The sequence below is a fragment of the Lonchura striata genome, chromosome 18 (genome assembly GCF_046129695.1).
Source record: "Lonchura striata isolate bLonStr1 chromosome 18, bLonStr1.mat, whole genome shotgun sequence".
NCBI lineage: Eukaryota > Metazoa > Chordata > Aves > Passeriformes > Estrildidae > Lonchura > Lonchura striata.
Window position 1 is genome coordinate 13,338,119 of NC_134620.1, and position 287,095 is coordinate 13,625,213.

General features: G+C 51.5%; 1 protein-coding gene across 13 annotated transcripts; it reads right to left on the minus strand.

Annotated features, from left to right (window-relative positions):
- Positions 1-4,651: 4,651 nt before the first annotated feature.
- On the minus strand, positions 4,652-232,717 carry NCOR2 (nuclear receptor corepressor 2). Of its 13 annotated transcripts, none has more exons than XM_021532792.3 (47): positions 232,614-232,717; positions 161,753-161,967; positions 149,643-149,770; positions 140,264-140,444; positions 120,774-120,953; positions 115,508-115,621; positions 104,658-104,714; positions 99,935-99,987; positions 91,434-91,500; positions 86,287-86,474; positions 84,951-85,047; positions 82,442-82,620; positions 79,208-79,262; positions 77,024-77,122; positions 62,442-62,563; positions 61,447-61,619; positions 58,598-58,660; positions 49,398-49,540; positions 45,038-45,194; positions 42,087-42,642; positions 37,696-37,816; positions 36,551-36,785; positions 31,815-31,970; positions 31,222-31,361; positions 31,035-31,140; positions 30,271-30,375; positions 29,304-29,407; positions 26,798-26,948; positions 23,229-23,381; positions 22,747-22,833; positions 22,013-22,287; positions 20,864-21,227; positions 19,888-20,118; positions 19,546-19,791; positions 19,256-19,405; positions 18,728-18,868; positions 18,455-18,617; positions 17,509-17,939; positions 15,070-15,213; positions 14,812-14,954; positions 14,289-14,479; positions 12,688-12,834; positions 12,256-12,401; positions 10,912-10,965; positions 8,753-8,980; positions 7,023-7,202; positions 4,652-6,909 (listed from the first exon to the last, which is right to left on the minus strand). In XM_021532792.3, exons 2-47 carry the CDS (start codon positions 161,855-161,857, stop codon positions 6,734-6,736), a joined length of 7,485 nt encoding a protein of 2,494 aa, XP_021388467.1. In that variant the 5' UTR covers positions 161,858-161,967; positions 232,614-232,717; the 3' UTR covers positions 4,652-6,733. The 13 variants fall into 13 exon arrangements, with proteins under 13 accessions (XP_021388467.1, XP_077643393.1, XP_021388474.1 ...); XM_077787267.1 differs by lacking the exon at positions 232,614-232,717 and adding an exon at positions 203,635-203,801 and having other exon boundaries at positions 62,442-62,560; positions 84,951-85,044; positions 86,302-86,474; XM_021532799.2 differs by lacking the exon at positions 232,614-232,717 and adding an exon at positions 203,635-203,801 and having other exon boundaries at positions 84,951-85,044; positions 86,302-86,474.
- Positions 232,718-287,095: the final 54,378 nt, after the last annotated feature.

Below are 287,095 nucleotides of genomic sequence, written 5' to 3' on the forward strand. Positions count from 1 at the left end.
GCAGTGTGTGACTGATGCACTCCCCACGGTGCTGGGGGTGAAGCTGAGCCCTGGGCTCTCCTCCTGAGCACCACGGGCAGCCCTTCCTGCCTGCTGCTCTCCGTTTACAAGGGCCAGCAAGAGGAGAGGCTCACCTGTCAGCTGTGCCTGCAGCTGGGATGAACACGGTCCCTCCTCGGTGGGATCCGGACACCCTCCCCTACTGGGAAGCAGGAGCCAGGAAATGCTGTGCTTGCAGCACAAGGATTTCACCTTTCAACTCTGTTTTGGCAGATTCCCAGTTCAGGGCATGCAGGCAGATGCCGTGAATTTCACAGGGGGGGCTTTGGTCACCCTGGTGCCACCAGGGGAAGGGACCTGCAGCCCGGCAATGTGCCACGTGCTGGTGGCTGCCCAGGCTTCACCTCCCCAATCCTTCCCTGCATCCCTCTTAGGGAATTTCTCCACGGCTGGAGAGCTGTGTGTCCACGGATTTCATTTCAGGGCTATTTCTGCAGAGCTGGCTGGTTGGTTTGTTGGTTTATTTGCTTGTGCTGCAGGCTCCCAGCCCCTCTGAGCACTTGCCCTTCAGTAATGCCAACACCACTCTCAGATCACTCCAGATACAACTGCTCCAACCTCCTGTCGGTGGCCAGTGATTTATTACCACTCCACCGCCTGGAGTCCTGACAAATCCTTTTTGGAAATTGCAGGAGGCCAAAAAATGAGAGGATAAATAAACCTGACAATTAATTCAGCTGTTACTCACACATGCACATAGTGACACCCATTCCCAAGTCTCTTATGAATCCAATTCTCCCCAGAAGGCACAGAAGCCAGGCAGAGCTCAGCCAGCCCGGACACCTCTGCCTCTGCCCAACACCCTTCAGGGTCCCAGTGCTGATAAGAGCCAGGCATTCCACCAAAAGCTGCTCTATTTTCCAAGTTACTCCCAGCCTACCCCGTCTCATCTCCTGCCAAGACCAGCTCTTTAGCCCTCTGCATCATTATCACAGAGCATATATAATTTCATGGCAAATCACAAGAACTGATGTATGGCTACTTGGATTGCAATTGTCAGGAAGAGTATAAAATGCTTCCTGCCGTACAGAGCCCAGGAACAGCCTCTGGCCAAAGGCTCAGCTGGGGAAACCCTGCTCTGCTGGGGCTGGTGTGGGAGGGCTGTGGGCCACCATCGTGGGAGGACACAGGGCTGGGTGCTGCCAGCACAGAGGTGTGGTATTCTGGAGTGATTTGTAGCCTTTTGAAAAACAAATCTCGCCCTGCTCATCGCTGGGTACCCCAGCTGCATCCCAGTCCCCTTCATGGCCCACAGGGCACCTGCAGCCTCGGGGTGGTCCTGGTGCCCAGTGCAGTGTCCTGGGGTGCACAGCAAGGACAGCCTCCACCTCGTGCCCTTTTCTCCCTGCTCTTGTCACTCAGCCTGGCCTAGCTAAAAAAAAAAAAAACCACCCAAAAACCACAAACATCTTCTTGTTTTAATTCTACCCAAAAGAAAAAAAAAATTCTCTAATCCTGACTGAATGCTGATTCATCACAAGAACATCACAATGGCCCTGCACCTTCTCAAAGGGCAAAGGTATCAGGGGCATCTTTTATCTTCCCTTTCTTCTCAAAAACTCCTGTCTGCCACTTAAAATACAAGTGCATGTGGATTGCTGACATATTTTTATTGCTGGTTTTCAAAGCCATCTACTTTTGTCCCATTTCATTTTCATCTCTTTATGTAAGAGCTTTGCAAGTAACCTAAGGTTTTCCATCATTAAATTTTAAGTGTTGGCCTTGAATTGAGAGTTTTCCCACCTTCTCTTTCTTCAGCATCAGTGTGAATTATTGACCAGGGAGACAGCTGTCAGCCCTTGTCAGCATTTAAACCCTGATGTGAGAGGTTGAACAGCCCAGCTCCTGTTTGTACTGAGTTATTAACTTACTCTAATTGCCTTCAGAGTGGCAAAAGCCTTTCCATGAAGGTTTTTCAACAAAATCTCTGGTCTCAAGAGATCTTTAGGCTGATTTTTAAGAGCCAGCAGTATCAGCCCGGCGCATTGCCATGGCAGCTGGTTGCTGGAGGAGCACATGGAGACGGGAAGAGGCAGATTTGGTTAGAGTGGGGTACATACCTGGAGGGATTTCAGAGGGTATCTCAGCAATCCAGATGATCCAGGGTGAGTCTCAGCAGCATGGAGAAAGAAGCCTTTAGGATATCCCTTGGGCAGACAAACCAGTGCTGGCAGAAGGCAGGGATACACTCCAGCTGAAATGGTCACTGCTGTGCTCAGGAAAACATCACTTGTGTAAAATCCATTTCTGAGCCCCGGGAAAGGCAGCAGAAGGCCCTCAAACCACCTAACAGCCATTCGAGGGGCTAAATTCCACACAGTTGTTCCCCTCAGCTCAGTGACCCCCACCCATCACTCCCCACTTCAATCACACCCTCCAGCAGTGGGAAGTGCTCCCCAGCCTGTGGCATCACTGTGGGAGAGGGACCTGGGCACTCCCAGCTGAAGTTAATCAATTAATCACACCTCGTGGGACAGGTGTTGGAGCTAAAGCAATTTAGACCCGCAAACAGATCCCAGGGCTTCTTAATTAGGTTGCACTTCTTAAGTAGTCACTCCTTAGCATCCCCCAAAATTTCTTACAGCCCTGGGTGAATGAGACAGGGGTCTAAGGGTGCTCACTGTGCTCTCATACGTGGAAAAACACCTGCTGCCATCACCCCTTGGTCCCTCAGCCCATTTTACCTTGGGCACCCCACCAGTGCCAGCACGGGGGTCCCTTCACCTCCCACCCTCACCTGCAGCCTGTGAGCAGCTCGTCCTGCCCAGGCTCTCACACACCACAGCAGGAGCTGCTTTCTGCTGCCAAAGAAGTTTGGGGTTGGGTTGGTTTGTTTTTTTATTGTGTAACCAGCACGGCAGCGGTCGCTGGCTGGGCACCCGAGCGCAGTAACAGCGAACAAACCCCTCCAGCAGAGCCACCCCTCCCCTCTGAGCAAGCTGGGCAATTATTTACACCTGGTGGTCCCTGCACAGCAGCTGGGTACACGCAGAGAGATTTTCCCCCTCCCAGTACAGTTCAAGAGACAAATTGTCCAGTGGTTTGTTTGCACTTGTACAAGTTACAAAGTTGGTAAAAGTTAAGTTTAAACTCGGGGTTTTTGAATAGTTGAAATGTGAGTTTCTCTTGGATTGCACAACCGCAGCCAACAGCACGAGGTGGTGCTGTCAGACACTGCTGTCAGATTTTGGGGAGCTTGGGGATGCCTCGGTGGGGAGAACGAGGGCCAGGGGGGAAAACACCAGAACCTACAGGAGCAGCAGCTCCTCCTTTCCCAAAACCACACTCCCCAGTGAAGTGGGGCCATCCCTCTGCAGGCTCCCAGGCTGGGGGGAAGCCCACCAAGCTGCTCTGGGCCTCCTGCCCACACACTGCCAGCTCGCTGATGTGACACTAATTAATTAACCCGCAGCAGGAGGATGCTCTCTGCTCCTGCTCCACAGCAAGGGGCTCAGAGCTCCCCAGTGGGAGATGCTGCTGCTGCTCTAGGGCTCTCCTGAGTCCCTCCATGCCTGTCCCTGCTGCTGCCAGCGGCAGGCAGCTCCAGGAGGGGCTGGGTGAGGATGGGGTGTGTGGGGAGACCCAGAAATGGAGACACAGCAAGACAGAGAGTGCCAAAACCAAGCAGTGCTGTGGCCAAATGTGGAGCTGAGCTCTCAGCAAGGGGGGCTCCCCAAGAGTAGGATCCCACTGGAGCAAATCCCACCTGTCCTGGCCTCAGCCGGTCTCCTGCATCCCTGGGCTGCTGCCCCAGCCTAGGGCAGGTGGGATGGGGATACGTGGCACAGCCAGGGCCTGAGCTCCTGCACAGAGCTGGGAACATCAGCAATGTTTTCATGTTCCCCCATTCAGAACAATGCCAAAGGATCCCCCTGAGCAGGGGGTGAGGCTGCTGGAGCCCTGCAGCATCTCGGTGTCACCAGTGTCACCCCAGCACCTTCACAACCTCCCAGCCCACAGCACTGCCCTGCCCAGGTGGGCGACATCTGCCCACCCATCCACCCACCCAGCAGCACTGAGCCAGCCACAAACCCCACGAGGGCTGAAACACCCTCGCCAATACCTTAGAACTCTTCTGCCACGCTCGTGGCACAGCCTCAGGCATTGCTGTGCTTTGGGCTGCTGGCCAGCCCCAGCCCCTCACCTCGCACCCACGGAAATCAGTGGAGGTGAGAGGAGAAGACAAACACAGCTCCAGGGCTGGCACCGAGGGGTGGGACGGGCTCTTCTCTCCATCCCACGGCTCTGGGTGCTGCCCATGGCTAACGGGGAGTGCAGCCCAGCCCAGCTGGAGACAAGGCAGCTCTGCAGCTCCTGGACGCAGCCCGTGGCCCTTCCCCATGTCCCCCCACCCAGCTGCAGGGCTGGCACGGGGTGCCCAGTGCCGAGAGACCCGGATGCTCCCCAGCACCTCCATCCCTGGCGTGCTGCACCACCTACACTGGCGAGAGCCCCAGAGGCTGCAGTGCCCTCCTCGCCCCTCGGCCACGCCGCTGGGGCCGGGCAGGGTCGGTGGTGCCACTCTGCAAACACCGTCCGCTCACAGCGCCGTCCTGCCCGTCTGCAGACACCAAGCAGCACACAGTATTGCTACTGTGCCAAGTGGGAACTTTATTCTTTGTTGTGGTTGGGGGTTTTTGTTTTTTTTTTCCGCTATTTTTTCCGAATCGGCTACGGAGGCGGCTTTGAAGATGGGTCAGATTTGGATAATTCTTTTTTTTCCCAGCAGAATCTGCAACATTTTAATAGCGTTTTGCCCAGACATCAGCTCTGTGAGTTTGTACAGCTCAGAGCCACGGAGACACCAGCAGCAATAACCTGGGAACGCAAAGACTTGTGCATTGTCTCGGATTTTTTTCTTTAAAAAAAAAAAAAAAAAAAAAAAAAAAGCACAACAGAAAAGACACAAACATTGATGAACATTTAAAAACCTGTACATTGTAAAAAAACGAAACAAAAAATAAAACCCAACAGGAAAAAAAAAACCAACAAAACAAACCCCAAACAAACAACAAACACCATCATTCTCTTGCTTTGAAATCAGAATCAACCTGGGAACGTTGCAGGGGGAAAAGAAAGATCCATGGGGAAGGTGACGGCGCCTGAGCCCGCGGGGCTGCCCGAGGCTGCGGGGCTGGGGCTCCTCTAGCGTATAGAATGCAAAGCATTTAATACATTTTATTTTTTTTTCTTTTTTTTGCCATTTGTTTTCCCCCCGAGCGAGAAAGCAGAAGTGAATGAAAAAAAGTCTAATATTTTTGTTCTTTAACCATGTAACTGCAGATATGAGCCAACATCATGGAATGAAAAAAATAATGTAAAGTAGAGCATTCATGTGTATCACAAAAATACAATAAAAACTTTTTTTTAACTTTTTTTCTTTTTTTTTCTTTTTTTAAAGTTTCCTGTGAACTCCCTGCCACGCTGGCCTCCTTCCCACTCTGCCCCTGCCCTGGCCAGCTTGGAGGGCTCTGGAGAATCAACGTCTACAACCAGCAAAGGTGTGTGTAACGGGGGGCCCTGCAACCATGGCAAGATTTTTGTTTGGTTTTTTTTTAAACTAAGTACATACATTCTCCTGACTCCCAGACAACTTTGATGGATCATTGTTACCTTCTTTTTTTCTTTTTTTTTAAACCCTTCCATACAATGGACAAATGCATCAAAGCCTCCATGTAAGAACAGAACCTCTTTTACAGCATGTAATACTGTGTTTTGTTTAAGTCCTTCCTTGCGTAAAATATTGACATAATTCACTGAAGGTATCAAAAATATACCCTGTAGACCAATACAATTTACAATTGCCTTTTCTCACCATTCAGAAAACAATGCACTTAAAGCAACCGAGCCCCTCGGCGGGCAGCGCGTGAGCCAGCCCGGGACGTCCCTGCCCGCTCCGAGTGACCCGGGATTGCTTCCATCCAAGGGACCAGGACTTTTTGTGGGTTTTTTTGTTAAGAAACAGCTCTTCACTCCCTCCCCTGCCCGCTCCTCCCAGCCATGTTCGAAGCGTGTCGTGGCGGGGCTGATACGTCTCGTGACACGGGAATGCCGGGCACCCAGCCCTGGGATCAGCCAGGGGACCGAGCCGGGGCGTTCCGTCCCGTTGCACTTCTCAACCGGTTTGTGTTTATTTTTTTAAAATCTTTTCTTTAACCCGCTCAAGGTTTTGCAATGCTGAGGCACATCCCCATGGCCGGGTCCGGGGGAGCGTCCCACCGCTGCCAGCTGCACGGAACATCCCGCAGCCCTCGTGGGACGGACACACGGCCGCTCACGGTCCCTCTGGAGCACGGGGGCACCGCTCAGCACGGCTGCCAGGATCGAAGATGGGTTCCTTGCGTTTTGTCTCGTTAAGGCTTTTTTTTTCTTTTCTTTATCAGACCGAAGAGGATGCAGAAATTTCCAGATGTTGAGAAAAAAATAACCCAAACAAAATTAAAAAAAAAAAAAAAAAAAAAAAAAGAAACGAACCAAAACCATCATCCCCACCAAATTGCCTGGTTGGGAGGGAAGGTAAAAAAAAAAATAAAAAAGGGAAAATGAAATAGCTCTGCTCCTGCATCTTCGCTCGTGAGAGCCGGCGGGGCCGGGGTGGTGGGCGCTCGCCCCGGGTGTCCCGCTCGCTCCCCGTGCCCGGGTTTGGTCGCCGTCTCCCTGCCCCTGGCTCCTCTCATTCACTGTCCGAAAGGGTTTCGTACTGGGAGCAGAGCAGGGGCTTGGGCTCCTCGTCCCAGGCGTGGTGCTGGCTGCCGGGGGTGCCCTGCGGCAGCGGGGCGCTGGGGGCTGCCGCCACCACCCCGCTGGGCAGCCGCATGGTGAGCGGGTTGTAGGGGAACGGCGTCGAGCCTGCGCGGGAGGAGAACAGGCGAGAGTCAGCCCAGCGTGGCCGTGCCCCTGCAGCCTCCCCACGCCCTGCCAGGGTGGCACGGCCGCTCCGGAGCCGTGCCCTCCAGCCCTACCTGCGGACGATGGCCTGTCCTCCCAGACGCGGTTGGTGAGGGGCGTCCTGCGGTTGCAGTCGCCCTCCGAGTGCACCGAGGACACGGAGGGCGGCCGCTCGCCCGAGGACAGGCCGGGCGCTGGCGACTTGGCCTTGCGGCTGTTGGGCCTGGCAGCGATCTTTGGCTTGCCCCCTCCTCCTGCAAAGAGAGCACCCGCTGTCACCCGGCTCGTCGTGACGGGACCCGGGGGCTGGGGAGGGGGTGCGGGTTCCCAGCGCTTCCCTTTTAGGAGCTTTGTGAAAACGGCTGGTGGCAGGAGGGAAGCCCACCCCGGGCTGACGCAGCACGGCGGGGAATGGCGATGGGGCGGGTGGAGGAGGGCTCTGCTCCCTCCTGGGCTGCTCCACTTTGGGGGAAAATGCCACCAAGTGTCCCGTGGAGGGATGTGGGGCAGAGAGGCTTTGGCCGTCTCCCTGCAGGATCTGCTCCCGTGGCTCAGCCCCACATGCACAGCCAGCCCCAGGAGCCCTGAGCACATCCCCCATTCTCATGGTCTACGTGGCCAGGATGGTCTTTCATCCCTCCTTACGGCAGAATCCCTGGGGATGTTTAGCCAGGTTTTAAAAGGTTTGAAGCCAGAAGGGCTCTGTGGGGCAGGTGAGCCCAGATAAACCAGGGGGAGCTCCCCGAGGGGGAGGCATGGATGGGCTCTGCATCCCACCCTGCCTGCCCAGCAGCAGGCAGCCTCCACCAGGCATGGGGAGGCACAGCTGCAAGAAGCTGCTGGTTTCATGCAGGAGCCAGGAAAGCTTTTCTGCAAAAAGCTTTAGAGTGCCTGTGTTAGCTGACCCAGAGAGGTGTGAGGAGGTGTGACCTGGATCCATGTGTGCACCTAGGATCTACTCCTGAGCCAGGGATTCCTGAGGTGATCCCTGGCAGTGGTGTCATGCTCTGTGCAGGGCACTTGCACGAGGCACTCTGCCCCTGTGTGTGGGGGACAAATGCTTCCCCCATCTGTCCCTGGTCCCTCTCCTCCCTCCCTTTCTTAAGAGGGGATTTGCACAGCCAGCCTCTCATCTCTGCTCAAGTCTCCCCAAAGCTGAGCAGACCCTGCCATGGGGCTCTGCAAACCCCACCAAGGCCCATGGGGCAGCTCACCCCCAGCTCTCCTCTCTTATCATCCACTTTTAGCTCCCTTACAATCTCCCTCTGGTGCCAGGTGCTCCCAGATCCTATCCCCTCATCCCAGGTTGGATTCTGCCTCAACACCCCCACAGACTGAAGTGGGGAGGGAAATGTCACCCTGCCCTGTGTCCTCCACACCAGCCCTTCTCAGCACCTTCCCCTACTTTGGCAGCAGCGATCCCACTGGGGGTTTACAGACAGTTGGGGCTGGCTATTTAATTTTATGCCTTTGATTTTTTGGGTGGGGAGGGTTTCTACCCCCCATAAACTTCTCCATTGTGTAAAAAAATATAGGAAAAGGAGATATTAAAAACCAACAAATAAGGAAAAGAGCAAGTCAGTGGTTTAGAGAAAGCAACAGCACCTTTGGAGACTATTAAATTAACATCAAACAGGATTAATCAGCAGATCCACAAAGCTCAAAGCTGGGGGAGGGAGGGGAGAAAAGTAAACAAAAATGAACAAAAACGGGGAGGGGAGGAATAAATCCCCCTGTAAATGGGGAGATGAAAGGGCTGAGAATTAATAACACAGAGAGAGTGAAGGTGGAGAGGGCTGCAGACCTGGCAAGGAGCGCACGTCCTCGTTTCGTCCATCAGCAGGAGTTATGGGCATAGCAGCGGGCAGGCTTGCACTGGCATTCAGAGAGTTAAAAGCATTGGCACTGAGAGGTGAGCGCTCTTCCCACTGCTCGTCATATTTACCCATTAGGGCTTTCCTAATTATTGCCTCCAACCCCATGTTGGTACTGGAATTCTCTTGGACCGACTGGCTCCTACAACTGATTAGCCCTGGGAGATACGGGAGAGGGAGGAGAGAGGGGTTGGGAGATGGGGGGGAGCCACATGAGAAGAAAGATGGGGGGGATGGGGAAAGGGGGAGAAAGGAGACAAGGGAGAAGGGAAGAAACAAACAGTCAGCACATTCTCGCAAAGCAACAAACTTTGTCATCTTGTTCTTTAAAGCACTGCGATGCACCCGTCCTCCTCCTCCTCCTCCCGCTCCATCCCGCCCCGGGGCTCGGCGGGGGCTGGCGGTGGGACGGATGGGACTCACTCTGGGACCTGGGTTTTGGGAAGCTTCCCCGGGGCCAGGGGCTGGGGACAAGGGTTTGTCACTGAGCCCCAAGGAGCATCTCCAAGGAGCAGGGGCTGTGCTCCCAACCCAGCCAGGCTTGGCACGGGGACAGGAGGAAGGTAATTTGGATGTGGGGTCCATACGCACACATAGCAAAAGTCAGTGTGCCAGGGATTTGGAGGCCGGGATGGTTTCCTATAAGGAAAATCAGGGAAGGAAAGAAGGAGCACCCCACAAAAACACTTGGTGAGAAAGACGTGTCTGGGTTTGGCCCTGGGGTGACAGGATGCAGGCAGCCCCCGGAGCTGCCTGCGTGGGCCGGGCTATGGGGAGAGGGGAGCGTCCTGCTGTCCCTCCTCGAGCTCTCTGCAAGCCCCCCGTCCCCACCCCGTGTCCCCCACGGGGACCGGCGCCCCCCGGGCCGCGGGACAGGATGCAGAGGTGAAGTGTCCGCGTGGGTGTGAGTCTCAAGCCATGCAGTTATGGAGCAGCACCGCACAGGGACCAGAGGCTCAGCCACGCCACCGTCATTCCCGGGGTGGCACTTACAGGGAACAAGCAAGGGCAAAATACAGACACGGAACTGCCAGGCCCCCCAGCTGAGCCCATCCTGGGGCATTTGCTCTGGGATCCCTGCCCCTCTGCTTGGAAAGGGACAGATCCCAGGTTCCCGTAAACCCGGTCTGAACATTTGTCTTGTTCTAAAAACAGGCAGGGTCTTTGCTGGTCCCCTCTAGCCAAAACTGACTCTCAAATCTTGTCTGCCGGGGCTCCTCAGGTCCTACCTGGCTGTACCTGCTCACCCCAGCAGCTGATGCCAGCTCACTTCTCCCAAACTCATTTCCACTGTTAAGCAGTCCTACGCCACTGGCCCTCCCACGGCACCAAGCCCCTGCCCACAGCACCTCCTGCCCTTGGCTGTGGGAAACCTGCTGCTCTCCTACTTAAAACTAACCACCTGAAGGCATTCCTGCTGTAGGAGAGCATTAATGCTCAATCAATTAAGTAGCAATTAGTATTCCTCAGTGGGGATTCACTCCATTCCAGAGTCCACCCGGACATGTCACAGTTCCCGCTGTCAGTCCCCCGGGCTGGTCGTGGGGACTCCCAGGAGACACCTCCTCCTGCCCCAGCACCCCCATCTCCTTTTTGGTCCTCAACATCACCACTTTGCCCAGCACAGGCTGCTGCTCTTGCCCCAGTTTGCTTTTGTAACTGGCTCCTGCATCCTGCCCAGCCCAAAGTGACAGAGACCCCACTGCCCACCCTCACACTCCCCTTTGCCACTGCCCTCCCACCCACCCACAGGTGACTACAAGGTCCCACCAAGAGCAGGGTGCTCTCTCCAGGTGTGAGGTTCACCTTGCTCAGATGGTTTAACCCTCTGATAGCATCAGATGGCCAACCCTTGCTTGACCTTTAGCCTCTCCTCAAACTCTGCCAGGCTTTCCAAGGAATTACACTGCCCTTTCTCCAACCCAAAGGCAGGGAGTTATGGTGTGTCCCAAGGTTCTGCCTCCCAGCAACTGTTACACTTGGTTTTAAGGGAAAACAGAACAAAGGAGACGCTTAAATCTACTGAGCCTCCTGTTCTCCATAGCTGTAAGCCCTGAGGGAAACGAGGCACAGGTATGTGGGGAGTTACCTGCTCCGGTAATCGCTGGCATGTTGAAAATCTCTGTCCCAGGCTGCCCCACATCTGGAGAAAAACAAAGAAGCTCTTCAGCACACAGAGCAGCACATGCAGATTAGTGCTGGGAGGACCTGCCATGGCAGCCATGGCAAGACTCCCATCTCTGTCACAGCACTCAGGACAGCAGCCCAGCTCCCCCCAGGCACTGGGGCAGGACTGTGGGTGCTGGCTGGGACCTGGAGTAACTCCCAGTGCCTTTGGGACATCCACAGTGCGCACCTTCACCAGGTGAGAAAGGGCAAAAAAGCAGTGTCCTGAAAGCCAGGGCAATGTCTTCGTGCTCAGTGCTCCCTCCTGCCCTTGGGATTACATGCTCCATGAAGCCAAACCCTCTCTTCTGCCCATGGGATTTTCAAAGGCTCAATGCCTCCTATCCATGGAGCAGGTCTGGGCAGTGGAGAGGGCAAGGAGGAGGAAAAGAAATGTTAAATCAATATTTTCCCTCTTAGCTGAGCTGTTTGACTTGGATATTGCTTTCCTTAGAATAACAGAAATTCTCATCAAATAAGAGGCGTATCCAATTTCTATATATTTTTTCTTGATAAGGGAAAAGTGTGGAAGGTCAGGGGGTTCAGCCACATGTCCCCAAAGGGGCATAACAATACTGTTGGCTCATGGTAACATCATCCAGGAGACGAGACAGCTCGGTCCCTCTTATCCGATGCAGCTGTTGTAAGATGGATTCAAATTGAATTAGTATTGACTGTATAATGCTGGGCTAAATTAAATTATGATCCTATCTACTCTATTAGCGGTTAATGAACGAACGGGCTGAATTTCTAATCTGAGCCAGCCTGGTTAGTTTTACAGAGCTGCACCAATATTGATGTAGGGCTTAAAGTAAGGTTGGGGGGAGATGCATCTCAAGGAGGAAGGATTCAGCTTGGCTGGCCAGTCATTAAAATATCAATTGCTTTTAAGTGTCTTCCATGCTCAGCTCATTATTTCCTTCCTACTGAGGTTATCTGGTGTGGGTGGGATTGACAGCCTCAGAGCACAGAGACCAGTCTGGGAAGTCTCCCACTGCCCCCCTAGATACACACAGTCACTGCTGGCACCAGTACAGAGCATTCTAGGAAACCACTGGATCTTGCAGTTCATAAAATCATAGAATATCCTGAGTTGGAAGGGACCCACAAGGACCATCGAGTCTGACTCTTCAGTGCAGACAGAGATGTCTGGGAGCTCCCAGCCCTTTAACACAGCAGCACCCATTCCCAAATCTCCTCTGCTTCATGTGTCCTCGAGGCTTTTCCTCCCCTGGTGCCCTGCACTCGCCTCCCCACAGGTTCTTACTGTACTCCGTCTCGTTTTTGTTGGTCGTGCTGAGCTTCTTGATGATCTCCTGCTTCTTGGACTTCACCATGGCAGAGTTGCTTTCGGTCAGCTTGCTGAAGAAAGCTGGACGCTGAGTGTTGTTTCCTGGGGACTTGGACCCCATCCTGCAGAGCAAAACACCACTGGAAACCTCTGCAACGTCCACTGCACAAAATCCTACCTAAAGAGCCTCTTCCCGCAGTGTGACTGCTCAGGATCAGGCTGGGACACTCAGCATCTCCAACCTCTCCCCGTCCCAGGGATAAGTGTACCCCGTGGTATTGAACAGCCGTGACAAACAGAGCCCCGGGATGGGACACAGCTTTGGGCAGCAAGGAAAGCAGCCCAGGCTAGGGGTGTGTGGGGACATCCCCATGCCCAGCTGCCCCCAGCACCTGCTCCAGGCCGTACCTCTGGTCCAGGGGCTCTCCCTCGCGGAACAGGACGGGGTACGGGGCGCTCTTGGCGTGCTCCGCGTCTCCGGCGCCGTCGGGCGGGGACACGGGCTCGATGCAGCTGTCCGGCCCTCCCGCCGCCGCCTTGCCCTGCTCCGGGGACCTGGGCAGCAAGGGGACACGCCAAGGGGTCACTGTGACAGCCCTGTCCCTCTGCAGCACCTCGGCCTTGGGAGGGGGAAAGGATTCCTGGCACTTGGGCCAGAGGGAGAGCGTGGTTTGGGCAGAGCCAAGCCCTGGGCGTGATCCCCCCAAGTGGGACAGCTGAGCCACCCCAAACACAGCAGCCAGGAGGGACCTGCTGGTGGCAGGGACACATGGATCCCTGTGGAGTGCTGTGACATTAACCTTTTAGAGCCACTGCTTTGGATTCTCTTTATCTGTGAGCACAGCGGAGGCAGAACCTGCCACATCCCATCTTTGTCAGGGCCACGGAGGAGCTGGGTGGCTGCAGGAGGAGGCCTGGAGCTGGGGCAGCTTGGAGAGGATCACTAATGGGCCCTGATGCCTGCCCGTGGCCAGAGCCTGGGACACAGCCACACTCGAGTCTGCGAGGAATTCCTCACACCGAGTTCTGGGAATTTATGACTTTGTTCTTTCTGTGGTTTCTCTTTCTTCCCCAGATTTTTTCATCACTGGGTGGTCAGGGCTGGGCTCTTTTCCTTCATGTTATAAAACGAACTCTAGGACCAGGCAGAGCTGGGAAGAACAAACCCATTTACTGACAAGGCACCACTCGGATACATCTGGGTGGGTGTTTGGGTGGGAAGACAGACCCATTTTTTAATTCCATACAACAGGAATCAGACCTGCCTTGTAGGAGCAAGAGGATTTGAAAGTGACTTTAAAACCAATACAGGTGGTGCCTGAAATGAACAATTGCAGTTGTCAGGGCACCTGTGTCTAATAAACTTCTGATTCACTGTGCAAGATGAAGATAAAATTAACTTTGAACCAATGGAAAACATGTTGCTTCAGGTTTTTTGGAATCATCTGTGGTCAGGGACTGAGAACAGTGACAGGACAAGAGGCAACAGGCACAAACAAAACACATAAAAATTCCATCCCAACACAAGGAAAACCCTTTTTTCCTTAGGAGTGCTGAAATGCTGGGTACAGGCTGGCCAGAGAGGTGCTGTCAAACAGTGGAGATATTCTGCACCCAACCAGCCAGGACCCAGGGCAACCTGCTCAAGAGGTCACTGCTGGGCTGGATGATCCCAAGAGATCCACTCCCACCTAAACCAGCCAGATTGGGAAGGGAATTCTGCACGGACTCTAAGGGGGTCTAAAGATCATCTCTAGGACAACAGAGATGGCAGGAGGCACCACCCCATGGGAAAGATGCCCAGATGAGAAAGGAGCTGGGCTGTGCAAGCAGGGACTCCCCACAGCACCAAACCTGGGAGAGCAACACCAAGCTCCAATCTGCCCCGTGCAACCCCTCACCGCGGTGCCAGGCAGCCGAGGGCACCCACCCGAGCCACCCCTGGGTGCCTCCGAGCTCAGGCTGCCTCATGCCCACGTGTGCCAGCCCGGGTTGGCCTCCGAGCTCACCTTTTGCCCCCCTCGCCCTGCGGGGAGATGCGCGAGGCCGCGGCGTGCTCCTGCTGCAGGAAAGCCTCGCTGGGCGTGCGGCGCAGGTCCAGCACCGGGCACGTCGCCCCGGGGAACGAGTACACCGGGGGCTGGATGTGGGAGTTGAGCTGCTGCGGGTGATGGCGCGTGTAGTCCTGCGTGATGACCTCCTGCAGAAAGAACCAGAGTCAGAAATAGAGCTGGTTTCGACCTTTTCGCCTTGCTTGGTCCAGCTAAGAGGGTGAGCGGGAGGGAAATGAGCTGATTTGTCCCCACAAATGGAACTTGTGCCTCCTGTCTGCAACAGCTTTTGTGATGGGCTTCTTGGAAACACAAATACCTGGGCTGAGCACCCGTGATGCCCCCTGCTCTCCAGCCCCCAGCTAGAGGAGTTGAGGTTTCACTCCCAGCCCATCCCCACCAGAAATGTTTCACTGAGCTCCTCCCTCCTCCCTGGAGCCCCAGCAGGAAGGGGATGAGGTGAATGAGGCTGGTTAGTTACACTGATGTGCTGGGCCAGCGTGACCACGCGCTGGTTCATGCCCTTGATGCTCTGGCTGGACTGCAGGGGCTGGCACTGGGGCCCGTCGGGCTGCCGCAGGTGCTGCAGGTGCGCGGCTTCGGGAGCCGAGGCCTTCAGTGAGCCTGGGGGCACCAAGGAGAGAGCAGCAATGAGGTGATGACATCTGTGTCCCCTTCTTTGGATGCCATCCCAGCACCGGGGCACAGCCACCCTGGGCGTGCCAGCCCCTGTTCTCACCTTGCTGCTTCTGCCTCAGGTCATGCTCCCCGTGCCCCTTCTCTGTGTCCTGCAGCAGCTTGGCCCCTTTCTCATGGGACAGGCTGGGCGAGCTCACGGGACTCACTGCTTCCATCCGCTCGGGGCTGTAGCTTCCATGAAAGCCTGAGGAAATGGGAGGGAGTTAAAACCAGGAGCTCACGTAGCTTTTCTCCAGCTCTGTTGCGCCACTGCTTGCGGGTAGAGCCTCGTGTTCAGCAAAACGTGGGGAAAAAAGAGATGAGGGAAGACCTGGCAGGTCACACTGCAGGGCCACCTCTGATGTCCAGCTGTGGTGATGGCTGCTGTGAAGAGGGGATGTCTCATTCCTGCAGAACTGGACACTCAGCAGCTCTCGGTGACAGCGTGAGATCCAGGGATCAAATCCAGTTTGTGCCCACATTTTCTCCACCCACTGAAACCCTCACGATACCCGGAGGGACAGCGATGCCCAGGGAGAGTGGAGGTGGCTGCACAAGAGGTCTCCAAGTAAAACAAATCCCCAAGCCCACCATGGCCAGCACCAGGGACTTGAAAACTGGATGTGCGACCCTGGAGACCCCAGATGCCATTCCAGAGACAGTGGGCTCACAGACCACAGGAGCAAAATTTGAGCATTCTCTGCTTTTTAACACCTTGCACAGACTCATAAAACCATTGAAGCTGGAAAGACCTGTAAGCTCATTGAGTTAACCACAAACCTACCACTGAAAACTCCACTAGGGTCTGCACAAGCTCTGCACAGACTGAAAGAGCATCAAAGCAGGCAGAGCTGCAATGAGAGACAACCATTACCTTTCAGCAGCGAGGGGAAACTGAGGCATGGATGGGTTATGCTTCTGCAGAGGCAGAGGATGAAGAGGCCCTGGAGGAGGCAAATGGTGCCTCTGTCCAGCCAAAGACATTTGGCAACACAACTTTTGCCTCCACAGACCTTTATCCTCCTAACACTCTACTCCTAGAAACTGCCCTCAGCAAGCAAACGTGGCAGAGGACCCACAGCACTCCTGGAGGGCTCCTCCCTGCACTTGAGGCACAGGGAGGGGAGGACTCCATGGAGAAGCCCCCTGCACTGGGGATGGGGATGCAGCATCCCCCACTGCCCCATGCACACCAGCACTGAAGGGACCACACTTTAGACTCACCCAAGATGAAGTATCCTGCTCTGGAAAGGTCCCTAACCAACAGCTAGGTCCTGAGGAACAGCACCTTCTTTCTGTAAGCTCTGTGGCCAGAGCAGAGCTGCCCCTCTCCACAGCACAGCACTCAGCTGGATGAAGTACAGGTAGCAGGGAAAAAGGTGGGCAAAGCTCAGCCAGGGAGTGCATCACAGCCAGAGGCAGAGCCACAGTCCTGGAACACGCTGCTAGAAGGTGCCAGGACCAGACTGAGGGGTGGGATGGGATGCAGCTCTTCTCCTCAGCCATGCTGCCCTATCCTCTCCATCCCTGGGATATGGGAAGGGGAGTGGGACAGCCCACTACTGATGGCCAAGGCAGCTGCTGCAGCTTGAGGATGGGGTCTCACCAAACCCCCACAGGCTGCTTGTTGCTTCTGCATGCTAGTGGGAGCCTGGATGAATGCTCTGGTTGAAGGCTGGTCCTGTCAAGAATGACCCAGACCTTGAAATCCATCCTCCTCTCTGCACTTTCTATTGGAGTAACTAATCCTAGTGCTTTTGTGTCTTACACAAGATTCCTCTTAGCTGGTTCTTGTGGTCTGCTCTGGAAATGGCTGCTGAGCATGGCTGGGCTGAGTGATCCCACAGCCACGGTGCCCACCCAGGGCAGCATCCAGCACCCTGGGTGAGCTCACCCTGAGCACAGGGACCCCATCCCAGCTGAGACCCACAAAGCCCTCAGAGACCCTGCAGCTCATGCCAGGAGCTGCTTGTCTGATGGCCAGCAGCCTTGTCACGCTCACAGTCCCAGTTCTCCGCTTTGCTCCTTTGATTTATTACCCACAACTGTTCCTTACAGACTGCCTGGGAATTTCTAAGGATGGGGAAATCAAAATCAGCAAATGGCTATTGTCTGTAAAAAGCAATACCAGGAACTGGGCAACATTTGCAAAACAGGACTTGGTAACTGGAAAAACTAAAAAGAGTGTGAGAGAAGGGAAGACCCTTAAAATAAACAAAAATTAAGAAGTCTGGAATAACACAACTGCCAGGAAACAGAGGGATGGACAAGCACACTTGGGGAGCTGATGGAGCCAATATCCAAAATGTGCAACTGAAAATAAGAAGTAATGAGATGAAACAGGTGTCAGGCCACAGGTCTCTCCCCTCTGCCCTCCAATTTCTGACCATCACTAGTGGAGTGGCTACTCAGTGAGCCTCTTTCTTGCTGCCCCCTATCACAAGACATTTGGTGCATGACAATCACATCTACGAAGTTGGCCGCTGTCGGGTGGTCTTACCAAGTGCTCGGAGCTCCTGGTCCTGCATGGAAAAACGTTTACTTTGACTCTTTTCTCTACTGTGCTGCTCGGAGCCTGAGGCTGCGTGCTGCTGGTCCAGAGGGTGGTGGTGCTGCTGGCTTTTCCCCTGTCCTCTGCCATAGTGATGAGAGGAGGCAGCTCCGGAGGCGGGCAAAGGTCTCGACTCCATGGCTTTAATGGGCGAAGGCGACTGTTCGAGGCTGGCCCCACTGGGCAGCTTTGAGGTGTAGACGTTGTTGTCAGTCTGGGCTCGCTCTGCCTTGGCTTCCCGCACCCTCGAGGCCTCTTTCTGCAGCATGGCCGGGTCCAGCGGGGCCGCGTAGCCGTCGGCGCTGAGGGAGGAGCGCAGGGCGGAGGCCGAGGGGAAGGCGGCAGAGCGGATCGGTGACGTGGTAGTGGTGGAGGAGGATCTGGAGGGGAAATGAAGACAAGGCCAAGATGAGAGAAGCAGAAAGGGAATGCTGTTACCACAGCCTCGCTGTTCAGTTTTGCCCGGTGGAGCTCCTTCCAGGCATCCTGAGCATAAAGCTGGGCTATGCAGGGCCAGTGAGGAGGGCTTGGATGGAGCCTCCAGAGTAACAGGCCACAGGTTATTCGGCCTGGAGAACAAAAAACCCATGGACAGGTCCCAGAGACCTTGATAACTCCAACACCAGGCTACCTTCAGCAAGAGGAGCAATACTTGCATTTGGGCACAGGCACACTCCTACTTTTTCTCCTGGCAGCAGGAAAAGCCATCCGGAAAAGCAAAGAATCGGGGTGCCAAAGTGTGCCTCTCCCCATCACAACTTCCCTGAAAGCCCCAGTCCTGCTCCCACTGAGACTGAAGGAAAACAACTCCCACTCCTTCCTCTCAGAGGTGCTCATTAATGAAGTGCTGGCGCAGGCATCCAGGCAAGCACTGGAAACCAGTGGGGGGCCGTACCGTAGGACGGAAGGGGTGGGGGTCTCCGAGGAGATGATCTTCATGCCGGTGTTGTGGAGCACGCTGGGGCGCTGCTGGATGGTCTCGTGGGTGCGGGGCGAGACGGGAGAGTGCTGGTGGCTGTGAGAGTGGGAGGACGAACGGCTGCTGGACTGCTCTGTACCTGCGGAGAGCACAAGGAAGGGCTTCTTCAGCTCTCTGTCCAACAGCCCTAACCCTACCTTCCACCCAGCACAGCTCCTAGGGTGGAGGATGGACTCCTCCCCAGCCTACCTGGTCTCCAGATGGGCGCATGCTCCACTGTGGTGGAGGCTAGGATGGATTTTTCACGCTCCCTCTCTCGTTCCCGCTCCCGCTCCCGTTCCCGTTCGGACACCGATGATCCTGACTGTTTGGTCATGTGTGTGGGCCCTCCTGAAACCCAACCAAAAGGCAGTGAGAGGGCTGCAGACACAGCAATTCCCCCCAGCAGTGCTGCCTGCTCTTCACATCGCTGTATCTGCAGAGCAGATAAGGAATGGCTCCATCCAAGGTCAGCTGGGGCAGGGGAGTCGAGGGCAAACAGTGCGACTGTCCTGGCGCCATCGCCAGGGTATGACCTTCCACAGAGATGTTTGCTTTGGGGAAGAAAGGGGGAAAAGCAAGGAAGCCCTCAACAAGCAGGAAGACAGGGAGTCAGTCCCTGAGTAATTAATCTGGGGTCTCCCAACCTGTCCCAGCATGCTGAGCCCATGGCCTTGGACTGGTTATGAGCGTCCTCCTCAATCATTTTCACACTGGAAAAGCAACCTCCAGCATTACCTGGGGAGAGCGGGGAGCTGCTGTGCCGGCTGCCGAAGGTCTGGGGGGGTCCAGGGATGTAGGTGATGCGGTCCATGGTGGTGGCAGAGGTGCCAGGGGTAGGGGGCACGAGGACGGGCAGGTGTGGCACTTGGGACAGGTCGATGATGCCTGGAGAAAGAAGCGAGAGAACTGTCAGGACAACGCCGAGCTGCTGCGAGCTCGGCCGTGCTGGAGCTGGCGGTGCCAGCCCGACCCAGCCTCCCTCTCCCACGCTGCTCCCAAAACCCCAGACAGTGCCATGGGAGGACCTGCTGCATAGTTGAGGGCGAGGGAGGGCTCCCGGGGCGACAGCCCGCGCAGCATGTCCGCCCGCTGCGCCATGGCCGTGGCTGCGGCGTTGTGGTGCATCTGCTGCGACGTGATGTAGTCGTTGATGATGGTCTGGCGGTTCTCCATGGCGGCCGTGTCCGGGTAGCCCCGGATGAGGTACGGGGGGTACAGGTGTGGGTACGTGGGGCTCGGAGCCAGATGCCTTGGCAGGTAGTAAGCAGCAGCTGGGAGAGAAAAGGAGGCAGATGTGAAGCCTCGGAGATCTCCGGCTTTTGGGGCGTAAGAAGGAGAACAGCAAACCGTGCCCCCAGGCAGGCTACCTGCTTCCAGCTGGATTCCCCTCGGGATGGCGGCGGGGTCGAAAGGCAGCGGGATGTGCCCTCGGTACAGGTCGACGCCGCTGACGCCGCGGAGCAGGTGCTCGTACGGGGAGATGGGGTGGTGGTGGTCGGGCACGGGGGCGTGCGGGGACTTGGAGTTGGTGAGCTCTCTCGATGTGGGGGTGATCTTTCTCTCCTGGGACACCGGCTTCCCAGCAGTGATGCTCCCTGCTGAGCGCAGAAGGAAATGAGTCAGAGACTGAGCACTGCGGCCAAGCCGTGTCCCTGAGGGATGCCTCTGGCCAAGCATGTCCCACAGGCACAACCGTAGCTACCCTGAACTCGAGGGACCTTTCCCTCCTCCCTGCACTGCCATGCCCTGTTACACCACCAAGGGCAGGGTGGGCCAAGTCCCAGCTGCCCCAAGGGAGAGAGGCCTTTCCCAAATCATCCCTTCACCCCGGCACATCCATGCTGGGCAATCTGTGCATTCACCCTGGCCAGCACGAGCCAACGGTGGTGCAGCCTTGCTTCCCCACTCTTCAATGCAAAGAGGTCACTGCTGCTGTTAGTGGGAAGTGTGAACACCTCCCACCCAGCATCCCAAGCACTGCCTTCCTGCCCGCCTATGGAAAACAGAGTGCTGTGGGCCACTGCTGGGACAGGGAGGACACTTTAGGAACACCAATGGCTTCACCAGCCTTGGCCCAAGTCTCTCTTTGGCTACCCTGGTGCAGGTGAGGTGCCCTCACTTCAACAGTGTGAGCACCCCCAGGAAGGGCACTGAGCCCCAGCTGTCCCCGGCAGCCACCCCAGTGCCCACAGTCAGCCATGGGCATGCAGTGCTGGGAAGAACAGGTTCCACAGGCACCTGCTGGAAATCACTTGGGGAGGTGGGGTCAGCAGCCACCTCCTGTGCACCTCACCTGCTCAGCTGTTAGAAATTTTACCATCAAATAAAAAGATTGAAAAGTACCTTCGTGCTGCCGTGGGGTGGACTCCCGTGTGGAGACCGGAGACCCTCTGTGCAAGTGGCTGCTGAACGCTGTGCTGTGCCCTGCCTGGTGGTCCTCATAGCCCAGGGCACTTTGGTGGGGCTTGCCCGGCTCGGGTACAATCACAGGAGCCCCTCTGGCGATGGAGCCACCCGAGTTTGTCACAGGGCTTGGCCTGTTTTTCAGGCTCTCTTCGTAAGCTCTTTCCAGATTCCTTGGGTCTTGGATGACATCCAGGGAATGCACAGAGTGAAAAGTCCTGCCGGGACTGCCGATGATGGAGCGCACATCGTGCTTTTTGGTACTCGAGGAGGAAGAGCCGCTGTCGTACTTCAGTGGGGTACCCTGGGGACAGGAGGCAGAGGGGACATCAAAGGGGCCTAGAACAGAAGGAGCCCAGTGACTGCATCCCACTGAGTTTCTACAGGATTCAGGATGCCTCATTCAGTGGTCAATACACAAAGTTTCCTCAGTCAAACAGGCAGCAGCCGTCGGCAGAGCAGAGGTAACCACTCGGCACAGGGCAGGGTGGAGGGCCCATCCTGCATGTTTTGCTGTGCTCCAACAAGATGATGATGAGTCACTGCCGAAGGCTGCCCGTGCCCATCACGCCTCTCTCCTACACACACTGTGAAATGGGACAGGGCTGCAAGGTGCCATGGGAACCCTGCAAATATTTGGAGACCAACAGGAGATAGCATGCCGTGTTTCATCCTAACTACTGGCCCTGCTGGGTTGCCACTTGCCCATGAAGGGAGGAGACCAAGTTTATGTGCATCCAGAGTCACAAATGCTGAGGGCACCAAGCTGACTCTGTCCTTGGAGAAGAGGCAAATGTGTCCCCTTTTCTTTACATATCTAGATGGATCATTGCTTTCTTAACGTGCCAGGGGTTCCTTGGGCTTTGTACTTATCTGCAGGGAAGGATGACAGGATGGTTTGGACTGGAAGGGATCCCTTCAAAGGATGGGGCAGGACAACCTGCACCCAAGCAGAGCGTCAGTTCTTACCAGTGACGCAACACAAAGCTGTCTCTGCTCTCCTTTTACCTTGGGAATGGCTCCCAGGAGCTGTGCAAAGGCAGCAGTCTGAGCAGGACTGATCTCATCTGCTGCTCACTCCATACTCACCTGCGTGATGGAGCCTTCCTTCAGAGGTCTGGTCAGAGAGATGTCTGGCGTCCGCCTCAGCTCCTCCCGGGGGATCTCATGGATTGATCTTCCTGCTTCTTTCACCGTGGCTACCAGGTCTTCGTGGGCTGATTTCATTTTCAGAGGAGTCAGATCGTGAGATCTGACCTTGTAGGCATCGGATAAGTCCCTTGGTGGAGTGTTTTCCCTCTTGAGCTGTTTGGCTTCTCTTCTGAGGTAGTCCTCATGGGCCTCCACATAGGACCGAGGTATTCCTGCAACCCGCAAGCAGGTGATGGATGCAGAGGGTGACTCCCCAGGCAGACCCTGGACTCCCAGTCCCCAGGCAGACCCTCACTTCTAGGGGGTCTCTAGCTAACACATATAACTCAGGGACTGGTACCCAAGTGAGCCCACAGAGCAGCTGTACCACTAACGCAGCTGGTCCACCTCACATCTACCACCACCTTCTGTACCCACTTCACACTAATTTCAACCTGCTTCATGCAAATCACGGACAATTTTATCCCTGACTTTGGCAGAATTTAGTTTGGTAGAAGCTGAGCAAGACTGAAAATGTCTCTGAGCACAAAGCAGGGCCTGCAAAGATCTGCAGCTGGACCTTGATGTGCCCATCCTTGCTTCCTCCTGTCCCATCCTGATGACGAGAACAGGGGGCCATGCACATGAGATGCTTCCCCTGTCCACGCCCATCCTGTGCTCCCAGGTCTTACCTTGTGTAATTGAGCCTCGCATGTGATGCTGCTCCTTTAGGTTATGGGGACTGTGTCGGTCTGGAGGGATCGCTCGACCCATGAGACCTAGAAGAGATCCAAGAAAGAAAGTCAGGCTGTGACACAGCAATACTTTACAATGAATACACGACAGTGTTATCAGGGATTCCTGGGACAACAAGGAAAAATACCAACAATTTCTAAATTATTTATTTCCCCTCTTTTTTTAATGTGCTTATTTTTTGATTTTTTTTTTTTTTTATTATTACTGGGGCTGATCTGTCAGGACTAGCACTCAAGGCAAACAGGCCAGTCTACATTCTGGTTTTTTTCCCATGCTGGTAAGGTGCTGTCCTGTTGGGATACCAGCTAACCACTGCCAGGACACTGGCAAAGGAAGATGCACCATGTAGACAGGAGACAAGGGGAGATCTCCACAGGTCACTAACATAGCACAGGTGAAAGGTTTCATGCAGACCCACCTTCAATGCTGGTAGATAAGGTATCACGGGCTGATAAGCCCCGGCTGATCCTCCCCTCCATCATATCATAGGTCCGCTTAGTTCCTGTGGTCTCGTGGGAAGCTCCCGAGCTCCTGCTGTCTTCTTTGGGACACTGAGAAGCAGCAACTCCACCTGTGGGGGGGAAACACCAAGAGGCATGGAAAGTCAGCAGGGGTCAAGAGAGGGTGTTTACTGCTGTTTGTGTGCGTTGCTGAGGGGTCAGATCCCGTCCCAGCATCAGCCGCCGCTACACGGTGCCAGAAACGTCGCATGGGATTGGCTTCCAGGAAATTCAGCTGGTGTTCTCTCCCCTCCCAGCCTGCCTCAGACTCCTGTGCCTCCCTCTGGAGTAGGAGCATCCACCCAGTCGTGTCCCATTCCCTCCCTCGCTGGTGGGGCCATCCCGTAGGAAGCAGGACAGCTCTGAGCCAGTGGGAGCAGCTGCAGTTCCATTGAACTTGACTCTTTGGGGCTGGGGAGTTTTGTTTCTTTTCCTGTTTGTTTTGATTTTTACTAGACACCTACTGTTTGGGATCTTGGCCAGCCTTAACATCTGCCGAGACACTCCCTGGGTGAGAAAATCAGGGAAAATGGAGGAGAAGCGAAGCTGAGAATGATTCCTTTGAAACAGCACTGAGCACACACAGGAACTGGGAGAGATGGTGCAAAGCAGAACTGATGGAGTGAGCACTAGGGTAAGGAGAGACCACTGACTGCCCCCTGATCCAAACCTGGAGCAGGCTCCCTGCAAACAGGCAGTGGACATCTGTCCTGAGCTACAGCCCCACCACCAGCACAGCCCTGCCCGTGCCAGGCAGCATCACGCCCACCCCGGGCAATGGGCACCCATCATGTGCAGCGAGCTGTGAATTCAGCAGCTTCTGATCCAGCTGAATGCCTTGGGTTTATGCCATCAGCTCCAAACAGGATGTCAGCTAGGAGAGACAAACACCTCTGCCCATCATCCCTGGCCAGGCTGCCCTTGCCCAGGATTGCCAGTGCACTAATCCTCCTCTTTGTGGGTAGAGAAGGTGGTTGTACAATTAGAGAAAGCAGGGAAGTTAAAAACATGAATTCCGTTGTGGACAATCAGGAACAAAACTCCTCCTTGGCAAAACCAGTAATTAATAAAATGGGATTATTACAACTTCACACCCACTGTTGGTTTCCGCAATCAGCACCCACTCAATCCACAAAGTGTTTGGGGCTGTGTGTGGGGAAACAAGAGGGGGTCCGTGCCTGAGCCTCTGCTTCAGCTCCATTTGACAGCAGAAATCCGGGGGTGACGTTCAGAATCAGCCAAGCACCGTGCCTGCACCCTGTCATCAAGGCACATCTGTTGCCACCAGCCCTTCTGCAGGAGGGGACGTGCTCCCAGGCACCCTTTGTACCACCGGGAAGCAGGGGGAGGGCGCGAGGGAGAAGAGAGACTAAACAGAAAGAAAACCATTCCAAACCCACGTTCCTCGCCTTGCAGAAGCCATCAGCAATCATATGCAGGATGAGAATAACCAATCTAGCACAATTCAGCTCACACATGCTACAGGATCTCGTCTCATTACAGCTCTTTTATTTTAAGCACCCTCATGACACTAAAGAATTTGCAATTTTTTTTCTGCTTGCCAAAATTCATAATCACCAACAGTTTCAGTTTTCTTATTTAATTTTTTTTTTAACTCTTCTGCTCCTGGGCTGCTCAGCCTCGCTGGGCTCTACAGGGGGAAGGAGAGAGGCAGGGCTGGCAAGGCTGCAGCAGTTTGCAGGATCACTTGGGATGTGATAAATGCTATCAAGCATGTAAAAGGCTGCTGGGGAGAGGAAGGAATTAATTCCTCATCTGTGTCCATGGGGGCCTACTGTGAGAGGTGATGGACACAGGCTGCAGCCAGGGACACTCGGGCTGACACAAACAACAGGGGAGAGTTTGGTCTGCAGCTCTCCCTCATTGCCTGGAGTGGAATCCCAGCTCTGGGCACGAGCAGCCCTTGCTGCCAGGAGCACTCCTCATCTCTCCCTGATGGTGCTATTTCTGAGATCAGCCTTGTTCGACCCCCAGCCTGGGCAGAGGTGATTAAAATAGCTTCTTGCACAAACAAGTCCCCAAACGCTTCCTGCGCCCTCCCTGGTCCAAGCCTTGCCAACTATCCCAAAGGGCATCCAGTCAAATCCTCCTTGGTGACATTTCTTATCTGGGCTAGAGTTGACAGAGGAGCCAGGGGGACATGCTGTGAGCCAGTTTCCATGTGGCAGGCAGGAGGCACAGCACAGAGCCCTGTCCTGAAAGGTCCCAGGACGCACACAAAGGTGACAACAGCTGGAGCTTGTCCCCATGGCCTGACCTGAACCCTCGGCTTCCAGCCCAGCATAAGACATCCAGCCCATGATGAAAGGAGCTGCCTGCACTTGTGGCCATGAGGAAAGGGACTCTGTGGGACACTGCCCACAGGGCTGCCAGGCAGGCTGGAATGGATACTGTGACCCAGGGAGGGAGGCACAGGGCTCAGCAGTTTCCCAGAGACACCAACTGAGGCAGCTGAGGCTGGGATCAGCTCCACAGTCATCTCCAAACTCAGCTGAGAAGGGAGGTGACACATGAGGACGGCCATCCCTGTGCACACCAGAGCACACGGCAGCGCTTTACCCCGAGAGGATTCAGGGCTGCAGCATCTCTGAGTTGGCTCTTCCTGACTACAGATGCAAGCCAGCAGGAGTCCAGCTCCACAGCAGAGATCCCTGACCCAGCACATGGGGAAAGGCAAGAATGGGGCTGTTTCCAGCCTCACTGGAGAGCAACATCTGCTTATCTCCAACAGGAGGCACCGGGACACGCAGAGCAGCTTTGATGGGCAGTGCTGTGATGGGCTGAGCAGGCGCAGAGCAGGCAGGAGCAGCTGGTGACCACCTGCTGGTACCACTAATGCAGCGAGGACTGCCAGCAGTTACCAAGGAAAAGCCTTCCCGTGCTGCAGGGGTGCAGCAGCAGCCAGCACACCCCCAGATAGGCTCCTTGTGGGGTGCAGGAATGGCTTCACCACCTCCAACAGCTCTAGCAAATCTCACCAGACACCGAGGCTGGGTCCAGGAGGATTCCTGCAGGGCAGCCTCATGCTGGAAAAACTTCACAGTGCCCAAGTCAATGCAGGTGAGAACCTGACATCCAAATAAACCTCTATGCTGACTTGCCTCCATCTTGCAGGCTTGAGTCCACCTTGGCCCACGAGTTTGGGAGTGGTCTTGTAATGTTTTCAATCACTACAGGGTGATTCACCCCTTCACTACAGGGTGCTAGGGATGAAGGTTACACCTTCATCTGGTCCTCTCCTCATCCCTGTTTCTCAAAATCACTGCAACCCTGCCTGCCATCTCTAAGACAAGATAACCACACAGGGCAGATGGACACAGGGCACAGGGTGGGAAGGAAGAGAAACGCTGGAAGCAATGACAGGAGGCTGGCCCGTTGTATTTCATCAGCCTTTCCTCAAATAGCAGCCACAGTGGCACAAACCCCTGGCATCTGCCCTAAAAAGGCAGAGAGGATTAGGACTTACCCTCGTAGGACAGCACGTGGCCTTTCTTCCCTTCGTAGATGACATGTCCCTTGGGCACGGCATCCTCCCTCGCCTTCTCTGCTCTGCTGGGGCTGTCTTCTCCGATTATCCTGGTAATGGTTCCTTTGTACAGCACTTCTGCCGGGGTGCCCTTGGAAAGCCACCAAGATCCATATTTAACAGTGTCACAAGCAATTAAGCAAGCGCCGTGCGGGGACAGGCTGTTCCTCGCGGGAAGCTGAGCGCAGGGAGCACACCCGGCCTCCGCTTCCCGGCGCAGCCAACAGCGAGGGACTTGCAGCTTAATTATTGATGAGAATGATAATCAGGAGCAGTGAAAAGGTACGTGATCTGTGTGAGGCTGCTGGGAAGAGGCAGGGCATGAGGAGAGCACAGACCTCCAAAACAGCAACTCTTAGCCCGTGTGTTTTGGGGGAAGCTACCTGGCCTGCTCCCTCTCCCCAGTTTGGGGGACAGGGCAGGTGCTCCCCTGAGGACGCCTTAGTGGCAGCAGGCGCTGCTCCAGCATTAGCTTTTCCCTGCAGCCTATTTCCCCAGCTTGGCACAGGAGGCACAGAGAGGTCCTGCCCACCCAGGCACATCTGCTGGCAGCAGTGTGACCTTCAGAGAGCTGCCTGTGTGCGGGAGCTGGCGGCTGGCAGCGCGCCCGGGCGAGATGGCAGGCGACAACTGAGCCGGTCCTGCAGCAGGTCGGGGAGCAGAGCCTGCCTCAGCTCTCCAACAGGAACAGCAGCAGGCTCCCCACACCCACCAGTGCCAACTGAAAGCTCTCCTTCACCACAAGCAGACGCAGCTCACAGCACCTGCCCCTCAAATCCCTTCAAAACGCACGGGGCTGGATGTCCCTGAGGAGTCGCCAGTGATTTTAACACGCTTCTGCCACTGTGACCTGCCAGTGCCAACTGGGAACAGCCACCATGGGGTGACAGTCCCCCTTCCCCATCTCTGGGAAGGCACAGTGATGCTGTCAGAGGGACACTCCTGCCTGACACTTGCCTACTCACCTCATTTAACCCCTGGAACTGATGCCTGGGGAAGACTTGGGACGTGATGCCCCCGCCAGCTTTGCTGGTGCTTCCAGGTTGTGCCACTCAGGCTCTTTCCCCACCCCTGCTCTCTACCAAGCCCCAGAGCAGCAGCAGTCCCCAAAAGCCACAGCATGCCAGCATGTGGGTTCTGGTCACCCACCCTTGGAGTGGATCTGGGCACCTGGTGAAGGCTCCCCAGGCCCAGGTAAGGAACCTCCCTTCCACAGACGTGCTCGAGGGGATGTGAAAGCCAGTGATGACAGATGGCTTCAGAGCAGAGAGCACATATTCAAGATCTGCTTCCTGTGAACTGGGTGACTCATCTGAGATCAAGTATCAGCTCTGGTAGCAGGAGCTGCTGCCAGAACAGAGGGCTCCTTCTCCCCAGCAGGAGCAGAGGGATGCAGGCTGCTGGGCCAGCAGGAGAGTGAGGCAATGCCCTGGGTCTGGCCCTGGTACCTTAAGCTCCACCCAAACAAAGGAATCTGGATGGATTCATTAGCTGGCTGGATTCATCAGCTGGATGCAAAACAGTATCTCAACAAACTCTGCTGATCTCCTCAACTGGCACATGGAACTCAAGGTCCTTCATGCCCACCCACTGCTGCCCACAGCTGCTGCAGGAGCATCTGAAAGGATGGAGCAAGTGTTTGCTCCATGGGTTATTTACAGCCCCTGAGCACCCACTCCTGGCAGTTGTTGGACACAGGGCACCATGCAAGCTAAGCCTTTGCCCTGGGCCAGGATTCAGGATCAGGTCCTCAGGGCCAAAGCAAACATGGTCATCCTCCTTGAAGAAGGCAGGCAAAAATTGGAGCCTAAATGTCTTTAAATATCTGAATGATGGCCAGATAAAATCCCCACAGGAAGCAGATTTTTTTTTTTTATTCTCTCTGCTCTGTTACCAGATGAGCAATAACTCACACTGCAAGAAACTATCGCCCGCTTGCCAGCTGCTCTTCTGAAGATGGATGGTGGAGATTAAGGCCAAAGTATCTTCCTGCTGAAGGGCCTTTGGGCAGGACCCCCAGCACAGCATGCTCAGCCCTGGCAGGAGCTCTTGCTACCTCACCTGCCCCTCACAGCCTCCTCCCTCCTCCACCCATCTCCTTTGCTCCACTCCACTTTTTTGCCCCGGCAAGATGATTTTTCCACAGCCATTTACAGCTGATTTTGCCTCTGCTCTTTACAGCTACAAAAGGCAAAGCTGGGTTTAAAGGTGCTCTGCTGTTTGTTGGGCTCTGCTCTTCTGCAGTCTTCACTCATGGGACACTGCTCGTGTCATCCCAAGTGGGGGCTGTTTGCAGACCTCTCTGAGGGGCTCCATGGGGTGGGAGCATCACAGAGCTGCTGCACAGCCCTGCCCTGCACACCCAGTGTGCCCCACAAACCCTCAGTGCCCATGTCCAGCCCCACACGCTGCAGCTGCCAGCACCCAAGGGTGACAAGGGACCTACATGTGTGATGGACCCTCGGTAGGTGATGGGCGACTCCGGAGGGGGTCTGGATGTGGGTGTTCCTTTGGTGATGCTTCCTCCCGAGGCAGAGCTGAGGGAAGTACCTGTAGGACACAAAACTTGTGAGCTGGGGGTTGGATTTGCTGTTCAGCACAAAACCCGTGGGGCTGAGACTGCTAAGTGCAGGATTTGACCCAATCTCTGTGGTACTGGAGGGGACACCCTCCAAGAGCTGTCAGTGCTCAATCCCAAGCCTTCCAGAACCCTTTGTACCAAGTCTCTTGAGAAAAACATCCCTGTGAGTGTGGGGTGGAGAGGAGGTAAAATATAGTTGTTTTGAGGCTATCAGCTCCCTGCTGTCTTTGTGGAGGTGCTGGGCAGATTTGTGAGCCTGGGAGAAAACACAACCTGGCTCAGCCCCTCCTGATGTGATCAGAACAGATCTGTGGTGAGATGCAGCTCAGGGTGGCTTGAGTTCACTCACACAGATGTGTCCTGGGTTGGAGCCAGCCCACTGCACTCAGGCTCCTGGCTTGTCTTACTGGAGGTGTTCACAAACCAGAAACCTCTGCATTTATTTTCTTTTGCCTGGTTAATGGGGAAAGAAACCCATCAGGGTTGCATTTAACCAAAATGGGGTACCTGACCAGCTGCAGCAGCACAATGAAGAGCATGAAAATACCAATTAATTAAATTAATGTAATTTAAACAGGTCTTGCTTTGTCTCAAGCAACAAATTTTCAGGTGCCCCTTGAACACAAAATCTCCATCAGAATCAACAGTTGAGGGCCTGGTTTAGGGATGTCCAGAAAAGGGGCAAAGAGACCCCTTTGGCTGGGCACAATTGCAGAAGTCAAACCTGAGATCACTGGGCAGCTGCAGCCAGTGTGGCACTGACCAGGCTTGGCAGTGGCAGCATCCCTCCCTCCCCACAGCTGGGGCACGTGTCCCCACCCCGGGTCCTCACCCCGCAGGATGGAGCCCTCCTGGGATGGCTGCAGAACCAGACTTTCTGGCTGGCTGGCCTGGCTTCTAGGAGAAAGTTGTTCCTGCTTTACTCCAGGAAAAGGCACTGGAAAACATTAACCACGTATCAGCATAGGTGCAGGACACGGGGCCACAGCCCTTGGCTGTGCCAGCCCCGAGGCAGCACCTTCTCAGCAGCTTTGCCAGTCCCAGCTCTTTGGGATGGGCTTCCCCAGGGTGGTGAATGCACAAATGCCATCGAGCAAAGCCAGATCCTTCACCCTGGCACTGCCCACACCATGACCAGAGCTGACACTGAAAACCCTGTGCAGGTTTGTAACAGTGGGAAACAGAGCTCATATCCCTCCTCCCTAGGCTTGATCCCTCACCCATTCCCTCCCGCTGTTAAGAAAAGCTTCCAAATCTGCAGACTAAACACTTTCTTTGTTCACTTCAGGCCATTTACTCTTTATCCTACCAGCCTGAGGAGCAACAATATATTTCCTTCCTTCGATCACAGTATTACCTGAAGGGTATTTATAGTCTGGGAAGTGTCCCTGACTGAATTGTTGCTTTCCTATACTGCACAAATTTAGCTCCCTGTGTCTGTGCTCCCCTGATGGACTAATCCTTTCATCCTCTTAGCAGTTCTCTCTGTGCTCCCTTGCTGTGGCCTGTGCTCCTCCTTTCCCCTATGCTTCTGGCAAGCTTCCTCCCTCCTGCTCTCAGAGCACGTAAGAAACAAGTCATCTCCCTGTTCCTTACCCAGTTTCTTGGGATCCATGCTTAGTGGCAGGCCCATGGTGATGGAGCCGACGGGGACCTTGGCGTGCTCGGGGCTGTAGGGTGTGTGGAGCTGGATGGGCATTCCCTGTGGGGCAAGAGGAGAGGTCAGGAGCAACCGATGGTTCCTGTGAGGCATCTCCACCATTCACACCTGTCAGTGTCCTACCTGGGAAATGGATCCGACAGATCTCTCCAGCACGGAGGGGTGCTTGGTGGAGGAGATGAGGGGAGGAGGGTTGGAGATGCTGGCTAGTCTCTGCAGCCCTGAGCGAGAGCTCTCATGCAGGTTTAGTGGGATGGGGTGTCCTGTGAGGAGAACACAAACATCAGTGAGGCCGAGGGCAGGCAGAGCAGCTGCAGCCATCAGAGAGCAAAGGGAGAAGGAGGGAGCAGGGGCTGGGCACAGTGGCCTGGCTGGCTGTGAGCCTGCACGAGCTCCAAGTCACACGGTCATTCTGGAGAGGACTGGAATAGTTTAAGTTACTGCCTTGTCCCCTCTGCAGCCATAGGATGAGCTGCACCCGACCTGTCTGCCCTCCAGCCAGAGAGGGATGAAGCCTGTCTGACTTTGCACCCACACTGCTCTGTGACAAACCACATCCCTACACCTGCCCCAGCCAGAGCTGGGAGACACACCTGAGCACCCCGGGACCTTTAATGAGCCCAGCCTGTGCTACTGGCTGTAGGCACAGCCTCTGGGCTCAGTCCCAGCTCAGGCAGGGGAGGGCACATGCCATGCAGCCAGTGGGATTTACTTGCCTGGTGGGTTGTACTGGAACAAGTGGGGCTCTGCCTGGGGAGAAGTTTTGATCACATCCCGGGGGTAGGACAGAACAGGGGGCCAGCACGAGGCAGCCATGGACTCGGCATTCAGCTTCTGAGCCTCTGCGATGGCTGAGAAATGCACGGGCTTGTCTGCAAAGGACACAGAAAGAAATGGTGTGGTCAGCAGCCAACACGAGTGAGGGGTCCCTGTGAGCATGGCAGGGAAGCAAGAGCCAGCTCCAAGCACAAGAGATGGCTTCAATTCAGTCCAACTTGGCCATGAGGTGAGGGCTGAACCAGCCAAGCTGAAAGGAAACAGCTCAGTGTCACTGCCTGCATTTGACAGCATTTCTTTTACTCAGATCTGACGTGCAGTGGGATGTCTGTGCTGGTGACTCTGCTGGTGCTCACTGCCCACAGGAAGCTCCATGGACCTGGTGCCATCCCACCTCACCCAGGAGAGATGCCATTTGACATGCAGAGTCCAGCTCCTTGCCAGCACTTGGCCATTATTGAATTGCTCCTGGGCAGCTCCTGCCTGTGCCCACAGCTCCACCTCATCCCAGCATGGCAGGGCTGGAGGATTAAAGATGATGCTGCCAAATCCTTCCTTGAGGTTAAAGCCAAGAAGCAGCAATGCTGGCATTCCTCTGGTGCATCTGGGGGCATCCAGAGGGCACCAGCTTGCTGGTGACTACACTGTGGGGTGCAGCTGGGCACGGGGTGCCTGCAGAGCCCCAGGCCACTGCCAGGACCACGACAATGCCAGCACACCAGGGACAGGCTCGTCCCCACATCACACAGAGAGGTGAAAGCTCAGCTGCTCTTGAAGGCCGGCTCCTGGCTATAACCATTTGTAGGCTGTGGGAAGGGGCCTGAAATAATGGCATCAATTTCTTGGACAGCAAGGGAATAACATACTGATGTTCTCTGAACACCTGGGACAAGCACGCTGCTCGACACTGTCAAAGGCAAATGAAGATGGAGATGGGCTCTGGGGAACAACTAAATGAGGGAAAGGAGGGAGGCTCACTGGTCCTCTGTGAGACACAGGCTGGAGGCAGGAAAGCTTCCCAAAATTACCTGGTTCAGAGCATCCTGGACATCAGGCTGGATTTGTCAGGGATATAAAAAGGCTGATGGGAGGCCAAGAAGAGCTTAATGATGGAAAAGCTGTGCTGGGGACACCTGAACCCTGCCCTGTGCTGAAAGATGCTGAGGAAAAGAGAGGCTTCATCTGCACCAGCTCTATGCCAAGTGCATCCTCACGCTTGGCTAAGCAGACGGATGAGACAGCCTTTTCTGGATGGATTAGAGGCAGGTTTGGTAGGATTTGCTTGTAATCAATAAACGCTTCATTTTGCACTGCCCTTCCTCCCCAGATCCACCTGTGTAAGGTTCACATTGACCAGAAATTAGGAACTGGGCAGTAAACAATAGCAATCACAAATGAACCCAGCCTTTAAACATCAATTTTTGATAAAAATAGATGCTGAATCCTGCTAAGCCTAATAATAGGGCTAGTAGATTATCAGAGGCCCAATTTAATGAGGCTTTACTACATTATCGTTATTAATGCTCAGCGTATTCAGAAGCTGGGAGATTATTCTTGTCCGCCTCAGTGAGAGCAGAAATCCATTCTGGGCACACAGAGGTGTGCAGGCACTCACACCTCTGCAGCCTGGTGGGACCAGACCTTGGCTGTGGCCTCTTCTGTCCCCACGCAGGATCCCAGAGAGGATCCCTTCATCCTGCCAACAGAGGGGAATCCAGGCACATCCTCCTCACTGATGGAGAGTCTCTGGCACAGCCACACTCCCTGATCCTCCCCCTTCAGCTCGGCCCCATTCCGGTGTGGGGGCAAACAGCGCTGGGATCTCCCAGCTGAAGACGCTCCCGACGCCAAGGCGCTGTCAGCCAAGGCTGTGTGCACCCTGGATGGCTCTTGGAGAGCCTCATCCTCCTCCCCTCCCCGTGGGAGCCGTCCCCTCCCCTGCGAGCCTCTCCAGCCTGTGAAATGTGGCCAGTTCCTAATTGCCCCCACATTAGAGGGTGGCTATAACTCAGCCAGCTTTTGATAAAATAGCACTTACACAGGGAAGAGAGAGTTCCTATTACCGTTTATCAAGTCCCTGGAATGGGAGCGAAGGAGTCAGAGTTTATATGATCCGTCATCCAAATTAATGCTCTTGGCTCCCCGTCGCCTACAGAGGCCAAATGAAACACAACTAAATCAACACAAAACACGCTGCTGGCGCTCCAACCGCCGAGTGAGAACCAAAGATACGCCCGACAGCGACTCGGCACCGGGGAAAGGGATCCGGACCCGTCTGCCTGCGGGTGGGATCCAGGCAGGGCTGCCTGCCTCTGCCCAGCCCCGTGATCAGCAGCTCCTCCTGGAAGGCCAGGCAGGGCTCAGAAGGCATGGCTGGCTGGCCTCCCTCCAGGCTGATAGAGCCCCAGCCAGGCTGCGAGGCAGCCAACGCCTCGGCCAGGATGTGTGCAAGACTTGGCTTTGAAGCAGATCCAGAGCGGGGCGAAGGATGTTGATCTCCGGAGCGGCTGCAGGAGTTCAAGCTCTCTTATCAAGCCAGGGAGGAACAGGAGTACCTGCTCTGGTGGAGCCAGCCCCTGGCTGAGAGGTGGCATAGGGCTGCTCTCCAGAGGGCTCTGCGGGCTGTGCTGGACTCTCCTTTTCACTCCAAGCCATGTGGCAGCATGATGTCTGCAGTCTGGATGCTTGCCACTGCACTGGGATGGCTCGGAGAGCAGGGGAGGGAAGGGATGCACACAGATTTGCCAGGAATATCTGGCTATCTCCCTTCTAACCCCTGACCCACAGCCAGGATGTGTTCCAAGAGGCAGTGCCTGAGTCCATACTTGTACTCAAACCAGGGCTTTGGGGGAGCTGATTTTTCCTCTTGAGGCAACTCATCACAAACCTGCTGCTTTTCAAAGGAGAAGTACGTTCCCACTATGAACAGGGGAGACCAGCCTATGTCTCCCTGGGGTCCACATGCCTTCCAGACCCACTGTGGCACCCAGCACAGATGCACAGTCACACAGGGCTTGGAGAGCACACAGCTGGAGCCCAAGACCTACCGAGATGTTTGCAGGGATATAGGGAGGCATAATTACTTTCATTAACATGAAAGATTCAGAGCTGTACAGAGGAGAGAATAAAGTGCTTCATATCATTAGTGCTTCGCAGAGAACAAAGCAACAAAAGATCCACCTGGATAACAGATCCTTGTATTTGATAATGGTGCCAGCAGGCTGCAGAGTGGAGTGGGTGACTTCAACACCTAAAGTCTGCGCTGCACCTCATACCCACTCATCTGCCTCACCTCCTCATCCTCCTGTGGCCAGGAGGAAGCTGGAGCTGCAGCACTGGGACATGGGTGATGCAGAGCCCTGGGCTGAGTGCTGGCAGTGGCACCCAGCTGACAAGGCAGCTCAGCAGTGCAGCATCAGATCTGCACATGATTACAGCACAGGAGATCAAACCTGATTACCTGCCACTTGGGGGGGAAGAGCTGGAGGGGAGCTGTTCCACCTGGACAGCAAACAGGAGCACAGCAGGATAAGATCTACTGGAAATGGGACTTCACAGGTGGCAACACCACGACTTAGGGGAAACTCCCTTTCTTGCAAGGTGAGCAGTCACCTTCCTTGCTTATATGCAAAACATTGTGTGATGCACACATGGTGCTATTTATTGTTTGAAAAAATTGTGGCCAAGCGCCAGCAAATGACTTTTCTTGCAAGCACATCCTTCTGTGCAGAGGGACACGACAGCTTGAGGAATAACTACCTGGCCTGCAGTCCTGGCTGCCCGAGGGTGAACTAGCACAGTGATTTTCCAGCAAACATCACAGCCAAGTTCAGTGCCTCCTCAGCACAGTTTTATCCACCCTTCTCTTCCATGCACAAGCAGGTGATTTTTGCAGCTGCACCCATTCCTGTTCAGGATCCAGCTCTGGTGGACACTGTACCTACGCAAGGCCAACTTCCCTGACTGTGCCATTGGGGACAGCCTCTCATCTTCCTTAACAACTGAGCCACAGACTGGCTATGGGGGGCAGGGACACAGACTCTGAAACAGACTCTAACACTCAGATTAAAAACACATTTAGAGGATGGTTTCATCAGGACTTCCCGTCTCTCCTTAACCTTGATCCCCAGGTGCTCAAGCTAATAATGTTTCAGATGCTCTATGGTGGGAACCTCTGAATTGCTCATTAGGCAGCCAAACCACATCAGAGCTATTCCGGGGAGAAAGCACTGGGAATCTTTACAGGAACCTTTGGACTCCGAGTCACAGTATTAGCATTGATTTTAAATGAAATAATGGTCCCCGCTGTGCATTAAAAGCATTCTTTATAGAAAGCCAGCAAGGTAGAAAAGAGCCATTGTACCCAGAGCCTTGGCATGCCTCCAGGCCCCTCTGCTCTCTGGTGAATGGCAGATGCTAATAAAGGCAATCTTCACCTCCTTGGTGCTCCACACTGCCCGGCGTTTGCTGTGGGCTCAATGAGACATCATGTACTGTCTAATGAACATGGGAAATTAGCCATGCCTCTCTCGTCCTGCCTCAAGATGCTATTAAAGAGCTTTCAGGGGCTGAAGCAAGCTTTCACCTAGGAGGGAGAAAGCTGCTGGCTGTGTACAGCTGCACGCCCCGGGTGCTCCGCGCGGATCAACACGCACCGACACGCACACAGCCCTACCTTCCTTCTCTCCAACAGCGGGGCTCCGGCTCTTCCCCCTGGGACTGCTGCTGGGCTGCTGCTGCTCCTTCTCAGCCTGCTGCTGGGACTGGGACAGCTTGCTCGGGGGCATGTCCTCGCGGGCAGACTCGTGGGCTTTTGTGATCTGCTGCTGGTAGAGAGCCAAGGCGTGGGGAGGCACCTGAGGCTTCGCGCTTCCACTCTGCAATACCCCCTCTGAGAAACCTTCAGAAATCTGCAAAGCAGTAAGAGTTGGTGAGGCTCATCGTGGTCTGCTGACATCCATAAAAATCTTGAAGATATCAGGAGTTATGAGAAGCCCCTGCCCTACACTAACATGGCAAGTCTTAGCAGAGACCAAACAGGGCTTCAAGGCTCACTAGCCACAGGAGATTTAAAAAGCCCATGACAAAGAGCACCAGCTCTGTGCTGGTGATCCTACAGGAAAGAGTCAGACTTGCTCAAAACCTCTAATCTACAGCTATGTGCTTGTAGCTTTTGCCAGAAGTTACATTACAGCAGCCACATCTTCAACTACAATATGGGAAACTGGAAGAGCATCGGGAATGGGTCCTCCCTGAGCATGCAAACCCCAAAGCAGGAATTTCCTCCCTGCCCACCCTGCATCACTGCTCCTCCAGCGCTGTCCCTGGAGATACCAGGATGCTTCTTCTCACAGCTCAAGCCACTGTATCACTACTTCCAATACATGGCTACTGAGCAGTCAGAAAGGGGGACCAAGCAAAGCTCCTGGGTGACTAAGGTGATATCCTTCAAGCACAAGATTAAGTGCAGGGCTGGGAAGGTATACTCTTTCTTTTTAAAGCAATGGGAGGCAGCAGTCATGTGGCAGCGAGAAGCTTTTTCTGTCCAGACCTCCCACGATTTTCTGATAAAAGAGCTCCAGAGACATCCAAACGCTGCTGGCAGAGCTGCTCCAGCAGCTGGGAACACACTCTGCACGGGGAGCACCTTGCCTGGCCGGGGGCTCGCACCGCCCGGGCACGGCTCTCTGTGGGCCAGAGCCCATCCCCAGGGACGAGCACATCCTTGCAACCCTGAGCACACCACGGAGCCCAGTGGGAGAGGATGCATGAGGCACAGGCTGTGCTCCCAGTCCCTGCCCTCTCCAGCAGAGTACTCACAATGGGAGGGATGGCAGCAGCTCTCTGCTTCAGCTGTTTCAGGTCCAGTGGCTTCTGCGGCGAGGAGTTGAGCCGGGCGTCGCTGGCGGTGTTGAGCAGGCTGGGCCGGGGGGACAGCAACCTGGAACCAAACACAACGTCAGCCATGGACAGGCTCCATGGCCCATGGCTCCCCCACACTCTGCAGCCTGTTCTGTGCTGCCAAACCCGGAGGACATCCTCTGCTTCCGAGAGGAGCGTGCTGGACCGCTGCTCGCTGCTGGGAATCTGGGTTCAAAGACAACTCCCAAGGGACTACATGTTCAAACAAGACCCTTATGTCTGGCTCAAGAGGCTCTTGAGCCCACTTTCCCTCATCCCCATGCTATTTCTAGCCAATCTGCTCTTGTCCAGAATAAACCTGAGGGAAAATGGACTCTAGAGCTGGCTGTTATGGAGCAAGGTGACCAGCTCAGATTTCACTTGGACATCATGCTACCCTCCAGAGCTCACATGTACAGCTCACCCAGGGCTGGGGATCAGCTTCATGCTCTTCTTCAAGGACTGTCTTTTATCAAGGTGCTAAAGCCAGGGCAAGCCACCAAGTGCAGGCAACTCAGGCCCTTGGGTCACTTGAAAGATGAGAGGCTGGATTTGGATGGGATTTGGCACTCAGCAGCCCAGCAGCTGTGCAGCCCTGCACCCTCACCACTTGCTCTTCCCCTTGGCTCGTTGAGCCACCTGGTAGACACTCAGCCAGCCGTGCAGAACCCCTGTACAAACATGGGGGGCATCCCCATGTTGCCACCAAAATGGGGTGGGATGGAGGTGTGCAAAGCCCTTGGGTCAAACCCTCAGCATGTCCAGCTCCCGAGCTTATGCTGAGACCTCAGGGATCACATTTGCCCAGGCCATCTCTGCTTTCTCTCTCTCCTGACTCCAGTTTGTTGAAGCCAGTTCATAGTTTTCAAGCTTTACAGCTTGATTTGTTTATTTTAGCTGTTATTTTAGTGTTCTCTTCAGCCTATAAATTTCAAGGTCATTCCATGCTCACCCTTGGATGAATAAACAAGCGTGGCGGGGCCATGTGTGGGGAATAAACTCATCATGGTGCTGGGGCTGCCCCGGCCCTCACTCTGCACAGTGCCTGGCATCAGAGGGGAAGGGGACCCACCTCCACACTGGGACCAGGGTTGGGCACCCAGGGGAAACTAACCAAGGGACAGCAAATTTGAATTCTTCCCTAAATAATCCCAGTGATATTTGTCTGTGGAGCCACACGGGTGTTGTGAAGCCACACTCCTGGAGGGGTGCAGTACCCCTAAATCTGCTCAGACACAGGGACAAGGGCACCCAGCACTTGTTCCTGAGACCTTCACGCCAGGCTGAGCTGTGGAACTGCCACCCCAGCAGCTGCTTGGTGCTTGAAGATGTACACTGAAGCACACTTAAAGTCCCTTTAAGCACCCTCAAGATCTTCAGGTTTCCTGAAGCCCTCCAGGATCCCAATGCTTCGGAAGCCAAAGTCAGTATTAAATTCATCAATATGCAAATTGCCTAATTTATTACATCCCTCCCAGCAGATCTTGCGCCAGACAAGGGGATGTCTGTTGGGTGCTTTGCTCTGGAAATCACCATATGAACAATTCTTGACACCTCTTATCCACCTGCTGCCAACTCAGAGCCTCCCAAACCCAAGGACCAGTGCCTTAAGATGGCTGATGGCATTGCAAAGGATGGGAAGAGTCAGAGCAGGAAGGGGTTGGCAGGCTCACAGCTGAGCCTCAGCAGTGTGGAAATGTCCCCTCCCAGGCACAAAGCTTTGGGGATGACCATGACACTGCATTTCCCATACTCTTCCTTCTTCTGCCACGAAGATGGATGAGGACTAATTTAACTTCCAGATGATCCAACACACTGACACATGACCTGGCCAAACATGACTGCATAGCAGCTCTGCAAAGGCAGCGGCTACCAGATCTCCACAGCGGGCTCCCCCAAGCCAGAGTCATGGCTCCAACACGGCACTGGCCTGGCAGAGTCCCTGCACCTACAGCTGAGCCAGCAACGGGACATGCAGCACCGGGATGGTCGGTGCAGGTGTCTCCTCACCATGCTGCAGGTCTGTGTGTGGCCTCCCTCGCATGTCCCCATCTGGCGTGACCTCCTGCTGAACCACATCTTGGCTGTGCTCGCAGCAGCCCTCCTGCAGCACTCGCCGCATGGAACCACAGACAACCAGCTGCCTCCTTCAGCTCGGATGAGTTAAGGCTGCGCCTCCTCAATCCTGGACATGTCTTTGCTAGCGTGAACTGCAGGAGGACCAAAAAAAGGCTGCCCCTACTCTGAACCCTTTCCTTTCTCAGCGCGGGGACACCCCAGCCACCCTCTGTCCTCTTCTGGGAGATGCCGGGGACAGCTTGATGCTTTCACAAGCGCAGGGAAGAGCACCCACGCCGCGCTGGCGCTGGGTGGGCGGGCGAGCATCGGGTGATGCGGTGACGGGGCGGCTCACGCGGCAGCGCGGTCCCGCTCCGCGCGAGTCACGCTGCGGCAGCGGGGCTGCGCCAACGCCCGCGGGCCGGCAGCCCTCGGCCCACGGGGAGGGCGAGGGAGCAAAGCTACAGCTGGCAAGGGCACCCAGTCCCCACCGGGTGCCAAAAGCTCTGAGCCAGCCGAGGATCAACCCTGTGGGTGCTTCTGGCTTGGGAAGCGCCCGATGCCAGCGTCAGCTGCAGCCTTGCCATGCCAGCAGGCTCTGCTCGCGCCCGCGCCTCATCACCACACCGGCTGAGAGGAGTGGCCCGGGAGCTGCGGGACGCCTGTTCAGTGTTTAATATTCCTGGAAGCTGGTAACTGTTTGACAGGCGAGATAGGCGCTGACTCAGCGAGGAGCCGCCGTGGAAAAGTTGTTCCCAAGACGACTTGCTCCTTTGCTGCTGAGGAGTTGGTGCAAGCCACTGCTGCCCTGCTTTCGGCTGGGTTAATGTTAAACCGGAGGAGGACAGCCCAGCTGGCCTCATTCTCCCTTACTGGGAGATTTTCTCCTGTCTGGAAGCAGGGGAGGGTGGGGAGGGGTGGTGCTGGACTCTGGCCATTGCTGGAGAGGAGCGCTGCAGCCAAGAGGCCTCAGCCCTGCCACGGGGCTGGGGCTGGCCGCGGCACCGCACCACCCCTCGGCACCGCCTGCGCTGCTCCAGCTGCTGGCAGCGAGGGGCTGCACCCCAGGGGATGCTCCTGCACCAGCAGCACTCATCCACTGGCTCCTGCATCAATCACAGGGGCAGTGCAGAGACCATTTGGAGCGGTGGGAGGCACAACAGCTCCCTTCGACTTCATCCCACCACTTTGCTCAGCTGCTTTTTCAATAACCTCATGCACAGCCTGCCCAGCCTGGCAGCACACATCTTGCTGCCAAGCTGCTCCCTGTGAGCCCACAGAAGGCTTGCAAGACACTAGATGCAGGATGCTGGATGTGGGATGCCAGCCTTCAGTCCCTGCCGAGCTCTGAGTTGAAGAGGGACTGCTGCCCCTACATACAATGGCCGGGTGTACACAGAAGTCCCACCTGGCCCAGAGGCAATCATAAAATTCAGTGCTACAAAGATGCCTGTATTCACATGTATTCTTTAAAAAATGGAAAACCCTTTCTCCATCTGTGAGGCTCTTGGGTGGGGAGGGCCCTGTGGGAAAAGCTGGGAGGGGAGCAGGATGTTTCTCCAAGGAGGAGGCCAGTGTTTCTCCTCCCTGTCCCAAGAGCCATCCATGAAAGGTCTGAGGCTCTCTTGGCTGCCAGGCCTAGGGGTGGGTGGAGGGCTCAGGACTGCAGTGGCTCAGGTGAAGACCCACTGGCATGGCCCCAGGAAAGCTTGCACAGACCACATTCTCCTCCCTTACTGCCAGATGGATAATTTGCCTCTGGCAAATTGATCTGGGCAACATCTCTGCCAAAGGAGCAACTCGCCCCCTCTTGCAGTAAAAAAGCATCCCTGATGTGACTTTTCTCCTGCCAATGCCAACTCAGACAGAAACCATTCCCAACCCCGGATGCTGGCAAAGCAGCACAACTCCACTGTCCCTGAGAGCACATCCCAGTTGCGTCACCCACATGGGCAGCTGCCACCAGCAAATACAGTGGCTCTGCACCCAACATCTGCCCACGGCCATGTCCTAGAAGCACCCGTGCGCTGGGACATTGCACTGCTTGTTGTGTCACAGCCCCTCTGGAACAACAGCCAAAGGGCTGGGGGCACACGGGGACACAGCTGGGAAGTCCCTTTGCCTGGGGGTGCGCCTGAGCAGCGATGTTCCCAAGGAGGAGCTCACGGAGGCACCCATGGGCACCGTGACACAATGGGAAAGCTCATCTGGCCCTGGGTCATGCCCTCGTCCCCTTGTCCCTCCGCTCCTACCTGCTCTTGTCCACAGCATCCTGCTCGTCCATCTCGTCCGCGCTGCAGGTCGCGCTGGAGTCGCTGTCGGGGTTCACCCCGGGGCCTTTACTGCCCTTGTGGCTCTCCTTCTTCTCGGCCTTGGGCGTCCCCTCCGTCCCCGCCGTCCCCGCGCTGCTGACTCCGCTTTCCACCTTCTTGTCATTCCCCTTGTCCTTCTCCTGGCTCTCTTCGCCCTCCTCCTTCTTCACCTCGCTCTTGCAGGGCTCCTCGCTCGCCTTCTCCTCCGGCTCCTCCGTCTTCACCACGTCCACCACCAGGTCCTCCGGCACCTTCTCCTCGGTGCTGGGTGCCTCGGGAGCCGTCTCCGGCGGGGGGCTGGCAGCAGGAGCGGGGTTGGCAGGGGGAGCAGGGGGAGCCTCGGGGGGCGTTGGAGCCTCTTCCCACTTGACTGCCGGTTCCGTGCCGGTGTCACCTCCCGGCCCGGGTGGTGCCTTGGCCCCGTTTTCGCCGCCTTCTTTGGCTTCGGGCCTTGGCGAGGGAATGCTCTCGGTGTCGGAGCTGTTATTTACTGCAGCTGAGAAAAGGGAAGAAATAAAAATAAGGATCAGCCTGAGATTCTTGCTTCCCATATCGCTGCCTCCACCCCCTCCCTTGGGAAGAGAACGCCCTCGTTCCTCCGAGGGGGAGATGATCCCGGGGCTGGGAGAACTGTGCTGGGATCCCCAGATCCAGAGCCTGCTAAGCAAAGAGCTGTTCTGGGGGCCTCTCTGCTTGCCCAGCACGACTGCTAACCCCCACCCAAACACAAAATCACACGCCCAAAAGCCTGGAGACTGAGTGAATGGGAAGCTGGATTTTAAGGGAAAACCCTGGCTGCTGGCTGGTCTGCCAGGACAAGATCTGCTCCCTTTTTCCCCTCTTACCCATGGCACATGATCAGCTGCTACAGACCAGGCACCCTACTTGCTGACTTACATCTCCTGTCTCCCTGGCTGTGCCACCCCTGGAGCAGCTGGGATCATCCCAAAACACCACACGTGTTTGTTGTTATTTAAGCCACCGGTGGCAGAAGAAAGGAGGTCAGGGTCGGTGAAAGGAAAGTGCTGGCACTGCTGCAGGACAGGTTAATTATTACATGGGAAGATCATTCCCAGATCTGCCACCAGCAGCTTGATGTGAGCTGGAAGCACAAGCATCCATGCGCTGCTCAGAGTTAGGTGCTGCCAAGAGATTGTTTCTACAGCTGGGGAGAGGATCACTCCCTCCAAGCCTTGGCCGGACAAACATGGCCAGGGCCAGGAACACCAGGAGATTTCCACAGTCCCATCCCAGCGTGTCCCCACCAGGCAGGGCTCTCACGCTCATGCCCCACAGGCTTCCTCACATGCATTCCTTGACTTGCATCTCTCCACAGCAGCTCAGACAGCTTTCAAATGCTGGTGAGAGGAGTGCCACAGAGGGACTGTTCCCTAGGAGCTGTACGTTGGAGCACGTCCATCTGTCCTGAGAGTGAAATTGTACCACACTTGTCAGGAATCCGTCTTCTCCAATCTTACTCGCAAACAAGAAGTGAGGCGTCCCATCACCCAGCCAGGACAAGGTTCACAGTGTGTTTGGCAAAATTCTTCCCAACTGCCACTTGATGCTACTCTGAATGCCATGCTGAGACATCCAACAGTGGCTCATCCCGAGCTCAGCCAAGCTCTAGACTTCCTTGCATTCCCTACAGATGCTGAATCCATAATTCTCACACTGAATCTTTCCCCCGTCCCTGGATTTGCCACGTGGCTCCTGCAACTTCAAGGTATTGTCTGAGTATCCCCAGATGTCACCCTGGAGCCAGTGCCCATCTCCTGCATAACATCACCCTGGCACTTCCATGCCCATTACATTTCACGCCCCTCATGCTTTTCTACAACTCTGTAGGGCACCCCAGCAGCAGAGCAAGAGTCAATGCTTGGAGAGTAAGGCTCAGAAGCATGTCAAGAGATCCCTCTCTCATCTCAAAATCATGTTGTTTCCTCTCAGGCACTCTTAAAAAGAGCAGTATCTACCTTTTACTTTGCTCCTGTGAGTCACTCACCTCACACAAAGATTTACCTGGAATCTGCCTTGTAATGAATCACTCACAAGGACCATTTGAAAAGATTTCCTGTTTCAAGTCCCATTAGCCTGGGTGCTAAGGCCAGGAACCAGTGTGGTGCCAGATTGCTGGTTAAGTTATTAAATTAGTTTGACAGAAGTCAAGTGGGCATTGTTGGAAAATTGTGCACATTTTCTCTGAACTCTGAACTGCTGTGCTTTCTAAGCGATAAATAGCTGAAAATTGTCACTTTCAAGTTGTTTCCTTTCTTTGGTATGGCTGGAGAGAGAAAAACGCTGCCTTAAAAGGGAAAGGAGGAGGAAAAACCCCACCAAGGTGCACCAGCATTGCTGGTTGCAGACCACAGCTTCCCCTGCCCTCTCTCCAGTGCTGGGCTCCAGGAGCTCCACTGCCCAGGGAAGCAGCAGTGCCCAGATGGGATGGGAACCAGCACACACTGACCACGGTGGGTTATCTCTCCTTGAGCCCACGATAAGCCCCATGAGAGCTCACAGTGGTGGCTAAGAGCATGCAGGGACCCTCCTTTGGAGCAAAACACCAAGAAATGTGATTTACAAGAGGTCCTGGGAGGCTGTGTGCTCTTGGAAAGCGCACTGACGGAAATCAGAAACCAAAGGGCTCCCAAAATAGCCATCTGTCCAGACAGACACGGGAGGAGGGCAGTGATCCAGGGCACTCCTTGCAAGCGTGAAATCCGGAGGCATCCAAAATGCCACGAGTGCTGCGAGACACCACCACCTTGGTGTGACTTTGGGGTGACAGGCTTTGGGGTGAATGCTGACACGTGCAGCCCCAGAGAGGCCGTGCACGGGGACACCGAGCAGCAGCAAAGCCAGAGGAGCTGAGCACGTTCCCTGCCACATACCCGCCTCACCTTCCGCCTCCTCTGCCATCTCCTCCTCGTTGCCACTCGTCCCCGACACCTCCATCTCCTCGTCCTCAGCTGCGGGAGGGAAGGCGGCTTCTTCGTTCTGAACAGCGGCGCCCTTTTTCTTCTTCCTCTTGGCGTTCCTTTCTTTCTCCTGAAGAAGAGCAAGAATGGTGAGACGCAAAGTCTACGGGGAGTTATGGGGCAGCAGAGAGCACTGGTCCTGCCCAAAGTCTCAAGAGGGACTCTGCCAGCGACCCTCTGCCCTGGGTAAACCCTCTGAGCACCAGGCTTTGAGACCAGGCCTGTTGAAAGCCTGGCAGCATGGTGTCACCTGGCCAAAAACTTTTGACTGCTCTGGAATGGCCAGCCTGGCTCCACAAGGGATCCAACCTCAGCCAGCAGCAAGCATTCAGGGGAAGAATGGCACAGATACATGGAGGTCACCGGTGCAGGGCTGACAGGAGCCTGGGTGTCACACATCCGCTCGTGACACTTGCGTGACGCGTTGGTCCTGCGCATTTCCAGGCTCTACCTCCAGCCACACAAACCCACGACTTGACGCTTATCTGCAGATAACAAAGCTGATGCCCCAGATACGGCCCAGCCAACATTTCCATGAAAGCAGGTGGTGCCAAAGAACTTTGACTCCCATGCCAGGGCAGCTGTCACCGGTGGACAGTGGACAAGCTCCGTGCAGCACAGCTTCCCAAAGGTGATGGCCTGGTGTCCTGGCTTGCCCTGAGACAGCCCCAACCTCCCTGGCTGGAGCACGTGCCACAGCCACGAGGGTGTGGACAGCTGCTCCCTCCTGCAGACCTAAAGGAAAAGTCTCGGCTTTGCTATTGTTTCCTGCTCTTGTTGCTTGAGTAAATATTACCAGTAGGAACAGGCTCATCATCTCCGGCTCTCCCTGCAAACCCCACATGAGTGACGTGTGTAGGACGTTTATTTACATGGATGAAAAGATAAAGCCGTGGTGGAAATGTTAACTTTGCTGCTGGATCTCTGTGCTGGGAAGAGCTGGTCCCCCCCTTCCCCCACCCCCAACTTTTCAATCCCTTAGAAAACTTCCAGATAAAACAAACAAATACAACTGCTTTTTTGCTTGGAAACGCTGCTCGCTCAAAATCTATTTTTATCAAACTGGGCAGGAGAGAGGGAAAAGAGGCACTTGAGAAGCGGCTCTGTGCAGGCGCGGAGAGGCAGAGGGAGGAACGCCAGGCCCTGTGGTTCCCTTTCTCCACCCCAGCCCTGCCGGTGGTGTCCCGGTGCTGCCGGCGCTGGCGCCTCTGCCACGGCAGCGATTCAGCACCGCACGTTCCTGGGCGAAGCAGCAGTTCCCCATCACGCTCGTGCAGTGACAAAGCGCCGACGTTACTATGGCAAAGACTTCTCTGCCTCTTACTCACGGGTCCGTGACTCAGCCGCGGGCAGGAGCGGGCTCCTCGCTGGGAATTCGCTGGGAACCAGCCTCTGCCTCAGCACCCTACTTGGCCAGAGCCCGGGGCTGGCAGCTGCTGGCAGAGCAGAGCAGTGAGCGGCCCCAGGGGCACCGTGGGTCCCTCTCCTGGCAAACCCCACTGCTGGTATTTAGGGGAAATGATGTGAAATACAGGCAGCAAATCAAGGACACCACTTTGCCTCTTATCACGCCTACAGCTCCAGACTCCTTGTGCAGTCTTGCTCCTCTCTACCTTCTAGCAGGTGTATCTTGAGGGCTTGGTGCTACTCAAGCGTTCTGACTCGCCAAAACCACTGAGTAAATACACTGAGCTCAGCAAGGACACGGAACCCTGCATAAGGGGTCACTCCATGCCTCCTCCTCCAGGTCTTTCTGGGCCTTCCCGAAAAATTTGGCCTCTCCCTGCACTCACCACCTGATGTGGCAGCAACAACCCAAACAGCTCCCAAACCCCGCTACCAGTACGGAGCCACCAGGATGGGAACCTCCCATCAGGCTCAGCCTGTCCTAACAGCAGGACCAAGGCAAGTCAGACGCATTCATTCCCAGAAGCAGAGGCTGCCAGACCTCCTGAAGCATTTTTCCTGTGCAAAGCAAACATCATCCAAAAAAGCAAGGAATTAAAGAAATGTTGCTCAGAGGAGGTCCACAGGACTTGGTCTCCAAGCAGGAGCAGCCCCATCCCCAGGGATAACTGGCTCCTCTTTCCTGCACAAGCCAAAACAAGCCCAGTAGATCAAAGTGACAGTCACACCACAGACTGCTGCCAGTGAAGACAGCGCCTAATCTCCAGCCACTACCAGAAGGAGCAGCTCTGAGGACACCGTGTATCCCAATGCCCTGCTTTCCTTAAATGCCAAGACTAGCGAGTGCAGCGTGCTGAAGGTCAAGGCTAAGTGACGCTGATGCCTGGGACACATCCGAGCGGCGCAGCAGCGAAACCAAGCCAAAACACACAGCAGGGCAGATAAAGTGAAGCCTCAAGGTGGCCTGACCCTGCCCCAGCAGTAACAGACTGCCTGTCCCGGGGTGCAGCCGGCTGGTTCTGAGTCTGTTTCCCACCCCACACCAGCCACTGCCACCAGCACGGCCCCACAGCTCCTCAGACCAACCTGCACACTGCTGAATCCTGGTGTCACACCTACCTGGAAGAGGAGGCTACAATATTAACGAGCCCCATTCGGGAAATGAATGAGATCTGCTAATTAAGTTTACTCTCATTTAGCATGAGGAGGAAAAGCAGAGCCACTGCATTTCCCTGCACATGATCAGCAATAGCTGGTGGTGGTGAGGTCAGGGAATGATCTCTCATGCATGTCATGGCAAAACTAAGTGATGCCACGCTGCTTCACATGTGCTTCCTCCACAGAGGTCATGGCTGACACTGGCTATAGGATGAGATTTGGAGGCTCAGTTTGCTTGGGATTATATTTAGGAGTCAGGAAGGAAGGTCCGTGGCAATTTAATCTCAGTTGTTCTTTTATTTTATTCAGCTTTCTGGCATCTGCTGTTGCCACAAAACAATAGAGTACAATAAATAACAGCTGAATGTTCATTGTTCTTCTCCACGACCGAATCCCACAGCCTCCAATGCTCGAAAAATAAAATGATGATGCTGATATAAACTGCAAGTGAGAGTGAGCAATTAGACTGGAGAAGTCTAGCGGCTGCCTTGGAGGGACGGATGCAGGGAAAAATGTGGTTCTGCAGAAAAACACTTCCGTGATATAATTTCTGCAACATTAGGGAGCAGAGTAAATTAATACACACCGGCTCCACTGCCAGCAAAGCTGTATGATCTTATTTCAGATTCTCCCCAGTAATGAACAATGATATCTTTCTAATGTAACTTTTTATATTCAGAGGGCTTGATGCACATTTCACAGAATATTTCATTCCAGTCTTTATGTGGGTCTGGGGGTCTTTTATATAGTTTGTTTGCTTTGTTTCTAAAAACAATTCAATGAAACATGGGAACACAGGAGTGTCTCTGTGCATAGAGAATTAATAAAAAAGAATCGCCGATGTCTTCTCTCTCTCTCATTCCTATAGACTGACTAGGATATTAAATTCCTGGGTGAGTCATTGAATGTTTTCCTGTCTTTCTTTTTACTCTTGCTGTAATAGCTTGCTTGGAAAGATTCCTGCATTGAACATTGTCCTTTGCATTTTCAAAGCACCCCTTGGGGGTTTAGCCATGTGAATTCTATTAGCCAGAAACTGGGAACCCCAGGATACTCTACAAATGAAATAATTATAATCTTTAGTGTCTCTTAGCAGTCCAAGCTATCTCCAGAACACCAAACAAGCCCCACTACATTCGCACCCTGCACCACATGCCAGGAAAAAAGCAGCATTAGCCCCATCTGAAGGGGAAAGTGAGGTACGGAGAGGTGTGCACATCTACTTGCAGTGCTGAAGAAAACCTCTTTCAGAGCCAGGCTTTCCTCACATTGTCCTAAATCTCTGGTTTCTTTGGAGCAAACCAAAGCAGAACCTGCAAGGCACGGACCCCTGTGGCCCAGCTGGGCTCTCTGCTCGCCAGGGCGGAACAGCACAATCTCACCAGAAACAAAGTATTTGCACAGCCATTAGGACTTGCATCCCGGCCAACACTCCACAGCCCTGCTCCTCCTCCTGCTCCTTATCTCTCCACGTACCAGCCAAGCTCCAGACACCCAGGCATCTCCCGTGCAGCAGCACTGCCTCATCCAGACCTCCCAGGGACAGATGGGTGGACAACCCTTTCCCGTGCCACTCCACAGTGCCCACAGCTCTCACCCAATGTGATAAAGCCCCCCGTGATAAAGCCCCCCTCGGCTGTGGGAAGCATCCAAGCACTCGCTAGGAAATACCCACAGTGCCCGACGCAGGCTGGGACAGGGCTCTCACCATTTTCAGTTTGTGCTGCTGTAGGATCTCGTCCAAGTTCTGCCTCTTCTTGTAGTTGAAGTAGAAGTTTTTGCACTGCGACACGGTCTTGGAGCCCACCATCCTGGCAATGGCTGACCAGTTCCGCCCATGCTCAAGGAGACCTGCAGCAGGAGGAGGCAGAGAGGAGAAATGTTTAACTCCAGATGCACTCACACAAGGGCAGCATTATCCACACAGGACGGGAAACCTCCTCCGTGCAAGCCAAACTCCACAGGAGCAATATGGTCACTAGCATCTGTCTGATGGCTCCTAGACTAGGGGATGACCTGTGAGAGGCTGTTTTTCTTTCCAAAGGGGGAAAAAGGCACTATGGTGACCGTCTCTGGAATAAAACACGTCCCACAGCCGTGTCTTGGCAGTCACGAGGACGAGCGGCGCTCCCTTTCCTTTGGGATGGCTGCAGCAGGTGTTGGCACGCCCAGGAGAACTTGGGACAGCTGCTCTCAGCCCCTAACACGAACCAAAGGCTCTTCCCACCCCAAGGCACACTGCCCTGCTAGGGAAGGAAAGGGGAGGGAAGCCTGGGCAGGTGAGAATGCTGGCAGGGAAACCCAGGTGATGTCCTTGGCTGGGAAGAGGTGTGGCAGGGGATTAGTGCTGATCACAGGCTCATGACAAAAGCAGCTTCCCAGGTCAGGCATCACATCAAGGGCTGCCAATCCTGGCCAGATGGTGCCACCTGAACATGGGGCAAACCCAGCAAGGTGGAGGAGGAGGATGAGGAGGAATGAGACAGTCAGCACCTCGTGTCCTTGCCATTTCTGTGGGGTATCTGGGCACCCCTGGTCCTGCAGACGGAGGTAGGAGTTACAACCTTGGCCCAGGGATGGCTGCAGAGGCACTCCAGGTTCCTGGAGGTGACCTGTGAAAGAACCATCCAGGCTTTCTGGGAAGTAACACGTTGCTGCCTGCTGTGTGGCTGGTCCTTCATGTGGTGTCTTGTGGGGCTGCCACCAGCCTGTGGCACACTGCCAGCCTGGCTTGCTCCTGACTGCCCACATGATACCACTATCAGGCCAGCAGTTCCCTAGCCCTTCCCTGCTCCTTGTGAGGGCACACGATGCAGAGTTTCTATGTCCAGAGTTACTCTACTGCCACAGAAAGGTAACTTCAAGATGAAAGCCAGCACGGAATGAACCTGCTAAGAACATCTTTCTCCTTTGCTGGGGGACTTTCTGCCCAGAGGCCACCACCCACAGCCTTGTGGGGTTGGGAGTGGGCACTGACCACTGGCTCCACATCCAAGCCCCTCCCTGGCTGCTCTGACACCAGGGGCTTGGGACCATGGTGAGTCCCACACTGGGGCTCCTGGCATGGCTCTGTTCGTGCCTGGGAACATTGCAGCTGTGCCCCAGCCCTGCTGCCAGCCTCCTGCCAAGCCCTGCTGCCATGTGGCAGCCCGGCCCTAAAGTGGCAGCCCAACCTCAGCTTCAGCAACAAACCCCAGGGGATGGGCTGATCTCAGCACAGCCACATGCAACCAGGCCCAAAGGACGCTCCCCCAGCCAGGATCTGCTCTGAGTCCCTGCAAGGGGAGGGCACAGCTTTGGAGCTGAGGGCATGGCTGCATTGAATAGATAGCACCATGTACCCTCAGAGAGATAAAACCCCCCTATCTGCCTCCCAGGTCCTGGAGAAAAGCAGCAGCACCCAGCACAGCAGGAGTTAACATCCAGCTGGTGCCTGTATCCTGCCCGTCCCAGCACCAGGCTTATCAAATTGCATGTACAAGGCATCATATGCACTGAGCACCAGAAAGGCCCTGGCAAGCCAAGAAACAAGTTTGAGCTTTAACTCTGCAACTCCCAGCCTTGCTCAGCCAAACCCACGACCTCTGTCACCCCGCTGACGGACTGGGAGTTCTTAAAAAAAAAAAAAATTAAAAAAAATCACATCCGGCCACCAATCCTGAGGCAATGAGTGGGGCAAGAGTCCTCCCCCTGCTGTTGCTGAATGCCGCAGGGGAAAACAGGACAGTCCCCAGTGTCACAACCCATCCCCTCTGACACAACCCACTGCTGCCTTCCAAAGCAAACAAGCAGCTCTGTCCCTCTGCTCATCACCACACTGGTGGCCCAGCACCAAGTGTGACAGCCGGGCCAAGCTGAAACGAAGACACTGGCAGCGGTGTGGATGTGCCACGAGCACGGGTGCTTTGGCAGGAAAGATGCCAGAAAGCAGGACCTGGCATGGCAGAGCTCGTGGCTGGGGGGGTGATGGATGTCAGCGTGAGTGGTCCCCAGCGTGGTGTCACCTTTACCAGCCACAGGCAATGCCAGCTCCTGGCTGTCCTTCCCCCTGCCCAGGCTGGCTGTGCCCCTGCTCACCAGGACACCGCTGAAGGAGCTTGCAGCAGGGCAGGTGGCCACTGCCTGGGAGGAGGAGGAGGAAGAGGAGGAGGCTGCCTGCAGCCCCTGCCCGCGGGACCAGCAGGGAGCCCCGCCACTCTTCTTCTACACGAAACCAGGGCAAAACAGCAACACCTGCTTGCCACGCTGTAGTTCTGTGCACGCTCGGGAGGGACCAGCCGAGACACCCCCGGACGTGCGGGTAAGCTCCCGGCTGGCCGGGCACCCCATCTCCATGAGCTCCTCCAGCACAGCCACCCCCAGAGCCGGCTCCCCCTGCCCCGCACTCCAGCCCGGCACGGCAGCGCCAGCCCTTCGCTGCACATCGCAACTGAAACTATGACTAACCGAGTTATCAGATCCTCGGCAAGGCTGAGCTCCTCGGCAGGGCTGAGCTCCTGGGCTCGGGGCGGGGGCTCCGGACGCAGGCTCTGCCGCAGGCACGCAGCCACACACAAGCTCCAGGTTAACCCCATCCTTCGGACCCCAACACACCCGACTTACGTGCTCCGGCGGGCAGGGAGCACACCCGGGGTGTGCAGCGGGTGGGCTGGGAAGAACACGGCTGGCAGGGCACTTCTTCAAAGCCCCCCCGGGCACGGCAGCCCGCGGCAAAGCGCTGCGAGTGCTCCGCTCACACCCTCCCCACGCATTTCGCTTTCGCTCCCTCGCAGCAGCCGGAGACAGAGAAGAAAGCAAAGCCGGTTCCTTAAATCCTGGGGGCGAGAGGATTTCAGAGCCATGGGCGGCCGGGAGCGGCGAGCAAACGGGCAGCGAGGCTGGAAACCAGGTCACAGGCGGCAGACTCCTGACCCCAATGGCAGAAGTTGGTGGGAACACATGCTCCGGCCCCAGCGCTCTTCCCTCCGGAGCCAACCGCGTTCTCCGCTCTCCTCCGCTCGCTCGCCGGAGCGTTCCAGCCGGCTGCAGCCGCGGTTGTTAAGGTGGATGGAAGCGCCGCCAGTATTTTCTCCCCTACCTCATCTCCTTGCTCAGCAGCTCGGGGCTATAGGGAGACTGTGCAGTTTCAGGAGATGCCCGACGTTGCCAAGAAATAATAATAATTAAAAAAAAAAAAAAAAAAAAAAAAAAAAAAGGCAGGAGAAAAGCGAAGGGGCGGGAGCGCGGCAGCTCCGCTCCTGCCAGCCCGGGGACGGGGAGCCGGTGCCGTCGGTATGTGGCGGAGCAGCGAGCAAGCTCTAATCTGTTCCTCTGGCTGACCCGGGGCTCGTTGCATCTGAATGTGACCTCTAGACAGAGCATTAATAACGAACGTGGCGCTGACCCAAGCTGACAAGGGGTGCGGCGCTTGGCACCCGCTCCCGCCCTCCCTCGCTCACTTTCTGTCTCCCTCGCTCTCGGCTGAATGTCAGCGGCAGGGGGAGGGATCCAGGAAAACAAAGCTTGGCTAATAGTTTTCTCCGCTCTCAAGTGAATCAAAGGCGCTTTTCTTTGGGGACGTGCGCGCCGGCGAGCCCAGTGCCGCACCGACCGGTGCCGCTGCCCCGGGACACGCCGGCCCTGCCGCTGCTGCCCGGGCACAGGAGGGATGGGGAGAGCTCTGGCACCGCTGTCGCCATGGTCAGACCGGGGCCTCTGCTCCCGTACAGCGAGTGGAGACTGAAGGAAGAGGAGATGGAGAGCGGGGCACCGTGCTCAGCATCTCGGGGAACTGAGAAGAGACCTGGAGGGGCAGCGCGGCAGGCGAGCGCTGTCGGCCCGCAGCCCCACGCTCTGCGCAGCCCCAGGCTCTGTGCAGCTGGGGGTTTTTACTAGAGACATTGCAAGGCACTCTGGCACGGCTGCCCAGCTCCACCCTGGGCTTGGTGAGGGCGGAGAGAGCCCGTAAAAAGGTCTCTTAATGGGAGCTCGCACGGATTAACAGACCAAGGTTATAGGGGAAAAACTAAGTGATATCACTCCCTACGCCTGACGGTACCTGGTGTGATCCTTCAGTACCTCCTGCGCCCACACACCCTCTTGGGAGTGAATATGGAGGCAGTTCTGGCTACGGCACCGCCAAAATGTGCCGCAATCCAATTCTGGAGAAAGACCAGCCCTGTGGAGTCAGCGACACCACCCAAGGCATCCCGAAAGCGTGGCCTGCATGGCTTTCCCACACTAACCTCGGGGTGGCTCGCACAGCCTCAGAGAAGGTGAGTAACTTCTCCAGGGCCACGGAACAGTGGGTGGCAGAGCCAGGTGCACGCCAGGCTCCTGATGCTGTGCCAAGGGAAGCAGTGGGGATGGTGCGTGGCAGCGAGCCCACATCCCCGCAGGCACTGGGCTCTGCCGGAGGGACCATGGTGCAGGCAGCCAGCTCGGTGTGCTCTTGCCACTGTGGTGGGTGATGCCCTTCCTTCCTTCCTTCCTTGGTGAGTGATGCCCTTCCTTCCTCCAGGTGATGCTGGCACCAGCCTGCTGTGCTCCCAGGGGACCTCTCATTTGGTGACTGGACACAAGCATGCCCCTGATGTGTCCCACAGCTACAAGGGAGCTTGCAGCTGAACTTCCCAGCACTTTTCACACCCGTCATGCCACTTCTCTGCAGGGAGATAGTGTCACCTAACAAGCTGTGGGTACCTGATCAGCAAGGAGTTGGGATCTTGGACCAGCTCAGCTCTAGTGCGATGTCCCCTCTCAGCCAGCCCTGGCTGGGGACCCTCAGCTCCCAGGTCTCCCCTTTGAAACAGAGAATTTCTATACCACTGCATCCACCTGCTGCAAAAGCTTGAGCCCTGTGCCCTTGTTTTACTGCTCCTGCCACAGCCTTTCTTTTTTGCTGTGTCCTATCCTTTGACACGAGGGGACAGGAAGTCCCCCTCAGGATGCCTGCTCCTGGAGATTGCCATCCCCTCTGGTCCAGCATGGCAGTGAGAGCACGTGGAGCAGCCACTGCTGACAGGCCCCGCTCTCTTCTTTCACCTGCTTCAGATACTATTCCCGCTCCCTTATTGTTGAAAAAATAATACTCAAAATTAAAATGTAGGCAGCAAATTATAGTAATTACCCAGCAGTTCCTCCTGACAGGCCTTTTGTATTCCATTCACTGACACTCACTAAGCAAATCCTCGCAGTTTGCTCCTACACACTCGAGAAACATTCAGCCAATGGTGGCAGAAAGTGCAGCTCTGGGGGCACGGGGGGCACTGGCACCACAGGCACGCTCCTGGGGGTGACACCTTGGCTGAAAGGCAGCCAAGCACCAGCCTGGGATGGCAGGGATGGGACCGCAGTCAACCACAGCCTCACCCAGGGCAAGCGTGGCTAATTTAATAAGCCTTGGACACAGTTGTGCCCTCATGGCACCCGATCTCCCCATCCCAGTTAATTTTTACCATGTTGCTTTGCACAGAGTTCATGACAAACACCAGGCACCCACGGCACTCTGGACACTGGGATGGCCAGGCTGGGCTCTCCTGCTCTCCTGGCTCAGAGCTGCCCTCACACCCTGCCTGCATAGAGGACACCTGAGTGGGAGACCCCAGGGCACATCCCACCCCAAGGCCACCCAGAAGAAGGACAACGTGCAGGGACGGGCATGAGCTGCAAACCAGTTTCTCCAGCCCACTTTTACTACTATCAGCAGGCTTTTACAGTTGTAAATAACTCTGATGGGAGAAGGGAAGGCTCCAACATGAGCACAGGGGAGACAAACAGAGGGAGGTGTGGAGCTGCCAGCTCCCCAGCATCACCCAGCCAGCTCCTGCATTTCAAAGGTGATGTAAGGTGGCTGACTTTATTTTAGTTTTGTAAACAGAATGAGACTGGGGAAAAAATGGTTCAGGTCAGTCCAAAACTCAGATGAATTGTTGGCAGCACTGAAAATAAGCATTCAAAAGAGTGTCTTGGGTATCCAAGGGAATATTTCATATCTACCCAAAAGGAACTATATAGGAGTTTTCATGGGTTATTTAACTCTCTGTCATGAGTATCTTACCATCGTGCCTAACCCTTCTCTGCCTCATCATGCTGACTCCATCCCGTGGCCTCTCTGTGTCCTCCTCAGTGTGGGAAAAGGCATAAGGAGAGCCCCAGGCTGGCTGTGCCCTGAGGACAGGGAGCACAGAGCCTGGGCAAGGCACCGAGGACCTCAGCAAGAACCTGCCACTCGCACCGCCTCTTTTCAAAGAACAAAACCACTTGTTAGACACCACGGGAAAACCCCGCGCTGGGTGAGGACAGGTACCAGACTTTAAAGACTAACAAAGGTCATGTCGAAACCTCCCGGTTCATCGAGTTCAGCTCCAGGGCGGCTGCGGCTGCCCTGAAGCTCTGGCACTAGTGGTGACACTTGGTGGAGGAGCTGGGGGACAACAAACCCACCCACTGCTGAGGCTGCTGCTCGCCCGCTGCTCACAGACCCCCTTCCAGCCTACCTTGAACTCCTGCCTGCGTGGACTCATCCAGCAGGTCCCCCAAAGGCAGGAACTGCTTCAACATTGCCTTTTAAGGAGCAGCCCCATCCTGCTGCTGAATGCCTCTGCACCCTGCCCGGCAGCAAAGCCGTGGGTGCTGCCTGCTTCCCGGCTTGGGAAGGGAAGGGGGAAATCCTCGAGCAACTCTGGGTAAATCAAAACCTCCTGCTTTAAGGATCACAGCCATGGCGCAAGGAGATAGTATCAGAAAAACACATTCCCCCATCGTTATCCCAATCTCTGCACATTTTGACAGACTACTGAATCGAAGTTTATTGCATAATGAAAGTGTCATTAAGCAAGAACTTTCCTCTTGCTGGGTTTTTGTTCCCCTATTTAAGTTTAGTAACACGGTACTCCCCTTCACTGTCTCCCCTGGCAGACACAATCCTGCCTTCTCTTGATTGGAAACTCCCTGTGCAGCTCTGTGACTGTGGAGGAGAGCAGGCTGCTCTGCTGTCTCTCTGTCCCAGGGCTGTTTTCTCTCACCTCCCTGAACACAAATGACATGGAGTTTCATACCACACAGGGGAAACCCAGGGGTGGACAGCAGGGCTGGGCTGATCTCCTGGTTGGTGAGGGCTAGGAGCAGAGGTCACTGACCATCCCCATCTGCCAAAATACCCCGGGGTGGTGGGGCTGACTTTCCCTGGGACTCACATCTTGCTGAACTCCCTAAACCAGCCAGCTATGGGCTCTTACTGGTGCCAGTTTGGAGGAGAGTGCCTTGGGTGGCCGAGTCCTTATGGTGAGGAGGACTGTGCCTGTGTCTCTAAGCCCAGCCCGAGCAGGCCACCACCCCCTCTGCCCCTGGCCAGCCATGCTGGCAGCAGCTCTGCCACCACCTCCTCCAGCCTCTGAGGTTACCTCCGGAGTTTCACAGTTGCTGTGAGTCGGAAACCCCCACCACGCAGGTCCCTGGAAATGCCAGACAGCCAGTTTGAAGCATTAAAGCGGCTGCTTCCTGGCAGAGGGGAATTTGGCTCTTCTGTAGAAGTCTGGTGTTGCAATCTCAGTTTCCCAGGTTGTAACGAAGGGAGAAACAATCGGCCATTGGGCTTTACACCAGCAAATCTCCCTGCCTCCTCCTGGCCCCTGGGCTGGAATAGTGCTACATGCTCCCACGCTTCATCCTTCCTTCACGCAGGCTTTGGCAGCTGGTGCTGAGGCTCCTTAAGCGCACCTCCAGCATCCAGCATAAAACAAGAGGCACTTTTTAACAACCAGATGCTGATCTCCAAAATAAAGCAGTGCTCGGAAAATATCCCACAACGACCCTCCCCTGCCAGCATCTGCTCACCCCATTACCTGGCTCCAGGCCAGTTTGCTTGATTAAAGTCTATCTATTAAGTTTTGTGACTATAGAGAGCCCTGTTCAGCAACGCACAGGATTGGCACTGGATTGTAAAAGAGGGTTGGAACAGCTTAAAGGCGAGCGAGCCAAACACTTTGGGATATTCACAGGCAAAGTAATCCAAGTCCATGGCTCCCACCGGCACCTGGGCAGCCGGCGCTCCAGAACATGTAATCACCATCGCAGCAGCAGGTGCATTTTCCAAGCTGAGCCGAACCTGCTAACACGCCTATTTGCCTTTGCCATCCCCGAACAGCACTCATTTCCATTTTAATTTCCCATTTACAATCCTCTCCGGGCCAGGAGAGTCGGCAGCAACGCAAGCGGGATGCACGGGCCGGGGACGTGAGCTCGACAGCCCATCAACAGGACGTGACTTCGGCAAAAAATTAAAGCAGTGAAAGGGCTGGCACAGGAGCGGCACGAGGAGGGGAAGTGGCAAGAAGGGCCGTGCTACACTCAGCACTTTTTAAAAACGGTCTCAGCAAAGGCTCTGAATCAGCTCCAGGATGTAAAGTCACCGCACGCTGCCCTGGCTCTTGAGAGCTCCCCAGCATGTGCCTGCAGAACGCTGGGGTTCACCGTGCTCTCCCTGAATCCCAGAGCTGTGAACACAGGCAGACACTCTCTGTGTGCTGGAACAGATCACACCGAGGCCATAAAGCTCCCAAGAGTGGGGTGAAACCACACCCCATGCTATGGGCACCAGCAGCTCCAGCACTTCAATGGACAACGCGCCTTCCCCATTTCCTACTCCAACTCCTGCCTCGGGGGACACGCATGGCTCCAGCCACAGCCCAGGCATCCCTGGTGCTGGCACAGCTCCTGGGGCTGGAGAGGCTGAGCACACTCCCTTCACCATTCCCTGCCTTCCCCACACCCGCCCTGAGAACAAACTAACAGCAGGACAGGCAGGATCCAGCCCCACAGCTCAGGATCCACCACACTGCCCCACAGCCAGCAGTCAGATTCTTTCCATCTCCAATTGCTGGGTTAGCTCCAGCACAGCCGATAAAAGAAGGAAAACTAGTGTCTCACCTTTTTTAGCTGTCTCCATCTCCTCTTCGGTCCAGCGAGAGCTTTCATTCATTTCCAAGGAAGCTGGGAAGGAAGAAGGAAAGAGAGCTGTGAGCAGGAGCCAGCAAGCCCAGTGAGCTCAGAGGAGGTGTCCCAACACCCAAACCCTGTCCCATGCCCTGCTCCCTGGAGGCATGACAGAACCCCATGCAGTGCAGAAGCGCTCCCACAGGAAAGGCTGTCATGGCGTGGGCTCGTGAGGCTTTTCCACGCCGCAGAACCTCACGCACAACATCCCCCTGGGATGCACCTCAGTGATGCAGAACTCCACTTTGGGCCTGGAAACAAAGCCAGACGGCTTGAGAGTGGCAGCAGATTTCCTGCTGATGGTGCCACGCACCCTGGCCCAACAACAGGTACCTAAGATGGAGCTGGCTGTGGCTGTGTGCTTTGGAGGAGGCAGACGTGGGGTGGGACCGGCAGAGACGGAGAAACAGCGTCACCTCAGTGGTGACTTTGGCCGACTGCATCTGTCAGTGTTGGCCACTGACAACACAAGGGTGTTGGCCCTGTGACTGCGGGCTCCCTCCGTGCCACCACTGGGCTCTTGGACAACCTCTGAGCCATTTTCAGAGTGGGGCCCTATCTGGAGCAGTGCCCACTGAAGGGAACATGCTGCTCCAGCCAGGAGGCTGATAGGGGTGTCAGCATCTGCTGCTGCCTCTCTCCCCAAATCCAAGCAGGTGCTGAGGACACTGAGGTCCTGCATAAAGCTTTCACTATGCACCAGTCCTGCTGGCAGCCTGGCACAGAGCAAACCCTACAATAACAAACTGGGGTGTGAGTCAGAGACAAAAAACAACTCGGTAAGGAAGCAGATTTCCGGCTCAAGCTGCCAAGGGGTTATTACTCTAAACAACAGGCAAAGCATTATTTCAACAGTGATGAGAGATGTTTTGACAGTGTCCCTTCAAAATGGAAAACAGGCTGATAGGTTCAGGATAAAGAATACAGGCAAGGAGAGAAGGAAGGATCTTTGAAGAAGCTCTACAAGAAGCTGAGACCCCGTGGGAAGACAGCAGAGTTCCAATGCCCACAGCACCGGGCAGAAGAAATCTCCTTCAGAGCCGGCTGAGCACGATTGCAGGTGTCACCTCCCGGAAGACAGCACAGGTCACTGCCTCCCTCAGAACCCTGTCGCCCCTGGGACACCAGCCAAGAGGGAGGGAAATTGATACCTCACCGCTTCCCCCTGGCAGCAGGCAGAGCCAGGGCCACAGCGCGCGTTTACGTAAAAGCCAGCGTCCCCAACGCCGTGCAGGCCCCTGGCTCAGCTGGTGATGGCTGTTATTGTATGGTACAGAAATGTCACAGAAACGGCCCGTTTGCTTTGATTAATGGCATCGCCTGAGGTTGCACAGTTATGAAACAGATGCCTACGGGGAGCTCCGGCATGCTGCAGTTAAACCACAATACGGTTTTGTGCTGGTTTTTAATGTTCAATTGGTATTTAAAATGCAATAACTTTCTTAGCCAACCTAAATTAAAGCGCTATTGGAGAGACATAAAGTGAAATCAATTGCTCAGATATGTCACTGGAATTGATCCATTCCTTTTTCCCAATTTAACATGGTCTAAAGGCTTTCCTCCGTGTTCGCAGTGAAGTTTATCAAGGACTCCGAGATATCAGGATGAAAAATCCCATCTCAGTTACTGGCATTATCTGCTGTTTCTCTGCAGCATTGCTGAACAAGTTGGAGGGAGAGAGCAGGGCTCTGTTGTGCTGGGGACTATTTATATCGCCTGTATGAAAACAGAGCGCTCGCAATCAAGGCTTCAGCCAGTTGTCAGCAGAGAACAGGGAGGCGAAACACCTCCGCGTGATTTATAGCACATGGAACAGCACAAGCAAGAAACTGCAGAGCAAGGAATCCGAGAGGAGTCACCCTGCTTTTATTTTTACCTGCCTTAGGTAGCAGAGCAATAATTTTGTACTTTGACAGAGTAGAAAATATAGGAAAATCAGCCAAATTCCTGGATGCATTGGCTTCTGCAAGTCAATACATGAGCCCGCTCCCTGGGGTGGTAACTAGTGATGGTGCAGATGCCAGAGCAGATGTGCCCAGTGTGGGACTGTGGATGCTGCCATGAATTCCCATCTAGCCCAAGGCCAGCATGGCAGTGTGGCACAGCTGTGGCCACGCTGTGGGCTGCTGCAGTGCCCGGATGCCACAGTACAGGCAGCACCCTTAGCTGTATCAGGCACTGATGGAAAGGGACCAGCCCAATGCCCAAGGCCAAGGAGCAGATCCCACAGGCTGCAGCTGCTCTGGCTCCAGACAAATTTGAAAACAGAGCAGGTAGGAGAAGTGGCAGAAGCCTGGGAGGGCAGAGCAGGGTCCCAAGCAGAGGTCGAGGAGACTGGGAAGCCAGAGTAGCCGCAAAGGGAATCAGCTTCAAGTGCAGGAGGGACACAGGCCTTGCCAAAGCACTGCTAAAACTGAAGGCTTCCCTTTTTTGCCTTTTGCAACACTTTCCCTCTGCGGCCATAAAACGCATGAACACTCAGCCAGGAAAACCCAGGCTTGCAAATTCCCCCACTTTTATCCTGGTGAACCACGCCGAGTAAGTCACTCGATAGAGAGGAGAGACAGAGAGAAACATCATTGCTGCTCCCCAGAAAGAAAGATTTCACAAAGGAAAGAAAGCTTTCACAAAGGAAAGAAAGATTTCACAAAGGAAAGAAAGATTTCACAAAGGAAACCCCTCTCCTGCGAGCGGGGAGCAGAGCAGGGTGACACCCCATGCCAGCACAATGGATACACCAAGAGGCCAGCCTGGGGCAGGTCCCCTTGTCCCCTGCCACGTACCCAGCTCGGCGCTCTGCTGTGGCGTGGCTGCCTCCTCGTTGTTGGCCTCGTTGGCCATGGAGCGGGTGATGCGGCCCTTGCGCCGGCCCTGGCTGTTGGCGGTTTTGCGACCTTTGGAGGTGACAGTTTCCTTCTCATCGTTGTCTTCTCCGGACGTGTCGTCGTTCTTGTCCCTGTGAAAACGGGGAGAGGAGAAAAGGAAAAAAACGTTGTTTGGTTGGTCTGATTTTTAGGTCAAGCAATTATTTCTCTGCACGTGTCTGGGGATTTTTCTTTTTGTTGTTGGTTTTTTAGGGGGGCAGGTCTGCAGGTTTTTTTTTGCAGACGCAGGCTCTTTTCCTGGCTGGGATTGGCAGTGGGGTGATTTGTGGTGGGGTTTTCTTTCTGCAGCTGGCTGCAGCTCCACCACCAAGTGCACGCAGAGACCTGACGGAGACAGGTTTAATACCAGACCATTCAAATTCATCCCTGCCTCCTCCTCATTTATCTTCCTGAAAGGGACCTGCTGGTAAATGTCTTTGCAGCCTGGATATAATGAAGCCAGATGTTCTTTTAAACCAAGTATTAAGCGAGCGGTCTGCGTGCCAACCTTCCCCTGCCACGGCGCTGGTGCTCGGCGTGGGGGAGGCAGGGCTGGCTGGAGCTCCTCATCTGGGAGCACTCACGTTGACATCAATAACACTAAAGGTGAAGTGCCACGCTCCGCTGCCCCCAGATTGCTCCTCCAGCTCCCAGAGGCTCTCGTAACAACAGAACAAGCTGGAGGATCACAGGAGCTTTGCAGATTGATTGGGTTGGTATAAAAAACCTCCATATCGTGTTGCTTTCCCGGTTTGGGAGCAGCAGGGAAGAGGAATGAGGAGGAGGATCTGCCTTTCTCTCCCTGCAGAGGAGGTGAGGTGGGCACACAGTCCTGCACGGGGTCAGGCAGCCCTGACTATGCTGCATCCCATCACCACAGCCCACTGGAGCCAGGCAGGGAGGGTTGCCCTTACTTTGTCAGTTCTTCTTTGTCATTTTCTGCTTCCTGCTTGTCTTCCTCCTTCTCTCCCTCCTTCTCTTTTTCTTTCTCTTTTTCATCTTTCTCTTCTTGGCTGCTCCGGGGCATTTGCTGCTGCTGCAAAACAAAGGACATAAAATAAACCAAGCCCTCAGCGCTGAGGCAGACACAGGGCAGCACCTGGGCCAACCCAAACAACTGCTGTGGAACAATGCTGGGGGCCAGTGGCCAAGAGGAAAGAGCTGCAGGCAGAGGGTGCAGGCAGGGCACTGCTGGAGGCCACAGGGGCTGAGAGATCTCCTTTCCGGGGAGATCAGAGGTAGCTCAGGATCAGGCACGGCAGCTGCACTCTGGCTCCTGTTCTAGGCAGTGGGACAGCCCCAGCTGCTCCCCTGGGGTCAGGCCACAAGCAAAGATCTGATGTGGGGTAAGGCAGAGAGGTGAGAACTCCTCTCCTGTTCTGCCTTGGTGATTTGCAGCCAGTGGATGCATTTTGCTGGAGCATGAAGGAGAAAGGGCACCAGTGACACCCCGAGGTTTGGCGATATCAACGCTCCTGATCTTTTCCCAAGCATCTGACACAGCCCATGGGGAATGTTTGTGGCTCTGTAGCACCAAGCAGGGAAGGTGCCCTCTCTGCCCTCTCTTTACCACCTGGCATCTTCAGCAGAGGCCGTGAGCCCAACCTCCCAACGCTGCTGCTGCTGCTCAGACCGAAGGCACCGTGGTACCCCAGGGAGGGACACACTGATTATAATAGTTCTGGATTTTGTTTCAACAGCTGCAGGAAGGAGGTTGCTGGGGAGGCTTGGTTCCCCTGACCTCCCTTCCCTCTGGTAACCAGCAAACGAGAGGTGTTGAATAGAGAAGTAGAAATTAGAGACGGAAATGATTTATTAAACCATCCTGCTCCTGGCTAATGCAAGGCTGCTTACTCCAGGAAACCCACCCGGGCTCACCCAGCCCCTGCCCAGCCTGCAGGGCTTCCACCACCCCCTTGGGAAAGGGTCTGGTGATGTAATGGGGAGTAAAATTGCCTTAAAGTGGATTTATCAGCAGAAGTGGCTGGTCTGGCTGGCACGCAGCCATACAGCAAATACAGATGAGGTGTCCTCACATCCCTTGAGCCAGCAGGACTGGCCTGATCCCACCCTGCAGAACTGGGAGACTGCTTTGGATATGGGCATCCTGCAGCAGCAGCACTGGGTGCAAACAGAGCTCTTTGACCCCATGGGCTGGTGCTAAAATCAGAAGTGTGGAGCCGTAAAATGGAGCAGTTTAACGAGAAAATTGGTGATTCCTTCAGGATTCCTGCTGATTCCTTCAGGTTGAACAGAAGTCCTTAAAACCTGTGCACGGCCACCACTGAAACCCCACAGACTTTCAGTTCCTCCTGGTACAGGGGGAGGCAGCTGTGCCATCAGGACCCTGGCACGCTTGGCCAGCCCCTGGAGCATCTCTGCACATGTGCAGAACACAACTGGAATGCATCAGCTCACACTCCCGTTGCTCTGGGAATTGCCCCATGGGATGCAAGCTGGGAGGTCCCAGGGGAGAGGGAGTCAGGGAACAGTTGGGATGAGCACTCGGTTGCTCATGATTTTCCAAAGCCCACAGATCACTAAGGCTTGGGGAACAGGCTGTCTCCTGCAGTGAGTGGCTAAGGGAAGTGTCATCCCCAGTGCACAGGGCACTGCCCCTGTCAGCCCCCAAACCAGGGGAGGAGGAGGAGGGCAGTGGCCAAGCTGGAACAGAAGGTGGGGAAGCCTGCACTGGCTGCAGAGGAGCAAAGGGCATCCATCGTGTGCAATTCCCCAGCACTGCCCTGAACTCTCTGACTCTGAGTCACTCCATGGTGAACCCTGAGTGTGGGTTCAGCCCAGACTGACACCCCTGAGGTGAGGGCTGTGACCTCCAAGGGCAGGGCAGGCAGCAGGACAGGCTCTTCCCCAGTCCTGGCCATCACCACCCATCTGCATTCCCCTCACCAAAGGCTTTGGCAAGGGAGGGGAGCCCACGTGAGTTTCACAGTATTTCTACCACCCAACTGAATAAAAAATTATTTTGAGGGATGGGGAAATCTGCATCCCAGAAATCCCAGCTCTCCTTCAGATTTAAACCCAGCTGTGACTGCATGAGTACCTGCCCCAGCCTCAGGCTGGAGTGAGCATCCAAGAAAGGTTCAGCATAATCTTATCCTGTATTTACATTTGTCTGAAGTAGGGGGCTGCCAGCCTGGGCAGCCATTGCAGCTTTTCCCCATGGAATGGCAGGGATGGCAAAGAGCTCCCTGTACCACCCTACAGACACAGGAGCAGGAAGGCAGGGAGAGATGAGAGTGGCCTTGGTGGCTCACACAGCAACACAGGTGCTTCCCTGCAGAGGCATCTGCCAAGCTTTGGCATGATCAGGATGGGCAAACTCCACTGGGATGGCTTCAGTGGGCCACTGCACATCCCTCTCCTCCCGACTGTTTCAAGCCCAGCCTGGTAGGACACCAAATTAAGATTTCTCCCAGTGCAGAGGCACATCTCAATCCAAGGTTGCCCTCTAGTGATTGCCCTGCTCTGGCCACGGCTGGGTGCCCGATGCCAAGAGCGAGAGCCTGATGGGATAAGCAGCCTGCACCCAGCAGGACAGACAGGACAGGTCTCGCCTGTCAGCCAGGTGAAATACATAAAATGGGCAGCATCATCACCATCAGGCCATGGTGGGAAAACTGCTCCACCCAAGGCTGCGCTCATGTCCTCATCTGAGGAAAGGCTCCCAGCCAAGTGCTGATCTGAACCCTGGCAAGCCCCCAGTGATGGCTTATCTCCTGTACTAGAGCTTGGCTGCAGAGCAGGGCACCTGCCAAGCACCCCAGGAAAGGCCTCTGCTCACCCATGTCCCCCTCACATCACACTCAGGGTACATGCTGGGCTGGAAGCTGTGGGGCTGGCACCGAGCGCTCGGCCCTGCGTGGGGAGCGGGCACCCCAGGGTGCTGAACGAAACCACCTCAGCTACAAATGGCACACACAGATGGGACCATCCCTCAGTGATGGACCACGGCGGCTGCCCCAGCCCATCCTCGCCATGTGCTCTACCCCAAACCTCAGCGTGGCATGGGAAGCGCACCACGCCGTGGCACAGCGCTGGCAAGGCACGGCCAGGAACCCGCGAGCCGGCCGGTTCCCCTCTCCCGGCGCGCTGCCCCCGCCGTGTGTGGGGAGGCTATTCTTAGTGCTGGACACGGACCAGCTCTGGATGATTCAAGGGACGGGACGCCATCCCAAAGCGTGACGGGCCAGGAAATGCTTCCCCAATTACCAGCTGATGTTTCCCTGTGATTCACACCGCCCCGGCTAGAGGTGGACTGGCAGGTGGGTCAACCCTTAGTGAAACCCACAAAGGCCGGCACCAAAACTGCTCAGCTCCCGGCTAGCTTAAACCTCTCCCCACCTACACCTCTGCCATCCCAGGGATGAGGCACTCCACTTCCCAAAGGTAAACCAGGTACGTGCTCCATACCTTGCACAGGAGGGCGAAGGGATGTGCCCGAGGCCAGAGAAGATGCCTGTGGCAGAGGGCAGGGCTGTCCCTCCCTCCCAGGTCAGACGTTCTAACCCCGGACCGCCCTTCCTCCGCCTCAGCATCGCTGCTGTTTTCGCTGCCGACGCATCCTGTTTATTTAAAAAGGCCCCAGGACAAAATCGGACACGGGACGCGTGAGCGAGAGGCCGACCCTGCCCCGAGTCCGGGGGGACAGGCGGCCTCCCCCGCTCCCCGGCCCGAGCAGCTCGGTAATGACAAACACCTGCTCACCTCTGCCCCCGAGCCCCGCGGGCCCCGGCGCAGCTGGGGCGGCGCAGAGCGCTGCCAGCCCTCCCGGGAACAGCGCGTCCCGGGGCCCGCCGCAGGCACGCATCGCGCTCCGCCCGCCCGGCCCGGCACGGCCCGGCACGGCACGGCCCGGCACGGCACGGCACGGCACGGCACGGCCAGCTCCCCCGGGCACGGCACGGCACGGCACGGCCAGCTCCCCCGGGCACGGCACGGCCAGCTCCGCTACCATCACCCTTCGGCTCCGAGCGCGCTCCGGGCAGGAGCCGCGCACGGGAAGGATGGCCCTGCTGAGAACGGAGCGACTCGCTGCGGGAACTGACAGCGGCACTCGCTGGGCTCCAGAAAGCCCTGGCGAGGAAAAGGTGCAGCTCCTCCCACTCTGTTTACTTCCTCCGCCGAGGCACTGCCTGCTCCTGGAAGCGGGACGGAGGGCAGGAGGAGGTGGGGGAAGCGGCTCCCCACCTTTGCCCTCCCCAGCCCCGCCGGAGCCGGTGGCACAGCGGCGGTGAAAGCGGCCCGAGAGCCTCGGCAGCCGGCCCGCGTCCCTCGGCGCCGGAGCGCCCCGCTCGCACGTCCCCGGAGCTCGGGCCCGGCTCCCCGATCACTCACCTCCCCGCTCCCCGGCTCCCGCGGGCGGCCGGTCCCCGACAGCCCCAGCGCCGGCTCCCGGCCCCTGCTCACCGCCCAGCCATCCGGGCGCGCTGCGCCTTACGTTCTCCGGCTCTGAAGGCTTCCTGACGATTTGCATAGTTAAGCCGTAAACTAACCACAACATTCCTCTTATGATTTTGCAATCTGCTGGAATAACGTGGTCGCTCTAAGTCGAGCGATGAATCATCATCTATAAACCACAGCTCTCGTCACCGGGGCTCTCAGTGCTGGCTGCAGCCTGCGTGATTAATTCGCCTGGATGCCAAGCTTAACCTACGGTGCAGGGCTATTTATTTTTCAAACTTGCAAGCCTCCGGAAAACGACCGCCGCTGCCTTCCCCATCCCCTTTGTGGCGAGATGCCCCAGGCTGTGGCAGGGGACCAGGAACAGGGGACCTCCCTTGTTACCCACAGGACATCCCAGCGTTAACCACTGGACCGTGCACCTTGCAACTGAGGCACCCACACCCTCCCTTGGCCCCCCCCCTCACTCCTGGTACCACAGCACCCTCAAAACATGCACCAAAACATCATTTCTGCCAACAGAGATGAGCTCATCCCTGGCAGTCCAGCTCCTGAATCAGAACTACCAGCTCCTGCCACACCAACTGCACCACTTGCTGCTGGATATGCCAGTGGGGAACCGGGTCATGGTGGTGGCACTGAGAGAGAGCCTCTTCCCAAGCCCAAGTGCCCCTGGGGCTGGCATCTCCTCTCTCCCACACCAGGTTTCAAGGCCAGATTGGCTGTATGGGGGATGCCATTTGGTTGCCAGCAGATGCACCACATGCCCTGCCATCATTACAGTGCCCTGGGCTCTTACAGGAGATGGAACCACCAGCTCCTGTTCATAAATCAGGAGGCAGCAAGCCTGTGCACCGTGGTGCAGAGGGAGCTGTGCATGCCAGGCTGAGCTGCAAGGCACTTGGTTTTGGTGCCACTCAAGCTCATTCCCAGCTACTGCAGGCAGAGAGTTCCGGGTTTTTGTTTAAAGGCGGCTCTGCACCCTTGCCACAGTCTCACTGCGGCAGCACAGGGACCTGTGCCAACCCTCTTCCCGGCATGTCACACCAGAGTCTGTCTTGACAGGGACTTTGGAGGGAGCTGCATCCCACCAGCGTGAGCCCCATCCCCTCTGGCAGCTGGGAGCACCCACTCGGCTGTGCCGCCTCTCCCACGTGCAGGGCACCAGCTCTTCACTCCTCCAGCGTGTGACTTCAGATCAATGGCATTTATGATGTTCTCCGGGGCACTCAGCTGCAGAGCAGGCTCAGGCCAAGGTCATTGCACGCAATCAGGGAGTTGCAAATTAAAACCAGCTCGAGATAAGCTGAAGACAAAAGGCCAACGCTGTGCTGGCCAGGAACGCCTGGGGTTTGCTTTGCTGCTTCTCCAGGAGCCCCAGCACAGCTGCCGTGGGCACACACGGGTGCCTGCTGGCATCACCCTGAACATCCCACAGGGTCCAGAACTGGCACCACGGGGCAGGATGCTCCGTGCAGCACAGCCAGCAAGACTTGGCACTTGGCTCGTACCTGCATCTCCAGCCCCACAGATTCTCTGCAGGGCATCTTTGCCAGGAACAGGCCTATAGCTCGGGAGCATCCTCTCTCTGCCACCTACATCTGTCTTTCCACCTGCATTCAAGCTCTGCCTCTGGCAGGTCACACCAGTGAGAGCCAGGGCAGGGACCTGGCCACAGAGCACCCTCAGCACCAGCCTCCCTGTTAGCCACCATGCTGCCCAGGCACCCGAAGTGCCCATGGAATTTCCTTCCTTGCCAATGCCACAGCAGAAACACCGAGCTCTGAGGTTTGATACTGCACAGCCACTGCAAACACTGCTCCCCACGTGTCCCTGCCACCTCCTGGGACAGGCTGGCTACACAGCACGGGGAGGATGGCTCAGAAAGACATATGTGTGTCATGTAACCGACTCCCAGGGCCTGGAGCCCCTGTTCCAGTGGTCTGGAACGCCTCAGGGCTGGCTGCCACCCACCGCCACGCAGCCTGGCTTCTCACGGCCACACGCGGCACCCTCCGCTCCTGGGAGAAACCACAAAGCAAAACAAGCCTCTGCCAAAACAACAAGGGGAGGAAGAGGAATGTCTGCCGGCAACACAGCTTTGATTGCTTGTGTCCCAGGGCTGAGTTTGATGCTGTTGGCTGTGGAAGCAAGTCAAAAAAAAAAAAAAAAAAAAAAAAAAAAAAAAAAAAAAAAAAAAAATCAAAGGGCCAGGCTCAGATTTCATAAGAATGATAGAGAGCATGGGGATCACTTGGTGCAGCTCAAACTGTGACAATCTGAGCTGGGCTGCTCCTCTAGCAGCTAACAGCCAACTCTGCAACACACAGTCAGCACACGGCAGGGATGGAGAGCACCGAGGCTGTGCCCAGTGTCCCAGGAGATGTGGACAGGCCCTGTGCACATCCACCAGCACAGCTCTTGAGCACCACAGGCCACAAAACACGGCCAGTGCCAGCAGCAAAGTGCTGGCAGCTGCAGCCAGGCTGCCCTGCCATGCCATGGCAAAGCCCTGTGCCATCTCCCAGGCTGCTGCTTCTGGAGCAAGCAGGATCCTGGGGGCATGAAGCACATCAGGGGCAACGAGAGGGGCTGGCAATGGGACTGGAGTCATGCTGGACCCTGCATCACTTGCCAGACCACAGGACAAGCATACCTGGGTGCACTCACCCAAGTGTGGGCTCATCTCAGGCAGCACTGGGAGCCTGCTGGGCACAGGAACCATTCAGGCAGGGCCCTGTGTGGCTCAGCCCAGCACAGCTGGCACTGCTGCCTTCCCACTGCTCGCTCTGCGATACCATGGAAGCACTGAAGTGATTTTTACAGGACCCTGCTCACCAGATCCTTCCTTGAACCACTGAGGGCTTTTCCATAAGAGGAAATGTTTCTTTTCTGGGTCGCTGCTGAGTTTTTTAAAAAGTGATTTGATTGCTTGCGAAGGGAAAAATGACCCGAAGGGAAGAGAGCACAGTGTTTGGAAGCAGTGGAGATGAGCCCCCGCTCTGTCCCAGGCAGGGAACACGTGTTTTCTCTTCCCTGTGGTTTGCTTTGCCCTGCTCCCCCCTGCTCGCAGCCCCCCGGTCTCGCACCGACCCCTCTCCAAGCCCTGCCAACAGAGGAAGGTGCCAGGTCAGCAGTTTGTGGGATGCAGAGCAGCATCCACACACACCACAAACAACCAGGGGCAAAGCAAGCCCTGGGATTTTCAGCTGTGCCTGCTTTAGGAAGTAATGTAGCAATGACATGACCTATTTCCCATCCATTCCTAGTCAAACCTGGATCGCAACAACAGATAAAACAACTCATCCCAAAATCCAACCGCTTCTATGTCTTGCAGTGCAGATGCTGCAGGCCCCTCGCTGGGATCAGCAAAGCCCAGCCTGGATCCCAAACCCTGCCCCGAGAAGTACTCACGTGGGCAGGGGAGTGGTGGGGCACTCGCTGCGAGGATTCATCCACCTGCTGCTGGAGAAACAGGGGTCCAAAGCTGGGGGCCAGCTGGAAAGGGGGATCCTCAGCCAAGGGACTTTTGTTACTGCTGCCTGCAGATGTGATCAAGCAGCACGGGAGAGCCCAGCTGCGAGGGCCAAAGGGTCCAGCAGCAGCAGCCTGTGCCTGTGTGTCCCTGCCTGCTGATGCCTGTCCCTGCTCTGAGCCCACAGCCCTCCCTGCTATCCCTGCACTGTCACCAGCCCACACGGGGACCTGGGGACCAAGCAGCCACCCTCCTGTGGCAACGCATCCTCTGATTCTTTTCCCAAATATGGCCATGTCGTTCTCATTAAATCACCCCCAAAACTGCAGCTGGGATTTCAGGAATGCAAGTTTCCATTGTGTTTGCCCGTTTGTGGTGCCTGGAGGGGCAGCAGGGCTGCGGGAAAGCTGCTGCACCCTTGTGATGGGGGAACAGGCATGATGAACCCTACAGGGCACACCTGGGGGAGCAACAGGAGTCCACACTGAGAGAACAGGTGCTAAGGGGGGTTACAGAATTGATCTCAACTCCAGCATCACTGTGTGTCACACCTCATCCACCTGCTGGACAGGCATCCTGACATAAACCTCCCTGGCGACCACAGGTTTAAAGAGTGACAGCCTGCACTGAGCACCCAGGGCACAAATACTCTGAGATGTTTCTTCCTGTGAGGCCACACTTGAGCAGGACCAGGACCACAGGGTCTAACCAAGTTCACTTCTCATCAGTCCTGCAGCCTCACCCTGATTTCCTGGGCCATCAGCAGCCCTGTCACACTGCATATTTGTCCAGAAAATGAGCCAAATTCAAGCCCTTTTACATCCCAGCAGTGACATTCCACTGGTAGAAGATGAACCCATGCCCTAATACTGACATCCCTGGCATCATTCCCAACCAGGCAACCTCCCTCACAAACCACCCCTGCTCAACCACAGATAATTTCAGTGCTGTTTTAGATACAACACTCCAGTCAGCACAGCTTCAAGTGCCTGAAGAATAATTTCTTGGCATTTGTGGCACAAAGCTTACTGGCCACATCCAGGGCCGTGTCTGTATGATGTGCTGCATGATTAGAGCAGGATTTTGTGGCAAGTATGTCCCTGCATCAGGAAGAGAAGTTGTCAAACCCTTTGTCGCTAATGAGGAGCTGCTCCCTGGACTGAAGAAGATCAAATGGTTCCCAGAAACAAGTATCATTCCTCTCATTAGCTGCTGTGGTTACCGGAGTGGGAGCACTTGCACAATTTACAGAGTTAGAACAGTTTGCTGAGCTCTGGATCTGATCCCTTGGGAGGGAGGAGAGGCACTGGCATGGCAAGGCTGGAGCATGGCAGGAGATCTGCTCCTGCTCTGGGGACAGGGTGCAGGGAGCCCTGGGGTCGTGGGCAGGCACTATCTGGAATCCCAAACCCTGCCAGCCCCTGCTAGTGTGACAGGGCTGCTGGTGGCCAGGGAAACCTGCTTGGCCAGGTTTTCCCTAATGCTCCAGGACCCATGTGATAGCAAACCTGGCCAGATCCTGCTGGGACGGTGCTTCTGCCAGAAAAGTAAGCGGGCTGTTTATAAAAATCTGGGTTGAGGCTGTTTATCCTCGTCGGTGAGGGGAATGGTTTGTGTTTGGGGAGGGCGGGACAGACGGCGGGACGGATAATTCGATTTGGGTTTTGGCAGGGGACAGGGAAGAGGGTGGGCCTGGGAAAGGCTGGCGGGGGACCGCGCTGGCCGCCCGGCCGGGTCACACCGCGGGTCCCGCCCTGCCGGCACGGCTCTGGCACCGCTCGCCACGGAGGAAGGGGGGCCCGGCAGCTCCACTCCCGGGGCCACGGAGCGAGTCCTCGAAAGTGTCGGCATAACACACAATGTATTCCCTTTGGCCAGGGAATGGTGAGCGCTGTCTGACAGCCGCCGAGGGGCTGGCGTGACGCTCCGTCCGGCGGCTGCGGCCCTCCACCATGACTTCATCCCCCTCTGAGTCACCCCAGGGCGGGCAGGCGGCTCCTCCAGCCGCCCATGGCCCTGCTGCCGACAGACAGAGCCTATGGACAGATGGAGCCTATGGACAGACGGAGCCTATGGACAGACGGAGCCTATGGACAGACAGAGCCTATGGACAGATGGAGCCTATGGACAGACGGAGCCTATGGACAGACGGAGCCTACCGAGAGACGGAGCCTATGGACAGATGGAGCCTATGGACAGACTGAGCCTACCAATAGACTGCCCCATGGCCCCACTGCCAACAGACAGAGCCTACGGACAGATGGAGCCTATGGACAGACTGAGCCTACCAACAGACTGCCCCATGGCCCCACTGCCAACAGACAGAGCCTATGGACAGACGGAGCCTACGGACAGACGGAGCCTATGGACAGACGGAGCCTACCATAGACTGACCCTACCAACAGACTGCCCCATGGTCCCACTGCCAACAGACTGACCCTACTAACCCACTGACCCTACCAGCAGATTGACCCATGGTCCCACTACTGACAGACTGACCCTACTGACAGACTGACCCACAGTCCCATTGCCAACAGACTGACCCTACCAACCCACTGACCCTCTACCAACAGACCTACCCATGGTCCCACTGCCAACAGACTGACCCTACTGACAGACTGACCCACAGTCCCACTACTGACAGACTGACCCTACTGACAGACTGACCCACAGTCCCACTACTGACAGACTGACCCTACTGACAGACTGACCCACGGTCCCACTACTGACAGACTGACCCATTGACAGCTTTGCCTGGTGGAATGGTTGCCCACCTGCCTCTCATGGCAGTGTGTGGGAGATGATGGCTTCCCGCCCCCCATTCCTGCCATTCACTGGGAGGAAGCAGATCTGGCATGCTGCAGCTGCTCCACTGCCACAAGGGCAATGTTACTCCAAAATCAATGCAAATTTACTCTGGAATAAAAAATCTCACACTCCAAATGGAATAATTATGTTGATGTAGAGTCACTTTCCTTCCAGCCTGGTTTCAGCCCAACACTTGTGTTCCCACAGCCCAGCAAAACAGCTTCCCAAAGAATGAAGCACATGGTCAGTTTTGGTGTCCCTGCTATACAATTTAGAGGTTTCACAGAGAGACACTAAAATACCCTGAAGAGCGACTCCCACAGACCCTGTGTTGTGTGGACACATCAACACAAGGGTTTGTCATTACAGGCTCATGCAAATTTATGCTTATTACTGTACACTGACTATTGGATCAGACTGTTTTACCATGGCACAGATTCTTTTTTTGTTTTTCAGTGCAAAATGACAACGAGGAAGCTATTTCTCTTCCCATCAATTCCCCCCCTCACGGGGTTATATTGCCTATTCATACACAAACACAGGATTATTTTAGGAAGATCTTAATCTCAGGAGCCTCAATATCATGCTGAATACCCACTGGATGTGGGTACCTTCCACTGAGGAGTGCCATGGAAGGCAGAGTGCTGGAGCATCCTGCCTCGGAGTGGGCGGCTGCTCCGTTTTCTGACAAACTGGAAGTGGAATCGTGTGAAGTCCCTGCTCTTGGCAGGAGATTTTTAGCAGTAAGTAGCAGCTTTATGAGGAATATCCTTTGCCAGGGGACCATCAGCCAGAGAGCAGTGGGATTCTTATTTTTTAATGGACTTTTAATAAGTAGGCCACAAAGATAGTCTTGACACAGAGAAGCTTTTTTCTCTGTGTAATTATCTCCCCTTCACTCTCAAGCTCCCTGCAGCCTCCAACAGCAAATAAGACCACCAACCTCTCTGTGAGAAAAGGAGCAAGAAACCAGCATAGGGCCACTTGAAATGCTCTTTGTATCAGATCTCATCTGCTCTCCTCTCATCTGATACAAAAACCAACCTCTCTTCCCATCCTCCAAATTAATTAAAGCTCAGCTTTTGGTGTTTAACTACTTGAACCTTTACCAGCAGGAAAATATCTGCTTGGAGCCGGGGCAATGCTGGGAACACGATGCCGTGCCTCCATGTGCTGCAGGAAGGCTGTCTACAATTCTGTCTCCTCCCTGCACACTGCCCATGCCTGTGTGCCCTCTGTCCTTCACCCTGTCACCATCTCTAGCTCCTGAAACTGGGCAGGAATGGCAGAGCTGGCAGTGCCACGTCAGCCCAATGCTGCTGCTCCTCAGTCCCCACTCCTCACCAGGCCACAGGGAAAACAGAATCAGGGACCTGGACAGGGTTCCAAACAATCCAGGGCCCTTGGGAACAAGCAGGGAACATACAGGGTGTTGGCTGAGCCTTTGGACAGGTTACTCCCAAATGAGCACTCCTGCAGCACAGGCAGAATTTGAGCTGCTTCTGAAAAGACTCACTAAGCAAAATGCCACCAGGAGCATCCCTCCATCCCAGCCAGGACCTGACCTCTCCCACGATGGTCTGTGCAGTCACACACTGACCCAGTGTGCTGTGTGGAAGCAGATCCCATCAGCACCACACCCAGGGGAGACCCCAGCTCCCTGAAAATGTGCAGAGGAGATGCCTCACTGCTCTCACCAGCTTTAACAACAAATTCATCCCTTTATTACCTCAAATGCCACCCTAAAAGGAGTCTCTCCCCAGCAGGGCCTTCCTCTGCAGCACAGACCCAGCCCCTCAGCAGCAGCATGCCATTCCCTGCACACAGGCTCTTTCAGCACTCCCCTCATGCAGTTTTGCAGGAGATGGATGCAAATACTGGAGGTATCACAGCACAAAGCGTGAGTTTCAAAACCCCCCAAGATCTCTGTGGGAGAGCTGCTCCAGGCTGAATGCAGCAGCTGCTGTTCTGCACCTCTCTCCTACTGTGAATCATGCAGCCAGTCCTTGGCTCTTCAAGCTTGTCTGAACATCCCACCTTCCACCTGAGCATCCAACAGTAATGGGAAATATTCACTGTGTCGCTTCCTCCCAGACTCAGAGGGGCTCCTCTTTCAAAATCAACGACGTTCTGGCTGAGGTCTGCTCCAGGGGAGGTGCAAATTGTTCCCTTTGGTGCCATTCCTACTTGCAAAAACAATCCTACAGGCAATGAAGCAAGTCCCTGCTTCTAAAGGCTGGCACTGAACAAGGCTCCAAAGGGCAGCACACGTCTCCACTGCTCAGGCTGGATCATGTGGAAAACATCGTGGGAAATTCTGCAACTAGCGATGCTTTGGGTAATTTCAAACCCCAAAACACAAATAGTCCCTGCTGGGTGCAGGATGGGCAGGTCTGTGGCTGCTGGGGTAAGTAGGCAGATGCAGAGCAAAGCCTCTCACTCTCCACGTTTGCTCAATTTAACACTGGAACCAGAATGAGCTGTGCTAAATGTCTCCACCGCTAACAAGAAACAAATGTGGCCTCATGTTCTAGTTGCTGTGATCTAACAAAACAGACCATGGTAAACACTATAAAAATGTACTGGAGGGAACCACCCTGTGTTTGCTGGGAGAGGGACTGGGTAATCCAATAGGGCTTTATCCATCTCTAATGTCTCTGAAAAAAAGAAGGGAAAATTGGGCCCTGTCCATGACATTTGTCATGTGCTAGCTATTCTGATGTCTTAATGCTGCAGAAACCAAATTGGAGTGAGGCTACCTATCTGCTTCCCAATCAGGATCTAGGCCCAAGTGCTGCTTTTTATGGCCATGCAGCGTGAAGATCTGCTGATGTCAGTGGTGTCATGGGCCAGGCCAGTTTTTCCATCCTTATTCCCACATTATCTGGGGAAACAGTCCCTTTGTAGCTACCTCACTCTCCTTGTGACATGAATAATCACTCCCTTCATGGACCTGGGGATCCACCAGCAGGATCTGCCTCTGGCTGAAAGCATTCATGGAGATTAGGCACCTTCCCAAAAGGTTAGCACTCATCTGTTCCTGGGTATCATGGTATCAGCAGCAACACTGCCAAGGTCGTGTCTAGATTTGCATCTTGGCCATGGTAATGATTGACTCAGTCACCTGCCCCCAGGAACTTTGTGGTGCCCTGGAACCTGCTCTGCCCTTAAACAAAGGGTTAAGGGCCTTTGCTAGCTTTAGTGCCACGTCTGCCAGCCCCACAGGAGACCCCATGGGGATCTTGGACACTCTTTGGCACTTCAGATAGATTTATATGCTTCTGCTCAGGTGTCACCAGACATCACTCCCACCCAAGTCGTTTTCCTCCCACACCTTTACCTATAGGAAGAGCCTTGGCAGGTTCTGCAAAGCAGGAGCTGCACCCAGCTCCCAGGAGCCCTGCCACCACTGTCACCTCAGCTGCCATCTCCAGAGGGGAGAGAGACACAAACCCCATTTGGTTCTTGCACAGAGAACTGCATGGGAACTCCATGCTACTGAGACACAGCCATGTTTTCCACAGTCACTCCATCCCCTTTTTTAAGCATCTTGGATTTGTTTGTTTCTTTTAAAGACACTGTGGCCTTGGTATGGGGATGGACAAACACCAGCTGCCATGAAACAGCATGTTCTGAAAAGCTACACAGAGCACAAGCACAACCCATCACAGCCTGCAAACAGTATCTCCATGTGAGGAGGGGGGGAAAGCACCATTTGGGGGGCTCAGAGAAAGCTGCAGCTCCTTGCTCAGCCTGAGAGATGACGTTTCCACGCGCTCCTCCAGCCCTTACCTGGCTCTTCCCGCGCCGCCGGTAATTCCTCCTCACGAGGTTCTTGTAATTCTCATTCTTCTTGGTCAGGTAGTAATAGAGGACACAGTCAGCCACCGTCTGCAATGACACGGGCAGGTCAGGGAACAGAAGGTCCTGTGCTCGTGTGCTGCTGCTGGGGCACAGACCTCCAGGAGCAGCGCTCAGAACCGGTCATCACCAGGTCTCCTGCTGCTCCTGGGGACCTGCAGCCCAACAGCTTCCCCACACCTCCCTCCCTAAGGCTTCCAGTGCAGCTGAAGAAGGGGACAATGCTGTCCCAGTGAAAAGGCTCAGCCCTCCAAAGGACAGAGCAGGGCGGTCCCGCGGGCGCGCCGAGACGGAGATGGGGTGCTGAGCAGAGATCACCCCGTGCTGGAGGCAAGGCAGGGCTGACCCCAGATGACCGTGGCCACCAGAGGCAGAAGAAGGAGCTGCCTGTCAGCCTCTGTTGCAGCTCCACGAGGCACAACCTGCCACAGACTGTCAGCTGCTGTTACTTCCAGCCGCCAAGCTCGCGGGCTCCAGCGCGCGCGACTCGGCCGTGGCCAAACCGAGATCCAGCGCCAGCAGCTGGCTCCACAGACACCACCACAGACTGGGCACCTCAGGAAAACAAGAGATATATCCTGCCCCTGAACAGCACAAAGTGTGCCACGCTGGGAGAAGTCCTCTGGTGAACAGGGTGGGCACCTAACACCAGCCTTGGGCTACCTTCACATTCAGGATCAGTGGGTTCATAAAGAAAAATTATCCCACAGATCCATCATGCCAAGAGTCCTCAGGAGCTTGGGACAGCTGTGTGTGCCCAGGGGCTGTGCTCACCCCATCCCTCTGCAAGGAATGGAACCATTTGCAAAAACAGATTGCAACTTTTAAAGTGTTAATTGGATCTCTTTCTAATTTAGCCCTGATTATACACACACACACGCGAACACAAAAACTTACAGTCATCTGTTCCAAGGGCTAAGATCACTATTTTTTTATAATGCAATTTAAAAATCTATTAATTCATTACATTGAGCCATACTTTGCATCTCTCTCCAACAGGATAATGGATGTGTTCTGTATCATAATTACAGCCTGATTTACAAACGAGTACAAATAAAATTAGAAGACATTTTACAGCTTGGAACACAGACTGGATTGTGAGCATCATCCAAGTCCCACCACTTTTGGCTTTATCGAGTGCAAAAGGATGAGGAGCTTGGGATCTTACAGCAACAGCAGCAGCATGAGGTGGCTGCTGGCCTTCCTTGCTGCTTTGGACAGGAAGGTCAAGGTCTTATAAATTATTTCCCCAGCCTGAGTTATGAGGAATCAGAGAATAATTTAGGCTGGAAGTGACCTCTGCAGGCCACCCCCTGAGAGCAGAGTGGTTCCCTCAGAGTGAGTGGACACTGTGTGTATGAAACTCTGCATGAGGTAGGCAGAGGATGCAAATAACTAAAAGGACCAGAGAACAAGCAGCTTTCAAATGTTTCTTGCTCAGGAGAGCATTCAAGTGATGGACATAGCTGTGTTTTCAGGCTGGGTCTGTCCAGGATCTGACCATATGGCCTGTCAGGTTTCCTGTCCAGAATGGGACAAGAGACTCACTCCTCCCTCAGGCTTTTTTCTCAAACCTTTCCTCCCTCAGCCTAATAAACAGCAAAAACAAAAAGTCCAGGCAGCACAATGCAGGAGGTCTGGGAAAGGTCAGGCAGTTCCTGTGAACAGCTATTCCTACACACCAAGGGGAGCTGTGCGTGCTTTCAGGACACCCACCCGAACTGTTGCATGAAATGGACTCAACCCACCTTCAAAAACCTCCCTCTCCCTGAGCAAAGAGAGCCCTGTGCCTTGTGCTGGGCAGCTGGGTGCCCACGCCCTGTGACAGCCTGGCAGAACACCTGCGGGAGATGCTGGGAGCAGCTCCCCCGGCGGATCAGGGGCTGCGCTGTGCTGCCCACGCCGGGCTGGCTGTTCACACCTCTCAGCCCAGCTCCCGTCCCCACAGCTGACTCAGCCCTGTCTCTGCAGGGAGCCAGGAGGCGTCTGGACCGTGCCCGGGGTTTGGAGCCACCACCAGCACCCACAGGTGCTCAGCATCTGCTGGCAGCCCCAGAACCAGCAGCCAAGTGATGGGAGGAGAGGCAGCACAAGTCAGGCTGCAGCCAGGCTTACCTTCCTGTCCAAAAAGGATGCGATCAGGCCAAAGTTCTTCGGATGCTGCATGAACCTGCAGAGAGAGAGGGAGAGGGTTACTGTGGGTGCTGGCTCTGACCCTCTCACATCTAGGCTGCCATGCCCTGCGTGCCCTGAGCAGCGAGGCCAGCTCCCAGAGGGACTCTGGGCTTTGAGAAAATGTTTGTCTGCTGCTCAGCTTCCCAGAAAGATAGGAACTTTAAATTTAGCCCAGTGGGACTGGGCTGGTTGGGAGCTTCAATGTGCAAATGTTCATCATGGGGTGGGAGAGGAAAGGGGGGCTGGCAGTGCTGGAGGGCTGCTCACCACCCTGCTCAACCCCATGGCCACCCAAGCCTGTACCACGAGCAGGACAGGGCAGGCACACCTGGCCAAGGCCTCAGGATCTGGCAAGGAAAGGGTGAGGAGTTGCCATCACACCCCACATCGTGGCCATGGTGGGCTGTTGGGAGCAGCTGCAAAGGACAGGAAGGGAAACCCAAACCCCGGGAGGAAAGCACAGAGCTGCCACGTTGCTGAGCTGCTCAAGAGATCCCCAGTGGCACAGCAGCTCCGATGAACACTGCCTCATGCCCAGCAAGTGGAGGAGCTGTCAGCCAGCTCATCCCTGGCTCTGGCAGCCCAGGAGGGTACACTGCCTGCTTAGGGGAAGCTGTCCCCACTAGCAGAGATGTCTCCTCAACAAATCCCCGTGTCTAGCTGGTGTGGAAGCACTGAGGGCCAGCAAGCCCTTGGCAGGAGGGGCTGCTGCTGGCAGCACAGATCACAACGTGCTGCCAACACACGGACAGCCCAGTGAGAGGTGACTTTGGGCCAGGAGAGGTGGCCAGCAGCACGGGCTCTGCCCCATGGAGCTGAGCAGCCAGGGTGAGCCACATTCAGCACACGCAGCTCTGCCAGCTCCCAGGAAATGACAGCTCTGTGCCCTGGGGAAATGGATCAGAGGCAAAAGGTGGGAGAGCTGTGGTGTGGGTGTAACATGGGCAGGACACAGTGAGGAGCTCATGTCTCCAGCCCTGCCAGTGATTCCCCTGGGGCAACTGGCACAGCTCTCTCCTCCTTTTGCTGCTATATCCCAATGCTAAACTTGGAGTTAAGGCACTGAGTCGAACTCAGTGAGGGCATGACCAATTCCAGCCATGGCAGCAGGACATGGGTGTTGTCACCCACGTTGATGCCATTCTTGATGCAGAACTCCCATGTGGTTTGGGTGGCACTGCAAGATCCTTGTCACCATAATTGGTCACCAGAACAAAATCCAGAAATGCTACGGGGGACAAAAACCAAGGAAGAAAGCAAACCAGACTGGCTGCTCAGACACCCAAGGGTGAGGGCACGGAGCCAGAGCTGGCTCTGCACACAGCACAAACCCAGGGCTGACCACAGGATGGGGTTTTCAAGGCCAATGATGCTAACACACTGCTGGGGCAATGCAGATAACAATCCACTCTTTTTCATGGGCTGGGCAATCTCCCCGTAATGAGAGATGGATGCTGCATTCTCACACTGCCCAGCACAACACAGCCTCGATGCTCGAGTAGCACCCTGCTCCTTCACCAGCAAACCACAGCTTCCCTGGGAGTAGGCCAGCAATGGGCTCTCAACAGAGAGCTGAAATCCTGCCCAGAAGCAAATCAAATCAGGTTCTTCCTCATGGTTATGTTCTGACAGCTAAAATAGTTCAGACCTGGAGCTTGTCAGCCTTGCAGTGCTTGCCTGTTTACTCCAACAGCCTCTGCCAAGTGGGCTGAACAAAAGGTTGAACCAAGTTCTCCTGGTCTCAGGAGGAGGCCAGCTCGAGGTCATGTCACGGATGACACAACTCCAGTTCACCTTAAAAACCCAGGCCAGAAGCTGCAGCACAGCAGGCAGCTCAGCCACCAGCACGCCAGGCTGGGGGAGAGCTGGGCAGGACTCCCTGCACCCTCCTTACAGCTCCTGAGTACCAATGTCTCAAAATGAGCTTTGTGAGAGCCCTGAAACCCTGCTGGATTTGTGCCTCGAGCTCTGCATCACCCACAGTGATGACACAGAATGCACCGTGCACTGCAGGATGCACACACTGGGTGTGGATTCTTCCAGCCCCATTAGCCAGGCACAGCCCTGCCATTAAAGACCAGAGTAATTAGCCTTTGCGTCATTTGTGGCAAGCCTCGCTCTTTGGAGTGGCACATTTTAAGGCTAATTAGCAATGAGGATTCTCCTCTATCAAAGGCTTGGAACTGGTTTGCTTGTTTTGTTCTTTTTCGATCCATCTTGGCAATTAATTATTTCAGCTGCAAACAGGAGTCCTGATGAGCAGGGGGAGGAGGAATGATCCTGGACACAGAGAGGCTTCCAGCATGGCTGGCCACAGCCATGCTGGTCATCCATGGAGCCATCCCCTGATTGTCCAGACTAAGTGGTGCTGCTGCTCAGGACGAAGTGGTCCTGGTGCATCCATGTACCTCCATGTCCCTTAGGTTCACAGCGGAGAGCTCCAGCTGAGCTCATCCCACTGGAAGCTGAACTCCAGCTCTGTTTTCACAGCCACAGCACACCAGGGGCACCAAGGATACTCCAGTCCTGCATGCAAACACACCTGGGTCCCCGCTGGGCTATGGGATTCAGGGGAGTCTGGATGTGAGACCAAGCTGAGCACCCACATCTTGGCTGACAGCGCAGTGGTACCCAGGGAAGGAATCAGTGACTCCCCAGGTGATCTCACTGATAGAGCCAAGCTGTTCTTAAGCACTGCTTGCAAACAGGAGAAAGCACCACAGCCAGAGCCTGCACGTGTCTGGTGTGGGAACACATCAATGGAAACAGCAGCCAGTGGCAAATCCTGCAGACAGCAGGATGGAGCACTGAGGGACGAACACCAGCTGCAGCCTGAGGGGTCTACATAAGGGGCTTGGATGCTGACAGCTCCAAAAATCCCCTGGACAAACAGTGCCCAAAGGGCAGCATGAAAATTCAGCAGGGCAATGTGTATGGAGTGTTGGGTTTCCCTGGCATTATCTTTAAACTGGCTGATACAACAGCGAATGCAAAAGCTGAAAAACTTCCTGATCTCATGAGCAGCAGCTTTCCACAGGGGCTGTGTCTGTGGGGGACAAGCCAAGCACTTGGGACATTCCTGCCTCCGTGTGCTGGGGCTCCAGCTGATGCCCTGCAGGGATCCTGCCCCACTCCCAAGGGCTGCACAGACAGAGCCGTGAGGGCTGCACTCACTTTTCCCGGAAGGTCTCCTTCTCCTGCTCGCTCCACATGTTCATCACCTGCCGGTCCTTGTAGACCTTCATGGGGTCATCCATGAGGCCGTTCATGTTGATGAATTTAATGCGCTGCTGGTCGGCGTCGTAGAGCATGGGCGGGATGACGGCGAGCTGGCGCATCTGCTTCTCCAGGTTCTTTGGGGAAAGCACAGACAGCAGCTGGTCAGCACCACGGGCCCGCGGGGACCGCAGGGGACAGATGTTCCACAGGAAAAGGACAGGAGGAGGAACAGGAGAATTCAAAAGCAAGCGCTAGACAGCTTTATTGCCGGAGTAATTGTAAATTAAACGCTGGAAGAGGCTATAGCTGTCAGCCAGGAAACAATTAATCTTTCATTTTGGAATAAAAGGCTTCAAGATCCTGTGTGGAAATGTCTGACTTAAGTGAAACAGCTCCTGACCATGATGAGAAATAAGTCAAAGCGGTGGTGGCACAGGGAATGCTGACCCCCTCCCAGCCTCCTAAACCACATGGAGGTTCAGCCCCCACCCCAGCTGTGAGGGAAGTGGGCCAGCTTTGCAAAGGTGGCCAGAGGGAGACACGTTTCCCTTCCACAGGAATTGTTCCAGGAGGTTTCACATGTCACTGAAATGGAGCTGTCATTCCTTACTGCAACACCCTGAGACATAATCTGATGTCTTTAATCCATCCTATGGAGCACAAAGCTCATCCAAAGCCCCAGCTGCACACCAGGACAGGACAGACTGGGCACACTGGTTTCCTTAAGTGTTTGCAACAGAGAGGCCAATGTGATGTCTCACTTGTGCTGTGTTGTGCTCAAATGCCAGGACTGTCCCTTTGGCTGAGCTGCTGCTGATCCCCTGGCACAGGTCCATCCTGCAGGGATGAAGGGATGCTCTGGCCACCCCCTTTCAATTGCACCATCAGTCTGAGTCCTCCCTGTCACCTGGGATGTCACTGCTCAAAGTCCAGCCCTTGTCCCAGGAAGGCCAGGTCTCAAGTGCTGCTGTTTTAATTCACAGCCAGATGCTGGCTCCTGGGAGAACACTCATGGCCAACCCTTCCAAGAAGCTGCTGACTCCAGCCTGCCCAGTGCTGCTCTGCTTCCCTGCTGTGCCTGATCAGACCCAACCTCCTCGTCCCCCTGAAGCACATCTCTCTGCACAGATATGGACATTTCAACACATGATTGCCTTCCTCATCCTCACTAGGACACCTCCTGTTTAGAAACTGGCTGCTCCAGATGCCTCCTCATGGTGGGAGGTGAGGAACAGCTCACAGCTGGAGCATCAGCCAGGGTAGCTGCAGACTGCCCCAGCTGACAGGAGAAGCCCCTGTGCACAGCAGAGAGGACGCTGCTGGGAGCACTGCCCACAGCTGAGGGCACAGGGCCTCTCAGGGTGCCAAGTGCTGCCACTACACCTCACCAGCCAGATCCCTGCCTTTCCAGCAACACGCTGGGCCAGAGAGCTGGCCCTGCTGCCAGAGATGCTCCCCAGCTCTCACCTCCCTGCTCCTTCCAACCCTGTGGAAGAGCTGGAAGCTCTTAAGGTCTCCTCTGAGACAAGCAAAGCAGATTTGGGGCTCAGCAGGCGGCTGCTGGGCTGGAGTTTAGCAGCACACTGTGCAGGGGGATCGAGGAGCTAACGCTCCTCTTGGCCAGCACCTCTGCAGGGCTGTGAAATTCCCCTTGGCTTCCAAGATCCGTGTCCTCCACGTTGTCACCTGGCTCAGAGCAAAGTGCCTGGGATCCCAGAGAGGGCTCAGCTGTGGTGCACAGGCAGCAAACATCCCAGCTATTGCTGGGCAATGGCTGCTCTCCCCTCCCAAACATGATCCGTTCACTGCAGCTCGCCTCTGTGCCAAGAGAGTGGAACCCTTGTGAAACCAGATCCAAACGAAGCCGAGGTCACAGGGATGTTTCAAGATGAATGGAGCACTCCCAGAAGATGTGGGCCAACTGGCTCACGTACAAACCATTCATTCCATAGGATTCCCCTGTGTCAAGTCACACAGCCCATTCAAAACAAAATGAAACAGAAAAAAAACCCTCCACCCAGCAGCCTGGGTGCTGGCTCCCTGCCCCTTCCCCTTCCCTTTCCCCTTCCCATCTTCACTTCCAGTATAGTATAAGCCACAGCCAAGAGGTGTTTGTGGGGTGCTACCCAGGATGAGCAGCATGCTGGGGTTTCCAGTCCCTAAGAGACAGCCAAGTGCTGATAAGCTCAACCTACTGGCCACCAGCTCCATGTTTTGCTCTGGCAGAAACATTGCACAGCTCCATTACATCTCTCACATGGCTGGGAAGATGCTGATGTGTATTAAATAAATTTTGGATCCTATCCAGAAAGTGTTTGGCATCACAGCAACCTCAGCGGGACCTAAAGTTAGTGGGATTTGGCACAGGACTTCACCGTGTGACCTGGCAGTACTGTCTTGGCTTCCTCAGAGAAGACAGAGTGAGGGATGAAGAGGAGGAGGAGGAAGGAGGAGCTGGTCTCACCTCTTGTTCCGAGAGCCCGTCGATGATTTCGGACACCTCGTGCTCGCTGCGTGCGGCTGACATGGAGAGCCCGCCACTGCCCCTCTGTCCTACCCTGCTGGGAAAGGGCAGCGACACACTCAGGCACTGATGCTCCACTTCAATAGCAGCAAACCACGTTCAAGACCATTCTGACCTCCATAACAGCCATATCCCAGCGTTCCACCCAGGCCACCCCCTCCCACACTGTGGAAAAGGCACCTGTGTTTAGAGCTCGCAGGTCAAGAGCCTCCAAACCACCTTCCTTACCTGTGTCAACTTCCTGGATTGCTAGAACACAGGGACATTTCATGCCCAACCACACTCTCCCCAATATTTTCTCCTGTTCACCCCACCACAGCAATGCCACAAAGGTGTTAGTGCCAGCCATTAGCACTGTGCCACCACATCTGGTTGGCAAAATGCTGTGGGAAGTTTGAAATCAAACCCACCCACTAACATTTTTCCCTTACAGTAACAGCCACACGTCCCAAGGAATTACAACTTTTTTTATGAAGCAGGTAAAAAATTAAAGCGTTTCTCGGTACCATTTCTCCCTTTCTCTTTCAGACAAAATAAAGCCATCAGTTAGGAGGTTTGGACCCACCCAGCTGTTAGTGGGGCACAAGGACGGGATGCTGGCAGAAGGGTTTAGGTTTTCTGCGTATCAGGTGACCCCAGGCAAGATGCCAGGGCTGAAATGAGAAGGACAGGGAGTTTTCAGCAGAAAGGGTGGAGATCATGAAATCGTGTCTTCTCCTGGCAGAAAACAACATGACCTCAATTGCACTTCCAATGAGGAGAGGAAAATGGACAGGGGGTGGGAGAGACAGGGGACATCCCTTCCAGCGAGACATTTTGCTCCCTTCGTATTGTCTGTGGTCATTCCAATAACCTCTGCAGATGTTTCTGCTCCCATCAAAGCATGTGCATGTAAAAAATCATCCACGTGACCAAATGCACCTGCAAGTTTTGTACATCTTAATCTGGGCACGCCAGTAAGGCAGGAATTGGGGCTGTCCCAGCCAGCTGGCCAGCACCAGGGAACTACCCCTGGCCCTGATGTGGCCAGCTGGGAGATCAGCAGGAGAGGTGAGACAGGCAGTCACACTGCTGACGTTTTTGCTCCTTTTGGCTGCGTGTTGAGGCACCCTGGGGAAAAAGCAGCAAGACTCACGTCTGCTGGCTTCTGCCTTTGACTAGAGAGGGAGAAAAGGGACCCAGAGCCACCCCAGCCCGCTCCTCCCGCAAGCAAATCCCACACCCATTCCCAAAGAAAAAAGAAAGGCTGTCTGGTACCAGCTCAGCCCCTTCCTACCGCTTCTCCTCTAACCTCTGCATGCGCTCTTGCAGCTCGCGTTGCTTCCGGATCTCCGGGAATTGCTTCTCATAGTATTCCCGCACTTTGCTCTCCTTGGCACGCCGCCGCGGATTATTTTCGATGCGCTCCACTTTTTTTTCCCAGGCCTCCATCAGCTGGTCATAGCGCTGGCAAAACTTCTGTTCCTGAAAGGGCAGAGGGAGACAGGGAGCTCAGAGATGTGCCTGGGAAGGGCAACTCCTCCAGGCTTTGCCCTCTGTGGCTGCTCAGGCTGAGCGTGAGTCATTTTGCTTAAAGAAATACAATTTATTAGGACGTGGATGTGCTCCAGGGCCTGGACCAACCCAAGGGTGAATTCTCAAAACAGGCCATCAAGTACCTTCAGGCTTTTTCCTTCCAGACCCAACGTGTTTGGACTCTTACCCACCCCTCACATCTGCCTGAGCATCCTCTGGCCCAACAGATGCTTGATTCAGCAGCCAAAGGCTCTGTGCTGGGGAGGGAGCCCCTGCTCCATGCCCCAGGAGAGAGCAAGGTGCCTGCACAAGGCCACTGAGCAAGGATGCCTTGGGAAGAAGCACAGGGGCCAGGAGAGCTGGTCCCCACCATGTGAGCAGGGTGTGCAGGCCCATAATTTTGGAGCCACAAGCTCACTGTGCTGGGGAGAGCTTGCCATGGTGCCCAAGGCCAGGCACCCCTTCCTACCCTCACACACCAGCTCCAGCATTCACAGCTCCGTGCTGGCAATGATGATGGGACCGGGGCCATGGGGAAGCTCCATGCAAGGGCCTGGCTCCCCAAAATCACGAGCCAGGCCCCCAGCCTTGGCCCACAGCATGGTGGCCTGGCCACACACTCAGCTCCTTCACCACCCTAGGAAGCAAAAATACTTTTCCTGCTGCTGCTCCTATTTTTTGGCCCATGTGACAGGACAAGCACATCCCACAGCAAACCCAGGCTCTGCCAAAACATGGCACTGCTAAGGGTTTCCACACCATGACCCCCTGGGCGACATCCTCATGGCACACCTACCAGGCCCAGCACTGCACTTCTGACTGGTATTTATGGGACAAGCTTGGTAACACTGAAATAAGATTTGCTATCCAAATGAGTCTCCTCCCATTATGCCCCAAAACTCTTCTCCCTCCTCCAGCCACACTCTTGCTGGAAGAGAAGACCCACGCACAGGGAAGGTCCATGGTGGCAAGATGCCTGTCTGGTCCCTGGCAGCCACTGAAGGGGCAGCAGTGATGGAGCCCAGCCTCAGCTGAGAGCAGCTGGGAGACCAGAGGGGTTTTAGGGTTTCAGTTTGTGTCTGACAAATGCCTTCCAAGCCCCAGATCAGGAAGTGAAAGCAGATGTTGCTCTAATGACAAACCCCAGGTCACTCCTGGCCCTGACACTGCTTTCCAGAATGGGCAGCTCAGCACCACAGCAGCGACACAGGGAATCCAGATTTCAAAGAAAGAAACTCATCTCTTGCCACCACCGCCCTATGTCCAGAAGTCTGAGGCTGCAGGATTTCCCAGATGCACTTTGTTCTCGTCCCGTTTGCTCTTGGCCACAAAGAAAAATTGGGAGAGGTAAAAAAAAAACCAACCCCAAACCAATGGAAATGCACAGCAATCTGCAGCCTATGTCACACGGGTTTGGTTTGTCCATCCTGGACCTGGCAATAATCCAAGAACAGCAACACATCTTTGATCTCCTTGGCCTTCTGGAGGCACCTCAAAATAATGTGAGGCATACAGAGCACCTCAAGCCCTAGAGCTGAGCCAGGTTAACACTTTTCCCTGCAAATAAATCAATTCCCACATGCCTGGAGCCAGAGACTGTCCTGCCCTGCATGGATGCACAGGAGACGTTGGGGTTTCGTCAGGAGCTGAAGGAAACAGCCACAAGATAAAAACAAGGAAGGAGAACAGAAATTAAAACGCCCTGAAAGCCCACATGGGGTATGTCACACTTGGGGTGAGGAGCTACAGGTAACACCAACAGCCTGGCGAAATCACAGCTGCTGCCTTTCACCTCTCCCAAGGCAATGCCATCAGCCCCCTGAAAACGAGAGCTCCCACCCTGCCAGCAAATCTGCTACATCCTCCTGCTTTCAGAGCATCACATTTGGGAAGAAGCTAAAAATACCCCATGAAGTTGATGAAGCTGGTGCCCGGCGCTGCCAGCCTGCAGCACGGCCGGGAGAGAGCCCAGCACGAGGGCTCGGTCTGCTGAGAAGCCTTGAGGCTTTGAAAGGTTTGTCATTCCCCATGGGAATGAGCCAGTGCTGGGTCCCACATTGCCACCACCCCAGCAGAGCCACCTGGCACGGCCCTGGCTGCTTCACAGCCAGCAGGGCAGCTCTTTTTCCTCCTTTTCTTCCACTCCTTGGAACAACTCGACAAAAGCTTTATCCTGAATTCCTCTTCTAAGGAACTGGCATTTGAAGATGGAAAAAGCAACATCAACGTCACCAGGCTGATTCCCCAGCAGCTCACACACCCAGGCAGCAGGGCAGCAGTATCAAAGTTTGCCCTTGCACAGCTCTGCCCATTATGAGCATGGCTTCATAATGGACTGGCTGAGCATTTCCTGAACTCCCAAACCACACAAACTTCAAACCCCACTGCAGCTTGGCTGGGCTGTGGCATCCCCATCCAGTGCTTTTTGCTCCAGCTGGGACACATCTTCCCTCCAATCTCCTGCATCCTTCAAAAGCCAGGATTACAGATACCCTACAGCACTGCAAACTCCTCCAATCATCACGGCTCCACCACCAGGAGAAGCTCCTGGTCAGGCATTTCAGGAACAGAATCATCTACTCCTTCTCCAGGCTTCCTCTGAGCAGCTCTAAGCAGCGTGTCCACTCCTGAGCAGCCATCTGTGCTGGCTTTCAGCACGGTGGCCCCTCTGCTCCGCAGCCTGGCTGGGCTCAGCAGCCCACCAGCCCCTCCATCACACCAGTAAGTGACAGAGAGCCAAATCAGAGCTGACACATGGATCTAAAATCGGCTGGGTAGTAACGCCGCCGTAGCAGCTGAAGGCAGCCTGTGGGCTGTGCCAAGCCCCAGCCTCCCACAGCCCACGCTCCCACAGCTCCAGGGAACAGAGCAGCTCTCTGGAGGGGAGGAGAAGAGCGAAGGTGACAGGAGGAACCAGTCCAATTCCTCTGCAAGCCCCGCGGTTTTCTTCCCTTGGCTGATGGAGACAAATCTCTCACACCCAGAACAGCTCCCTGCACCGTTCCCTCTCTGCATCATCACCCCCGTGGCAATTAAATGTCTTCTGCTGTGCTGACCTCAGGAAGCCCTGTGGATCCTCTGGGATGAGGCTCTCGGGGCTGGACCCTGTGGCGACCGAGCTCTGACCCTGCTCCAGCCAGCCCCAGGCAACAACAATACCCCAGAAAGTAAAAGAGCCAGAAAGAAACGCTGGCATGTGGATGGGCTTTGCTAAAAATAGGGTCTGCTACAAAATAGGCAGAAAAATAGCTAAGCATACCCATTTTGCAAACAGAATCAGCAAATGTATTCACTTTGCAAATTCAGCAACCGTATGTTGCCTATTTTGTAGAATAGGCAAAATGCTTCCCTAAACTGAAAAATCCCCTTTCAAGGACACTGAATAAACTGGCTGGCAGAAATTCACCTATTTTGCATGACAGGCGACTTTACTGCAAGTCGTATTTTAGGAACTGTGCTCTTGCAGCCTAATTAAACCTTTTCCCCCAGCTCCTTGATATTCACACACAGCAGCTCACTCTAGGTTCAGCTCAGTAACCAGCCATTTCCACCAGAAAGCAGTTCCTGGGCACTTCCCTCCTGCTTCCAAGAAAACCACATGATGCTTTGCAATCCCTTTTCTGAGGAAGGGAATATTGACCCACTTCCCACCTCAGCTCAGGAGGGGAGGTGCCCAGAGCATCACCCGACTGCCGTGCCACATCCTGATGGAGTTGTAAGCCCTGAAACCCCTTGCCCTGGGCAGGGACAAGTCTAAATGAACATGTATTTAGGCACCATTCTTCAGGAATGCAAGGTCTGTGGCTTTTGGAATACCGGTAGAAAACAGCATGAAAACAGAAAGCGTGAGGAAGGAAAAGAATGATTCAAAATAAATTAGAAAATAATGTGGTATCTGCCTCAGAAATGTATATATTGGAAGTTACTTTTAAAGGTACAGCCTTCAAACCACTTCCCAGGCTTGCTATTTTGAATTCTTCCAACAATTCCTCCCAGTTTTGGCACTTCTATCCAAAACCAGCCCTAAAGACACAGAGAAAACCTGCACCACTGCCAATGCAAGACACTAACACTGGCTCTTGAGCTGCCCCAGGACAGAGACAATGAGTCTGGGAGACAGTATTTACATTTTACTCATGAAACATGAAGCCCTGTGAGCTGAATCACCCATCACAGAAAGACTTCAAAATCCACCTTCCTGGTAGGAGCCATTGGTTGGTCTGGCATTTCCTCTTCTGTGCTGGCTTTGCCTTCCAGCCCCTGCTGGGAACCACTGCAAGTGTCAGCACCAAAAACGAACAAAGTCTGTGAAACCCACTCGAACTTTCTCCTCTAATAACTGTGGACTTGGCAACAAACGCCTTGGAAGCCTCAGGATCAGCCCTGCCTTGCCCTTACCCAACCAGGACCTGTGTCCCTAAAGGTCACTGAAACTCTCGCGGGCAACGCTGCCTAGAAACAAACTGGCCCAGAGCTTGAATTTTGTTTTTAAACCACAAATTCCTAGAACATTGCTCTGTGGTCAGCTGGAAGGAGGCAGAGCAGCCTTCAGAGCATTTACCGGAAGCAGAGTCAGCTTGTTTCACACCTCTCTCAGGGTTCAATTACTCACAAAATAGACATTTATGCTGTGAATAGGCTTTCTGAGATCAATGATGGGCTCTGCTGTGATTAAGCCAAGCCCAAGTGTTTGCTCTGTGGGAGGCACTTGCAGAGGGAGGTGCTGCCTGCAGCAGGCTCCAGGACCTCTCCTTCACGTGTTATTTTAAGCAGGAGAGATTCCACTGTAATATAACAGGCAAAGTACAGACTACCAGCACCTCTCTGCTGGAAATCATCCTTTTCTTTCTCACATAATAAATTACGCTCTTTTATACATATAAAATAAGGTCTGAGGGAATCACTTACCCACTGTTTGCGCGCATGATTTCTCCTCTTAAAGTATAAAATTAACTTTTTCCGCATTGCCTGGTTTCTGTAAAGAGAGAAAAAAAAGATGAGATCTGATTAACGAGGCGGCTGAAATACACAGCTTGGCTTTCCCCACGCCCAGAAGAGTGTGCAGCACAGTTTCCACCTTAACTTGGAATTGCATCAACTTGAGAACAGCAAATGCTCTTATCTCAGACCTCGAGCCAGCTTAGACAAAGACTAACAAACTCTCTGACATGGGGAACTTCACCCGCATCTGTGGGTAAACCAGGACTAAAGTTGAGAACTAAATTAATAAAGTCCCGCTGCAAACCTTCCCTGTCTTCTCAGCACCACGGGTGGGCAGACACTCAGCTCTGCATCTATCCATGGGTCAGGCTGTTCCTTCACTGACTTCACTGTTCTGCAAAACCCCAGTGGGTGCCCAAGAGCTGGGGGGGCTCGGGCCAAGCTCTGCATGGCAGGAGGTGGCACCCCCAAGCAGAGATGTTGGTGCACACATGTTCAGCCCTGGGCTCTGAGGCCCTGATAAGGAGGCAGATCCCAGCAGGGCTTGCAGCACTGATCTCCTGACCTCTTGCTTCCTCAGAACCGTGCCCGACAAAGCTGCAAACAGCCAGCCAGGAGAGTTCAGCCACTTGCAGAATCAGGACCTCAAGGGGGAAACTGGCCACCACAACCCCAACCACCCCAGCGTCTGCCCAGACATCCCCTCCCTTTCTTCTTCTTTCTACTTTCTGAAGGCAGAGTGGAACAACTGCTCAAGGAGAAGCAGCACAGGAGCAGAGCAGAGCTGAAAAGGCTGCAGGAGCTCCCAGAGCCAGCATGAGCCCCAGAGCTGAGCTCCTGTGGTTGTTCCTGTTGCTAATATTCACAGCAATAAAATCTCTAGGTAAAAGGTAGAGACCAGGGGCAAAGGAGTTTCCGTAAGTCTTTTATCCCGATTAAAGGCAGAGCTGCAGTGTGTAATTACTGATCAGGAGCTTAGCAGCCTCATGGAGGCATGTTCTGTGGGATTTAGCCAAATGAAGACACTCTTGCTGCTTCCTCATTCCCCTCCAGTGTGGCTAGCAGGGAGGGAAAAAACACCCTCCTGCCCTTGTAAATCTCTCAGCATAATTAGCAACAAACAGGATTGTTTGGGAAGGGGCAGAGAGCCCAAATCACCTAGAGAGAACTGGGGGCAGTTCTGGCTAAGTTTAGGAATGGAGAACATTGCAGAAAGCATCACTATTTTTCCCTTTTTAAACTCTCTTCTTGCTACAGCACTGACCCATGCATGGGCACTCACAGGAATGACAGTGACCGCAGAGCAGGCGCTGCCCTGGGACCCACAGCTCCCTCCAGCACTCGTTTGCCAGCCCCAGCTCCTCACACGTTCCTGCATCCCTTCACAGCACACACAGTGAGCCTTCCTCCATGGCCCCAGCACCGTGTGCTGCCTCAGTGGGCAGCAAACCCTCCTGCAGAGACCTCATCAGACACATTTCCTTCCAAGGCTTCAGCTCTTTGTGAGAGTTACAGTGCCCAAGGAACACATTCCCATTGTTCAATCCTCATGGAAGCTCTAACACAAGGAAACCTTTGGGGTAGTGTTAATGACGATCATGTGTGAGATGGTCCCCAACAAGAGGTCCTGGATTGTCCCTTGGGGCCAGCCCAGCTAAATCAAGCCCTGCCCTCCCCACGTCAGCCTGGGTGACATCCAGGAGCAGCGTGGGGCTTTTGACACGCCGCTGCTGCTGGATCTGCTGCACAATTTCTTAGAAAACAGGAGAGCAGACGAAGGAAATCAGCAGCTCTTACGCAGCTGATGGGTTGCCTTGAGTTGTGCATCATGGCTGACCTTGAAAGTGCAAATACAGGCAAAGGCTTAATGGCTCTGCAGCTGCAAAAATCAGGAATGCCTTGAAAGCCAGTGTATGTTTACCACCACCAAGGCTGAAGTAATCAAAGAGTGAAAGGATTACAACAACAACAAACCCCCTCGTGCCCTGAATGTTTCTGCCACTTTATCTTTTTGTTTTGTTTTGTTTTTGCATAAGGTCAACCTTTCAAAGGTTAATACAATCTTGGTAAATATAAATAGGCTTCACAGTTTATCTTGCTACATGTACTGCTGTTACTTAGAAACCGTTTGCAGCGAGGTTAATTCGGGCCACACGCATCCCAAGCACACGCTGTGCTCCCTGGGCAAGCCAGCGAGCCCAGCACCACTGCTGTGCACAGGAGAGGAGGGTGAGGGCTGTCTGCTGGGAGCTGGGCACAGAAATAACCACTGTGGAGTGGCACATGGCAAGGGCTGCTCTGCAAGGTGCCAGCCCTCCTCCCTTTCTCCCCCTCCCCTACCCGAGTCCTGTGGTTTTCTGGGGAGAGCATCAAGGATGGAGCCCTGAGCCGCACGGGGGTGAAGAAATCTGGCAGCTCCCAAGCAGGAGGAATGGGAACTCCTTAGATAAAGCAACAGTGACTCTTGTGGGCAGCTTAAAGTATTGCTGGGCTGGCATGTCACACCACGCCAGGTGGGGAGGACGTGAGAGCTCCCTGCCTGACCCTCAGAAGTGTCCCCAAGGACATGGACACAGAGCACCCCCAGCTTCTGGTGAGCTGGTGTTCAGAGACTGCCCCATCCTTGTGGTCAACAATTCACCTATGGATGGAGCCCATCTCCATCCCTGACTTCCCATTCCTCTTCCCCCTGCCCCACTGCCCTGACTGCACAGTTCTCAGAGCCAGTCTCCAAACTGGAGCGAAACCCACCTCCCACCACGAGCAAAGCAAAGCCAGCCCTGCGGGAGGCAGCTGCTTCCACCTGCACTGGCTTGGCCCAAGGTGGCTTTTGTTTTATGTCTTCTGACAATGGAGCCAGTCAAGGAGAGAACCTGTAGCTCTGACTTCTGAGCCACCTGGCCCAGGTCCACACGAACGGCTTGGCCACGATCCTTCTGGAGGCTGCGCCATTAAAAGGATGTGTGTGCACGCACGCGTGGCAGTGCTGGTGTGCACCCACGTGTGGAGCCTGCCAAACCTGGGAGAAGGCTCCCAAAGGACACAAAGAGCTGATGCATGGCAGCACACCTGGCCCAGCCTGGGGAGACCTTCGACCGGTGCAAGACGAGATGAAAGGAAGTTTGCTATTTGAGCAAAACTAATCAGTGGTATTTAATTACACAGGAACGTCTTTCATCAGCCAGAGCAAACAAAGTAGGGACCAAACTCAAAGAGTGATGGGAAGGAGGCAGCAAGCAGCTGGCAAAGCCATTGTACAGCGAGATGGATCACACAGGCAAGGGCAGGAAACCAAGGAAGCTCCAGCCAAACAAAGCACAGGGAGATGAGAGATCTGCAAACCAGGAGAGCTGAGGTGAAACCAGCCTAGAGGCAATGGAGACCAAGAGAGCTCTGTCCTCCCCTCTGCCACGCCTGCTGCTGTGCACGGCTGGTGCCAGGATGCCCAGCTGCAGCTCAGGGCAGTCACTGATTCCCTCAGCCACAGGAGTGTCCCAGCGAGGGCAGGGAGCAGCTCACCCTGCTCACAGGCCACTGCACTCATTCCCTGCTTGCTCTGAAATGGCTGGAGCACACAGCTCCAGCTGCTAACACACTGGCACCTACTAACCCCAAGGCAGGGCACGCTTCTGGAAAGCCAGCTGTTCAGGGCAGCTCCTTGCAATATTTAGAAACACTTTTTGGGGAAGAATAGCAAAGCAGATCTTTAGTTACTTACCCCAGAGCCCCTGGGCACTGGGATGGACTAAACCCCCAGCATCATCAGTGCCTCTGAGGGTGAAGTGGCAGAGGTTTCTGACTCTGGAGGTACACTCAGGCAGGCTGTTGGTGCCCAGAAACACCTCTGCCTTGCCCTGAAGCCCAAATTGACAACACAAGCTCAAGTGTTGCAAGATAGTCCCCCCCAAACCAGTAATTGGCTTTTTACTGGCAAGAGGAAGAAGCAGAAGGTAGCAGTGTGTGTCTCCATCATTTAGTAATTCATCACTAGGTAATCTGCTGCCTTGGTGCATGCCAATAGAGAATAAAAGAGATGAGAAACCTTGAATGGGATGAGCAGGGAGCTGCTAGGTGAATTTCTAATGAGGAAAATGTCTACAAGCACTAATAAAAAGACCTGAAAGAGAATGCATTAGTAATGACAGGGTTTGAAAGAACATTTGTGTTACATGTCAGGCTTCAACTATGAATTTAGAGGCAATCCAGTGCTACTAAATCCCCTAAACAACAAGTAATGAAAAGATGACTTAAATTTCCCAATGTGACAAGTGATTTGGAAAGCCACAGTTTGAGATTTTCAGAAGACAGCTGTGCTGCTCTTTTGGGGGGCCACTTAGAAAACAAAAAGAGATTCAGAAGCCTTGAAATCTCTCTGAAAATCCTGACTTCAGATTTTGATTCTGCAGAGGCAGATTTCCTGCCCTCTCCCCGAGAATCTCTCAGCTGCAGACAGCAACCCAGATGTGCAAATATTAACAGTGCACTCAGCTCTGCTGCTGCTGGATCTGGGCACATGAGAAAACCCAAATCACACCACGCTCTCCATCTGTTTTAACTGTACATTCAGAGAGGTTCTCCAACACCTCTCCAAGCATCTTGAGGGGACACAGCCAGATTTCACCCCAACATTCCTGAATTTCAGTGTAAAGCAAGGAGAAGTTCTTGAAGGGGAGGCTTAAAGCAAGCCCTGTGAACAGCACCTTGCATGCACTTACCCTGGGCTATTCACTTTGCTTTTAGTCTGCTCTTTCAAGGCTCAGGGAAGCTCACATTTTGCTTTCAAGCACAAGTCTCACAGAATATGATTGCAAGATGACTGCTTTGGGAAAGGGGGGAGGAGAGTCCTGCCGGGCTGTTTTTCATGGCTGACCGAGCAGGAATCTCCCGCCGTAGAGACGAAGGCCCCCTTGGAGAATATCTCTTCAGACAGACAGCAGGTAATTGATCCTGCTCATGTGAACAACATCTTGTCATTTTTCAAACACTTGGAGGAAAGAAGGTTAATATCTTTGGAGCCTGAGTCTGGGGAATACGCAGTCACTACAGAGGCAGGGTGGGAAGGGCAGCTCTCATCCTTATACAACCACTGAAATAAAGACCTTGACCAGAGGCACTGATGCTTCACTGGTGCACCAGCATTTCTGCATTTGTTGTATTTCATCAAGATGTATAAAAAGGGTCTTTTGTAGCCTTCTCAACTGATGCAGAATCACTTGAGTGGTTTCCAGCTGTGCTCAGGGCTGTGCTGCATCTTGAAGAAACTTTTCAGTCTGCTGCAAAGCCAAAAAATTGTGAACAGCAAGGGTCGAGCCAGCCACAGGGGCAAAGCTCACCCCATCCCTATGAAATGAGGGATCTAAATGCCATCTCACCCTCCTCTTTTCTTGATGAGGAAGTGGCAGAGCCCTTCCCTCCAACAATGCAGATATTTCAAACAGAAAGGACACGGTCCCATCAAAGGTAGGTCAAGTCTTTGGAACAAACCACTCAAGGGTGCCTTGGATCCCACAGCAGATGTAGCATACAAAATTAACCATGTTTGCTCCAAGCCTGCACTCACAGGTGAACCAAAGGGACGAGGAACGGAGCACAGCCAGGCAGCTAAATAGGACTTAAAAGCTTTTGAAGCTGCAAACACTGGAATGAACTGGGGCATGAAATTAATTTTAACTGTACTGAATAGGAGACAGGCCATAAAATTCCATGAATATAAGAGACCGGTAACATTTTAGTAAGAGTAGAAATTCTCCTGGTAACTCCCCAGTCAGCTCTATTAGCATACGTGACTCATCCCAGCTGAAAAGCAAAGCAAACAAGAAGGGAGAATTAAATGAGTGTTGCAAGGCAGAGAGTATAGCTGTGGAGAAATCGAGGAATCCTGGCTTTCTGATATTCAAATGCCTTCCCACTGACACTTGCAAATATTCAACTGAGAATAAAAAATTCACACTAAGAAGTGCTTAAAAACAAAACCAAAAAAAAAAAGCTATTAAAGGTATTTGTGACAATAACAGCCTGGACATCTTGTGCCTATGAGGCTCCAAACCAGCTTCACATGGGGGCAGTTCCCATTTGGCACAACACAGCCAGGATGCAGTGAGGATTTGTGGACAGAATCACAACCCAGATGATTTTCCAGCAATCTGCCAAAAGACTTTTTCATAATGGCTAAATCTGCATAGAGTGAAGCTGTTCTGGAGAATCTGCATCCAATTACACCTTGGCAAAATATAACCTGTGGTGTCCTGGCAGCTGTCCTGATGTTCTAATGCATTTGGCTGGTGTCTCCCAGCACCCTGAGGATTCACTCCATCTTCTATGGAAACAGCCACCTCCAGGATATGGAGCAGAAGCTGCTCTTCTGGAGCAGAAAGGCACAAACATATTAAGAACAAGGAAAAGAAAAAATATCTCCAAATTCAGCTTGTGGAGAAATTGTAGATCAGATGTGAACATCCAAGCATAACTCAGTCAAAACAGAGAAGTCTAATACCTTTTGCTCTTGGTCAAAGGACCCTGAATCATTTGCTTGGAAGAATCACCAAAATATTGATTTCCTATCTGACTCCCAAGCATCAAAATGTCCTTTAACGTGCAGCATGGACAGAGATGGCAGAAAAGACACACCAATTTCTCTGCATGTCCACCAACAAGTAGCAAAGTGCAGACCAGACCCAAGGACCTCCAAAAGACAGACCCACAGCCAAAACCAGCCAACATCTGGAGCCCAGATTGCTCAGGGGCCTTTCACTGACCCAGATCTGTAACTGCTTGGTTGGCATCAGTAACCAGCTGAAGGCAGCTAATTGCCAGGTTTCTGGAAGGAGGAGATGGAGGCTTTTATTAAAATGTGTGGTTTCCTTCCCGTATTTTTGCAGCATTAATCACAGCGAACATTAACCCCAAGCCTGCCTGTTCCAGCCTCTCCTTGGTCTGTCACTGCCACAGCTACAGCCACGTGGGGAATGTCACTGTCTGGGGTGGGGATAGCCCTGCAGATGCCTACAGAGGCAGGGATGGAGGGAACACCTGCTCTGCTGGCTGGTTTGATGGGGCTTCACCTCTCACCAAGAGTTTTATTCCTTACCTGCGCAGTCAGTTCCCTCTTGTTTGCACCCATCTTTCAGGCAGCAACCCAGGACAGGAAATTATTTCAATCACAGGAAAATGTGATCACAAACCCACAAATATTGGCAGAGTGGGTGAAGTATCTGAATCTACTTTTTAACTCCTTCTTTCAAGGACAACACAAGTGATCAGCTTGAAACTGCCACCTTCACTGCACTGGGATGGCTGTGGGGCCCTTCGAGGCACCCCCGAGAGCTGGTGACTTCCACCCCTCCTCAGAGCTGGGGGTGGGACACAACCAGCAATGCAGAGAGCATTTCCTGGGGCCACACAAGATGGTTTATCAATCATCAGCCCCCTGAAGTGACAGGGACCCCTAAGCCCTGTGGGAGCCGAGGGTGACGCTGGGTTGGATGTTTTGCAGGGAGGGCATTGCTGGGATGACACAGGAAGCTCTGGGTGGAGCAGGAACACAGCAGGGCCCGGCAGCGAGCAGTGGGGTCACATCTCCAAGCCCTCCTCCCTGCAGCCCCTGGGGACAGAGAGCCCCTAAACATTGCCACCTCCTGCCACGCTCCCCTAGAGCAAAGGTATGGGAACCCTTCCCTTATAAACCCCCGGGATCAATTAACATACCGCTGAAAAGCACGAGATTATTAACTTTTGTTAATAGATTATTAAAGATGATTATCACCAGCTGACCGAGCTGGTACCGAAATAGACTCGCTGCAGGCAGCTCAGAGCAATCATCAGTTCATTCAAGGCAGATAAAAAGTTTCAGATCTGGTTTGACTATTTAAATTTCCAACAATAATCACAATTATCGCTATTCTCATTATCTGTTATAGTTCTTCTATGTTCAGGAAGTCACTGTGGTTATTAAACGCATGCTGATGATTAAATCATGTATTGAGGTGATAAGTCAAATTAGATGATTGCTAAGTCTCAGTAAGTATCTTTGAAATAACCAGTTGTTATTAGACATTCAAGAGGCCCTTCATGAAAATCTAATTGTAATTGCAACTTTTCATTTTACCTCATCTTTCTTGCATGCAAACACACACACACACGCACACAGAGGCAGCTGATTTCATATTTCAGTACGGGAGAAACACAGAAGAAAGCACTTAAGGTAAGTGTTGTCTGGGAAAACATCAAGGACCACATCCACCCCACCCCGAGAAAATCAAACAGCACCTTCAGCATCCACCTTAAGCTGCAGCTCCTGACTGCTGAGCTCCTGGAGCTGGTTTGTGCTTCAGGCACCTGGAGCAGCTCTAACAGGATGCTCACAATTCCTCGGCAGCTTTAATTGGGGTCTGCGAGCAAGCTGGCACCCCTCCTGCTCCAGTCTACTGCCCAACCTGACATTTAAAATAGCTTTATCGCCCCGTACTTACATTTTAATGTTCTCATGGTACTGCCTGGTGTCTGAAGGCTGGTTGTATAACGGCTGAAACAAATAAGAGAAACGAAGGCATAAATGGCACGCTCTGACATTTCGGAACTCCAGCCCACCAGCGGCGCGGGTGCCCAGCCCGTGCCCCCAGCCCTACTGGGGCGTGCTGGCTGCCGGCGGCGCCGCTCGCGTCCCGGTGCATCCCGGCTCAGCCCGTGGGAGGGCAGGCAGCGCCCGGGCTGGCGCACAGCAGCGATCTGCGGCGGCGTCCACATCCACGCGGCGAGGACGTGGCTGTTATTCACCGATTCAAGAACGCGCTGCGCCTCGCAACGTACGACACGGGGGAGGCGAGGGGAAAGCGCGGCCTGGGGAGCGGCAGGAGACAGCCTGGGAGCTGCCAGTTGTTATGTCTACGCGCTGAAAGCCTGCTGAGCCCTCCCAGGGAGCCAGGCACAGGCAACTGCAGGCAGGACAAGTGTTTGTCCCCGGGTTTCCAGCACTGCCGGGTCCCCCAGCACCCCTGAGTACAGCGATGCTCATCTGTCTCTTGTGAGGGGCAACTGGGCTCCAGCACAAAAGCGTTTTCCCCAGGACTGCTCTGCACCCCACACTGTCGGTGGGGCAGGGACCTCGGTGGGGATTCAGGGGAGCTGGATCCATCCCTGGTCACTGCCCCGCTACCTCTGCCTTCTCAGGGATTTATCTTTGGGAAACTGGAGGGTCCCATCTCTGGAAGGGAAAGATGCCAGAGACCAGGCTCAATTCCACCCATAGTAATTAACAGCTCAGCACACACTCCAGGGCCTGCCACCAATTGTGTACACATCACCCAGCTAACAGGGTGCTCAGGATTAAACCCTTCAACATTTCTATTCATTGTTTTAAGATGCTGTGAACATGTCCAAGACTGGGATAACCAAAAGCTTACCACAGCCCAACCATCACCAGCAACCATCACCTAAAGAGCATAGCTCATGTCTGACCACAAAAACATCACCAAATACTCAAGCAGTTCATCCACAAACCTTCCCCAAACTGGCTGTGAGCATCTAACATCTGTGGCCAACACAGGCAGAGGGACATGTGATAGTTGAAGGCAGCATCCTGACCACAGATACGCACACCAGCTCACCCTCCTCCTGTGGTTGATAGGGCTCAGGCTGTGCCCTGGGTCTACCCAATTTCATCTCAGATTAAACACAGGAAAAGAGCAAAACATGTGCTGAGCATCTGCTCAACCAGGTGAGCAGCACTGGAGGCGACGGGACGCGTAAACAAAGATGGGTCCTTCCCCCCCCCCTCCGGTTTGAAGAAGGTGTTACTCCCACATCCTCTGTGGTATCTCCCTATCACCATCACAGGTGCTTGGCACAGAAGCTTGTTCTTCCACACAGCCTGTTTCTACTTCTCTGCAAAACACAGATTCTGCTTCACCACTCTGCTGCCACACAGGACAGCCACATCAATCCACACAGAACGGAGACTGGGTGTTGCTCTCCCTGCTCCATCACCGCTGCACCAGCAGGTCATCAGCTTCTCTCTCTGGCTGTCCTTGGATGTGTCCCTGCTCTCTGGCAAAGCACACGTAATCCCCAGGCGGAAGGGGCAGGCAGAGGCACGTAATCCCCAGGCAGACAGGCACGGGGAGACGAGCCGCCGTGTTCCAGCTGGCGGCTGCCCGGGCACCCGTTACCTGGCCAGGGGTGACGGGCTGTGAGTCTGCCAGGAGACACCTGCCAGGAGACACCTGGCCACCGTGTGCTGGCAGAGCCAAGCAGGTGAGAGGGACAAGCAGATCCTCGTGAAGAAGATGTTCTCAGTGGTATCCCTTCCCCAGGGGTGTTTGTATCACGAATCCTCTCAGATCTGCTGGTTCGACTCCAGGCTCAGAGCTGGCTGTGCACTTCATGCTTGGAAAGCTCAGAGGAACACAGACATCCGTCTCATCACGTAGCTCCAGAGAGGCAGGTCTGCAGCACAGGCAGAAGAAACAGCCGCAGCTCCAGAGCATCACATCCTCACTCATCCTGGAAAGCTGGAGCGACCACTGGGAGGCCTTGACCTGTGACTGTCTTTTGGAAGAGGACTGCAGGAACTGGAAACACTGAGGAATAATTGTCTCTCTTCCCTCCTTGCTCATAAATATCAAAGCAAAGAAGCTTGCATGTCGCAGGTCACAGAGACCTTCCTCCTGGGAGAAGCAGTGGAATTAACATTTTGCTTTGGACCTGGGCTGGAAAATGCTCAGAGCACATGGACATCACAGATACCCTGATGCCAACCAGATAACCAAAAGCTAATGATTCCTCTCAACTACCACCTAAAATGATAGGAACACTTAAGAGTCTTAGCTAGCAAACTTAAGTGTTAGCAGACAAGCACTAGAACGCATCATTTTAAAAGAAATTCTGCGACCCAAACCCAAGACCCATATAACACCAGCATCTCAAAGAGATTTCTATCTGCACAATAACTCAGCCTAGGCAGTGGAGGAAGCCCAGGAGACAAGTTCTACTAACCCACAGAGAATTTACAGACTAACTACTTAAACTTCATTCTCAGCAGGGCAGGGAATGAGAAACAGTATCTTCCCTCAGATCCATCCACAACTCCTAATTCCACCTTTCTCACTAAGTAAGCAGAAGTAAAGCTCACAGATCAGATGGGTAAGGTGATGTTTAAAACATACCCAGTGTTTCTCCAGGGTTAGGAACAAGTAATACATTTCTCTGGAGAATGACATTTTAGAAAAACATAATTGCAATGCAAAGCTGTTACTGGAAAAGCCCTGGATTTACTGAAAGCTCTTTAGAAATAAACCAAAAAGGTCTCAATTGCTTTCTGAACACTACAGGGTTCACACTATGCATCTTAAAAACATTTCTTCTGGAGAAAACATGTGGGTATTTTTTAAATTGTATCACTACATTTCAGGGATGAAATGAGCAGAGCCTTAGTTTACTGAGTCGCAACCTCCTCCTGACCAGCTTCTCAGTACCCAAACTGGATCTCTGCTTCCCAGAAATCCTTGTCCTCCTGCTCCAATCTGCCAGCAGACCAGTTCTGGTGCCATGACTGACCAATTCCCACTGCAACCTCTCCCCTCAGCCCATGAGCTCCGGCACGCTGCCCATTCCTGAGCCAGCGTGCATCCAGCACCATCACTGCTCCAAAGGCACCCACCAGAGCTCTCTGAACAGCCAGAACGGGACATCCCAGCAGAGCTGCCAGCAACACACAGCCCTGCAGAGACTGGATTGGCACCAGGATGCTCAACCTCCCTGCAGGAGACCCGTGGGCTGTGGCAGCTCCAAGGCTGGAGCGTGCAGTGTTATGCTGGAGCAGGCATGAGCATCGGGCACAGCACACTCTTCTTCCTGGAGTGCTTCCTTCCCAGCTCAGAAGAAGCTGTGACTATTCATCTTGTCTCTGGTAGGCCTTTGGCAGGTCCTGGGCACGGGCACAGCGTGGGAGCAGGGCCACAGGAAGTGCCTCTCCCATGGCAGATGGACCAGGCAGTCTGCAGGATGCACACAGAGCCCAGCTGGGTTTGCTCCGTGAGGTTTCCCCTTTTCCTCTGCTCTGTGAGTAAGGCACAGAGACAGAGGAAAGGTTTGCACTGGGCTCTGTTACAGCCCCCACCGTGCAGTGTCAACACCCAGGGAGAAAGCAACAACAAACTGAAAAAAGGAAAAACAGAGTGGGAAAAAAAAAAAACAAAAACAAAGAAGAGAGGAGGAAGGAAAGGAAATGCAGCATATTTCAGACGAGGAAGCACCAACCCTGGGCACTGCCAATCTTCAGAGCAGAAAGAGCAAAGGGTTTGACCCTGGTGACTCAGAGAAATGAGTGTCACCTCCCCAACAAGGAAGTGGGCTTTGTCACTGTGACCTCCTCTTGTGCACAGGGGAAGACAGCAATTAGTACCACCCCCACAAGGCAAGTGCAAATTACAGCTGTGAAGCCTGTGAGCTGCCTGCTCCCATCTCCTACAGACAGCTCCCTCCACTGCATCCCACGGCTGGTGCAAAGCAGGAGATGTCTGTCAGACTGGGTCTAATCCTTCCAGCAGCATCACTGCTGGCACACCTTTTTCAGGCACCCTTCCTTCTCCAGGACTCAGCCCCCAGGGAGTTGTTTCCCTTACAGATGGATTTTTACAGATGAGGGAGCAGCCCAAAACTGATAATTTGTCCTAAGTTGTTTTCTCAGCTTCCCTGTGCATGAGAGAGAGTGAAATAGGAAGTGTGTGAGTCCTGATACCCGCAGGTTGTGGCAGCTGCAGCCGGGCTGTGCTCACAGAGCGCCCTTCAGCATCCTCCCCCACTTTCAGAGGGGGGGACAGAGGGGAGTGCAAGCACCCATCCCTCCACAGAGCACCCCGAGGCTGGCTGAGCAGGCAGCAGTCCCACAGAGCTGCTGCTGTGTCTGCCACCAGCAGACGAAGCCATCAGCATCCCAAGTGGAGGCAGACTGTGCCAGAGCCCCTTCCACCCTCCAGCTCCACTGCAGCACGGGAGGAAGGAGCCAAAGGGTTAACCCTCTCCGAGGAGGGCTCTGTGTATGAGTCTGCCTGCCTTTCAGTACTCATCTCAGTCACTTTGCTTCCTGCTTTGGTGCTGTGCTAGCAAGAGGTCCGGGCCAGCAGCACGCTTCCTTCTGACAGACACACGCACAGCCAGGGGCCCAGGAACCTCTCCCCGCACACAGGTAACACTCACCAGCTCCACCTGGGGACCCAGCCCTTCCAGGATCCGGTGGGCAGCCTCCGCCTTCTTCTGCAGGGACGAAAGGGGAGAGGAAAAAAAAAATTACTCGTGCCATCGGTGACAAGTCGCAGCTCTCTGCTCCAGCTCTTCCCTCTGCTAAAAACCACTCCTCAAACCTCTGCAGAGCTGTCACAAATCCCATCCCTGCCTGAGAGCGGGTGGAAAGGCTCAGCTCAGCCCCTGGACCAGCACCAAAACCCCGTGGGTGAAGGGCACTCAGGTTATCATGACTTTAAAGCAGTGCCCAGGACGTGACCCGGATCCCTGACCCCTCTGGGTGCCCGGTACCTCTGCGCGGCTGCCCTGCGAGCAGGAGGAGGAGGAGGAGGAGGAGGGTGAGGAGGAGGAGGGCGGGCACACCGGCACACACTCAGAGATGCCCTTTCTAGGATTCATCTCTTGATGAGCATGTGATCATTAGAGTTGTGCTGCCCTCGTCGTGCTCTCGCTTCCCTCCCCTCCCTGCCGCAGAGCAGCCCTTCCTCATCCCCTCCCGCCCCTGGCCAGGCTACCCAGTGCTTATTAAAGGCAAGAAAAACCACCCAGGAACACGTGTTGGGGGCTGTGCAGTGGTTACTAATTAAACAGGCCTGAAAAAAAGACATGGGTTGGCTGTAGCAGGAGTCTAAATAAAAGATGACATTTTCAGTAAACAGCACTTCCTCGCAAAGCCAGGCTGTTCAGGGGGGTTACTGACAGTCCAATAAATCCAGATTGCTGCATGCTGCCGACACCAAGGGCTGAGCTGCTAAAGCCAAACACTTGACAGTGATGGGGATGAGGAGATGGATTTTCAGAGGTCCAGGTTAAATAGGTACTTTTAGCTAGTTTGGGGTAAGGGAGAGAGAAAATCCCCAGTTGCCTAAAACAGGGAGCTGAGCCCCAGGCCTGGGGAGCTGGCTGGGGTCTGGGCTCCTGGCAGAACCAGTGGGGCTTGGCAAACCCTGGGGAAAGTTCCCACAGGGCAGGGAAGGGATTTCAGCCCCCACATCTCTCCAGCATCAGGCACCTCTCACACTGTCTCAGGGTAGGATGAGTTTCCCAAGGACTGTCTCGCTGAGGCTGGCACACAGCCCTGCTGCTTGCCCCCACATCCACCCCATGAAGGGTTTCCACAAGTCCCATCTATCCCCCCACTGCTGGCTGGTCCTTAAAAGCACTGATGCAGCTGTAGGTGGGCAGACTCCTCACCAGAGCCTTGTGCACCCACACAGAGTCTGGTGTGCCCACGAGCTCTTTGAAAGAGTCACCCCAACAACTGTGGCAGTCACCCTGCTGTGGAGGGGCTCAGGCAAATGGCCCTGGCCAAACTCAGCCCTGTCCCAGCTGCAAAGCCTGCAGCAGGTGCCTCACCACAGCATGACCAGGGGAGCTTCCAGTTCCTGTATTTACTGTACACTCAGGAGGACACAAAGCTTTTGTGCAATTTAAAAGTGACTTCAAGGATGCCAAGAGAGCTGTAACCAATGTAACCGTGCAGGGAACCTGCTCTGGCACCATCCCCACACAGGGCAGGCAGCAGCCCTGCTGCCAGTGCATCCCTGCCTGGTTATCACAGCACCCCCACAGCAGACCTTGGTGCTCACAGATGCCACCACCACTGCCCACCTGACTCTGTTAATGGGAATGAGCCAAGCCTGCCCAGACACCTGCCCCCTGGAAAAATTCATCACACAACGTAGAACTCTGAGCCAGAGCTTAATATTTTGTTCTTCACGAGTGATAAAATCTGCTGACCTTGGAGAACATCAGCACTGTTGCATTAAAAAGTCTTACAGAATTAAATCCAGGGGGTAAGATGTTCAGGAGAGGAAGAATCATTAAAACCACTAAAAACACTCTACATCAGCGGCCAAGAGGATGATTTGGTCAATGCCCTCCTGCCTGCCATTGGTTGCTGGAAGGCAGGAGGTATCAGCTTACCAAAATGTTTTTGATGCCTACTTGGGATAAAAAGCAGCAAACTAATTAATTGCATTCTGCAAAATTATGGGGAGAAGATTATAGACTCACTGAAGGCAGACAAGTCCCACCATAGGCTGGTGGAAGATGTCCTGGCAGCAGGGATGGCACAGCAGGGCACTGGTGATGCTGCAGGCCTGTGTGTACTTAATCTCACTATGTACTTACACAGTGAGATTAACTTTGAGAAAAAGCTGAGTATGTTCAGCTTGCTGCATTTGCCATGTTTAGACAACTTAATGAGACAAGCCAGAGGCAAAGCACCATAGGCAGAACATGTGGCGAATCAAGAAGAATGACATAATTTGTCTTGCATTAACCAACTGCAATATACACGTCTCCAGAACGAAAGATCAGGAGGAAAAGCTATTCCGAGCACGTCATATCTTTGTACGTACACAAAGAAATTCCTCTATCTTGAAAGCTGCCCAATTAACACTTGACACCCACTGTAATTGCTGATGCTCCTTGCTGCCTTTATCAGATTGTAGCAGAACCATAATGAGCTGTCTGAAAGGCCTGGCACACCGAGGTGAGAGCTGGAATTGGGAACATAAAACACCCAGCAGAAGGTTCCCACCATGTTAGGGCTCATCTCTAAGGACAGACAGACACACAGAAAGGTGTGTTCCTGCCTAGGGACCCAGCAAGCCAGAACCTGACAGGAGAATTTATGCAAACCCCAAACTGTTCAGGTACAAAGGCAGCCCACCCACAGCAGTGGGACCTTTGGTAAAGACCATCAGCAGTGCTGGTAAATCTCTTCCCTTCCAAAGGCACGGCCACCTAGGACTTGGTTCCAATACTGATTTTGTGAGGAGTATGTTTAGTGATGGACCCTGCAGAAGAAAACCACAAGGTTCATCCTACATCTGCTGAATGATCCCACGCACTCCTGTTTAACAAAAGGAAATTCATCAAGAAGCAAACCCAAGCATTTACCTCTAATGAGATACACAAAGAGCCCCACCACTTGTACAGTCGCTCTGCATCTCCCCAGCAAGCAGGCAAAGATCCCTTTTCTTGATCTGATAGAGAATCCTGAAATATTGCTCCAGCAGTGGATCAGTGGTGTTCATGAAGGGACTTCCAAGTGCATTTTTAGAGGGATCAATGCCTCAAGGAACGTGTCTGAACCAAAAACACGGTCGCTGTGGGGCCCACAGATTCAGAAGGGAACCCACAGATGTATCAGGCAGCAGCATTTGCCCCTACAGAACCTGTCTCCCCCCGGGCAGGGCCACAGGCAGGGAAATCGTGCTCTTACCCTGCTCATGCTGCTCCAAGGGGCCTGGAGCTAAAGAGATCCTCACCAACAGCAAAAACCTCCCTGCAGACTACAAAAATCTGCATTCTTGCCTGAAGAGCATTTGGCTTCCAAAGCAAAACCCAGCCCCTTGCTTTTCCTTTGAAGAAACTTAAAATAGGCTTGGGAGGGGAAAGCAGGCAGGAGAGCAGCTTTCCGGCCATGTGAGCTCCCGTGGGGATGAGGAGCCAGCCCCACGAGGCAGCAGAGCAGCCAAAACCAGAGGAGGGAGAGCCTGGGATTTTGCGTGGGCTCTTCTTAAAGCCAAGTTTAAAAATGGAAGAGAAGGAAACACAGGAGTTATTTTGAGAAAGCGGATCTGAAATTAGGAGGCGGCACTTTCTTGGACTGACTCCAGCCATGGTTCCATGCAGCACAAAGCTGCTGCAGCTGAACTGTGCTCCTGGGGTTATTTATAGCATCCCATAGGCAGCAGTGCTGGGGAATGGGAGGGTTTCCATTTGGGACCAGGCATGTCCTGCACACAGATATGCAAAGCCCTTTGAGAGGCAGGAGATGCACACAGGATGGTGCTGGGAAAAGTTCCCGTCCTGGCACCACATTCCCTGGGCAGGCAGGACTGTGGGAGCAGCATGGCAAAGAGGCAGGCTGGAGTGGGATTTTGTTTAAAACAAAGTTCAGGAGAAGTGTGGCTGAAGTCAGCAGAAATCATGGAAACCCTCGGAGACACCTCTCTGCACGCAGCAGAAAGCAAACAGCACAGCCAAAATGTGCTGGGACCAAACCACAACCTGGCAATGCCCATTCCATACAGAGAGATTTTCACTCCTAAAACCACAAGTACTATTTTGTCCTGTCCTTTAAACCTCAGCATGCTCTCTCTGAGAGCCAAACCACCCCAGCAATTTGCTGCTCTCCACACAAAGCAGGTGGGATGAGCCCTAGTGCTGTGGAAGGGAAAGCAACGCTCCTCCCTCTCCAGCTCCTGCTGGCATGGCCACCACAGTGCTCACAGCAGACCAGGAATGAGAGCCCAGCCCTGGGTTCTCCTGGATCCCAAATGCCCTGAGCACCAGGGAACCTCAGCCAGCCTCAGTGGCACGAGCCCAGCCCCTCTCACCTGGCCCAGGGGGTGATGCTCTCCAGGGGTGCCCATGGGATGCAGCTGCCCTGCACACTCCCCCAGCTCCCTGTGTTGAGCTGGAGCCATCTCCCCACCACAGCAGCAGTGACAAGGCACCGTCCTCAAGGGTGGGGCCTGCAGGTGATGCACGGGGGTGACAGATGACTCATCACAAGCAGTAAGAAAACACAGGAAACTGGTGACATCTGAGCCGTGGGTTCACACCAGTTCACACCATTCCCCATCCACCCTGCACAGAGTGTGACAAAACCACTCATTTCAGTTATCTGCTGCTCTCTGGCTTTGGCTCATCATTGCCAGACAGTTTCAGCCCCCAGGCACAGCTGGGTTTCCACTCACACTCTCATCCCACTCTGCTGTCTGCAAGGCTACGGTGCCCTACAAAGACACACTGAGGTTAAAGTGATGTGCCAGCAAGGTTTTGCCACTGCAAGCCATGGCTGAACATTCCACCACTGCAACACTGCTGAAAGTGTTGGCATTGCACAGAAAACTTCCAGAAATCCACGTTTTAGCCCTGCAGCAGTTACAGGACAGCTCCAGTCACCCAACCCAAGAGCCAGGGCTGTGTTGCAGTCTGCCTTCCAGCCTTCAGCACATTTGGGATCTCTGCAATTCTCATCGCTCCTTCCAGGACCTGAAAAAGCAGGACATGGACTTATCTGGTCTGGGTTAATCACAGACAAATCTTCAAAGTCAATACACTTATTGGGAACTCCAGATCCTGAAACAGACACCAGACCTTTAAAAAGCCAAAACAAATGAAAGTTTCCTTAAAACCCAATAAAAAATTTAAATATTCTCAATGACTGCAGAGTAACTGTTTAAATTTTATCTTTTTTGAAATCTTGTTATTATGCAGAAATGTCAATAGTATCTGAATTCTGGCCTTTCCAGTTTTCCCTTGGACTTTCCAAAAGCCAATTTTGCATCACCAAGCCCAAATGAGGCAGAATAAAAGTTATTAGAAACAAAAGCAAAACAAACAAGGCCCTTTCATCAGCCAAATATGAAAAGCCCCCATCCCAACTACCATGTAAACTAGAATTTGAAAAAAGCCTCACAGATTAAATGCTCAAAAGCACTTTTACTGTTAAGGTCTTATTTACTGCACCATCTCTGTGCTGACAAAGCAGGCCTTTCTCATGTAAATCAGGAGTTCATAGAAAATCAGAGTTCTACAGACATCAAATCCCTGTAAGATCTGAGTCACACGCAGTGTCTGTGAGTAGTTAACTGCAAGATTATATTTTGCAATGCTAAAAAACCTTCATTTGTTTATTCTCTTATTTATGGATGGGGCATTAATGCTTTATGAAGGTATTTGAGGATAAGCGGATAGCTGGGAACGTGCTCTGCACAGACACAACAGCAGCAGGGGACGGAAAAAGTTCCAAACAGTCCTTTGAATTCCAATTTTACAGCATAATGCTGAATTTATAGATAGATAGCTGTGCCCTTTTGAAGGAACAAGCACCAAGACAGAAAACGAATTAAAATTTAATCTTATTGATTTCCACCAGCTCAATCCCAAGAGCAAGACAGACGCCGCTGCTCCCACCACCAGCGCGGCATCACTCCCAGTTTTTCGGAGCGCTGACAGCGGGGCAGGGATGGGCTCCCGTGGCACCCACAGGGGTGACGTGGGGTCTGGTCCCAGCCCTGGGTGTGCTGTGGTGGGTCACAGCACGAGGTGTCCCTGCCTGGCACGGCGGCGGGGGACCAAGGCACGCCACGTCCTGACGCGACCTCCCCTCGGCGATAAATGAGCGCAGTGTTGCAGAGGAAGCTGACGTGAGCTGGTTTGCAGGGACACGAGCAGGGGAGCTGCTTTGTCTGCTGGCTCTGGTGCACGGCAGGGACCTCCAACCATCAGCATTTGGCTGGCAGAGAGCTGGACACGGGCACCTGTGCGCTCCACATCACCACAGTGATCGGAGAGATGGCACGGGTACCTCCGCGTGCACATCAGCAGGAATTTTTGGGACACATTTTTGACTTGGAGGAGAATTCACCCTGCCAAGCCATAGGTAGCAGCTTCCTCCAGGACACACTGCCAGCCTTGTATCCCAGGAAAGGTACAGAGCAATGCTGCTCTCCTCCCTGGGCTTAGCAAGGGACTTGGAAATTTCCGATTAAAGCACAAAAACACCTTCAAGCCCAGGTATGTTCAATCGATTTCAAGGGAAGGCAGATGCAAGGAATCCCATGAATGCCCAGTGGAATAAAGCTACAGCTAAAAATACACACAGATTATCTGTTCTGGTTATGGGGATTTGAGGTGGAAGAAAGGTAAATTCTATTCATACAATAACACATCCCAGAGCTGCAAATTAAAGTCCTCAAGGAAGCTGTGTCACACAGCCACCACCTCTGAGGTGCCAGACTCAGCAGAGATCAGCTTTCTTCCACAGGGGAGACACTAAAATCACTCACAGAGTTCAATTTAGGAGATCCCCAACATCTCCATCACTCTCAGCCTCTGGATCAACCGAGGCGTCCATCCCAACCTGATTTTCCCAGGTTGTTCTGTGCCACCCTGCCAGCATCCAGCTCCTGGGGAGGAATCCCCGAGCATGCCGCAGCCAAAACTGTCCCCTGAGCTTCCCACAGCATTATTCAAAGACTCTTGGTAATTTTAGCCCCGTTTTCAAACATAATTTTGTTTCTTCAAAGGCTAAACCCACTTTTGAAAATAGGACTCATGCTTCTGACAATGCTGCCCACTATCTGTTCTCAGGTTAGTCCACAGACAGCACCAAAAACGTTAATTTTCCCATTCTCATAAATCCTTTCAGAAATGGTACAGCTGACACTTGGCTCAGATAAACAAATGTGTGTTTTTCTGTGTTATACTGTAAAGATTTCCCAAAAAGTACATTTTCGGGTGCAACCTCACAGCCCGTCTTTGGACGCAAGAGAAAATGGCTTTGGTCAGCAAAAGGCAGGGAAGAAGGTACCTGGATCTTGAATATCAGCTGTTCCTCTGCAATTCAAGTCCCCTAAAAGCTTCCCAAATGCAACCACAGCCTCACAGTCAAGGATTTGACTGCAGTCAAGAGCAGCTTCTCTCCACTCTTTCCCAGCAGAATTTGTACAGTCACCTTTTTTTTTCTGGAAATCAATTACATGTCCAGCAGAGTGTAGCAAGAGGGGGATTACAGGTCACATTTTCCATAATTATCCTCTCTGACACCGAGGAACTTTTCAAATCATTTGCGTTAAGTAGGTCACAAGCAGCGTGATGGGCATTTAGCATCAGAAAACCTGAATTTGGAGAAAATTGGATACAGCCCAGCGCCGCCCTCACCCCAACCCCTCATCCATACCCAGCACGGTGGTGAGAAAAATATATAGACTTCCCTGATGAACCATAAGCTAAAATTAGAAACCATTCACGCCAGCGAAGCCACAGCTATCGCCAAAAGGAAAGTAGGTCAGAGAATGGCTGGCTAACTTGATTTTCCGGCTTTCCTAGCAGCTCTGTCCTCACGTAACCCCTCCTCTCCCAGGGACCATTTTTGGGCTCTCCTTTGTTGGCGTGGCTGCGGGCAGCGTGTGGCCCAGCATGGATGGGCACGGATGGGCACGGATGGGCATGGATAGGCACGGCGCAGACCCGCGGAAAGCCAAGCCCGAGCCAGCAAAGCCCCTCCACGAAGCTGCTGCCTCCCACCTGCTCGGGGGTTGGCACAAGGGCTGGCTTGCTGCCCCTTCCACAGCGCCGCTCTTTAAAGATCGTTTCAGGCTTTGCCAGCACTTCTGGGGTGCTTTCCTTTCTCGCCTCCTCCTGAGGCCTGAATATCCTCTTTTTATTTGCATTTCTTAGCGTGCACTGCCTCCCTCAAGCAAGCCACAAGCCAAGCGATGCGAGTAAATCTGGCTTTCCTTCCCTTTGTGCATGGGCTGGAGCCCTGGCTCAGCCATTACCGACGCTTTTCCCACAAGTAGTCCTCCAGGCAAAAACTTCACTGCTTTTCCACGGCACAGAAGAGGCAGAAAAGCTTAAAATTTGGCTCGGTGATCTTCATGACTCTAAATCAATATATTTCTATCCAGCTTGCAGTCCTTTGCTCCAACCAACTCACCTTGCAATTAATTGTAAAGCTGCAGGTCAGCACAGGAGTGCCTGGGCCTCTCGCACATTTACAGACAGATGGAAACACCTGGAGGATCTGCTGCCATCAAACCCACCCTATCACTCTTTTCCACCACAATCTCAACTGACTCCAACCCCAAGATCCTTCCTCTTCCAGCTTTTCTCCTCCTGGCCCCAAAGGCACAGCAGTCACCACTAAAATGCATCCCCAACATTCAGTACAGGAGAGGCTGAAAGCTGAGCCCGTGAATGTTCTTTAGAAGGGCAATTACATCCTGATTCCCACCCTTGTTACTGGAGCCTCGACAAAGACAACACTCAGCACTCCCTTTCCCCTGCAGCCCCTGCTGTGGTACTGGAAGGGCTCCTTCCACCCCCAGCCATCCCAGCTGGCCAGGGATGCTGCCAGCTCTCTGTTGCCCACAGACAGATCCTGTCCTCTCCGAAGGAGGAACCTGCCTGCAGCCTGCTCTGGTTTCTGTCAAGCCAAAGGGAAGGCTGCTGGTTGGAGTCTCCTGCCCACAGGCGAGCTCTTCACACACGACACGCAAGGGGACTTTACCAGAACAGGGAAGAATCATTGTTTGCCCAGCCCTGGGATAATTCAGACATGAACACAGAGCCAGATTTGAAATGATACAAACACCTGGTGACCTTTGCTTGCTGGGCACCCACCTGGAATGAGTGCACCCATCACGAAGGTCAGTGGTGAAACCCCTGGCACCAAGCTGGCTGAGATGCCCCCAACACTGGCAAAGGGACGCCACCAGCTCTGAGCACTGTGTGTGACAGTGTCCCAGGTCTTATGGCCGTGGACTTTCCAAGAGAAATGTAGAACTCCATGCTTGCCCTCCACAATCTCTGCCATCCCCCATGGGACAGGGCAGAAATGCCAAGTGACCACCCGGAGCGTGGTGAGGCTTGGGGAGCAGATCCTGTCTGCTGTGAGAAGGTGCTGGGAGGGAATGGGTGACCCTCCTGTGGCGTGGGCAGGGACGAGGGGTGACAAAGCAGGACAGGGGGTGGTCAGCAGGACACTCAGCCCTGAGCCAGCTCCAGCTGATGCAGACTGCTGTGATGCAGGCTGTTGGGATGTGATGGCTGAAGTTCACCTTTCCCTCCTGCCTCACCACCATCACCCATTTCTTCCCCTTGTAATGCAGTTCAGCTACACAAGAGTGTCCAAGGAGGATGGGGCTCAAATGAACAGGAATAAAATTGAGAACTCTGTTTTTTTTTGTCCCTCCCCCTCCCACAGGAGGCACAAGCCATCTAGCCCAGGACCCCCAGAGAAGGCACCTGGTGGTGAGAATGGCTTTGAGGAACAGTGGGCACCTGCCCCCAAAGCCCAGTGCCGTGCAGCCAACACCAGCTGGCACTTGCTAATGCTTCAAACACATCGACCTCAGCCTTCACCCACTCACACAACAGACCGTGCCAGCACTGGGTTTCCTACTGCTCAGGGAGAGAAGCAGATGGAAAAAGGAAAACCAGGAAAATTGCACTGCCTGGGAGCGCAGGGTAGGCGATTTTTTTTTTCTTTTTAGGAGTCAGGCACCTGGATTTCTGCAGCTCCCAGTGAAATCGCAGGCCTCGCAATTCACAATAATTAGCGACTGGTAGTTTTCCTTTTATGCAAAATCATCCTTTTTATCCAACACCTAAATGAAAATGAATATGCTTGATTATCTACCAAAGGGCCCAATTTCTGAGCATCGCTCCAATGCACACAGCAAAATTCAGCTCTCCTCGGGCTGCTAATACAGGCAATGCTGATAAATGAGTGGTCAAGGCAGAGATCCAGAGCAAGGGATGCCAACCTGACCTTTGTTAATGCTATTTACAGCATCAAATATCCACAAATCCAGCCATGGCTGCATCCACATCCTTGCTGCTCCAGCCTAGGGGGCTTAGGGACAGCCAGGAAAGCTCACAGCTGGCCTGCCAGTTATTAGAGCAGCACAGATGTCACCCTCCATCTATGCAGCCCACCCACCATGTCAAAGCCCACCCCCTGAGGCAGCTTTCAAGCTGCTTCACTCCTCGGGGAGAGGATGAAGCAAACTGTTTAACAGAGAGGAGTCTGAAGCATCTCTTGAATGCTTCATCTCTAAGGCTGATCACAGGAAACCCCCCGGGCAGGTTCTTCAGAAGACATTAGTGCTCATCTGCACCATTCTGACAGGGCTCCATCTATCCCTCTCCCACAGCCTCCACCCCAAAGGTAACACCCAGGAAAACCCCCAGCTGATCCTTACCAACCTCCCCATCCCTGTTCACGCTGACAGGGCACAATCACACATTTGTCCTCCCATCATTTCCAGACTCACCCTGTTCTCGTCGTAGATGATCTGCACCAAGCTGCGATGTTTGGACTCGATAGGAGGGGGAGAGATGGGTTTTTCAGGCTCTGGTGGTTTGGCTGCTTCTTCCTCCAACTGTTGCTGTGGAAGGAGAAGGGGGAGGAGGAGGGTGAGTCACAGCAAGAAACGCAGCCGTCCCTGTCCACACGAGACTCTCTGCGGTGCCTTGACCGAGGTAGAAACCACCACAGCAGGAGATTTCCTGCGAGACAGGGGCTGGGGAGGGCTGGGGAGAGGGAGGAGAGCTCGCAGCAGCCCCAGCCACGCAGCGCTGGCTGCCCCAGGCTCGTGGGTCGGCGTGGTTTAGGTGTGCAGGATGAGGACCTGCCTCAAAGGAGCCTCCTGGAACGGGCCTGGGGCTAGAAATAACAATTTTACTGGGAAAACTGAAATGAAACCACAGCTCCAGCCTGGCTCCGTGCTGCTACCTGCCCCTGGAGCTGCTGCTGCGTGCAGGGAGAGGTGGAGGAGCCAGGGCTGATGAGCAAGGCTGCTCTCCACCCTCAGCTTCACCTTCCAACGGAGTGGTTGCAGGACATGCCTTGGGATGACTGTGCTCGATTCAGTGACTCGTGCTCCAGCCATCCCTGCACTTTGCAATATCACCTGGCCAGCAGCTAAACCTGACACTCCACCTGCAGCTCCGGGAGGTGGGAGGAGACATCCCAGCCCTTCCCGTCAGTTTGAGGAACTGCTGAGCTGAAAGAGGAAATCACAGATTCCTCCAGGCTCCTCCTGGGCCAGCCTGTGAGGAGGGAGAGCGGCAGCTGCGGGGCAGCACAGGCACGGGAGAGGGAGCGGCTGTCAAAAAACGCTGAGGATTTCAGGATTTTTTCCCTGCTAGGCTCCGAATCTCCAAATCTGTTTTTGTTTTTTGTTTTTTTCCCCTGCAGCTAAAGCATTCCCTGTTGAAGCATGAGGAAAATCGAGTGAGTCTTGTACTAGGAAGAAAATGCACCTGGGACTTGGCTTGCACCAGAGCACAGCGCTGGCTTCCCAGAGACAGTGGTGGCTGGTGGCCTGAGAAGAAGGTGAATCTATTCCTCCCCATCATCTCTGCTCCTGCTGATGACACCTTTAGCACACCAGGGCAGGAGGAGGATGCACTTGGGATGAAGCCAAGAGAGCACTTAAGCACCCAGACAGGTCGAATGGCTTGGCTGAGAAAACTCACACTCCTAAAATTGTGTTTCAATGAATGAAGCACCCCATGCTGTGGACTCCACCTCTCCACAGGTGGATATCTCTCCCCAAAGAGGGAGAAGCAGCAGTACAGGGAACGCCAAGATACAGCCAAAAAAGCTGCTGTGGCTGGCCAGAGTGGGGAGCAGGCTCTGGCAGTGCAGGAGAGCCTGTGTCCCATAAATTGGCATCACCACCACGAGTGAGAACAGCCAGGAACTGCCCAGCTTGAGCCACCTGCACCCTGGAAGAGGATGAACCTTTCCCAGCCCTGCAGGGATCTGTCCCTTCCTGCCTGCAAACAGCCACACCACGGTGGCACACTGAAGGTTCCAACCAAGGAACAGCCCTCAGCCCTCTGCTCTTCTCAGCCATGGCCACAGCTCAGGTGGCCCAAACCACAGGACAGGGGACGAGAGCTCCTCGAGAAGCCACTGCTGAAACTGTGGGCTGCACTTCCAGGACCTGCCAGCTCTTCCCTGGTGTCTTCCTAATGCACCCTATCACACATCCTCACTCCCATGGGATAAACTCCAAAGAACAAGCCAGAAAAAAGGATCAGATACATCTACTTCTCTTGGGGAAAATATTTGTGTTTAAAAAAAAAAAAGTCAGCGCATCCAAAGCTTGGCTGTATCGTTCTGGAAACCCACAAAAATTCTGCCAAGTGGTTGGGTGTGTAGCAAGGGATTTCAGACGAGAGGGTTTGATGGCCTATCAGGAAACGAAAGTTTGCCACTAAGTGGAGGCTCATTAAAAACAGCTCATTAGAAGAAAAAATACAAATCTAATTATAGCTGAAATACAGTAGAGAATTAAACTACTTGCTGTGGTGTGGCACTGTATGGATATTAAAGGGGTAAGGATGTGAGGAGGGGCTGGAGGCAGCACACCTGACTGCAGCCTCGACTGCAACTCCTGGGAGCCGTGGGAAATGGCAAAGCAAAATAGGTCAGGGTTCCCAGACAGAGACAAAATGGATTTCTTAAAGGTCTGCCACAAAAGCCAGGCTGGAACTGTGACCTTTAGAGGGAGAGAGCGACATGAGGGATGAGTGCTGACGGCTGCACACTCCCTCCCTCTCTCCACCCAGCAGTGGCTGCCCAAGACCTCCCTCCTCTCCCCAAAGGAAGACAGGGCAGCAGTGCTGAAGGGATGCAAGATGCCACCATTAGCCACAGCTCTGGCTCCTACAGAGGAGGCTGTGGCTAGTGGCTCCCCAAGCCAACCCATCCCAAGTGAAGAGGTGCTCCCTCCAGGAAAGAGACCCTTTGGCTGGACCACATGCTCCAGAGGGACACTGCAGGCTGCAGCGCTGGTGGGAGGTGGGTGATGGTTCAGGAAGGCTCCATCCCTGCAGGCACCAGCTCCTGTGCTGCAGACACCTGCCCGAGGAAGCCAAGGTTGTCACACACGCACCTGCCTGCTGTCACCTGGGCACCGGGATGCTCCACCTGCCCGGGGCAGAGCAGAGCCTCCAGCCACAGGGCAGCTCTGAAAACCACTCTCAGAGAGAACACGGGCAACTCAACCCGATGGAAGGGGAAGCCCTGGAGCTCTTCCACCCAGCCGGCTCCACCTCCATCACCAGGTGGGAGTGTTGTACTCCCGGAGAGCCCTTGGCAGAGCTCAGCGCCCGGGGAGGCTCCGGCGCCGCTGCAGAGAACAGCCCAGCAGTTTATTTCTCTCTCCTTCAGATCCCCGGTGCCGCTGCCAGGAATAAATGCATAAGGATTATCCTTCCCTGTCAGGGAGAGGGGGAGCGAGGATTGAAGCGCATATGGCGCATGAATGAGCGGGGGATGGCTGACGGAGGTGGCCTCCTGCCAGGGGTGTGCAGGGTTTGGGGAAGGTTTCTCAGCTTGCTGAAGACGTTTGATTCTTGCAAAGGCCAGGCAGAGCCTTCCCTGCCATTTCTGGAACAACCAGAAAGAGAGAGATGGTGGATTGTGGTCAGTTGGGATTTTTTTTTTTTTTTTTTTTTTGCACAGCCTTTCCGTACAAGTGTATTTAATTACCCTGAGAAGGCCTCCCAAAGACAGAGGGGAAAAGCATTAGGATATTCTGGCTGCATACAAGTTCTCCCCTGCTCCACTGATGTTCCTGCAGGAGCAGGATCTGTTCCAGGCTCATTGCTTTCCCTCACTCGTGCTCCTGCACTGACAGCTCAGATGCACAGATGCACAAAACGTTCCTGGAGCATCTCAGACAGGACCCCCTGCTCCCAAAACACTTCTTCCCAGATGTGCTAGCTCTGCTGGAGGACTGGGATGGGGAAGGCTCCAGCCAGAGGGGGAAGGAGGCCGTAGTGGGGGGTGTCAGTTTTGTTACCGTATAACTTTGCCACCACATGCCAAAAATTTTTTTTAAAAATATAATAAAAGGAAGGGAGGCGACACTTTTACTGCCAACAGCCACTTTCACCTTCTTCCCCATTTAACAGAGCATTTTTGTGGGCAGGAAGAATCATAAAATTTGTTCATAGGGAAGAAACAAAGCAACTGAGCATCCAACAATAAAAACCTCATTTCCTCATGGAAGGACAGCTTGATTTTAAGGGCGAAGAGCAAATGCTGCTCCTGTCAGTATCAGCTTCTCAGCATCTCTGAAAAGCCAGGCAGTGGATCATCAGAGCTGCCAAGACAGGGACCTTCCATGCCCTTCCCACTTGGGAAGCCCTTTTCCAGAGCAGGAAATGACTGTGGTTTGCATCTCTTTCCTCAAATGTGAGTAAAAAAAGATGGACCAGCAGCCAGATGTCTCCTCCCAGGTGGGAGAGGACACCAACATTCTGTTTGAGTTTCCTACGAGGGAGAGGGGAAGGGCAGCCTTCACCCCAAAACCAGCAAGAGGAACCTCTGTGGTTTCCAGATGCTCCTCTGGGCCCCGTGAGCTGGCACACAGGGCTGCTGCCTCACGCCCCCAGCACAGCTGCTTCTGCTCAGACACCTCTGCAGATATGAAGCAACACACACAAAAAAAGGGTCCTTCACATTAATTAAGCTGTACTGTTCGAAAACAAAATGAAAACATCCCTGCTTCGTCTTGCAGGACAGAAAGGAACTGTGTTTGGTATGGGAAAACACAGATCTCATGGGGAAGAGCAAGTGCATGCTCATTCTAAGGAGCTTCAACCAACAGCTCAAGTAGAGGTTTTGCTCCATTCCCAAATTCCTCCTGTAGCTTGGGAAAGGTCATTTCTCTTTGGCAGTTTGGGATCAGCAGCCATCAGGGAGTTCAGAAACTCATCCCAAGCAAAGAAAAAAAAACATAAAAAAAGAGGCAGAGAAGTGATTTGCTTTAAAAAGTGAAAGCCCTTAAGTCTGTGGGGTTTTTTCACAGATGTCCCTGAAGGTTTTGTCATATTAATCTTTTAATGGGTTTATAATAATTATGTACAGGCCAACACCAAGTGGGCCATCCTTTTGCTGGGGAGTGCTCCTGTGCAGGGTGAAGCTGCAGCCAGGAAGATCAGATTCAAATCCCTGCTCAAGCACAGCCCTGACTGGAGCTGGATCAGATGCTGCTCAAGGCTGCAGAGCTGGAAAGCTCCAGAGAAAGAGGTCTGGCTGCACTGAAAGGGCCATTTGGTCATTGCAGCAATGTTTAAACGGCCCAGCACTGAATGCTGGCAGCAACAAAAGCACTGGGGAGAGACAATTGCTGGAAAGGAAAAAGAAAAGACCTTCTGCTACGCTGGGCTGTCCAGATGACTCGGACAACCCAGGCTGTGCTTCCAGCTCTGCTGCTCACCACTTGCATATCCACTGCCAAGGCACTGAGGACACATTTTTCTCTCTTTTAGGTTCTCTGACGTGCAAAGAGCTACGAGCTGGGTTTCCAAAGCTCTCTCCCTTATCTTGTGACTACCAGCTCCAGACTGCAGGCACAGCAGCCACCACCATGTCACAGCAGGGAGCAGGGACACAGATGATCCTGGTGCACTGGCACGGCCACTTCCCCTCTTGTGGCCATGCAGGGGCCAGGACAGGGCTTGTGACAGCATGCAGAAGCAAGGACACGTGCTCCCCTCCAGACCACAGCCTCTCACCTGCTTCTTCTTCAGCTTGGAGATCTGCTGCTCCACCATGGTGATCTCACGGTCCACGCGGTCCATGTTCTGGATGAGCTCCTCCTTGGAGAGCCGGGCGGGCAGCAGGTCCAGCTCGGCGTCAGCGTGGGCAGGGCTCACGGGCGACACGGGCTCCAGCTTGCCGGGCAGGCCACGGTCCTGGGAAGCACAAAACAACCAGATCAACTCTCTCCCAGGAGACTCTGGATCCTTCTCTCATCCTCCCACAGCTCCCTGGCCCACTCCCAGCCTTCTGAGATGCACAAAACCCTCAAAAAAAACCTGCTAGACTAGGGAGTACCAGCTGTCAGATCACATCACCACAGTGCTCCACAACCTCCAGCATCTCCCAAGAGAAGCAGGTTATTCTCCCAGGAACACGAAGGCAGCTCTTCCTCCTGACAAAGCCTCAGAGGCTCACACCACCTTGAGTGCTGCTGATTTTCTTACAGGATCAATAAACCCATCCATATTCAGGAACTCCCAGCAGCACTGCCCCTTCAGAGGGCTCAAGGCTACACCTTCTCTCAAGGCAAAAATGAGACACCACGAGCACATCCTCCTTGGACAGTGCCACAGAGACAAGGGCAGCATGAGCCACGCTGAGGGAGAAGGGGCTAGCAGGGAGCCCCTGGGAGGAAAGAGGGCTCCTAGCTCCTTCATGGCCAGCTTTCTCCATCTCTTCCTAAACCCTGAGGATACTCTGAGTGTTGGATGTTGAATGCATCCATCCAAATACGGAGAAAAAGGGGATAGGTGAGCCAAGATAAAAACAGACCAAACCAACGTTTTTCAAATTGCAGGTGAAAAGGCCCTCAGCTCAACAAGACCCTTCAAGTCGGAGACTGGAGAGATCAGCAAAACCTCTGTGGCCATGACAGGGAGCAGCTCTAACAGCCCAGGGCTGAGGGCAGAGGGAAACACACCAAAACATTCAGCTCTGCCCCAAATAGTTGTGATGCCAGGAGCACCCCACAGCCACGCTGCCTCCCCTGCCTCACCCTTCCCCTCTGCAGCTCCCAGCAAAGCAGCCACTCCTGCCCCCACAAGCTGCATGAGCCTGCCCACCATGGATCAGCACACCTGGGATGGAGCAGCTGCTTAGCAGCCACTGGCCACACAGATGGGATCACAGCACCACCAGCCTACCCTGACCCAGGCCATTCCCCTTTGGCAGCCACCCAGAGCCTTAATTAAAAGTTTATCTATTCATTTGCTTAGTGAGTGGGTGGATTTCCTTTCCTGGAGGGGGAGAAGAGGAGCAGTGGCTCTGCTGGTAACCCTAAACCCCTGCCAGGCTGGGCAGCCAGCACAGTGCAGCTGCTGGGAGGGGAGGGGAGGGATGGGGGAGGCAAACAAGGCAAGAAGTTCACACAACTCTGCCACCTTCACTTGATTGCAGCAGCCCCGCAGAAAGGCAGCATTGTTCTGTGCTGAGCATCCTCCCCTCCGTGCTGACACCTGTGAAAGGCCAGGGCTGAGCCTCTGCCACCATGGGGCTGGAAGGTGGCTTGTGGAGCCCTCTGTGCTCCCCCATCCAACAGACTCGTGGCTCTCTGGGTTACTCACCAGCCTGATGCTGAACGTGGTGAGTGTGCAGGTACCACCCAGCACTGCTCAGCACCTCAACAGCATCTGCTGTGAGGTCTCCACCCCATATCCCTGCTGGGTGCAGCCTGGAGGCACCAACGCCCTTCCCATTCTGCCACCAAGGGACAGAAAGCAAAGGAGCCCCCCAAAACCCCACTCTCACTGTCCTGCCTCAGCCCCAGGAGCACAAAGGCACCAGAAAGGCTAAGCTGGCTGTATCCAGCATCCATTCAGAAGAGAAGCTAGAAGAACAGGAGAGCTTTCTGGAGAATCCTGAAGAGAAGATCCTGTCTTGTTCTGTTTTCCCAGCATTAGACATCAAAAATGGTCAGTCAGCTGCCACGGGAAGGCTTTGTGTTCTCCACAACTGGGGTTTTTGTTGTGGTTTTGGTTTTTTTTTCAAGTCAAGAGGAGCAGGACAACCACAAGAAGCAAAAGATAAATTAGCTGTTTATGAAATCTTGTTCAGATTAAGGCACAGGAAGGGGAAGTGGCAGTGGCTTGTAGGTGGGTAGGTTTTTATAAAGGAAAGAAAGCTACCTGCCAAAAATGCAGGAGAGAAAAGCTCCTCACTGTGCACACAAAAAAAAATTATATTTTCTCTTGTTTACCAACGTGCAGGACAGGGCATCTTTAAACTCCTACTTGGAACAAAACACCTTGGAAACCTTGTTCCTGATACATTTTTATCTTTTTACCTTGTGGAATCTGAAGCAAAAGAGCAGCAAAGCTGAGTAAGGGAAACAGCTGCAAGTCACAGCACAAACATCATCATCATCTGGTATTAGGAGATGATTACAGCAATAGAGAGAGGCAATGTCCTTGGACCTCACACACTGGGCAGTGTCACGTCACAAGCACCTCTCAAAATCAACAAAATTACAGGCAGCAAAAAGAAGGAAAAACCAAAACTAAAGGCAAAAAAAAAAAAAAAATCTTGTCTGTGCAGTGCTGACATCCAAAAAGCAGAGCTTTATATAAGGCATAAAGAACCCCTTATAAATCACAAAAGTGGGTTGAAAAGAGGTGTGCAAAGACCAGAGTCTGCTCAGAGCACGGGGAAGACCCCAATGGTCAGAGATATTTCAACTAGTACTCTGCTTCCTACAGCTCTCAAGAAACCCTCAAAATATATTCCCCTGCTCTAGACAATGTCATACCCTGAGCAAGTGCAGTGTGAAATGTGAAATTCTCCTTATTAACGTGAAGTCACAGACTTCCCAACCAGCAAGAGCCAGGAGAGGTGGAATAAATCTGCTGGAGGGAAGAAAACAATTACTGCATTACTCAAGTTGATATTTTCTCAGTAATTATACTGTTTCCATGTGATTTGTTTTTACACATGGCTAACAGCTACTGCAGCTCCTGTTTATCCCTGGCCTTTTTTTGTGATTTATATGATAACAAGGGTGGGTGTGAGGGGGGCAGAGGCTGCACAAACCTCCCCGCAGCAAGAGGAGGTGCTGGCACTGAAGAAAACAATTATCACTGAGGAGGTTGTCAAAGAGCAAGGCCAGACTTTGGGGTGGGTTTCTTCTACATGCTTAGGAATAAAAATTCCCAACGCAGCTAACGGAGCAAGCCTGCTATTCACTATCAAGCAGCAATTTCAAATACGTGCAAGAAAGATAGGAAGGAAAAGGATAAGCCAAGTGCCTACTGATGCCTTGAAGAGCAAATAAATCTCAAGGTAAAATTGATGTCCCTGCCTTCAGACACACCAACATCTGAAAATGACTTTGGGAACCCCAAGCGTGGTCCCAGGACACACTGGAACCTGCACCAGCCCATCTCTACCTGCTTATTTTGCATTACTGACCCAGCTTGTGATGCTCACAGAGAAGTCGTGTGAGGTGGAGGGATTTAAAAGGGTATCTGTGCCCCACTTCAACCTACAGCTGGATGCAGCCCAGCCTTGCTGAAGGGTCATTTTTTCAGCTGCTTCCCACCCTCAAGAGACAGCAGATTGCTAGCTCTGCTCCATCTACACCTAACTCTTGCTGCAAAGTGCATTTTGACCTTGCTGATCCCTCGACTGCATCAGCTGCCTCTTCAAAACTCCCCAGTGGAGCTTCCAAACTCCACAGCCTGCCAGTGTGTCCCAGGAGAACAGAGCTGCTTGCCTGGATGAGCCTCAGGATCTCCAGCACGGCACACGGTGTTTGCCCTACATAGCATCCTCACTAAGCTCAGGTCTCTCTCTGCCTCTCTAATCCAGATCATTCGTGATGTTCCCCCAAGCCCAGGACAGAGATTTAGGGATGCCAACATCATCTCTTCCACAGTCTGTTCACTTTCTAATTATCAGCCAGCAGCAGCATTTGCTGCTGGAGCACCAGGAGGGATTAAGAGGTGTTATCTTCAACTCCTGCCCACTCACACATCTCCTGTCCTCACGGGCTGGAGGAGGATAGGGCCACTCAATTTGCGCTCAAATCCATTCCCAAAAAAACCCCACATGAACTTGTGACCAGGGGATCTCCTTGTGGGGATGCCTCCACCACCTGAGCCTCTCATGGCAGCACTGAGCCAGTGAACATTTCAGCCCTGCACCAGCCAAACCCCCTCCCAAACCCCCATCCCAGTGGGGCTGTGGCAGCTCATCCTCCCTGCTCTGGAGCCCAGGGATGAGGATGAGCAGCACCACTCTGAGCAGACCCTGAGCCCCCAGGGCTTCCCTGCCATGAGAACCAAGCAGGAAAGCAACACCTTGCTCCTCCACCCATCAGGTTTTAGGTAAAAACACGTATATAAAACTCCTAAGAGAGCCAAATACAGACTATAGGAATTTGGGTTTTTAGTTGGAAAAGTGTCCAACACATTCTGATATATCTTAAGCCCCAGGGTGACAGCACTGACAGAGGGAAAAAGTCATGGAGCTGAAAACTAATGTTTCCTTTCCCCAGGGAGGTGCATGAGTACAAAAAGTCAGGGAGTCGGAGCACTGAAAAGCACATCGAGTTACTGCAATTCTTTTGTTCGTGGCCATCTGCTGTGCTAAGGCTCTTTCTGCAGCCTGGCCCTTCAAACGAGGTTTTAATTCTTCAATACTGCTGGGCTCTTGCTGGGCTGCATCCCCAGGTCTCCAAGGGCTGCCGAAGCAGGATGGAGACGTGAGCGTGCTCTGGGAGCACCTGGGGTGCTGCTCACCAGCCAGGGGTGTTCCCCTGCAAGGACAAGCAGTGGAACACCAGTGGAACACCCTGCTGGATGCTCCCCAGGGATGCCAGGTGTGGGACCAAGGCATCCTCCACCTCCTCCCTCCATCCCCACTCTCCACGTGAAAACCAGAAATCGCTTTCACTGGATGAAAGCTACGTGCTCCCATGGGAATTCATGAAGCTGGAGACCGAGGAGCTGTCTGAAAACAAAGCCAAGGGGTTTTGTTGGTTTTTTTTAAATTTAATTTATTTTTTAAAATAAATCTGACTTTACGAGCAGGCCCACGAAATTCCTTTCCTCTGTAATCCAGCTGAATTCCACGCAGACAGAGCAAGAAAACATCCCAACAATTTCTAAAGCTTGCACGAAAGTAGGTCAAAAAACTTCCCCAATGTTTCAACAGCTTGAAGCAATTTAATTGCAAAACCAGTCCCAAATGCTGACCCCTCCCTCCCTGCCTCTCCTCCCCGGCAGATTTACGAGGGTGGTAAAACCTTGCCAGCAGAGCCTCGGTTAAATGCAGTAACCAAAGCCTGGTATCTGTCTCAAAACTTGCTCGTGCTCTCAAGAGCTGTTCCAGTGAACAGATGCTGCCTCTGGATCTCAGCACTGCAGAATTCTACAAAATGAATACAAAATTAATTCGACAATTAATACAAAATTAATTAATTTTGTATTAATTATAGAATTGTAGAATTCAGAACTGTAGAATTCTGCAGAATTCCACAGCAGCATCACCAACCTGGGCTCACGGACTCGGAGGCAGCCTAAAATAACGGGTCAGATCCCAAAACCCTGACTCAGAAAAACTCCCACAGCCGCCCAAGGCATTACCCAACAAATGGATGCTGTGCCTTTCATTCCCTTCCTGCCTTTCCCCATTAGTGGATAATAATTGCACTGAATGCGAACGTTCCCCACTGATTTACAGGAGTGATGAATTCTCACCTACCCATCTACTCATTACAACGAGGAGCTAATTGCTCCACCTCTCATTAAGAATTCCACAACACTGCCTATTCTGCATCCCTAGATTTTCAGCTGACCTTAAGTTTGTTCAAACAGTAACTGTCTGAGCTGAAATTTTCCAAGCTGAATATCGGCTTTAGGCATTTTGTATATTTTTTTTTTCCTAAGCAGGGAATTTCAGCCAAAACAACTCTGTCACTTCCAAGAACAAGTTTACAAGAAAATATGCCTTTCTGCAACATTTAGAAAGATTCTGGGAACCTTTTCTTTGAGCATCTTCAGTATAATTGATACATCTGGTAAGACTCTCTGCCAGTGATTTTTGCCTTTTGTTAACTGAAAAAGTGTCCAAGTCAAAGGAAAAAAAGAATTAATAAAAATCTCATCTTGGCGTTGGCCTTAGGGGAATGACTTGGAGCTGAGCAGGCAAGCAGAGTGAAGTCTGGTTCTGGGAAGATGCAGGGAAGGTTTTTCACTTCTGCAAAGGGAAGGAAAAGGCTGAGATGCAAGGACCGTGCTGGCACATGTGGAGCATTCCAGGCCAACAGCAAGTGCTCCAAAAGAGCTGTGAATAAATGCAAGATTTGGGCAGGTACAGCAAGGCTGAGCCCACCCAGCAGATGACAAGGATGGAGCAGTGACCTGCTCAGGACAAGGCACGGGGCAGAGGGGCAGCTACAGCAAACACAGGGTCCTGCTGCTTCCAGCACACAAGTTAAACTTGGCAGAGCAGCTCACAGAGCATCTTCTCTCTTCCACTCCTCCATCTGCAACTTTAATGCTCTTTCTGTAATTTGTTCGGCCAGCAGCCACCCGTGCTGACACCGCACACACGAGCTCGTGTTTGAAGCCTCTTAAAAAGGACCAAACTGTAAAAAACGCCTCCGATTGCACGAGGTGCTGAAGCAGGGAGGGAAATGTGTAATTGCCCAATTTGGCACTCAGCCTGGCTGCAGAACCACATTTTAAAGGTAATGGGGAGCTCATGGCTCCTCCTTGCTGGGGCTCAAACCTCCCTTGCACTCCCTGGGGCCAGGAATCTCTGAATCATCACCAGAGGCTGGTTTTGCATTTTTACTCCTGCCTGCTGCTCAGGGAGCATCTTTAGGGAGGCAGGGAGGGTCCCCTGCCTGGGGGTGCAGGCACAATCCCCAAAGCAACAAACCTCAGGGGAACAACCACTCACTCCATGCCTTTAAAAGCTTCAGCCCCCAATTTTTTCTGTGGGTTTTTTTTTTTTTTTAAGACCACTCATCCTCTTTCAATTTTCACATGCAGAAAAGCAAGTTCTGAGTCTTTCCAGCATGTCAGCAGGCAGGGATGAAGCATCAAGGTCCATGTTAACCCCAACAGGCAAGGTCCCTCTGAGAGAAGATGCTGGAATAGTCCCTGCCAAATCCCAGCTGTCCATCAAGCAGGTAGAAAGTCCCCCAGGCCTAGGTACCATGTGAAAAGCAAGCTCAAGTGTTGTAAAAAAGTCTTCTGCAGAATAAAAAATCATTTTTATACCCATGCAATACTCCAGTGAACAGCACAAATGCCATTGCACTGCTGGGACAGGGCCTACATCCACACCCATCAGTCCTGCAGAGCAGGGCACTACATCCCCTCACATCTGCTCTCTGCTGAGCATCCCGACAACAAAATACAATTTCACACCAAGTGGAAAAGCTACCTCAGCCAAAAAAGGAAAGGGGCAACCAGTCAGCAGGACTGCAGCCACTGCAGCATCACATCTGGGACACCAGAGCCCCGTTTGGATGGCTGGGAAGGGCAGCACAGAGCTCCAGAGCATGGATGTGGCAGCAAACCTCCTGCTCCTCTGCTCCCAGGAGCTCCACAGAGTGGATGTGGCAGCAAACCTCCTGCTCCTCTGCTCCCAGGAGCTCCAGAGCACAGACATGGCAGCAAACCTCCTCCTCCTCCTCCTCTCTCCCAGGTGGGCTGTGCCCCAGGAAGCTCCAGCTCATTCACTGGGTGATGCCAGGTGCATCCTCCAGCACATGGGCAAAGATGGGGGGGGAGGAGGGAAAATCCACCACGGCAGCTTCTCCAAACCTCACAGATTTAAAAATAAAAAATTGAGGGGAAATGAAAAGACAAAAGCCCTTCTCAGCCTGGTGTTATCAAGCAGAGGAAATGAGACTTCTAAAGCTCCCATTCAGAGAGGAGTGGGGGAGAGAAATCCCACTCCAGACGCACTTGAACGAACAGCTTTTGAAATGGAAATGTTGCTCTTCAGAAACATTTAAATTTCCTCCTATTGCCAGGGAGGAGGCAGGAGGCCGAGGAGGAGCAGGGACTCCTCAGGCACACACGTCCCAGCGGGATGCTCACAGGGCAGCCCTGTGAAGCAGCCGCTTGCCCCGGAGTTAATCAGGATGGCAAACAACATCAATATTGGGAAGTCGGCTTGAAGGGGAATCAAATTTAGAGGGGAGGGAATGATTGAAGATATCTCTATTTAACCACTACTGCTGCAAGTGAGATACGCTTAAAAAGCCAGCTCACACTCCCTTTTCTCACAAACATCACCCAAAATTATTTTCCCCAAATCCCAGAGATAGAGCTGCCTACTGAGGGGGAGACGACTGACGGAAAAGGAAATGCAAACAAGATCTAAAATGGTGTGAGCAGCAGCTGAGGTGTGTCGTGGGACAACCCAGACCTCCTCCTGCATGCAAGAGCCATTGCACCAAGCCAAGGTTCCCAACAACTCTCCCAAGACTCACAGCACAGGATGAGGAGTCCCAGGATGACGTCCTGGAGGATGTTCAGTCCCAACAGCTCCTCTCCAACTGTGTCAGCTCCCCAAACTGAAGTAACTGCTGCTAACGGATGCCAGCGAGCTGTGCCTGCCAGCTGCACGTCACCACCTCCTCGCTCCCATGTCTCCAGGGTCACCCATGCACAGCTTGGCTCCGCCTGTGCTCTCAGGTCTATGAAGCAGGACACCAAATACCTCTCAGCTGTAAAAGCCATGAGGGACACAGTGAGGACAACACCTCTGCCTGCCTGTCCACTGCCTGAGGACTCCACCAGCAGTTCACAAAGCACATCCCAACGCCCTACAAGCAGCTCTGGTAGCGGCTCGGGACACAGGACACAGCCCCAGCACGGCCAGGCTCGGTGCTGCCAGGAGCACGGGTGTTGCACGGACCCGTCAGCTGCACCATCCATCAGAGCTGGCTGCACTCAGTGCTTTATTGTCCTAATGATTGTGCAGACACGTGGAAGGGGCTGCCTCGACATTTGCTGCTTGTCTGAGGAGCCATTTCCTCCACTGCTGTGCCTGGTTGTCCATCAGGAGGTGGTATCCTGAGCAGGGGACGGTGCTGGCCATTCCCACCAGCCCCAGGCGGTGCAGGAGGGCAGGACAGGGGGAGGAAACAGCATCCCCCAGCCCCAGGAAACACAGCAGGATCTGCTGCTCCAGATCTCAGCTGGCAGCCAAGCCCTGCACCTCAACAAGCTCAGGAAAACACACAACATAAACCTTCAGTGAGAGTTTTGGGTTTACGTGGAGATTTTTTATGCCATAATAACCCTGCCCCCACTCAGCAGCAGAGATGGGCTCAGGGTGTTGGGAGCATCAGGGTGTCTCAAAGGTGTCACAACTTCAGCACCGCTCAGCTGTGCCATCAGAGCAAGACTGACCATGGAAAAACCAAATACCAGCAAGAGCAGGGGACAGAGCAGTTCCCAAAACCCAGAGCAGAAACACCACTTCTACCTGTGAATGGCTGTGGGAGCTGCTCCAACCACAAACCTCTCCCAGCCTGTTCCTGCAGAAAACCATGAAGCACCTCTGCTTCCCCAGACCAGGGAATTACAGAAAAACCTGAACATCTCAGCTCCCATAGCAAGAATAAGCCCACAGTGAATTTGTTATTATCTGTTAGCAAAGCAGCAGCTTCCCACCAAGGCTGGAATTTCCATCTTGGTTTGGCAGGCACAGGACTGTGAAATGATTACTGTGTTTACTTTTCCTTTGCTAACTATAAAATCCCATTCCACTGCCCTGCCAAGAATGACTGAAGCTAATAAAATTCAGGCATTTGGAAGAAAGCAATAATAAACCTCCCTTTTGGGGCCTTTATGATGAAATTTCCCCACTCCAATCAGCGATTATGCTGCATTCATGAACACTAGTGATGTCTCCAAGTGCACCCAGATTGACTCAAATCAATATTTAGCTTTTCTCAAGACTGGGAGTCTTTCTCCTTGTGGCAGCTTAAGGCAGAATCACTGAACAAGGAAGAAACCTTTGAAAAAAAAGAGCTTAAAGAATAGGAGGCAGCATATATAAATATATAGATATGTATGTATATCTAGAAATAGATAGAAAATGTAAGCTTTTCATTTACCTAAAAACCTATAGAAAGTATACACACACAAATTCACAAATCCCTCTCCAAATATATTGAAAGCCTTTCATATAATGCACTGTATATATTTATATACACATACCTGCCTATTCTTTAGGAGTTTTTAGTGTTTGAAAGCCTTCAGCGTTCCTGTGTTTACATCTGCCACTCTGTCTGCTGCCGAGGCAGAAACACATTAGCTGCTGGGGGCAATCTGTTCTACATCATACCTGAGATGGCTGGCATGAGATAAAATAACACAGACCTGAAAAACAGCTTGAAATAAAAGCCTGTGCTCGGTTTGGTCACGTAACCACGCGGGGCAGCTTGATCTGCACGAGGCAATGGTTCCTTTTTAAGCAGTCATGGGAACAACAGCGTCCAAAGTGGAGGTCAGCAGGCAGAAAGGATCACTGCTGCTCCTCGGGGAACAGCACAGCAGGAGAGAAATCAGTCCCTGTTAGGGCAGTGACCAGAGCAGGTTGCTCAAAGTCAAGCCTAGGAAGCATTATTGTGCAGGCAGAGGAGGGGATACAGCGCCGTGGCAGCAGAGAAATCCACTGTGGGCATGTGCTGGAGCAGGATGCCACGGGCTCTGCAGCCTGGGAGAATCCCTCAGGATGCAGCAGAGCACTGGGAAACGCCACAACCACTGCCCATCTCCTCCCCTCCTGCTTGGCACTGCAGAGGACAGTGTGCTTCTTCCTCTCAGGAAAGGGCAGCAGGTGCAGGATTAAGGCCAGATGAAGGCAGGCAGAACCTGGGCAGAACACTGGCACCTGCAGAAAATGCTCTGTCAGAGCACTGAGATGACCAAAGAATAACTAGACAGAGGTCAGGACTGAAAGGAGGTGGTTCAGGTAATTTCATTCCACACTGCTTCCTCCCCACTAGCTCCTACTTTTGCTCCACCAAACCTGGGGTAGGACAGAGCACATGAGCCAGCTCTGCTGCTGGGTAAAAGCCCATTTCCAAGGACAGAGGGAACAGGCTCCACTGTGCTCTCGCTCCTTATCCTCCTGGAAAAAGGTGCCAAGAATTAGAATTACATTTTTCGAGAGCAGCAGAACAAGCCAAGGGCCTGTCAGCTTGTCCTAAAACAACCCCTCTCTGCTTGCTGAGCACGCAGCCAGCATTCCTGACACACACCAGCGTCCATTGCCCCCGGCCCCCCCATGCAGCACAGGGCTGCAGAGCCAAAAACCCTCCATGTGCTCTGCCTAAAGCACAGCCAAGGAGATTTTCTGTTTAAAAAGCAGGTTTAGGTCCAAAAAGAAAGGAGGTTCTCAGCAAGTGATTTTAACTAGGCCCTTTGGCACTTGACAGTTCCTCTCTTGTTATGGATGCTAAGGGTGTTGTTAGGAGATGAAGCTCCACGAAGCACGAGCGTGAAGTCACAGAGCTTTAGCAAGGGCTGTTGCCATGTTCAATATGTTATTACAGCTCCACCACCACAGGCACAAAGAGCAGCACCTCATCTCTGCCAAATCCATCTCTGAAATCACTCCCCCACTCCATCCCCTCCAGCAGCAGCAGGCAAACACCGCTGATTGCTGCTGCATCTCCTCCACAGCTTCCACCCCATGCTGGGAAGGAAGGTATAAGCATGAAATACTCTCCTCCTCAAAACACAGCACCCAGAATCAATCTGATGGGTGTCACAACTCACTGCCTTTTGTTGTGCGAGTCAGGACTGCTGATGGGCTGCACTTCCCAGCCATGGAGAAGTCCAGTGCCAAAAACGTGCTCAGTGCTGTACGTCCATGGAGAAATCACCCAAGTTGCTCCCAGGAAGACCTTTGGGTAGGAGGGGCATGCAGGGATGCTGAACAAGGAGGGAGGAGCAGTTCATCTCTGAGATGTATGTGCTTGCAAATTGGTAACAACCTCCTGCTGCTTGTTCACCAGCACTAACTGGAGAGATCCCACACAACCCATCCCAGAGTGTGCCTGGATCTGGTGGGAGCTGGAGGAATGCTCTTTGCCCAGCAGCACCCACACCCCCTCCCAGAACACGAGGGAAGAGAAGAAAACAGATCAGGAAGAGACTGCAAAGGGCGAGGGAAAACAGCTGGGATGTCCTTCTTGTTACCAGGGCCAAACTCTTGACTTTCATTCCAGGAGAGGGGTTCTTTTTAACACAAATGAACACAACCAGTTGAGCACAGGCAAAAACTGTGGCTGGCACAGCCATCCTCACCCTACACCATCCTCATGCTCTGGAGACCAGCATCAGTTCCTGCCATACCAACACTATTTCCTAAGTCCCACCTGAGCACTGACAAAATAGCAAATTCGTTCTCCTCTCTCCTGCATTTCCAGGAGAAAACAGGGCACATTAGAATTCTTGCTATCAGATAAAATATAGCATATTTTACATACAGCACGTACAAACACTTCCTAGGTGGAGAAGAAAAGTCTCCCTGAATGCACACAGCACACCCAGCTCAGCACACTGCCTACTGCAAGCACAGAGCCAGAAATATTTCTTCCAATTACAGGGGTGAGGCACACAAAGCCAGAGGACTTTCTCTCCCTCCAGCAGATCAGGTGAGATGTCGCACTGCACGAGCCTTGTAATATTGACTGAGTGGGACAGAAAAGTCCAATTATGCAAATGATGAAGCAGGTTCCCGAGAAGCAGTCAGCCTTATCACACCATCCTTCCCCACCGCTGCGGCTTGAAAGGCAATTTAAAAGGTTGTTTGGGATGTCGATCACCACAAACGAGCTGAAGAAGTGTGAAACAACCTCTGCTTGAGGCACCATCAGTTCTCCTGTTGGTTTTTCCAGCTGCACTGAGCCTTTGCCCTCCTGTCTGTGGCTCGAGGACCACTGCAGGCAGCTCAGGGAAGGGTCAAAGGTTTTTACATCCTGCCTCTGGAATATTTCTGCAGCCCATGAGGGCTTTTCCTGCCATACTCGAGTCTCTCAGACCATAATTCGGTTCTCTGGGCACAGGAGCTTCAGCTGAGAAATGGAATAAAACCAGTTGTCTTGCAGTCATGGTGCTCCTTTCCTTCGTCCCTCAGCCCAGGTCCAGATGAAGAAACCAAACATCTCACAAGGAATATGCAACGCCCAAAAGCATCTGTTTTTCAAATGAAACCAGCACAAATCCATGCACAGGATGGAATTCCAGATACAACACTACTCAGGCTGTTCCCCTGGCTTGCTGTCCACACTGGTGCATGGCACAGGCTGCTGACACCCCTGCAGCCATCCTGGCACAGTGGGCAATGGAATGGACTGCCAAGGCATGCCAGGAGAGCCACTCTGCTTGCACACAACCGCATGCTCCCAAAGGTGTGTGTTCATGTGCAGTTGAGCAGGGCTTGACACACTGACACTCATCCCATCCTCCCATGATTTGGAAATTATCTTCGGAGCAGGGAGGAAAGCGGGGGGGGAAATCCAGCCAGAAGTGTTTGTGCTGTGGCAACGTGAACAACGCAAATATTTCAGCTTTTAAATATGCTTGGAATGACAGAGAATGCCAACACGTCCCTCATCTTCCCAGAAATAGCTTTGAATCATTGCTCCCCTAACGTAAATTCCCCACCCCACACCAAATAGGTTTTTTTTTTTTTGCAACCAGATTTTTATCAGGCACAAGGTGACAGCGTGAGCAAGCACATGGCAGATGGGTGGGTGTCAAACACGTCACAGGAGGATCCTCCTGACGCCACAACCCCAGCTCCACTCCTGCTGCTGGACTCAACAACCCCACACCACTCACTCCTGCTGGGTGCCCACTTCACTGGCCCAGCTTCAGAGGGAGAGCCCAGCTGCAAGGAGAGTTAACAAGAACTGCTGTGCTCTGCAGGGGAAGGAGGACAAAAGCAGGAAAGACGTAGGTGTGTTTGTACCCGCTAAAATTGTTTCATTTCACTGCTCGGATCTGAGGTTAGAGCTACTTCTACAGAAGTCCACTCCTCCAAGAAGCAGTGGGGAGGCCACACAGCATGTGGACAACCCCAAAGGCCTCAGGACAAGAAGTTCTTCTCATGGCAGAGTGTTTGAGGAATTTCATTTCCCACAGAGCTGGTCAATCCAGGCACTGGCACAGGTCTCTGCATCTCACCTGGGTTCTGGATAACTGGGATGGGGCAAGAGGGTGCTGGCAGCATTGGTGTGTCCCCTGTGCATCGGTGCTGCCACAGCTCCACAGAATCCCTCTGCCTGGGTGTCCTGCAGGGCCTGCTGGCAGCCAGCCCCTCCCCACCAGATGTGGGCACAGCTGGCCAAGGGAGCATCTCCCCCTCTCCCAGCAGAGATGCACGGCTGGGCGAACCAGACCCGCGCTGTCTCTCTATCCCTGCCTGCAGACATTCCACAAAAACCCAAGAAACAAGCCCGGAGCTCTTTTGCTGAAGTGAAAAACAACCTCCCGTGGGGAAGGGAGAGCCCGGAGCGATCCCCGCTGCAAACTCGGAGGCCATGGGAGGACACCCATCCAGGGACGGCCGACGCTCGCAGCTTGTTCCATCCTCCAGCCCCTCTGCGCTATTGTTCCACAGCCATAAATCACGGGCAGGCGCTGGAATTCCGGGCTGTTTCCTCCAGGAGGGAGCCTGGGGTGCCAGAACCGAGCTGCTGCCGGGCTGTGCCTGCTGATTCCCCCGGCGTGCTGAGCCCCGTGCTCCCACGCATCCCGCCGAGCACCGCTGCTGTCCTCCCCCTCCGCTCCCTTCCCCCAGCCCTGCATTACTCCACTAGAGATTATGCCTTTGCCAGTTACCTCCAAGCCAACTGGGGCCTCTGCCAAGGTCAACACAAGTTCCAGCCAGTTTCATTAATAACTGCGAGACCAGCCCACTGGAAACTCTGAGAGGTTAATCCCAGCAACAGATCAATGTTCCCATAACAAAGCCACGGAGCAGAAACACAACTGGGGATTTAGCAGCCAGCCCAGCTATCTGTGCTGGGAGCTGTGGCACTGCTCCTGCAGCCCGTACCGGGGCAAACCCTGCTGCCAGAGACACCTGAGCCTCCTGCTGCTCTGCCCTGGCGCATGTGGCGGGGATGGAGCAGCGCTGCCAAGGCAGCGGCCGGCGCTGCGAGGGAGAAGCCGAGCTCCCGAAAGGCCTTTCTGCTGTCCCTGGTGCCCTGCCAGCCCGTGGCCAGGGCAGGAGTTAGCAGGCTGGCCAAGAGCCTTCTCCATCCCACAGCCTGTCTTCCAGGAGTTCGTTGTAAATTGGGCTCTGGAACGGGCAAGCCAGTGTGAAATTTGGCATGTACGCTGCTGGCTTCAGTGCATCATTAAAAAGGCATTTCAAATGTGTTAATTCCTCCTTTTTCAATTAATTGCTTTTAAAGCTGCATTGATATGCATGAAAGCAAAATAGCCTCTGTCCTAATTTCTGTTTTGCCATACCTATTTCCTGACCTTAGTGCTGTCTTTTCCAAGACTACCCCCCCCCCCGCACACATACTTTTCTTATTCCATTTTTTAGTCTGTAACAAAACAAAAATGCTCACGCAGAAAGGGAAGAAATTAAAACCTTTGCACAATGTAAAACAGAGTCCAATTCTTAACAACACATGGCTTCTTAATTGCCTTTTTCCATCCACAGTTGTTAATTATTTTACAAAAGAGGGAAATGGCATTGTCCCTGTACAGATGGGGAAATCTGAGACAGGGAAAGGGGAAGAGACTTACCCAGTGACCAGCAGCCTGCCAGGGCAGATGGCAGCAAGGTTCAGGTTTCCTAAGCCTCCACCCAGCCCCGTTCCCGTGGGATTACATGGCTCCCTGTCAGTGAATTCCTGTTGGAGCAATAGGCCACTCATAAGTGCAGCCAGCTGGGGGACTTGGAAGGGGACTAAATGCAGATCACAACTGACTCACATCCTATAGGAAGGAGCAGCAAACCACATATGTGGTGGCAGAGCAGCCTTAAAAATGGGAAGAAGAACAGCGAAAGCCTAACAGGAATAAGAAGAGATGGCAGGGGAGAGGCAGGATGAAGCTCCAGCTCTGGAGAGGGGAGAGCAGGCACTGATTGACCAGATGAGCCATGCTCACCATGCCAGTGAGGCACCAGCCGTGCACGTGTGTGCAGGGACAGGGATTGTGCACATCACCACTGGCCTTCTCTGGGGCTGTCTGCTCCACTCCTGGTTGCTGTTACATGAGGGAGGTCCATGACTTTACTGGAAAGAAAGCAGAAGCCATCGAGGGTCCTGGGAACCAGCTCCTGCCTCTCTGCCAAGAACACACCTGGCAAGGCCACATCATAGCAGCTTTTCCAGTGCATCCCACACCCAGGCTTGCAGTGACTGTAAAAACAGCCCTGCTTTAGTTGGCCAGATAAAGGGAGAACCTTCCTGAGGAAAAGCATCAGCCCCAGCTGGCACAGAGGGCATAGGGAGGTTTCATTTCTCCCAGAGCCCTCCAGGCCATCCAGCAGCAGGAGCCCAGGACTACAGCACTGAAACAACATAATACACAGCAGAGAAATAGATGTTGAAGTGGGGTAAAACAGGCAAGAAAACAACCTTCTGCCTCTGGCTTGAAAAGAAACACCAGTGTTTGAGGATATGAGCAATGTGAGGTTCATAAGCAAAGGTAATATCTTTTACTTGTCCAAGTGAGATTTAGCTGAAAGCTGCTGCTTTTGAAAGGCACACTGCCCAAAAGCGTGTCTGTTTTCTGCAGGGAAAATGCACTGATCCAAGAGCTTCTCCTTACAGCCCTGCCTGGAGCGAGGCTGCAGTGGTACTGAACAGGGCTTAAGGGGCCCAGCTCTCCTCCGGTTTGGGAGAGGTAGATGAGGAATAAACGACATGAGAAATCCATTTCTCTTAAGGGGAGGAAAAAACTCTGAGCCTGTTACCAGCAGTTGCCCCATCAATTGTTCCATCTATGTTCAGAGCATGGATTACGGGTCTAAACAAAGGCCTTGGAAACGTGCAGGAATGGTGCTGACTTCTCTCCCCTGGGCTGAAGGTTGGTAAATCCAGTTATCAATGGTTATCAGTGAGGTGCTAAACTTATATCCCATCACAGACCTGATTCTGCATCTCAGCTCAAGGGCTGCTCTGAAACCAGGACGTATCCACTGCCTGAGAGCAGCATCCATTCCATCTACATCCCCTGGGACAGCCAGGCTGGCGCCCAGAGCGTGTAACCAAACCCCTACCCTTTTTACTGAGGGCTTTGTGGAGCTCTTACTGTGCAAAAATGAGCTCAGTCTGCAAAATCACCATGAAGACCAGTCCTAACACTATTACCCCAGTGAGTAAATCGAGCTCCTCCCCAGGCAGTGACTGCAACAGCGAGGAATGGGGTAACGGGTAAGGGAAGAGCTCCTGGGATACTGTGGCTAAACAACCAGCAGCGTGTTTAGCAATGCTGGGCTCATGTGGTGCATCTCACCCAGCTGCCAGAGCTGCCCCAGATAAAGTATTGAGTGACTTCATCAGACACTGAGTCAGCAGCACAGACAGAACAGCAAATATCTCTCTCCAGCTCTGGTCACTGGGACACATCTCCTGCCACCGTGTGTGTGCCACTGCCCCGGGACACACGTCTCCCTCAGCACAGAGACTCCCAGGAAGGTCTTTAGCATCTGTCCGAGGTGGTGAGCTCAGAGCCCAGTGCTGAATTCAGCTGTGGCTGGCTTAGCGTGGGTGCAGGGAGAAGTTCCAGCTGTGTCCACAGGCCAGATGTGCCAGTGCCCAGAGCTGTGCCCAAAGGGCAGCCTCAGCTCTTTGCATTTCCCCTGGACCCACAGCCAGAGCAGCTCCTCCAGCACGCTGAGGCTCAGAGCAATGCACACATTGGCTCCAGGAGCCTTTCCACCACCTTCATGTCCACCACCAGCAGTTTATAGACTAGGCTGAGGACAACTGCTCAGGACTAACAGCAAAAGACTGCCATTAACCCAATTTCCCAAGCTGCAAAGGCTGATGTACCCTGTGTCCCAGACCTGCCTTCTGCTCCCAGCCACTTGAACAGCACTGAGATGATCCAGTCTTGCAGTGAGCTCCATCAAACCCACTCTGGAGGCAGCTCCTGCTAGTTTAGAGCAACTAATCCCTGCTCCACTCAGGCTCTCACCAGTCAAGGACACCACATTTTCTACTTCCTTCCAGACTCTAAAATTACAAATGGCTCCACTAAAAGCATAATCTTGTCTTGCTGAATTGCATCTCAGCTCTCTCTCTCTTTCATTAAAAAATATTTTAAGCCCCATAAAATGCATGTACTTCCTGGAAATGTGTCACAGACCAAGAAGCAAATGCAGCCCCTAAACTAATGAACTAATTCCTCAAGAGCAGCTCTGCCTATTAGAAACAAATAGTTGAGACAATCCATGGTTTTCTGGTGAGAGGCAGAACAAAACTGCTGGTGGGAATAATGTGAAGACAGAAAAGTCATCCTGTTTTCCTCATATCTTTGGAGAGGTCTCTTTTTTGTCTGGTGGACAACAGTGCATCAGCCACCCAAACAACATCCCCTGAGGATGTTTCAGAGCCTCCAGGCCTCCCCTGGCATCTAAACTACTCCAGAGTTAAAGATACGAGGTCAGAGGGACCACCAGTATTGTATGGATAAGAAATGTCTGAATATCCCAGCACTCCCAAGGAAGAGCTTTCTTGTCTGTGTTATTTCAATCAGCTCCCACAGGGATACAGCAAACCATCCCCATCTTCCTGGCTGTGAATGTGACTTCCCTTTCACTCCACTTCCAGACTGCAGCTGCACCAACCCTCAGCACTAGCATCAGAGCCCCCAGCACATTTACCCAGCAAGACTTTCCTGCCAACCAGGAGCACGCCCAAACTGGAGGTAAAATCAAATACAATTTACCTCAAGAGAAGATGAAAGTAAATCCAAACAGGCACACAAGCAAGGGATTTCTCTTTGCAACATTTATTCCATGCACAGAGGGGACAATTGTAAGTAAACGATTTGCTTTGTTAAATGAGACTGGGACAAGAGAGGCTTTCCTGGGGAAGATTATATTAAAGAACCACCAGAAACCGATTCCAGCCCTTCAAACACCAATATTAAATAAAGAGATGTGATAAATGAGAAGCATCAAGTAAAAATCAAATCAGGGCAGCGTATCCAGAAAAGCCAGACGTGACCATCCTTAATTAAGCCTACAGGAGCTTCCAAATGGTTCTGACAGCCCAGAGAAAAAAGCCCATCACTGTAACAGTTATGGGGAAAGCTGATATGCTTCTGTTCCCCCAAAGTGCTCACCCCACCTCGGGGAAAACCATCCAGTACCTCCAAGCACTGCTTGGTGCATTGGGAACCACGACCTACACTGAACTCAGCAGCAGCTCAGAGCCTCAAAGGCAGCTCCAACAAGCCCAAAATGTAAACCCCAGAGCCAGCTGGTGGCACAGCCCCCAGCCCCTTACCTTTGAGAGGTCCTCCGTGCCCCCCTGCTGGCTCTGGCTCAGGAGAGGCGAGTGCCTCATCAGGGGCTCCTGCAGCAGCTCCAGGCGGGGCCTCTTGCTCTCAATGAACTCCAGCTCCGACGGCTTGGTCAGGTCAGAGAGGTAGGAATGGCCCTCGGCTCTCAGGTGCAGCTCCTGAGATCTGGGGGCAAAAGGAAAGGAGTCTTTAGAAAAGAAACTACCCCTGTTCTTCTCCATTCCATGACTGCAAACCACTCAGGGAGGAGAGGGCTCAGTTTTCCAGAAGGATCACAGAATCACAGAATAATGATCATCAAGTCCAATCTGTGCCCTAACACCACAACTAGATACAGCACCAAGTGCCAAGTCCAGTCTTTTTTTAAACATATCCAGAGATGGTGATTCCACCACCTCCCTAGAAAGACAATTCCAGTATTTTATTATTCTTTCAGTGAAAATTTTTTTCCTAATATCCAACCTAAACCTTCCCTGACGTAGCTGAGGCTGTGTCCTCTTGTTCTGCCAGTTGCTGCCCAGTGGAAGAGATCAACCCCATCTGCAACCTCCCTTCAGGAGCTGCAGAGAGCAATGAGGTCACCTCTGAGCCTCCTCTTCTCCAGGCTGAACAACCCCAACTCCCTCAAACGTTCCTCGTAGGGTTTGTGTTCCAAGATCCACATGGGGAGGCCGGGTGGCCCTGCACTCAAACATCTCAGGTCCCTGCAGACCCAAAGGCACAGCCCCAGAGCTCAGCTGCTGGGCATGGGGCATGTCCTGGAGCAGGACCACCAGCACCCTCCAAGCCCAAGGGGCCACCCTGCTGTCCCCCTCCTCACCTGGAGAGCTTTGCTGTCATCTCCTGTGCCACCAGCGCAGTGGGTGGCTGTCCCTGCACCAGGACAAAGTGAGTAAGGCTGCAGGTCTGAGCCTTCCCTGTCATGACACATGGGTTGGGCTGGTCAGAAAGAGGTAAAGCTTGGCAAATCCTCAAATCTACCCCATAAATCCTCCCCTGCCTCCAAAGCCAGGCACAGCCCCCTCTGCCACGTTTGGCTTATTCAGTCAAAGGTACCTGCCTCGGTGTTTATATTTGGTGTCTTCTGTAGGAATACCAAAGATTATATGCTGGGGAAAAAATGCCTACTCCTCCATGGCTAGACAGAAGGGATTTATTTTTCCAGGATGGGGGAGGAAAGAAACCAGCCACATGTAGTTGCATGTCTCTGACACAGAGCTGGCAGGCTGTAAAGGCACATTATCCAGTGATAGCAACTGCACCAACGAGTCACATCGAGCTCAAACACCTTCTACCTGCTAAATATGATGCAGCTGGTAATACCTGGAGAGTGGGCTTCGCTTTGCTTTTTTGAAAACAAACTTTTTTTGTACTTCTGTTTTCCTCAGCAGGATTCTCTTGTGGGAATTGTAAAGAGATCCTACAAAAAATACACTCAAACCTTTTACTATGCCCTAGGATCAGCTTTGCTGCAGCAGCTCCAAGGGATTTTTTAACACTTCAGGCAGACGTGTCCCTTAAAAAAAATAAAATGAAGCACAGGAGATTCAAAGCTTGTGAAAAAACATGGGAGTTTTTTTTCTTTTCCCTTTAAACAAGATTGTTGCAATTCTCCTGAGCTGGTGGTAAAGTGTCTTCCCCAGTTACCAAACACTAACAAACTTAACAGCCTTTGGAGCTGCTTGAAGAGGAGGGAGAAAAGAGCAAGCATAGAACAGGGGGTCTTCTGCATCGTTTGCCCCCCCACCCACAAACTGCAACTGCTGACATCAAAAATCTCAGAGAAGATGGCACAAATGGAAGGATCCAGAGTGCCCTGAAGCTGTAATGGCTCTGGCTCACATCCAAAAAGAGGATTTTGCAGAAATCCACACTCTCAGGGCCGCCACCCTGAGCACTGCCCTCCCCTGCAGCAGCACGGACACCTTAACCCAGCCCCAGGAAATCAAGACAAAAGTGGGAGTGTTGTTTTTTAATTCGGCATCAACAGCAGGCACAAAGCACATGAATGCCAAGTTCTGCTGCCGTGGGTTTGGCTTTGCTGCTGACACACAGAAACAGAATCTGGCTCATCCTCTTCCTCCTCCACAGCAAAAAGGGGGCAGGAGAATGGGGAGGCTCCAACATCCCAGACAGAATGTGCAGCTCACACAGCAAACCTTCCAGAGCTGAACAGCCCTGAAACCTGGCATGGAAGCACAGCCTGCTTCACCTGCAGACACTTCTGTGCTGAAGGATCCTCAACTTTTCTCAGCAAGCCCAGAAATCTCTCCTGGCACCTCTCAGGTTTCCTGCTGTCTGGTCCCAGCCCTTCATGCAATCCCTGCCTGCCCACAGCTGCATGCCAGCATTTCAGGCTCTGCTGTGAAACCCAGAACAATAAGCAACTGTTGAGCTGGGCAGGTGCTAAAATATTCCAACACCCAAGGCCCTGCTCTACTGAGGCAATTAAAAATCAGTATTTATTTTCCCTGTTCCCCCCTTTTTAAGGCCATATTACCAAGAAGCTGCTAATTGACAAAGGATGGCTCCAAGACCTCTGCAGTTGTCAGGAACTCGACACAACTGTTCCACTCAGAAAAAAAACAAAACAGGATTCTGAAGATAAGAGCACCACTGAGCTTTACAAAGGCAGTTACTCACAGCGAGGCAGGGGCCACGCCAGGGAAAGCAGCTGCAATGTTATAAGGTGCTATTTTATTTCCATTTCCACATCCACTGGAACAGCTATTAACTTTATCCACTGGAATTTCCAGCCGCTCCCGAGATTACTTTGCCCAACACAACCCGCTCAGCCTGTCCTGGCTGCAAACACAAATGCTTTTGCTTGAAGCCTTCACACCTTTCACTCTTCACATCCCCACCTGCAGCAAGCTCTTTACAACAGACTTTTATACAGCGACAACACAGCTGTCAGTAAAAAAATTACTCTGCCTGAAAAACCCTCCCCTTACACCGAGTTTGGGGTTTGCTGCATTTTCCAAATAGTTCCCACTCATCTGGTTTATTCCAGAGATTCCTACTTTGCTGAAGGGAAAGAGTGTTTTTAATTGCATGTGAGTTGTGCATAATTAAATGAAGCAAAGCCAATGCCAGCATTAATTATGAAGCGGGACAGGTTAGTCTTCAGCTGAGTCCTTCACCACAAACACTGAATACTTCAGAGAAGCAGAGCAGCCCGAGACGTGCTGACACACAAGGCTGGGTGCCCAGGGTTTGCCCAAATTCCAACCCACACATCTCTGCTCAGGGTAGGTCCAGAGGAGCAAGGTAACCCAGGATGAGACCTTTGGTTTAATTCTAACCTGACAAACGAATTGCAGCCTCCCAGCTGCACAACTGTGTTACTCACTCACCGGGGCAGACTCCTCAGCAGGCTCACAGAGGGTGGAAGGAAGGCAGGAGCAGATAAAATCCCACAGCAGCTTGGGGTACAACATGGGCTGAAAACACCAGTAGCTGGGTATCAAGGAATCAAAGAATCCTGAAGGCTGGAAAAGACCTCTAAAATCTTTGAGTCCAGTCATTAAGCTGCGAGCTGGGGTGAGATGATCAGATGAGATATCCTGAGCTGCCCTTGGTTGGGACTTGTAAAAGCAGTTGTGATGAGATCTTAGCATGAGGGATGTTACTTGTGTTTTCCTGAACCAAATCACTGGGAAATGGGCAAGCACAACCTTTTCAGGAGGCCAAAGACTCTCCCTCCCCAGTAACCCACTGTCTGGCTCCTCAGAGCAGCACAGCCCTCCCCTGGCTCTTCAGACCTTCCCATTCCTCCCTCAGCAGAGCAGCACAAGGTGGCTGCAGGAGGAATGATGGCCATTCTACAACATCCAGCAAACACAGTTTGACTTCCTGAAGCCTCCTGCACCAAGGGCTCCAAACCAGCTCTCACTAACTTCCAGCAAGAGCACACTTCAGGAGTTGCTCCCATCTGCAAATACTGTTCCCTACACCGTGGGGCCAAACAACATAACCAGGCTGGAAAACTGATTCTCAGTGTCTCCTGGAAGCAGAACCAAGACAAACCATTGCCTTGCTGAGGCTGCTTATTTCCTCCAGCTGAGATGGTTTGGTGGGAAACTGTCTACACAAAAAAATAAAAAAGTCCTAAAAAGAGTATCCAACCCCCACAGGTACAGACAGACAATAAAATGCTTTTGAGAAACAGTAATATAGAAAACCACTGGTGCTGAAGTGAATTATTTATAGCCAATGCTAAGATTTGTCAGAGGTTTCAATAATCCCTTTACAGCTAATGAGAGCCAGAGTGTGAGACTGGGCAAACTGGGGATGGTTAAAGAGAGAAATCGGAGGCTTTGTAGGAGCAAACTGCCACCAGGCACCTACAGAAACACATCCAGGGCCAGCTGATCTATTCCCTTTGTCATATGGGATGGGAAGAGCTGCATGTCTGGGTGGGAAGATGGAGCTGCTCCCACACCCAGCAGCAGGACGGAGTCTTCCCAAGCCAAAGGTGTGGGACAGCCTGGAGCAGGATGCTCAGCTCATCATGTGGCCCAGCTGAAGGACTCCCAGCTCCTCAGGAGCTCTGACCAAGCACCCATGTGCATCCTCAGGATGCTGGGGCTGTGCATTCCCACACAAGGGCAGGGAGCAGTGGCTTGGCTGCCCTGCACAACCCCTCAGCCACCTTCTTCCAAGCCAACTGCAATTTAGATAAGAGCAGCTGCTTTGCTTAAAACTTGCATGTTGAAGATCCCCATACACAGAGCCTGAATTATTCATGGACAGGACCAGCAGAAGCTTTAACACAATGGCACTGCCTCGCTCAAGAGGAAGAGAAGGAATATTTGTCTCTCTCTCCACAAGGTCAACCACATGCTTTCTCCAGGCATCCAAAATTGCAGCCTGCCAGTAAAGCCCTCTTAGCAGTCCTGGGTGGCTGGAACATCCTGAACCAATGGCTTCAGGGACATCCCATGCCCTTGGTCATCCTCCATGTCCATCCATGGACATGCCAGGCAGCCCACACCAGAGCTTGCAAGGTAAGGCTTGTCCCCAAGTGCCTCCACACCAGCATCTGCCCTCTCCAGATGTTGTTTTCCTGCATTCAATTATGGGGAAGAAAAAACTGCAGCTCCTGGTACATAATTTCCAGTGTGAGAGACACAGATATATGGCTGTGGGGATTTCAGCCGCACCGCCGCTCACTCCTGAGGAAAGGATCACCTTTAAAAATGGAAACTTAATTAAAAACCATAAATAAAACCAAATTGGTCGTGCTGTTACCTTGGGAGCAGCTGGTGCCATTTGGCCCAGCACAGATGAAGCCTGAGAGCTGTGTGTGATTTCCAGCAGCACACACGCTGCCCCAGCTCCCCACCCCTCCCTGGGCTCCTGGGCCAGCAGGATTAATCCCAACAAGAGGCACAGTGATGCAGCCTGCTCTCCATGTGCCCCTCTGCACTTGGCTACCTCAGATGGCTGCAGAAACTCAGCAGCTGTTTAATGTATCCCAAATGTCCCCCACAGATCGACACTGGGCAAGCTCTTCAGCCTCCTTGTGCCTGCTAAGCAGAACAGCTCCGAAAAAGGAGCATGGGTCTCCTCAACTGGGAAAATAATCTTCTGTGAAAGTAGTGACTCATCCTGGATAAAGGTGGAATATACTGTGTTAACACACATACCATTTATTCAATTTATTTACAGACACATTTTCTGCCAGAGAAGCAGAGAGAAGTATCCACCCCAGCATTCCTGCATTAATATGGAACCTTGCTCTAAAATCTTAACACATATGAAAAGCTAGAAAAATCCAGTTCCTTAATTTTTCAGATCCCTCACCCTCTGTCACCTGCCATTTAACACTCAACCCAGCTTTTCTCACTTCTTCTGAGGACCAAAATATATATAGAAGAGGGAAAAAAGCCCTAATCCTTGTCACCTTGCCAGGACATTCCACTGCAAGTATTCATGGTACGACTTGTACCAACAGCAGATCCTGAAATACTTCTCTTCACTCCTGCAGACCAGTTGGCACAGCCAACTGAACAAGCTAAGGGGAAGTCTGTGGATCCTTCCAAGAAAAAGCCTGCTACCAAAAAAACCATCACGGAAAGCAGCACATCCCTGCAAAGACAGGCAGAGCCAATTTTCCCTGCAGCAAGAGATTCAGAGTGGTTCAGGTTTTCCTTCCCTCTTCCAGCCAGAATTGCTGCACAGGGAGTTCAATTCTTTGCCCAGCCACCAAGGGGTGATGACAACTTTTAATTGTGATGTAGAGAAGGGCAGTCTACAACTTCCCAACAAGCTTCTTGCTCAGGAAGCCCCAAAATGTGGGGCCATCTCAGCATTCCATTCCTTCCAGCAAGTTACCACTCTTTTTGCCAACAACACTTGATTAATCCTCAACACATTGTGCCCATTGTGCTTCAACTCTTGTTTCCTTTCCACTGAATCACAAGTAACCTGATGCCCACAGCAAAACTGCAGCCAGGAGAGACTGAAAACATGCACAGCTCTAGGAAGACCATCCAAGCAAGCCCAAATGATTTCTGTGGGATTTTGAGCATCCACAGGGTCAAGCCCCCAGTGCCACGTGTAAAGACAACCTGCAGAGACTTTAGGGAAGGTAAAACCAAAATAGGGGATAACACCCCAAAATGAGCACATGGAGTAAAGCGAATCCCTGCAGTTTCCAGGACAGGAGGGCAAACAGCAGCCACTCACGGGCAGGTGGGCTCGGAGGAGCTGGCAGCGAGTGGCACGAGGGCTGCACCCCCCTGCAGCTGCAGGCAGTGCCCTGCATGAGTGCCAGGCACGGTGATGCAGGGCAGGGATGTCCACCTGGGAATGCACACGGGGCTCAGTCTCCAGCGCTGTCAGCCTGCCACATCCCACTTGCACCAGACTTGCAAGCTGATCTCCTCAAGGAGCAGATCCTGGAAGCGCTTCAGCCTCCACAACCAAGAGCAGACAGGCTGCTTCCCCTGAACTCCCGCAGCGACGGGGATTGGAAGGGCTCCCCTCCGCTCACACTCGCTTCAAGGGGAGCAGCATCATGTGCCCAGCACCCCCGAGTGCCAGCTGGGCTGTCAGGCAGGGAACACAGCAAGGCTCTTCCCCTCAGACACAGCACACCCCTGTGCTTCCCCCTACTCACCCCTGCGCCGTGTTGTGGATGTTGTTTGCCTCGGTCTCCCTCCTCCCAGCCCCTCACGCTGAGAGCCAGCTGCCTCTGCTCCAAACCATCAATCCCAGCCCAGGAACACAGCCAAGGCACTGAGCCTGCCAAGGGGACTCAGCTGCAGCCATAGCTGCCATCACCATCCTCCTCATCCAGGCTCTGCTCTGCACCAGGAAGAGCCACAGCGATTTTTTGGGGAGGGCACCAAGGACCAACCCAACCTGCTGCAGAGTCTTGGCCCTGGGACCCTCAGCTGAGCGACCACCACTCAAAGGCTCCTCTTTCAACACAGCAGGAGCTGTGTTACAGCAGCTCCTCAGACCACTAAGATGAACCAGCAAAGCCCCCAGAGGATGGATTTTTAAGTGTAGAGCTTAAAGATGCAGAGAAACAGCAGTTGGCTCTGAAAAAAACAGACTAACACTTCCACAACCCCAATGGTACCCAATCAAAATCACCTCACTAATTACATTGGATTGAAAATTTCTTCCTAATTTCTTCTAAGACCCCTCCCCCACACTCTTTCTGCATCCCCAGATGCCCTCAAAATTTTTCAATGACTCTGTATCCCAGCATTCTGGCACAAGATGTCAACTGAACTGAAGCAGTATTTTTAGCTGTAATTACTACATAGTATAATTTTTGAAGAAGTACTATTTTTTGGATGTTAAGGGGAAAAGGGATGAAATATAAGTTATTAAAAGAGTTTCTTTTTATAGCATGCCAAAGCATCACCATTGAGGTTGAAAATGAGGTATCATGGTAAGCATGTGGATGCGTAACATCCCCTGACAACTTTGATTAACATTTACCCACATTCATGTGATTGTCAACATAAAAATAAAGTTTGGGGACTTTGAAACACTTGTAAGCCAAAGGCAGATGCCTGGGTGACCACACCAGACCAGACATGTGGTGCAGCAGACACCAAGGTTTGCAGTTGGGCTTTTTTTTAGTGATACAGAAAAACCAAGGGCCATTTTTTTTTAAACAGCATATTACTGGAGAGCAGAACTGCTTCTCCATTTTGGAAACCATCAGTAGTGTGAAAAACAAAAACAGACAGGAGCACGTTGCTGGGTCCTCTTTACCCATCTCCCCCAAATTTAGCTAAATCTGACCCAATTCCAACTTAACCGTGTTACTCTGTGCTAAGAAATGAAAACACTGAGAAATCAAAGCGAGCCAAGGCAGTGCAACATGCTGCAATAAATTATGGGTTATCAAAAGTGGCACGACCCTCTGTACATGCAGGTGCCACACACATAACCCAGAAGGGCACGTCCAGATGCAAAATGAACTCTGGAAGCCACTTTTTGCCTCCAAATTCTCACATTTCTTTCTTCTCAGTACCAAGCTGAACCAAACCTATTAGAAAAAGAGGATGCTGTCTGTATTTATTATGCATTCAGCACCCTGAGCTCTTACTCCTCTCCCCTAACAGTAATGATTTAGAGATACATCTCTGACTCTGCACTGATTTGTTCTTAGACTAAGTATTAAAATAATTGTTTTGTGTATATCTACTGTAGCCAGGCTCTTATTTCACTTCCAGGCCAGTGATTTTCCCCAAACCACTAAACACTGAATGCAGAAGAGAAACTGTGAGAGAGAGAGCAGAGTTTTGCACTGAAACAGAGAGTGAGAGTGATGTCCTTCAAACAAATCAGCTCCTGTGGTTAAAGCTTGTACAGCATTCCCAGCCACAGCACTTGCCTGACCTGCACCTAAAACTCTGCCAGCCTCCCACGAGGCTACGACAGGGAACAGGGACACAGGGAGAGGAAAAAAAGCAGCTCAGAGAAAGTTATGGGGGGAATGCAGAAAGAGAAACAAAAACAATGAAAGTGGGGAGGAAGAGCAGCAGCAGAGGAAGCGGAGATGGGGGAGGAAATGAGCTCTTCTCACTCCTCCCTGCAGCCTGGGGAGCCACAGACCAAACCCGACCACACGGCTTCACTTCCTATGCTGAAGAAGCCAACACAACCAGGCACAGACACGCGAGGCTCCACAGAAGTGACGGGGTGTTTCCTGGTTTTTCTCGTTTTCAAGACTCCTTTACAAGGCATGATGGCCAAAGGTAAGGAACCAGAAGGCAAAGGCGCCGCTTCACGAGCGGAAGGAATCCGAACTGGTGGTCAGGACCCAAAACCAGCATCTCAAGCCCCCTGCTCCCACCCCAGCCCTGTTGGGTGCAGGCAGGGAGCCAATACCTTTCATTGCCCGGCTGGAACTCGGAGAGCAGGGACGGCCTCCGCCGCTGCGGCTGCATGATAGACCCTGGCGGGAGGTGGGAAGCAAAATCCCTGGAATGATGCTGGTACTCCAACAGCGCCACGTCCTGCGGGAACAAACACAGGAGAGCTCGTCAGGCTGCTGGCAGCTCTCAAGCAAGCACACAACAACTCAAATACAACACGTAGATATTCCTCCTTTGAAGCACTGGGCCGCAAAGCTCAGTGCTTTGCCCGCCACAAAAGGTTCCCAGTAACTCCCAGTCTCATGATTGGAATGGTAGCTCAGCCCCTTGTTCAATCCAGCCTTTTCCTGGGGCTGCAGGCAGGGCTGGCTCCTGGGAAAGGACCCCAGCAAGCCCAACCCAGCCACTGAGCACCCACACATGGATTTTTGGCATCCAAGCAGTCCTCATGACAACTGTGAATCCAAGAGTGAGAACAGGTAAGAGCAAAATTAAGTCACAGGATACTTTCAGCTTCAATAGTCCACACTGCAGCATGGAGAAAGGAAAAAAGGGGGGGGAAAAAGGACAGAAGAAAAATCATAAATGTTATCTTGAAAATGTTCCTTTAAACACAGCTCCCCTGGGCTGAGCTCAAGGGGTTTGAAAGGACAGTTTGCTACTTATTATGTGTACGTCCCTTTTGTTCCTTGACCCTTGGAGAGTACAGTACAGTATGTTCCTGATTTTAATTAAATAAGAAGCCCTCCTGCTCTGTGCCACAGACTGATTCCAGCAGCAGTATTTCAGGCAGCCACATTCAACTGCTATTTTTTATTTGCAGATTGATACTTGACCAGCAGACTAATCATCTAATTAACTAAGACCTTCAGCAATGGCATAGAAAACCCTGTCACAGAATAACCCTGGTAACACTGACACACATTTACCTTAGAAGAACCAATTCCACCTGGGAGTCTATTTTTGAACAGTTCTCAACTGGAACAAGAAAGCTTAAACTTCTTCAAAATGAAAAAAGGGAATTTCAGGGTCTACAGAAAAAAAAAAAGTAATAAATAAGACACCACATACATGCAGCTGATGTGGGCACGGGGGTCTACACCCCAACAGGAATTATTTGATCTGATGTAGTGAAGATCAATATGGAAGCTGCAGAATTGTCCTAGCAAGGTGAATGGAAGGCAAAGAAAGGGTTTGGGAGCTTAAACAGCAAGAACCTGAGCCTGGAGATCCCCTCTCCCAAGCTGCAAGTGAAAAGAGCAGTCTCACAGTGGATGTCATGATGTCCTCCAGCAAGTTGTGGACTAGGAGTATCAAAGCCCAACATGTTTGACCATCAGAGAGTACAATGAGAGATTTTCTGGAAAAGTCAGGAAGAAAATCAGATTATAAACATTCAGCCTCAGAGAGCCAAGAAAAGCAGATCCCCTACCTCACATCCAACCTCTCTTGCACAAAAGCTAAAAAGGCCAAATATCAAAGGGAGGAGAAAGGGGAATTGTGGTTTCCTATGGCCACCACCCCTTGTGCCTAGAAAGCTGTGCCAGTTTTTGGAATCAAGTTTATTTCTCCCCACTGTCAGGCAATAGTGTGGTGGAGCTCCTTTTCTGCTCTGACCAGTGCTGGGAAACATCAGGAACAAAGAGACCTCTGCAGCCCCAGCTCCAGCCTGGCCATCCCAGACCTCAGCCTGTGGGCCAAGGAGTGGCTGCAGGCAGGTTCTTACAACATTTAGAAGGGCAAGACTTGGACAGCGTCCACTCATCCTCCCACGGCTGTTCTGCTGTAAACCCAGGTGTGTGGGGAGGATGCAGCCCCAAAAGCTGCTTTTCCTTCAGCTCTGGAGCCCATCAGCTCTTCCAGCCCAGCCAAAGCAGAATCCCTGCCTACAAACAAGCTTCCCCACGTTCACACTTGTCCTGGTTTTAAATTAAAAATAAATATTTAAATAGAAGAGTGATGCAGCCCCTGACATCCACCTACAAAACAAACACATCGTGTCTGGGAAGACACACCAATAGGTCCAAAACCAGGACCGTCACTTTCTGTGGGTGTATAAACAAGAATTACCCGTCTGGGAGGCTCAAAGGCTGTGCCCTTGAGAAAAAAAAAAAAAAAAAAAAAGGCTCTTGCATGCCCCAAAAACCATCTGTTTTTCCTTTTCCCCTGCCCACACTCAGCTGAGCTTTTGCCTCCTCTAACCCCATCAGAAAATGGCTGGTGGAGCTCAGAACCTGCTGGCATGGCCTGAAGTGCCTCTGACCTGCTCTGCCTTGCTTACATCCGTGTTGGGTTTTACAAGGAGAAAACAAAACCTAAAAATTAGTGAGGAGGATTAAAATTGACCAACTTCTGTGCCCTGTGATGAACTGTTAAGAGGCACCGTAGAAGCCCTGGAAGATGTAGGTGGAGTAATTGCTCAGAAAGTTACTCCAGTAAATTGCTTTGTGAGCTGTGACTGTTTTTCAAATGCAAACACCAGAAAGGTTTAGGAGTTGCCTTCAAGCTGCCTGGTGGACTTGGCAGTGCTGGGCTGATGATTGGATTTGATGGTTCTATGGGTATTTTCCAATCTAAATGGTTCTATGACTCAGAAGAGGTTTCAATTTTCTCTAGCAGAGTTTTAAAGACACCAGCTGGGAGGCACCTGGCTGCCAGCACCTCTGCACCTTCCACACAGACACAGGAGCAGCACCCAGAGGGTGCCACCTGAATTCCCCACCACTGAATCACACAAATGCGATGTAGCCCTCACCCTGACCTCAAATTTCTAGCACCTGCTCATGGGCAACTCCAAGACACCTGAAATAAAACAACTAAAGAACCCTGCAGCCCCAAACTACACGTTGCTTCTTTTCTTCTCTATTGTTTTGCTGGGTTTTGCTCAATTCTATTATTTTGCTCCTCCTCTCCCTCTCTTTGCATCTCTTCCTGCCCTCTGCAAACCTTCTTCCCACCCCACAAATCTGATTTGCCACAGCACCCTCTCCAGACCTTTCAAATCTCCAGCTGCCTCCAGTAGGGACTTTCTTCCTTTTACATCAACTTTCCTGTTGTTCCTTGTGGTTCTGGTGCTCCCACGGGGATGTACTTTGGGAATCTTTGCAGATTTTATGAATTCAGTAGATGTCATGACAGAAATCAAAGAACAGAAAGACTATGGATAGTCAGGGGCCCTGGCAAATCAGACTGGGGGGAGGAGGCCAGCACCAGCAGCACTGCCAAGGCCAGACAGACACTGAGAGTGTCACAGCACCACCACAAGCCACCCCAGCAGAACAGGGCAGCATCAGGCAAATCTTTAGATAAATGAAAAGCTGAAGACCCAGCAGTGGCCTCATTAAAACGCTTCCTCGTGCAGAAGACTGAACAGGTACTTAAGCCCAGCCTAAGGGACCAAAAGCATCCTTTTTTGCCCACCAAGGAAGTTGGACAGGTTCCTGCTGCTCCTGTGTGGGGTGCTGGGAGGGAGAACCAGGGAAAGCACCCTGAGTCTCAAGGCTTCTGTGTCATCCCTTGTTTAGGGAGTGCCAAGAACACCATTTCCATCCCCTTCCTGGTAAATCCTTCTACCCTAAATAACCTGACTCTACCAGGCTCATTTAGATTTGCTAATCAAACAGTTTAAAGGGAGGCTCCTGAACGCAGTATTACAGAAAAGTTCTTGGCAACACAACGAGAAAACCCAACAGAACAAAAAATGAAGAAGCCACCCACCCCCACCTTTTAAAATTATTTTAAAGCTTCCAGCCTGCTGCCTTACCTACCATAAAGTCTCTAGCAAACTCTTCAGTGCTGTCCCCGACCTCAGGGTAACCCCCACACTAAGCCAACAACTGCAGGCAGCCCTTCTGCCTCTCTCGCTTTCTGTTTTGGACACGTGCACTTGCTGGTGTGCTTCATTCCTCCTTCCCCTGCCTGCAGCTGCTGGGCCCTGGCTGCCTCATCTTCCAGGAAGAAGAAGGGGAGGTCTGAGAGCGATGCTGGAAGCATCCCCAGGCGCTGACCCGCAGCACACGGTGCCAGAAATGCCACAGCCAGCAGCACCTCTGACCCTGCACTCCCAGCTCCAAGCACATCCACACAGACACCATCCACAGGACTGCTCCGTCCTCATGGCCTTCCCGTGGCTCCAAGAATCAGACTCTGAGGAGGAGACCTCAGGGACGGGAGGCCTGCAGAAAGGAAACCCGGAGCTGGTCTTGCAACAGAAAGGCAAACTGCTCCTCCTCTCTTCCTCCTCCCACCAGCAGAAAAACAAGTACAAACACCCAGCGCTTCTGGCTTCCTTGGAAAACAGCTCTGGAGCAAACCCGTGGAGACCCAGAGTGCAGCCAGACGAGGACCTGCAGCACGGCCCGAGCGTGAGATCCGTCCTGGTTCTTACCGCGTCCTCAGCCCGAGAAAGCAACCGGGAGCTCCCCGCCGAGTTTCGGTGTACAACAGCTTTGTTTCAAAACCACCGGTGCTCGTTTGGCCGTGACGCCGAGGAGGAGCAGCCTGGGGTCGGCCACCACATCCGCCAGCGGGGCCGGCTCCCGGCGGAGAGCGGCACCGCGGCCGCCTCGAGTGGCGGCACCGGGCACGGGGCAGGAGAGCCCAGCCCGTGGAAGCCACTGCCCCACGCCGTCCTTGTCACCTTCTGCAGGCAGACAAACAGGCCTGGGCACCGCACACGCTCCTCGAGGAGCAAACGCCAGCTCCTCGCCACCTCCACCGCAGATTAACGCTGCTCCTTACCAGCTCACCCAGAGCTCTACGGCAAATAGTTTTTATTTTCGAGCAACGTGCTGTTTCTGCTGAAACATTCGATGAGGCCAATTAATACTGGTGTGGCACAGTGAGAAAAAACAATGCCAAAACATCCCTTCACTTCTCGTGAACTGGCTCTTATCTAATCTCACAAAGGATGCCTGGTCTGTGCCTGCTGCTCGTGAGCAGCTTGCCGTGCCGTTCTGGGGATGGTTAACCACAGGGGAAGTGATGGGTGATGGCACAGGGCTGCTGCTCCCCAGACCGTGGCACTGGTGGCACGTAGAGCCACAGCTGGACACTTGACAGCTGCTGCTCTGGCACATCCACGTGGCCCAGAGCAACCCAACACGGTGTCCAAAATGACCACACAGCTTTGGACTGCAAAGCCATCTCATCCCCTGGTGAAGCCTGGGGCTTGTTGAGCTTCCTGCACCCCCAGAACCACACAACCAGCATGGAGCAGCATATCCCAGCCTGGCACATGCCAGAGCCACAGAATATCCAGCAGTTCATTTGTGGAGTGCACAAAGCAGCATGGCCACCACTTTGGTGGCTTTGTCAGAGACAGGGGACCCACCTCACCTCTGCACACCCTCAACTTCGGAAAAAGAAGCTCCATAACATCTTCTACCAGCAGTGTGACCTATTTTAGCAATAAAGGGAAAAGTTCTCTGGTGCCTGGATACCCCTTGGCACTGGCAGCACAGCATTTGCTCATTAGACCAAGAAATGCACTTTTTAGCATTTGCCTGAAGAAAATAATTTTTCCCAAAGCCAATTCTCAAAGGTAGGAGGAAGGAGGAAGGGGAAAGGTTTGGGAGGAACCAGGGTGGTAGCAGAGTCACTGCATAAGGTCCAGACACAGCTCAGGCTGTGAGGGGGCCAGTGGCACACAACCCACCATGCTCAGCCTCCCCATCCCAGAGGAACCATCCTCTGCTGCTGAAAGCCTCCTCTGAAGTGCAAAGGAGGTGATTATTGATCCAAACAGGCTGTCCACAAGCACAATGCTGTCTGCCCAACTTCCTCCCCAAAACCCCGTGAGGAGCTCAATGCAGGTTTAAGAAAAAAGTATCAACAACATAAACTAAACAATAACTCCTCCACAATCAGCTCTCCTATTGAAGATAAGGTCAGTAATAAAAACCTGGCTGAATACATGCATTTTTATCTTGCCTACAGGGATGCAGCATGTGCTGAAAAGACAAATGCCTTTATTGTTCCCAGACAGTCTCGTTGCCATCCATCTCTCAGAAGCTGCTGACTTGGCCTTTTGTTTTAGGAGGTGACCACAGCGCGCGTGGCCCCTCGTTGGAAGGCATTGATTTCTGCTGCCATCCCTGCAACCAAGGCCACGACTGCTGCCAGCACTGATGGCATCCAATACCAGCTGCAGAGCACTGCACCCTTCTCGGTGTCCTCTCCAGCAAAGCAGGGCTGTCAGCAGTGCTTGGCTGCCCTGCCTGAATGTGCCATTGATGGAGAAGTCACGTCTCGGTGAGGACAGCTCTCAGCTGTTGTGGCTCCCCAGTCATCTGACCAGTGCTGGAGCCAGCTGCCAGCCCTCTCCCCAGCAGCCAGAGGTGCCCACAGAGCAGCAGCACATCCACTACAGTGCTGCTTTTCAGCCTCTCCCCATCACAAGACTTTTGTCCCAGTCGCATCCAGGCGCCTTTGAGTCGGGAATGGCCCGGCTGCCCTTCCTCCAGCCCCCACGCCTGGTGCTGCGCTTCCTGGAGCCATGAACGCACAGCCAGGGTGAGCAGCTCTCCTCACACAACAAACCCAAGCTTCTACCATAAAAGGCACCAGGTTATTCAGCTCATCAGCACGTCTCCTCTGCAGCACAGGCCCTCACCCCCTCCCACCACACCTGCTCCCATACAACACCCACAACCTATCTGCAGGTCCACGTAGGACCCTGTCAGCTTTCCATCTCCCCTACTCTTCCTTACACCTCCACAGTGAATCCTTCACTTGCTCGGTATTTTGAAGAAATGCTGTGACAACCAGCAAGAGTCCCCAGTCTTGCAGAAGGTGCCTCCAGGGTCTGGTGGGGCAGTGCAATCAGTCAGGCCTGAAGCACAGGAAAAGGCTCCAAAAGTGGCTATAGTGCCTTTGCCAAACCACATAAGCAGTGGAAGTTCTTTCTTCCCCTGTGGATTTACAATCATGAGATCAACCAAAAGCAAAGCATCACCTTCTGCATCAAATCACGTCCAAAAAGAAGATTAGGGAGCAACCACAGAAGTTTACTGTAGCTTGAAGTAAAAGAAGTGTTTTGGATAAAGGCTGTATCCTACGGAAAACAAGATTTAAATACAAACTGTTGTAAGCCAACTTCTTCCCAGCAATGGGAGGGAGACCCTAGGGCAGGGAATTAGGTGTCCTGTTCTTTCACCTCCATGCTCTCCCAGTCCCAGAGCAGAAAGCCAGTTTTCTGAAATCCACCACTGAGCTGCTCAGAGCTAATGCAATCTGTCACTGGAAAGGTACCCAAGAGAGATAGAGCCGAGTTCTCGTGACAGACCTGATCAGAGTCAGTATTTCCAAGGTATGTCTTTTATTTTCAGGTCATTCCTTAAAACATTAGCAGCAGAATTCAGGATTCCCCTCTCTCAGCTGGTAGCAGGAGGCTGTTCTTTGTGCTCAGAGGTGGTGCACCATAAACTCCTCAGTTTCTCCAGTTCCTGGACCACTTGCACAGATCAGCATTTTGCTCCCAGGAGACAAAAGTGTGAGTAACTACTCCAAGGAAAACCACCACAGCAGCAGCAAGGCACAGCAGAGTGTCCCTGTGCAGGCTTACCTGGTGCTGCTGTGCCACACCGACCGTGTCACCGTGGAGAGGAGCGAGCTCCTGCCATCCCCGGAGCCTGCGCCTCCCTCCTGGCAGCACCTTCCACAGCAGGACTGCATTGAACTGGCCCTGCTCCAGCTGCTGGGAGGAGGAGGCTGGGCAGAGAAGGCAATCCATTCCCCCCAGGCCACTTTTTGGCTTGGACACCAAATCAACAACGCAAGTTTGCACCAAGCTCTTGTCTGTGGCTCACGCAGACAAGGAAGTTATTTATCATGGGCCAAAGCAAACGAGCCATGGGGCCGGGACGCTCCTGCACAAGGGCTGTGTGGAGAGTGGGGAGCTTAATGAAGGACCTGCTGAGCTGCTCTCAGGCAGGAGAGGTGGCACAGGAAAAGCACAACGGTCTCAAAGCTGCAGTAGAGGAGCTGAGGAGAGCTAAGTTCACCTTTCCATCCCAGATGAAGCTGAGTGCAGGGAATGGGGCAAACAGCAGGACGGAGGCAAAATGAGCCTCCTTGAGTAGGGAAGGTAAAGCACCCACAGAGGGGAATTCAAGTGATGATGGAGCACCAATTTCATATGAACGTGTACACACCCCAATTCTGTTTAGCATCTCTAGTACATAAAACACTTAAAGCACCCCAAAAGCAGAAGCTGTTTTGTCACAGATGCTGCTGCTTGAGGACACCTTATGTGCCCTGATCCCCAGCATCTCCAGCACCTGATAGCACCCTCCTGGAAAGCCCAGCCTGCATCCAAAGCCACACCATTCCTGCTCTGAAATGTCAGGCCACTAACAGGAAGGCTGGTAAGGAGGTCACAGCAAGAAACTGGATTCACACAGGAGGAAACGAGGGGAACCCTTCTGTTCTTGGGGAATACTGATCATGAAGAGATTTTATAAAGAAAGGGGGACATGCACTACACAGGAAAATTGATCTATTTACAAAAAATATCTGCAGGTTGCCTGAAAATGAATATCCTTCATGCAAAAGTTTCCTTTGCAAGAGCATGAACCTTGGACACATTAGAAGGTTAAGAGCGTAAGTAATGTGTTTTTTCACCTTTAGCTAAAGGTCACGGAGCATTCAAACAATTCCTCTGTTTGCAAGCTGAATATGACAGAAGTCAACTGCGCACCCCAACATTACAGCTAATGAATATGGAAAACAAAAATGTTTTCCCTGCACTTTGGCCAAGAACCACTCTGTGCCCTTAAGAAGAAACTGCTGATTATTGGAGATTTTAGTTTTACCTCAAGAAAGTCAAACAAACCAGAACCTTTTCACTAAGCTTCCTTCTTCCTGTTATAAGCACGCTGACTCGCCAAAGCTTTTTGCAAGTCATTGTCTAAGACAGAATTAAATTCAGGGTCATTATAAAATTTTGCACCCATTTCACCCTTCCCAGCAGCTGCTGGGACCAGCGAGGAGGAAGACACCCGAGTGTGTTGCTTACCCAGTGGAAGCAGCTGTTTGCTGCGTCAGCCATCGGAGAGAGCTCAGTTTGGGTCAGACCCACGGGCTCACAGCCCTGCCCAAAGCTGGCAACCAAGAGTGAAACCAGACAGCAAACATCCTCACTCAACCAGTACTGGATCTTCCCTGCCAGCTCCAAACTCAGCAGTAGCTTGTGGAACATGCTGCTGGGAGGAGGTGCCCATATGTACAAAGCATATTTCTGTTTGTTTACTTGAAATACACTATTTTCCCCCCATTTTGTTGGATGTTCCCTTAGGCTTTATATGACGGGAGATAAAAAATCCCTCAGCCTGCTTCCACTGCCTCCTGCCCCTTCCCAACATCTCCTCTCACTTGCCTCATCTGTGAAATCAAACAGCTGCAATCCTTTAAATCACTTTTCATAAAGTGTCTCCAAGCCTAAAATAATGTCACGGCTCATTTCTGAGCTCAGCATTCCTGCCGCGCCGCATTTCCCTGGGTGCGACCGTCACACTTGAGCTGTGATTATTTATTTATATTATAATAGCATTTGCAGCCCTGCTGTGCTCAGCCCTGCACACGCGCCCAGGAGGTGACCCAGGGCGTTTCCACCGCCAGGATAAGGATCCCTGAGCTGACAAATTCCCAGTTCTCAGGAAAGGATGTCTTGGAACGCAACAAACCAGAACCAAAATTTAATTAGATGCAAGACATGTAAGTGTCGGGCTGGTTTTGGCCTCTCTTGGTTTCTTCCAAACAAGCTCTCACTGTGCAAACACACCCCATGACAAAACTGACCTGGCCAAGACATGCAAGCAAATACCGCTGACTTTTAATATTAAACAGCGCAGCAACTTCAAAGGAACTGGGCTCTCCTCTCCCAAGCAATCCCACCGGGGATCAGCTCCAGCCCCAGAGCCATGGCCAGGTTCCAGCTCACGGCGCCGCCGAGCAGAAGACACGTGTTTGTGAACAGCTGAGAGCGGCGGGGCAGATCATGCAGGGACACGCTCCCAGAAACACTCTGCCTGTCCTCCCAGCACAGGCAAGGTGAGCTCGTCTGTGTGGGGCTGGCATGCATCTGCCCAGAGGAGTCTTCCGCCTTTCCATCCAAAAAAAATCTCAGCTCGGACCTCTCCTGCATCCAGACACCCAGAAGGTATCACGTAACTTTGGGTGATTACATGTGCCTGTAAAAATAGCTTCTAGAAGTGAACGCCAGCAGCTTCTTCCAACATTAATACAACAGAACAAAACCAGTGTTCACTGCAGGCTGCAGAAACCCCCAGCTCCAGCCCGCTGCAAACAACTGCTCTGCTCATCTGCTCTTGCAGCACTAAGGGGAAACAGCTGCGACTTTGCAGGAGACGAGCTCAGCACCCCAAGGACAGGAGCCATTCACACTCCTTTTTTAAAATCTGTCTCCACACTGCAGATTGAGGTTCCTTTGGTCTGCTTTTAAACCACAGTCTTGCAACAACTGCAGATCGTGCTCACCTGGTCTCATCCTCTTCCTGCTCGGGTTGCTTATAAAAAGGAGAACTGGGATTTTCTTTTTGAGACAAATGCTCTTGGTTATGTTCCAGCCCCCAAACAAACACGCTCACAGTGATGGAAGCAAAGCTCCCATAAATCGAACCAGGTCAGCGTGTCTCATAGCCAGGATGAAAAGCCTCTTTGTGCAGCAGCACGCAGGCCCCGAGCGATGTAGATGAGCCAGCAAACGCAGCCAAGAGCTCGTCCCGCGCCCTCCTTAACGTTTCTATTTCAAAGCCTTTCCAACCTCCAGGTCTGCTCCTTGTGCCACTCTGCAGAAGCCAGGCAAAGAGGGCAAATGAGGGAATTTCAGCCCTTCACTGGCATTTCATGGGTTTCCAGGCTCTCAAGTCGAACACTAAAAGCAGCACAGACTGAATTTGACCCTTTAGTAGCTGTGACTGTCAAAATAACCCCCAGACAAGGCCTCCTCCCTGACTTATGTTTCAGGCACCTTCCACCTCGCTGTGATCCACCAAGAAGCAGCTCAGAGACCCTTGGAAGTGTGAGCCATACTCCAGCACCTAATAAGATTCCTTTAAGCAGCCTGAGCTGACTAAAGCTGTTCCACTAAGAAGAGTTTCCTCCTTTAAGGGCTTAAACTGAAAACATTCACTCTTCCAGGATGAGCAAACACAGGTATGAGTGAGACAGCACAGAAAGGAGAGGCTGGATCCAGGTGAATTAACCTCTGAGTTCTGGCATTCAACAAGAGCCCAAAAAAAAAAAAAAAAACCAAAAAGAGATCATCTCCAGCTTATAACTTGATCCAAGAAGAGAAAAGATTACAGGTCAAGACTAAGAGCAGGGGAGAAGAGGGGGAAGGATAAAATGGAAAGCTCAGCAGCTCAGTTGCATAAAGAGAGGCAGGTCTGCTAATAGAGGGCTGGGAACCAGGAGAGCCCTCCTGCAGGTGTGAGGAGCAAGGACTGAGCCCACACCTAGAAGAGGATGGTCCTTCCCTTGTGATTCAGTGCCAAGGAAAGGCCACATGGAAGAAGGCTGGAGGGCACATGCCCCTGCTCCACAAGAATGGTAAAACCTTCCCCTTTTCCCCCAGGCTGGATGCACCCAACCAAGGGTGCTCTTGCCAGGAGGACAAACAGACACAGGTGCTCAGAAAGGACGAGCCAGAGCCCATGAGCACTAGCACAGCAAGTGCTTAGGAGGAGAAGGCTGGCAAGGGAGAGAAAAACTGAAAGCGCCATATGGAGAAACAAAAGAGGATCCCACGAGAGAGGAACAATGAAATCCTGTACCACAGGCACGGAAATGGTCTGATTTCTCCGTAACAGCCGCATCCGAGAGCGGCACAGCTGAACCGCTGGGGACACCCACGTGGCTCCCACCCTGCCAGTGGGGAAGGGAAGGGAAGGGAAGGGAAGGGAAGGGAAGGGAAGGGAAGGGAAGGGAAGGGAAGGGAAGGGAAGGGAAGGGAAGGGAAGGGAAGGGAAGGGAAGGGAAGGGAAGGGAAGGGAAGGGAAGGGAAGGGAAGGGAAGGGAAGGGAAGGGAAGGGAAGGGAAGGGAAGGGAAGGGAAGGGAAGGGAAGGGAAGGGAAGGGAAGGGAAGGGAAGGGAAGGCCTTACCGCATGTGGTCGGGCAATCTGCACCGGGTAGGACATGGCGTGCGGGGGGTAGCGCGGCTCGGCCGCGCGCCAGCTCTGCGTCACGGGCTGCGCGGAGCCAGACATGGCCAAAGAGCAGGAGCAGCGGCGGCGGCTGCGTCCGAATCACCAGCGAAGGATTAGGAGAGCCGAGAGCTCCTCTTCATCGTGTGGCTGCTTTCCACGTCGCGCAATAGCTGCAAGGAAGAGGGAAAGCAGCAGGTTAAAATTCAGTCGACCGCAGCGACACAACCGAGCATCAGGCCTTGAGCTGTCACCAAAACCTTGCTGCCCTCACAATTCCCCAGCAGCCCCGTTTTCCATCTGGCAAACCCCACTGCTAAGTTTCTTCTGCAGATTACTCCTATCACAGGAAGTCCAAATGTAAGATTTTTCCAAATTTATCCCACCCCATTTTCCCAGAAAGCCTTCACCCACCACCAGCAGGACCAGGAAGCCAAACTGCCAGATATTTCTTTGGGTCCTCTTGATCTCTAAAGTCTCTTTTTTTGCAGGGTGACTCAGTTTCTAAAAACACAGTCTAGTGTTCTGGCATTTCAACACAAGGTCCAAGAAGGCACGAGGTCCCTCCCCAGCCCATCCCTTTCAATATCCACACTCTCACGTCAGTGCTCTTCTTTCCAAGCTGTGGCCACTTCTGCAGCCCTCTGATGTAAGCCCTGATCTAATGGCAGGAGGGACACCAGGCACTGACCTCGCCTGCAGCTGTGTCCACCCATGAAGCTGCAATAAAATCCAGACTAAAGCATTTCACACACCTTCAGTGCCACCTGGATCAGCCCTTCTGACAGGGCCAGAGTGCCAGAGAACACACCACAGCCCCGAGGGTATTTTCACAAACACCCCTGTCACCCACGCTTAACTCCTCAACCACCTCTTGCAATTCCTTTAGCAGCTGCAACAAAATCAGGAAAACCAACAAAGTGGGAAGGTGCCTCTTGGCCCCAAGGGGAGATTTACAAGTTACTGATTTTTATAGATACTTCACACTGTTTGCCTGGTGATGGTTTTAAGCCTCCAGGTTTTTGTCTGGATTACAATGAAAAAGTAACAAAGGTCTAAATGCTGTCAGCGTGAGGTGCATTAACTATTATTCTCAAATTAACAGCTAGTTACACAAAGCATAAATTGCCACTGCTGCCTGCGAGGGTCAGGGGATGTTATCAGGAATGATCCCAAGCAGGGATCAGCTCCCTGGGACCCATTCTCCATCCCAGCCAGTGTTGTGCCCGCTCACACACCTCCTCCCCAGTGCAGGTGTGTTTTGTATGGATTTGTGCTGGATTTTGGCAGTATCAAACTCTTCCAGCAGCACACCAGAACAGCAAAGGAAACTTCCAGTGCTCCCAGGAGCCTCTCCCACACTCGTGGTCTCTGTGCATGGGGAGCACAGCCAGCCCCAGCCAACGCAATTTCAACTGAAACAGCACTTGGCATGCACAAAAACCAAAAAGGGGGTGGGAAAGCTGGGGGGGAAAAAAATAAAAAAGAAAGAGGAAGCTTTTCTTTTTCTATTTCTTTTCCCTCCTGCGAGACCACAGATGAGCCCGTGCTGATAAACCCCTCGCTATCTGCTGCAGGCAGGCACAGGGCTGCCTCACTGCTTTGCCAGCAGCCTCGCAGCCAAAAATAAAGCAAACCAAGCAACGGTCCCTGGCAGCCAGGCACCAAGGCAGTGGAAGGCAGCCCAGGGAGGCCCTCTCACCCAGAGGTCAAATCTTACAGAAATCACTCTCAGCAAATCCCCATGAAGCTTAAGGATGACAGACACACAAAGACATCACCACGCTCCTGATGGGGGTCAGGTGAGTCTCTTGGAATGAGGTATTCTACCAAGTGACAAATGGAAGAAGACAAGGTTTAGCTCTCCAGGCAGGGTGCAAAGGGACAACCAGGTCCCTCCTGCTTTCAGCTCACTCCCTGCACAAGAGCTGGGATTGCCCCCCGATATCCCTGCTGAGCCCCAGGGCTCCTTACCTGCAGCCCAGGGAAGCAGCCTGACCCTCATCCCAGATGGAAGAGCCTCCCCATGCAAGGGCTTGGCATGCTCAGGGCAATCCAGCCCGGGCAGGAAAGCCCCTGTGCACACGGGGGAATTCAGAGGCACCCAGAACAGGCCTATTTCTACTTCCAGTATGACTGTCCCACTTCCCCTCATGCTTCCGACTGGATGGGATTTTCATCACCCATTCCCACCCTAAGCTGGAGGCTGTGCCAGGAGCACATAGTTCAAAACCTGCCGTGCTCACCCTCCAGGAGACACCAGCACCCTTGCAGCTCTCCTGCAGCCCAGCTCGAGGGGCAAAACCTCCCTGCAGCTGCCAAGGACGTGTGCACAGTGCTCTCAAGGGCTCTGAAAGCTCAGTGGGATCCGCAGTAATTTAAGGTACTTTCCCAATAACAGATTTAAACTCAAGACATCTTGGCTTACGGCCACCTACAAGTTAATTAGCACATGTAAAAATATACGTACACACACACACACACTCCAACCCAGAGTCCATGGCAGCTTTCAGCAAGCCAAGGCTTCCTAGAAGCACAGCAGGTAGACCTGGCCATGCTGAGGCAGCTGTCTACAGTAAAAGAAATAGGATGATTTTTTTCTTTAACTCTTCAGATCAGCAGTTCAGCTTAAAACACAGCACCAGGTGCAAAGCCACATGGTATCGCACTCTAAAACAGTTTAAAAGATTTTTTTGCCTTGGTCTGTGCAGCTAAAAAAAGTTAACTGTCTACTAAGGGAATACAGACAGGATGAAAATACAGGGGGGCAACAAAACCATCCTGCACCAAGGCACAATGTCTGTGAGCTGTGTCCTGCAGTAATCACAAGCTAGCAGCAGCACAAAAGGATTTTCCCTTAACAAGGGCAGCAAACCACCTCTGCCTCTATTAAGGCTTCTTGTTAGAAGCCCTGGGAAGACAAAAGTAAAAATCACATGGTCCTTGCAGGCAGGAGAGAAGCACTGCCCATGCATTCCCACATCTGCAACCAGCAGGTCACCAGCAAGTCCCCAGCACAAGGCCAAGGTCCTGGATGTTTCCACCACAGCAGGACTGGGATGGAGCCAGACAAGGTCACCAAAGCACTGGGGCAGCTCCACAGATGCATCAGATCATACCTCAGGTCCCATTTTTACACTCCACATGCCAAGCCCAGCACTGCTCCAGGGAGAAGGGTCCAGCAGGGAAAAGGGCTATGGGTGTTCCCACTGGGGAGTGAAGTGGGAGCACATCTTGCAGGGCATGCACTGGTGCCCTTCTCTGGGTGCAGCTGGGACACCACCAGGACACCTACTCCCAGCAAGAGACACTGGGGTGCCTCCTCCTCCAAAACTCTATTCATTATTTTTAAGAGGGGAACACAAACAATAGGAGCAGATTAATGGAAGTAAGAGAGAGAGTGCAGCCAGGCTCTTTAAATCTTTAAAATCAAACTGTTTAGTTCTTACTTTCTCAACCGATTTTGATGAAGAACAGACATTGTCTCACAGGAAAGGTATTTCCCCCCCCCCAGTTAGAGTCTCCATCTGAGACTGTTTTACCCACAGACCTGCATTAGCCATTACAGCACTAGGTACTAGGAGATTTATGGTCTCTGATTAGGAACAGGAGAAAGCTGGAGGTTATCACCGCAACCAGAAAATCAGGGCTACAACACGTACCTGCAGAGGAGATGAGTGCCTATGGAACCTCTTGTACCTGTTTATCTTCACCTGCTGGAAGACTCACAGGATTCTGCTCCACTGCTAAAGCCTTCAGAACTCCCCCATCCTCCCCCTGCTCTCCTGTTTCTCCTCTTCACGTGCCATTTACCATCTAAAGCTGTTTCCCCAACACCTGTTCTCCCAGCTCACACCACAAAAGCACACTACAAGCCACAGCAAGTCGCTGCAGGCTGGCCCACATGCCAAGGAGCTGTGCCCCAGCACCAGCCAGTGCCCACCAACCTGTGCTAACGGGGTGCACAGCACCAGGCCAAGCACATTCACATCCAAAAGAGGGGCACAGAGGAGTCCACGACACCCTGCAGCCACCCCTGGGTTCCCAGCCCACAGCACCTGGGCACAGGGCTGTACAGCTCCATCCTGGACCTTCAGTGCAGCTCCCTACCACAGCAAAGCCTACACTGATACAGGCAGGACCCTGCAGGTCTAAAATAAGGGGTTTGCAATTAAATCCAGCTGCAAAGAAAAAAAAAATGTAATTAACATCATTCAACACACTTGTTGCTCTTCAAAGTTAGAGACAACCTTCCTGATTTTTTCTGGGCTCCTCAGGGAGAGCAGGATTCCCAGGAGAAATCCCTGCCTTGACTGGTACAACACAAATGTGGGCCAGTTGCTGTAATTACCCCATGCCTTAGTTCATCTATCTGAAAGGTGAGAACAACAAGGCACTCCCAGCTCACAGAAAATACCAGTTCATCTGTTCTCAGAGGAGTTTTATAGATCCCAATGAAAACACATGGCTCAAGTTCAAAACACACTTTTTTTTTTTTAAAGCAAGGATATGCTGAAATGAGATTAACAGAATATTTTGTTTCCTAAGTCCAGAGTAATGTTACTCAACTTGTGGTCTACGGACCATGGATGATCTACAGAAGACGTTGAGAGGCAGCCCACAAAATGCCTGCCATACCCTTTATTAAAAGGCAAAAATTAGTACCACCACACCATGCAGACATGGCAAATAAGAGAAATGCTGTTGGCACTCACCAGTGCATTTAAATGAAGAGTATTGACAACAAAGCACATATTTAATTACATTAAATGATGCAGTTTTTGGAAAAAACAACAAAGTCATCTTTAATCAAATGCTAAATACATGACAATTTTCCTCTTCAAACATGAAATAGAAGGCATATATAAACAAGAAATAAAAGGTATATATCTTCCAGTCAACTCGTGTATTTCAAATAAAAGTTATGGGAGACCTATGCAATGATACTTAATTAATACCAAGCTGTAACATCCACCTCCAAGAGTCCAACCAACCACGATGCCTAAAAAATCCCAGCACCCAGTTGAGTGTGGCACAGCAGAGTGCATTGTTTGTCAGCCTGTGCCCCACTGACATGCAGCTCTAGATCAAAACCAGACCTGAAAAGCAGCTAAGAGATTTACTCACTCTTGCTTTAAAGGACTAGTGGAAGCAGAAATAATTTAGATGTGATGAAAATGGGTAGAGAGCTGTTCCTAAGAAATGCACCACAACATAACGTTAATGGATTTGTCTAATCAATATGTGCATGAAATTTTCTTGGAAGACAGTTGACATTATACACAAATATTTGTATGTACTGTATCTATGAAGTCCTTTCAAGAGGAAAGCAGGCTGTCTGCCACAAATTTAGGGCTCTATTCAGAACAACAAAGATAACAATGTCAATGTCTGCAGCCCGGGAACCCACAGTTCAATCACAGCAGAGCACAGAGGTTTTACATTAACATTGCAGCACGGGGTCAACAGGAAAGATCAGGCACATCCTGAGCTCTGTGGCATAAAGGAGAGGTTATTTCAACCCCAGGGATCAAGGCTTGTACCTGCATGCGATCCTAAAACATTTTCCTTGCTTTGGAGGAGTACAGAAATCAAGCCAGACTGGCAGCACCCTGCACATGATGGTCAGACCCTGCAGTTCCTCAGCTGCTCCTCCAGCATCTGTACCCAAACCAGCTCTTGTCCCATTCCCCAGCTCACCCGCTGGCAGAGCTCTCCTCCCTCTTCTCTTTAGTCCAGATGACTTCTGAACTGGATTTCTTCCTTGCCTGACCAACAGTGCGCATGCACGAGCAATTATGGCAGCAGATCTGGGGGAAGAAGGGACCTTGCAGCACCACCACAGAGCTGCTCAGGGCAGTGTGTTGCCTTTGTAAGAAGGTACAACCAGTCCCTAAGGCCATGCAGGGGATGACAGAAGCTCAGGAGTCTCTCATGCTGGTTTGCTGTCTCATAGCTGCAATCAGGCTGCATCAGCTCTCCCAGCCACGGCATGGCTCCACACAGAACCGGTTCCAGCCCCTGATGAAACATGACTTCTCTGCCCTGCTCCTATCACTAGCCAAAGCCACAAAGCAGGATTTGCCACTTGCATTTCTCCTTTTCAATCTTTCCAAGCTATTTTGGGCATGGGACCCATGTTTAGCTCTGCCCCAAGATAACCTTTGCCAGCATTTGTGTACAGATCTTGGCACCGCGGCGGCACGGAGCAAGGTCAGAGCGTTGGGTTTTGCCAGCCCCATTCCCAGTAGCGTTCCCAAAAGCAGGTTTGCCAGGCCAGCTGCTCCCAGCCTGTTTCTGGAAAGGACATGCTGACTGTGCACTGTGATTCCTGTCCCTGACAGCCCTTGCTCAGACCCCAACCCACAGCAGGAGAATTCGATTCCCCGAGAGCCGATGAGACACCTGCAGACATCCCCAGCACTCCTCCTCGCCAGGGGAGCACTTGCAGGAGATTTCACAGGCTTTAAATACATCTCAGCCCTCAGCAGAGGGGCTGCAAGTGACCTTGTGACAGTTCCCAGAGGGACATGTATGTGCTTAGAAGAACAAGACTGACCCATTTCTCTTTGCAGGAGCACTCGGCCGTCACTCCCCAGCTGCAGGGACATTGTCTTATTAAAATGCACAAGGCACACAGCAAGTGCCAGCCTGGCCATGGCTCCAGCCTCAGGTCAGCATCAACATGGCCGGTCTGAGTCTCTGCTTTTCAAATCCAGCCCTAAAGTGCTTCTTTTTCTTTAGTCTCCCAAATCCCGTTGCTGGATTCCCCCATTGGAATCAAGCTAAAGAACGTAAGTATTGTAAATGCAGGTGAAGCTGGTGGGAAGAAATGCTGATGTCTGACTCCAGTTCAGAAGGCTGAATGATTTCTGTATTATAACTATACTATAATACATTAATACACTATTTAAAGGAGATACTAAAACTACAAACCTACTTGTTCTAACTCCCAAATCTAACTCGCTCTCAACTCTTGCCCCTCTCTGAGAGCTCAGCCCCAGGTGGGTTGGATTGACCATCACAATCCTCACCAGAATCCAACCAAGCAATCACCCCAGGTAAACAATTCTCCAAACACATTCCGCATGGGAAAAACAAGGAGCAAAAATAGAAATTTTCTCTTTCTTCTCTCTGTGCTCCTCTATGAAAAAATCCTGAGAGAGAGAAGAATGTGCCTGCCACACATAAGCACCTCCAGATTTTGCCATTGAGACTGATAAACCATGCAGACAATGCGTGGCTCTCTGAGCAGCGAGCCTGTCAGCAGGGACACCGGGGCAGAGCTGTTGCTCCTGTTATGCAACAGCATTGCTGCTCCCGTGCCAAGGCACCCACAGCCCTGCAAACCCATTCCCAAGCTGCCCCGAGGGAAGTGGGGACAGCCAGCACGCACATGGCCACACACAGCCCACATGCCCAAAAAGGGACACTTCAAATAATTAAAGATAGTGACAAGGAACAGTGAAACAGAAACACACACACACACAAAAAAAATAGTTTAAAAAAAAAAAAAAGGGGTGGGGGGAGGTGGGATTTGGATCCATGCACAGGCCATTCATGAAACAAAGGAGTTATTTTAAGTCTGGGCTGGAAATAGAAAACAAATTAGACCATGCAAGGCCTTTGTTGAAGATGATCTGCAAAGACAAATGGAAACGCCTGGAGAGGAAATTAAAAAAAAACCAAACATGAAACCACCCGGGCACTGGGACTGCAAAGGGAAACAGGGCAGGGGACTGGAGAAGGAAAGGAAAGGAGTGACAATCAGATTCCAAAAAGGAGACAGATAAGAAAACCAGTGCAGGACAGCAAGAGCAGACTAACAGAACAGACTGGTAAAACCCCAGGGATGGAAAAACAGCTGAAAACACCCCATTTTGTGGTGGAAGCCCATCCCAGAGTTCCAGATACAGAAATGCAGGAGTTGAAACTAAAAAGCACATCGGCTGGGGCAAGATGAGTTGTGCAAAGGAACCAAACCCTCCTCTCCTCTTCTGCCCAACCCCCTGTCTGGCAGCCTGGCATGCTGCAATATTCACCCTGTGCTGCCACATCCACCTGGGATGGGATCCAGGCAAGTTTAAGCATGGTGCAAGAGCAGACAGTCTGTTCCAGAGCAAAGCTCCTTCTCTCCCCACTTCCAGACCCCATTTCTCTCTCTTCCCTGCTCACTCTGTACACCATCTTCCCCACTTCAGCTACCCCCCTCTTACATTAAACACGGACTTAAATGCTGGAACTGTTATGCAGCTCTAATCTCAGTTGAATAAACACACAGCAGCAAGTTTAAATCAAAAAACCCCACGCAATTCCTTGCTGACAATGATACTGTAAGCATATGGGAATTTCAGCCACGCTCCCAAGTGCATTAAACAGCACATTAACAACCAGGGCTGTAACAACACATCAGCACTGCGTCCACTCGCTGCTCCCAGGAGCTCACCTAAAGCCCAGGCTACCCAGACAAGCAAGGCTTTTAAAATGCAAGGCAGATTACAAAGCACCTGCGAGATTTATTTATATATTTTGCACAGAACACGCTGCTCATTTGATTTTCAAGCCCTTCAGTTCACGTTGCTAAAGAGACAGGTCCTCTGATGTCTTGCGCACGTTCATGAAAGAGAGGGGAGTCATCTCCTCCAGATCCTTTTGTTGAACAAATTACTCAGCTCAGGAGTGACATTTTCAGTTATTTACATCCTGAATAAAGAAGGGAAATTCATTTTCTGGATTTCCTAAGATAAGTTCTTTGAGGGAGATTGTACCACTAAACATTTTCTCCTTTCGCACGTTCCCAGTTTTCAAAGGCGACAAAACATCTTTGCCTTCTAAATTATTCCTTTTCTTTCATGATCCTCTAATGATTCAGGAGTCTAAACTTCACACGAGGATCTTTGAAGAGCACCAACTGCCAGCATAAAAGCTGAACTATTATGACAAACTACACAATTTAATGCCTCCCTAGGAAGACACGTGCAAAGGAACAGAATTACCCTAGGGAACCGAAACGAAGCCTGCAAATAAATTAAATGACCTGTAAACCAAGGTACTCAAAAATATATGAGATGCTATGCAACTGTGCCATAAAATATCACTAACGGAAGGGGTCTTTTGGGAGCAGAGCTATTTCAAACTAACCCATTTCACTGCAGTTGTTCCACACACCCGGCACAGCCCCGCACCCCACACTCCAGGTGGGAACTGAGGTAATGCTACCTCAGCCACTTGTGATGGTCTGTCAAATACCAGCTCTGAACCCTCCTCTGGGCCTTCCTCCTAACATCCTCCAGGTAATTACTAGCAGATAGAGTCAATTTTCAGCCCAGGTTAATAACTGAATTCCAGCTATTTGTTGCTGCATATTGCTGCTGCTTTCCTTTCTCCCCAGGAACACTGATGAGAAGTTCTGGCTCACTGGTGGCCCAGAGAAAGGAGCTGCTCATTAGTTCACAGTCAGACAGACAGGTCCAAGCAGTAGCAGCCATTAATTGGCTATATTCTGCTTTTCTTGTCTAGGTAATTAATAGCTTCTAGACAGAAAGTCAAAGTCTCTCTAGAGGCACCAAAAAATTCCAATGTTTGCATACAATGAGGGTAATTTGCAGTGAGGGAAGGGGAGCAGGAGAACATCACCTTCACCTCCTCCTCCATCCCCTCGTCAGAGACCCTGCACATAAACCACAGCAAGAGGCCTGGACTGCAGCAAACCTGTTCTGAATCCACAGAGGAGTGGATTCAGCTGTGCAAGCCTTTCCTCCCTGAAAAGAAGGAAAGGCTTGCACAGCTCCAGCTCCCTCCAGCTTCACTGCAAGGCAAACAGCACTCTGCAGGAGCCAGGCTTTGGGTTATGTTTCTAGAGACGGGCTTACAGAACAGCTGGGGATTCCTGATGTGTTTAATAACTGAACTCATGCAAGTGGGCAAACGGGATTTCAGTGCTACCCTGCCAAGCTCAGTCCTGCTGACAACGAGCTGTCCAAAGCTGTCAGTCACTCCCCAGCAGACCAGGAGTCCTGCCTTGTCCACCAGGACACTTCTCCAACTGCAGCCTGCTCAGACCCTTTGTCATTTGCCTCTCCTGGCCTTGGGGCAATGGTTTTCAGCCTGTCATTTACAGGTTTCTGGGAGCCTGAGGACTAGCTTGCAGGAGTCCTTGAAAGGTGACTGTAATTCATGCTACACAGATGAGATATCTCGCAGGGTCTGCTCCTCCAGGGAGAAGCAATGAGTGCTGGGGTCAGAAGACGTCTGCTCTCCCTGCCCTGTCACATGGGAGGGAGGGGAGACTTTTGCCTTGTTGGCTGGTAAAATGCCCAGTCCCTGGGCTATCAGTCCATCCTGTTTAGCAATCGCTGAACTCAAAGCTATTTAGTAATAATAATTAATAACTACTCCAAAAACCCCCTGAGCTCCCAATGCCAAGCTATTCCTAAAATGAGCCACTGGCCCAATTTGCTGTTGCCACTGTACAGGCACAAACAGGCACCTCCTGTCCCCCTCCACCTGTCCTGGGGCCAAGGTTTCAAAGGTTTGAAAGGTTTCAAACCTTTCAGCCACGCAACAGAAACAAAGAAAACCACGAGGGAAGCGTGTGACACGAAGCAATCCTCCTCATCTGGGCAGCAGAGCTCCTGGGCAAACAGCAGCTCTGTCTCCGAGTCATTGAACTCACACCAAGCTGGTCTGGAAAAGAGCACTGGGAATGTCAGCAGAGGAAATAGGAGAGCCATAGTCTCAAGGTCAAATACTCCTTTTGTGGAGCTATAGAAACAAATTATGGCATAATAATCTTCCCAGAGTCCATCTGGGATGTACTTAAGGATGCTTCCCAGTACTTTCATGCATTGAGCTAATAACCTTAATGAAGGCCTCAGATTTAAACTAAGATGAACGCTCATCATGCACAGCAAGAAAAGACATGACATCCAAAATTGTCTCTGCTGAGGCAATAAGTTTCCTGTGGTATCAAGTTGAAGCAGGGCAGCTTTACACAGGGATAACTAAGACAATTATTGTCCCCAAATCTCCATGACTTCTGCTAGGGCAGTTGAGCTGCTCATGAGACAACTGCCTTTAACAGCCCTGCTGCTTTACTGGGAGTACCCAATGTGATGGATTCCACTGAAAATAGCTGTGGTGCCTGTGAGGGCTCTGTATCACAGCACACAGCCCTTCCCACTGCTCCTGCAAAGCCCCCGAGCCCACCCAGGGAACACACATCCAACCAAAAAAAAGAAAATAATCAAGCCAAATGCTTTTTAAGTAGCCAAGAGGTGATCACAGCATTCCAGGTGTAAAGCAGGCACATTGGGAGTTACTCCTCTGCATGGCTGGGCAGTGTGTGTGTGCTCCTGGGGCTCTCTGCCATGGGAAAGTCCTTATTTGTCCATCTTTGGAGCTGTAATTCCAGAAGAATTCACACCACTGGGTACTGATTACAGCTTGGTAGGCACAGACATGCCACTTCAAACTGGAAAAACAGCAAGTTTCTGTAATTGGGATAACTCTCCAGCTTTTAAGTCGTACAGGAATTTTTATGAACACAGCACACACACATCATGAAGCTCTGTTGCATGCTTTACCCAGGAAATTCAGCCTGCTTTAATACAAAACACTTGACCACAATTTCAACCAATGGAAGAACTGCCTGCCCTTCAAAAAGAGCGATGCCATCCTCCCAGAAGTTGGGAAATAGCAGCTTTCCCACACAACCACTGCCAGACTCTCCCAGCAGAAGCTCCACAGAGCTCAGGGGTGCTGCCTTGCAGGACAGAGATGTTCCAGTGGAAGGTTCTTGACTGACTTAGGCAGGCAGGACAGGGAGCTCCTCAGTCCTCCTCCCACAGCTCTGGTTTAAGGGGTGTGGAATGACTTAATTATGCCCCTCAAGGCAGGAAGAAGTTGCTTGTCTTTAAATACTCAAACTTTTATTGAGTTAACAAGTTTTAACAAGGTCAAAGCTTGAACAGTAAACTCTTACCCAAAGGGGAATTTGCCGTTTTCCCCTCTCGCAATTCATTAGTGTCCCCCACAGTTTATTTGTTATCCTTGGGTTAAAGTTATAAACTTCACAGAGAGAGAAAAATCAAGGAAAGAAAATATTAGAGCAGTTATGTAGGGTAAATAAACCTTCATTTTTTTCATCCTATCCCAATGTCCCAGAAAAGCACCTGGCACTGTACACAACACCCCCACACATTCCCTTGGAGGGGGCACAGGCACACAGGGCACCCTCCTCTGTCACCTCCTGCCCAGCCTAGGGGTGAGCTCTGGGAAACCCCCTCTGCTCCAGTCACTGTGGTCTCTGCACTGCAAACAGCTGCAGCACAGCTGGCTGGGAACTGAACAATGGGCTCAGGCCACTGGAGCCAACCCCTTCTCCCTCCATTTCCTACAGCGTGCCTGATTGCCAAGGAGTAGGAAAACTCCAGAAACAAACACACAAATCTTGCAGACAGATGCTAGAGGTAAAGAAACGAATTCTGAACTGTTTAACAACATGGAAAGAGAAATATTAATTGCAGCCTTCCCCAAAACCACTCCCCTGCTCCCCAGCCCAAGCCTGAAAAAGGCTTCCCAGTTTTGTTTTTACATCAGCCACCCACAGGGCAGGACCATTCCCACGTCCCCATGTGCTCATTTACATCATCAGCCTTGCCTAAATATTTCCAAGTCTTACAAGCTCAGACTGCCAAGGAAAAGGACAGCATTACCATCCAAACATGCACCAGTCACCAAGATCATTTAACCACGTGAGCAGAAAGTCACCTACTAGGCAGCAGTGGGGACAGAGGAATAAGTCAGCCTTTGCCAAATTTTACCTTCTTCCCACAGCCCCGTGAGAAGTGCAGAGCACCAGGGATGTACCTTGCTCACCCTGCACTTGAGGTTCTGTTCCTTGTCCACTCAAGGGTCCCTCAGCAGCAGTTACTGACCCGAGCAGAAGAGTCATCCATTGGACATAAAGCACTTTTAATTCCTCCAAGCAGGAGTCTGAACTGGTTTGACTGAATCTGCTTTTAAATCAGGTCTGCTTAAACTGGAGCTGGTTTCCTGCTGCAATTCAGATATCCCATTACACAGCTCATCCCAGCTGCCAGCTCTGTACAGCTCAAGCAAATGGAAAGTTGAGCAGTTCATGGAAAAAAATGCTTTTATACACAGACAAAGAAGTCAGATTTTAAAAAGCCTGCCTTCTATAATCTTGTGTACAGAATTCACCTCTAAGTACTGGTATTTGGTTAAATAAAGGTAAGGACAGGTTGGATGGAGGGGTTGAGCAGTCTGATCTAGTGGAAGGTATGGGGGGCTGGAACTAAAGGATCTTTAAGGTCCTTTCAAACCCCACCCATCCCGAGATTCCAGTCAAACTCAGAAGACAGCACACTGGACATGGAGCAGGATGCAAAGCTTTGGCTGTACCTCTTCTCTTTCAGAGCAACCTTCCTGCTCTCCCACTCCAACACAGCCTCTTCAGTGAAATCCCAGTTTAGCATCCCATGGCTTCAAGCAATCCACCCTGTTCCCTTTACAACTTTGAGCTCCCTCAGCCTAAGGTAAGGGAGCTCAGACAGGGCCACAGTGGAAAGTGCAGGAAGGACAGAGCAAGGTAGCAGATTGTGCTTCTGTGCCTCAAGCACGCTGTAACAACATACTTAATACTTCAACACATGAAATATCATTTCTGTCAACAAAATTGGTGTTACAGGTCCACAGCCTATTTTATTAGCTAGATGCTAATGGAGCTACAATACACCAGGTCCCATTTTAAAAGTTGCAAATAGTTTATAAAGGCTTAATCAATCATTAAACAGGTGTTTGAATAAATGGCTAAATCAATCACTATAAGCCCTAACTCTAAGTAAGCTATTGGACTTTGTAATAATCTGCAATATTTCCAGCTGAGATTCCCACACCATCATGCTACAGACTTGAAGGACAGAACATGCTATCTGTAATTTCTTAACTATTTGTGCATAAACTTGAATGTAAATATAGACTATATATTGCCATATTTCACGTAGGTGATGTTAAAAATACAGATGAAACATTGCAGAGCACTAAAAAGCAGTCCTTTGGGACGGCACTGGAGAATATTTAATAAAGGCAAAAAGCTGCAGGCTAATTTCCCCTGGGATTTCCCATTTAGAGCCTGCCACAGTGAGAATCCATCACAGACAGCACTGATTCACCCAAATCCAAGAGAAAAATCCCTCTTCCTTCCCCAGTGCCAGTCAGCAGGACATCTCCTTTGGTAAATGAAGGAGCAGCTCTTGCAGAGCACTGCCAACAACCCACCCACCCTCTCTGTGGGTCTGCAGCAGTGGGATGGAGAGGGATGGAGCAGAGCTCTCCCCCAGTGCCAGAGCATCCCTCAGAGCTCCCACCCAGCCCCTCTGAGGAACCTGCCTGAGGAGGGCTGTGATCAAGCTCTTCTGTTTGATCCTCCTGTAATTCATGCTAGGTAACCTTTGTAGATTCTGTTGAGCAATCCCAAAGAGCAAGAGATGCAGTTTAGCGTGTAGAGTGATGCATTAAAGTCACTCACACCCTGCAGCACCACTGTTCTCTCGGGCTCACCAACCCAAATGTTAGTTATCAGCAGGTATTCATATTTCAAAGTAAAACAGTTAAACTTCAAACCATTTAAAAGTCTGTATCACACCCATGTGTGCTAAGCAGAGAAGGGAAAGGCATCCTACCCGATGGTTTAAAAAGATTTCAGGTCACTGTCCCTTATGCAATGAGAGTTACTCAGCTGGGTAAGATCAGCCATTAAGCAGGATTACAAATTTATCTTCCCTCACTAGTGTGATCTTCTGCCAATAATCGTATAATGAAAAATAACATAGAAAATGTTTAAAGAATTGCCCTTTTGAGTCACTAGCAAGGCACAAAATGGTCACACGGAAAAAACGCAAAATCTTGTGTTTTAACTGCAAGGATGCTGCAAAGAATTGAGGTGGACAAAGAGGCAGAAAACACCATGGCCCTGGTGTCACCAACAGCTCAAGCTCAGCACTGCTGAGACCCTGCAAATGAAACCAGTGGGGCCCACCTGGGAGGGAACCAACTGCCCCACACCTCCCAGGGTGGGTACATCCCACTTTCCATCACCAACTGCACTGACACTTCAATCTCATCCCACTAAACACTGCACCATGGAACACTGGACTACTCCAGCAATGACATCATTGGCAGATTTGATTACAGTGCTGATTACATCATCACCCACAAGAGATTATGCAGCTTTCCAAATGGCACCAGCAGCTTCTAAATAGCTGACGTGGAGGAAGCCACGAAGGACGTATAAATTCCAGAAGTCTCAGGTTGTAAGTTTAACGGAAGAACTTTCAACACTATCTTTTGGAAATATCTGTGCATGGACAAAGTATTTTCACATGCTGTTGCTCATGTCAGCGAGGCAGCACACGTTTGGGAGAGTATTTTGGTTTCTGGAAAAGTCACAGGCATGGCGAGTGAAGGCTCTGCATGAGCGTAACCAGAAGAACGTCACCGCCGGTCGCGGGGCAACAGGCAACCCCAGATTTGCCAAGGAACGTGTGTGCTGAACCATCTCTCTCCAGGGTGGGAAAAATACTTTTTAAAGCTTATTTAAATGACTTCTAGCAGAAGATAACAAAGTTTAATAACAGGAACTCAAATGAGAAGCAAGCAACCATTACAGAATCTGGCACTGCGAGTCCAGGAGCGTGAGAAGGACACTGTTCTGCTGTCCCCATGCCACACACCAGCATTAGCTCTGTCACGGGGTGCTGCTGCTTGCTCAGCCTTCCCTCCTCTGCGTGGACTATTTGCAGAAACAGCATTAAAGCAACCATCAAGCAGATGCTTAAAAAATGCAGAATGACGTTCAAATGACATCTATCCATAAATCAGCCCAAACCACAAACATCTGAAGAAGATTTTCACTTAATCCAATTTACTGTAATCTCTCTCTTTAGTTAAAATGACAGAAATGTCAAAATGGGACTTTACTCCTCTGTCAAAGCATCTCATGGTGAAAAAGGAAAATAAGCAGGCTCTCGCACGCAGCACCACTTATTAGGTTAGAAATGTCAAAACTGTACTTTGATTCTCACTATTAGTAGTCACATCCACATGCTGTGCCCTTCTGTTGCACTTCATTTCCCCCAAAAGTGAGCACATAGCATATGCTCCATGCCAAGCATCATCCAGGCAAAACCACAAGTTTCCCATTTCTGTTCCTGATGACCCTTGTGGCTCATCCCTGCCTGGGAGCAGGCACAGCCTCTCAGATCACACAGAAACAGGCTTAGCTCTCAGGAGGACTGTGTTCTGCTGCTCCCAAAAAATAAAACAACAATCCAAGCCTGCTCAACAGAGCAACCTCAAATTGCTTTCCCCTCTCTCCCCACATTAATTAGCAAATGGGGTAATTGACTCTCTGCCTGGGAGTTAAGCACGTGTGTGTCCACATATATATTTCCAAGTGTGAGAGTGCATATCGTTTTCCCCAATGGCCACAAAAATTAAGCCATAATCCAAGAGTCCAGGGAAGTGAAAGAAAAATACCTACTGTCAGGAGTGGGGTCTTCATGCATTATTTAACAAGAACTCTGTTGGCAAAACTGGTGTTGTTTTTATATAAAAGCTAATAGAAATTGTACCTCCAGGTGTCAAAACACTGATGGTAATTCCTGCTGCCTCAGACATCTTGATGTTTCAATTTTAGCAGTATGAGGAGCCTGCAGGGAATCCAAGAGGGTAAAGTGCTTGTACTCAAAGAGAAGCAGAGAGAAGGAGAGCCTTTTTATTTCTTTATAAAGGGCTCAGGGGAACAGTTCTACTCACTGGAATTATCAGATCTGGTTCCCCTGCTCCTTCCCTTCCTTGAAAGGGGAAAGAGCAAGATAGGCTAACAAGGAGTGATTGTATTGTGTCGACAGAGGAAAAAAAAAAATCCATGAGGCTGCTAAGGAGAAGCAAAAAGACAAAGAATTTGAGAACAGAAGATATGGCTGGGGTACAGCAGCACAAGAGCAGCTGGAAGTAACAGGACGCTTCAGTGATCTCCAGGGAGCAGCAAAGCTGCAATGGAAGAGCAATTTTCATATAGATTGGGTTTTATTAAGTTTGTGCCTAAAAGCACAGTGACATGTAGGACCCCTCACTGCCTAACTTCCACCTGTACTTCTTCAGCCCATCACACCTCCACAGAGCAATGACAGGGCTGTGAAACAGTGAGAGACACAGCAAGAGTCCTCTCCTTGACCACCCCAGAACGTACAGCCAACTCCAGTCAAAATGAGAGCCACAACAAAGGCCCCAGGCAGTAAATATGCTCTGACATTTCAATAATCAATTATGGCACCTATGAAATAGTGGTTTCGGGCCAATGCTGCACCTGAGGACCACAGACAATGCAAACCACTGCCCCCAAGTACCCCAATGGAGGCTGTGGGAGGAGGGCACAGATCTCCAAATCCACCCTCCTGGGCTCAGTGTGTAGGAAAGCCCCAGGAACCCCCTCCTGCTCTGGGCAGTCCTGTTTCCGTATCACTTCCACCATGGGATGGCGGGGGGCACAGACAAGAAGAAAACAATAGCTCAGGAATCCACACACAGCTCAGCATGGAGTTCAAGGGAAAAGAAAAACAGCTTCTCCAGGCAGCCACTCAGCCAGGGACACAAAGGTCTTGGAGAGATCCTTCATTGGGTCACGAACTTTCGCAACCCCATTGCAAAAACAGCGCTGAGGAAAATCCCGAGGAAAAGTAAATGGACACAAGAGCAAGCTCAGGCAAGGAATGCCAGGACTGCTGCTGATCCCATTTCACCAAAGGACATGCCCAGTCTCCTTCAGCCCAGCGAAGAGCACGACCACCCCATGGAGCCGCATCCAAAGCGCCCCAGATCCTGCTGTGCCTCGCAGCTGGAGCACAGCAGGGACCGGGAAGTGGCCAGGGCGCTCCCCTCGCACACGGATCTGATCCTGTACGGTTTTCCCAGCGACCTGCACCAGGCCCCCTCCCCACTCTGCCTGCCCAGGTGTCACTTACGGCTGGCTAACACTTCAGGGACGGGCGGTCATCACTGCCACCCGCTCCGACAGAGTCATTTGCTGCCTCCTTGCTCCTCCAGCCATGTCTCACAGTGCGTGGTATAAACTTTAAGAGGCAATGACCTCATCGGAGCTGGGAAGAGGGAGGCGGGGAAATTGGCTACTTGCCACCTTCTCATTTTTCACATAAGAAAAATAATTTATGAGCGAAAGCCCATTTTATTCATCTGAAAAAAAAAAAAAATTCCTACTAAAAGCAGCAGGCCTGCCTTGGAGCACATCACTCATACAGCAGCTCCTGGAGCAGCACCCACCTGGGGTGATGCAGAGCGGGACCCCCAGCACTCCCTGTACCCCCTGCTCCAAAGAACAAACCCCCCAGCACTCCCAGACTGATCCACCAACCCCACAGAGCACATCAGGCTGTGGGGCAAGCATCCCTCCCCTCTCCGTTAAAGCTGCCTTCCGTTGAGGCACAGGGAGGGACTTCCAGCTCTCCCTAATTTGTAACTCCTCCAAAAGGGCAATTAAGCAGCCAAACTGTAGCTGCGACTGGGATTTCAGCTCAGCTCTCTGTGATGAGGCCATCAGACAGGGCTCTGCAGCGAGCAGGAACTCCAAGGCATGTCATTAATTTTGCCCAGACATGTATCACAGCCCATTTCAGAACGCACACGGAGCGTTTGTGCGGTGCTCTGCAGGCACAGGACACACAGATCCTGCACACTCACACATTTTATATACTCGTATTACTTATGTTATAGATTCACACATACATTACTCATAGCTCTTACGAACAGAACATACAGTTCATCTTGGCATGAATCCCAGAGAAAGGAAAAAAAACCCCAAAAACCCCTGCAGTAACAAATCCAACTTGCACTGAATCCAACAGCATCTGTGGTAGGAGTTAGAGCAGTATTATGGATCATTAAATGATTGAATTATTTTGTGTAACACACCCATGCATCTCTGATAACAGCAGGCAAACCTGCTGTTTCAAGGGACATTTCCCCAGGGAAAGCGTGTCACCACTCTCCCAAGTTTTTGCCCATAACTGTGGGAAACTGTTGAAAAAGCAGTTTATTTCTGCAGTGTACATGCAACAAGCTGTTGTGCACATCAATTCCACTGAGGCACCCCTGTGTTCCAAGACAGAGCCCAAATATGTTATATGGGACTGCAGCTGTCCCCAGGGAGTGCAGGATCTCTGAGTCACAAGTGCTGGACAACACCAGAGTCCACTCTGGCACAGCAGTAGGGATATTTCATCTGTACACACCATACAACAGTGGCAGGAAGGCAGATTAGCATGGATTGAGGAGGCAACTCCTTACTAGGATGCTGTGCAATGAAAGAAAACAAAACAAACAAAAACCAAGAAAATCACAGCACACTGCAGCTCCTGTACAGCTTTGTGACCTCTACAGCAAGTTTGCAGCATATCAAAGCGTTCTTCATCCCCTCCAAAAACGGGCTTCAGTCGCTCTTTGGAGCTTTACACCCATGTTAAATAGATTTAGAAAGTCACAGTTGCAAGATTCTCATTTAGTGAAGGAGCAACGAGCACGATGAGGAGCAGCAGAGCTCTGACTGTCCCAGCACAGCCCTCCTGTCCCACCGGCAGCATCCCTCTCCCTGCTGCCACTTCCCAGCCCAGCTAAAGCCTCATCTCGCCATCTCTCCTGGAATTCCCCACCCCACCAGAAGCGTCTTCCCCAGGATTACAGGACCACGACCCTCAGAACCAGCAAAACCACCCATTTATTCTCCAAATTCTGCAGGAGAGTTCTCCAGCAGTACCTCCCTGGATGCAACACCAGCCCCAGAACAGCAGCTGCAAACTCCCAGTGGCCTGACCCAAGTCAAAACACACCGAGCACCGCTTTTCAGGCAAACCCAAATTACAGCATCACCTGCTGACTGCTCTCGAGATAAACAAACATTAATTACAGCCTAAACTTTGCAATTCACCTCTCAAAAACACGAAACATCAGCAAAACTGCTTTGATCCCGCTGACAAATCCCCTCTCCAGCCGACGGAGACCGAAGCGTCCCGGAAAAAAACATTTTCCAAACTTTTTCTCTCCTTTTCCCTTGTTGCTAACCCTCCCCCTAAAATTACACGCTCCCCGTCAAGGAGGGCAGGAGGGATAAAATCACCTCAGAAAGCAGCAGGGGCTCACAAAACCTCGCACTTCACCTCCACCGGCCGGGCACCCGCAGCAGTGTGTGCTCAGCCCCCAGCACGGAGCAGCTTCTGTGTCGCCGGGCCAAGTCCCAGCTTTTCAAAGCAACTTCTTTCTGCTGTGGCCTACTTTAGTTCTCCACACAAAACGGCACCAAAACAAAAGCCACCCTGCCAGCCGGGGGAGGGAAGTGAGGGGTACTTACCTAGCAGCATCCCCACATCACCTCCTGCATCTTTAGCAGCCACCCTCTTAACTTCAAAATAAATAAATAAAGCGAGGCCACACAGCCTTAAAACCAATCTGGAAATGAAATGGAAAGCCTGTAATTATTTCTCAATGCTCCTGCCAGTCTCAGCCTATAAACACAGTGGATTACATAAGTCCACCCCTCCTGTTTTGAAGCCAAAAGTATGAGCTTTTCCTCCAGCTCTGGCAGCAAGTAATAATTCCTCGTCGGCATGGCAACGCTGGCTGGCTTCCAGCAGACAATGGGCGAGTTGAAATACTGCTACGGCCTTTTTATAGCTTAGCTCTGAAAAACCTCTAAAATATTAGCTATCTGATGGCTAACCCAACTTGACAACCTCTCCTCCTTTAACTATTTCCTTCCTGCACCACCAGCAGGAATTGCCCAGAATGGTCCAGGGTCACCGGGTGGTGGAGCAGGGGATGCTCCTCTGCCCAGGGACAGCAACCGTTTCCCATCTACTGGATTTGTTGATTTGTCACAGACACAGCATCTGCAGTAAGTGCCACAACCCCATCTGGGTGTTTCTGGGGTTATTTCAGTCTGTTACTCAGCAGGTACATTTGCTGTGCTCATTGGCTCCAGCGAGCTGCGTGCGAGCTTCTCCTCCAGCTCGCCTGGCCCGAGAGAAAACAGACCACGAAATAACACTTTGTGCATGTGCTTCTGTCACTGCCCTCCCGGGCGAGCTGTGAGCAGGCTGGAGGGGCTCTGGGTGTGACATGCAGAGCTGCAGGGAAGCAAGATGCTTCACAAATCCTCCCTCAGCAAATACTGGGAGAAGTCCTGTGTCCTTTTGGGATAGCACTGCAGGGATGTCCTGGAGAACCAGCTGCACTCGAGATGCCCTGTGCCCCTGTGGCATGTAGGGCAACCTGCCCATACAGTTGGGGCTTATTCTGAAGTTGAACGAGTTAAAAGGAGTAACACATCCCAGCAAGACTGAGAAACAGCAGCAAAACTCAAACAGAAGAGGAACAGACTCTCAAGCCATCATTAGTGTCAGTGGTGTAGGAAGACTGATGAAGTTAAGGAGCCTTATGAATCCTACTGAAATGAGCAGCTAACACACACACAACAGCCCCCAAGATCATGTGAAGTTAATATTTACCCTGACTCCACACACACACACTCTGTCCAGGATGACCCCACCATCTCCACACCCTGACCACCCGAAGGCCAGCAGGTCCCAGTTGCATTTATACCCCTGAGCATGAGCTCAGCGAGTGCCACTGCTGGCTCACTGCAGCCCTGAGGAAAACTCACCCCAAGGGCTGGGAGATCCTCTGCAATTTGCTGAATTTTGCAAGTTAGCAAATAAGCAAAGAAAACAATAGAAATTAAAGGGAAAAGTAAAGAACAGCAGAGCCAAGGCCACCACAAAAAACACAGCTAACTCCATTCTCAATGCTCAGTTCTCAAAACAGCACTGCCAATGTTCACAATCCAGCTCCATTTCTGGCAAGGATGCTGGGAAACCCAAAGGCTCCTGCTCTGCACTGGTGGCTCTCCATGGCCAGCCCACTGCCCCCGTGACCGCCAGGAAAGACTTGAATGCACAACCCCTGGGAGTCTTTAACACTCAAAACCAGAAGGCAAAAAAAAAATAAGAACATTTCTTTCTAAATCTCATTACGTTGCAGAGCATGATTATGATTTTCTAATGTGTAGAGGTGATAACACTGCTTGGAGCTCTAGTTCAATTAATTACTTTCTGGGAATAAACATACCAGGAGAGACTAAATGCAAACCATAAAGGTTCCTTGGTACATGTCAGGCTCACAGCTGCTCAGCCTTTGATACAAGGATACAATTCCTAATGCCACAGAAGAGCCTAATTCCCACAGTAAAAAAAAAAAAAAAAATCATCTTAGCACAAACCAGGATGCAGCACGCCCTGGCAGATGCTGGTTCTTGTACCAAAGTGTGCAAGATGGCCAAGAGCAGCAGCTGTTGCTGCTGATAATTAAATACATGTTATGCTACCACAGAGCCAAGCAGAGCCACACACAAGGGCAGAGAAAACCAGACCTGTCATGGAGCATCCACCTGAATCCATGAGCTCAGAATGGGCTGAAGAAGTTAAGAGGTGCCAACCTTAAATCTCTTAATGTTGTTTTATTCTAATGAGGACTCAGGGTCACACGACTGGAACACTTGTGTTTTCTAGGTGAGAATAATAATTTTGTCTCTTTTTAATGGCAAACTTTCTGGGTTTCACCCCAGTAGGTAACAGGTGAATGAGCCACAGAGAACCCTAAGAACTTCCATGGGGATGGGACTCAGCCCTGCTCTGCTGAATGCCAGACACAGCTCTGTCTCTTGCTCCTCTATTCCAGTGAAACCTCACAACACCTTCCAGAGCAGGCTGCATTTGATCCCAGTCTCCTGCCCCTTCCCCCAAAACTTCCATCCCAATTTGCTACTACCAAGAGAACATGACTCTCCCCAGCCTAAAGAAAAACCCCAAACTATTAGGGAAAACCAAAGCTGATACTTCCTCCCGTGTGTAACACACCACGTGCCTGCAAAGACAGCACCTTAAGGTGAGCATCAGGAGCCACAAGAAAAAGAAAATAGTAAAGTCAGGGCTGAAACATCTGGAGAAACCTTATTGTTCTTACACAGACCAAGTTGTGTTCTCTGGGTAAGGAACACCCAGCCCCACCATGACCCCAGACACAGGGATGGATGATGCAAGAGGAGGAATAACAACTGCAAAACCCCGCTGAAACTTTAAAATGGCATCACACTACACACGCTCTTCCAGCTTAAACCCTTAATTAAACAGACTATTCTTTATGGTGCTGGAGCCTCTCCAACTCCCATTGTTAAATTTAAAATAAAACCCCAAAACCCCACAGCATCTGTAAGACATTAGAACATTCAATACCAACTTCTTTATTCAGCTTTAAGACATCATTTAATAATTTTCCCCCTCAAATCCCAAATCTAAGGATTTAAAGGAAATAACCACCACCACCTCTTACACAATCTTGTTTGGTTGGTTTTTTTTTTAAATGATCCTTCTGCAATAATATCCTTGACCTTTAACAATTCCAGACCCATTAGGTGTGTGCTCAATCATGTACAGCCTCTGGACAGACTGCATGGCCAGGGCACATTCAGGATGAAGCAGACTCTGCAGCCTGAAAGCCAGCTCCAAATACAATCCATTCATGCACAGGGACAAAACAAGAAGGCAGATTTGACCATAGAAAATCACTGGGAACACAAGAAAAATACATTAGAAAATCAAATTTGATCACTGCTAATAAAGCTGGAAACACAAGCCAGAACCTTGTTGTTATAATCTCCATTATTCCAAGGTGGGTCTTCACTTCTGCTCTCCCTGGAGAAGGAGCCACTTGCAGCCACTTCCAGCTCCTGTACCCCCCTCAGGTGGTTCCCATGGCCTGGAAAATTCATGTTCAGCCATGCCAGACATGGTGACTTTTCTGACAGGACTGGGAGAAGAACTTGGGCTGAATACCAATGGGGAACCTCTGTTCACCCATTCACTGCAGGGAGAACAGGATTACAAGCTGAAATATCACCCGTTAGCAACCTCTGAAAACATGCTGGCAGGCCCTGTCAAACCTCCAGGTTCTATAAAGCTCCTACAACTTTAACAGCACTGCTGATATTCCTCCTGTAACCAGTTTCACAGCCTCTGGAATAGTCTGAGGTGTCAGGTGGAAGAGCAGATGACCCAAAGATCAGCAAAGTGCCCAAGGTGCACCTTGGCTCCATGAGCAGCCTGCCCAGGTGGGGATACCAGATCAGGGACTGGTTCCCACCATCAAACAGCCAAGCCTACACACCAGAGTCAACTGCACAGGCTCTTTGATCTCTGCTCAGGTGATAACATCTTACCTGGGCCACATCCTCGGGCACTCCTGCCTGCTTGCTCACAGCAACTCTGCTCTGCCAAAAACATGAAAAGGGCAGCAAGGTCTGCAGAAAATCCCAGTAAGTTCTCTCAAGCAGTTCCCACAGTTAATTAAACTGTTCAATCATGCATGCTTTAAAGTCCATGAAATTTAAAAAAAAAAAAAAATCCCCAGAAAAAAGTACAAAAGCTGGACAATTGGTGGAAGCAGGTTTGTTTGATCAACTCTCCTCCACCTGCCAAGCACTTCTGTGGCCACAGTAAAAAATCCTTCAGGCAGCTCAGTCCTGTGTGCTGATCCTACCCTGCAGCTCCAATCTCCTACACCCACAGCCGCGTGGCCAGGGCCAAACCATCCCTGTGCTCCACAAGCCAGAGCCTCCAAAAAACACATCCACCCCAGATACAACTGCACACTGGGCACACCTGTCTCCACCAGAGCCTAGAGCAGAGAAAAAGCTTTGCAAGGGCCAAGCCACATCCTTCAGAACAGGCTCCAACGTCAGAAAATTCTGTTAACACAGGCAAAACAAAGGAAGCATGTGGCACGTACGAAGGAACCAAAGGATGTTGGATGAGGAACACAAAGAAAGGAGGAGGTGGAAAAAGACAACTCATTCAAGGATCTGTGCAAAAACAAGCTGACATTACTAGGCAATGCCTCTCCAACTGGATCAAGAAGTCCAGTAGCACAGCATACCCTGCAGACAGTAGAGAAAGGAAAAAAAAATCCAACAAATCAGAGTAGGGAAGAAGCTCGTCACATCTTTTAGTGAAACAAAGTGGAAGGGAATGAAAACCAAACCAAGAATCTGATCCCAAGCTGTGCTTCACTGCAGTAAGAGTCTTCTCTGTTTCTGTGAGTTCTGGACCACGTCCTTGGCAAAGGCACTGCCTAGGCAATTTAAAAAAATAACTTTAAAGCATAAAAAACTAGACCTCTGAAAGGTACAACAATACAGTGTGCAGAGCCCTGAGGATCTTCCTAACACCTGGGAGATAGCTGCAGACATGTAAGAGGCCACATGGACAAACAGATCCTGAAAGCAAAGCAAGAACATGGTGAAGGTACTCAACAGTGAAGTTGTAAAACAGAGCAAACTCCTCAAAGATCAAAAAAAACAGCTAGCTCAGATGGGATGTGGAACCAGAAGGAAAGATCAGTGGAAAGACAAATCACTCCTGTGCAAGCCAAGAAGTCAGGGAGAAACTGGAGGACAAGTGTTCAGCCACTGACTGGCTGCACTCACAGGGGCTTTGAAACATGGCTGGAACCTATGAAAAGCTTGTTTTTTAACTCAGGAAAGGGTAACTTCATAGCCATCCAACCACCACACCAGTCCTCTTCCAGAGGATTCAACATTTCTGGATTTTCAGCCTGAAACAGAAATACCCTGTCAAGAAATAAAATAAGTCCAAATAAAAAAAGCTAAACAAGAGGGCTGTACCCAGGCCATGCAACTCAGCTGCTTCCCAAACACACACCACTGTTATCTGTTTATTCTCAGCTGGAGCTTCCCCCCCACGTCCACCTCCTCCCTCCTTTCACTTACAAACTGATATGCCATTTAAGATCTCCTATCTGCTGGCTCTGCCCACTGCATCCTCAGCATTTAAAATAAGCTGTGACAAGCTGGGTAAGCCCAGGCACTATGAATACTGCAGAGCCGAGTGGCTGAGGGGTATTGCAGTCTAGTCATATGCTTCAATATTTTGTCCCCAAGAACTCGGCCAATCCATTTAGCAATGGAGCAGGATTCTAATAATAGACACAAGGATACACAGGAGATAAATGTACACAAGACAAAAATAAATCCCAGCCTTGTTATAATTTTAATACGGGAGCTAAACTGGGAAGCGATAAATGAAGACTGTTGCCACAATTGAGTCAAGAGGAAAATTTAACTCCCAACAGCCCAAGAGTGAACACATTCAAAACTGGATGGGAATTTTCAGGAAGTTGGATGAGCATTAATCCTAAAGTAAGTTTTTCATTATTTCAAACTACACCAAAACCCCCGACACTTTAAAGAAGCAGACTTTAAACAACCGTGCATGTTCTCAGTCATCAAGCGGTGGGGCCACCATCCATCTCAAAAAGTTGCTCTCAGCTCTCTGTAAGTGGTTTAGCTCCACAGCAGCTCATTCTAATCTCAGTCAGTGATCTCAAATTGAAGCTCTAATTCACGCATATGCATCTATAAACTCCTACATACATTTTTCCTTTATGAGCTTTAGCCTGTCTTCACTCTACATGGTTAACCGCGCTCCCCCACAGCCCTGCGTTTGCTTTAGAAAACAACCTCTGGTGTTTATGAGATTAACTATTTCCCCATGGAAATTATCTGAGGGATAACTCTTCCCTTCCCACAGGAATACCCAGAAGAGCCTCAAAGATTTCACAACCTTAAGCCCTGTGTCATCACGAGTTATACTTCTGCATACACAAACATCTGTGTGATCAAACGAGGAGGCAGAGCAGGGGCTGTGGGCCAATGTGATGCTCTGATCTGACCCCTGCCCAGATGTCTCCAGCCCAAGGTTTCACCCAGCAGCTCTCAGACACTCCCCAAGCCTCCAGACAGGGGAAACCACCATGTTCTTCAGCAATCTGCCCCAGCATTCACCACCCTACCTGTCCATCCAGCCCCTCCTAAGGTGCTCCAGCTCTGCATGGAAGTGGCTTTGTGGCTGGCCACGGTGGGGCCTCTCACAGGGCAGCTGCAGGGGGACTCCAAACAGTCCTGGCAGTCCTCCCATCTGATTTCCCCCAAGCTCTGGCTCTGCAGCTCAACATGCACAGGATCATTACCCAGGAGTGATGCAAGATGACCCAGAGCAGATCTTCAACCACATTCAAGCCCATCCTCTGCTGAGTGACAACTGCTTGGTCCTCCTCCTACTCCCTTACCAGCCACCCCTGCCCATGGCTTCAAAGCTCATTAAAAGGCTGAGCATCCTCCTTCAGGTGACTCCCAGACTGCAAGGAAATCCATACTGGTAGTGAAGTAAGATTGGACCAGGCTAAATTTCACTGCATGTTTATCTCTGCTCAAATCATCCCACTAAAAAGGAGAAAACAGTCGTGTTCCAGATGGGAGAGACTTTTTATAGCAAGCCATGGATATCTGGCACGCTTTACTGAAGGTCTTTCATCATGCACACAAGGTATAATGCTATCTAGTAATCTGAGGAAACATCCATGGGATTTTCAACCTCCTCTAGAAATTGAGATTCAACAGGAAACCACAAATACACCACGCAATTAATTTTTCTTTACCAAATGTTTCCAGTCATGTCGCAATTTTAACAGTAAGCAAACTATTTGGGTTCTTTCCAGATCTTGTGCAACAATGTTCCTCATTTTTCATTTTATTTTTTAAAAAATCTGGCTGAGATTTTTTTTAGAGGAGAGTTTAAAACAAGTTAGGAAGTCAGCGTGAACAGATCATACTCTCCCTGTTAAATACTTACACACCACCACCCCCCCAAAGTTTCCGTACCACACAGCAGAGGTTTTGTACAAACAAAGTAAAGACTTTTCCCAGCTAAAAATATAGCAAGCAGCCTAAGAAACAAGAGCAGAACAACATCTCTACCGACACAGGCAATGCTGAGCTATCTGAACCACATAAATAAAAGTCTCATTCAAACATTCCCCCACTCCCCTCCCAACACCATTCCAGGAGAACAAAGAAACATTAAGTCTTACTTTCCTGGTGTATATTTGATCAGACCTTCTGTTAACACAATATGACAACAGCAATGAAGGGAAGAATATCACAGCTAAACAACCGTCTACCATTCCCCTTCCTTCTGCCGAGTCCGTGCTGACGCAAGGATGGAGCAGCTGCTGTCTGTTTTTAAACAGCTCCATATTTCATAAGAAGCTGCTGATTTCTGAAAGGACAGAAAACCCAGCCAACGGCTTACAAAATAAGAACCAAATTAAAGCAATTCAGGACACACTATTTAAACATCGTGTCCGTTTGCTCAGCCTCCCTCCAGCGCACCACCGCAGCTGAAATTCCTAAGACATGTCTGTCCTCTGTCTCAGCCTGCTCTGTTATCACCACAAGCACAACTTTTTAAGTATTCATCTAGCACAGAGCAGAGGACAATGGAAAATGCCTCCCACAGCTCTAGATAAAACAAATGCTTGAAATATGGGAGAAAACAAACTTGTGTCCAGCTTGATGCAATCACAGAAACGACTTCACTGAACTCTCCCCTAGCTGTGTGTTCTGCTGCTGAGGGACTACTAACAACAAACCAACATTTGGGGTGGAAAGAGTCTCCTTGAAGGACATAGCCACGTCTCAAACTTTTGAAAACTTACCCAAAAAAATACAGCTATTGATATTAATTTATATTTAATCACAGATGTATCAAGTTTCTGGGAAGCTCCTCATCACCACCAAAATTCCACATTTGGGGCTTCCTAAAAATCTACACCACAGCATACAGGTCACTGCGTATTAGGACCTGAAAAGAAAGAAGCTTAGAGTTTTTCTGTTCTCACTCTGGCTGTTAAAAGCAGTGGGCTATACCAGGCGAGTCCCTCCCGAGGGGCTCCAGACACCCGCTGTCTCCTTTCTAGTTAATAGCTGCTGTAAGAATACTGCTTTTTTGGCTGTTTGTGTCATGTTGATTAGCTTAGATAAGGGCTTGGGGAAGGAGCAGGGAGAAGAAGAGAGCATGTAGGGGGAGGAGGATTTAAAGAGGAAAAAAAAATGCTTTCATCTGCTCTGATAATTAGCAGGTCATGCTGAAAATGATCAGCATCCCTTTAACGCAACTGCGCATGAAATGTGCAGAGCCCTGCTCAGGTCACTGCACCCATGCAAATCACTTCGTTATATCCCTCACTGCACCCTGTGGTTTACTGAACTCCTGTGCCTTCAGAAGGACTCCAGCCAAAATCCTTCTACTTCCACACTCCCACGTGGGACATGGGGGTCACAAGGGTCTCCTGGTGCTGCTCTGTCCCAGGGACGCTGGGCATGGAGGTGCCAAGGACTACCTGAAGTTCAATCAAGGACTAACAAAAAGTTGGCCAAAGACCTCCACATTCTCTGATGAAACAGCACAGGGGAAGCACTCGCCATTCCTGGAGAAAAAGTGGTGGCACGATCCTCTTGTTCATCACCTGGAGGTTTTCCTAGAGAAACCATCAACAAGGAAGAATCAGACTGCTCTGAACGTGACAAAAACCTTCTGTCATTCATCACCTGTAGCTGCTGTCCCAGGCACCTCCCTGCAGACCATTTATTGCTTCATGCAGAACAATCTCTGTGCCCAAAACACACTGCCAGCTGTGGGTGCCCAGGAGCACAGCCCCTGCATCAGGCAAGCTTGGCTACTACACTGAAGACACCATCTGGGACTCAGCACATAAATCCTGGTGCAAAATTAACAGTGGGGCAGAGGGGAAATTTAAAAAAGCAGCAACAGAGCTCTGGTCATTTGGGCTGTCCTGCCTCCCCACACCTTTCATCTTCAGAAAAGTCAGGAGTCATCTCCTGAAGGCCAGGACCAGTTCTGCTGGAGCAGAGGCCCTTTAATAGACCTGCCCTTCTCAAAAGGAGGTGAAAAGATGATAATGACAATGACAATTCTTCCTCTGATGTACTCAAATCCTTCTATTAAGGACACATTACCTCAAAGGTCAGTAATTGCCAGCCAGAGCCAGCTCTGCCTTGACAACCCATCTTCAAAATGCACTGAGTGCCTGACTGTGCCCAGGACAGGGAGAGGCTGCCCTCAACGTGCTGTCTGGAGAGAGGAGAATTCCCTTTGGTGGCTGTGATGGCTGCATTTTCTCAAGTGTCTTGAATTTCAGCAGCTTTTCCTCACTTCAGAATTGTTCTTCTGCCTCAGCTTAATGTTTATCCCCAAAGTGACACACACCTTCAAAGTGCTGAGGTTTGAAAGAAGTCCAGAAGGATGAAGATGAAGAGATTATTTTCAAATAAAGAAATGGGCTAAGTCATTGTGCCCAGAGTTAGCAGACGTGCCATCCTGCTTTGTGGAAACAGAAGCAACTTGCCAGGTACCACAGGGATGGGAAAGAATAGGGAACAGCCCCAACAAGGAGATCAGTGGGGCACAGGGACCAAGGAAACAGCACTAAGGCTGGCCTAGGAGCAAAACAGAAATCCTCTGCAGGAATATAAAAAGTCATCATATAAACAGCAGAGACTTATCACCCAAACTGCCTCCACACATCTCAGCAAAACAGAAAACAGCAACACTGCAATGGTCACAAGAGCATCAGGGGGGAGGCAAAGCAAACTGAAGTGTAAAACACAGCCCCAGCATTCACCTGGGAAAGAGGAAGCTTCAGCCAAGAGGGCAGTGTGGAGTTCCTCAATGACAAACCTACAGCAATTATTAGAAAGGCATCATCCATACATAATTTTGAATTTAATTTAATTAGGCACCCTGCTAACTTCATTACTTATTTAACTGGACTGCTCATTCAATTTACATTACTACTGTTCCAGATAACTGCTCCGGGCCCCATGCACTGGGAAATGCACATTTGGGAATGCTGTAGCCCCAAGTCACAATTGGAAACGCTGCAGCCCTAAGCCCACCCCCTGACACTCAGCATTTCTCCTGGGACAACAGCACTGACCATGTCTAAGGTTTTATTTTTCTACCTGCATGCAAGGAAGTCTAGAAGAACTCAAAGTGTTAAAGAAAAATAGACAAAGAATCCCAGGTAAACCCCCCAGATTTACCATTTTTAATGCTTGTGTACACCAGTCAAAGCATCAGCTTCCTACACAGTTGCCAGATTCTTCTTTTTCACCTAAAGAAGTACATAAAAATAATACACCATGGGGCCTGGGGGAATATATATCAGAGCACTTCGCTCACCACCCAAGAGCATCTTTATAAAACCTCTCCAGAACACGACACATCAGGTCAGGACAGAAATCAGGAAAGGTCTCACGCAAGCAACTGCTCGTGCCACACTGCTGGGCCGGGCAGGTCAGCAGCCTGGAGCCAAACCTTTCACACCAAATCAAAGCCAGAACGGAGGATCCAGCTCCCCAAAGCCTCACTGGTCAGTGTGTGCTGCCTCCTGCCCACTGCTTCAGACAGTCACAGCCCTCCTGTCTGGCAGCTCTGCCTGCCCTCGCCAGCTGCTCAGACACAGCAGAATTTTCCCAGGCAACTTCAGGAGTCTCCTTGGAGAACGGAGTCCAAAGCCTCCATTCCCTGCCTGATCACAAGGGATGCAGCAGCATGGCTGTGAAATGGAAAAGAGGCAACAGCACCTCAAGCAGATTCCTGAAACAGCCTGAAGTATGCAGGAATCCAGCCTTAGACTGCAAGGTCTGTCTCAGAAAACTCATACACATTTAACAAGATCCCTGACTGACAGGAGAGTGTGACACGGTACAGATACCAGCCTCAAATTAGGCAATCCTCTGTTGTGTTTGAATTGGTTTTTTTTTTTCTTTAATTCCTTCAGCTCAACATTTCTTATTTAAATCAAACTGCTCTAAGAATTCTGGCCATCCATTTAAAAAAAATATGTGAACAAAAAAGCTGGAGAGAAACACAAAGCCAGGAACACCCCAGGACAGCCACCCACTCCTTGTGCAACAGCCCTGTTAGCAGGGAGGTGTTGCTCACCACAGTGCCTGCACAGCCTGCAACAAGCATTATTACTTCAGACAGCATCTTCAAGACACTTGTGACATCCATTTTTCACTCTCCAAATCAACTCCAGACTCAAAAATAATTTAAGAACTCAAGAGTTCAATGTAATTTGCTGCAATCAATGCACAAGCCCTGTATGAAGCATCAGAAGTTTAGAAGAGCGCAGACCAATCCTCACCTGGCATTTTGGAATCTGCTACCTCAATGGAAAAGATACAGACCCAGTGGTAGTGAATTTTTGATGTTACCTGGTAAACAAAAGCACTAAAATCATCTCTACAAAGATCAACAATTCTGTGATGAAACCAACACATAGTCAATAGCAGTAATACCTCAGTCACTACAAAACCTTCAAGGAGAACCAGCATCAGAGGTGATGAGTTTTCCAGCTACCTCCCATAAAAATGAGCTCACAACCCCCCTCTGATCTTGTCTTCAAAAAGTTCAAAATGAGGCCTCTCACTAAGGCAATCTAGTATTTGGTTTCATCAGCATGCAAGTGCAGCACAGACCATTTGCCCGTTCCTTGTGAAAATAAAGTTACAAAATGATCTGCACAGTTCCCATCCATGGGGAAGGAGACTGACAGTCCCAAAGCCATCTCTGCTGGTCTGTCCTTGCAGAGTGGTGGCAGGGGCAAATCAGTGCATCAGAAGGACCAGGCTTTGCTGTCTGGCAAGGCTGAAGTGGCAATATCAGCATTGTTTCAGTCTTCACAAGGGGAAGGGATCACATGGACTCCATTGAAATACAGGATCCTGGCAATTCTCATTTCCTACGGCAAACATTTCTCAGGGGCCTCCTCCAACCTCCTCCAGCAGGAAGAGGGGAACTTCTAACACCTAATCCTTGACATTTAAGAAAGTGAAGCTTCAGCCATCAAGCTGACATGCAGCAGGGAATGCAGCTAACAGGTATACAGTTGCAGGCTCCCAGACTGTGGATTTCAATTTACAGTTTAAAAAAGAAGAGAGGAAACTAACATACAAAAACAATCAGCTTTATCTGGGCTATTTATCACACAAGCCATGTGGCCACACCATAATGTGAACAACTGTGTGGATTATGCATTTTTCCTCCACTCGCAGTGTCCAAGACATGCTCACATCTGGAATCCTTCATGTTTTAAATGCTACTTCTGCCTTCTCCCTGGTGCCAAAATGCCCTGAGCAAGCAGCACACCCATGGGGGAGGAAGGGAGCAGCAGAAGAATCAGTAAGGTACCAAACACCTCGGGTATCATGATGAACACAGTAGGTAGCTTGAGGAGCAGATGTCCACCAGCAGCCTGTAGGCAGAGTTGCTGTAGTTCACAAGAAGATCACACTATGTGGAAGTTGCTGTTCTCCTGTGGCTAACAATAAAAAGCAAAGTCACCCTTCTCCTAAATAAATCCAACGTTTGTTATTTCTGTTCCTTTGTTTGCTATGTAGAGCTCTAAAGCCAAGCAGGAACATTTCCTGCCCAGCCAATGCCATTCACTTACACCTTACCAACCCAGGCTTGCACCTGGACTTTTATATGACACAGGATTTGCAACAAGTTTCACAGGCAACCCCTGAGGCACACAGCACTCCACAAAGACCCAAAAAATGCCTTACAAGTCCTCTCCAAGGCTGCCCCAGCTTGGCTGCTGCCATTTGAGGTCCTTTTAAAGCAAGAACTTTGTAATGCATCTCTCTGGCTGCTCTGGGAGACAGCACTAAAACACAAAGCCACACAGTGCTCATGCTAATGTTTCCATCTGCTCAGAGCCTGGGTTTCTTTAAGGACAAAATAAAACCAAGCGTGTCATGATGATCCTGTGCACAGACACTTGGGTGCCTCAATCCTTTTGGGCATCTCCAGAGATTTTCTAAGTGCCCCAAGGACACACACATGAACATCTAAAGGGAGATGCATGTCGAGAGGTCCAGCAGTAGGTCTGTAAGAGATGTCTGCCCTAAGAACTCAAGACAGAAGGCCATGGGAAAGCCCTCTGCCTTCAGTCACACGTGGGCTGAGCCTCCCAACAGTCTCACTCACACAGCCTGCCCCTTGCCTTTGCTCCAGTTACCCCAGCTAAGACTGGGGTGACCCCAGCTAGCCTTTCACTCTTTGCTTTCAATGTCCAGCCTTCAAAGAAACCTGACCCAAAGTCCAGCGAGGTTAAGGGACAGGCACACGCTGACGTCAGTGAGGTCCCTGGATAAGGTCACTGCAGTGTTTGCCTTATCTTGAAACTGGCACTGCCTGGAAGCCAAGGAACAAAGTTAACACTGATCACAGGTTTGCTGTCTTTGCCTCCAGCCTCCCTCCTGCACACACCCCTGGCAGGGCTCAGCAAGAGGGCACTGGTATTAGAAAGCTTTTTCAGCATCCATCTGATGATTTCACCATCCATGTGGATTTCTCCACATCAAGCAACCCACATGGCCAGACTCAGAAGTCAAACACCAAAGGCAAGACAACAGACAGTGGGGAAAACTGCACACAAAATGTTGGCACACATTTCATCTCGAGGGCCAAAGTGCCAAAATCAAGTCCCTAAAACACTTGGGTTCCGCAGAGGTTCAAGGTTTACTCCCAGCATTGTCTACCAGAAACAGCAGACGTGACCTCCTTTGAACACAGCACAAAACATTGGGACTCACAGTCCCAAATATTTGCCTCATAAGGCCAGAGGTTGCAGTGACGTTCTTTATCTTGAAAGTTTCATTCTACCTAAGGCAATTTTTGGGCTGCACTCCAGAGACATTTGCCTTCTGCATCAGCTTACCCTGCCAGAGACACCAGGAACCCAGTTATTCATCAATCCCTTAGGTGAAAAAAAAAATTACATCATTACTAAAGTCAGCTCTTTGATAGAGACTCCCTGAAGATCCTCACGTGACAAGAGACAGGAGCTCAGAGACAAACACTCCTCTGCTCCCATGCCAGAACACCTGTTTATTTCTATGCCAAATTCCGATGGCTCAAAAAAAAAAAAAAAATTATAAGCCATCTTTCTCCCTTGCTTCTTTTGAAGATGATGGATGCATCTGGTGGGAAGCTGAGCAGCACACAAACAGGCCTTTTCAACACCCCCACAGCCCACAAGCAAGACACGCAAAGCAGTCTCTAACAAAGATCAAGTCCTCATAAGACCTGAAATATGAAGGGATCATACAGAACAGCAGTTCTGAGTATTTGTGTACTAAAGCTACTTTTCTACAGCAGCCAAAAAAGCCAGAGAGCCTGAGGCAGTCCCAGGCAGGACGTGCAGGCTCAGAGTGAATGTTCACACCAACCAACAGGGAAAGAGAGTGAATTACCCTCCTCCCCTGTTAATAAACACAGCTCAGCACAGAGGCTGCAGCTCCCCAGGCCTGTGTAACCTGCCCCAGGCTGTGGAAAAGGATGATGGGTCACTGGGTGTTAGCACAGCCTGCACCCGAGTTTGCAGAGCCTTTACACCACACAGGAGGCACAGCCAAGGCAGTCTGGGGCTCACATGGGGCTCTGCTAAATCCCCCACCAGCAACCTGGATGTCAGAAGTTTCAGGCATTTCTCAGAAGGAAGTGCCTTTCTGAGAGCAGCATTACTAGCCACTCCAGGAGCCTTAATCAGAGTTTTAAGCCACTGCCATCAGTAAAGGTCTATTACTGCCCAGAGACCAGGACAACGTGGCAGCAACCACTGAACATCCACCAGTAACCACAGCACCGAGAAAGACAAGAGGTGCACAGCTTCACCCAGCCCTCAGTCCGTCTGTGACACCCCAAAAGAACTGCGTGGTCATTCTACCCAAGCTCAGCAATTCCTAGAGCAGAGCCTGAGGAACAGCAGCACGTTACCAAGCCACGGAACTCCACTTTTGGATTGTTCACAGCATCGCAGCAACCGAGCACGCCTTCACCAAGAGAGGCTGCCAAGCTCTGCCCACGCCGGGGCTGGACGCTCCTCAGCAAAGCCCAACACAGCCCAACCAAGAGAAGGTCACCGAGGGGAGGGCAGGAGCTCTGCAGAAAATGGAAGGCATTGTTGGGAAAGCAGCAGGAATGTGGCACAAAGGTAACTGCTACAGCCTAGGGCCGCCAGATGAAAGCAGGATCAATACTCCACTATGTTGTTTAACCCGTTTATTAGGGGGGAGGTGGAGATAAATGAGTATTTGAGTTGCCAAAGGGTACACTTTCACCCCAATCTGAGTCAGCCAGAGCCGAGTTCCTGCCCAGCAACACCATCTCAGCCAAGCGATTTCAGCCTTACAGTTCACTTAACCACAGAATACAAAGAGCCAGTAACCCAGCAGTCGATAATGGAATAAACTATAGGTCAGTGACCAGGAGAAAACACACCATTTAAAATTATTCCAATATTGACAGGCACAGGAAACAGGCCTGTATATTTATTTATTTGTTTTAACCAGCCTATCTGCTCGGAGGCAGCGCTGAGCCAGCTGCTAAAATTACAAGGTTAGATTCTCAAAATTTGTGGGTGAACTGCATGATGCCAGCACATTCTTACAGCCTCCAAAGCACAGCACTGGCAAGCAGGACTGAGTGCACATGTGATCAGCCCCAGCACAGCATGCACACACTTGCTTACCAGAACATCAGCAGGGTTAGGGGGTACCTGAGCACCAAGCACAGCTCTGCCAAGCTGCCTCTGAGAGCCTGGCCTGTAGCCAAAAGGGAGAGCACAAACTGATTCAAAACACTCAGCCAGGAGCCCAGCCAGGCTCATTTATAGCTCCATTTCCTCTCAAGGCTGCTTTTCCCTGGAAAATGCTGCAATGTCAATTTTCACCTTAGGATTAAAGATCACTGGGGCTCTGTAGCAGCTGAAAGCACCCAGAAAAGCCCTTTTCCCCTCCCAAGTCTAAAGAGCACTTCTTCTATTACACATGAGCAAAGTGAGGAGGAGGAGGTGACACCAACTACTGCACAAGCACCAAGGAGGGAACATTTCAGCTGGAGTTCACATGGCACCACAAATCAAACCAACTTCCCCAAAATGGAACAAGACAATGTGAGTTTGGCAGGGCAGTTCAGACAAGCAGTAGGCATTGCTCCTGGCCAGCCTCTTGCTCCACTGAGTAAAGCAAAACCAGCTGCACCATGAGCACCAAGCAGAGCTTCGAGCCTGCAATACCAAAGAAGAATTCGGTAGGACCCAATGCTCACACCCCAGCACACAAGTAAGATTAAATTACAATTACAGTTAAATTTTAACACATTCAGACACAGAGTGTCAATTCCAATTCCTCCTATTTGCAAAGCTGGCCAACCTTCCCACACTGAACCGGATCCAGAGTGCTCTTCATCCGTGCTGGCACCATCAGAGCCACGGCTCCCTGTGCTAACCAACCTGCCCAGGCTGAGACAGGCAGTGCCAGCACTGTGGCACCACAGCATCATTTCTCAACAGCAGCGAAGGGAATGCAAAGCCAAGACTGATGACTTTTCCAGTAGAGTACCAAGGAAATAAATTACACTGTTTCCAAAACTCGTTTTTCCTCAAAAATACTTGCTTACCAGAGGGGAAAGACTTCAAGGTTGAATTTAGTGCTCAGGAAAAAGCCTGGATTAAGAACCCCAGAGAGCACTTGCTCTGTTTTTCCTCCAGCAGAAGTGAAATAGAGCTGCAAATCCCAGCCAGGCAGATCTCCTGAGCACCACTGAGGGGCAAGTGACCAACAGGATGGGCCACCACAGAGTTCAGCTTCCCATGCCAGCCTCCCCTTGGCATCCTTCTCACCACTGCGATTCCCAGCAGCAGGAGAAGCACCTGCCCATGAACAGCTGGACTCCTGCCACCCTGTGCCAGGAGACAGCTCTGGCTGCCCACTGCCAGCCCCGAGCCTGGCAGATCCCGTGGCTGTCTGCTTCCCTCCAGAGCAGGATGAGAAAGCACAGCCTTTGTTCAGTGTCTGCTCCTTCCTCTCATCTGCCTGGGGAAATAACCAGCAGGTAAACAACCCCCAGCATCTGTTTACCAACAAAGAAAACCCTCATCACTCAGCTTTTATTTCTTTACTTCTCTTGTTGTTGTTGTGGGGATTTTTTGTTTGTTTTAATTCCAGTAAGTAACAAAGCCCTAATCCAGCTCAATAAAGCACTGCAGAGCCTGGCTCAGCTCACTTTGGCTAGAGGCAGATCAATAGCTTTCTTATATCTCTCTGCTCTGCCCGGGAGGGAAAAGGGGCCACTTCTTTCCCAGCCAAGACATCTGCACAACTCATCTATGTGCTGTGAGCCAGGACCCCTCACAGGGAGAGCTGAAAAGAGATGAAAGAGAGCTTTGGCACAGCAGAGCCATCTCCTCTCACCCTCATCTCTGCTGGCACTGCCAGTGCGTTTTATGTGGGAAAGTTTTCGAGTTTTGGCCTCCCAGTCACCATCAGTTCTGCACTGGTTAGTTACTCACAGTGGGGTGGGGTGGGAGAAGGGGAAAATGTCCCTTGGAGCAGATGTTCAGACACTCCAGGTAGGACTGCACAGGCCTCCTGTGCTACCCAGGCAGCTGCTGACAGAACTCATTATTCTGCACATCCATAAGCTTAAAAAATGAGCACCAGAGGCACTGAGGAAAAAGGATACAGGAAAGCCAGCCCTGGAGTCAGGAATGCCTCAGTGGAAATCCATCAGTCCCCAAAGCCTCCCTGAAGGTCATGATGGGTGGCTGCTGTTTCTTTGGGGAAGAGAGTGCAATCCAAAAAAGCACCTGTGCAAACATCCCTGGGCTGGGGAGCTTTGACTTTTTGAAGTGAAATGAGCCTGGACCAACCTTTCACCTCCACCCATGAGCCATCCCTGGGCTGCCACCATGTTGGTCCAGGAAAAGCCAGCTCCACACAGCATGCTCAGTCCTGCAGAGGAAGGGAGCTGACTTCACAAGATCAGTCACCAGCTACCCCAGCAGTAAAGCATAAACCCCACAGCTTTAAAATAACAATTCACATCAACCCATATTCCAAACATGAACAAAGCTCTGTCAATTGCATTAGGCTCTGCCTTATCCATCATGTTTACAAGACATGTGAATGCTTTCTAAAGAGCAGATGCTTTTCAAGTTTAATAATTCAACCGTTTAGAACTGAGCACTGAAAGACTCTGCACGCGAAGAAATAAATGTATGCACAACAGAAGCCTTTGCTGATTTTCAACTTTCTTCCTTTAAACAGAAACAACCAAGAATGTCAGAAATATTTGCTTGTGAAGAAATGACTGACAAGGAGGATGTCTAATAAATGGAAAGCATTTGAAGAAGGAAAAACAAAAACAAGATGACCCTCAAACATATTCTTGCGGGACAACTTCTGAAAACCACATGAATAAGTAATACAGGCTTCCCTTGAAACAGCAAGAGCACAAGCTTCAATGGCCAACGTCACCAGGACTCGATCTCTGCTGCAGATCAAATGCCACACAGCAGGAAACAGCTGACACACAGCTCAGCCCAATTCTATACAGTGCCCTTTGCATACAGGGCCTCCTCTTTAATGCATCCTCAGCTCTGCTCTCTTTGCTGGCAACCAGCCCCTTCTGCCCCTTGAAGGAAAAAAAGGCAAAGCTGGGTTTGTGCACTCTGCCACGCAGCCCAAGGGAACACGGAGCTGGCAGGGCTCAGGGTGTCTAACCTGTGCTCCCTCTGCACGGATGCTCAGCAGCACAGGCACAAGATGGAAAGCCACAGAACACCCCACGGCTAATCTCAGCTCTGATAACATCTTCCTGGAACATGTCACTTAAGGTCTTCAAACCTCAACTTCTCTATCTGTTAAAAAAGAAAAAAAAAAAAAAAAACAACAACAAAAAAACAACCCAGCAAAAAAAAAACAACTTTGCCAGTGCAAGGGCTAAATGGAAAACACCCATAAAAAAGATTTTCCAGGTGTGCCCTGCACTCTTTGTACTCGCTGTTATCAGGGCTCAGACTGAATTGTTCAGAGCCTGAACTGTTTGCATTACCTGGTGAAAACAGTGCAGTCTGTTGCTAATGCTCAGTGCACGGTATTTCCTACACACCCATCTCATCATCTCAGTCATTCACACCGTGACTAGTTCTTTTACATGTACTCACACATAACCACCTAAGTTTGGCATTTACCGCATTATCACTACAGAGAAATGACTGCAGGGGACAAATTAATTACCTATGCAAAGCAGGCTGAGAATAGTCAGCAACATACTGTACCACTGAAATGCTAGACAAAGCCTCAAACAGAACTTCCCTCATGTGGAGGATTATAGGCTCTACCCACAAAGGACTCAAGTGTCTTGCCTTATCTTTTTTCCATTTAAAAGGAAAGCGACTTCCCTGAAAACCTGATAGAAACGCGCCTTTACAGAACAAATGTAAATGTATTAACACACTTATCAGCAGTAGGCTTGAGGGGAGGCAAAAACATACTTCTCCTGCTGCCTAGATATTCTAAGATGCTTTTAATTAAATTATAGAACATCATTAGCTAATTAAATATTCTGGTCCATCATTACACATCCCTACACCTCCTGCTGCCTTGCACACCCCCACAGTCTATGACAGAATTGGTCAAGCTGGAAGGGACCAGAGCAAACCATCTGCACCAGCCTCCCTGTTCAAGCAGGGTGATTCTGAAGACCATGGGACAGGATTGCATCCAGACAGTTCTTGAATACCTCCAGTGAAAGAGATTCCACAACCTCCCTAGAGGACCTGCTCCAGCATGTGGTCACTCACACAGTAAAGAAGTTCTTTCCTCACATTTAGGTGTGCATCATTTTCTGTTCTGTTGGCTGGCACCATCAAGAGAGAATCCACATAATTCAAAGACATGGGCACTATAAAGGGAGTCGTAAAAGAAAATCTCACTGCTCTTCCTTCCTCCACAGGCCCACTCATACTTGATTCTGAGACATAGACAATCCCCCTTAGGCATCTTGTGCACAACCCTGAGCAGCACACCTGCCTGAGCCCAAAGAGCAAGAGCTCAGCCAGGCTTCTCTGCTGCTCCCAAAGTGATGTGAAAACACAGGCACCATCACAGGCAGCATCTGACCCCCAAGGGAAGCAGAGCCCCCCAAGTCACACAAGTCCACAAGCGTCTGCACAGGCAGAAGGTCTCATAAACTGTTTGGCTTTCAATGCCTTGCACTGGCTGAGGGGTTTAACAAATATATTCCAAAACATTGCCTTGTCAAGTTCTGGATCGTCAGCGTTAAATCCTTGAGCAACCAAGTGAGAAATGAACCTGTAGACAGAGAAACGTGTCTCGGTGTTCTTCCCCTGCCTCGCCCTCTCCGTTAGCCAGTGCATGTTTGCTTTTCCTTCTAAACTTCACTTCTCTGTGCAAACAGTCTGCTATGAGAATTATTTGCTCAGTCCACAAGTTTCCTGCATTTTTTTGTCCAGCTCCAGGGCCTGATCATCAGGCATTTCCAGCTCAGAAATCCAGGCTATTAACAACTTCAGCCCTGCAGAAAGGATGCATCAAAAGCAAAGACACTTTTGCACACACTTATCCGAGGACCAGAGCAGATGACAGAGACGCTGCAGAGCACCTCAGGGTGTCAGAGCCACAGGGCAACCCAGCCCTTTCACCCAGGAACAAAGACACTCATAGCACTGCGTCTTTGAAGCCACACTTTGAACACATCAAGCAGCTGCAAATCCATGGCACAGACTTCTCTCTGCTCTCCTGTCTGCCTACCTACTCCCAAAGAGACTCTGCTCTTGGTCATGCTTTGTAGGATGGCCACCTCTGAAACTCAGCTTGCTTAAAATCAGCTTTTATACCATCATCTCTGTTCTACATCAGAGCTTTACAGCACACTCACCACCAGTCCATGTGCCCTGGATTCGTGTGCCCAGACTATGGAGAAGCAGGAACTTTCCCTTTTCCAAAGGCCTCCGACACCCACGGCTTCAAGTATTTGCTGCAGCACTGCACCACACCGTTCCTTGAAGAGCCTGTAACGTGTCCAGTACACTGAGCAGCTTTGACCTGGAACAGCACCAAGCACAAAGGGTCCTCAGCAGGCTCTGTATGCAATAATAACACAACAAGGAACACTCCAGTCCAACAGAAACCCAGGGGACACAAACCGTTGAGCAGGATTTGGTGGATGGAGGTTATTAATGCATTACAAATAGAACAGAAATTCAGGAAGCAGTTATCTCCAGAAAAGAAAGATTCATTTCCTTATGGTGCTTGCAAATCACACTGCTAACTTCAGATCGGAAGAGCTGGTGCTCAGTAGAATGAAATTAAGCATGTTGGATCACACAGGACACCCGAGTGGATAATAGCAGAAAATTAATGGAAGCATATGTGCCTCAGGCAGAGGACTGGAAGACCAGCAAGAGAGCTGTACTCAACTAAACTTCACCATGATAAATGAAAGCCAGAAAACATACTGCAAATGCAGAAATATGATGATTAGCTCTACACCGGAGGTTCAACGACTTGAACATTAATTTGCTTTCTCCAAGAGCATCACTTCCAGCCAACATAAGCACATGTACAGTTCTCCTTCAGAGACAAAAGGGTACAGGGAAAAACAATCACAAACTTTTAGAAATCACTGGCCTCACACAAGGATTTTATTCCTGGATCATCTCCAAAGAAAACCGTCCAAAACAACAAATTAAATGGGACTGCGGAGACAAAGCAATCTGCCACTTAACTCCTGACACTCCACAGTCTGGTACTTGAGCCCCTGGTGACCCTCTGGCACTGCACAGCTCACCTTTCCCCAGCAAGTAAAATCCTGAGACAGGTCCTCCCACCTCAGCACCATCAGAGTGGGGGTCAGCAGAACGTACAAGGCACCAACACAGGACACTGACTCAGGCCACCATTCCATCAATGCTGAAGGAAGTCTGTGCCCTTGCACCACGTACCTGCCTGTTCCCACCGCCCCTGCCACGCCGCCTTCTCTCCTCCACCAGAGCATCAAGTACTTTGCTTGCACATTTCCAGCAATCTGTTGTTTTCACTGATGCCAGTTCTCTCCTTGCAAACCTAAATCTTGGAGTCTCCCTATGACTTGCCTTCACAAGAATGCTAATTAGGTCTTTACTACCCCCAGGCTTTCTGAGAGAACACAAGCATCTGCCATGTGCACTCCCACTCCAGCTATGTTTTCCCACTCCGAATCAACAAAACAAGTGTGTTACTCGGTCAGTGACATGCACAGGACACAGCCAGATTTTTAAGAAACCTGGGAAAGGAGCTGCACCACCCACCACATTCCACTCTTGAACACCATGAGGAGCATCCCTGATCCTCCAGGAGACCATGCAGTGCCCGGCTCTCTGGTGCTGGGTCCTTGCTCCAATGGTGCTGGGCTCCCTCAGCACTCCCCGAGGAACAGGCTGCTACCATACCTCAGCCCACACACAGGCTTTCCAACCTCCACCATTCCCTTCCCATGACACCCCAGTATTTTTAGCATGAGGTGGCAGAGTGAAAGGCAATCTGCTCCCATCAGCTGGTCACACTCATTACATCCACCCAGAGCTGTCCTTCTCCAGACAGCCCACACCCAGGAACACTCAGCTTTTCCAGCCAAAGAACCTATTCAAGGACAGCTGCCAAGGTGGTAGAAGCTTGTTTCTCCTGTTCTTGTTGGCTCTTCACTCCTTCCTAAAAAAGGGCATTTCCCAGGACCTGGCTGCTGCCCCCAGCTCTCACATACAAATGAACAGCCACAGAATAACACAAGGAGGGGACTGCTGGAAGATCTGTCTTCTGCACACTTCCTGGATGACAGACGTGCCCTGCAAATGCTGAGCCCTGCAGGTTTCGCCTTCTGCCTCAAGTACAAGAGAACGCAGCACTCCCTGCCAGACTTAGGGAAGGTGTAATTCTGAGGAGCAAAACTATCTTCACACTGAAGGGCCACTGATGCAGGAACAGGCACCCAAACACACTGAAACAGATAACCAGGCATGTCAGTGTGAATTGGGAGGACACCACAGGTCTCCCAGTTTCCAACAGGTACACCATTTTGATGCTTCTTTTCAGCTTCCCAATTCAGAAGATGGCTCACAGCGGCCATTGCCCACCTCCAGAGGGACTGGACATTTTCCATAGCTAATCTGTATTGTACTTGGAAAGTAGGGAGCTGAAAGATAAGGGAATATACTCAGATACAAAGAATGTGGTACGAGTGGCTTTGGGGGAAGCATTCTTTAAATGCATCATTTTACAAGCAGAATAAATCCTAGACCATGTGGCGACAACTGAGCTGCATGCAGCTGCTGAGCCAGCTATCTCTTTCTAGGGGCAAGACTAGTTCCCTGCATAAATGGTTCTTTAAACTTTATAATGCCAACTGCATGAATAGGACTTTTATGGATTCCTGCAGTGACGCACAAAGACATCCTCAACATTTCAGAGCTGCTCAGCAAGCCCACACGCTAGCTGCCTTCACCAGAGCACTCAGACCCCATCCCAAAACCAAAACTCTTCCTGGAAGCCTGTCTCACCAGGGACATCCTGCTGTCTTCCAGGAGGTCAGGACTGCCAGCAAAGTTTGGTTAAAGTCCAAACAGATCAGACTCTGCAGCTTTGGTTCCCAGAGGCCACACCAGACCCTGCTCCACCACCACCACCCTCTTCAGACCGCCACACAGGGTTTCTTTGTCCACACAGTTGTGGCTTCGAAGAGAGGCACAAAAGAAACTGAGATGAGCGTGTAATCAATAGGCCTCACCCTTCTCCTGCTGCCCCTGCCATTTCTCAAAGGGAACCTTTCCTTCCTCCCTCCCCTTCTGCATCATCTTCCCTGGCACCCAAACCGACAGCTGTGGCTGTGCTAATCCAGCTCTGGCAAACTGCTCTGGGAGCTGGCCCTGGCCGTGCCCTGGGACAGCGACGTGCCAGGGCTGGGACCTCTCCATGAGTGCTGCTGGTGTGGCCAGGGCTGCTCTGCTGCCTTGAAGGCACTCTCCCACCCCAGCAGACACAATCCAGAAGCGTGGCCATGGCAAAGGCTGTGACCCCAGGCACAGCACCGTGTGTACTCCCTTCCTCCTGAGAGGAGGCACAGCTTCAGGGCATGAAGGGAAACAGTCCTGCTCCTCTGACAGCAGCCAGGGCACCAAAACCACCCTGCAACAGATTTCTGCAGCTATCCCAGGAATGCCTCCCCCTCAGTTTCCAGTACAAGAGCTTTACAGCCTGCTTCTCTTAAAATTCCCTGATGCAGCCCAATCCTCCAGCATGTCAGCGAGCAGCTGGCACTCGCTCTGCTGTTTCCAGCTGTGCTGCTCCTGCAGAGCAAGGCAGGGAAGCCCATGGTCTCTCCAGGACACGTGGGAGGCTCAGCACTCAAAGAGCATCAGAGATAGGCCCACTACAGGGAAGCATGGAAGAGCTGCATCTCTGTGAAGGCTGAACAATCCCATCTGTCCTGCTGAAACTCAAGGGATGGACACAAAGAGCACAGCGACAGAGATAAAAGGTATGTTCTCAAATGCGCCAGTGTGGCTGCAAGACACAGAGAACAGTCTGTACTGTGCTTTCAGGAAATCCTCTCCCTCTTCCATATTCATATTGATCCAAAAACTCCTACATGACATCTCCTCAAGCTCAGTGCAAGCTATTACAGAACTCTGGAAACACAGACAAAACCTTGAAGACAATCTCAGAGCAGATTTAACGAGGCTGATGGTTTATCCACCTGACTTTCATCTCCCCCGCTTGTCTTCAGCAGCTCTCAGTAACACACTCAGAGACCTTCTGGGACTTTTTCCTTGTGCAGAGAAAGTGCTTTTCACTGCAAGACCAGGCTCTCAGGATTGAAATTCAAGTACTAAGGCATGAAAATACATAAAACAGCAAAAGCAGCAGCTAGTATCAGGCACGTCTCACCCAGTTTTGTACACAACAACCAACTGAGCTTGAGCATACTGACAGGGAAACGCCATGGCCAGGGCAAGGCAGCTCCCCACATCACCCCAGACACTGTGAGCTCGCTCCAGCCTCGCTGGCAACCAGCACAACACCCAGCTGCCAGGCTGCTGCACAGAAACCTGGCAGGAGATGTGGGAAATGAAGAAAATCAATACTGGTTGGGTTGTTTGCAAATCTGTTTCTACCCTCACCTTCCTGGTCTCACAGAGGACAACTCATTAGGTGCCTGGAGAGCTGCCAAAGCCAGCTGGGCCTGGGCAAGCCATGCTGCTGCAGTCCTGCAGGACAGATCCCAAATAACCACAGCCTCTCTGCCCCTTGCAGCAGCCCCCTCCCAGAGATGGCAGGTGAAAGCAGTGCAGGCAGCAGATAAAAAGGGTAAATAAAATTCAGCCCCATGTGCACCTGTCCTCCAGACAAAGCCCGCTCCCGGAAGCCAGGCTGTGCCTCTCGGCGCACAAAGACGGGTCTAAATCTGTCTGTAATAGAGCTTTTCAGGCTGACTGAACAGTAATGTTCACAAGCTGCTCCCCTCAAGGGAATACTGTATCCTCCTCACTGCATTACCCCAATCAGAAAGATCAGTGAGCAGCTCAAAGGCAAAGGTGGAAGAGGCGCCGCTGATGTGATTCCATTTAGAATCTATCAGAATATTTTATTCCTCCCTTTGAAAGCGACAGATTAGGTATTTCCACTTCTCTTTGAAGTCTGGCAGAACAATTCACACCAGTGGTCCAAACACCCCTCACTCCTCTCCATGTGCAAGATGGGAGAAAAGCCTCTTTGAAAGCCCCCCAGAGTCACCCGAGGCAAAGCTACCTCTGCCATCAAAGGCCAAACTCCCAGCCAACAGGGTAGCAATTTCTCTTCATCACAGCAAGCTTTATTTCCATTCCAGCTTCTTTATTTTCAGAAAGTCTCCTGGAAAATTAAGTGTGGTACACCTCTATTCCAAAAATCCTTCCTTGGCAAGTGCTGGCTTCCCACTTTCTGGCAGACACTGAAATTAAATGCAGCCTCCCTGTTTATTTCCTTCTTGCCGTGGATAAGCACATCCTTGCTGAGCTCTGGAAGCAATTTTTTAGTTGGGAAAAAAATAAAGAAATATTCCAAGCTCTTACATAAACAATGGCTGGTGACGAGAGGAAAGACAAGGGTTGGAAAATTTCTCACATTTTATTAAAGTGTCTCTCAGTGCAGCAGATCAGACAAAAAGAACAAACCCAAACAAACAGATTGAAACAGCTGAATATTAAAATGGTACTGGAGGGATCAGCTGCAGCATCTTTCCATGGCCAGGACCAGAGCCTCCACCAGACAACATAAATGAGACACAAACAAGGGTGGACTTTGCTGTTCCATGGTACAGAAAGAAGCCTTCCAGAAAGAAGGTGCTCAGCACAGACCCATAATGGAAAAGCAGAGCCCAAGGCTGTTGTACTTGTCAAACACACTTCTGCTGGTCTCAAGTCTTAGTGCTAGAAGAAAAAGGAAAGAGAAACTTCCTGCCCAAAAAGGGAAACTAAGCAACTTTGTCAGTGCTTCCTCCAGCCTGAAGCACAAATTGATAGGATCACACTGATCTAATCCAGAGGGCATTCCCCTAGAGATTACAGGAGTCTCAAAGTAGGTCATGCTTGGGCTTGAGCATCTCAGCAAGCCCAATTCTGACATATTTCCAGAGCCCGTGTAGGTGTGTGTGTGTTCTCCCTTTCCCTGCAGCAGCTCGCTGTGCAACGCTCAGTACCAGAAATCCAAATTAGACAGGAGGGAAGTTTAAAGGCTGGATCTCTGCTTGGAACAGTAAGAGCTGGAGCTATCCAGGCCACTGACCCTCCTCTCCACACGCTGGCCAGAGCTGCCAGCTGTCAATGGCCAAGGGCACTCTCCCTGCCAGGGTTTCCAGGGGATTTTGCTGAAACACCAACAAACCCACACACTGCTCTAAAGGGGGAAGCAAGCAGGGATGTTAATGGGACCAGGGCCACACTGGCCACGAGCTGAGCTCAGGGGAGAGCAGGTCTTTCAAAGCAGACCTGAAGCCAGCCACAGTGAGATTCTGGTGTCCACACAGGGTCCCATTCCTCCCTCACACGTTCCCTTTCCGCACCAGCTTCAGCACAAGGAGCTCACGTGGACACAGCTCCCACTCCTCCCTGCTCTGGATATTACACCAGGCTGCTTCTCCAAGCTGTAGCTGACTCCAGGCTCACCCCTCCACCCAGCCAACCTGCTGCACACTTCAGGCTGGAACAAACAAACAACACCCAGAGACCTTTACCAACCTGCATTTCATTCAACTACAATAAGAACTCCTCCACTTCTCTACTCCAGCACCTCTTTACCTCTCCCCTCACCCTGAACACCAGAACCACATCACAATCAATGTTTGCAATCAGAACCCCTACAAAACAAGGGATTATAAGCACAGCGATACTTTTGATTCATCAGGACACCAGCACATCCCTGTTCACCCTCCATCACCCAAGAACAGCTACAAAACAAAACACCCATCCATACCAAATTGCTTTTACACTCATGCACTCAGAGCCTTTCCCATAACTTTAATTTCAGATCCTCCCAGCTGTCACAGCACTTGCCTCATCCTCCAAGGACTACAAACACAGGCTTTCTTCAGGGTCCTGGACTGTTTATGTGCAGAGCAGGGAAGAGAATTGCATTTCCTGAGGCTATGAATGATTTATCATCACACTGAATGCGGGAGGAGCGGGGTCCCAGGGCTCGCTGCATGACCGGAATCTCACAGGCAGGCTGCATCTGCAGAGATGTTTGTGTGCACTCTTCAAATCATCATTAACCAACAGGACCCTCAAGAGGAGCATTTATTTCCTTGGGATTGTAAGGGAGATGGCTGCTGAGAAAACAGCTGGGCAGGATTTAGCTCCATTATATCCGTCTATCTTGTTCCACTCTCCCGCCCCTCCACCTCTCAGTTTAGTTGAGTACAAAAATAGAAGTAATAATAAAAATTTAAAAAAGAAAAGAGAGGGAAGTGCAGTACATAGCACAGGCCAACTGCAGGTCACAGCTATGGTCAGTGGAAGCACATACAGCTGCACAGGGCAGGTTTTATATTTCCAAATACCTCCCCCCCCACCCCGGGAGTTTAAGTACTCATCCCATTCTCCAGATGACTTGCAGAGCGCTCTAAATGCAGGTGTTATAAATAAACAAAAATATGCCCACGCTGGCACGCAGCTTTCAGCTAGTAAAATGGGCATCAAGGATTCTTAATGAAACGGTTTTGCAATTCCCAGCAGTTCTGCATTCTCTGGAGACAGGGTGATTAAACAAACACACAGAGCAAGAGCCCAGCCTTGACTCCATCTATGGGAGTTTTGTCACAGACTGAAAGGAGGCAGGAATGCCATCCCATGGACCTCCCCCAGACAGCTCCACAGGCTGTAACTTAATATTATGCCTCTTGTTACATGTTCATACCAAGAGGCAACCATATTTAATACAGTACTCTGTATCTAGGGATAAAGCAGGATGGAGCCAACCATCAATCACTCAGCTTCTCTTTCCTTGTAGGATTACACAGGCCAACCCCACAGCTAGGAAGTATTTATAAAGTTTCTTTTTAGTTCTAGATACTGCAGACTTTTTTTATAGTTACTATAGTCCTCTATTTTCTGCGTACCATATTTCCACGCACATAATCCTCCCCTCAAACCCACTCATTAAAAAAAGTACTGCTCCCTTGAGAAATAGTCCTCAGATTACCCACAACTCACCCTCTCTCTTTCCCAGCAGCTAAGAGTGCCATCAATTACCCCAGCAAAAGCTCCCGGCAACCAGGGAGAAAACTGGAACCAGGAAGAGGGAGGACCAGCAGGAGGTGGGTAGCCTTGGAGTAAACCTCCCCTATTTCCTACACTTGAATAATTTCCTCCTTCTTCCCCAGGCAACCCATGGATTAGATGCATGAAAGTACAGCAATTACCCTCTTCAATTACCCTAAAGACTCAGCAAGAATAAACTGTTTGCAGCGGAGAACCCTCTTGCCTTCTCCCCCCTCAAAGGCAAACCCATCCTCCACCATCCACAGCCAACCTGTGAAGTCTGTGGCTCTGCAGACGAGAGCATTGCTAAGCAGTCAGCTTTCATTTCCTTGGAGTCCTCCAAAGGCAGCTCTGTGGCTCACACACAGTTATCCAGCACTGCCTTTGGAGGCTCCATTTCTCCTCTCCCCCTCCCCAGCTCACAGCCCACACATCACCAAATACAAGCAGGAAGAGAAGGGAGCAGGGAAACTTCTCTGCACAACCATCTTTTTATTTCAGGTTTCTTGGATATGGTGCAAGTCCAGTCTGGAAAATAAATCCTCGCTCCCCACAGCCTACTGAGCTTCCAAGGGCTGTTTGGAGAAACAGCACCAGACATCAGCTGACACTAGCAATTACATCCAAATAGCAGATACAAGTCTGTTATCGATCTGTTCCTAGAGGGAAGGACAAGCTATCCAGTAAAAAGGGGTGTCACGTTATTAAATTCTGAAAGGATAATAACCCAACACAGAGGGCACAGCTGTTACTAGTACACTCCAGGCTTCGTTTCCAAGCCTGACAGGGAGCAAAGAGCAGAGTGCTTCAGTGTTTAGAGACAGGCCTAGAAATTAGAGGAATAAATTAACATATCCATATCTGAATTACTGGGATAAGGGAGCTGCAAGTTCTACTGGCAGGAACTGGGCAGCTGCTGAAACCTCTTCTTAGCCAGTGCACAACACTCAAGCACTTTGACCTCTCCAAGCCCTGTGGCTTTGCCCCAGAGCAGAAGTTTTAACAGCTCAAACACTTGCAATAGCCCAAGGAAAAGGTGCAGAGAGGTTGTCTCCTTCAGTAACCTGAGCCAAACATCCTGGTGAAGAACAGCGACAGACAGCTCTGTGGAAAAGCCCAGATCAATTTTGTTGCAAAAAAAAAAACATGGCTCAGGGTAAGGGAACAAGCCACAGCCTTTCAATATCAGCAACTCAAAAGAATGGGAGAATTTAACCAAGCTGCTGCTGGGGGAAAAAAAAATAAAAAAAATCCACAAAGAGTTATCGATTTTTATGAGCTTGGAGTCAAGAGATCCATAAATTATTCACAAGGCAACAGAGATGGCAGATTTCTTGGACATTTCAGTACTGCATCACACAAAATTACAGGCTCAGATCATTTGGCCAGACTGTCCCACAACTGAGCCTTTAGATCAGCAACAGTGATCTCCAAAAGGGGTCTCTGGACGTGTGACAGGCAACTGCCCTGCTAGCAGCTCATGGGACATGCCAAGGGCCACAGGCAGAGCTGGACAGACAGAGGCACAGAAAATGGTTTCAGAGCATACTTTGGGGATTTTCTACCCCACTGCAGACAGCAGGTCTCCCTGCCCACACTAACAAAATTACAAACACAACACCACGAATTAGAAGGGAAATGCACCCATAGCCCTGCCCAAACAGACTTGGCCAAGGAATCAAAGTCCCTCCAATCATCCCAAAAGGCACTTGGAAATCAAGGTGTGAAGAGCACTACAGACATCAGCATTTATCTCAGATGTGAGTCTGGGCAGAAAACTCAAGCTCAGGAGCTCTGTGAGGTACAAGCCTCAGGTGCAGCCTCTGGCAATTCATCTCTCCAGGCTCCTTTGCAAAATAGAAGGCAACAATTTTCCTCCTGCTGCAAGGGAGAAGCATTGACGCCCCAAGATGTGAGAGCAGCTGAGGCCAGGCAGCACCTCAGATCCTGAGCTCGTCTGCACAGATCCTCATCACCACAGCCAACCTCTGACACCAAAACAAAGTGGTCCCTTAGATTTGCAGCACTCAAAGCACTGGAGACACCTGGGATTATCCCTTGACACAGCCAGAAAAGCATGGGCTGAAACAGGAGAACACAGCCAATGCCTTCCACTGGCTCCAGTCACACCAGTCCCTGCTCCTGGCTGAGAACTGGGGAGCCTCTGGTTGAACCCAAGTCAGGTATGACTCCAGTGCATGTAAAAGACCTCAGCATTAGAAAAACTCTTGTTTAAAAAGCAGTGGATTAGAAACTTCAGACCAAGGTACATTTTTATGAAACCTACTGGGGGAAGATCAAATACATTCTTTTGTAGGTAAATGTGGTCATTGGAAACACTGGAGCAGCACCTCAAAAGACAGATTTTCTGTTTATCCAAACCACCAGAAGCAGAAGTGAGAACAAAAGGCAGCTGTCCTTACCCACCACCCCAACACAAAACTAATCCAGGATTCCGAGCCTTTAACTCGCAGAAAAAAAAACATAAATTTTGCTGTGCTTGTGCAGAAAGAGCTGGAGGTTTTAAAAAGTGCTGGAAGGGAAGCCAGCCATTTGTCCTTACCCTTTCCAAACCCAGGGACTTGAATGCCTGGCCAGCTGCCCATAACAGCACCTAAGCCCAAGGCAAGCGGTGCAGCTCTAAACATCCAAATCCCCAGGCGTGCCAAGGGTGAGTCAAATGTGGGTTTCCAGCCCAAACCCCGCACACTCTGTGGCAAACCCAGCAAGATCCTGGAGGCACACTGATGGGAAGGCTTTCATGCTGAGCTGTCTCACACTAATGACCCCACAGCGGGATCTGGCAGGCAAAGGCAGCCCCCAGATTTAGCCAGAGTTTCAGATGGAGCAGAACAGCACATTGATCCATTTATCGTCTGTAAGTTGCCATGGAGACCACAAGTCATTCCCCACCATCACCACCCCCCCTGCAGACCCCCCCACTGCTCTGCAATTGATAGCTGGGCACTGGGGAAGCGTTTGCAGCACCGTGGAAATTAAATCCACAGCAGAGGAGCAGAGGATTCGGAGCCGACACAGCCAAGGCACCTCAGCAGTCTGTCCTGTTCTTCCCCACCGAGCAAGGCCAGGCACCCAGGCACTCCAAGCCCGAGTATTATGGGAAATTAACAATAATAAAGTAGGATTTTAATGCCTCTCCATGGGTTCCCCTCTGACAATTCTCACAAGGTAGCAGGGAGGAAAGACTTGTATCCAAGTGCATGTGCCAAAACAGGCTTTGGCATATCCCAGAGGTCAACTCCACCAGAGCAAATCAGGGAGTTCCCATCTCCCCAAACAGGGGAAGATCCAGCAGGAGAGCAGTCTTCTGCTTTTCATACAGCAGATCCACTCGTGAAGGATCACAGCTGACCCCTTACTGAAGGGAGCAGAGCATCAAGAAACCTGTGCACACTACAAACAGCAGGATGAGAGTGGGTGGATCAAACTCCAGCCACCTGCTGCTGGAAAAAAAGTCACTTCTTGGTCTGTAGAAGACCCATGAGCCAGCAATTCTGGGGGCAGCAGAGTAAGGCTTGAGCACATCCTGAAAGCCCACTCCTTCAGATATACAGCCCCCAACCTCTCAGCCAGGAAGCAGAAAAAATACTTGAACCCGTTTTGGGGCAAATATCCCAATGGGTGCACAACGCTGCCTCCCCACACCTACCCAGTCCAGGCTCTGGCACCACAAAGTGTTCAGGTGCTGTTCAGCACTGTCATTTACTAGAACCAGATAGTATCACATTTCCTTCCTCCCACCCCACGTAGGATGAAAAAAACACCATCAAGACAACCTGAGAAAAATTTTTCAAACCTTCGTGCTTAGGGTTTGGCTTTTAACTCCACACACAGCCACTCAAGCCAGTCACCTGCTCAGTCAAAAGAGCTGATCCCACTTAAATTCCCTTGCACTTTAACAAAGAGCTGCTGTGCAAGTGTTGCACTTCTTAACAGCTCATTCCCTGCACACATCAGTGTGAAAACTTGGGGCTGGCTTTACCCCAGGCTCCAGAACTGGATTACAGCAAGCATCTTTTAGGAGGCCAGAGGAAGAGCTGGTGTCACCAGCCCCCCCCAGCATGGTGGGCTGCTGCCAGAGGAGCCCAGAAGCCACCCCAGGCACTGGAGCATGAGGACACAGGGCAGGTGGCAGAGCACAGAAAGGCAGCTGCAGGCTGAGAGCCTTCAGGGAAACTCAAGAAGCGTGGTGTAAATACTGTATGCGCCTGGAGCCAGAAAGCTCAGCGAGGGCTGTGTGTGGCATTTCCTGAAGGTTACCTCGAATAAGTGCTGTCAGCTTGCCAGCCTCCGACTGTCTGCTGAGTCCTTCTGTGGGAAGCACAAGACCTCTGTGGCATTGTCACAAACTGTGACAGCGAGAGCTCAAAAAAATAAAATTCCTCCCACGCAGCACAGAAAAAGCAGGTGTAGGACACCAGGGCAGGCAAACCCACTGTAATCTGGCAGGGTGGAAAGGCTCCTCTCTTCTTGCTAATGCCTGGTCACAGAGCTGCTTGCTGAGCACTGTGAATCTCCCCTTGCAGAGGGGAGGTGGTGAAGGCTGCCCTGGGCAGAGGGGCAGGTGAGCAGCTGGCCTGGGCTGCCCTGCTCTGCAGCCCTGCAGGTGGCCCAGTGTGGGAACCCAGAGCATCCCTCTGGCTGCCCTGGGACCCTGGCAGGGGTCAGGAACCCATGGACAGAGATCACAGACAGTGTCTGTACAGAGCCCCCCGAGACACTGGCTGTGATCTCTGCCCATGGAAAAGAGTTTTCAATCTTACAGCATGAATTACCAGCTCTGACTGTTTGATATAAGTAATAATTAAGTGTGGCACGGGTGCAAAAGTAAAATTTTAGGATTCTAGATGAGGGGTCCAAAGGGGACAAGCTGGAGGAAATTGGGTGTGCCTTGTCCTTTTTCTTCTTCTTCATGCCCTCCATGTCTCACTGTGGTGTTGGCATTTTTCTGTTGGTTCAGGCTGGGGACACACTGTCCAACGTAGGTGACAGATATTGGCACGTTCTTGTAAATCCAGCCCAGGGAGTTTCTGGTATTTAATGTTTGTCACATCCCCCTGAGGGCAGAGCCCCACACGCTGCCCTGCAGGACAGAGCTGGGCAGGGCAGCAGAACATGTGAGAGATAAACAGAATAAACAACCTGGAAACCAGCACAGACCAATTATGGCTTCTGCTTTGGCAGGGGGCTGACAGACAGAGACTTTTACAATCTCAGAATCATCAATAGCTCAGATTCCGACAGCCCAGGCTGCCCTGCAGCCCTGCTGTGCACGCAGCTGCTCAGCCCATCCATCCCAGCCCATGCAGGAACATCCCCTGGGATCAAGCTGTGATGCCCAGGCCACTCTCCTCCTCCAGCAGCAGCTGCCTCACCCCTGCAGAGGGCTGGGCACTGCATCCACCCGGTGCCAGCGTGGTCAGCACAGCCAGAGACAGCAGTGCACATCTGTCTGCATTCATTTTCTACTGCCACCCCAGAGATTATCCTGGCCCTCCCCACTCATTTACTTTCTCCACTGGGAACAGACTGGGCATCTTCATCTATTCCCAGGCATTTTCTGGTCCCAGGGAAAAGTTTACTCGCAACTTTGGAGCCTTTCCAGCCCCGTGCTCACAACCCACTGGTGAAATGGATCTGCTCTCTGCTGTCTTCAAATCACCTCCTGATCTCAGAGTAACACAGGGCTTGCAACCAAGCACATGGCACCAGTCTCCCCAGCAAGGACACCAAGCTTTCCTGCCAAATCAGAAAATGTCCACGAGTTCTCTTGCTGAGCCTCTACCTCAACCCCATTGTTCTTTTTTCCAAAGGACAGCTCCAAACACAGCACTGGAAATAAATGCCAGTGGTAAGCAGGCAGTACACACCAGATAACAAACACTGCAGCTGTGAGCAGAGAACTCAGGAGATCTGTCTTGCCACTTTCCAGAAAAAAAAGCCACAGTTCAAGGCCTCTTTGGTTACGTAAACTTCATTTCCATGTCTTTTATCACTGATAAGATAAGCCATTGCTCAAGTTCAAGTTCTGTATCAAGTAAACCATGATAATCCTCTTAGGAATTCCCCATGCCCCAGCTTGAACAGACCTGCAGAAAAGAGCTTAAGGGGTTGCCTTCAGCTTAAAAAAAGAAACACACAAGCACAAAGCCACAGACTTATTTATAATGTAGGCAAATTTGGGGCCTAGTATAGAGCACTGGAGGCTTATACAGATCTGCCTGAATAAGGGATCTACTTCTGCCCTAGTTCATAAATGCTACAAGCTACTACTTGGTCATGCATCGCTCAGCTGAGCACCAGCCTGGAGATGATTGCCTTCCAAGGAGGATTTCTTGCAGTCACAGGAATCCAGAGGGTCACACCCCAGAAGAAATTAAACTGATTCAAAACCAGTCACACACACTTTGTCCTGGATTAGAGCAACAAGACTCTTGCAGACAGCTGTATTTTTTTATTTATTGCAACACAGGATAATTTTATATCCTTTAATGCTGGCAGCAGAATTACAGTGATTTTAAGCATTTATTGCCCTGCTTCGAGTACAAGATGTTACACTCACTAAGACCACCTCCTCCTGTACTTTACTGTCAAAACACCCAGATGCAAAACATCACTGTCTATATTTGTTAAGAGGATGATTTGATCCAATCTAGCAACTGACTATATTTACTAACCACTTAAATATGCACTCACACACCCCGCACTGCAACACAAAAGGCCATTTCATAAATATCTGATTGCAAGACAGATGACAGCAATAAGCAGGCACACAAACTCTTGCCCTCCTCTCTGCTGCTCATCATCAGGACACAAATTACCTGGGCCAGCAATTTTATCACAGCATCTTCCAGGGAACCGACTTAGCCTGAAGGCAATGAGGGCCAACATTTGAAGCTTTAATATTTTACCTCACAGGGCTGCAGCTGCCACCCCCAGCACAGTTCAGTGATGTGCAAACACACACTGCAAGGGCACTAAGCACATCTAAGCTGGTGGCTGCCAGAAGATCAAGGCATCAGGCAGTGGGTAACATCTGAAATTGGTGCTTAAAATGCAAATTTTCTTCAGGTCTATCTACTTCCTCAGCCAGTACCCACAACTGTTTCTTACACGTTTCCATCTACCATGACTTTTATCCCTCTGATGGCTCCTCTCCATTAGGGTCTTTTGCACATCTCTCAGTATTTTATGACACTCTAAACTAAAAGATGCAGCAGATCAAATAAAACACATCTCTCTCCTTCCCACCAGCAACTTCAAGATCCTTCAGCATTGACTGACAACCCACAATATTGTGGGAAAGGCTGTTTTCAGATCAGCTGCTGGAAAAGCTCTTCCAAGGTAGCAGCTGAATTCAAATCACACACCAATTAGCTCAGGGGGATTTGTATGTTTTTCTTTCAGGAAACCTATTTGAAAACAAAACAAAGAGGAAAAAAAAATTGTTTAAATCTCATTAAAATATCTCAAACTGTGTCACAAGAACGCCACGTTTTCTACTGAAGAAAACAGGAGCAGCTTTAACTAGTTTCACCTCACCAGACGGAATTTTGTCCTTTAAAGCCACTTGCTGTGTGCCCCCACCTCCAAGAAGACAACACAGAGGTCCAGAGCAGCTACAGACCTGCCCAGCATCACACAGCAAGCAAACCACAGGGCCAAACTGCCTGGGTCTGTTCCATATCTTTCCCACAAGATGAGCTTTTCCACCCTGCCCTCCTTCGGTTTTCTCCTCCCGCCTCAAGGCCACATGCAGATGACCGTGTGCTTTTTCTGAAGCCAGTGCCAATGAGGCCACTGCATTCGTTATCCAGCAGGATAATGACAGAGTGCAATTCAGTCAACAGCAAATCCTCCCCAGGGAGATGCCCTCTGACCTTCCCCAGGCTGGGGATGAACGCAGCCAGCCAGATCTCAGACAGGCGGCAGGGCTGAGTGAATAATTCCTAATGAAGCCTTTCATCTCTCCTTTTGTTTTGGGGAAGGGAGGGAGGGGGGGAAAGGAAATAGTTTGGTACCATCCACCAGCAGAAAATTATTTTCTAGAGCTACCCCAAATCACTGTCATCTGAACAACATTTTTCATGGCTCCTGCATAGTACGTGGGCACAGAACATGGGCTGCTCTCTGCAGAGAAGCCCCTGGTGCAGACAGCCAGTCTGGGAGAGGGGAACAAGAGCCAAACACACAGCCAGAGCAGGGATGCTGCTGGAAGCCTCGCTCAAAATCACCCTTAGGCACGCAATTGAGAGTGAATTTTAAGATATCCACTCAAACCACATCTTTGCCAATGAAATTCACTTCCACTGACACATGAAATGCATGAAGGACAAGAAAGTTCATGAAATGAGGCCCACAGAAAGCCAGGATCTTACCTCTCTCCACATGCCACTCAGACCTCGCTATCAATTTTCTCTAATTTTCCAAGCCACAAGCTGTAAGGATAACAAGGATGTGATAAAAGCAGATTTATTTTTTCCCCAACAAAAAGAAGCAATTCTCATTTCTCCAGTGTGAATTCAGCTGTAGAATTCAGTTTAGCAGCATCTGCTGAATGCTCTGTGTCACCCAGAGGTACTACAGTAAATAAGGGTGGAAAAACAACTCCCAACTCTGAGATCTCAGAGCTGCTTCACAAGCTTTCAGTCATCCTGAAGAATTTTTAGCCACGCAGTTTTTATCCCCATCTCTCAACTGGGCCTAAAATTGGCCATGTCTGAAGCAGTCACTTGCAGCTGCACCAGCATTTCCAGGGATTTTCCCCCAGCAGATTGTGGGTTATACTGGGAATAGAAATCACACGGAAGGACCATGGTGGTAAGATGCTCCCGGCCCCATTCCCAGACAAATGAACTGACATGAACCTACACACTTAAACAGAGCTTGGCTCGTGTATTTATATAGATGCCAAATCCCAGGGATATCAGTGACAATCTCTTCCCCAGTAAAACCTGATTACAGTGCTGGACTCTCTAAAGCCCCCCAGCCACCTCAGACATCATGGGGAGCAGCCAGCAAACCCCTCCAGGTGCCCTGAACAGCAGGGGCTGCAATGCCAATGATTAAGCAAATCTTCAAAGGAAAAAAAAAAACCAAGAGTCCTGGTCAATGACTGACCAGTGTAATAGCTCAGGCTACTATCATGTGCTCTTCTCACACCACATTTGTTTGCTGGGCTGCCCAAGAGGTTTCCAAGGGTCAAACATGAGGTCACCAGCTTTGCTGAAAAATATAAAAAGCTGGAGGTGCAAGTAAGGAAGGCCCCAGTACTTACAATTAAGGCTAAAAAAGACATGAAAATGCAAATCCTCTAAGTTTAAACATACCAGAGGCAGCATCAAAAAGGAGCAAAAAAAAAAAAAAAAAAAAAAGAAAAAGAAAAAGGATCTTATGGTTTTTGAAGATCAGACCTTTGCAGTATTTAGTAATCCACAAAAGATTCTGACTGGCCTCAAGGACCAAGAGTGGCTGTGGAAAGCAAAACCTTGCTTTCAGGCTATTTTGAGAAGCACTCACAAGGTTTATCCCAGAAACTGCTTTCTGCCTACTCAGATTTCTCAACTGAGCCAATCACATGGTGTTTCGATGGACTGCTGGAGACACTTGAGAATAGCAGAGCTGCCTGCTGCTATCTGCCTGGCACAGGGTGGTTTTTAATTGAGGCTGAACTCTTAAGTCCCTGCTGCAGTCTGCAGCTCCAATCACTGAAATAATAATTAAACCCAGGAGAAACAGTGCAAAGCAGCAATGCCTTTAACCAGTGCATTAAGATGAGGGAACCTGAAGATGTGCACAGACATCTCCAGGATGTGCTGTTTTGTTTCAAGCCTGAGGAATTCACAGATTTTTAAACAGAAAGTCGGGGTGGCAGAGATCCTGCAGCAGAGAAACAGGAAAGTATCCACTTTCACGCCACCCAGTCCGAGGAAAAAAAATCAGATTGTGTTTTTTCCCATCCGAGTTTGGGACCTTCCTTCCATGGGATTACCCAGAGAGGGGAATGATGCTCCCAAGACAGACTGATTTGAGCCATCCTCCCCAGTTCAAATTAAGCTGTGAAATAAACCTTTGAAAGAAACCACTCCGAAAAACTCTGCGCTGGCTGTGGAAGTTGCTGGTGGATCGGGACAACACAAGTTCAGCTCTGAAATCCGAGGGGAGACACTCAGCCTGGAAACGACTCTCCATTAGGTTAATTAGTCAAGTTGGATGTCTCCAAGTCGGTTGCCATGGCCACGGGAACCGAAGAGCAAAGCTCCACACAGATTTCCTCGTGTGGGACTGCGGACAGGGAGCTCCTGCAGCCCCCTGGCAGGCAGGGAGGAAGGACCTTGTCACCCTGGGCTGCTCAGGGATGCTTCACTGGAACTGCTCCTTGTGCTAAAAACAGCACCCGAGCTCAACCAGGTTAATGACACATCGAGAAGATGCATTTGCACATAAAAATAAACAGAGTGCATGCGAGATCTACCTTCCACCTGGCTTTTGGTTGGCTGGTTTTGAGCGGGGAGAAAAATCAAAAAGCTGCTCTGTTTTCTCTTAAAAATTCAAAGCCTGTCTGTCAAAGGAGTGACAGAAAGCTGTCCATCTCTCCAGACACTATGCCAAATACAGCTGAAGCTTGTCTGTCAACTTCAGAGCCTGGAAATAGGCCACAGTATATTACAAACAAACAAACATTTTAAGTGTCATTAGTTACATTATGATCAACATCATGTCAGTTGCTTACAACTCTACTCTGCAGCAAACACTCACCCATGCACTAGCACACATGAGTAAAACCTACAGCAACTTCAGGAACAGCAGCAGATTTAGAAAAGTGTGGGAGAGAAAAAGCAATCTGTAATTCAGCAAGGCTCCTGTGGCAGAGCAGTTTTAAATTCCCTTGAGAAAAGGACCCTCCTCTCACTCTCTGTTCATCAGGAGCCTCGCTGAGCCAGGACTGACACCTGCAGAAGTTGCCACACAGCACAGAGGATGGCTTCTGCCCAACTTTGCTCTCCATCACTTCCCCCGGGTGTGCAGGGCCACAAAAACACAGAGCACTCGAGTGTCCCGGGCTGCATGAGCCAGACTCCAGGAACAAAGAAAGGTGCTGCAGCCAGCACAAAGCAGCAGCAATGTGAAAAACCCCAGCCCTGCCATGGAGGAACATCTCAATCACCACTCCCAACGAAGCACTCCATTTCCAGCTCACAGGGAAGGAGCAAACGCCACAGACCATGGCAGAAATGACTGAACTGCTGCAGCACTGCCTGAGCTTGACTCCAAGCTGAAAGTGCTGCAGGACCAACAGAACCCTACCTGAGGGTCTGTATCATCTGCTGCAAAATTCATTGCTTGAGAGAGACACATGGCATGCCTGCAAACAGCTCTGTGCACAAGGCTGGGGGGAATATCTCCCCCCTTAGAAGGGAATTTCTGCCCTGTGGAATTTATTCCTGCAAAAGAAAGGCTTGAAACACAACCAGGCTGTGTGAAGTACAGCCACTCTTCCCTGGTTTCAGGCTCTGTGTCCCATGGCTCCACATCCATCCTCACAGCACCCACACCTTGAACTGACTTAAACAAAACCATGACTGCTTGGTGGAGACATTAAATCAGCTACTCAGGTCAAAAATAACAGGAGAGAGAATCACTGTGACAGGAACATGCTGAGGGGCAGGGAGGTGGCAAACTCCTTCAGCCAGCACTACAGGCAAAGTCCCCCGATTTCAGAAACAGCTTGAACAAAGTGGGCAAGATGCTGTGCAAAAGGGGAGCAGGAATCACCCCTGTTCCACAGCCCCAACCCCACCAAGAGTTACAGCCAGCCCCACATCTCTCAGCAGGTTCATGTTCAGCTGTTAGCTTCCCCCCTTCTCTGCACATGCCATAAATAGTTGCTGGTGTGGATCTCTCTGTTATACTTACCAAAAAACTGGGAGATGGCCATGTGACAGGAGCCAGAACATGGAGAAGACCATTCCCTTCTGTAACTAATTGTTCAGCCCCCTCAACACACACCAAATTGACTTGGCAAGGCTGCAAGGTGAAGCTGCTGTATTTGTTTACACATTTTTTTTCTGCTGGTTAAGAGGCTTTGGAAAGCAGATTGCAAATGGCCAAGAGAGCACAGGCACCTTTTATCAAGTTTTGCCTCAACTGGAATGAGTGAAGGAGAGCAGCATTCCTGGCTGTGTCCTTTAGAATAGATATTTTAGCCTCGGTTACCCAAGAATTAATTGACAAAACACTCAAGAAGTTTGTAAAGGCAAGCGTGAACACTCACTTATTTTTGGCTTTTTCCCATAAGGATCAGCCTGTAAAGCAAAGTCAGTGAGTGCAGTCTGGCTGCTCAGAAGGCAGGGGAGTGCCTGTGTTAGCCAAACACACTCAGAGCCTGCAGCAGCACAGTAAGTCCAGGCTGAGGAGTCATGCATGGACACGCTGCTCCTGCAGCAGCCACGGCCTGACTCTGCACCCACCTTCCAACTCAGCCAAGGTTCAAGGTGTTTCCGCATGAAACAAGGAACTGGAGCGAGGCAAACACAATAATGCATTGTGTGGGGACTGAACCTCCTGCTGAGAAGAAATCCACAGACGCTTAAAAAGCACAACCGAGCAAAATGCAGAAAAAAAATGAGACGCAGATGGAGCTTAAAGCTCTTGTCTCACTGAACCAGACCAAAACTCACTCTGCCTTTGGCAGGGGAAACAAGAGTAACCGGGGTGCTTGTGTCTGCCTCTGCAGCCTCCTCCACCTCAGGGCAAAGCAAATTCTCCATTTTCTCAGCTTTCTCTGCTGCTGGCAGAGTTAAGGACATTCACAGAAGTGCATTAGATTTCACAAGCACCGATCTCAGCAGAGAAGATGCAAACCTCAGCTCTCCACAGCGAGAGAGTTAAAATAAAAACACAAGCCTTAAGGTACATGCTGACTTCTCTCTTTACTTCTGTTTCATAATGCTGGAGAAAACCCCAAACCCTGCAGTGTTTCTCACTCCAACACCACACAGCCCTCAGGAACGCTGCTGGCAGCTGGCTGGTTTGGGACCAAAACCACAGCAGCTCTTTCTGTGCACGTCAAGACACGTAGACATCAAAGACCAAAAAAAAAAAAAAAAAAAGCCCAAAATAAAATTTAAGGAAAAAAAAAAGAAAACCCCACCCCAACAATTTTTAAGTAGCAACCCTGTCAAGATATCAAAGTAAAGCCAAAACTAAAACCTACAAATGAAGCAAAAAAAAAAAATAGAGAGGAAGAAGAAAAAAAGAGCTGGCTGACACCTCCTATACATGCTGCCAGCAGGATCACTTGCTCCAAAAATAAGGATGCTCAACACATCTTAACTGATGACATGACAACTGCTTCACGTCCCAACACCGAAGTTGCATAAAAGCCTCTGAATACCCATTGCCTTGCAGCTCAGTAAAAAAATAAGAACTCAGAGCAAGCAACAGACACCGTGTGCCGCTCCTCAGAAAGATTTTCAGCTCTTCATTTCCACTCAAGCATCCACTGGGGCTGCAGAGCAGCATTTTACCCCTCTGCCCTTTGCCAGTCACACTCAGCTGCTCCAGCCACAAGGCTGCGGCTGAGCTGCCCAGGTGCCTGTGCCCAGCATGCAAAAATATCTCAACTGTAGCTCTGGATCCCAAAAAACTCCGCAGAGCAAGCACACAAAGGGAGCCCTCCTGACTCCAGGTCCCCCCCAGACAGCAGCAGCCTCCTGCAGAGCCTGGATATGCTCAGGCTGCCTCAGCAGCACCTCCTGAATAAGGGACATTTAAGACTAGAAAGCCTTCAGTAAGAATTCTGAAGGCTTTTTCCACTGCCAGTTCAGAGAGTTTTCCCAAAACACTGAACACACAGATTCCTGTAACGCAGACTCTGCTGCATTTTATTTCTTTGACAGTTTTTAATCACCTCTGGTCTAGCATTTGGAAATTATTATTCACACACACACACAACAGGAACAAGGCTGCAGGGAAACATGAATTTCACTGGCCTGCCTGGTTTTGTCTGTGGACACCACCTCACATATTACCAAATCAAAACAAGCCGGCCAACTTGAGCGTGAGGGGGAAATGAAAGGGCAGACCAGTGACCTAGAAATGAAGCTGACACTCCAGCATGAGCTTGAAACTCTGCAGCAAAGGGAAGAAAAAAAAAAGGCTGTAACTGCTTTCAAGATGGAGCTTGAAAAGTTTATTAATGGAATTATATTATGTGGTAACCACAGAAAAGCAAGGACTTGATCAAGGAAGTTTTTCCAATAGGAAAGAGTCATCCCCTTCACTAAACAAAAGAAACTCTTATACCAAAGAGTGGATGTAGTTATTTAACGTTCAGATGCCATAAAAACACCTCTACCAAACCACTGAAGAAACTTCTTGAGCAGCCAGCTGTGGTACCAAACACCACTGCTCTGATAGACACCCAAGATTTACAGAGCCATGAGTCACAAACTGCATGAGGTTACAGCACGGGCTTGAGGAGGCAGTAGACAAAGCTTTGCACCAGGAATGCCAGAGTCTCAGCACTGATCCAATGCAAACTCACCCTGCCAGGTGCAGTTGGTTCAAAGAGGGTGTTCACCAGCTACCTTTGTTCCAGCAAGTTTCAGGCTTGAGCGAGTAATGTCCACATCAGCAGCATAAACGGACACGGGATCCGCATCGCCCTCGGCAAGGCTGCCAGAGGCTGCCACGAGCCAGCATCCAGCCCAGACCCTGCGTGCACCACCAGGTAATCCAGGGTAAATCACTGGGGACTCACAGCCTCCCAAAAGCAGCTCCTTGCAACATCACACCAAGGAGATCACCCGGCCTCGGCAGTAAACACTTCCACAGAACAATTCCGCTGCAAGAGCCAGGTGCTGCCACTGATAAACTCACCAGGCTGTCTGCAGCACTGCAGGTACGGGTTTGAGAAGTTTGCAGAGGCCAAAGACAGAGCTATTTATGAAGTGATCAAGTACCATGAAGCTGAGATCTGGTCTTATAAAAATTTAGCCGCTGGAGTAATTTTATAAGGTTTTAAAATATTTTCAGAAGAAAGCCAACTTTCCATTGTTTGCCACAGCTTGTTAGAAGCCCACACATCCCGCAGTGTAGAGGAAAAGACACCCTCCACCCTCTCCAGCCAGCGCCGCACGGCTGGAGGCACAGGCAGATTTTCAGAAAGCTCGACTTTGCCTGCCATCCTACTCAGCAATTCAATTCTCCCACCACATCCCACTGACACCCAAGCACAGGGCTCTGTCCTTCACCATCCTGTGTTGCAATAATCAGGCCCAAGTTCGTTACACAGCCACCTAAGCCTCCAGACCTTGCAATTAAACACTCCCTGAGGAGGATGAAACCTGCCCACCTGGGAGGCAGCAAGTCCTCAGGGACTGATCACAGACGATGGGATGATCTGCACCAGGAACCTTCCCAAATCCTGTCATCCTCCACCCACGGGCTGACACATTTCTTTCCTTCTGCCTTCTTCAACACAGAGACAAGGAAGAGCACACTGCAAACAACTCTCCTGCCCCAACATGCACAGGACAAACCCAAACTGTGTTGCTTAAGAAGCTGGTAGGCAACATTCAGGTACCAGTACAGAGCACCAGCCAGAGCCTGCAGAAAATAGAGTTCAGAGGACGCAGAAGTCCCAAAAACTACATGATAGATGGTCACACCACTGAAGTATTTATTCACTTTACAGCCAGTTCCCTGAGCAGGCAGCGAGAAGCACACCCAGCTGGAAGAGTTAACTTCCCACACGTTTGGCCAAAACTACATTTCTGGGCACCGCCACTCTGTCCAGCGTTACGCCAGGGAAACAATGCTAAATAAAGATTATGTGGAGTGGTATTATGTAAATAATTCTCTTCCACAATGAAAGGATAAGCCTAGACTGCCTGGTTAGTTAGGATCCAGGAGCCAGCGCTGCAGAGAGGAAATCCTGCCTGCTCTGCCTCCCTCCCTGACACACGCACCACCCACCCCGAGAGCCGCAGCCAGGCCTGCAGCCTCCAGAGACAATACCCACAGCATCCCCAGCCTCCCTGCGTGCTGGCACTCTCCCTCAGATCCCTTCCCACTGGAGGAAACTATCTGGACCCCACCACATTGTCTCCTCCCAGGGCAACCCCGCTCCCGGCCCCATCACTGCTGCCAGTTCTCAGCTTGGCCTCCTTCCTCCTCATCCTCCTTTCCCCATCAGCCCAGGACACAAAGGGTTCCCTGTGCTATGATGGGGACACGCTCCTTGACACATCCTCCTCTTGAAGGCCTTCCCTTCCCCTCACAGCTGAACCCACTGCTTGCACATCTTTTTCTGCCCACAATAACTTACTCGACCTTTCTGCCTCCATTTCTCCCTGCAACCTTCCTCCTGCCTTGGCCCCACATCTGAATGCTTTGTGTTTGTCGTACGATTTTAAATCTGTCAGCAATTCATCCATCTGCCACCTCCTGGGTTTTTAATGCCGCAAAACGTTCTGGGATACAGCCTTGCATAAACCTCTTGGTGGAAAATTAAGCCGTACCTCATTCAGAGACTAAACTGGCTTTGAGATCACTTCTTTCCAAGGTGCTGGGCTATTTCAAAGACTGGCTTCTTCCCTAAAGCGAGCAGAAAAGCCATGATACTATCCAGGCTAAAATAAACATTATGGGAGCAGAGATAAGGGGAAATATTTCAGCTGACTAAGAGCAACGCGGGTTCAAATCCAAGCGTAAGCTGATATTGCTTATAATTTGTTCCTGAGCCAAAAACACAGACTGGGATGAAAAAATGGAAGGCATTAAACAACAAGCACCATACTCAGCGACTCTGAAAAACTTCAGCATTTTCATTTACGTTATTATTTTTTTAAATAACCTTCAGTTTCACGGATCATAAAGTTAATTTGGAGTAACTTCCCTTCTCTGTAACTAGACAGAGCTGCTATCCTTTACATTCATTAATGTTTGCTCAGTGCTCTGCAGCTATAAAGAGAGCACTAACCATTATCAGCATCCTCTGTGCACCCAGCAGGCACATAACCACTGCCGTGCTCTCCCCGTGGCCCAGATTCCCTCCAGCTCTGGCACTGTGGTAACAATCACACTCATGGACACCCACCTCCATCTTCACTGCTTTTCTTCCAGCGCCAGGCACCTCTCCCCTGCAGGCAGGGCTCCTCTCTGGGCCTCTCCAAGGCAGACTGGGGTCAGCAGCCAAGCACACACGTTGGCAGCAGGGTCTGCAGCAATCAGTGCCCCCTCACTGCCCACCCTCAGCCAGGTCACATTTCTCAGCTTCTCACAGTGAAGTGGCAGCAGAGCTGCCTCACAGTGTGTGGGCACTGCCTGCTCACCAGAAATATCCTCTCCTGGGGCACCAGATCACCTTCGGCAGGAACAGCTCACGCCCCACAGAGACTCCAGCTGCCAAAGGCAGGTTGGCAGGAACAGAGAACTGATGGCCTCCAGAAGGGAAGTGACAAGTAGGGTGGGCAGCAGGATTGGGGTGCAGCCCAGATTTCTCAATTCTCAGTACAGTCCCACTGCTGCCTCGTGCTCAGGTCACAGATCACTTCCCAAAACTGATGAATCACTCATTTCCTTCTGCTCTTCTGTCCTCCTTCCCTTCCTGCCAGATCCATCCCTCACTCTGATCAAGCTTTTACAGGCATTTTCATGCCCTCTGTTCTGGAGATCCAGCTCCCTCTCCAATCTTCTTTTTGGGAAAGCTCTAGTCATGCTCATTAAACGATACATATTTCCATTTTCTACTGCAATGCAAAGATCCATCCCTTGACATTACAGGGCAAATCAGAGACCTCAACACCTGTGTGCCAGCACAAGCCCAGCCATAAATAGCAATTCTCTGCTGCTTCCTATGTCGATACACAGCAAGGGCCCTTCAAAGCCGTGCAGGAGCCTGTGCCACAGCAGCCTAGATGAGAATCCATGACCTGACAATGCCCAAATCCTTAAGCAGCTGCAAAAGCCTCAGTCACTAATCAGAGAGGCGACCGGGTGCTGCTGTACCTCATTTCCAGCTCCATTAGAGCTGACCCTGCTCTCTGCTGAAAACTCTCAGCGAAGACTAAAGCGAGCCACGGCTCCTAAAAACGCAGCTGCACAAAAATAACAGCGCTGCAAAGAACACACTGGCCTGGATTCCCATCCTCGTGCACCCCTGCAGCTAAGGCCACGGTCTGCATTTGGGGACCACGGCTCAAAAGCACAAAACCCAGGGGAACCAGACTTTGCCACTGGGAGTTAACAAGCAAAGCACTCATGGAGAAAGAGACTCTTCACCAGCTCTCCAGAAGACTTGCTCTGACACATTGAACTTCACATAACCCCACCAGCCTCAGTTTTCTGACTTGTGAAGTGATCTGGTCAGAATGAGACACTGCGTTAAGGATGGGGAGTACTGCACCCCACAGACCCTCCTCCATCCCATTCCCCTTCACAGCTGCTCAAATCAGCCAGCCAAAACCCACCTGTGAAAAGTTACCGATTTAATCCCCCTTTTGTACCCACTTATCTCAAAACTGACAAGATCGTAACTTTCCTCCCGCCACAGGGACACCAATATGATGGTATCTCAGGCACATAAATTACAGTTGATTTCAAACAGGTTTCTCCCAGGACAACCAGATTGCAAAAAGGACTGTATTGCAGCAGAGGCCACTAAAAACCACAACCAGCAGTGGGAGGAACACTGGGAGCCATCAAGGGGGACAAATAATTCACAGCCATGTCACAAAAGATGAAGATATCTCCTATGACCCAATTCCAGCTAGTGCAGTCTGAGAGAGGGAGCTCTCAACATGTGCAGCTATCAGCACAGCTGCATGCTCATCATCTCTGCCAATCATAACAAAACTGCCTTTACCAGACTGGATCTCCTAATTACGAGACGTGAACACAGCCTGAACCAAACCCTCTTTGGATTTAGCGCAGGATGGCTCCAGGGATTAGTACAACCTCCACTGGAGGCAGCTTGGTTCAAATCCAACCACAGCCATTAGCAAGTGAAAAGTATTGCCAAGCAGCAGCTGGCTGGTGGCTTGCATGAAACAAGTCTATGGTTTCAGTGCAGATCCCGTTGCAAAAAAAAAAACCAGTGACCTCCCTGGAGCTCCAAGGTGCGAAGGCAGAGGCACCCAGCCCTTCTCCAGTGCTGGAGATGCTGGCCCAGGAGCAGCTCCGCAGAGCCAGCCCTGACCTCCGCAGGGGTTTCAGAACCAGGTATGTTTTGCAACTTGGCAGAAACACACGGCTAAGTAACAGAAACCACCACCCACATGAAGCCCGAAGAACAAAGTACCAGTGTTTTCCTGCCCCAGACATGTGCGTGCCCCATCTCCTCTCTCACACCAAAAATAGCTTCTACTTTTTCCCTTTTGGCAACAACAAACCGAGGTTTGAGTGCATTTGCTTTCAATAAACTAAACACGTTTTGCAAGTCTCTCTCACAGTGAGACTTACTCAACTAAAGTTATAAAATATTTGTCACACACAAAACTTCCCTCCCGTGGCATCGTGGGACTCAACCCCAACACACTCTGCAAGCCTTGCTCACTGAGTTCCTCACCCAAGGCACAGGTCCTGCACAGAGCTGGCAGACCCAGGCTCACAGGAGGTTTGAGCTAAATCCCAAAGTCACCCAACATCAGCACTGAAACTCAGAGAATTAAGTACGATTTGATTAAAACCATCCAGGAATACACAGCTTCACTAGAGGCCTTGAAGAGTTTTGTCACCACTTCCAGAAGAGAGGGAAATGTTCACCCAGTTGTCCCAACTTGCACTGGCTCCGTTTATGAATCAGTAGTAGTACCAAATCTTTATCTGTAAAGCACACAGCAAACTTAAACTTCACCTTGCTGATAAAATCCTATACTAAATGGAAAAACTCTCACCCCACATGACCAAGGAATACCATGGAAGGATATCACATCCACCAAACTCATTAAAAATACCAGATTCAGCAAAACCCTGACGTTCTCAGGCATCCAAAGCTTCACGGGAATACCGAGGGGAGAGGTCACTGCAAGAGTTCAAACCATAAATGCCTGTGAACCAAGGGGTTTGCAACCATCCAGTGCACAGATCACCTCCAGCAGCACTGTCCTCTCCAGCACATTCTTCAGCTGACCCAAAACACAAAGTTCAGGGAGCAGACAGCGCAGGCAGCAGTGCCTGCAGGCGTGCTGGGCTTCCAGAGGGTTCAAAGCCCTGGAAGCAGGGATGGGTTTTTGTTGGGTCAACACAGCCCAGGCAGCTCCAGCCCGAGTCCTGCAGGTTTTGCTGCTTCAGTGGTGTTGGCAGCAGCCCACATGGCAGGCAGCTGCCTGCACCCACTGCAGCCTGCTCTTTGTGCATTGTCAGGGCAAGGGAGCAGGAGGAAGGGCCGAGGGAGAAGAGGGAACAGGAAATTAGAAGAACCAACAGGAGAAGGGAAAAAAAAAAAAAAAAAAAAATCACTCCAGAGACCTCAGCTGGGGTTCAGAGAAACGTGCACTTGTTGCCTGCAGACAGCGGCTCAGCTACCTCCCGTAAATATTTACAGGGCGAGCAGCACACCGCCCGAGCAGGCAGCCCCGCAGCCGGGCGGGGGTCGGGGCCGGGAGCCGCGGTGCCCCGCAGCCCGGGCACGGCCGGGGCCGCCCTGCTGCCCCTCGGATGCTCCTTCATCGCTCCGGCCGTGGTAACCCAGCGTGCGGGGGGCAAGACCCGCGAAATGCAGCGGGATTGAACCAAACCGAGGAAAAATGAGGAACAGGGGGTAAAATATAGGTCCTCGGGGTGCCCCCACCCCGCAGAGGGGGATCCCCGCCAGTTTGCCAAGTGCGGCGCTCCCCCGCGCTCCCGGGCGGCGCGTTCCCTTGAGGCCAAAAACGGCAAAACCAACAGAGAGGAAAAAAAAAAAAAAATAATAATAATAAGAGAAAGTTTCTCCCCGGCGAGCAGCTCCCGTGGCACATTTTCATTTTTACGTAACGCGGCCGCCTTTCCCCCACCTGCCGGAGAGCGGAGCGGCCCCTCCGGCCCGGCGCCCGCGGGGGCTGCCCCCATCCCGACTCACCTAATCCCGCCGGCAGCCGCCGCCCCCCATCGCCGCCGCCGCTCCCGCCTCAGCGGCCGGCGGGGCAGCGCCGGGCGCGGGGACGCGTCCCCGCCATCTGCGCCGTGTTTATAAATCCAGAGCCATGGGGCTGCGAGCCGCGCCGCCCGCCCGTCCGTCCGCGGGGCCGGGCCGCCCCTCGCCGCAGCGCCCAGCCCAGCCCAGCCCTGCCCTGCCCGCCCCGGCGCGGCGGGAGGCGGCGGTCGGCGGCTCGCTCGGAGCCTCGCTCGGTCCCTAAGGCCGCCCCGCGGACGGACGGGCGGGGCGGGCCGGGGCGGGGCCGCGCCGCCCGCGCGCGTTAAAGGCGCCGCGCCGAGCGCCCGGGGACACCCGCGGGGCCGCGCCACCCGCTGCGCCCCCGTGCCCGCTGCATCCCCGTGCCCCTCTTGCATCCCCGTGCCCGGCTGCATCCCCGTGCCCGCTGCATCCCCGTGCCCGGCTGCATCCCCGTGCCCCTCTTGCATCCCCGTGCCCAGCTGCATCCCCGTGCCCCTCTTGCATCCCTATGCCCCTCTTGCATCCCCGTGCCCCTCTTGCATCCCCGTGCCCAGCTGCATCCCCGTGCCCCTCTTGCATCCCTATGCCCCGCTGCATCCCCGTGCCCCTCTTGCATCCCTATGCCCCGCTGCATCCCCGTGCCCCTCTTGCACCCCTGTGCCCCGCTGCATCCCCGTGCCCCCCGCTGCATCCCCGTGCCCCCCGCTGCATCCCCTTGCCCCCGCTGCATCCCCGTGCCCCTCTTGCATCCCCGTGCCCACTGCACCCCCGCCACCACCTGCACCCCCGTCCCTCTCTGCATCCGTGTCCCCCGCTGAATCCCTATGCTCCGCTGCACCCCCGTGCCCCTCTTGCACCCCCGTCCCCCGCTGCATCCCTGTGTCCCCCGCTGAATCCCCGTGCCCCTCTTGCACCCCCGTGCCCCTCTTGCACCCCCGTGCCCCTCTTGCACCCCTGTGCCCCCCGCTGCATCTCCGTGCCCCCCGCTGCATCCCCGTGCCCCTTTTGCATCCCCGTGCCCCGCTGCATCCCCGTGCCCCCCGCTGCATCCCCGTGCCCCGCTGCATCCCCATGCCCCGCTGCATCCCCGTGCCCCCCGCTGCATCCCCGTGCCCCCCGCTGCATCCCCGTGCCCCGCTGCATCCCCGCCACCGCCGCTGCCGCGGGCTGCGCGCCTGCCAGCGGTTTATCAGTGCCACCAGGTGTCTCGGTGCTGCCGGAGGCACCCGCCGGTGTTTCCCGGCTTCACCGGTGCGGCGGGTTTGCCGCTGCGTGTCGTTGATGATGTTTTTGTGGTGCAAATCGGGGATTCTCACTTGTGGTGTGAGCTGGCACATAATCCCCTCGTGCCCGTGGTGTTTCGGACACTTTGGAGGAGGAGGAGGTCGGGCGCCGCTTGGTTTTCCGAACCCTGACAAAGGTTCAGCCCCGAGAAATTGTCCGGAGCATTCCACGGCAACATAGTTATGAAACTTCAGTTTTCCCGCAAAAGGAAGGTGAGGGGCTTCAGGAGAAGACCCCGTGATGCACATTCCCAGCCCTGGGTTAGTGTCCGTACTGTGATTCCGATTGCATCAAAAACCTTCTCGGGGTGGGATAATTGCAGGAAAAGCTGAACAATTTAACAAGCAAATGCCCACAGGAATCAGCACCGAGGCAAGCCAGGTCACTGACAGATTTTAACTAATATCTTGCTTTTTCACACTTTTTCTTCCCCTCCATCCTCCCAGGGGGGACGAGGAAGGTCGTATCCCCTCAGCCACCGCTGTTCCCCGCGCTGCTGGGTGCCCGTCCCCAGGCGAGTCCACCCCCTCTCCCTGCCACGAGTGATGCGTGACCTCCACAGCTGGAAAAGCAACCCTCCGCCGCTCCGGAGGCTGTAAAATCCTGCAGCAGGCAGATGCGGGCATGCAGGGGTGCCCTGCCGCTGTGCCTCCTGCAGCCCCCGGCTCCCTCCCCGCATTTCCCCGGAGCGGGAGGACAGCGGGCAGCTCACGGCATTCCTTGCCCCAAGACGGCTGCGCTGCTGCAAGGCACGGGGACTTTCCCAGGCCACAGCTCCGTCTCCTGAAGTCACCCCACTGGATTTGTAAGCACGGGCGCACGCCGCGGTGTGAGCATAAACGCCAGCAGCGCAAGGCAAATAGCCTGAAATGAGCCTGGCGCGGCAGAAAAAGCAGGAAAAGTTGCCCTCCTGTGCCTGTGGCACTTGTGTGTCTGCTGGCTCAGGGCAGCGCCTTTGGTGCGGTTTGAGTCTTTGGTTTATCCACAGGCTGGGTGTCTTCTGAAAGCAAAGGAGCAGATCAGATCTTTATCTTGAAAATATGCTTGTCTTGGTAGATAAAGGACTGGATTTATCCCTGTTGCACTGCGGGGTTTCTCTGCTCCAGCCATTTAGCATTTTCTGAGTTATTTTTTTAATATATCTGTGACGTTTCACTTAATGAAAGGTAAATCCTGTACCGCAGCAAAAAGACTCGGGACTTTAATTTTACAGGAGCCAGGCTTTTATATGCCAGTGACCTTAGAACACATTAGAATCAAATGTATTTAAATAAACCCCTTAGGGCTGAACGCACTTTCCAGCAACACTGAACACCCTGCCAGAGTACAGATGGATTTTTTGCCTGTTCCTGCGGTCCAGAAGGCCATGGTGCCAAAGGGAATCACCAGGCTGGAGTTGCTGTGGGAATATGGGTTTTTCTCAGTGGCATTGCTCTTAGAACAGTGGGGATTATTTCCTTGTGCATTTCTGCCTTTTGGAGCCTTGAGGCTTTTTGTTTTCAAACTTTTTCCCTGCGGATTCTGGAAGCTGGAAGCTTCTTGCACTGGAGAAATCACAGATAAATAAGCCTGGGAGCTGAGGCTTCAGGTGAGCCAAACCCAGGGTGAGCCTTGAGCATCCCGGAGCAGAGGGAGCTCTGCCGTGGGTGCTGCAGCTGGGCACGTAAAGTCCCCTGAAAGCCGGGAGACAGAGCCTGGCTGTCGCTGCAATCACGGTGTATCTGTGCTGCGAGGCTGCAGATAGCTTACACAGATTTTCCTTAGCGTTTCACTTGGAAGCTGCCGTTGATAGCTATTCCATCAGATAAAATGGTAATGCGGGCCCGTCCAGCAGCAAAGATGGGGATTTCGGCTCTCAGTGGAAAACTGGAGTCCTGCCTCAGATATTTGAGATGGTCTACATTAAACTTGCCCCGTGGCCGGTACAAGTGCAAGAAAATTGGGGTGTTTTCTTGCTTGAGTTGACCTGAACTCCTCCAGGAAAAGAAGTGAGATGCAAAACAGGAGCCACCCTCCCTTTGAAACCACCCTCCCATAGAAAGCTTCAGGGGAAAGTGATTACATCTGAAGCAAGCCGTAGCCTTTAGCCCCAGACAGCCTGTAACTGACTTTATCCGAGCATCAGCCCACTAGGACCAATGTGAGTGAAAACATGGGCAGGGGTTTACCCTCCACAACCACAAATCCCGAGTCCCGGCACAGGGACCTGGAGTCTTGGACCTGCTGGTCTCAGGGAGGTCTGGCAAAGGGTGGAGGCAGCAGGTTTGCAACCCTGCCCTGCATGATGCAACACTGCTGCCTCCAAAGCACCTTCCCACCGCCCTGGTGACCTGCCTTTACTTGCTCCAGGCATGAGAGGAATTCGGCGGGACTCAGGCGATGTGAAGGGATGGAGTTCCCCTTAGGGAATTGGATCTGTCTCAGGGAAAAAAAAAAATCAACCAAAGATCTCTGCATTTTTTCCTGGAGAAAGGGGAAAGGCAAAGCCAGAGGATGCAGCTGGTGTCATGGGACCTTTCACCCACCCCTCGCTCCTGCCTTTTTCTGTGGTCACCCTCGAGCTGCCAATGATTTACAGAAACAAATTACGTAATGTGAAATATCCCAAAGTCAGGGCACTCAGCTACACGCAGAGAGGCAAAATGGAAGTGATCCTGGATGGTGGCTGTAAACTGGGAAACAATTCCAGTATCACCAGGCTGCCTTCATCCCCAAGGTGCAAAGCTGATCCCACCGTGTGCATCAGCCCCACCATGGGAGAGGGACCCCATCAGCTCCGTGACACACTGCCCCTGGCCACGAGGCTCGGCCTCTCCTCTTTCCCTGGCCATTTCCTCGGCTCCCTCTCCCAAATGCTGGGCTCAGTGGCCCTGAGCAGCTGTCCCATCCCCTCCCACAGTGGCTTTGGGTTGTGTTTGGACACTCTGGGCAGGGCCAGCAGCGGGCCATGCTCCATCTGCCTCCCCACGTCACACACCAGCATGCTCCCATCAGCTCCTTGAAGCTCTCCAGGGGCTGCCTGAGATTTCAACACGTCAGGGGACAGACAGGACCCCAAAAAGGTCATGTCCCTCCTGAGGGGATCAGCTTTTAAACGCAGATATAAGTGCAGTTTGGTTTTAAATCCAGCTAGAAGCAGCAAACGCATTCTCCCCTGCCACGGGTGCGTGGTGAGCCCAGGGCTGAGCTGCCGTGGTGCAGAGAGGCACCAGGCGTCGATTTTGAACCAGGGCACAAAGCTGTCCCTGTCACAGCCAGCGATGGGGACAGTGCCAGGCAGGACACAGGCTCAGTAACCAGTCCCACGTGCATTTTGGCCTCCCCCAATACACACCTCCAGCAGATGCTTGCTGCCTCCCACGGTGGTGGGGCAGCTCACAGAATGACTAACTTAGTTTTTACCAAGAAATAAATGGCCACAGCTTTATTAAATCAATATTAATTCATAATCTTTAACAGACAATTACAGTTATCTCACACACAAAACTACCCACCTCTTCAAATCTCTGATCTGACAGGGTTATAATTAGCTTATTACTGGCCATACATCTGCTAATAACTTTTCCCTCAGCCCTGTGAAGTGAATTAAGGAGCGCTAATAAACCATGGCTGTTAATCCATTTATATGTCTTATGCTTTTGTCTAGGCACCGAATTTAAAGATACATAAAAAGAGGTTTTATCCTTTCTTCCCTCCCAGGTCTGACTACTCTGCAGCCCTCAGCTGCTGGCTGTGGACAAGGTGGTCTTTTTGATGTCCTGCCAGATGCCATTCTCGCTGGGAGCAGGGTGCAAGGGCAAACTTAGGAAAGCACTTTACAAGCTGAAAACCCTCAGAGTATTTGAAAGCAGCAGTATCTCCCCCAATGATCAGTATTTTCCTTCCTATCATCAGCCCAAGGGCCCATTCCTGGCGTGAGGCCGAGGGTTATTTGGGGAGGGTCCACTGGCAAGAGCGTGAAACCCCAAAAATACCCCGCGGGAGGGAACGAGGGGCAGGCAGAGAGGGGCGAGGAGGGTTTGGGCAGCACTCGCAGCGCTGCCGGGGTCATTAGCAATAATGAAAGTGAGATCAGCCGCGGTCGGGGGTGGAGGGAAACGCTGATCTCAAATGACGGCCGGTAATAGGGGACAGCCAGAGGCACGTCTGATGTGGCCAGATAAAAGCAGATGGCTGGCTGCTGCTTCTAATTATAGGACCCTGCTAACGAAGAGGGCGCTGATTAGACTGACATTGTCCTAGGACATGCATTTCCAGAAGGATCTGCCACTAGGGCTCAGGGTTTGGGGGTGATGAGATGGGGATCCCCACTGCCCACCAAGACCTGTCCCAAAACCTTCTCCTGGGTGAGGTTTGCTCCCACCATGGAAGCACTGGGGTCAGGGGCTGGGGGGATGTCAAAGAGGAGCCAGCAATGATGTCCCCATGTGTTCAGGCAGCTGCAGGTGGGCAAGCCCTGAAATCCACCACCAGCCCAAGAGGCTCTGAGTTCCAAGGCCCTGCAGAGGAAAGGAAGCTCCTTTTGAGTAAGAAATGCGGTTGAATTCACTCATGGGTGAATAATTTATGATGCTTACTGTAATGAGACATAAAAAAAACATTCAGTTCTGGTTTCATCATATTTTTGGCTATGAGTAAAAGAGTAGAGAATGATGAGGGCTTCCCACAGCAAAGCTTTGAACCCCTTAGACTGAAAATGGTAGCCAGGCCACTTCTAACCGGTGAGTTGATCTTATGCATATTTTTGGTCGTGTTGGCACTTTTCCTCCTCCATGGAAGAGATCTGAAGTGCACTTGTGATGACAGCTCTGTCTCTTGCTCAGCTGAGTGTCCTCACCAGCCTGCCTGGCTTGGTGGCAGTGCCCTGACACCCATCCTCGTGGGACAGTCCTTCCTGAGGGGCTCAGGTACTCCTGCCCCAGTGTCCCAACCCCACAACATCCCCCTGCACCTTTTCCCCTTTTCCTGAGGTGGTTTTAGGGGAACTGAGGTGGCTCTGGAGTGATAACTCCCATGGGAGGGGATAACTCACTGGTGCAGGATCCCAAAAAAAGATTCCCAGTGCTTCCAGCCTCTGGTCTTGCAGGGATAACAGGGTTTTCTTTGCCAAAAGAGCTGAGCTGAAGTCAGATCCCCTTGTCACATCTCCAATGCCACCCTTGAGAAACTGCTTCCCTACTTTGGATATGCTGCAATATGTAATAGTTGGGAAATTTTGTTTCTGGAGGTTTTTCATTTTAAGACATCTGGTATTTTCTGGAACTGGGAATAAAAATATTTCCCTCTTTTGCAGTCACTGAAATTCCAGTGAGAGCCCTGCATTGGTATGAAGAAGCATCAAACAAAAGATAAAGGATGTACAGCCCAAGGAGGAGCCAGAAAAAATGAGGTAGAAATTTTGCCAGACTGGAAGTGGATGAAGAGGCTGGAAAGCAGCTGGGTGAAATTTGACAAAATCTTGAGAAAAAACACCTCCAAACTCAGCAAAACCAAACTGATGCATGCAAGTCAGTCGCTAAAAGAAATCCAAATATTCAGGCAAGGACTTTTTCTGGGTGAAGCCCACAGGAATGACCCTCATGGCCCTGAGTTGGTATTTCCAGTGGGGATGGAAAGGGGTGGGAGAGGCACACAGAGAAGCAGACGAGGTGGCACAGGATGGGGCAGGTGCCCCCAGCTAGAAAACCTGTACTTGCTTAAATGTGAGCAGCTTTTCAGGAGGATCCTGTAGCTGAGCTCTGGGCATCTTCCCATGAACAAGGAGCCCAGCAAGCCTGCAAATTCCCTGCAGGATGACTGCAGGAATTTCAAGCCCTGCTTAGAGACACGAAGCAGTTGCCAGGGCATCCAACCTTTTGACATCTTAATGAGCCGAGAGTTCAAAAGGATTTTTTTTTCCTTTTTTTTTCTTTTTCCCCCTCCCTTCTCAGAGAATTCAACTTTTCATCTCCCTCCTCCCAAGTAGCAGACAGCCAAACAGGGGATGACAAATGAGCGTCTGCTCCACCTGAGGAGTTCAAGCTGCAATCATCCAGCTCCTTGTAGCTCCAAAGAGCTGAGAAGTGCCGGCGTGCAGGAGAGGAGATGTAATTAGGTGCGATTCAAGAACAGCTCATCAGCTATATTTAACAGACAGGACGAACCCTCAGAAGCACAGCCCTGCAGAGGAGCCAAGCTGTGGCAGAGCTGTTTGCCCTGGCTCTCTGTTTGTGTTTCTGCCTGAAATATTATTTTATTATTATTAGTATTTTGCAATTTGAAGCTGTAATGGTTGTTTGCCCTGTAAACATCCAGGCAGGACCTCTCACCCAGGGTTTTTTAGCAGGTAGATTTTCCCCTTCACCAGGATTAAAGTTAGTTGGACGGAGAAGAGCACAATAGCCCCTTGTATCCCAATCTTTCAGCCTGGAACAGATGGAGAGTCTTGCCTGAGTCCCAGGGGTTGCCACGAGGACAGGGTGACAGAGGAGACACTGTGCCTTGTGCTGAGAGACAGGACAGGGCTGTGGGACTGCTCCAGCACAGAACCTCGGAGTGCTTTGGGTTGGAAGGGACCTGCACAGGGTCCAGTTCCAGCCCCAGCACCACGGGCAGGGAGGCTGCCGGAACTCCAAATGTCCCTCAGACATTTTTGGATGTTCCAGGCCCAGGTCAGAAGCATTTGAGACCCTGGCAGGCAGCTGCAAACAGCTGGGATTTTGGGTTTGAACCATGGAATGATTTACCACCTTGCAGGAAGAACAAGAAGTCACAAAAGTTTAGATATTAGAGTAGAAGTAGTCACAAAGTAAAGGGAAGAATTTTTGAGTGCTGTACAGGGGGGGTTTGGTTTTGTACATGGGGGTCAGAGGGTTTAAAATGGATTTGGGATTTTGGCCTGCCCTGTCCTCCCTTTTTCTCCTTCCTCACCTCCATGTTCTTGGTGATGTTGGCACTCACAGATTGGTTTAGAGTAGAAAATCACCATTTAATATAGGTAATAGGCATTGGGAAAAACTGTAACCATGTAACACGTAATGTACCATATAAAAGATAGAAAATCACCATTTAATATAGGTAATAGGCATTGGGAAAAACTGTAACCATGTCACACGTAATGTACCATATAAAAGATAGAAAATCACCATTTAATATAGGTAATAGGCATTGGGAAAAACTGTAACCATGTCACACGTAATGTACCATATAAAAGAGAGCAGCAGCCCTGGGTGGGGAGAGAAGAAGCAGTCGGGGTCAGAGAGGATGTCAGGGTGTGTGTGTGCCTCTGCCTGAGCTCTGAGCAAACCACAGCAGCCCCAGGAGAAAATCTTTTAGAAAACTTGCAATAAACTGCCTTGAGACCAACAACAGAGACTGCTGAGCCTTTCTTTGGAAGCTCGGGCTGGAGGAGAGACTTTTCCAGCACACGGAGCCACCCTGACCCAGGGTGAGCTCTGGCAGGAGGCCACTCTCTAAATTGAGTTGCTGAAAGCCCCATCCAACCTGGCCTTGGACCATCCTGCTGGCCAGGGGTAGTACAAAGCACCAGGAGGTTTGGGAGCACCCAGCAGAGCTGGAATCCCAGGCTGAGGTGGCAAAGCTGCTGAGGGTTATGGTGACTCTGACTTGTCCTCAAACCACCAGCTCTGCTCTCCATCCCACCCAATGCCATTCTGGGAGCTGCTCCAGCCCTCCCTCAGTTGTCCCTGCCAGTCCCTGTTCCAAAATAACACCCAGAGATGAGGAACAGAGAAATTTAGGAACCAACCATGGCAAGTCAAGGAGCCACAGGAGATTCTGCATCAATGCTTGCCTATGAAGATCCCTTAAACACACAAACTGCATTAAACTATCAGCTTAACTACAGAAATCACCGAAGTAACTGTTGTATCTCCCTGGAAAACCATTCATATTCTTCTTCCTAATGACAGTCATCAAAGAGATGGCAATTTCATGTGTCAAATCCTCTGCTTCCCAGCCAGAGGATGCTCAACAGCTGCAAACAGCCAACCAGGTTTGTGCACAGCAAACCAGCCCCAAGTTCAAGGGTGTGCTGACAAAAAAATTATCAAAACACACAGGGCAAAGCCCTCTGGCCTGTGGGGATGGGTGCTCCCCTCCAACAAGGCTGGAGCTGAAACAGTGGAGAGCAGGGCATGCTCCCCTCCTCAGGGAAGGATAAAAGAGCTATTATGGAGATCCAGACTGTTCAGGCTCATGCTTGGCTCCTTGTGAGCAGAGGGTAAAGAGCTACTTATGCTGGAACATAAAAGCTGGGAGACAGCAGAGTGCTATAAATAGGGCATATAAACTTTCAACTGACAAGGCTCTGATTTTGTTATTGTAAAAAATATATATATAAAAGAGGGAGAAAAAGTGCCTAGGTGGAGCTGACAAAGAGGGAAATACATGCAGAGCACAGGTTTGTTCCCAGGAATGTGCTTATTATAAGTCAGATGTAGTTAGAGCTATTACTTTAGCTTGAAATGAATGGAAGGAGAATAAATCTGCCTTTGTGCAAGGCTGCCTGCAAATAGCATCTCCCTCTAGCAAACCTGCAATTGTGTTTGCATGAGACATTTGTTAAAATAAATGCAATTTAAAAAGAAAAACAGTTCACACCTACGGCAGGGGAAGGCTGGTGGTATGAATGGCAACCAGCAGAGGAGGAGGAAGAAGCACAACAGGCTTCAGCAGCAGGGGGCAAAGCCTGTGGCACTGCTAGGGGCTCATCTGGGATGCCTGGAAGGCTGGAGAGCCTGTGGACAGCTCACCCTCAGTGCCTGTCTCTATCATTACATCTTTACACCAATCACCCCAGACCCATTTTCTCACTTTCTGTCCCCAGGGGATGGTGTGATTACACACAGGTTTTCTAGGGAAAGGATGAGCCAACAAGGAAGGTGAGGAGGAAACATCTGGCCCTGCTGCATCCATCACAGCTGTGGGAGCAAACCCTGAAATTTGTCCTGCATCCAAAAATCTGGGACACCCTGGGCTTGGAATCCCAGGAAAGTTTCACTTTGTGAGCCAAGTGAAAAGTACAAACACCTCCTAGGGAGTTTTTGGCTTTGCATCTCCTATTCCTAAATAACTTTCCCAAGCTATTGAAAGTGCTTGCAGGTTATTTTCTTCTATGTTCAACTAATAAAGTGTTTTTCCTCTCAGAGCACATCAACACCCTGTTCTGACCTCCATCCTTCATGGCTGCAGCAGCTTCAGGGAGGAGATCTGCAGGGTTGGCACCTCTGGGGGCTGTTTGTCACCTCGTGGTACCCACAGGCACATCCATGCCCACTGCCTTTCTCCCAAATTGCAACGGTGTGGATGGACTGTGGCTTTCAACAGGCAAATCCAGCATCTTGCTTGGGTGATGGCCTAAAGAGGGGAGAAAACCCTCTGCAAAGTCCCCTCCTGCCTTCTGTTATTATTATTTTTTTTAAAATATTATTCCCTTTGAATTTATAGGAGTAACTGTCTGGGAAAATGACTTTACCTCTGGCTCCTTCATAAATTTTTAATAGGGCAGAAATAGAACCAAAAGGGATTAAAAAAAAAAAATATGCGTTAGCGTCAAACTCTGGCTCTATTCATAATTAATTATACTTTCAGGGGGAGGGGAAAGAAAGAGGAAACATAATTACAAGCTTCTAGTGAGAACATTCATTATCATGCTAATGCAGAAATCAGGACTGCTGTGCCTGTGTGTGTGTGCGTGTGTGTGTGTGTGTGTGTGTGTGTGTGTGCTCAGTCTAATTACTCAGCAGTGATGTTGTCACTCACGGTTACCTCGGGGCTGCAAAGTTGTTTGAACTCCAAATGTCCCTCAGACATTTTTGGATGTTCCGGGCCCTGGTCAGAAGCATTTGAGACCCTGGCAGGCAGCTGCAAACAGCTGGGATTTTGGGTTTGAGCCATGGAATGAGTTACCAATCTTGCAGGAAGAACAAGAAGTCACAAAAGTTTAGATATTAGAGTAGAAGTAGTCACAAAGTAGAGGGAAGAATTTTTGAGTGCTGTACAGGGGGGGTTTGGTTTTGTACATGGGGGTCAGAGGTTTTAAGATGGATTTGGGCCTGCCCTGTCCTCCCTCTTTCTCCTTCCTCACCTCCATGTTCTTGGTGATGTTGGCACTCACAGATTGGTTTAGAGTAGAAAAACACCATTTAATATAGGTAATAGGCATTGGGAAAAAACTGCAAACACCATATAAAAGAGAGCAGCAGCCCTGGGCGGGGAGAGAAGAAGCAGTCGGGGTCAGAGAGGATGTCAGGGTGTGTGTGTGCCTCTGCCTGAGCTCTGAGCAAACCACAGCAGCCCAAGGAGAAAATCTTTTAGATAACTTGCAATAAACTGCCTTGAGACCAACACCAGAGACTGCTGAGCCTTTCTTTGGAAGCTCGGGCTGGAGGAGAGACTTTTCCAGCACACGGAGCCACCCTGACCCAGGGTGGGCTTCGACACAAAGTCAGAGTTAAAAACGAGGGGAGGATTCACAGCCTGGGTGGATGGGGACTGGGGGTTTTGCTGGGTGTTTCTCACCCTGGCTCCTCCAGCATCCCCAGGCAAGGTGTTCATCAGTGAGAACCATCCCAGCCTCTGATATTTTGGGTGAAAAGCCATGACAAGAGTGTTAGGAGGCATTTCAGGTGCACCAGGGGAGGGAAGAACAAGCTGGGCTGAGAGAGGAAAGAGCCCAGGTGGGAGTGGAGAAAAGCAAGGCAATAGTTGAGCTATTTAGTACCTGACAGGTGCCCACATTTACCGTGCCAGGGAGATTCTCACCTCGAAAAGGGATCCTGAACATCTTCCCAGGAGAAAGATTTGGGCTCAGCTGGGCTACAAAGCTACCCTGGGCAGGGTGGCCTAGCTGTTCCCAAATGCCAGGGAGGAAAGGGAGACTTCCCATGAAAGAAGGGGCTCATTTTAACCCCAGAGCACTGATATTACCAGCAATATGTAGGTTTTTTTCCTTTTCTACCCTGTTTCATTAGGCACAATCAATGCCAGCACTGAAGCTGGCATTGTGCCCCAGCACAGGACCTGAGTGCCCAGCTGCCCACAGCATCCTTGTGACAAACTCTTAGAAACCAGGGAAAAACCTCTTCCTCAGCATTCCACACCTGAACTGAGGGGTTGGTGGTGCCCAGAGGGGTCAGACAAGGGGATGAGCCTGCTCTGGGAGGATACTTGAAGCTCCAGTTGAGATCAAGGAGGAAAAACACAGGCTCGGGTCCATGGCTTGAACATCACATTCAGTCCCAGACATGCTTGTAGACAAGAATTATCTAAATTATATTAAACCTAAGTTCGGCATCTGCACAATCTGAGCATTTCTGGGGAATAATTAAATGGATTTCCCATTATTTCTCAAGCTGCCAAGCGAATGTCCTACTTTCATAAGTCAGAGCACAGCATTTCCCCAGCAATAAATCCTCCAGCAGACTGCAGGAACCAGAGCCTGGCAGGCAGAGCAGAGCCAAGGAGAACGAGGCAGTGCTGGGACACCCAGCCCTCCTGGATGGCCTGAAAACCTTGGAGCAAAAGAGCTCCACGAGCAGTGCCACGGTGTGTTCTGGATGGGGAGAGGCAGCAATGGGCAGCTGAAGGACCAGGGGCTGGGAGCAGCCAGAGTTCCAAAAAGGGATTAAAGAGGGGAAGAGGAGAAGCCAAGTGTTGGTGTGGTGCCATCCCTGATTCAGGAATCCTCTGCTGGGAGGACAAGGACGGTGATAATTAAAGCAGGAACTTTGCTTCCCTTCCTCAAGTGGGAAAATCAGCTCTTGTAGGAAATTGGAGGGAGAAAAGACAGAGCTAGGGATGAATAATGCTGTGGGATTTAATGTGGCCCTGCCCTGCCCCAGCCCCCTGCATACACCTTGTGCCTGAAATTTCCTCCTGTGCAGGATGAAAAACCCTCCTGGGCACTGCCAGGATCAGGGCTGTCTGCTGGGAATCACAGGTTCAGTTTGCAGTGATGCTGCTGGAGAGCTGCCAAAAAGGGATGACACAAAACTTGTGACTGCTGTCTTGTGCCTCCATCCAGAGGACAGCAAGGGGGAATTACTGTCCTAAAAAAGAACGGGAGCTCTGTCACCCACAAGCACCTCAGAGTGTCCTCAGCAAAGGAGCATCCAACACCTTCAAAATGTACCAATTTTTCTTGGCATAAAAGCAGCTGCTGGCACACTGGGATGAGCACATTAAATTTAAGTGTGAAGGCATTAAAAAAACCCGAGAATTGTTTGCACAAAAAGCCACCATTACCCAGGCACGACAGAAGTTCCCTATCCAAGGATGCTCCACGAGCAGCACCAAGACCCTGCTGTCGGTGTGGGGGTTGGGAAGAAGGGAAAGCTAAGCCTGCAGTCCTAAGGATAAGATCAGATATTTTTTTATATTTTTTTTCCCCCAGAGGTGGGCTTTGTACAACATCTGTGAGCCATTCCCCTTCCCATGTGCTCAGGCTCGGGTGAGGGGCTGCTCTGGCCTCACTGGAGCTCCAGCTGTGCCTAATTCCAACATTTCAGCTTTGCCTGCAAAGCTCCTGACCCGCACCAGCCCTGGACAAATGGACCAGGGGGTGTTTTCAGCCAGTTTTCAGAGCTCAGGGCTATTTGGGAACCTGGAGCATAATTGCTCTGCAGAGTCTGCCAGCTGCTCTAAAAATACCCACCCCACCTCAGCACGCCGACACTCCCATCCCCATCCAAAAATGCCTTTTGGAGGCGGAGGCTAAGAGTAGCACCGGGTGCTGTGGCCTCAAAAAGAGCAATTACAAGGAAAATAAAGGGGGGAAACACAGTTTGGCCATTCCCATGGCACTGGGCAAGTGGTGAGGTGCTCAGCGTGGCTGGTGCTCGCACAGTTGCTGGGTTCTGAGGATCGGGGTGAGAAGGGCTCCAGCGTGTCCCCAACCTCTGCTCTGCCCCGTTGGAGCACTTTCCCAAGCCATAAAACAGAGCAGAGGTTTTATGTGAGGGTCTAAAATGAATTCTCACACGAGGGAGAGAGCAGCCTGCCATGCCCCCTCCCCGAAACCCTTCCTGATAAAAGGGCCTCACTGTTCTTGCGGATGATGAAATGATGAAACCGGAGCCAAATCCCTTGAAAGGAAACAGATGACCTCCTCTGCTGGGAACTGCTCTGGGCCCTCCTTTAACTTGATCATCGCCAGAGTGCTGCCCAGAGGAAAAGCAGTGAGAACATCCACGTCCCTGCTGTGTGAGTGGGAGGGAAGCACGTCCCCCCTGGTCCCTGATGATCTCCTCATTAGGGCTAACGGGGTCGGGCTCCTGCTGCCCATGGGACTCCCCGTTTCCCCCACTTTGCAGGTGATTTTTGGTCTCTGCCAGAGCAGGGTGATGTCTAAGCCCTCAGCAGCCCTGGGTGCTGGCAGGAGTCATGGGTTTATTCAGAAAAGTCACACTGAGCATTGCTCCCCTCAACCAAAATGCTGGATGCAGAATTTGCCATCTAAAGAGCCATGTTTTAAGTGGATGCAGCCCAGGCCACAGTTCAAGGGGTTTTTTTTCTGTTTATAACCAACCAATGGGAAAATAAAACAGGATTGTGCATACCCTTCATAGGGATGTTTTATGGCGCAAAAAAGTAGCCCTAAAGCTTTTCCCTAAAGTCTCCCTGATGGAATTTGGGAGCAGCCAGCCAGGGGCAGCCCAGATGTGCCAGGGGAGCTGTGTTTGCTGAGCATCCCCATCCTCCACCCTGCAGGCAGAGGCAGTGGGAGCTGTTAACTTTCCACTGAGACAACCTGTGCTATGAGAAATGCTGCTGTTGGAAACACAGCATCTTTTAGGTCCCTTCTAAGCCAAGTCATTCTATGATAACTCCAGAAATTCTGTCTGATTTTTTTTCCATGGGGGTGGTGGCTGTCGCTGCAAGGATGCCCTGCCCACACCGTGGGCAGCTTCTGCCCCAGCACAACCTCCCCGTGCCCAGGGCAGGGCAAACTCCTCCTTTCCCTTGTGGCACTTTCTCCATCTGCATCAAACAGCAGAACTATGAATATTCAAAGAGACAAACGTGTTAAAAATCCGTGACATTTTCAGGATTGGCTCGTGCTAGCCAGAGAACGTCATTCGCAGTAATTACAAATAAAATCCACAGCCCTTCACAGATGACAACAAATCCAAATGGCCTTTTTGCACAGTGAAAATATTAGCCTTAACACTTTTTTTTTTTTTTTTTTTTTTTTTTAAATCTCTTCCAACCAGTTGCTGCTTTCACAGGCACCTCTGAGAGAGCTGATTTTGGGAAAACTTTTCCTGTCTCAGTGGCGTTTGCTGCCTGGAACAGAGAGCAAATAGCACTTTCTTCTCCCCCTCCCTCTTGACTGAGAGTTTTCTTGGTGGTGGGGATGAAACCACGAAACAGAAGGCTGCCTAAATGAAATTATTAACCCAGAGAAACCACTAAAGGAACTTGATTAATTTGCCAAGTAACAGAGCCTGGTTTGTTCTTTTAGGCAACACATCTTAAAGTAATTGAATCACCCCTTGAAAAAAAAAAAAAACAGTAGATGATTGAGCCCTGAGGTACACTCGTTCACTATCCTTAATAAATCTCTCTTTATGAAGGAGGTAGTATGCTTTTCTCATCAGAAACCTGTTAATTTTTTTCTCCCTTAAGTAATTGAATACAAAGTTCAAAATCTATCTGCTGCATCCTTCAAGAGAAAAAAAAATTCAAAGGTTTATCTCCTGCTTCATCTCAGGAAGTTAATTATGGTCTCATAATTGAGTTAAACCAGTAGGTTATTAAAAATACCACAGGATAATTTTTAATTTTTTTAAAATGAAGTATCACGAACCCCAAACCTTTAGCAGAACCAAGTCTCCCAAGACCTGCACTGTGCCCTGCGTGCTGCAGGAGGTGCCCAAGATGGACCATGCCAACCTCATTCCAGCTAAGAAAAGTGACTGAGGTGGTTTTATTCCTCCTTTTTGGGAAGCCAGATGGTGAGCCCATCACCAGCTGTGGTATCTCAGCCAGAGCTGCAGAGCCCCTGGGCACGTCCACGGCCTGAAGACAAATGTGCACCTCCCCTGCAGCTCCAGGTCTGGCTGCTCAGCCTCCCACCACAGCATGGAGTCACTGAGCAGGAGTGGGTTGGGCTGGAAGGGGACCTTAAACCTCATCCTGTCCACCCCCATCCACGGGCAGGGACACCTGCCAGGATCCCAGCTTGCTCCAAGCCCCGTCCAGCCTGGCCTCGAACATTTCCAGGGATCCAGGGGCAGCCAGAGCTTCCCTTGGCATCCTGTGCCAGGGTCTCAGCACCCTCTGAGTAAAGAATTGCTTCCCAATATCTAATCCTCCCCCAGCCTCTTTCAATTTGAAGCCTTTCCCCCTTGTCCTGTCAGTCCACGTCCTTGCCCAAATCCCACTCCAGCTCTCTTGGAGCCTCTTTGGGCACTGGAAGTATTGGAAATGCAGGTGAAGCTGGTGGGAAGAAATGCTGATGTCTGACTCCAGCTCTGAAGGCTGAATGATTTCTTCATTATAACTATGCTATAATACATTCATATACTATTTAAAGGAGATACTAAAACTACAAACCTACTTTTTCTATCTCCCATATCTGACTCACTCCCAACTCGTGCCCCTCTCTGAGCCCAGCCCCAGGTGGGTTGGATTGGCCACCAGGCTCAAACAATCCTCACCAGAATCCAACCAAGCAACACCCCAGGGAAACAATTCTCCAAACACATTCCACATGGGAAAACAAGGAGCAGAAATAGAAATTGTTTTCTCTTTCTTCTCTCTGTGCTCCTCTATGAAAAATCCTGAGAGAGAGAAGAATGTGCCTGCCACACTGGAAGGCCTTTTAAGTTCTCCACAAAATCTTCTCCAGGCTGAACAACCCCAACTCTCCCAGCCTGCCCGCAGAGGAGAGGAGTTGCAGCATCTTTGGTGGCCATGACCGAGACATCTTTGATTATTCCCCAAGAAAACTGAGTTGAGCTTTGTAATGCCCTGGGATGGAGGAGGAGCCCCCAAAGCCCCACCACGGTGCTCATGGTGCTTCCACATCAAGTGTATTTCTAATCAGCATTTCACTTCAAATATTACCCATTCAACTAATTCTACTAATTCTAGGGAATTACAGAAATAATTGCTATTTTCCAATAGACACAGGACTGCCTCTCGAGACAGAAAAAAAAATAAGGAAAAAAATTCACTGAAGTACTGTTTAAGGAAAGTCAAAATAAGCTATTTCCATCTCCTCATTTGCAATTAACTTCAGAGCATAACACAGTGGGAGGTGGTTCATGGGAACAGTACGACTTTGTTGTAATCCTCCCTCTGTGAGCAGAGGGATCAGCAGAGAGGGATGCACCCTGCCAGGTGGCAGCCACGCTGTCCCCTCTGGGCTGCCTGCCACCAGGGAGGGGCAGGAGAGCTCCAGCCCCACGCTGTGTCCCTGCCCTGCTGCCCCAGCAGGCTGCTGTGCCCGTGGCTTTGCCATCACTGGCACCCCTGTGCTCCTTCCTGTGTGAGATGCTCCATTTCCATCCTCACCTCCATCTCCATCCCTGCCTGAAGGCAGATCCCACAGCACAGCTCCCAGGAGACAAAGCAGAGTGGGGAAAAGGGATGTGAGGCTGATAACAGCCTGGAAGAGCAAGCTTCTTCCTGGGAGAAACAGGAGTTGGGTGGAGTTGGCAGAGGGAGCACAGAGTGGGGTGGCAGAGGGAGCTACTCTCCTCTCACTGGGCTGCCTGAAAAAGGTGTTACTATAATCTACATTTTAATTTTTTTTTTAATGGAAAAAAAAAAAAAAAAAATCAGGATTTTCCTGTAGCAATGTCCTTCTCTTCTTCCCCAGCAGTGCCACTACTGCTGCAAGAAGAGGTGGCCAGCAGTCATCCCTCCCTGGGGAGCTCTGGGAACCCTTGTAGAAGAGTGCCAGCAGGACTTCTGCTCAGTGGGACACTTTGTCCCCACTCTGCCTTGCATCAGCCTGCCTCACCTCAGAACAGCCCTCTGCTCATGGCTGTTCCTGCCACATTCACAAAGAGCCCAGGCCGAGCAATGCTTTGGGAGCTCTTTTGGAACAGCTGGTTCCCCTGCATTGTCTGGCAGGGCTGGGAGCTTTCCCTGCTCTCCATGCAAACGTTCCCAGGAGGAGGAAGAGAAGGAGGAGGAGGAGGAGGCTCAGACCCAGCCATGCACTGCCTGGGAACCTCCCAGCAGTGGCTGCCCCAGGGCAGAGAATCCAAACTGCAGGACTTGTCCATCATGAGCCTCACTGACTTTTGGCTCATGGGTGGATTTCAAACCAGCCAGTGAGCAGCACGAGGCTGGGGCTGTCACCAGAGCCCCGAATCCCAGCCCTGGTGCACCTGAGAATCCTGCAGGGTCCATCCTCAGCCTCCCCCTCTGTGCCCCGTGACCTTTGCTGGTGAGGAGGCTGCTCTGTCCTCCAGCAAGCCCTTCCCATCCTCTGCCCTACAACATTAACAGCACCACTGACGTGGCCGCCTGCTGATTGTGCATTAAATATTCACCTACATGATACTTCCTTTGAAGAATTCTCCTTTTAACTGTTCTATTTTCATCGCTGTCCTCATCCCTCTGTAATGCTCCATCTTCTGCTTAAGTGTCATCTTCAGATTTTGTTCCCAATTAATATTTCTATGGCAACTGCATTTAATTTTGAAGTGGTAGGACTCACTCTGCATAGGAACCAGAGCCTCCTCCTCGCCTCACAGCTCTGTGCCCGTGGTGGACATTTATGCTGCTGTGTTTGCTTTCAAGAGCCATGGTTCTGTGGAGCATCTCCATCCAGCCTCAGTGCCCTTGCCTTGCCCTCTTCACGCCAGCCTGGGCACAGCCAGTAGGTTGGTCCAGGCAAAACTGAGCTCAGATTAATCCATCAGCCCTTATCACCAAGGGTCTGTATTTGCTACAGCCCAGGGTAAAGCACAGATATTTGGGGAGCACAGGAACTGCACCCAGGGGAGCAGCCGGGTCCCCAGGCAGGACAGGAACACACTGTGAAACAAGAAGTGGCTGGGAATGCAGGAGGTGGCAGAAGGGATTGCTGGGTTTGGAAACCCAGCCTTCACCCTATATCCAGCTCCAGATGATGACCAGAGTTTTGCCCCAACACCCTGAGCTGTGAACCCAGTGATGGGGTGCAGACACGTCCGTGGTTCTTGTGGCCTCCAGGCACTCCCCAAAGTGATGGGGAAGGCACCCACTCGTGTCCACGTGTGGGTTTCCTCCTCATTCAAAAGGCAGAACCAATCCTTGAAGGTGGAAACAACCCACAAAGATGACCAGCAGCAGGATGGGGACAGCCCCCAGCTCAGTGCCACTGAGTGCACCACAAGCTCTGCACTGATGAGGAAAAAAATGGGCATGGAATGGTTAAAATAAGCCTGGGTTGTGGCCTGGAATGAGAAGTATTTGTGTGCTGGTTTCCCTGACGTGGCTGCCTTTGGTCTGGCTGAAACCTTGCAGGCATCTCTGGAATGACAGAAATGCTGCACGTCCTGTTAGCTGGGTTCTGCAGGCTCAGCACAGCCCGGCTGCTTTGTGCAGAGGAACCTGTCCCGGATGTCCCCGAGGGGCTGGCAGCCTGACAGATGGAACTGGGCTATGCATGTACCACGCAGGAGTTTGGGGATTAACTGTATAAATCCACCTTCAAAATCACTTTGTTCTGAGCCAACATCCCTGCAGCCACCGATGCCCTCCCGAGCATCTCCTCTGCATGCAGGGTGACAGAACTGCACAGAGGCTCCCCTTGCTTCCCCTGGCTGTGTGTGCAGGCTGTTTTCATCTGCAGCACCTCTGCAGTTGCACCAGCCCTGGCACTGCATATTCCCACACTTCTGTTCTTACCTAAACATCTCAGACACCCCCAGGGGACATTCTGGGGGTTTGCTCTGGTTTTGGCCCTGTGTTTAAAGTTGGCTTTCTGATCCCAGACTCCACTCCCTGCCAAGTGCCCAGCTGAGTTCCTGCCTCCACCCAGAGGCTGGCATGCAGCTGGGGTGCCCTCCTGCCTGCTGTGCCCACCGTGCCACTGCCACCCAATAAAGTGCCACCAGCAGAACAAGTGCACTCACCATAGGTTTGGTTTTCCAAGAGCTCCCAGACAAGCTCTGCTCACAATATCTACATTATTCCTCATTCAAATGAGGGAACCACAGAAAAATGTAATTTTGGAAGCCGAGTAACTTAACTCCCCGCAGCTGTGCCTTGGGCTGGGCTCCAGCTGCCTGGTATCCAGCCCACAGGGCTCCTCCATCCTTACACAAGCACCAGATTCCTCCCAAAACTCACTTCCCAGGACGGGCAGTTACCGTGAATGAAATGTGGGACTCGGATTTCTTTCCTCGGCCAGCTGGGCCGCCCTGTGGTGGTGGCATGAACACGTTTCCTCATGGAGCGCAGCAAGGACACGCTCCTGACCACTGCCCTTCCCCAGAGATGCTGTTACCCACCTGAGCTGGGGCAGGATCACATCCCCCACTCCCTGCTGGTTCAACTGTGTGGTTTTCCCCACCCAGCCCTGCACCACCAGGCACACAGACCTCTTTCAAAGCCCAGATGTTGGATCTGACCTCACCCCTGCTTTGAAACAATTCCTATGGTAATGACGCACTGCCATCCTACCCCAAACAAACTCTGTGCCCTGGGGACAGCAGCAGCTACCCTGACATGGCCTGGGACAAAGTGACAGGCCAGAGACAGCAGCTGGGGAGGGCAGGGCAGGTTCTCCCCCCTCTCATGCTGCAGAAACTGGGAGTGCTGTGGTGTCCCTGTGTCACTGAGCGCCCTTCTCCCTGCACTACTGGGCAGCAGTGAAGGGCTGCTGCCCTGCTCAGCCCCCAGAGTGACCTGCACAGGGCAGCCCTGGGCTCGGGGAGGGCTCTGAACGCCTTCCTGCTGCTGCCAGCCAGGCTGGTGGCACTGCAGAGCAGGTCCTGTGTCCGGAGCGCGTGGCAGCGGTGCCACAGCGCCCTTGGCCTCAGTGAACGGGAAGGGATTGCTCGTACAACGAGCTGGGCAGGGAGCTTAGTGACACCCAGTGTCACCTTAGACACCCAGTGCCACCTTAGACACCCAGTGCCACCCTCAAACACACAGTGTCACCCTCAAACACACAGTGTCACCCTCAAACACACAGTGTCACCCTCAAACACCCAGTGCCACCTTAGATACACAGTGCCACCTTAGACACCCAGTGCCACCCTCAAACACACAGTTCCACCTTAGACACCCAGTGCCACATTAGACACACAGTGTCACCTTAGACACACAGTGTCACCTTAGACACCCAGTGCCACCTTAGACATACAGTGTCACCCTCAAACACACAGTGTCACCCTCAAACACCCAGTGCCACCTTAGACACACAGTGCCACCTTACACACCCAGTGCCACCTTAGACACCCAGTGCCACCCTCAAACACACAGTTCCACCTTAGACACCCAGTGCCACCTTAGACATACAGTGTCACCCTCAAACACCCAGTGTCACCTTAGACACCCAGTGTCACCTTAGACACCCAGTGTCACCCTCAAACACACAGTGCCACCTTAGACATCCAGTGCCACCTTAGACACCCAGTGCCACCTTAGACACCCAGTGCCACCCTCAAACACACAGTTCCACCTTAGACACCCAGTGCCACCTTAGACACACAGTGTCACCCTCAAACACCCAGTGTCACCTTAGACACCCAGTGCCACCTTAGAGACACAGTGTCACCTTAGAGACACAGTGTCACCCTCAAACACCCAGTGTCACCTTAGACATCCAGTGTCACCTTAGACATGCAGTGTCACCCTTAAAATGTCACCCATAAACATCCAGTGTCACGCTTGAAATATCACCCTTAAACACCCAGTGTCACCCTCAAACACGCAGTGTCACCCTCAAACGCAGGCACCATCCTCCCAGAGGACAGAGGGAGTTCCCTGCTGCCCTGCAGGGTTTGTGCCAGGGTGCCAGGGCTGTTTTCCAGTGGGATCCATCCCTTCCGAGTTTCCCCGTGCATCCGTGCCCTGGCAGCTCTGCTCCAGCTCATGTAGGGGTTCCCTACCCACAGCCCAGCACCAGCCCGGTGTCCCAGGGCTGGGATTTCACCCCCTCCTTCTCCCGTGGTTTATGGGGCTGGGATTTCACCCCCTGGTTTATCGGGGCTGTGCTGAAGGCTGAGCCACGGGAAGCCCATTTAGAAGCCAAGGCACCGCCACAAATGAGTCTGACCCTGCGCTTGTCTCGCCGGCTGAAGGACTCTGCGCTGTCCCGGTGAGCACCCGGGGACAGAAAATCCCAAACGAGCTCCGAAAATGCAGCTCATGCTCCGCATCCTTCCTCCCTGCCTGCCCCGGCCACGGAAAATAGCACCAAGAATAACAGGCACCGGCTTCCTCTTTAACCCGAGATCTTTACGAGTGATCAGCAAATTCGAGAGGCCAATTAAGGAAAATCAGCACTTCATTAGCTTCCTGAAATGCAGTCGCCGCTGGAAGGAGAGACAGCAGAGCTCAGCACAGCGCGAAATGCAGAGAGGAGCGCTCAAGTCACTGTGGGCTCCAGGGTTCTACAGGGTTCGTGGTGCCTTTCCGAGCCACCGGGATGGGGCTGCGAGGGTCAGCAGCTGGGATTCTGCCCCTTCCCAGCTCCCAGGCTGCACACCAGCTGGGGGGAGCATTTTCTTTACAGGCACGGCTTGTTTGATGGTGTGAAATGCTCACCCACCACTCGTGCAGGCTGGCTGCTTACTGTGGCTGAGCTATGTGGCAAGCACATTTCTCTCCCTCTCAGGATTTTTCATAGAGGTGCACAGAGAGAAATGAAGAGAATTTCTATTTTTGGTCTTTGTTTTTCCTATGTGGAATGTGTTTAGAGAATTGTTTACCTGGAGTGAGTTCTTGATTAGATTCTGGTGAGGATTGTGTGAGCCTGATGGCCAATCCAACCCACTGGGGCTGGACTCTCAGACAGGGTCACGAGTTGTGTGAGGGTTAGGGATAGAGTCAGAGAAAGTACTATAGAGTTTTAATATCCTCCTTTTATATAGTATATTAATGCATTTTAGCATAGTTATAATAAAGAAATCATTCAGCCTTCTGAACTGAGTCAGACATTGTCATTTCTTCCCATTGGGTTCCCCTGCATTTACAATGGAGCTCATTCTCCATCCCAATTCCAAACCACGGCCCCAGCCCTGGCAGAGCTGTGCTGACACCAGCACAGCTTAACCCCAGCCCAGCTCCCCTGGCAGACGAAAGGGAAAACCCTGAGGTTAAGGCTTGGCAGTGCAGTGTGACACCTCTCCCCTCCATAACCCCTTCCCTGGGTTATGGAACGCTTTGTTTTTTAAGCCAGCCCTACGTAAAAGGCATGAAAATTTAATCACCCCGGCACAAAATCCAATAGCTGCTCTTCACACGCACCTCACCGCGGTTTATTCTCCTGCTAAAGCCTTCACACTCCCCCTGCACTCAGGGCAGCTCCTCTGTGCCAGGATTAGCAGTGTCCCCAGCATCCTGGCCATCATCACAGCCATTCTGCAGCTGCAGGAGGGGCTTTAGGTGCCAAGTGCTTTTTACACCTCTGTGAATATTGCTGTGAGCACGGTGGGGGTCCAGGAGCACCCTCACTGGCCTACCAGGGCAGTGATATATTGAATATTGCTGTGAGCACCCTCACTGGCCTAGGTTGCCCCCAGGGCAGTGATATTGCCTGGGCAGGAATCCCTGCAGAGCCCCAGCCTGCCTTGGGCTCCAAGGAAAGATTTCTCTGTGGAAACAACATGAGTGATGAGACACCCAGTGCTGCAAGCCACAGGCTTTGGCTCTTTACCCTTCTCTGGGCTTATGCTCAAGGAAAGCCATGACATTTATCAGGAGAATATCCTCCAGTTAAAACCAGAGACTCTGATTCTGTTAACAATTTGGCAATGAATTAATGTCATTTTCCAGTGGAAAAGAAATTGCAAAACTCTCCTGGGAGCTTCCAATTCGACCCAACAATCTGTCAAGGCAAGCTGGCTGGAGCCTGCCCACTCAGCAGCTCAGCTCGTGTGGCTCTGAGCTTATCCCCAGCCCAAGGAGCAGTAAATAAAAAAACAGGAGGATGACAGGGGGTCCCAGGGATGGGTTGGCATCTCTGGCTCCACTGACACCCCTCACAAGAAGACCTGAGAGTGTGGACATAAAGGAGTTCAGTGCCTTGGAGACGGGTTTATTTAAAATATCAATAATATCAATATTCTTTCAAATATCAATGAACTCTATGGTAAGGGTGGAGGTGCCTCAGTCCTTCCAAACATGGACTCCAGCCCCACATGCCAAAACTCTGCCTCAGCATGGACATCCCTGGCCGGAGTATATCAAGAATGAAAATATGCTTAAAGCAACTAATAGCTGGAGTGAAAGGAGAGATTGTCATTATCCAAACTGCCTGCTCCTCAAAGAGAGCTGGGCAGACTTCCAGGATGCAATGGAAGCAGGGGATGCTCTGTGCCCCCTGAGCAGAGGGGTGGATGCTCTGTGCCCAGCTGAGGGGATGAAGGGCTGAGGACCCCCCGGCTGTATCGCCCCATGGGATCCCCACGGGGCAGGAGACGCCCTGGGAGAGGCTCAGGGCAGGGCTGGGGCTCACTGCAACTCCTCAGCAGCATCCTGGTGGCATCAGGATGGAGTGTGAGCTCAGGGTGCTGAGCAGCCCAAAGCTCAGCTTATAAACAGGGAGATAAAGCTCATTTCTTGGGCAGCTCAGCTGCCCTGTCAGTGCCCACACCCCGAGCCCCCTGATTTACAGTTGGAAAGTTGGCCTTGACTGCGCTCAGAATCATTAAGCTACAAACCATAGACTAATTATGGGGCCCTGGGCAAGAATGTTAATCCAAAGAGCATAAAATTATAATGACTTTCTTGGCATAATTAGCCCAAACAAGACAAACAGTCCAAACAGCAGCGGCAGCTTGGGCACACGCACAGTCCCAGCTCCATCCTCGGCAGGGGGGTGCTGAGGGGCAGTGGCAGAAGGGATGTCCTGGGGCAGGGAGGCTGGGGAGCTGTGACAGCCCCACCTGAGCGTGGCGTGGAGCTGTCACAGGGCAATGGGATGTTCCCATGTCTCCATCAAGCAGAGCTGCCCCACGGTCTGCAATTTCCACATCCGATCCACCATCGGAGATGCAGGGAGGATGCAGCCACTGCCAGCACCACGTTGTACATCCCTCCCTGCCAAAACCACTGCATGGCCACAGGGACAGCACAGCCCAGCCCCAGCTGGGCCAAAACTTCATCACATCAAGGCAAGCAGGGCTCTCTTAGCTCTCCCAAATCCAGGAATCACTCAGATCCCTGTGCCTCTTATCAGACCTGTGTCTGAGTCCAGGAGCCCAGCGCAGTGGCCCCAGGCAGAGTCAGAGGAGCCATTTCCAAAAGCACAGCAGAGTGTAACACTCACTTTATCTGCATCTCTATTTATTTATTGCTGACTGGGAAGTGCAACACAAAAGCTAATTATTTGATAAAAGCTCCGGGTAGGGTATTAACAAGCCAAACTTGTAAGCAGATTTCCAAACCTCTTTTTAGTCTCTGCATGCAGAGGGGAGCTGGCTGTGTCGGGTGGGTTGGGAAACACCACGGGGCCCCTTTTCCCTTTTCACGTGTGACCGTGGCTCACCCTGCATGGCCCGGGGACAGGCATGGCCCGGGGACAGGCGTGCCAAGCCACTGCAGCACCACGGGGCTGCTGTCCCTCTTTTCTCCCTCCTGGAGGAACGCTGCCTGTTTCTAGTTCCAGAGACAGAAGGAAGAGAGCTGGAAGAGGATGGGCAGCAGTTCAGAACTGAGCATCCATCAGCATCTCCTTCCCAGACCATGTTAGGGTTTAAAGCTGTTCTCACCCTCCTACCAAGACGAGCCTTGGACTCATTATATCCCTATTTCCTATTCCAAAAGCAAAAAGAGCTGTCTCGGTGCTGGCAGCTCCTCTGATGTGCCCAAACTGCCACCCTTGGGTACAAACAGAAGTGCCCTGGCAGCTCAGAGCCTGCAGTGAGGGCAGGGGACACTCAGAGTGCTGGGGACATTTTCCAGTCCAGAAAATCCCAACCGGACACCTGACAGCTTTTCCTGGCTGAGCGTGCCATTCCTCTCCCTGCCTCCCCCAGCACCAGCTGCCTTTATGGACACCCATTGGAGCCATTCCCCAAAAATCTGCTCTTGCATCTAGCTGTAAATCCCAGCTTCCAGATATTTTTTTTGCCATTTCAGGCAACACCCTCGAGATGAAATATTTCTCACATTTGCAGCCACCCTCAAGAAAAGGTCAGACCAAAAGCATGTGGCTGGAAGCCCCATGGAGGGGATCCCACCCCTCCTCCCCAGACTCTTCGGGCAGTCCACCAGCGAGCCCCAGGTCTGGCTTTTGATGGGAAAATTAAATAAATTCATCTCTGTTTGCCCTGCAGGTTCATCTCTGTGTGGGGCTGCCCTTGTGGCAAACCCACCTCCCACCCACTCAAGGCAATGAAACCACTCAAACGTTTTCAATCCAGCGTGTTAGCTGGAAAATTCTGCAACCACAGGATAATGGAGACTATCTCCGGGCAAGCAAGAGATTAGGAAGATAAATGACATCGATAAAGGACATTTTAGCCCGAAGCAATTTGAAATCAATGCAAATGGGAGAGTTTTTGCAGGCAGATGTGCAGGTGCTGGGGCTGCCCATGGGGAGGGCTTGGCCATCAGGGCTTCAGGCTCTCTCCTGGCAGCACGACCAGCGAGCCAAAAATGGCTCTTACACTGGAACATTTATCTGTTCAATAATTTTAATTTCCTGTTAATTGGGAAAAGTGTTGAAATTCAACATGTCTTGAACCAGTGACTATTTCAAATAAGGGAGAACAACTGCACCTACAGTGAACCAAGGCTGGTGAGCAAAGTGCATCTTCTAGGTGTGGAAATGCTTATTTGTGCCAGCAGTTCAACCACCACCAACACAAAAATCAGTGTGTGTGTGTGTGCACATGCTGTCCCTCCCATCTGTGCCTGTGAAGCTCCCCACAGGGACACCCACCCAACAGCTTCCACACACCACCACCCCTCTTTTTTTTCAGCCAAACTTCAGGGTTTTTTTAGGACGTGACACATGAAAGAGTAGTGCCAGTGAAAGGGGGTTAGCAACATGAAAAGCCAATTCCAGATCCTGCGAGCACAATGAATTGCTCTTAAAAAACAAATAAATTCTAATCAAGAACTTTTCCTTTCTTCCCTTTTTTCAGGGTTTTTTCACCAAGGACAGTGTGTGATGTGTGGAGTCTCAAAAGGAGATTTACTAGAGACTGCTGTGACTAAGGCAAGATGTAATTAGAAGAGGGGAGGAACATTTATCATTTGCCAGAGTGAATTAGGTATTTCGACTTCTCAAAAGAATTGAACACAGAGGGTGAATTTTTTTCCAATTTCTCTCACATCTCCAATATTATTAAGTTCAGCTAGAAAACACTTGAGACAAATTGACTCATCTGAGCCCATCTCTTCATAATTGCTACACATTTTAAATTGGCTTAGTTAAATGAACGCTTCGCATGGTGGTTGACAGGCTCCGTTGTCTGGATGCAATATTAAAAATATCAAAATCAACACCAGAGCTAGAGCGGAGCTCGGGGATATCACTTTTCTCAGCACTGGATATTGCTTTAGCTGGACTGGAGCAAATACCTACAACTCTCAAGGTGTTTTTTAGACATAGATTAAGAGATACTATTCCTTTCCTATTAATAGTGAAGCATTTTTTCCCATTTTCTTTCTACTTAGCAAAAAATTTACAAGCTCATGCTCTAAACTGGGCCAGCAGCCATGGGTTGTGTACAGAAACCATCCCAATCATGGTTATTCACTTTGCAAGCCTCCACACAGCGCAGTGCCCTCAGATATTGTGCATTTCCAGCTCTTTGCATGGAATGTACTCCACTCCCAGCGCTCAGGAACCCCAAGGTGCCTGATCCCACCCAATTTTTTATGACTCCAGCCGGTGTTAGGAGCTCTGGGGCAGAGCTGGAGGTGCTCAGCATCTCCCCACATCCCTGCAATTCCTCTCTCCCAGCTCGTTTCCTCAGTGCTGCTGTGCACGTGAGACTTTCCACGGGTCTCCTCTAAAGGCTACCGAGAGAATCAGAGAGAAGGGAAGAATTTGGGTCTGGCCTTTGCCAGTGTGATCTCAGACTGCATTCGTGAGACTCGAGAGCTTTGTGAAAACCCAAAGCCAGGCAAAATAATTGCTGATACAGAAACATTTGAGCAGCTCAGGCATGCATTAGATAAGGGATCTTGTTTCTGCTCCCCCTCCCCTTGGCCTGCGTGCTTCCTTTCCACATTGTTTTATCATGAACAGAAAATAACAGCAGAGACAGAAAGGCAGGGCCTGCCAACAGTGTGATTTATGTTGGCTTTGGAGCTGAAACACTTGATAAAGCATCTGAAGCCTTGGGTGACTGCACAGCAGAGCTGGGCACCAGGCTGGCCTCTCGCTGCCTGTGGGGCTGGCAGGGGAGGAGGGATTGGGGCAGAAACCCCAGGGATGAGCTGTGACCACAAATGGTGACACTGGGCTGAGGTTTCCCAACCTCCAGCCCTGTTCTGCACCCACAGCCACCTCTGCTCCAGCCCCTGAGCCAGCACTGCCACCCCTGCCCTCGGGAGCCACGTGGGAACTGCCTGCCCCAAAAAAAGGAAGAGCAGGTGCCACCCACCCAGGTCCTGAGGCTGCAGCCTGATGTTAATAATTATCACTTAACATCTTGCTATAAAATGCCCCAAAGATGGAGGTGGAGACCATGGAGGGATGTGCCCACAGCGGGATGGACTTTGCAACTTCCCAGCCCAGTTTGCTGCAGAGATACACAGAGAACCACACCGGCAGAATTTTTCACAGGTCTGGGATGGAAATAAATGGGTTTCCAGAGCCCAGTGTGTATTTGTTCATTCCTACCCCAGCAGTGAGATTTCTCCCTTATTTAAATAGCGTCTCCAAGGCTTTAGCCTTGCTCATCTAATAAAGCAGCGTGTCAACGCCAGTTCTGCATCACAAAACGAAGGGCACTCAGCGATCCCCCCACGGGACAATTCAATAAAGAGAGAAGAAAACAAAGGATCATCTCTGCCTGAGCAGAGACCTCTCGATGCACACAGCAGCACGGGGCAGAGGATTCACAGGCAGGGATTCACCCTGGGAGTGCTGCCCTGCCCAGCTGCCGGGAGAGCAGCGCTGGACACGGGAATTTAGGGCTCTAAACCACCGAACAACAGCTCGGGGATAATCCTCCAGGTGGGATGGGCAGGGGGCTCTGGCAGCAGCACTGGGCTGCCCTCACAGGGATGTGAATCAGCAGCAAATGGCTGAATTGGCTGATTTGGAGCAAAAAGCCAAGGAAAACACCCCAATTTAGTGCTGGGTTTAGCAAAGCCCACCCTCACACAGCCTTCCCACAGCCCCACCACCTTTCCCCTTCCCTGTCCTTTCCCCCCCTCAAACATCTGCAGACCGCAGCAGTGATAGCATCCCTGGGTTTAACACTAAACCTTTTAAATTCCGTTTTTTAAAAATAAAAATATTGGAGGGCATTTTTAGCACATCTCCACTGAGTTTCTTGTCCAAAAAAAGAGGAAACTTGGAGAAAAGAGCTGTCCTAAAACATCGTTGCTGTCAGGAGATATGGTGCTCTTATCCCCTCTGTAGAAGGGAAGCAGGGAATGTCTCCTTTAAAGTGCCTCAAAATGAATTTAATTTAGAATGGATTTCACATTCGCATTTGATGAATTAAAACCAGTGTGGTTTAACAACTATGTAATGGGGTATATATATGATCTGTTAAACAGGTGTTTGAGGTTTGGCAATTATCTAATAAGAGACTTATACATATTACAGTAGATAAACTTCAATAAATATGTTCTTAATCAACCGGAGAGCACTCAACATACAATTACCGTCCCTGCCACATCTTGTTGAAACGAGCAGCTGATCCATTGCACGGTGGGATTTGTTTGTTTTTTGTTTTTTTTGGTGCTGCTTAAAAAAACCTCCCCTGTCTCCTATGTGTGCTGCTGGGGTGGGGTCTCCATGCTTTCCCCCCGGGAGCTGGCTAGGCATCTCAGCAGTGATTTTTCCATGGAATATCCATGGAAATCCATGGAATATCCATGATGGGGATCAGTGTGACAAGCACAAGCTCCCGCCCTCCTTTCCCCACCTTGCTACCCACGCGTGCTCATTCACCAAGAGAGATGGAAAGGGGTTCGGGATGCAGGGCTTCATCCTGACGAGGGATTGCAGTTTGGCACTAGGAGGTGGCAAAAGCTTGATGAGCACCACGACACTTTGGGATTTTCCCGGTGGAAAGCTGTGCCGGTGATCCGTGCCCTGGTCCTGCCCCCGGGTCACTCCGGAGAGGGATGCACAAACCCAGTCCCATTGTGGGGTTAACGCTCTGATCTTTTGGCTAATTTACCACGTTTCTAGCTCGGGTGTTAAATCTAATTAGCACATTAGTGCTGCCTTTCCCAGCTGTAAAACAACAGGGAAATCCCTCCTAACACCAGAGACAGCTGCGGGAGTTGCCTCGGCAGCTTCCCCCGTCCCTAAAAGCCGGGTTTCACCCCAAATCCTCCCGCAGCCGGGAAAATAAACACGGGCTGTTGTGAGGAACAGGAAAGGACCCAAAAAATACCGCTGGGTTCACGGAGTTGTTTTTTTTTTTTTTTTTAACGCACGGACTCCGAAAAAAGGAGAAGTTCGCAGTGGGTTTGAATCAGTGCTGGGACAGGGCAAAATTCAACCACAGCAGCAGCGAGCTGCTGAAATGGCACCAGCACTCCCTGGTCCCCCACCGCGTTATAGCCGGGTGGGCATCCCCCCTGAAATGGGGAGATGGGGTTTGGGCTCTGCACCGCCGGCGGGACCCCCTGTCCCTCCGCATCCCAGGGCACGATGCTGCCAGCGACAGGCGCAGCAAGGCGGGGGGACAGCGATCCCCCTTCCCCTCGGCTGCACAAGAGGAGCACATTTTAAAATACCGTTTTCAAATACAGCATTGGCCTGGGGATGAGCAGCTCCTCGGGCACAGCCTGCCCCGGCTCCATCGTTTCTGCCAAAAAACCAGAGGCTGTGGAGCCCTCCCTCGCTGTGCACAGCTTTGTCTTCTCCTGGTGGTACTTTTATTCCCATCATTACCAGTGCAATTTTATCGATGCCTGTATTGCTGGCTATTTAATTATTCCTTTTTAATCCCTTCAAGCAGATGAGACATAAAAGCAAAGGCCATTAGTGACTCTGGCATTAGCCTGGCGGGCAGAGCGGATCCCAGCCTGGATTGTGCCGCCCACCCACCATCCCTGTGCTGGACAACCGCGTGGGAAGAGGCACGCCAGAGGGAACGGTGCTTTAAATAGACGACAAAGTGGGAAAAACAAGGAGGAAGGTGCCAAGGATGCCCCAGGGCCTGTTTCCACCCTCCCCAGAGCAGCCCAGCCCGCACTCACAGGCAAGAAGAAGCAAAGGCTGAGCATCCTCGGTGGGATTTTCTGCTCAGCCCGTGTTCACAGCACCCCAACCCCGCTGTGGTGAGGCTGTCACCCCCAGCACCCCGCAGGGCTGCCTGCCCTGTTCCTGCTAAGTTTCAGCTGACAAGCTCAGGTGGAAGAAAGCAAAAGGCATTTGCTTCTTTTTTTAGACCCGAACGGAGAGGCTGTACAATTTCAGCGTATAAATAATTGAAGGGCTAATGTGATCTCAAACTGAGCACTTATGAAATGGAAACGTCCCTGTTGACAGATGAATTCCTGTAAATTTTCTTTGGTTGAGCTCAGATTCCCATTTTGTGCTTAGAAGCAGATGAGGTCACCGTGGCTGGACAGCACACGCTGTGCCTGGCAGGGACCTGGGACTTTGGAAAGGAAAAAAGGATAATAACAATAATAGTTGTAATAAAGGGCTGAGATTTGAAAGGCTGCAGGACGGCACATCCAGCTCAGTGCACACATTTGCTCTCCCTCTCTTCAAAGACCCAAGGAGGGTTCCCTGGGATGTCCCTTGGCCCTGGCCAAGTCCCCGAGCGTGCCCCAGGGAGCAGGGTTCCAGCAGAGCGGGAGGGATGGAGGGGAAGGTCGGGACCCCTCCCAGAAGGGCAGCACAGAGCTGGCCCAGCGTGCCATCACCTCCCCCCTCGCTGCCGCTGTGTTTACGTTCTGCCTTCCTTCAATTATAATTAATAGCGGCTCATTATCAGGAGGGGACCGTTTATAAGATTCAATTAGAAGCCATTTATTTTAATGCTTTTGAACACAAAACGAGTTTGATCTCGGGAAACATTTCATTAGCATAATCTTCCCATAACGAGATCATCTCCTGAGCTTGACATATTCGCACGCCGGTGCCAGGCGAGGGCCGGCGCCCGAGCGTCTCGAGTGGGCAGCGGGCACGGCCAAGCCTGCAGCCCTGCCCAGGGCTCGGCAGGTCCGTGCCCGAGCTCTGGCCTGGCACCTCAGCTGGGACCCGGCTCACCCTGGCAGCCCCTGGTCGGAGGTGCCATGAAGGCAGCGCCGAGCCACCAGCAACGCCGTGCCCGTGCCCCGGCCCAGCCCGGGGGCTGCTGGCACGGCTCCCACTGACCCCTCCAGCTGGAAACCAGCCTGCCCCCACAAACAGCTCTCAGCAGAGCTGTGCCATGGCACACAGAGGGAATGAGATCATTTTATTTCGCCGTTCGGCTTAGGAAATTTAGTCATGAAGCAGGAATGAAAGCTTGTGTCTACTCCAAGTCAAAACGCTCAGTACAGCATGGCCATTTTTTTCCCCAGGGATAATCATCTCTGATTTGTTGCCCATATGGAAGATGTATTGGTTTTCCATACACCGGATGAGTTATACATTTCATAAGCTAAGCTGTCCATATATTCAAAGTAATATGATATCATTCACTTACACTTAAGTTTCATAGTGCACCACCACGTATTTTGGGTATAAAACTATGCCGTGAACGTATTTTTAAATGCTTGGTCTTTATCAGAGCCCTGTCTGGAGCTATTGCCTTCCAGAGAATGATGCTCTCTGTGTTCTGCCACATCAGCTGCAAAGCAGATGGATAAAACACCCCAAGCCTGCCTCTGGCACCAAGCCCTGGCAGTGCCTGTCCTTGGGGGACCAGGTTGGTTTCAGGGCACAGGGGTCTGGGGCTGCAGAGTGCAGAAAAGCTGTGCCTTGTTTGTTGGATGGAGAAGGAGCCCCCTTAGCCCAGGATCACACACACTTTCCCAGGCCTGGTGCTACCTCCCTGCTTAATCCAGGGGCAGGCATGTTGCAAACAGGCAGGAATTGAGGTCCCCAGATCACTGCAAATGGACAAAGGGTATAAAAAGAATGTAATTATTACTAGAGCATTGGCACTGGAGAGCAGGCACAGGCAGTGCCCACACTGCTGGCCCCTCTGGTGCCCGGCCCTGACGCTGGGCACAAAGCCAAACCTCCTTTCCCAGGATCATGTTTTAAAACTGCCTAAACCACCAGGAAATAAATTCTCCTCCAAAGAAATCCGTGGTGTCACAGCTCCAGATTATCTGCTAGTGCAGGAGGCAGTGCTCAAATATTTTAAACGTATGGGCCATACGTTCTGGGAAATGTAACATACACAGAGAAAAAAACATTGCCTCCCATATGGGCTTGGAGAAGCTGCGGATTGCAGCGCGCCGAGCCAGATGGCCACTAACTCAGTGCAGCTGAGCAGAAATCTCTGGGCCAAATCCATCCCCACCACAGCCACCCCGAGCCCTAAAGGCTGATGACATTGCTCAGCTCCTCACGTTTGGCTCCTGCAAGGTGGGAGTTATCTGCCTATGGGAGCCAGGTTGTGACAGGCAGCTGGAATCCAGCTGGAATTTGGGATCTGCTGTTGTCCTTCCCACTCTGGTGTGGGCTGTTCCCCCTCCCAGAGGTGCTGGAGCCCCCCTGGTTCTCTCACTCGCAGGCTGGGAATGGGAAGGTTTGGAGGAATTAGACAATGGGGTCAGAAGCACTTTGTGGCACCACAGCATTTCATACCCACTCTGTGGGCTCTCCCTCACTGGGGTGTTGGGTTCCTGTGATTTGGGGCTGACCATGTCCTGTCACCACCCCCTCGGTGCTGTGCCTCCAGCTCTGTGCTGCTGGACACCCCCCCTGCACTCTGTCACTGCTCTCTCATGTTTTGGTCAGGATAAATGAACAGAAAATTCTATTTTTGTGCTTAATTTGCCGCAGAGCTCGGGCGGTGAACAAACCCTGAGCTGCAAATCCCACACCAGAACCACACAGGCACAGGGCTGTGGTGGCACCTGGGCAATTCTGGCACAGCCAGGTCACCAAAATCACTCCCTGGAAATCCCAGTTGTCCCAAACCCTGGAGAGGCAAAGGAGTTCCTGCAGCCATGGGAGCAGCAGGCGGGGATGGAAACCCAAAACCTTTCCCACAAGGTGCTGGAAACCCTCCTGGATCCCCCAGGAGCTGTGTTTCCAGCTGTTACGGGCTGAATAAGTGGCTCAGGAAGAACAAAAAGGCTGGAGCTGCCCAGCTCCCTGGGGCTGCCAACGCTGCTGGGACAGGCTGAGCCTCCTCCAGCTCCACCTCACGGGTTTGGGTTTTTCCCCAGGATGCTGCAGCCTCCCCTGGAAGCTCCAACCCTGCTCCTCTCCCTCTGCTCCCCTGGGCTCCTGTCCTCGTGAATCATCAGTCTGCAGCAGGGACACCAGATGAGCTCCAAATGAGTCATGTGAAGGAGGTGAAAGGAAAACCAGACCTGCCACATATTGAAACTCGCTGTAACAATAAAAGGGCTGTGCACATAAATCACTCTGTTTTGACTGCAGAGGTAATGATTGTTGGGAACATGCTGGATTGAGAAAAAAATGCCAGGCCAGAACACTTCCAGGGATGGGGCGGCCACAGCTTCTCTGGGAAACCGGCTCCTTCATTAGTGCCCTGCCTTAATGAAGCTGAATTTAAACACAGCTCAGGGATGGAATGGGTCCCTTGATGCAGCATCCCTGAGGTGCACAGGAGCTGCTGCAGAACCAGGTCCCTGGGCTCTGGGGCAGCCCCACAGCCCAAAGAGCAGCAGCCCATCCATCAGCTGCTGCTCCAGCCACGCCTGCCCACCAAAGGGAAGGCAGGAGCAGTGGGAATAAAGAGAATTCAGTTTGTGATACAGATCAGATTATTGCCTGTGATTAGAGGGGCTCGGTGTCACCCCAGAGGGGAGACAGAGAAGGGAAAGGGACATGCTGCAAGGGAGCCTGGCCACACATTTAGTGAAGCAGAGCACAGCTTTCCTCGTTAACCCGGCTCCATGGTGGGGTTTTATGGGATTTTATGGAGTCTCACAAAGATCTGCACCCTGGAACAGCCCTGACATCCTGGAGAAGGGGAGAGGGGATGAGCCCTGTCCAGAGCTCTGCCAGCACAGGCTCCAGAGGATCCCAGCTGGCAGAGGGAGCCCTGGCAGTGCCAGCCACCACCATGGGCTCATCCCAAATTGTTCACATTCCTCCCCTAATCTCCAGGCTGCCCACCATGCTCCTCTCAGCATCTCTGAGGAGCTGGGGCTGTTTCTTCCCTGCTCTCCCCAGAGCTGCTCAAGGAGCTTTTGCAGCAGTCCCAGGGAAAGCAGAGGATGGGACAGGCATGGATTAGTGGCTCCGAAATGATGCAGACAAAAACATCCTTGCTAAAAAGTCATATCCTTCCTCCAGGTAACAAAAGGGGAGCAATCTGCCTGTCCCAGAGCTGAGCAGACCTGTGGGGCAGGGCTGTTTGCAGCCTCAGTAAACACCAAAGCACAGCCCTGCAGCTCCTGCAGGGGAATTGCTGGGAGCAGAGCCACTGCCAGCCAGCAGGATGCCAGGATTTGTGTGCACCAAGTCTCCCACATGGGTAAGACAGAAAGGAAGAGGATTTTGAGCAGCAGAGAGAGGTACAGAGAGCTCTGAAATCCCTCTGGCTTCACTTCACCGAGGTCTATGTTTAACCAAGCCAGCTCCCTCCCTGCCAAATGCAAACATGATCCTCGGGGGAATAACAGAGCAAAGAATTTGGATGAAGAAGCTTTAAAAAAAAAAAAAAGAGAGAGAGAGAGAGAGAGAAGAAAAAGGAAGACATCCAATAAATACTTAAGGGAACAACTGAAGAAGAGATTTCCAAAAATTCAGAAACATTGCTCTTAGGGGAAAACCAGTCTGAGTATTTCCAGGAGCTGCTGTTCCAGCACTGTGCTGGTGCTCCCCGGGCTGCCCCTGCCTGCCCCAGCAGCCTCCCATGCCCAGGAAGTTTGGCTTCATTTCTGAGCATCCCCAGAGGTTACCCACTGACAGAAAAGTCAGAAACCACCTCAGTGTGGCAAGCACATTTCTCTCCCTCTCAAGATTTTTCACAGAGGTGCACGGAGAGAAATGTGCTTGCCACACCTCAGGACATGTGCAGTGGTTAAAAACAACCCCAATTCATCTTGAAGAAATCTGGAGGTCCTTCAGCACATGCTCCTGCCCTCCAGGCTGAGCAAACCACCAGGAATCCCATGATGCAGCCCAAGGCGAGTGCAAGCCCCTGGGGACAGCAGACAAGCCAGACTTAATTACGTTTCTATCTTCCTTTCTCAATTTTCTGTCCCTCTGGCCCTGTGTTTCTGGAGTGCAGCCACTGCTGCTCCCCAGGGCAGTGGGACTCTGCTGAGCACACTTGGGGAGAGCAGCACCCAGCCCCAAGGCCCATCCTGCATCCCCCAGCACTGCCAGAGACAGATGGGCACCAGCCTGGGGCTCTGAGCAAACAGGAGAGGCTGAGGAAAAGGGAATCTGCCCTTGCTTTAACTGGCCTGGCAGCAGGGTCACACTGGCTGGATATCAGGAAAAAGCTTTTCATGGAAAGAGTGATAAAGTTCTGGAATGTTCAGCCCGGGGAGGTGGTGGAGTCCCCATCCCTGGGTGGGTTTAAACAAAGCCTGGATGTGGCACTGGGTGCCAGGTTTAGTTGAGGTGTTGAGGCTGGGTTGGACTCAATCTTCAAGGTCTCTTCCAAGCCAGTAATTCTGTGAATTCTGAGGTGGTTTGGGGCATTAACTCTGCACCAGCCCTGGCTCTGCTGCCCCAGTGCCACCCAGGGTCCCCCCACTGAGCAGGAGGAAAGGCTGTGCAACACGTGCATGACATGCATGATGCTGCTGCAGGATGCATTTAGCTGCGAGTGGTGCATCAACATCCCACCAGGGGAAGGAGAAAAGCCTCTCCTTCCCCCCAGCCAGGATGGAGGAGCTGTTCCCTTGGCAGGCCAGCAGCAGGATGGGAAGGGAAGTTTGTTTTCAAGACAGCTCCCTCCAGGTTCCTGGGTTTTCCAGATGGTTTGGCTGTCTGGGGATGCCTCTTGATGCCTTTCACAGAGCGAGCCCTCCCTGAAATATGGGAAATGGGAACTCATGCTAAAGTCAAAAAACAGATTGTAGGAGACTAAGGATACAGATGTGTCATGAAATCGAAGAGTGGCTTTCCCCCTTCCCCACTATGGTTGCGGGACTCTTTTTATAGCCAGAATATTAATGTAAAACAATCCTTTCCCAAAATGTCTGAAGTTAAGAGCCTCTTTCTGCAGCGGAAATTGCTAATTCAATGCAGGGTAGAGCAATGTCCACAGGAAATGGGAGTCTGGAGGAAAACCAGGGAATTCCTGGGGACGGCATCCCTGGATGAGCCAGGACCTCCAAAGGGATGTGCGACACTGCAGATGGTTCTTGTAGGTCCCTGCCAACTGAACCACCTTACCCAATTCTGCCCTGTTTTATTTGACACCCCTGGAGCCATGAGTCCCCACAGAGACCTTATTTTGCACCCCCAGCCCTTGGAAAATCTCCATTTCCTCGAGCTGTTTCCAGGGAGACTCTGCCACTCCAGCAGCAGCCCAGCAGGGAGGAGAAAGCACACTCGCTGCCTGCTTTGAACAAGAAAATCCATACATGGTAGGAAAGTTTGTAAAAGGCAGAATCATTTCGATCTCAGATAGAGTCAGCACGTGATGGAAAGAATCTCCCCACTGCCAGGGCAGGAGAATCAATTTAAGGTGTTTACACAATGCAAAGCTCCCAGTGTATAATTATCATTTTATAGTCAATCAATTGTAATTCTGATCCAGAGCACAGCACAGGAAAATTAGCATTCAGGAGCACCTTTGATAAATTAGTGAGGATTACGGAGTCTGTGTTTGCAGAGATTTTGGTCTGGCACTAAGGGAGGATTTAAAAATGGCAAAGTTTTTGCCTTTGCAGCTGAATACACATGGGACTGAGGAATTTAAAGCTGTTTAGTTCTGGAAGAGAAGTAGGATTAAAGCTATGGAGAGGGCAGGGATCTATTCTGTATTTGATTAGGAGTTTTATGATGCAAAGGAGCTTTAGGGAACGCTTCAACTCTCCGTGCACAGGATTATACACACCACTCTATTAATTATTAGTATTAGAATAACACCTAAAAACCCCAGCAGTGTGCACAGCCCTCCTGATCCATATATTTTGTGTTTGAGCCAAGCCCAGCTGAGGCAACCCAGGATCTGAGCTGATCCCTGGGGTAAATTACCTTGAATCACCCCAGTGCAGCCACAAATCTTTCCCAAAGGAAATCTCAGCCAGGGGTTGATGAGTGTTTCCAAAAAAAGACCTTCCCTACAGACCTGACATCATCATCTTTGCCCAGATCCCTGCAGCAGGCTCTGAGAGGGAATGCAGCATTTCTCCCTGCCCAAGGAGCACTTTGCCAAAAGCCAGAGCTCGGGGGGGGGAAAAGCCAAGCCCCTCAAAAGGTTTGGGGGAATCAGTCAGCCCTCTGTGACAGGGAAGGTGGGATGGACTTGGTGCAGGGATGCTCCCAGGACCCCAGCACTGCCTGCCTGCCTCTCCAGATCTCAGGGATGAAATCACTCCCAGAAAACGGCAGAAAATCGATCCAGTGCAAAGAGATGTTTTTCCTGCCAGGGGAATGACTTGCCCAGCTCACAGACTGCACATGGAAAAACATTTTCCAGCAGCTGCTGAGCTGAGAAGCTGAGGGCTGGGATGGCTCCTGGCAGGAGATGCCCAGGAATTGGCAACACCCCCCACACCACTCCTCATCCCCCTGCCCCTCCGAGGCTTTTCTTTGGGAAAAGGAAGAATTGGGAAACCCCTGCTCCCAGAGGAGCTGGGCAGTTTCCAGGATTTCCTCCCCTGCCCCGTCACACCAGCAGCCTTTTCTAAAGTGCCTTTTAGCAGCACGATTAACAGACAGAAATGGATGAGGAGGGGAAAAAAAAAAACAAAAAAAAACCAGCAGCAAAAGGGGCCCGAGCAGCAGCTGGGTGCAGGGACCGAGTGCCCAGCAGTCCCCAGCAGCTCCATCCCTGGGGAAGGCCGGGATGCAGGGCAGGGAAGCTGCTCTGTATGCACAGCCCGGCCCTCGCCTTTATCATGGTAATACCGGGAGCCCAGTCTGGTGGCAATAATCTCCTCATTCTCTGCCGTTTCCTCAGGGGGGTAAAGATCATGGAGCATTAACACAACGGATGTGCACTTTGAACCAGAAGCTGTTCCCTGGGCTATAAATCAGCGCCTGCCACCGGGGCACAATGGCTCTGGAATTAATTACCCTGTCGCCTTGCCAAAGGGAAAGAGCCCCGTGCTGCTGTGGATGCGGGCAGGGCAGCAGCACAGCCCTGGGACAGCCCTGGGGGTGGCTGGAACCACAATTTTGGGCCCCACATCGCCCTTGAAACCTCTCCAGCCATTTGGTTGTACCTGGGATAGTCTGTCCTGCTCCCTCCTTGTGGGAACCCAGAGCATCCCTCTGCATCCCTGGCAGGGCTCAGGAACCCATGGCCAGAGATCAGACAGTGTCTGTACAGAGCCCCCAGAGACACTGGCTGTGACCTCTGCCCATGGAAAAGAGTTTTCAATCTTACAGCATGAATTACCAGCTCCGAGTGTTTGATATCAGTAATAATTAAGTGTGGCACGGGTGCAAAAGTAAAATTTTAGGATTCTAGATGAGGGGTCCAAAGGGGACAAGATGGAGGAAATTGGGTGTGCCTTGTCCTTTTTCTCCTTCTTCATGCCCTCCATGTCTCACTGTGGTGTTGGCATTTTTCTGTTGGTTCAGGCTGGGGACACACTGTCCAACGTAGGTGACAGATATTGGCACGTTATTGTAAATGCAGCCCAGGGAGTTTCTGGTATTTAATGTTTGTCACATCCCACTGAGGGCAGAGCCCCACACGCTGCCCTGCAGGACAGAGCTGGGCAGGGCAGCAGAACATGTGAGAAATAAACAGAATAAACAACCTGGAAACCAGCACAGACCAATTATGGCTTCTGCTTTGGCAGCAGGGCTGACAGACAGAGACTTTTACAATCTGGGAATCATCAATAACACAGATTCCGACACCTCCTCATCCCCATGGTGTTGCTGGAGCTTCAGGAGAGCAATAAAAATACCAGGTTGGGCCATGGAGCCCAGTCATTCATTTTGGGGTAAATCCCCCCTGGTTTTTGTCCCTGTGCTGATCAGCTCTCCCAGACAAATCTGCTTTCCCCAGGTCTGAGGATGGTCTGCAGTACACAGGCCAGATTTACAGGGAGTGCAGAGAAAGAACAAGCGGAGAGCCAAAAAGGGCAGAGAAGGAATGTGCTCTTTTCATTAAAACCCACAAAACACAGGACATTTCTAACATTTCTCAGATTAAAGAGCCATCCACTCTTTTTACACCTTTCCTATCCTTTCTCAGAGGCAGAGAGAAAGGGAGCAGGGAAAACACACCAGATCTGAAATCTGGGTGATCTCTGGGTGTCTCCCAGTTCCCAAAAAACAGCTGGACACGTTGCCTCGATTTGCTAATCCTCATTCACCAGAAATTCTCCCACCACCATGGGATGTATCCCTCCCCACAAATGCACATTTTTCCCCCTCTGACCCTTCTGGCAGAAGCTCCCTGCCAGCAGACAGCCCTCCAGTGACACACATTTGCCAAATCCCATGGCCAGGAAGCCAAGGTGGGGGTGCCAGCAGTGCCAGCAGGAGCTGGGCTGTGTGGTGTTGCTCTGAGGGATGCTGTGCTGGGAGATGCTATTTGTGAGCAACACAAACCTGCTTTCCCTTCCCCACAGCCAAGGAGGTCACATCGAGCGAGTGCTGAAGATTTCCAGCTCGAACAGACTGTTCGGGGGCTGCCTGCAGGAAATTTTTCTCCTTGGCTTGTTGGTTTTATTTATTTTTTTATATATTTTTTTTGTTTAAGAACTGGCACAGCAGAGCTTGTACACCTTGTCTCACATGAGACACGAGAAAGAAAAAGGCAGTTGGTGCCCGGTCCATTCAGAGCATCTCCTGCCTGATTTGCAGGTCCTTTGACCCACTGCAAAGCCTCAGCGGTGCCAGGGCTGGCAGTGCCACCCGGCCATCTGCACGTCCCAGCAGGGTGGCAGCTGAAAGCATCGCTGCTTTTGGGAGCCAGGCCAGCCAAACGGATGTGAAAACCAGACCTAAAAACAGTGGTGCTAATGGAAGGGAGAGGCTGTAGAGCACTAAGAAAACCCTGCTCCAGGTGATGCAGAGGAGAACAGCAGCATCCAGCAGCCTGAGATGTTTGCTTGCCTGCAACTTTCACCCCCATCACAAAAGGAAAAGGGGGAATTACAGCACTTTTCCAGCCTGGCTTCCTTCCTGCCTCTGCAACCCATCCCTCCCTCTGCTAAAAGGGGTAAAAGGACAAAGAAAGATGAACCCACCAAGCAAAACCCCAGCCACAAAAAAGCAAGGCCAGTTATTGAAGAGATATTTCTAATTGAGGGAAGAAATCTAAAAGTATTCCAAGGAGCAAGTTTTTAGCTGCTACTCCTCTCTCCATCTCCACTGCAGCCCATCACTGACAGCTTAATAAATAACACCCCCTGCATCCCTTTGCACCTGGATGAATCCTCATTAGGCAATGCTTCTTGGAAACCAGCAACAATTTTTTTCAAATTTTAAAAATCTAAATTTTTTTAATTAAAAAAAATTAAATTTTTAAATTTTTTAACTTAAAATTTTTAATTTTAGTTTTTTAATTAAATTTTTAAAATATTTGAAATTTAATGTTTAAATTTCTTTAACTAAAAAAAATAAAATTTAATTTTATTTCTTTAATTAAAAATTAAAATATTTAAAATTTAAATTTTTAATTTTTTTAACTTAAAATTTTTTAAAAATCCAGTTTTCATCCATGGAGAGCTGATGTTGGTGGGAGAAAGAAAAAGTCCACTTTTTATCCATGAGGGGCTGATGTTGGTGGGAGAGAGAAAGAAAAATCTACATTTCACCCATGGAGAGCTGATGTTGGTGGGAGAGAGAAAGGAAAAGTCCTGCCTGTCTGTGGGGATGCTGTGGCTGTTAGCAGAGCATCCTCACAAAAAAGACTTTTTGTTTAAACTAAACAAGTTTAGTTAGCTTTTTTAAATTTTCTGTCTTCTTATCACTCCTGGTCACACATCCTTTAGTGACCACTTTATGAATAATTTTATTTTTTTTACTCTGAGGGTAAATTAGACCCAAAAGGGAAAATCCTCGCTCACCACTGCGTTGGTCTGGTTGATCCCTTCCAGCGTGAGATATTCAATGATTCTAGGAGAGTTCTTGCTGCTGGGGGCATTTTTGGGGTCCAGAGGAGCTGTTAATTCCCTGTTTCCCTCCCGGGGCCACATCCAGGCTCTGCTGTCCCTGCAGATTCCCTGCTCCCCACCTCGGAGCAGCTCCCAGACAAGCAGAGCAGGAAAAGTACATTTTGAATTAAGCGATTTTGGCTGAAGTTTTTATAACCGAAAAAGCCCCAGAACAAGAACAAAAGCTTCCTTTCAGGCAAAATAAAAGTTTGATGAGGTATTTAATCAAAACCAGCGGGGCTTTGAAGGAAGGAGAATTGTGCCAAGAGGGTGGAGGACAGGAGGTCCCCCTGCTCGGGTCACTCAGGACAACATCCTGCACACTCCCACCCCAAATTCTGGTTTAACAAGGGACAAATTATCAAAATCTGAGCTCTCAGATCTGCACAGGAGAGCAGGGAGGCTCCCACTCTGCTGAGCCCCCCACCTTCCCAAAACAAGCTGCTCCTCCCATTCCCAGCTCAGCAGAGGAGCTTAGGGGGACCTCACACCTCCCTCATCCACTGCAGAGGATGCTCTGGGCCCCTCATCCCCTTCAGCAAGTGACCCATGCAAGCATCACCTCTCATCCTGCCCTCCCAAAACCCTGCATCACAGACCTGCCTTGAACACTTATATATATATATCTACACCTATATTTCAATTTTTTTTCCTTCTAATAATAAAACATTTAGTTCTAGGTCACTAAGCAGAGGAGATGGAAGATGAGAGGGAGAGCTGCTCTGATCTCTTTTGCAGCTTTTTATAGAGGAATGTTCTGCTTAACTGCCTTGCTGAAAAAAAAAAAACCTTCCCGAGGTATAAGTGGGGAACTGGCCCTCAGCCAAGGCTGCCCGGCTTCAACCTGCTGGAATTTTCAGCTCCGGGGCTCCCTGGTAGCCAGAGGTAAGTGGGGATTTAGGATTTATAGGACTGGTATAAAAGCCCCTTTGGATTTGCACAGGAGAGCTGAGCCAGCCCCAAAAACATCCACCAGGAGCAGAGGCTGAGCCAGGAGATGGAGCAGGGCAGTGCCTGGACCAGCACCCTCCACAGCCAAAATCCTCCTCCAGGAGGAGCCAGCCCAGCCCTTCTCCATCCCCAGAACCCTCGGTGCAGCCAAAAACCAGCTCCGCTTTCGGTGGCACACCACCTCCCTTCTCACATCAGCTACTGAGACTGGAAATGTCAGGGTTGGAAAAGAGCCCCAGGACCATGGAGCCCATCACTGAAACAAAACCCTGAGCACACATCTGGGTGCTTTTTGAGCACTTCCAGGCATGGCCACCTCGCTTTGCTCCAGGTCTCTGTGTTATTTTGGGAGTAACTCTGGAGAAACAAAGGGGAAAGGGAGTACAAAGCCACTGTTGGTGTTTGGCTGGATTAAACAGAATATGAATTTAAACTACTGGAAGTTCATACACTCCTGTAGCAATATGCTATAAAGCTTTGCACGCATGGATTTAGGGAAAAAGAAAGCAGTTTGCTTATTTTTATTCAGCATTGTGAACCAATAAGAGAGCAAAGCCCAAGTCATTACTGAAAAGCTGGCGCTCACGTAAGCCTTACAGAAAATGTCTGTCTCCTGGCTTGATAGCCATAACAAAAATGATTAATAATCTGCTGCAGACACTTATAATTGCCATAGCTTCCTCTTGTGAATTTAAATAGCTTTCTTGAATTATGCCTTTGACATAATCAATAAAGCTGAGTTATTGCTTTATCAGCCAGGTCTCTATGGCAGGGGAGAAACAGAAATCTGGGGAGACAAAATCCCTCCAAAAATTCCAAGCCAGGGGGCTTGTCCCCAGCAGGGCTGGGCTATTGTGACCCCAGAGCCCCTCCAGGCTTATTTATATCCCTTTAAACAGGCCTGACAGCGAGCTAGAGGCAGAATGGGAGCCCATCACCGCCAGCAGCAAACATTTAATGACTGCTTGTAAACCCAACAACACGTTTAACTTTGCCCATTCCCTGTAAAAGGGCTCTTACTTAGCCTAAGAGGACTCTGAAGTTAAATACAGGGTGTTATGACGTGCCAGGGGGACACAGGGAGAGTTTCCAGGCCAGGATTTCCATCCTCTTGATGTGAACTTGGTGTCAGTCTGTCCCAGGGTAACCCAGGCCAGCAGCACAGGGATGTGACTTATCCCTGCCCTCCAAATTAAACTTTCCACCACAGCCAGCAGTAAGGACAAATATTGTGTTTTCAAGTTCCAGATGAAATTCAGAAATTTATAGGTTTTTCCCCTCCTCCTCTGAAGAAAATTAATAATAATTCTTTCTAACAGGCAGAAAAAAGCAAGAACTCTTTCTGAGCTCTCAGGAAACGGATTTGGCAAAACCCTGCTTTAATTCAATACCCTTCCACAAGAGCTTCGAAGAGTACAGAAAAGCATTCCAAAGCCATGCACCACATCACTGGGGCCAGAGCAGGCAGCCCCAGGAGGTGCTGGCCCTTGCAGCATCCCCTGCTCCTCCTGTGCCTGCAGGAGAGCTCAGGATGGGTGTGAGCAGCACCAAAGCTCCCCAGCAATGCTCTGGGGGGGCAGATCCTGCTTTCTGGTGGGAAAGAAGCCTAAAAATGAGCTAAAAATAATCTCCCTGAGGTCAGCAGTGTCTTGGGGAGCCAGTGGCCTCACAGAAAAGAGAGGTTTCTGTTTTTGAGGCCAAACTAAATGTTGACTTTTTATTAATTGGGTGTTTTTTTAGAGCTCTTATCTCTTTCCTTGATTTGGGGATGGAAACATCCATGCTGGTGAGAACCCAGTTTCAAATTTGGCTACCCATCACACACAGATAATGCATTGACAAGACTTGCTTGGTCAGATAAAGGGATTTTGCTTGTTTTCAAATTCATACCTTTGATAGATTCTTTGAAGTGCAAAATATTTCCTTTTAACAAATGCTGCACCATATTAACATTAAATGATTTTTTTTTTTCCCCTCTATGAGAATTCCCTGCTAGGTCTGCCCAGAAAGCAAAAAACACCCCCAAAATTAGAGGGAAAAAAAATCCCCTGAGGTTAACAAGGACTTCCCATAACTCACTCTGAGCCTGTGCCCTAATGGAGATGGATGAGTCACAGGTGGGGCTGCTCTGAGAAAATCACATTTTTCATTTTGATAGCACCTTTTAACAGGAGCTCTCAAAGTGCTTGAAAACCCTTTAGTGCTGCTTCCCAGGCGTGGGGCATGGATGGAAATTCCCCTTGAGAGTGGATCAAGGCAAAGCCTTGGGGTTTTGTTTTCCCTCTGCTCCAGGCAGCAAAACCCAGCCTGATGCCACGAGCAGCTCACACCGTGCTCTAACATCAGCACCCTGCACCAGTCTTGCCCTGCCCATGAATAAAAAATCCCCAGGCTTTCCTGGGATCCAAAAAAACCACAACAAAATCATAAAAAAACCACCTCCCTACTGTTTTGCTTCATCTGTGCTCTCAGCGCCGTGGAGGAGCCAGCACAACAAATATTTCCCACAGGATCATTTCTTTCTGAAGAGATAAATGAGCAAAATCTTGTTAAATTGAAGACCAGAGACAAGTATAAAGTGGGATTTTCCTGTCTAGGAAAAAAAAAAAAAAAAGTTCCTTTTTCTTGACTAATCAATGTGTGCAGCATCTTTTCTTGTCACCTTAATTCCCCAGTGGCTTCCACCACATCTTGGGAAAAGCCTTGCACAGCAGGGGAGAACCCACCATGCTCCCAGTCACATCTCTGGGGGGAGAAAGGGGATTAAAACATGTAATCAAATCTCATTTTAGTGGAAACCTTTCTTTAATTGAATCAGCAGCACGGATATTAGAGCAGTGACTTGTTAGGTTAACCCAGAGGCAGGCTGCTGGAGAATCAGGGTGTGGAAAAGCAGGGGGGACAGTGCAATTGCCCCAGGAGAGGCTCAGCAGCTCTCTGTGGGTTTGTGCAGCCCCATGGCTGGGCAGGGAGTGCCCATGGATGGGACAGAAGCCAAATTTGGGAGCATCATTCTGGTGAGAAAGTGGATTCGTTCTCTCACAGGAGGGTTGAGCAGTGCCACAAAGATGGGGCATGAAAGGGACATCAAATGCCAGCTCCTAGGAGGTTTGGGTGCCATCAGATGTCATAGAGCCACGGAATGGTTTGGATTGGAAGGGACCTTAAAATTCATCTTGTCCCACCCCATCCCTGGCAGGGACTCCTTCCACTGTCCCAGGCTGCTCCAAACCCTGGCCAGGGATCCAGGGGCAGCCACAGCTGCTCTGACCACCCATGCCAGGGCCTCTCCACCCTCTGCATAAGGAATTTCTTCTTAACATCTAATATAAATCCTCTCCTAGTTTAAAACCACTCCCATATAAAAAGTTTCTCTCCCCATTTCTTATGCACCCTTTTAAACACTGAGAGGAGATGACCAGACTCCAGAGCTGCCAAACCCCAAACACAGCCTTGGTTTGGTCAACACGACTGCCTGTGCCTCAAAGCAGCTCCTGCATTCCCAACACAGCCTCAGAAAATCTCAGGAAATTAAGAAAAATAAAGAGTCTCTTGCAGCACTGTGGGAAGGGTGAGGGCTGGCAGCAGAAGGAAATATTCCTGCACTGACACTGCAGCTCTGACACCTCCTCCAAGGGATAAAAGGAAGATAAAGTTCCCATCCCCTGCCCAAATGATGGACAATGGCAAGGGAAGGCACAGCTTCTGGGGAAAGGGAGGAAAGCAACCTTAAAATTCCTGGCAGGAGATGCTCTCTCAGAACTGCTGGGCTGGATCCTGCCCCACCCAGGGCACCCCAGCTCCCAAACCCCTTTCAGCCCCCTGTGCTGCCCCTCACCCTGCCCTCCTGGCACCAGCAGCCTCCCTCTCTTCCTCCACCCTCACTGAAACCTTATGGGACTGAGGGTTTTCATTTCCACAACAAAATGATTTAAAAAGCAGAGGGGCCAGCTCCTGCTCTCAGCTGCACAGAGGAAATTCCTGTCTGTCTCTCTGGGGCTTTGCTTTATCCGTGCATCCGTACTGGAGCTGCTCCCACCACCACCTTTTAATCATTTTTGACTCTTACTTCCTCCAGCTCCTCATTCAGCTGCTTCAGTCACCAAATTTCATTATTTCCTGAGAGCAGCAACAACAACAAACAACCAAAAAGCCCATTAATGCTGAAAATAAATCTATTTAAGGGGCTGCAGCTCTGGGACTCGGTGGTGCAGAGCAGCAGTGGGGGAGCCAGCAGAGCTCCTGGCCCAGGGAAAACCCTTTGAGTCCTGGGCACACTGTAACCAAAAACAGGCCAAAAAGCGTACCCACAGAATTCTGAGAATGCCATGAAGGCAGCAGACAGGATTGGAGCACATTAACCCTCAGACCTCCACAGAAACACGGCTCTCATGACACACCAAAACTCAGCTGCCCAAAAATAAAGGCATGAAAAGCTTTTTGATTGATGGAAAAGGAAGACTCAGCATTTGGACCAGCTTCCCGCAGGCCACCCTGTCCCAGGAGGGGGGAAGCAGCCCCTGCCAGGGCTTACACCGATTAATGGGGAGGGGAAATACAAATTGTGGAAGCAGCAGCCGAGGGAACGCCGTCCATCTCCCCCAGCCCCGGCAGCTCCAGGCTGACAGTAGTTTAATTGCAGCTGTGGGGAGAGAGGAGCAGAGCTGCATCCCCCGAGGCATCTTCCCCTTCGAACCAGCTGCTTATTTAATTTAACAACCTGCCAGAGCCAGGCAGTTCCCAGCCCAGGAAACACCTCTTCATTAAAGCAGGAGCTTCCCCAGCTCCACAGCAGGGCTCCCACCCAAGCCCCTCACCTGTGCCACGCAGAAGGGTTTTCTCACCCAGAGCATCTCTACTTTTCAAGCATTTCCCTATTGTAAATGCAGGTGGTGGGAAGGAATGGTGATGTCTGACTCCAGTTCAGAAGGCTGAATGATTTCTGTATTATAAGTATACTATAATACATTTATATACTATTTAAAGGAGATATTAAAACTACCTACTTGTTCTAACTCCCCTATCTAACTCACAACTTGTGATCCTCTGTCAAGAATCCAGCCCCAGGTGGGTTGGATTGGCCACCAGGCTCAAACAATCCTCACCAGAATCCAACCAAGCAATCACCCCAGGGAAACAATTCTCCAAACACATTCCACACGAGAAAAACAAGCAGCAGAAATAGAAATTGTTTTCTCCTCCTTTCTTCTGTGTTGCTCTATGAAAAAATCCTGAGAGAAAGAAGAATGTCCCTGTGACATTTCCCTGCAGTGTTTTTTGGCAGGCAATGAGGCAAGAGCATCAGTGCCACGTCCCACCAGGTGTTTGCTACATGGGGTCACCTGGAAGTGCTCGAGGGGGCACTGGGCAAGGCTTGGACAGGGCTTTGAGCACCCTGGTCTAGCAGGTGCCATCCCTGCCCAGGGCAGGTGGTTAGAACTCAATATTTAAGGTCCACACCAACCCAGACCCTTTGGGTTCCACGATCCCAGCCCTGCTCCCACCACCGTGGGCATCCCTCCCTCACAGCTGCACTGACAAGGAGGGGAATTAAACCGTGCAGGATGCAGCAGTGATTTACACAGAGGGAAGGAAAGGACTGCAGATAAACCTTAATGATGTAAATGTAACCTATAATTAACAGTTAACATGCAGGGAAGATGGCCCTCAGATGGAGCCGAGGAGAAACGTGGTCGTTTATATTCCATGTGGGTCCAGGAGCAGGCGAGGAAGCTCCCACACACCCTGCATGTGTAAATAACGGCTCCTTCAAATGAGGGAAGGAATTTACAGCAAACAACATTCTGTGTGCTTGCTCAAGTATCTTATGTTTAAATAATAGGAGCTAAGTGATGCATTTCTGCTCAGGCACTAATCACTTCCAGGGGCCTGCAGCTCCGTTAGGGAAATTGCCTTCTTCAATCATTTAGGACCATCTATGGCTTCTCTGGACCCAGAGCTGTTTCACTATTTGCCTCGGTGCTCTTCTTATTCACGCCTGGATTTTTGGGGTAAAAATCAGGATTGGGGATTTAGTGTGGGTTGCATCCAGCCCAACAGCTCCAGGCAGCTCTCAGCATTCCCTGCCACAATGCTGGGAGAGAGGAGATGCAGGAGACCCCACTGCCACCTCCTGTCACCCAGCCCAGCCTGACACAGCCCCCAGCCTGGGCAGGGAGGGCTCCCAGAGCAGAAATAAAGAGCAGAGCAGTTTCCAGCAAGTGCAGCAGTGTCCCTGCCCTGTGAGCACTCTCAGGGCTTCCCTTGCCAACCTAAACGTTATTTTAACTGCAAAACCCAGACTGTAACCCGTGTCACGGCTGGAGACCAGCAGGGTTTTATAACCAAAGCTGGCAAACAAAAGGCCAACGCTTCTTTTTAATGCCCCACAGCTTCACCCTAAGCAGGTAAGAGGGGGAAGTCCTTCCCCCAGAGCCCTGTGGATCACCTGGAGGTGGCAGGTTCTGGAGCTACCAGCCAGGGGGTGGAGAGGACACCTAACACATGGTGTTAAAGCTGTTGTGCTGTTCCAATCGCTAAAATTTCAAGTAGGCATTAAATATCTTATTGAGACTATCAGCACATACAATTTGTGGTCATTAAATGCATTTCCTTTATGTTTCCCCGAGGCTAGAACAAACCTTATTTTCAGCTCATTTGCAAGAAAACCCTCTGAAGACTATAATTTAACTGCTACCAACACCATAAATCTTTAAAATTAGTTACTTAACTGTTTGCTAATGACCATGGATGTGTTCACTAATACAGCTACTTTTCAATTAGCTCTCAAGAAGAACTCTGAGCAGAGAGGAATGCTTGGGTTTTTTAAGTGTAAGTTAATGCTATCCCAAGGTAACCGAGACAGCACTAAAGGACCCATCCTCCTTGCCACTCCAAACCCAGCAGTTTGGGGACAATGACCCCACCCAGGCTTGGGTAACTGGATTTAGCCTCATTTCAGCATCCACACAGGTACACCAGAGCAGCAAATAACCCCATGAATGAAGGAAAAAGCAGAATACCCCCACCATGGGCAGGCAGATGGGAGTGCAAACAGCAGCTGGGGCCAGCACCAGGAGGACATGGAGACAGCAATGGGACCAACAGAGCTCCCCTGAGCTGCACTTCCCCTGCATCCCTGCAGCATCCCCTCCCCTTCCCCCAGAGCTGCCTACACGTTGTGACACTCCCCTCCTGCACAGGGCAGCAGTTCTGCCTGAATTCCCACATTTATTCTTAATTACCTCATGAAGAAGTCAGATATATTGACTGCCACCTGTTCGATACATAATTCATGTGCCAGGAGAAGCAATTTCCAAAAGTTCACCTTGCTGGATCCTTCCAGGTTTTTTTTTTCCTGGGTGTCAGCAGTCACATGCTGTTAGCAGAGATGGATCCCTGCACGTGCTACAGGGGCAGTGGATTTCCAATCACTGCTGCAAAACACGGGGGCTACAAATATTAGCACTGAGGCATTTTGCAAGGCAGACATTTTAATTTAAATCGATGAGTTATTGATTCATTTTTCATGCAGGAAGGAGAGCTCAGTGTGTATTTCTGCCACTCCATCTGTACCTCTGATGACCTCAGGCGTACAGTATAAGCCTGATGTAAAATATTTCCTTTCCTAATAGGGAAGCTTTTATGGCCTTGGACCTGAGTGAGCAGAAAGTCATCTGGGAAAGGATGCCTGACTAGGAAACCATGGCAAGGAAAGTAATTAATGTTTAGCACATACTCTCAAATTAGCCTATCCCTGAATAGGAAGGAAATGAATCACGAGCTGAACTTTTATATAGCCTCAGGGTCTTCTCAGACACAAAATTTCCTGGTGTACAGGAGCTGATAAAGAGCTCACATCCCCACACCTACAGCCTTGGGAAGGAGAAGAATGAAGCCAGGAGGGAGAGGCCTGTCTGCTTTTGGGAAGCTGCCTTATGCCCAGAATTTGCTTTTGGGAATAGGGAAGCTAGACAGGGATTTTTAGTGGAATATTTCCTTTAGGAAGCTAAGGACAACACGAAGGAGGAAGGCAGGGGCTGAATCCTGGCTTTGGGGATGGTTAAGAAAACATCAGTGAGGGCTGGAAAAGCCCCAGGCATGGCTCTGGATGGAAAATCTGGAGGCTGACACATCAGGTTTCCTGTCACTGCTTCATTGCCATCATCCCTGGACCATTCCCATCTCCCAGGCTGCAACACACGTGTGCCAAGCAGGAATATTTTTCCACAAGGAAAGCTGGCTTTCCTGTGACCCTAGAGAGCACAATTCCCCTGCAGTTAAAAAAATTACCAAGATGTCGTTGATCCTGGACACTTCCTGATGGGAAGCAGCCCCACACCCACCACAAGCAGCACCTGTGTTTCAGGCAGGGTCCCCTGCCCTGTTCAGCTGCTCAGGGCAGGATGGGGAGCTGGCACCTTTCCCTGGCAATGCAGAGAGGGAGAGAACTGTGGCTGCAACACTATCTGCCTGCAGCAGGAACACTGCCCAGCGTTGGCAGGTAAAATCATCCCTTTTCCAGCCATTTTGCTCTTTTCTGAGGCGATTCCCCAGCAGTGGCTCTTTGGTCTCCCATAAGTTCCTGCTCTCCAGCCCTAAAGCCATCACCCAGCACTGGCATCCAGCCGAAATGCCACGGGGGGTGAGGATGTCCAGCCAAGGAACAATTAACCACAGCCACCAAAGGCTTTGTCTGAGTGCCATCTCTCTCAGAAATCTGCACATGCAACGAAAACAGCAGCAGAGCAGCCTCACTGTGCAGTGAGCTCTGGAGGGAAGTGGTTTTCCACAGATTTCCAGGAGATACCAGCAGGTCTTCGCCCGCTCTGCGTAATTGCGTTCTTTGAAGTCTGGCTCATAAAGCAGCAACAACAAAAATCACTTTCATGTCTGTAATAAAGCAGAACTGTAAAACCACGAGGCAGCTCCCAAGGAAGGCTGGGCTGTGCGAGTCAGGACGCCAGCAGGGACGGGCACCGAGCGCCTGGCTGAGCCCAGGGCTGCGGGAGGGGATGGAGGGAGCAGCAGCCAAAACAAGCCTGAGGGGAGAGTCCGTGCTGGGCCAACACCAGCCCCTGCCTCTAGCATTAAAAACGTTTGCAATGCCTCTTCTGAGAAATTGGTTTAGCCCCAAAAGCTGCTCCCACATCCCACCTTTGGCTGGGAGCTGGGAAAGCCGTGTGCAGGTCAGCTGCCTCCTCCTGCCTCATCCCAATGCCCGTGTGGTGCCACAGGAGCAGCAGCAGGAGCTGGGACCATCAGGACCAGCCCTTTTCTTGGGGTCTGCAGTGCTGGGATGACCCCAGGAGTGTAAAATCCTCATTTCCCAGCCCTGCAGCCACAGAAGGAGTCTGAATGTGCAGGATCAGCTTCTCAAGGGTGTTTATTTTCCCTTCTCTAGAACATTCTCTCTCTGCCCTGATGAGCTCTGGCTAGCAAGGATGCCACAGTATTCTGTGTGCTGCCTCAGGCAGCATTTACATTTTATATCAAAAGTTACGTATAATATGTTCACAATATTGTGCCAATATCTGTCATTTATGATGGACAGTGTGTCTGTGCCTTAAACCAACAGAAAAGTGTCACCAGCACAGCAAGGCATGGAGGGCAAGGAGAAGGAGAAGAAGGTCAGGACTTGCCCAAATCCCTCCATCTGGTCCCCTTGAACCCCATTATAAAAAAGCCCCAAAATTCTGCTTTTCCACCCTGTGTTAGTTCAACTACCACACTACTCAAACCCTTGTGGTTTGTAATTGCTCACACAGAGTTGGCAGCTTTTTCCATGGGCTAAAATGGAAGCCACAGGTGTTTGTGACTTGGTGCCAAGGTCTCTGAGCCCCTGCAGGGTCTGGAGCCAGCCAGGGCAGCCAAAGGGATGTACTGCACCCCAAAACCCTTCCTGCTGCACCAGAGGGGTCTGAACCAGGCCAGCAGCCCAGGTGCCTTCTGCCCTCTCTGTGTGCCAGCCTTTGGGGACAGATTTGCTTTCCCCAGGTGTCAGACAACACCTCAGCACCCCTCTGCAAGATCAAGCTGCCACCACTGGGATGGCAATGCAGAAAATTCTCTATTCCTGGGCACCCAGCACCCCAGAACCAGCTCCCTCACACCATCCAGGAGTGCCCAGGCACTTTATTCACCCCCAAAACCTTTTTCCATAAGGTCTGGGGAAATATTTTCCCCAGCTACCTGATAAGAGATGCCAACAGTGCAGTCCTGAAAGAGTCCCTAATGCAAAATCCTCTGTGAGAGCACAGGGAGCTGCTGCACTCGGGCAGCCTCAGCCAGGTGTTAATCAAGGCTTTTTTTGCTGAAGGAGACATCACATCAAGGGCAGATTTTTCTCCCCAGCACTACAGGAGAGCAGCAAACAGACACCAGGAGGTTTTTGCAGGCAAAAGGAAGAGCTCCCAGACGTTATCCGGGTAATCATTTCTGGGATGTTTGCAGAAGAAACCCTTCTGGTGATATTAAATTATAAATTAGATGCCAAT

Excerpts from the sequence above, each read along its gene's own strand:
- NCOR2 (XM_021532792.3), bottom strand. The coding sequence starts at position 161,857 with ATGTCTGGCTCCGCGCAGCCCGTGACGCAGAGCTGGCGCGCGGCCGAG. Across the intron at positions 149,771-161,752 it reads AGATTGCCCGACCACATGCG|GACGTGGCGCTGTTGGAGTA; the intron begins GTAAGGCCTTCC and ends TTGTTCCCGCAG. Across the intron at positions 29,408-30,270 it reads GGAGGGCTCCATCCTGCGGG|GTACTTCCCTCAGCTCTGCC; the intron begins GTGAGGACCCGG and ends TGTGTCCTACAG.